This window comes from Microtus pennsylvanicus, chromosome 2 (assembly GCF_037038515.1).
Source record: "Microtus pennsylvanicus isolate mMicPen1 chromosome 2, mMicPen1.hap1, whole genome shotgun sequence".
Taxonomy (NCBI): domain Eukaryota; kingdom Metazoa; phylum Chordata; class Mammalia; order Rodentia; family Cricetidae; genus Microtus; species Microtus pennsylvanicus.
In genome coordinates this window covers 37,729,533-38,017,890 of record NC_134580.1, presented here as the reverse complement: position 1 = coordinate 38,017,890, position 288,358 = coordinate 37,729,533, and the positions used below count along the sequence as shown (strand labels likewise).

The 288,358-nt window shown below is 43.2% G+C and overlaps 1 protein-coding gene across 4 annotated transcripts; it reads left to right on the top strand.

Annotated features, from left to right (window-relative positions):
• Nucleotides 1-124,918: 124,918 nt before the first annotated feature.
• Khdrbs3 (KH RNA binding domain containing, signal transduction associated 3) lies at nt 124,919-263,850 on the top strand. Of its 4 annotated transcripts, XR_012909630.1 has the most exons (11): nt 124,920-125,363; nt 177,773-177,891; nt 190,075-190,191; nt 193,498-193,644; nt 199,620-199,759; nt 203,161-203,356; nt 221,646-221,728; nt 253,466-253,524; nt 255,216-255,364; nt 256,732-256,789; nt 263,571-263,850. XR_012909630.1 is itself a non-coding variant. In XM_075960874.1 (9 exons), the coding sequence occupies exons 1-9, from the start codon at nt 125,276-125,278 to the stop codon at nt 255,305-255,307; spliced, it is 1,041 nt and encodes a 346-aa protein (XP_075816989.1). In that variant the 5' UTR covers nt 124,921-125,275; the 3' UTR covers nt 255,308-255,819. The 4 variants fall into 4 exon arrangements, 3 of the variants coding, with proteins under 3 accessions (XP_075816991.1, XP_075816989.1, XP_075816990.1); XM_075960874.1 differs by lacking the exons at nt 256,732-256,789; nt 263,571-263,850 and having other exon boundaries at nt 124,921-125,363; nt 255,216-255,819; XM_075960875.1 differs by lacking the exons at nt 124,920-125,363; nt 256,732-256,789; nt 263,571-263,850 and adding an exon at nt 125,388-126,178 and having other exon boundaries at nt 255,216-255,819.
• Nucleotides 263,851-288,358: the final 24,508 nt, after the last annotated feature.

The following is a 288,358-nucleotide window of genomic DNA, read 5'->3' as shown; positions in this document are numbered from 1 at the left end:
GTTAGCTATTGTTGCCCAAGAAATCACCACAAAACTATGTGCTTAAAGGAGCAAACTTTATTCTATGTCTTATGGAGATCAAGAACTTGGAGTGGGTTAGCTGAGTCATTTAGCTCATAGCTGCAATCTATCTGTCAGTCAAGGCTGCAGCCAGCGGCAGTCTACAGTTCACCCTGGTCACTGACCTGCCTCCTTTCTTGACTGGCTGTTAACAGGATAAAGAAGAAGTGATGATAGGTGACTTCTAAGACTAGGTAACAAAATGATCTCCAGCTTTTATTTGGTCTGTTCCACTTGTTCACAGGGAAGCCAGGGGATTTGTCGTGTGGATGTGTAGTCTGTAGAGAGGCCGGGTAGGTGAGGAAGTAAAGTCTCCTTCTAAAAGGCTATGTAGCTCTCACCTGTCATCAAAGAAGCTTCTCTTTGCAACAGAGATCATTACAGAAAACCACTACTGGCCAAAATGCAGAGAACAGTCGATAATGGGGTGACTGCCCCCAATAGATTCATCTACAGTACAGCACCCAAAGCTCAGGGAAATCAAGAGAGAGTAGAAAGATTGTAAGAGTCGGAAGACCAGGAAATCTGATGAGATTATGTCTCCTAGAAAGAGCAAGGAAGCATCACCTCATCAATATGGCTTGCTAAGCAAGACCAGAGGTACGGCAGTAATGTGTATGCTAATATGGAAGGGTACCTATCCCAGGACAAAGAATTACAGGCAACTAGAGAATGCTATGAGCAGGGGAAATCATCTTGAGCAGTTGACAGATGGATTGGAGTCGCTACTTGCTTATCCAATACCTCATGGTCAGCCCTGGAATCATGTGCATGTAAGCAACACCAAATGAATTCAGCAGGCTGTGGAGTTTGGGGGGAGGAAAGGCAAAGGGAACAATGTAATTGCATTGTAACTTAATGTTTAAAGGGGATAAACTAAGTAACCGTCATTTTAAAAAATGTATGCAGAAAAGTATCAAGGGATGAAACAATTGGGGTCAATAATCTATCATGAAAGGATAAAAGTTATAAGAGCCATCTCAGAATGCAGAATGTCACTTTGGAATATTTGAGGAGCCCTTTGCTTTTAGAAGTGAAGGTACTTGAAAAGTATGTTAAACGGCAAGTCTGTATGAACGACGTGAGACAAAGCTCAGATTGTCATTATTCAGCCATGCTGGCTGTGGCCCTGTTGACCCTTCCTGGATCTTTAATACCTTGGAGTCTTTTTTTTTTCTAAAACTGAAGTAAAAATAAAATGCATTAAGGTTATTATGGAAGCTAGCATGAACTAGAGTGTATGTAAATTATTGCCATAGAGACATAATTGTGAGCAATTAAATGTGCATGTTCTCAGATATCTTTGAAGTTCTAAATAAACTTGTATTGGTGTGAGTCAAAATCTGTAGCATGCATTTTCCTTCAAACCCTGCCACCGAGTGATCTGTTGCACTTTTCATCAAAAGGTAATAATGCTAACCTCATTCCGAATGTGCAAGTTTCATCCTTTCCCACGGGAAGTGGGATCTGGCTTGCCAAAGGAACTCAAAATTCAACCTTGCTTGACTTCTGCATTCTGGAAAGGGTCTGTGAGCAGCTCCGAGCAGTCAGTATGGATAGTACCAGCATAAATGTGTGCTTCCTTTGCTTGCAAATCCCACAGACATTCCTGTGAGAATCCTGAGAGATTGAGGTCTTTGATGTGTTCTTTGTCCTTATCCTATAACCAACCTTGTATCAAGATGAAATACAGCCTACACCCAAACGCATTTCAGACCTACCTTCATCACCCAGTTCTGCTCCATGCGTGTATGAATAAATCTCTCTCTCTCTCTCTCTCTCTCTCTCTCTCTCTCTCTCTCTCTCTCTCTCTCTCTCTCCCTCTCCCTCGCTGTATCTATTGGTATTCACCTTCCCAGTTAATTTTTGTGAAGCAATCCCTAGTGGTCTGGTAAAAAAAAAAACAACTCATAATCTCATCACTCATCTTTATCAACAAAAGGCAAGGGGACCTTTAATGAATTTTCATTAATAAAGAAGCCCAAATTTGTTAGCAGTTAGTCAAAAGACCTCTTGGGACTTGGTGAACCTGCCCCAGTCCTTACCTCTACCTCAACTTGGGCTACTCAATTCCACCCTCCAGTTCAATTCCTGACAGCGCTTTAATATTCTAGCTCATTCCCTCTTAAGAGCTTTACACAAGCTGTTTCCAAGTGTGTACCGCCTTCCCACACTTTAATATCCAGTCCCCACTTATCTTCCTGCATCAGCTGAAAGGACATTTCAGGTAGTCTTCCTAGATTCCCAGTAGGTCTCTTCTACTACCTTCCCATTTTCCCTAAAGACTTACCCTGGTTTCTTATTATAAATATATTTATAAAAATAAATAAGTAAATACCTTTGTGTTTTATCTTATATAATTCTAGACTAATCTGGATATGTCAGGCTTTGTTGACTCATAGGAGGCCTCACCTTTTCTGAGGAATGGATGGGGGTGGGAGAGGAGGTGGAGGGAGCAGGAGGAGGGGAGAAATGGGAAACTAAGGATGATAGGTAAAATGAATAAAAAAATTAAAAAACCTTAAAAGTGCACAGATTAAAAATACAGTTAAAAAAGGTAGAAAAGCATAGTAATGTCCTTTGTGTGATCCTAGAAAAATATTCACTAACATGTTTGTGTATATATGTATGTATGTATATATGTATGTTTATATGAATGAATATGTATATGAATGAATGAATGTTTAGTAAAAACCTGACTATCTCCAAAACCCCAACAAATAGTCTTTAGTGGAGGCTTACCTATGGAACTAGGAGCCCAGCCTAGTCAGATTCTGTTACTAGAAAAATTTAATGCCTTGATCTCAAATAAGTTATGGAACACTGGATTAGGTTACTCCTACCATGTGCCTCTCACAATTAGTTTCTATAACGAGGGTCCACACACTGGTAAATTGTAGTTTATTATTGGATATAACAGAAGCCAATACTCAAAGCAAGCAGTGTCTTAAGTAATATTGAGGTCTGTTTCTAGCATTTCTCTTGGCTCTCGGTTTGAAGAGTCCAGGCTGCAAGACTCAAACTCTGTTTGCTCTGATTTCTCAATCTTTTGTGCACAGTCCGTGTCTTAATGGACATTTCACTGTGTGGATAAAGTGTGCTCCAGACAGTAGGACTGAGGGATGAGTAACAGCAATGTCTTGTGCTTTTAGAAACAGAAGTGGAAAAGGCAGCTTCCCCTTGACTACACCTGGCTGAAAGAGCCTTGGAGATACAAATTTTATTATGGGTCGCTATGGGCTTAATTAACTATTCAGAGATTCCACTACCTTGGAAAATGAGGACGATAAAAAACATTTTCCAGAATCAGAGATTGTATCAGAGCCTTAAGTAAAGGGATGTGTCAGAGAGCCGTGATATCATGAGAAATATGCTAAATAAAGAGGAATTAGACTTGCAGCTTCCTTGCATAATCACAGGATGTAAGAAACTTGGAACATCTAATAGAAGTGGGTTGCGAGAAAGCCCGAGAGTTATATAATTGTATTCCCTTTATGCAGAGATCTATAACATTCCCTGTTTTTTCTTTTGGAATTTAATTTACTTATATATAGAATGACTGTCTACTAATCAATTATGCTTAAAACGTGTATAAGCACCACAACAAACTCTAAATAAGACCCCTTCTCCTTAGGCACAGTTTAATCAAGAGGCAAAGAGCAAATATGGTAAGTAGACCTCATGAAGAGGTCGGTGGGAGATAAAGAAGACCATATTCAACCTTCTCCAAGAACTTACAGATCACAAAAAGGCTTCTGCAGACACATCCTAAGCTGGATTTTGAAAGGTAGCTAACAAAAATAGTGTCAGGAAAGAAGGAGAAAAATAGATGTGCAAATCATCTTCTAGTGATGTTAAGAAAGGAAAATGAAGGAAGGAGAGAGGAAGGGTGTGAGAAGTAGGGAAGGAGGGAGGAAGAGAGGGAGGGAAGGAAGGGAGAAGGAAGAATAGGTGGAAGGGATCAGGAAAAGAGAACATAGTGCACAGAGAAATATTCATCAGAGGCTTTCCGACAGAAGGTCTGGTGACGAGGACTGATTGTATCAAATATTTTCATTATTGAAAATGGTAATTTTTATTGAAAATTGTGGCTTGTTGTGTGAAACAAACAGGCTTCTCTCTTCCTTGCCTGGTCCTTTCATGTATACACCATTGATCCAGGTGTCTTGTCCACCTTGGGCTGATTTGCATGTCTATCTCTATCTAGATGGTGAACTCTGAAGCGTAGAAGTTAGGTCTGTTTCTCTTTTGGAACTCAGACCCTTGAAGGCTCTGACAGAATAGCAGGCTCAATGATTGCCTGACAAATCAGTAAATTCACAGGTGCTCATCTAGTGAAAAGTAACAGGATTTCTAAGAAGCAAAAATAAATACCCTAAAAGACTGAAGAAGGGGTGATTCATTGCAAGGGGGGATGCTATGTATGCCACAAATAGGAAAGGGAAAAGTCCTCTGATGCCAAAGTCTCCTCTGAGCCTCAGGCTGGGTACCATGCTGGCAGCTCAAGCTTTCCTTTATGGTGCCCATTGCCCATTGTCACTTCATTGTCCTTGGCAACTGAGTAGTCATGGTGACTAAGAATGCAGCTCCCTTCCTTAAGATGCTGGTCTTGTTGCTTCCTACCTGTGCGACTTTGGGCAAGTCACTTAAACTCTTGAAAAAGTATTATTTTTTTCAAAATGGAAATGAAATATTTTTTCATTGGCTTTTTCAAAAATCTAAATCAAATAGCAAGTTTAAATGGTGGGTAAAGGAAAGGAGAGAGAGACAGGCATAGTTCAGATATGTTTATCCAGTCCCGTTGACAGTAAAGAAGAGGAACGTATGGACTTTGGGAGCAACCTAGCATATACGAATGGAATGGGAAGGTTGGAAAGATTTTCTATAAACAGAGATTGAAAGACTGACTGTTGAAGATGTGACTGGAGTTGAAGACAAGACAACCAACCCCTTAGAACTGTATTGTCTGTGATAAGAAGTTTGGCCTGCCCCTGAGGACTAGCCCAGGTTCCTGGAGACATTATCTGCTCTTCAGCAGTGCAGAGACTGGCTGCCATGGAGGGAGCATGCAGGCATCCCAGAGACCTGCCATGTCAGCCATGTGAATGATACAGGACCTTGTCAGTGAGAGCCCGAATTGAGGAGAGGAGCCACAGAAAGAAAAGTTTCATCTTTCCTGACATTAGTCAAATTATTTAATGTTCTGAAGTTTCAATTTCGTCCAATACCACCTTCTCAGAAGCTTTCCCCTCAGGTGTAAGTAATTTACAGGGGGAATTGGACCTCATGTTTTAGCCATATACTCCAAAGAAGATGAGGATCCTCCAAGGTTAGTTAGTCTCTAGAGATTGGGAAACTGAGGATCTCTTAGAATACACCGGCTCCATACACAGACAGGAGGGCGGGAAAGCGAAAGCAGCTGGCCCAGGACGGGAAGCTCGGGAGATGAGGGCTACGCTGGTGTCTATCTTGCTGGTAATTCCACAGCAACTGCTGGGTTTTTCTAGCTTGTCAGAGCTTTCCCGATCTGAGATGATGCGATTTTCCAATACCTGGGAAAATCCTTACTAATCCTCTTCGCAGTTAGCAACATCCGGGTTCCCACGGTCATGCAGACACCCTGAAGTAGTCACACTGTGCTGTGTGGCACCCAGATGACAGTCAGGGGCCTGGCTCCTTCCTCTCCCTCCCTTGCTTTGTCTCATCCTCTTGACCACTTCTGCTTTAACAGATTAAGAGACTGTGTCTCCAAGATGCAAAGTGATTATTGTGAATAGCAGTGTGAGGGACTAGTCTGCTACACAAGCTCCACGCAGCAGGCGGTGCTTGATTTATCATGGGCCTGGTACTCTACCAGACACATGATCAGTCTGAACGGAAACTCGGCTTTCCCTTCCTCCAAACCACTGCTCACCAATGCATGGCTTGCCTCTGATAATACATTGAACACCTAGGTCCATTTCTCTTTTGTAGTTCTGATTTAGGAAGCTTCTTATTTTTGCATTATTTTCAACTATGCTTTTTGACAATACAATTCTCACTACCTTATTTATGGCAATGTGACAGAATCCAGGTTCATTTTACTCAACGGATACTTAATTGAGTCATAACTATACAAAAATAATGTCCTTGAAGACGACTGTATTATTCAATGTCTTGTTGCTTTGAAAAAATAGCTGACCAGAAGTGTCATAAGGATGCAAGGGCTTATTGGGCTTACAGTTTGAAGGTGCCTTTCATTGTGGTGGGGAAAGGCATGGTGGCAAGAGCATGAAGGACCTGATCATATTGACTTCACAGTTAGAGACTGGGCAGAAGGAGGAACACAGCTTATCATACTTGAAGGCTGATGCATTTCTTCCAAAAGGTCACTATTGAAGGTTTCACCACCACCCAACACACCACCAACTGGAGACCAAGTGTTCTAACAGTGAGCCTGTGTGGGACATTTCATGTTCAAACCCCACCAAAGATGTTGGGGAATGTAAAGTTAGCAGAGCAGAATTGTTCAAAAGGAGTTAGTTTTACTGTATAATGTAAAGATAGAAGGTTTGGAAGGTCAAAGTAATAGTTAATGATATGTAAGAAAGACTTGTTTCGTGTCAGGTATTTGTATGTGTGTGCTTGTGTGCACATGTGTATGGTCAGATGCCAGAGAATAACCTGTGTGTCATTTCGTAGGCACTGTTCACACTTTTGTTTGTTTATTTTTTTTCTTTCTTTTTCTTTTCTTTTCTTTTTTTTTTTGAGACAAGGTTTCTCTGTGTAACAGTCCTGACTATTCTGAAACTTGCTTTGTAGACCAGGCTGGACTCGAACTCGCTGAGATCTGCCTACCTCTGTCTCCCAAGTGCTGGGATTAAAGGCATGCACCACCACCACCCGGGTTACATTTTACTTTTAAAAAAAGGTCTCTCGCTAGATTGGTACTGGACAAGTAGGACTAGACTTTGACTAGTTAATCAGTAAACCTGAAAATTTCACCAGTCTCCACTTCCCTGCCAATGGGGTTAAAGGCATGCATACTACACTATTAAAACAAAAGTTCTTAGGATAGAACTCCTGTCCTTATCCTTGCAAAGGAAGCACTTCATTGGCTGAGCTACCTTCCCAACTTTGAGCGAGATGAGTGCTGCTCATGTGTTCTTGCTGGCACCCTCATAAAAACAGCTCTTGGTGCAAACAAACAGCACTAATGAGTAGCACTTGTGGATTCTGCCTCTACCCTGATTGCTCAACCTAGACCCTAGCCACCATTCACAAAAACAGCAGCGAGGAGAGAACCACAGTTCTATTGGAAAAGGTCTGTCTCCCTTAACCATTTCTCTCCTCAGTGTCTGAAACTTAGAAGTACAGTGTTCAAATTGGAAGAAATCTTGGGATTATCTAATTCAAGGAAGACAAGATGATCTTTATCTCATAACCAGTAGGAAAAGTCTCACTAACAATGAACTAACCTCATCTACTTATGAGACATGAAATCCAGGAGCCAAAAAGACAGTGCTTATGCAGTGTTAAAACCATTAAATTACTACCAGGCCTGCTGTTCTTTTTCCATACAGCTGTGGATGCAGGCAGAGTAGGATTTAGTTGAAGCCTGTGTGTCATGAAAGATGATGGGAGAAGAATGCTCCAAATCTTAGAATGGTGGCAAACACCTGTAATTCCAATACTTGAGAGCCTGGGATTGGAAGATCACTACTTCGTAGTCAGCCTGGGCTACATAGTAACAACAGGCCTCAAGAAAAATAAAACTAATTTTAAAATGAAGTATGGGAATGTCCTGGGAGAATATAGACAGGATGGAGTTGCAATTCCCAAGATGGAGAATTCAGAACTGAAGAATATTCAGTAGCTATAAGGATGTCTGTATAGGACCGATTAGAAGACAGGAGGAGACAAGAAGACCTAGGTACTAAAGATGGACAAAAGGAACATTTAAGACTTTCAAAAACTCCAAGTGTAGTGAGACAGAACTCAGACATGTGAACCTTGGAGCTAGAAATGAGACTGTATCCCCATAACTGGTCAGTTCAAAAGACAAGAAGGAAGTGGACATCGGTGAACACTATACTGGTTATTTGGGGGGGGGTGGATACATTTAATCTTCACAACTACTTTACAAGGTAGGTGTTCAATCTCTCAATGTCTAGAAAAGACTTTGGAAAGTAATTAATTATCATCTGATTTATGAAATAAGAATTCACAGAGCTGAAAATAGAACCTTGATCTTTTATTTCTAGTAAACTGATTTGCTAGTGGCTTAGTCATTATCAGAAAGGGTTGTTTTGCCCTGTACAATACATTTAGAAATGTTTGAAACAGTTTGTTGTTGTTGTTGCTGTCACACTGATATTTAGAAGATAGAAGCCAAGGATGCTTCTAAACATCTTCAGTGCACAAAATAACCCCCACAGAGATTCATCCCACATACCAACTGCGCTGATAGAGAAGCCTGCATCTTCATGGCTCATGTCAGAAGAAATTCACTTTGAAGCAAATGTGTTCTGCTTAAAATTAACCTTTTCTTCCTCTTCAGAGATTTAGTTTGCACCCATTCTTAAGTACCAAGTTCCACTGTTGTTTAGGCTCGGATGATACCAAGTTGCACAAGACTCAAATTCCTGCCACCTCAGAATTTAATTGTACTGTGTATACCATCAATACATGTGCCAACCAGTAGGAGGATGATATGCACAATATACAAAGCCATTAAGCTTGATGGATTAATCTAAAACCAGAGCATCAATGAAGGAGGGGCAAGAATGTTTCCCTAAAGCTTCAGTTTTTGAAGATCTTAATAGAAAATATTGGAATAATCAAGATGGCTGAAATATTAAAGTGTTTGTTACAGAAGTCTGAGAACAAGAGTAAGATTCCCAACACCAGTGTAAAAGCTGGGCATGATCCACATTTATAATCTCAATATTAAGAAAGAGCCTCATGCTCTACTGACTGAGATAGCTGGGAATGAACTAACAGTCTTTCTGCCTATAAACTGGCATGCCAACGTGGTTGAAAGTTAGAAACCATTGTCCTAACAAGTCCTTGCTGATGCTTTTTGGTCTACGTCAACCCGAAACCCTGGACTGTTAACTCTCAGAGAAAAGCAGAGTGGGTATAACAGCCCATTCTTAGAAACACAATTGGAATAGGTTTGGTGCTTTGCTAAAGCTAAGTACCCATAAGAAGTGCAATATTTGCTCCTGGCATCTGCACCACTAGAAGTACAGCATCCCTGACCATCCCGGGGAAACCAGGCACCAAGTGAGATAATTAGATAATTATGTTTTCCTCTGGGATTCACATAGGCTGCAAAGAAATTAACAAGGCTGAATTAAGTCAGGGCTTGGAAAAGGCAAGCTACCCAGGAGCAATCTGTTAAGACCATAGAAATCTGGACAAATAACTGTAAAGCACAACTCAGGGAACCATTTTATCTAGCAAGCAATACGAAGTGATTGTCTGGACAAGCCCTGTCCAGCCCTATTACCTCCAATCTTATTTTTGGCAGGTCTCTGTAGAACCATCTAGACAATATCATCTCTCAACAGTGTTACACTGGATGTGCCCAAGAAGTTAATCCTGTCTCCTTTTTCTGCCTCTTCTCTCCTCTCATCCTGTCCAGAAAAATCCCAAGATGACTGGGCAAGGTATTTAATTTCTGGTTGACCCTGTCTCATTATAAATAAAGAAGAATATGCATGCCTATGCAAGACTGGGGTGAAAATGAGGAGAGAACTGAGTTGTTTTGTGCCTTTGACATTGAATGCATTTTCTCCTGATTAATCTTGGAGCTTGGACTTTGCACTCAGTGAAAGAGGTTTTTAATAATATATATGTTGTTTGTAACAATTGGATAAAGAAATCAGCATTTTCTTCTGCTTAATAAAAAAGCTCTGGCCTAACATTGTCTATTTAAACAATATGCATGTCAATGGATAAATAGAGAGGTGGATAACTAGACTGATGAATGGAGGAAAAATAAATGGATAGATGGATGGATGAATGGATGGATGGATAGAGGGAGAGATGAAGGGATGGAGGAAGAGAGGGATGAAGGGATGGAGGCATGGATGACCTAATCATAAGAGTATAGTATATGACACTGAGCTTAAAACTTACAGAGACAATGAAATGAGTATTTATAGAGAAAAGGTATTACAGTTATTTTTAGGAACTTTGGAACATCTTTGTATCAGACACTCCATCAATATTTCAGATATATTTTAACAAAATTAGAAATTTTATACTATTATTATATTCACTTCATTGATGAGAAAATGTAGGCTCAAATTAATGAGTAAAGACCAAAACTATAAATCAAGTAGGTGACCAATGAGGCCCACCTTGATATAGGCCCATCAATACAGGCACGGGGTTTTAACTATCAGGTCATTTTAACAAGTAAAACAAGTGTCTATTGTACTGAAATACATGCATATCATCCACTATATCACTGGATCCATGAAACTCACAGACACTAATCCTTACATCTGTATGTCAGCTATAACATTTATAAGGCTTGGGGTATTAGACAAGCCAAAATCTCACTCCAACTTATTTTTCCTATTAGTGAAATGAATGAACTGGCCTGAAATCTTCCTAAGAAGATCTCTACTGTACTGAGTATGCACTGAGTCTGGTGTCATGGACTGTTTCTATTGTCTGGTTACCTGGCTTACAGGCTAAAGTGGCTTTCAGGTTCAACAAATCACTAAGTAGATGATCTGTAATCCCTGCATCAGTCATTAACATGTAGTCAGACAGATTAGCTGCAGCAGTCAAGTTCTGGTTTCTTACACCATTTCTATAATAAAAGAAATGTCTGTAAACCTTAGCGTGAAGGGCCTACCATTTTTAATAACCACTAGAGATGCCAAAGAGTGCAGCTGAGGTTGTCAAGACTGAATTTTTACTGAGTTTGAAGCAAGAAACAGGCAAATCCTAGCAAAAAAAAAAAAAGTTATCTCTGTAATGCTTTCTCTGCAAAACGCTGCTACACAGTGGGGCTCTCTCAAACATCCCATCATTCCACAGTGACTCACGCATGGAGTAGACCCCCTTCCAAGCAACCTGCTGAGCCTCCAAGAAGCTCACTGGGATGCAATGGTCATTAAGGGTAACATATGGTTAGCTTTTCCTTGCTTCTATTCTTTCTACTTTCCTATTCTTTTCTTTCTTTATTTAAAATTTCCACCTCCTCCCCTCCTCCCATTTCCCTCCTCCTCCCCCCACTTCCCTTCCCCCTCCCTCTCCAGTCCTAAGAGAAGTCAGGGTGCCCTGCCCTGTGGGAAGTCCAAGGCCCTCCCCCCTCCATCCAGGTCTAGGCAGGTGTGTATCAAAACAGACTAGTCTCCAAAAAGCCAGTAAATGCAGTAGAATCAAAACCCAGTGCCATTATTGGCTTCTTGATGAAGCTCCGACCCAGGATGGACGTAGGCTAGAATCTTCCCAGTAAGCGCACCTAGGGGTGCTACACACATTATTAGAAATGGGATAGTCCAGGTGCGAGAGTTAGCCGAGAAGAGGCTAGATATAATGGGCCAAGCAGTGTTTAAAGAATACAATTTGTCTGTTGTTATTTCGGGGCATAAGCTAGCCAGGCAGCCGGGAGCTGGGGTGGCAGGAAAGCGGCCCTCAGGTCCCTACTACAGAAATGCAAATAGACTTCAAGAGTTTGAGAGTAGTGGGACACTAGAGCTATGATAGAAGTTTGTGCCAGTTTAAATGAGGGCACAAGAAAGGGATGGTCCTTTCTATAGAGGTCAGAGAAATGTACTAAGATGTTAATAAGGTCTTTGATGAGCAAGTGTTGTAACTGAAACTTGAATTCATTCTCTGAACAGGCAAACATTTGGCAGTAGTTTTTCTTGGAGGGTGTGTTAATCTAGAGTGTTACTACTCAGTACAACTTCAGATTAGCCACATCTGCATCACTCAGGAGCTTGCAGAAATTAATAATCCCAGGATAAACCTATGCTTGCTGAATCAGAAGCTTTATTTAAATAATATGCCTAGTGGCCTCCAGCACAAATGAAAGTTTGAGAAGCACCCTTTTTAAACAGGTTTTGAGGACTCATAATACCTTGATACCAAGTCATATCCACTGCCCATTGCATCAGAATCGCCCGAGTAATGACAGAGTTTTCAAAAATCTAAGCATGTCAGTTACAATATGGGGCTCTTCTTGAGTCTAGCCTATGTGAGCTATTGTGAGTAAATACTCAAATGTGATAAAATCTGGAGAATAAGAAGTCATACCTCTGACTCTGGGTATTGCCACATTCATTGAAATCTCAGTTAAAGAAGCAAGACCTTCTAAGTGGTAACAGAAGAGGTGAACACGGTCACCTTTTGTAACGTAGATACCCCTTCCTGGTGACAGGATGGCAGATTTGCACACACACACACACACACACACGCACACACACACACACACGCACACACACACACACACACACACACACAAACACAGACACACCGATGATGGCTCTGCTGTTGCAGACACAGGGCAGAGCTGACACGTGCATCCTGGGTGTGCTGTTCCTTCCCAACCAGCACATAAGGATGCTGGAAGAGAAGACAGTGGGACTTCGGAGAGAAGGAGAGCACACTGCCCCTAATCCATATCAAAAACAAGCTCTGTTCTTGAGGAGCAGCCAAAACACTCATTTCTCATCAAAACTGAGTCATACTAACAATATGGAGCCAAAATGCAAACTTCTCTAGAACTTTCTTCCCAGAACCTTAGCCTGGTGTTAATTGCCAGTAGTATCCTTTGAACTATTTCACCCTGAATTACCACCATCAACCCTAAATCAGTCAGAACTGGAGAATGGCAGAGAGCAGAGACCTGGAGGGTACTCCATGGGAGCATCTGGGCTTGAACACATACTTTCATCTGGCAAGGACATCTGTTATGTCTTAGAAAATGATGTAATCTCTCAAGCTCATCTCCTAGAACATTGTGAAAAATACAGATTTCCCAGCAAGTTATATCCTTTCTTCACACTTCTGTCCTTTCCCTATACTGGCATCAATATGTAGGAAAGGAAAACTACCATCTTCTGTAGGAAGGAACCAGAAGATGTTACTAAGGGCAAGTTCAAGGCCAAGAAGTCCAGAATTCTCTCTAGGTTTGGTGGTGAAATCAGTTCATCTTTCCTGAGTTATTGGTTCATTTAGTTTTGACTATACTAGTTGGTTTTTGTCTGTTCTCATGGGTCCAGCTGTGACTTTATCCTAAGAGCTTGTAGTTCCAGATTCAGGTAGTCTAACATTTGAAATTACTTCAGTTAGTTACTTTAATATCCCTTTTACACACATACACATAGATAGAGAGACAGAAAGAAACAGATATATATATATATAGAGAGAGAGATATTGGGAGTGGGATGCATATTCACTCAATAGATTTTGGCATTACCCCTGTATGCCTCTTTATAGGTATTGTCCAGTTATTCCTGCTCAAACTTGTCCTCATTCTTAATTCCCCCTCCTTTTCTCCACCAAAAATTACCAGCTCCCATTAATACAGAAGCAAAAGTGTCCTTTCACATGTAATCACACATCCCAATAAGAGCCCAGCCTCCATCCCTTGTCATCCAGACCACTGGTCTTGTCTCCCAAGTCTGCCCTGGTCTTGAGATCTTACAGTACTTAAAATGTAAATCTAACCATGTCACTTCTCTCTTCATCCCGTGGCAGCTTCCCACCCCTAGATAAAAGCCTAAGTTCTCCCCCTGCCTTCAGTGAGGATCCTTTGGGACAGCCCCATGATGTCACAAAGCTTTAGCTTTTCCCAGCCGTCCCTTGAACGCATGCCGTTGCATCACGGACTCCTCTGTTTCCAAGTGAAATGTGCTGATGTTGCTGTGAACCTGCCACAGCCTCACTTCCCCTTCTCTCACTCCTCTGGGACAATTTCTCTCCTACAGGAAGTTGACTATAGAGAGGCCGGACTGGGTATCTGATAATTCACTCAAGCTCCCAGTGTTTCCTTTGTCATGGGCCTTGGTAGACATCTACTATTTAGGGACAAAGGTGGACTAGATGAGAACTTCTATAAGACGACAAATTTTATCTTCGTGCCAGAGTTCTGTTCAGAGCCACAAGGAGACTCTTATTACTGTGTTAAAGAACCACGAGGCCACAGACCTCTGTGTACTTACACCCAATGTCCAGCTATCCATTCACCTTGTTTCTAACTTAGGTTAGACCTTCATCATCTTTTGATAATGCCCTGTTGTAGGGAGCTGCAAACTGCGTTCCTGCCACCCAGCTCCCAGCGGCCTGGCTAGCTTATGCCCCGAAATAACAACACACAAACTATATTCTTTTAAGCACTGCTTGGCCCATTTCTATTAATGTGTGTAGCACCCCAAGGTGCACTTACCAGGAAGGAGTCTAGCCTACATCCATCCTGGGTCGGAGCTTCATCGGGTCTGCCCCAGAGAAGAGAGCTATCGAGTCTGAGCTCACTTCCTCTTCCTCCCAGCATTCTGTTCTGTTTACTCCACCCACCTATGTTCTAACCTATCAGGACCAAGCAGTTTCTTTATTAGCCAGTGACCTTCCTCCATCAATGCCCCAATTGCAAGTCTTCCTTGTTTGTTTTTCTACATCTTTTTTCCCCTGTTTTACTCTGTAGAGGCATCATCCTTTCTCTATGCTTACTTCTGAAATGCAGATTTGATCATTTCCCTTTCTGAGTTAAAATTTTTCCATAGGTAACTATGGTCCACAGGATAAAATCTAGTCACCTCAAAACAATATATAGACAAATTTCCTTTTCAATCTTCTCCAGTTTTAAACTTCAGGTAATCTGGGACTCCCCACAGATTTCCATTCCCAAATTTCAAGAATTTCTCATACTTTAAATAACATTGCATTTGTTTAGCTTGATATGGCCCCCTGTCATGTAAATACCTTACTGTCTTCAAAGATTTGTTTCCTGTATCTTTTATGAATGACATATACTACACTATATATCAACATCTGTATCAGGAACCATAGCACAATGATGGACAGGAAAAATATAGGATCCCCAACAGGTCCAGATCTCATGGGAGAAAGGGGTACTCACATTTCCCTTTCTAACTGGTGCCTGTCCTGATATGAAACCTGTTCCCTGATTCATCAGGCTCCGCTCGGCCTGTCAACATGTCTACTCTTGTAGCTTTTTGTTTATATAAATGTCAGATTTATGCAGGAAAGAGCCACGCCTGTTCATCTGGCATCCCCATACTGGAGAAGAGCTTGACACGCGGTATTTAATGAATAAAAGCTTATAAGATAAAGGTGGAAGAACTCACTTAGTTTTACCAGTACTTGAAGTTCTAAAGCAACACAAAACACCTGTCACAGATAGCAGAAAAGCAGTGCTCCATAGAAGGATGGATGGACCTGGGCATTTCCCCAGAGAGTAGTTCTATAGTCCAGTGTGGCAAAAGGTGTCAGCTGAGGGTTGTGATTACAGAGAAATGGAGGATTTCCCACTGGACAAAACCCATAGGCCATTCCCAGTGCATGCATATATTGGGTTTGAGGTTTGATTGTTGCTGGTATAGAGAAACAGATTTTTGTTTTTAAAATTTAATCATGGTTTAAAAGTGTTGAAATATTTATCAAAGTTCAACATGCCTTTTCCTCATGACCGATCAGCAATTTTGTGCTAATGGGAAGCTGAAGTCAAACTAAGTGCCTATCACTAAGCAAGGAAATGAATTGCTATAATACAGTACTTACATACTTCCAAATTATATGCAATGGGAAAAGGCATTGAACTTGATAAGCTTAAAATAGCGTGGTTAGTCAAAAATAGAGTAGAAAAATAGTAAAATAAAGAGAGAACAGGGATTTTGAGACAATATTGTTTCATTTCTAAAATGTACACATTCGAAATGGTATGCCTTTTGCAAGTGATTAAAGACTATATATATATATATATATATATATATATATATATATATATATATCACATTAAGGTAGACTACAACTATTGGTAGGGAATAGAAACATTGAGGAGCAAGAGGGAAATTAAAAAATTATAAGACCAGAATCTTAAACTGAATCTGACATGAGTTAACTTGTCATCCTAAAAAAAAATTCTTTATCCATGCTCCTATAAGAGGCACAGATAACCTACCCTTGGCTACACCACCAAAGAAAACATCCTCTCCTTTGTCATCAACCTCTGAAGCGAGTTACTAGCTTCTGGGTATCTCCTAGGTGCCCTCAATCCCCATTACCCTATCAAAAGAACATCCTGTGGGTACATTGGGAGCATTCTGTGCTGAAAGACCCCTCGATTCCTGTTCTGCTACAGAGCTTGGTTGTGCTGGCACAGTCTCCCCAGTCTGATTCTATTCTGTGACTACCTTTAAGCACTATGGCTTATTAAGGGCAGAGTCGGAGTCTTAATACATGGTTCAGCCTGAAACAGAATGTGAATTCAATTCCTGTGTATGGATGCTACTGATCAAAAGTGCTAATGCTTCTTGGTCCGGTGCTGACTATTACCTAACCCTACTATTGAAACCTTTCTTCTCTGAATGTTGTGGCAATATGATAAGAAATCTTGCAATATGTCACTTCTGTGCTGGAATATCTGCAGTTCTTGGGGGTGAAGTCAGAAAGTTTCTAGAAAATAGGCTGAAAGGAAAAGGGTGTCACATTTAATCCCACTACAATGTTGCCCATGGATTTTTTCTGAATGAGCTTCTGTACAAATAAAATGTTGTTATTCTATCGTAACTAGAAAAATCAAAGTTTAGCAGACTGAATGTATTTCACATCTTGAAACAAAATTAATAAAGAGAATAAGGATTTGAACTCAGGCCTGGTTTATTCTGAAGCCATCTGTGTTCCCTATAATAGCAAAATGACCCCTAGTTGTTCAGTGATGATGGATTGGCCAGCATACTACATACTACTAAGCATGACTTCCCTTCTGTGCATGCTACTAGAAGGTAGACACTATTTCATCCACATGACAAATCTAAGCAACAGGTCAATCCGGTTCTCATCTAAGAATATAGAGCAGAAAAGTGGCCCAGATAAAATCAAAGCAAGGTCTTGCTTTACCACAAACCTCCGATTGTACCGCTTTTCAATATGCCTTAAGGAGTCTCAGAATAGATGACCCCAATATTGTTTCCTTTTTCTCTGAAATGTCTTGATCCCTGTGCCTGTGAGCATGAGTCTGGGATGCATGACATCTATTAAATGACTCTGCTTCAGAAATTTACCCGTGCTTTCTCTCTCGAGTTTCATTGAATTCCATTTACTTTTTATTCCTTGCACTTGGAGAAGAGGAGAAGGCAGAGTTTGTCATCTTCAACCACTTTCTCATCGTCAGGCCTGAAGATGACCACAGGAGAGACCAGAAAGAAACAGAGGAAACATGGTTTATTCTGGTGTTGATGGTAGTTGCAGGGAGAGTGACAGGAACATCTGTTTCCTTCATACAACCTGCAAGATGCATATCATAAGGCATGAAAACCAACTCTTGGGCAATCGAGGAATGAATATGAATAGAAAAAATGCTTTGTAGTAGCATTATTCTCTGAGGGTCACTAACCATGGATATGTCAGCATCAATTCAATGTCTAGGTGTGACAGGAATATTCAACCCTGGTGTCTGAAGTCTGATCTTCAGTTATTCTCAGATGTCTTTTCCAAATTGCATCTTCTTGGAGAACGATGAGAGAGTTCAGTGGATGACCTTATATAGAGCAAAGTGACTGCATGAATAGTATCATTTACCCCTTAATATACTCCCAATTTTTCTATGAAGCTTCACATTTTGTCACTAACGGAACATGAGTTATAAAGACATTTGTATGCTAAAACTACAGAAAGGATAAAGCAATGAATGCCATTGAATACTCTACTCCTCGCAAGTCTGACACACCACATAAGGAGTATATAGCAGTCCACTGAACAATCCTATTACTAGAATTTAAAGTTATTTCTACTTTTACTACTTTAATGCTACATTATTTTCATCCTTTTGTATGTAAATATCTTTGTGAGAACTTACTCTTCCTTCCTTAGGAGAGTATTCTAGAAGTGGGTTGCTAAGTCTAAAAGCCTGTCACTGGTAGAAAACCTCACTAGTAAACTTTTCTGAAACACAGTTTTACAACCTCTATGATTTTGAAGTATTTGAAACACTTGGCACATGGAATGCTATTAAACATTAAGCCAGGTATCTCCCATCTCCTACTTAGGCCATTTAAGTTTGTGACTATGTTTGCTTACCATGGATAAGATCACCCTTATAAGCAATTTTTAAATGCAATATTTCTATCTAATTCTGAGTTTTATAATTTCAAATGTAAAAATAAGTCATCTTCAATTTTGGGTCAAAAATGGCAATGTCTTCAGAACCTCTAACTGAATTATAGATGGGCTCCCTCCGGTCTTTCCTTTCTAGGTTGAAGGGAATGTACTCATCCTCATGAACATCATGTGTGACCAGTGATGAGCTACTCCAGTACACTGTATGAGTCATAGAGTGCCCAGATGCTGTCCTCGAAAACATGCTGCAGTTCCACTGAAAATGACAAATAACTCGATACTGAGGGTGATGGCTTTGGGGGATGATCATATTTCTGTACACTTTCTTCCAGGCGCCTGTAGAAACTGGCACGTTTCTATGCCACAGTATGTTTTGGGGCAGCCAGCCCATTCATAAGAACCAATAGATACTCCTGACCATGTGGGTAGGTCACACAAACATCAGAGGAAGAACAATATTGTGGAATTGGGGCCTCTAAGGTTCAAAGCTGAGGGACAGGGTGGTGTCTCTGAACTAGAATTACAAACAGTACCTGGAAAGCAGTGGCAGGTGGAACTGAATAAGAGACACCAGCTGGCCAGAGCTGACAAGGAAGGAGAGTGGAAGCTGCAAGCTGGGGGTGGATGCTGTTTTTATGACATTTTCTTCAAAGGGTTTTGCTTTTTGTACTAAGATTTTTGTATTTCTTTGATCCAACTCAGAATTTGTTTTTCCCATTACTGGTGATGTCGTATGTCATATATTTGTTTATGCCTTTTCCCCTTATGCCAGAAGGATTCTTACCTACTCCAAACGCGGGGGAGTATTTGTGTATCCATGCCAGGTCTCTTTATGCACAAGTGCCTGTCACTCCGGGTTAATGCAGGGGATGATCTGCATATCAATTACGAAGCAATGGTGGAGTCCAACGCTGTTCTAGAGACCTCTCTGTGACACACAGACATATGGCAGAGTTATGCAGGCCTTAGTTAAGTTTGTCCAAAAGAAGCCTCCTGTTATGAGTGAGCAGCAGCCCAGCAGTGAAAAGATGCAGGTTCAAATTCGAGCCCAGCCACAGTTAACAGTGACAATCTCACTTCACGCTCACCATTCTCCACTTTCTTATCTATCAAATCAAGACCTTCAAAGTCTGATCATGTTACTCTTCTGCCTAATCAGGTCAATAAAATGCATGCTCTGTACAGCAGGGATTCAACCACCATTTGAAAACCTCCTTCTCCTTCTATTCCACTCCATCCTCACACTAATGAGACCTCACCTGTGTTCTCCCTGGTCCTGAGCACTGAGTTTCTGTCCACCTCCTGAATTCACCTTCTTGGTCCTCTCCTGAAGCTATGTCTGCACTTTGGAGCTGGAGTGTGACCTCCTCTGATAGACCTAACCAAACAAGGAGAGAGGCCGTGCTATAGATAAAATAAGCAGAAATCTTCAGAGCAGTTTTAGATATTTTCTAGCTTCTCTGTGCCTTTACCTCTTGCTCTGCATGGTGTGTGCATGTGTGTAGTAGAACATTCCACTGCAGCTCAGAATACTGTGGGGGCATGGAGTGTGAACTGGGGTACTGAGAGAAGAGCAACACACCAGAACTGATGTTAGAGGAACACTTACGTTCTGGGAACTTCTCATTGTCGCCCTTCTCTGACCCACTCCAACTCCAGGTTATTCTTGCAGAAAACCTGGGGAAGAAAGCCAAGCTTCTGATGAGTGAGCTGGGTGACTTTATTTGCCCTGGATTTCTCCTTTTGCAGAGAAGAGACTCAGAGAAATAGCAAACTCACACCTTGATGAAGGATGTCTAAAGGGTGTTGGGGCCTGTTGTAGGAGCTGCGGGCTGTGTTTCTGCCACCCCAGCTCCTGGTCGCCTGGCTAGCTTATGCCCCGAAATAACAACACACAAACTGTATTCTTTTAAACACTGCTTGGCCCATTAACTCTAGCCCTTACAGGCTAATTCTCATATCCTGATCAACCCATCTCTTATAATCTGTGTAGTATCAGTCTTACCGGGAAAGATTCAGCATGTCTGACCTGGCAGCTTGCTTCATGGTGTCTGCCCGGGAGAGGGGAGCATGGCCTCTAAGCTCACTTCCTCTTCCTCCCAGCATTCTGTTCTGTTTACTCCTCCCACCTATGTTTTAACCTATGAGGGCCAGCCAAGCAGTTTCTTTATTTTTTAACCAATGACCTTCCTCCATTATTTCCCCTTTTTCTGTTTAAACAAAAAAAAGGAAGGCTTTAACTTTAACATAGCAAAATTACATATAACAAAACGGTTATCAAGTAAAAAATTACAATATTTACATCTATTTTGTCTTTATCATAACTAAGGAAAACTATAACTATAACTAACTATTCTTCAACTTCATCAAAGACTCCAGAAAGATACAATATTACCTAAGCAAACAAGAAATAAGGAACTTTCAAACTCTAGAAATGACAGAGACATCTCGCTGCCTGGACAGTCACCCAAAGTTCCTCTGTACCGTTGGGGCATCCATCTTCAGCCTTCAAGCCCATGGTATCCAGCAGACATTTCCATGAAGCAGGAAAATTCAAAGTCAGTTCAGTCACTATCTGTTGTGTCCTGCAAAATGTCTTGCAGACTCCTTCATGAATCAGGAACCCCGAAAGATCATCTCACCTTTAGGCAAGTTCAGTAGTCCTCTCTCTGCAGGTTTTCTGTGTCCAGTTTATACAATAGTCCAGGCAAGAGCAGTTTCTTGCCCAAATGGCTATCAAACTCCGTAAGGAGCCTCTAGGATGCCCATCTTCCTCTCAAAGTAGATTGGTGCTGCCAGGAGCAGACGTGTCTCATTGTCACAAAAAACCCTAAGTTATTAAAACATTTAAGATGCCATATTCTATAATCTTTGAAAGATATGAGAAATGCCTATCTGAAATATATCTATGCACATCTAGAAAATCTAACTAACATAACTACAAGCTTGACTATTATAGATAACTATTCATTAACAACTTATATACATAACATTTTTACATGAACTACATAATCACAATACCTTAATCAAGATCAGAAACACATATACATATAACAAAATTGACCTTAAATTTAAATCACTAAAGCAAAATCCATATCAATGTAAATTATTCATACCTATATCATATCCCCCCTTTAAATGTAAAAGAACATTTATAAACAATATATGGAAACATGGGCACAGTTATTTCTCTCCAAACTGCTTCCTGCTGTATGGGGGCGCTGTTTATCAGGTCTTTTAGGGTATAACCTGTGTGCTAGTTTCATCTCAGTTGGCAGTTGAGAGAAGCAATTTTCTGAAGGTATTCACAGCAACCTTTCAGGAGGGCGTGGTCCATCATATCGTATTGGAATAGAAACATTCCACAGACTCTCACCCTCTGTGAAAACAAAATAATAAACTCCTTTCCGAAGCATTATGTCCCTAGATCCAAATTTCAAAGTCAAGGCATTTTCAAAATATCTATGTTGGATTAGTTCAGCAGTATTTATAAATAAGTATCTTTTAGCAGCTGTTCTCCTTCCTCAGCATTCAAACAATTCAAAGAGAGCATAATAGCATACAGTATCAAAATTTTCTGTGTATTTTCCATCTTTGTGTGGCTTTATTTTAACCTTTATTTCGTTTATTTTTACTTTTAACTTTTTGAGACAGGTTCTCCGTATATCTTTGACCGGGAATAACGATGTAGACCAGGCTGTCCTTGAACTCTCAGAGATCCACCTGTCTCTGCCTCCCAGGCATTGGGATTAAAGTTGTAAGCTACTACACCTTGAACTCACCGAGATCTGTTTGTCTCTGCCTTCTAGACACTGGGATTAAAGGCGTGTGCTACCACACCCAACTACTCTCTTTCTTCCTTTTTTTAAAGAATTTTAACTTTTAGCTTGTATATATTTTTAACACACTGTAAATCATTTAAAAGTTTTCTTTGACTTTGAATCTTTCTTTTACTGTATATGTCTCCTTTTTGACCACATGAGTCTTTAATTTACTGAGCAATATGGGTGGGATTAAAGCCGTGGCTTTGGCAGCTAGATCCAGCCCATTCCTTAGCTTTCCAGCCTCATGGCTGAAGTACTGGCTGTAGCCACGTTTACTGCCACAACTCTATGGCATTTCAAGGTCCTTGCCAGCAAACAATCTACAACACTCAAATGTTCTCTCTGTAGCTGACCTCCTGCCTCAAAGAGTCAGAGTTTGCTCTGGCAGGATGGCTCAGAATGCTGGCATTTTAAAACAGCACAGCTTTTTTTCTGCTACGACTGAAAACCGAAAAGCATGCATTCAGCTTTTCATCAACACCATTAAGTATTTCGTGACAGGACCTCTTAAAAGAGCTGCAGGGTTTTGCAGCTAAAGCTGAGTCAGGAAGCCTCTCTTAGATGAGAGCGCTTGCTTGCCTCTAGCAAGCAGAGTAGATCCGAGAAATTGTTGCTACCAAGAAAACATGCTTTACTCTTTCCCAAGCTTTCTCAGGCTTTCAGTGGATTCAGTTGTCCACACGTCTGGGCGCTGTTTCTTTATTTTTTAACCAATGACCTTCCTCCATCAGGGGCCAAGTTTATTGTGGTTGGAGTAGGGAAACAAGGAACCACATCTAAGTTACATATTCCCTTTCCATACATACAGAGTTCCAGGTTGGCCAAGGCTACATAGGTAAACCCTGTCTCAACAAATAAATAAATAAGTGAATAAATTAATAAATGAAAGAAAAGAAAGAAACAGCAGATGTGGTCACTTAAAGCTTGAAGGCTTCGGTGCTTCAGAAAATGATCTCCCTTCTGTGGTTTGTGGCATTTTGGACTCTCACTGTATGAACAAATCCTAAATAATACCAGCCATAGGTGACTGGTGATTCCTGGGTCTTTCTGACTGGTCCTGATTTTAGGCCAGCATCAGCCCACACGAAGATCTTCCAGGCCCTTCCAGGGGAGGTCTGCCTGAAGACAGGCATTGCTTCCATTTATAGGCTTTTAAGCCAGTGGTAGGAGGAATAATCATTTTGCTTCTTTTCCTGTGTTTCTCAGTAAGGATTGTAAGCCAGGACTTAAAATTGGAAAAGTGACTAAATTCCACATGAGCTACAGAGGCAGTAATGTGTAAGGGTTGGATATTGAAGCCAAATTGCCAGTGAATGGGATCAGGTGCATCTACATCCTTAGTCTAATAAAACACCCTTAACACTGATACCTTATCCTAAGCCATGGTTTATATTTAAGAGACCTGATTTTGTTCCATCCTCTAACCAGTGGTGACCATGAAGAAGGGAGGGAGAGAGACAAAGAAAAATATAGAAAATGTATAAAGGTAGAGAATAAGTAGGTAAGTAGATGATATATGATGAAGATAGATAGATAGATAGATAGATAGATAGATAGATAGATAGATAGATAGATAGATAGATAGATGATAAACAGAAATATGCCATAGGGTTAATGTCAATTTCTGAAGGTGAGTTGGAAAATTAATAGTAATAATATTTTTATAAGACAATGGATGAATTCAGCTGGTTTATTTAAAAAATCTCATCTTTGATATCAAAGCAGGAAACATAAATAGAGAATAGCAGGGTAAAGATGGCTTAGGAAAGGGCAGGTGCCTTTGATAGAGGTTGTGATCTGAATACATTCAAGATAGCAGTTATTTCCTAGATGATAAGAAAAGCAGATGTGCAGAGGAAACATATTTGCCTGGGCCTAGCATTCTGGATGACAGAGCAAGTGAAGCAGAAATCATGGAAAGCAGTTGTTGTATGGAGGCCACTTGCTCGTTTCCCAGCCGCCCAGACTCCCAAAATAATCACACAGAAACTATATTATTATAATCACTGCTTGGCCCATTAGCTCTAGCTTCTTATTGGCTAACACTTACATCTTAATTTAACCCATCTCCATCAATCTGTGCATCACCACAAGGTTGTGGCCTACCAGCAAAGTTTCAGGGCATCTGTCTCCTTTCTCCCAGCATTCAGTTTAGTTTTCCCTGCTTAGCTCTTTTATGCCTTTCTCTGCTATAGGTTCAAAGCAGTTTCTTTATTCATTAACCAATAAAAGCAACACATAGGCAGAAGGACCTCCCACAGCAAGCAGTAAGAACAAAGTAAGACTTTTACAGAGTGAAAGAGTAAGGAGCTGAGCAAGCAGATGGTGATGTTCTGAAAGTTAGTCTGGGACCAGAATAGCCATATGATGCTTATACTCAAAACAACAGGCAAGAGACATTATTTAGGGCAATTCAACAACACCCTTCTTAGACAGTTGGGCCAAATGGCTACACAGAGAAATATGGCAGTATAAGTAAAATGCACACCCAAGTAATGGAGTTGGGATTCAGTATGGTTATTATAGAGGAACCCAAGGCATGGTGACACTGGCCTGCTAGAAACCATTCCTATCTGTGTGTTCAGTTCAGAAGGACAAGTGTCTAAGTTCAGCTGATTCTGGGAGCCCCACCCCTTTTTGACTGCCTTGTACCCACTAGTTAAAATCTAGAAAGCTCTTGGAAACAAAATTCTCTTCTCAGTAAAATGAGTGAAAAGAAAAAAAGAAACTGAACACTAGGCCAAGAGGACATAAAAGGAAAAGAATGATTGATAAGAAAGTTCCACCCAAACTTTTAACCATGAGTTGAGAAATTAGGAAAAGTTGGACCGTGAAAGGTATGTGTCCCAACAGAGGAATGAGGAAGGCTGTTACCTGTTGTAATAGGAGCATTCTTTTAAACACTGCCTGGCCCATTAGTTTCAGCCTCTTAACCCATTTCTAATAATCTGTGTAGCACCACGAGGTGCGCTTACCAGGAAAGATTCAGCATGTCTGACCTGGTGGCTGGCTGCATTGCGTCTACCCGGGAGAGAGCTGCATGCTGTCTGTCTAAGGCATCTTACCTCACTTCCACTTCCTCCCAGCCTTCTGTTCTGTTTACTCCACCCACCTATGTTCTAAGCTATCAGGGCCAAGCAGTTCCTTTATTTTTTAACCAATGACCTTCCTCCATCAGTTACCCACATCACATTCTTTCCTTCGGCTTGAACAGATACAAAGCTAGAGCTAAGTGAAAGTAAAACTCCAGGGCGAGACCACAGAAGTGGCATCATAGAGAGACATCATAGAGACTTTAGACCCAGCATCTCAGAAGCCATCGACTCTGCTACAGATATCTTTACAGTGAGAGGCAGAAGCCAGCACGAAGTTGTAGTGAGAGTCATGGAAAAGATGAAGCCTGATGTAGATTGTGCTAGATGATAGGCATTCTGGCTCACAGTGGCATGAGAATCAGAGTCACCACAGAAATGCTAGCAGGTATGGACATAGAGAAGGCATATATGACAGTTTGGATGAAAAAATGTTCCCCATAGGATCATGTATTTGAACACTTGACCCTAAGCTAGTATAGCACTTGGTGGAACTGTTTGAGGAGAGATTAAAGAAGTTTTGGGAGTTGGACCCTTTTTGGAGGAAGTACTCCACTGGGGTAGCTTTGAAGGTTTGTAGCCTTATCCTATTTCCTGTGTATGGATGTAATTTCCTGCTTGTCTCTATGTCTACCTATTGCCACCTTGCTTGCTATTACAGATTTTAGCCATCCCTCTAGAATCATAAGCCAAGATTAACTCTTTCCCAAAAGTTGCTTGATCATGCATCCTATCAATCAGATATAAGTATCCCGAGAGCTACCCTCAAAGAGCAGAGGCAGAGTACACAGGGAGTATGGTTCCCATGGAACCAAACTGACCCGACATATATATTCTTCACTCTCAGCGATTGTGTCTGGACATCTGACAACTGCGACCAGGATTTGTTGTCTTCCCTTAGATGTGTTGGAGTTCTTTTGTGTTCTTTGATGATTTTCTCACTTCAATTAGAGATTAGACCCTAGGAACATCCATTTTTCCAAATAGTTCAGTTGATGATGGGGTGGGTGAAAGCTGGAGGAAGAGTAGCCCTGAGCTACTGTCATTCTGTTCGCTCTTTAGACACTGTGTGTTAAAACCACAGTTGGGTTCCAATCAACAAGGAGTTCTGGAGGAAGCTGTGCCCATTCCAGCGTAAGACTTGCTACCTAGGAACAAGCCCAGCAAGGCTAATGTTGGCGGGCTCAAGTGCTCAAGTCACCTTCTTTTAAAGGTTCTTTGGTGACACTTAATCCCAATGCAAGATATCTGCAAATTTTATCAAACAAAGACTAGGCTTCCTAAAGGCTCTGGTGTGAATAATAGGGAGTGCTTCCTTAGCCCAGCATTCAGGAAAACTTGCATTGGAGTTGTCTATGACAAAGATTAGACTTTTGGGAAGAGTCTCACCAGAAATTGGGGCTACTTTGGGCATTTCTAGGATCTCTGTGGTGAGTGCTGTATGCCTACCTGACAATTCCAGTTGGTTGAAAGGAAACAAAGTCCCAACGAGAGAAAAAATAAATCTATTTCCCAGTCTCTGTCTCTATCTCTCTGTCTCTGTATCCATCTCTATCTCTATGTCTCTTTTCCTCCTTCTGCTCAAAGTTTCATTGACTGCTACTCTCCACTCTCGGTTTTTCTTCCCATGTAGGTAGATAGATTTGTCTTGTTTAGGAAAATGACCAGAGATGTGTTACATGCTACTCTGAGAAGGTGGATGGAGTTAGTAAGCAGCCATCGTTCCTGTACTTTGGATGGCCAAGTTCTGACCAATGATATGCATATGGGAAGCCCAGAAATGCTTTCATGAATAAACTTCATTCTCTGATATTTTCCCTATTCATATTGGTTACTTTTATTGATGTAACAACAAAATACTCAGCAAAAGCAACTTAACAGAGAAAGCCTTTTACTTGGCCCATGGTTTCACAGAATTTCAGTCCATTGTGGTTAGGAAAGCCAGGTGGGAAGGATTCTGTCTCTGAGCTAATCCTAATGTGGCAGCTGGACCAAGAAAAACCAAAGATGGGAGCAGAATCAGAGATGGACTACAATCCACAAAGATAAGCCCACAGAGACTCCCCTCTGCCAGCCAGTCTCTGCTTCCCAGACAATGCCACCAGTTGCAAATCAAGTGTCCAAAACACATGGACTTATGAGAGACGTCTCACTTTCAAACCATATTAATCATAAAATTCAGTTTTTCAAGAATGTTTCCCAATCTGAGAACAGTTGTTAAGTAACGCGATGCTACAAATTTTGCTTGGTGAGTCTTAGGGATAACATAAGAATTTGTGGGATGTGAGTCTTGGGGGTGAGGCTGGTGTTGTTTGAGCCACCTGCTGTCACACCCACACCCTGCTTTTCTTTCTCCAGGACTTTAGAAACTTGGTGGTCAGATACACGGAAAGCTGTTCTGTCCTTACCTCACATAATGTCATAATTTAGCTGTGTGTCGTGCTCAAGGCAGCAGATTTAGCTTGCTCTATCTGATATGAATCCTAAGAGGAGAGACAATTTCAATGTCCATTTCAGAGATGAAGAAACTGACTTAGGCAAGCCACAGGACCTATCTGTGGTCACAATTGTGGCAGGCACAACCACAGGCTCAATCCCAGAACAATCAATGGAGAGATTCCTACCTCCAACCTCTCCACTCAAGAGTTTTTTTTTTTTATCAAACATCTTTTGTCATTTTATAGACAAGGGAAGGAAACTATCATTTTCACCTCCTAACCAACCTTCATCGGACTTCAACAAACATTGAAAGAATGACACTGTCAGAAGCAGAAACCAGTGGAGAATCTCCCAGGTTCTGAAGACTGCTACTGAACAGGAGCACATGTGCGGTCAGAGGAATTCGAGCAAAACCTTCACAGAGCTCAATTTATTGATGTGCAGCAAGAACTCTAGGAATATAATTATACTGGGGCATGGAGATGCACGTACAAGGTCGTTTCCTAAAACATTATTTGTAGGAGTGAAACATAATGATTTAAACAACCCAAATATCCACCCTCAGGAGGACTGCTTAATGCATTAGAGTGTATCTATCCAGTGGGCTGCACTGTGCCATTCACAACAGTAGCACGGATCTGTGTGAATTAGCTTAGACATCTGCTAGTTGACACTGGCAAGTTACAGGACAGTGTGCAGAATAGCATCCATCTCCCTAAAACAAACCCAAGAAAGAGAGCAGGGAGGGAGAGGCTGCACAGAGAAAAACAAAGTGGATACAGTAACCGGACATTAGCAGTGTAGGGAGCTACATGTGGTTGAGGAAGGGACACTGAACCCAGGGAACACAGATCTCACTCTCAACTCTGTCACCTTGGGCATGTTTCTGGGCCAACTCAAGTCTCACTTTCTGTTCTTTATTTAATTCTGTTTTGTTTTTTTATTCTATTTCCATTATCGTGTGGGCACACGTGTGGGGGTGCATATGTTCATGCGTGAGCATGCATATACAGGCCCAAGGTTGATGTCTGCATCTCTGTGGCTCTACACCTTTGTGCCATTGAGGCAGAGTGTCTCTGTCAAGCCCAGCGTTCTCTAGTATGGTTAATCTCAATAGCCAGCTCGCTATATAACTTTGAAGGTTGGAATTATCGGTAGACCACCATGCCAACCTGGTGTTGTTGTGGATTCTGGGAATCTGAACTCCAATTCTCGTTCTTGAGTAACAAGAGCTTTGACCAATTAACTATCACCCCAGCCCTTTTCTTATCTGAAAACAAACGTTTTCTTTCTTAGTGGTGTGGCCTGGACCATCATATAAGACAATAGATATGCACTCTCAGTCTAGAGTGGGGCACATGCCAGGCAGTTGAAAATGGCATCAGTTTTGATATTTGTGGGATGTTTCTATCACCTAGGGAAGTGTATGTAACTTCTTTAAACTTAGTGGCTTCAGGAAACAACCATTTATTATAATTCGTAAATTCAGTGAACTCCAGATTTGAAAAGGGTGTGGTTGATTCTTTGTTCTCCTGAGCCATTTGGGGAACTTGCTGCTGAAGTGTCCAGATTGCTTTGTTCTCATCTCCAGCATGGGTGGCTGGAGGGTTGAGCTCCACCTATACTCTGGGTTAGAATAGCAGTGTATGGCCTTCTCATGGTGGTAGCCTCAGAGCCACTCACCTCTCTACCCAAGGACTGACTTCTTGTGGACTGAACGTCTCAAGAGAAACCAGCAGGAGATGTCTGGTCTTTAATGAACCACATAATTCACATAACACCACATTGACACATCCTTGGGTAGGCAATAATGAGTGCCTCCAGACTCCCTGGGAAACAAGAGCATCAGGGTCTCCTTGCAGATAAGCAAGGAGAAATAAAACATCATTGTCACCACCTTTGAAAATTATAATATCCCACAGATCTTACCTCCATGCATTTTACTATTTACAGTTAAGATGTTTGCATCTATCCCAGGATGCTTCTCCGTGGACAGAGACATAGCTACACTTTATATAACTGAATGCTTAAGCACACAGAGACCCAGAGACACAGACAAAAATACACATGCATTCTCTGACTGAATCACGGCTGACGAGGAGGCAGACCTGCCTGCTTCATGTGAAGTCTAAAGTGTTTGTGCAAAAAAGCTCTGGAAAGAGGACGGAGACGCTCACTGCTGTATATAGAGAGTAGGTTTTGCCCTTTACAATAAGATGATGCATTTCATTTTGCTTCCCCTGTTGCCATGGTATCTGTCACTTTATTTATAACTGTGTCTCTTCAGTCGTATCCATGTACTTGAGAGGCTCTTCTGTTCAAAGTAATAACATGCAAGGATGGGGGTGGGGTGTGCAGCAGGCAGAGATCCCGGTTTTTGTCCTCTTTGTCTGCCCATCCCTGAGCTGTCTCGCTAGCTCCCCAACACCCTGCCAACAAGGGAGTCTTCCATGCATGCTGTACCCTTTACCTGGCCATGCGTGTCAGAACTGAGGTCTGCCCTGAACACTCTAAGATCTCCAGAATTATGTGATTCTGGGTAACCTGCTCAGCCTATTTGAGATCACTTTTCCTCCCTAGTTCCTTTACAAAACAAGAAGGCTCAAGAGGAACTTGCTAATATCCCTTCCCTGCTATGTTCCGTGGAGCTTTCTGTCCCATCACATGCTGGCTTCTTTTGCCATTCCTCTTCTTAAATGTCATCTCCTTCTGAAGAGGCTTTGTTTATTTGCCCACCTCCGGTAGATCTTCTTGGTACTGTGGTCATAGCTCACAGCCTTAGATCTAATCCCTTTGTTGCCTTTTGCATGCTGGCTCTCTATTTGGAACCTCCCTCCGAACAGCCACCCCAACCTGCCCCCCTCATACCACCTACAGTCTCTGGCGGTGAGCTGCCATCAGGGAGCTTTGCCAGGCACAATCTTTAATCAAAGGAGGAGTGCTGGCAGCACGTGAATGTCGCGGCTCCCTTGTCCACGATATGCAAAGCTCTGGGATTTCCCTATAGATTGGGGCTCAGTCTTCTTTCCTTAGGATTTGGCCTGAAGCTGGTCCTTAACCATTTTCTTCTTGTCTGTATCACTTGGTCCCACTTTCCCATTCATGGGGTTTCTCTCAAGAAACTTCCTAATGCATCACTCTGCACTTGTCCCCTGTTCAGGGCTGGCACTAGGAAAGCCATCCTGAATCACCTTCTCAATGAGATGACTCAATGAGCCATCACCGTATCACTCAATTTTCATTTCCTCAACTGAAAAGAAACTTGATGCTCTTACCTGACAGTGTGGACTGGAGGATTGAATGAAGCAATACACATCCAGTCATTCTGGAGTCATCTTTTCCTCTGATCAACACCTACTTTAGGGGAGGAGTTCTTCTCAGTTAATCCTTCATAGAAATGCCCTTGAGACCCCTGAGACCTTCCCAGAGATGTGTTCCTTAAATGATTGCAGAATCCATCAAATTGACAATTAAGATTACCCATAAAGAGTCACAAACATAACCACTCAAACATGTTGAATAAGATTTTCCACAATGAACAACCCAAACTGGAAGGTGATAAACCCACAAAGCCTCATCACTACCCAAAGAACTATAGGCACCTGAGGAAAGATGGGAGAAAGAGATTTGGTCCTTCCCAGGGAAGAGCACATGATTGGGTGTCCAGTGCCAAACATTAAATCCTTAAACATACCAAAAAAAAGCAATATTATATGGACTCAACAGGTTATGTTTGAGAATTCATGTGTATATACAAATACATATATTCATGCGGTAGCAATCAACAGCAATTAATGAAAAATGAGGCCATGCATTTGAAAGGAACATGGAGAAGGGTGTGTGGGAGGTTTTGGGGGAAGGAAAGGGAAAGGAGACATGCTATAATTAAATTATAATCTCAGAATACACACAAAAAATTGTCCGTCACACTGATAGAGAGGAAACAAATCCTAAAAACAAATGCAATGTTATTGCTGTGCCACAGCCACAGCCAGGCTCATCTGAGGGCTTCTCCAACCGTGGACAGTATAGCTGCAACTCTGTTAACAGTTCAGGACCCAGCAGCCTAGCACTGCCTCCCTTGCAGAGACAATAGGACACACTAGGAGCTGTGCACTGGTATGGGAAAACTGTACCAGAGACTTGCTTTCTGGAGTGGGGATCCCTTTCTGAAGGGTCCAAAATGAGGGGCAAGGATTGGATGGGCACTTGGAAAGAAGCTGAACCATAACTGCCATTCCTTTCCTTTCTCGTCATTGCATGGGTACACTAAGGGCTGGCTTTGTGTCTCTCTGAGTCGGGATCATACAGACTCAGGTGTGAGACTCACTGCAATACTTGGTACTTAAAAGCTTAGGCTACCTCTAATTATATGAACACTATGCTTATCTTCAGGCAAGAACAAGGACTTTGTGAAGGACCCCCAGAAAATGAGCTGGGTTCTAGGGACTTAGTTTGACCATCTCGAACACTCCTTCTTCGTCTCGTCTGTTTCTTCACCAGATCTCACAAACCCCAAAGGCCCATGGCTCTGACTTTGAATGCAGCAACGCTAAGATAGTAGCGGGGAACACAGAGAAGAGTTTGAAAGCTGAACTGTACATGCAGCTATGGGGAGAAGTCAAGAGCAGAGTCTGGAACTCAGAAGTCATCTTGGGTGCTGGACATTGCTGGGGTCCACAAATGAGGAAGCGCCCTTCTTAATAAGGACAGCTAGACCCCGGCACCTACCATGCCTAGTCATCAGGAATCTAAGAAGCCAGGAATCAGTTTTTTAAAGGGTCACTTGCCATTGACAGATCCAAGGAAGAAGAGGAGTTGCCTCAATGGGCCCAAGTTCCTTGCAGGTAGTACCAGCACCTCACCCCATCCTCAGGACCTCCTACCCACCCTCTCCTTCTTGCTATGCCAGTGTCTCTGCTTTCCATGTTCTGTTGGCTACTTGCTGATTGGGAAGCTTCTTTATTTATTGATGTGTTCAGAACAAGGGCCAGAGCCCTTGGGAAGCAAAAGACTCCAGAGACTTCTCAGCCCGATCAATACACAAGGCCGAGAAACTGTCGGAGGATTCCAAGAATCGGTTTACTTTAAACTCTGCCTAATGCAGAAGCCAGGGTCCCAAAGAAAAGATGTTCGCTTTAATGTCTGTGTGGCTTTGCCCATCTCAAACAACAGGAGCTGCTGCTAGCCCTTGGGTAGCCCTTTATTGTCTTAACTGCAGCCATCTTCTTTAATGAGAAAATGGCATAAGAGGGAGGTTGTAGGGATTCACGTTTAATTCCCACCTCTGTTTACATATAAATAGCTATTGCTCCTAGGACAGTCACTTAACCTCCCCAACGATCAGGTGGTCAGGTGCTGCTTCCTCCTGTAGATGGAGTTTGCACCCTGGTTAAAGTCAATCACTTGAAGTTAACCCAATCACTTGCGTGAGTTAATGAAGACACCTACAAGTGACTTTAGAATTGTCTAGATGCCGGCTCTTAATATGCCTTTCTTACACCCACTGTGATGTGTTTGCATGTTCAGAAACTCTCATCCCCTGAGTTTTAGCAAGACATCTCTTCTGTAACCCTCAACTCCGGTCTGGAAAATAATAACAATAGCATTAAAAATGGTTAATGACTGAATAAATTAACAAATGCATTTTTAACAAGAAATCCATCTTTTATAAAGCTGAAGCATCCTGGTGCTGATTGCAAAACTGCCTTTGGATCAGGGGATAGTTGCCTGCCTTGGAGAAATGGGGGCGCGGTGGCCTTATCCACAATTCCAGAAAGAAAGTGAAACCCAGGACAAACATTATAATACCAAAGTCATCTAATCAGATTGACCTTCCAAAACACAGACAGAGATTGTGCCTGGGATAAAAAAAAATGTGTAAAAAGAAGAGGAGAAAGAAGGGGAATACAAAAGCATCCAAGCTCAAGGCCATGGTTCTGTATGCGGGGTTGGAGGAAGGTAGTCGTATGGGTTCGGATACAGAGGTGATTTGCAGGGGGCCCCATATAGAATTGTCTGCCTGTGTTTTAGTGGCACCCCAAGCTCTGCTCTCCTGATCTGGTTTACCGCAGTGGTATATCACTAGGCACAATTTGATGTCACATGGGTTGGATGGAAAGTAAAAAAAATAAAAATAATAGGGAAATGGAAATAGCATCACTGGTTTTTCAAGGTTAAAATCTGTCATGAGAGAGCCATGGTGGCTTCCCCGGGTGGTCAGTCTCTCTTCTTCACTAGTTGTCAGAAACACCCTTACGCAGGGTTCAGGTCCCCCTGTCTGTCATCGGTTATCTAGCACCTGCAAGTCAGCATTCTCTAGTCCAGGGAGGGGATAGGAAAGGCATCAAGGGTTTCAGTTCTCATAGGATGTCTAGCTTACCCCTGTACCAAAGCCGGTATGCAGTTGAGATAGCATGTGCGCAAAGATGCTCAGGGAGCTACCCAATCACCCCACCATGTTCACGTTCCAGCATGGAAGTCTCTAATCCTATGCTCTTCCTCTTCCCCAGTGCACAAACTCTGCTCATCCAATCCTGCTGTGCTTGTAGAGTGTGGGCCTTCTTTTGAGTGGGTTCTCAGATTCTATAGCTATGCCCTTGGCTCCTATAGAATGTTCTTCATGGGGATTGAGTGGTTTCTGGTGGATGTGTGAATAAATCAACACATGGACTTCAGAATCAATAGTTACTATCCATGAGCACCTCAGAGTGCTGTCCAGACTCCCATTCTATTTCTCCAAAGGCAGAGTAAATGAGTAAGTAAAAATATTATATATTTTTTAGACTTTGCCCTACCAATTGCAAAGTCTATCCAGATGTGCTCTTTTCTATGGCTTCTATTGCTCCACACTTGATACTAGTTTTCTATATAAGTAATGCTATGTTAGAAGCCCTGAAAGTGGCTCAGTTAAAAAAGCGTAAGTACCTGATTTTGGAACCCTATCACCCTCTAAAGTACTAAGTGTGGTACTCCACATCTGTAATCCCAACCCTGGAGTGGTGAAGATAGGTGGATTCCTAGAGTTCACTGGTCAGCCAGGCTAACTAAATGGGTAATGTCCAAGTTCAATGAGAGACCCTGACTCACAACATATTGAGGATGACTCCCAGCATTAACCTCTATCCTCCGTGCACTGCAAATGCTCACACACACACACACACACGCACACACACACACACACACCTCTATACCCATACTAACATCTCCACACATATACACCATATATAAAACTATGATAATATTAAATACAAATTTATAAACCATTTCACCTTCTGCTGTTCTACCTTCTGCCTTGTGAGTTGCTGGTTACTCCTTGCTCTGGACTTCTGATCTGTGTATGACTCCAGCTCTCAATGTTGATATTCATTGATTTTTTCTCGAGCAGCCTAAGATGAAATGTTGCTGGGGTCGTCTGTAAGCCTAGTGTTTTTGGGCTCATGGAGTTAACCAGTCAACAAGGAAGAGAAGCAATGAGCTTGTGGGAAGTCAATGACTCAGAAGTTATGACATTGGCTGAAGGCTTGTGTGGAGCCCACTGTGGCAAAGGTTCTGTATGCAGCATCGTTCTGCAAGCCCCAGGGGCTGTATGGGTGGCAGTGCTATGCTGTCATTGTTTTGCTGTCGCTGGAGCTGAGACACAGAAGAGTCCAGTCTTCAGTGTCAGGCAGTGACTATTGGGTGGTTGTCCTGTGACTTGACCTGCGATTGAACCTACCATAGCGTATTTTCAGGCTACATCCCTGGCCTCTGCATTGACTTGACTTAGATCCAAGGATCTATGGAAGACCGTGAGTAGTAGCCCCAAGTGCAAGAGCAAAACCTTCTGTGATAATTTGCTTTGTAAGAGAGACAAGGGCCAGGGAGCAAAGGACAAAGCCAGGCTAGAGGACTCTTTAGATCTTCCATCTAAGACCAAGGGTTGGGGTGGAGGTGGTGATGGGGGCGCATAAGTGGAAACATATGAGAAAGCATAGCCAGTTGGGACTGAGCCATCCTTGTTAAGTGCACAGAAGTGCCCTTTTCTTTCCACATTCTGCCTCCTGGTCCCATGATCACTCTTAGCTTAGCAATTTTCCTCTCTTTAATCTTTTTCCTGTTTTTTTTTTATTAACCAAACCTGACAGGCACAAGGATGGAGCCACCACTTGTTTCCATAATCGTTTGACGAGTATGTAATGAGAATTACTTATCAGATAAATATGCTGCAATTAGCCTGGAACCACAATACCATCTGTGGTGGTTTGTGTTTTTTTCTTTCTTTTTTTCCCCCTTCAAATCCACGTGTGGCTGAAGTTGTCTGATGATGCACAGACAAGCCCTGAGAGGGCGGTGGGGCTGGGTATCCTGTGGACAGACATGGCCAGGTGCTATGGACAACTCCATTTGGGAGGTAGAAAGGCACTGTCCCCCCTGAGGTTCCAAGCTCCTCATAGTCAGGACTATGTTTTCCTGACATCTGTTCCTTGTTTTAATCACTGTATTAATTGGCCCTGGAAGGGAATACATTCTCTGTTCTGGAGAACACTGCGTGGTCCAAAACACGGATTTGATAAATAGATACAGAATTGAACTACATAAAGGATTCTATCAAGTCCAGATTGACTTTCCCAAGTTTAGACAGTTCCTTCGTGGACATGATATAGAGGGACCCAGTCAGGAGGCCCCATGTGGTAGAAACAAAACAGAACCAACTTGGAAAAACAGAGTTGTCTAGGTTGGGGTTTGAACAGCTAAGCACAAACAAAGCTGAATTGTGAAATCCCTCTAAATCTTTGCCTCCCCGCCTCCCCACACTGCTAATAAGTTGCTACTGTAGACCCTGGCAAGCTGGGTGGGTAACGGAGGTCACAGATGAAAACCACCAAGGCCGACATTTGGCTGAAGTTAATAAAAACCCAATCAGGGCAATAGAGCCAAATGAACACCTGCAAAGAGGTTCACCCCACACACAAATCAAGGGAATATAATTAGAGGAACAAGGATGAATCTTTCCTGCTTGGTGGCTAGTAAAGGGCTAATGTTTATGAGACTCTGAGGGACCTGGAGCTCATTCATCGCGGGGTGGTGTAAGCAGGGAAAAGGACTCAGGGAAACAAGAAGATATACTTGGCAGTGTTGTAAGTCAGTGTGCTGCTCCATCTTGCAACAAACTTGCTCACAGTTGCTCTAGGGAGACACCCAACTGTGGACAAGATGTCATGCCCCAGGGTAAAGCCAGAACCAGCAGTAATGAGTGCCAAAGAAGGAAACAGGAGAAAGGACGTGGGGGTGAGGAGAAAAACCTACCTATCTGTTGTAGTTTGAAAGTGAAATGTCTTCCATAGACTTATTTCAACTCTTTGAAAAGGTTATGGAATGTGGAGGAAGTGGAGCCTTGCTGTAGAAAGTGAGGCGCAACACTAGGGAAGACCTTGAACTTTCATAGCTCAGCCCTACTTCCTGTTCACTCTCTACTTCCTGAGTAGGTGGTTCCGGCCTGCTGCCCTGTCATCCCTGACAGGATAGACTGTCTCCCTTTGGAACTGTGAGCCAGAATGAAGCCTTTCTCCCAGAAAACTGCTATTGTCAGGGTATTTTATCATAGTAACAGGAGAGGAAACTAAGACATTAGTCATTAATAGAAAAATGAATAAAATGCTATTCATTTTGAGATGTGATATTTAGCAGTTAAATTTAGAAATTAGACACACAGGTACAGTCCTGAATTTAATAAAATGCACACACACAGTAACAGGACTCAAAAATACAAAGTATATCTGAAAATGCCAAGTATATAAAACAATATACATATTTCTGTATGTATAAAAATATCTATATATAAATACAAAGTATATAAACACTAAATGTGTCATAAAGCTCGTGTGTGTGTGTGTAGCTCTAAACCACACATTTATAGTAAATGTATAAATACATGTTTTAAATCATCATAGAACCTTCATCTGTTGATGGATGGAGATAGAGACAGAGACCCACACTGGAGCACTGGACTGAGCTCCCAAGGTCCCAATGAGGAGCAGAAGGAGGGAGAACATGAGCAAAGAAGTCAGGACGACGAGGGGTGCACCCACCCACTGAGACAGTGGAGCTGATCTATTGGGAGCTCACCAAGGCCAGCTGGACTGTGACTGAAAAAGCATGGGATAAAACTGGACTCTCTGAACATGGCGAACAATGAGGGCTGATGAAACGCCAAGGACAATGGCAAGGGGTTTTGATCCTACGTAATGTGCTGGATTTGTGGGAGCCTAGCCAGTTTGGATGTTCACCTTCCTAGATATGGACGGAGGGGGGAGGACCTAGGACTTTCCACAGGGCAGGGAACCCTGACTGCTCTTTGGACTGGAGAGGGAGGGGAAAAGGAGTAGGGGGAGGGGGAGAAGGGTGGGAGGAGGGGGAGAAGGGTGGGAGGAGGGGGAGGGAAATGGGAGGCTGGGAGGAGATGGAAACTTGTTTTTTTTTCTCATTTTCTCAATAAAAATAAGAGAGAGAACCTATCTCAAAATATAAAGCAAAAAACAACAACAACAAAAAATACATGTTTTAAGTGCTGGAGAGATGGCTCAATGAAGAATGCCTTTGCTTCACAAATGTGAGAACCAGAGGTTAAGTCCCCAGAGTCCATGTCAATGCCAAGCAGAAATGGGGGATCAGCTGTAATCCCAGTATTTGGAAGGCAGAGATGGGGATTCCTGGAGCAAGTCAACCAATGAACTTGTTTCAATTCACAAGGTGGAGAGTAATCAAGGAAGACACCTGACATAAACTTCTGTGCTTTATATGCATACATGTGTACATGTGCGCACACACACCAAAAAAAAAAAATCCACATGGTTGATAGGATGCAAGTGTTTTTATCCCAATTACCTCCTGAAAAAAAGAGACCTAAACAGTTAAGTTTCCATTTTATGTTTACATTTTAATGGTGTATGGAGCAAATCTGAAGATGGAAAGTTTTATTGATCCTTCTCCGTGCTTTGTCAGTTGTTCCATAACTTAAGCAACTAACGCTAAGCAGCTTTTGGGTCCATTACCATGGCTATGAATTGGCCCACCCCAATATCTACCTCATCTATGAACTGCCGGAACATGGGAAGGGGCCAGACCTGCAGAGGCAAAGCTACAGGATCTCCATGACACAAGGCAACAACAGCCTGTCCAAGAAGAGTCCCAGTGAGAGACCAGCTTTTGTCATGCCTGGCTGTGACGTGTGACCATGGAAAAGCTAGGGGACACACTGGTTCTCAGCTTGCAGGATTGGTAGACCCCCATCCCCAGCAAGAACCAAAGTTGGATCCCCTTCCTAGTTCAAGGCATCTCATTTTCTTGAATATCATCTTTCAGATTTAAAAGATAATCAGCACTGCCACCTCCAACCCTAGAAATCACACACTCAATAGAGCTGGGATTGCTTATGGCCTTTAAAGGTTTATTTTTGCTTATCCTGATATACCAGGCGGTCTGGATTAGGAACCAGGACCTTAGTGTCCCACAAGCAAGAAAAATCAGGAAGCACAGCTGGGGTTCTGTAGCCATTGTAAGGAACATTTAAAAAAAAATAGTTTTTTTTAATGTTAAAGAAAGTACAAGTTTTATATAAGAGTGTGTTCTCTTAATCAACCCTACCTGTAAATGAATTCTAATCTTTGGCATTATGGGGGTATGACATTCCTGGGTATTCTTCCTGCCTGTATGTACCTACTTGGATATGAAGCTTTCGAAACCCAGTGTTCACACCACTGCTGATCTCCTCTTGAAGACAAGCCAATTTTCACTAATGTCGATGTTGATTATCCATACATTTTTCCTGCTTGCCAGCCACTGCACCAGGCACTAGGTACATTATGACATTTAATCTCCACAACTGCCCTAGAAGATGCTGCAGTCTTCTTATTTTATAGAGATAAAGAGACTAGGAAATGTGTTCGAAGGCACATGGATGGTAAGTGTTAGGGTTGCCTCAACATAGTGATGTGGCTTGTCATGTTTGTGATGAATAATATATATATGCACAATCATTACTGAATAATACCAGTTTACACCATTTCTATAAAAAAACAAGTTATAATATTTGGTTTGTCCATTCTGTCTGGCTCCGCACTACCTTCTCTACATTGCGACCTAGGCATGTAATTCACATGTTGAATCTGACATGTGTTTCAAGGCCCCATCTCTTTTACAAATCATTGCTTCTTCACCTTTCCTAAGATGGTCAATGACATTGGGGTTCATTCCGTGGGCCCCACAATAAAACCTAAGAATAGAAAACAGTCTCACAGTTACTCGCAACGCCATAGAAGTAAATCTGGGACCCGTTATGGATAACTGTACATTCCTCACTCTCCTCAGCCTCTAACAGCCATATAATTGCTTCATCTATACACATATGTTTCTTTGTTCCTCTTCTTTCAATTACCTCAATGTCTTCAACATTCATCCATATATTTAACATGTATCATTACTTCATGTCTAAACACATAAATGTTTATTGTGTTCCAATGTAAAAATAAAAAGCAGTCTCAAGTTCACTTTGTCCCTCAAGAGCCACGCAATCCATCAGAAAGCCCCCACTCCGCCACCCAAATGCTGATGACCTAACCATTCATATAATACCATTGATACAGTGAGCTGTAATTGCCAGCTTGCCCCAAGCTTGAATCACCTGGGTAGAGACTCTAAATGAGGGATTGTCTGAATCAGATTGGCTGGGGGGCATGTCTGTGGTCATGAGAATTGATGTGGAAAGTGTCACACTTAAAGCAGGAAGTGCCGTCCCCTGGTTGGGTCTTGAACTGTATAAAGAAAGAGGAGAAAGTGGGCTTAGCCAGGAGTGTACACACATCCTTTCTCTCCACTCTTGACTGTAGATGGGATCAGCTGCTCCGGGCTCCTGCCTTGATATCACCACAGTGATTGACCATTGACCTGGAATTGTAAGCATAATACATCCTTTCCTCCTTAATTTTGCTAGATTTTATTACAGAAACAAACTAAAACAATGGAGAACATTGTATGCCCAGAAAGACTCCAAACTTGCCTTAATGCTCTGTCCTGAAATCTGTAATAATTCCAGAACAAAGAGCCCTGTATTTTCACTTGGTTCCAAACATCATGAATTGTGTATCTGATCCTACCTACATAGACTTTCTCAAAGCTTTCTTTTGATCTTATCTCCTATCCCTCTCCTCATCCAGGTCAGCTCTAAAGACTCTGATCTCCTTGTTCTTCAAATACACCAAGCTCAATTCCTTACTGGGGTCTCTGATCCTGCGATTATGTCACCAAAATTATGTGGATGGTGTGTGTGTGTGTGTGTGTGTGTGTGTGTGTGTAATCACTCAAGTGTGAGCTCTAAGGTTGTCTTCTCTGAAAAGCCTTCTCTGAGTATCCCATTTGATCATCCTATTCAATGAGCATCTTTCATCTGCCCTACCCTCTCTGTCCAGTTGCCCTCTTCTACTTTTTAAATGGTAGTTATCTGTATTCATCTGTTGATGTTATAACAAAATATTTGAGACTGGGTACTTTATTAAAAAGAAAGATTTATTTAGCTCACATTTTTCTAAATCCAAGAGTCACTATGGGAGAGCACATCACTCAATACTGTTACAGCTTCAGTCCATGAACAAGCCATATCCAACTGACTTGTGTTCACGATCATTACTCTTGCTTCTTTGGGTACTTGTTATCTGTCTTCTTCTGCTATGAGACAAGCTCTATGAAGAGGAGAGATTGGCTTTTTAAATTTTTACTTTTAAAATATTTGTTTATTTTTATTTTATGGGCACAGTGTATTGTCTGCATGTATATGCACCACATGTGTGCAGTACACACAGAGGCCAGAAGAGGACACTGGATCACCAGGAACTGGTGTCACAGTCAGTTGTGAGCTGCCATGGGACTGCTAGGAGCTAGACCTGAGTCCTCTGCAAGAACAACAAGCGTTCTTAAATGCTACATCACCCCATCGATATTATTAAAGCTATATGCAGCAGAATCTCAGTGGATATTGGAGGAGTGTAGCAGGAAAGAAGAAGAGAAATCAGCCCTGGCCCAGACCATTGTGACCTCAAGGCCCCATGATGTCCCTGCATCCCAGAGGACCGCCGAGAAACCATCCTCCCCCATTCTCTATTCCTCTGTCTCTGACTCCTGAAGAGATAGAATGACCATTTCTGTACTTCGACTTCGTCACCACAAATATCAGAGTGCTGCCCTTTCTCTCCTGGATGCGGACCTCAATGACCTCATGCCATCTCTAGCCCACTTGAGTCTAACTCACTACCACAGTCACTCTTGCAGGCCATTCCTAAGGCGGTGAAAGACAGAGGTGAGAAATGGGTCCTACAGATGCCATGACCCATGGGGCTCCCACAAAAACTCACCAAACCATGAGGAGATTCCCATCACCGTGGATCTGTCTCAGACAATTCATTTACTACACAGTAACTACTCTATGCCACCTAAAACCTTCAGCCTTTGAAGGAATGTTTGGTAAGAGAATTAATGACCACCCAGCGCACGGCAGATGCTGTGCTATGTATGTGAAACAAATATTTGGGACATGGGAAGAACTGAAGTAAAAGTGAGAATAACATGAGGCAGAAGTGAAAGGACAGGGGAAGAGATGCGAACGGGATTGCTCGGAGACGAGGACTCTGTGCTAAGCTGAAAAGCAGCTATCCCTGCAGAGGACAGAACCGTGCAAAGCCTCACCGCTTCGCATTGCTTACAGGGCTCCACAACAACCTTTCCCAAGTCTCTGAAGCAGTTAAACTGATTAAACTGTTTCCAGTGAGCAGACAATAAGTGAAGCAATTCGCTCAATGACATGCTATGAAGAAGGGGCAGGATCTTCCTGATGAGGTCTTCACAGGCCTTTGAAGTCACCTGGAACAGGTCTGTGTGTCTTGTGAGCTTCTAGGTCTCTATTCCAAGAACTGACAGACGGATTAACAGACTCAGAGGAAGTGCTGCTGAGGAGACCATGTAGCGGGAGTCATGGACGTGATTCATCTAAGTTTTCTGCATCTCCGTTCACACTGGAAGATGAGAAAGAGGTCTGAACAAAGAATTTAAATTCATGGTTTGAGTCTTGGCTCTGCCACGGGCTTACAAAGGGTCTTTGACATACTAATTGCTTTCTGAGCTCATTTTCTGATATAAAAATAGATTTATTCTCATTAGAGAACTAAGGCAATAAATAAAATGAGATACTGTGAACTTGAAGGGCTATACATATACTGTGCTTACTATTATATTATGTTATTGCATATGGTTAAACTGCAATAGTTATTTTACAATTTATTAAATATTATATCATATTATAATTAATAACATCACCACTAAATATTTTCCAAGATGAGCTATGTTTTAATTGGAGATTGCATGGGTCAAGGCAACCAAGTTCAGGTAACCATCCTCTAATAGAGGGATGAAAAGTGTGACGCTTATAAATGAAAATACATATGCTAGGGAGATGTGTGGCTCGGCAGCTAAGAACATTTGAGGAGCCTCTTGCAGGGTACGTAGGTTTAGTTCCCTGAACTCAAGTGGTGACTTAACAGCCGTATGTCACTAAAGTTGCAGGTGATCTGAAACCCTCTTCTGACCTTTGCAGACACCAAGCACACACAAATGCATATAAGCAAATCACTCTATACATGAAATAAATCTAAAAGAACTTAAAAAATAAAAAATAATTTTTAAATTAGTAAATTCAGTGAATTATGCTGTAAAATTCATTATTTCTGCAGGGTCATAATTGGAAATCTCTAAAAAATAAATAAAAACCATATATTCCTCCCTGTCATGGTTTGAAAGAGAAGAGCCTCCATGGGCTCATAGATTTGAATAGTTGGTCATCTAGGAGGGAAAGGATTAGAAGGTGTAACCTTGTTGGGGATGGTCTGTGTGGTGTTTCGGGGTTTCAAAAGCCCAAGCCAACCATAGCATCTCTTTCTTTCTGTAACCTGCAGATCTGGATGTAGAACTCTCAAGCACCATGTGTGCTATGTACTGCCATGCTCTCTCCCGTGGTGACAATGAACTAAACCTCTGAAACTGTAAGCCAGCCCTAGTTAAATCCTCTCTTTTCTAAGAGTTGTCATGGTCATGGTGTCTTCACAGCAATAGCATGTTGGCCAAGACACTCCCTAAAATCAGAAAAGTCATGTAGAGAAATCAGAGGTCAGTGCATTACTTATGAGAGAGAAGAACCTAGGAATGATCACATCCCATCAGGGTCATTGCTTGGATAAAATCTGAAGTCCTCAGAGAGCTGAGAAGCTTTGGCCAATGCCCCGAAGTCGTGCAATGGCAAAACTGGGGCCCCAGTCTTTACTTCTGCATGTGGCACTTGGTCGTCAGAGCTCTATCAGGAAAAGGTTGCTTAGAACTGAGAGCTACCTTCCACAGACTTTATGGAAGAATTTAGAAAACATTTACTGAGCAGCTACTCTGTGCCTAACACCATGCCTAATGCCCAGGAGCTGATTACAACTTGAACTGCTTTTGGAGAATTATTCATTTTCATTTTACACACACACACACACACACACATAACTGTTTTGTCTGCATGCATGTATGGGCATCATGTGCATACCTGGCGTACCTGGTGGTCAGAAGAGTACATCAAATTGGTTATAAGCTACAATGTGGATGCTGGGAATTGAACTCAGGTTTTCTGCCAGAGCAGCAAGCGGTCTTAACTGCTGAGTCATCTCTCCAGCTCCGAGATGCTTTCATTTTAATAGGCAAGAAAATATACATACAAAACATACACTGCAGCGTGAATTAATTGATTGTTGTTGGAAACAATAGAAGGATTAAATGAAGAGAGATATGAAATCTATTCGTAGATGATTGGGAACACTGTGTTAAAAGACAAGTGAAGGTGAACCTTAAATTATGGAGAGTTCTGTGCTAATCTTAGACCTTTGTTCTGATCACAAGAGGGTTGCGATGTTTGTTATGATGATTCTGTCCAGGTCAAAAAGAAGAAGAAAAGGGCAAAGACTGAGTACCCTGTGCTTACATGCTTATTTATATTTCATTAGGGACAAAATATTAGCAGAGAGGAGACCTTTAAGACTAATTTTCATTCATCAAAATCTGTGGCCTGGATACTCTCAGATGCATTGGATTATTGAGAAAATAAGTACTTCTCTTGAGCCAATCATTTTACTTTGAACAAAATCAAAGAATGAGCAACAACATACACTAGGTAGGTGGATAATCATGATAGCTGCACACATCCTTCTACTGAGCATTTGTGTTTGTTTGGTGAAGTCTTACACTTAGTAAGACTTACTTTTTCATCTACAGGAAACAAAACATGTATATGACACCTGTTTTTCCCTCCACTGTCCCTCCAGTGAACTTCCTAACGTAAATACAACACACAATATTTTGGCAGCCATCTTATGGTCATGAAGGAAAGATGAAGATATGCTCACAGCCCCTGATGTCAAAAAAACAGCTCATCCACAGCCAGAAATAGACAACTCCTACCAGTCTTGCTTCATAAGAGAAACAACACACACATTTATATAAGCTGCTGTGTCCAGCTTCCTCCCATTTACAGCTTAGCAGAATCACAACTGACAGAAGTCAGTGGGAGAATTGAACAGTTTCCTTTACCACCCCAGGCATCTCGCTGTTGCCTCCATTAGGGCTTGTACCTTGACCCACCTGCAGGTTCTAGGAGAGAGAGAAATCAGCAATTCATTTCTACTTTGACACAGACAAGTGAAAAAATAAGGTCAGAACCACTTAGAGCTAAGGTCTTCACTGCTGATGTCGCTGTGTGTCTGCTGTCCTGCTCTCCCCTCACCCAGGCTGAGAGTCTGCTGCTGATCCCTCAGCCTAATAACCAAGTCACACCTGAGGTGAGAAAGAGCCTTATGTTCCCAGAATTTACCCCGTGGATTCACCCAAATCCCATGTCCCATTCTACCTTTGCCCACCGCACCATGATTGACTGGACCTTGGTGCCCAGCTCTGTCTTGGTACGGGTCCTAGAATGATAGCTCTGATCAGTTTTCATCTCTGTGTTATAAAGTCGCAGGCTCTGCTTATTTGACAAGCCGTGCATTTCTTCATTTATAATTTATTGCACATTATTATTCCTGGGTTTTTGTTGGTTTGATTGTTTTACAAATTACAGGCTCCTGCTTTAAATTAATACTGATTATGACTTACCCAGATGTGTTATCTTATATTTATCTATATTAAATATCATCTAATTTGCTTCGAAAAACTTGCATTCTTTTGTTCTTTCAGATCTTCCAGTATTCACTGTTGTTTGGAATTTGGTGGCATCTGAAATGTAATCAACCTGTCTTTCAAAGTCAGAAAAATACTTTTAAGGCATACTCTAACAGGTGTAGACCAAGAAAAAAAAACCCTGGTGTTTATTGCCTAGTGCATATTCTAGCTGGGATTTCCACAAAAACACACAGAGGGGGTGAGGAACTGTTTCATACCATTTGCATGGGAGCACAATGGGAGAACGCACACAGGGAGTTGAAATGGAAAATGTTGGAAAGCATGGAAGGTGTGTGACCAGTGGGTTATTAATGCTGGCTTCTGCAGAAGACCTTCTGAGGGGTCTCCTGGGGAGAGCTTCTCTGATTCCCATCCATTATTATGTAATGGTTACTTCAAGGAGTAAGAGATGGTAGGGAGAATAACTACATGACTTTTATACTGATCTTGAGCCTGGAAACTCCTGTATCGCGAAAAAGCCTTCAGGCAGAGGCTCAGATGACAAGAGGAAGAAGTCTCTGCCTGTCCCTGGTTCTACCGCAGGGTTATCCACCACAGTTGTCCTCTATGTTGGTTGGGATTCTGCTAATGTAAGTTTCTGTGCAATGTGGCACCTCAGAGCTTGATCATCAAGGCATGAAGCCCTGTTTACAATGCCTTTGTTATGCCATAACTGATATTCACTGTCGTGAACAATGACACAGACGACCCCAAGACATACCCAAGAGGATCTGCTCACTTTCACACCTACTTCTCTCTGTGTTCATCCTAATCAGAGGCCTCAACTCTCACGATAGGCAGCTGAACACCTCTATGACTCTAGTAACTACTTTGATGCCAGCCTCTTGACCCACTAGTATAAGGGGCCAGCTGACAGGGCAACAGCCAGTATCAAGCTTAGAAGGATCCTTAAGATGTTATCTAACAGAGATGCCCTTCTCCTGGTAATTGACACATGTAGTCCAACAAGACCAAGGTTGCATGTGTTTAAGATAAAGGTAATTGTCAAAGAAGTCTCCTGGGAATGATGGTGGCAGGCCGAGAGGGATCATATTCTCTGGATCCACTCATCTTGTTTATACCCATGACTCTGCTATAGACTTACTTCACTGCCTCCAGCCTCCCACTCTTGTTCCTTTAGATACTTATCCTTTCAGTTAAGCCATTCCCCACTCTACATGTCTTTTGCTCAGGCCGCATGAAGCCCCATATGAAGGCAATGATCAACCTCTCTAAGTTGATATGCTCAGACACTGTCTGCTCTCATGGGTTCTACTGAGTGATGCAGAAGGGGGCAGCAGACCTTGGTCGGCACGCTGACAGAGTTAGCCCACTTTAGAACCAGGATTGGAGTTTTCATCTACCCATTGGGGGATACCATGGATCTCTGTGAGATATCATAGGTGCTGGGAGAGAGGATCTGGTATCACAGAAACAGGTGACAAGGGCTAGCTGTTTGTGTAATTTATCTGTGACTTCTTGACCTACCTATGCTTGATTCATCACGGACTGTTTTTTATCATATGATCAGCATTGCTATACCTGCCCATCATTATTATGTAGCAGAGTTGATGATATGCAAATCTTGATGGGCAACCACAATTGCACTGTTATTTGGTGTTTTGTGGATAGATATTTGGCGTTGCAGACATTTTCAGCCCTGTATGTTTCTCCATGATAAAAAGCACCTCTGTGAACCAAAATCTAGAGACCTACTCTGATTCCTTTACTTAATTTCCCAGGCTGTCTGATATTGTTTTATATATGATAACATCAGTCTGCTGTACTGAATGGATTCCTGTCAGAATAACTTTTAATACAACAGGAACCCATTGCAAAGCCTTTGTCTTTTGATGCCAATCAAACTGGCAGACTTTATCCAATAGGGATCAGAGTTCCCGTATTCTAAATCCAAATAGACCCATCAAACACTTTGTCCATCTTTTGTTTGCAGGAAGCTTAAATAAGATATGGTAACTGCCCACTAAGTGTAGAGGGCAGATGTAAAAATAATCCAGGTATCTAATTCCCCACAGTTTCACAAAACTTCACCTATATGCCAGTTTTAACACAACCATGGGGTTTATTTCCCACCCTTCACCAGAGTCAGGCAGAAAACACAAACCAGTGTGTTGACTGCTGAATATTTTGAACTGAAGGAGATTGGGAGGCCTCAAAAGTAACCCCTTGACTTTTCGTTATCCTGTTTCCCATCCCATTTCCTTTCCCAGGAAAGTCATAGAAGCCAGAATTCATCTCTCTAGAGGTGGGTTGCCAAAACTAGACCCCTTCTTCCCCTAAACAATCCATAAACCTGGAAAGATCCCTCTCTAGCCAACTTCTGTTGGACGTTTATAAGACTCCCATTACACAGTGCTCCTCCCCATACCCAGAAAGAAGGAAAATAGGGAAAAGCCAAGAAAGATTTGCACAGACAGGTTCTCCCCAAGTTGGATAATTGCAGCATGTTTCTTTGGTCTGTTCATCTTTGTGCAACTCACCACTGCTTTCATCAGACAAAATATGAAGACATGATTTCCCCTGGATCTTGATTTTGTAACGCTCTCATGGTATGAAAAAAAAGCTGCAATAATTTCTGAAGGCTTTTCTCTTTCTAATCTGTGCTGGTTGTTGTTGCCATGGGACTGTTAGCTGTGACCCAGGACCCTAGTGATGAATGGATCTTTGCAGCCTTATAGAAGGCGTGTGAGTTGTGGTACATACCCAGCAGTCTCTGACCTAAGCATGTATGTATATGCATAGATGTGTATAAGTACAATGCCATTGATTTGCTTAGCAGTTCATCTCAAGTGTTGCCAAAAGAAAACATGTGTACAAAATAGAGAATAGGCTTTGTTCTTTTCTGTCCAACATGTCGCGCTTCAGTTCTCCTAGTCACAATAGCACCTATGAGTTCAATACTGTGAACTCCATGAGCTAAGAGCCCATTCACTGAAATGCAGAAATCACGTAGTGCTGCTAATAGTCTAAACTATTACAATTAGTTTGTGTTAAATAAACAGACTTTAGCACAATTAATCTGGTTAGTGGAATCATCAGCTTCTTAATCATTTGCATACTCTATTTATGCATAAGAGAAAAAGCTATTCAAGGAATGAGACTCAGGGGGCGGGGAGAGGAGAAATTAAGGAGGATATATATATCATCAAGGGAGCAGAGAAAATCTCCGGAACAGACCAATAGCAGCAAGGGAGGGAAAAGGCATGTAGACCACAAGGGGACTGCGATATTTGCATGAGAAGGGAGTATAAATCAATGTCAAAAGATAAGTGATGGCTTAGAGAAAAATTATAATCCTCATGATAGCAAAGGGTTAATGTAGTTAGAGCTCTTATAAATTGAGATGAAAAAGGCCAGCAGTCTCAAAATTTCAAAATATGCCCAGGATAGGAATGGTTAACTTTCAGCAGATGATCCAAAGAGCCAGGGGACCCAACTCTTCTTAGGTAGAAACAAATTCATTCCAATAAAAAGAGTCATCGTCTGTACATAGGAGAGCAATTTCATGCAGAATAGAGTGGAAATAAAGTAGCTAAGCCTTTTGGAATAGGGACAAAGACTTGCGAACATGAGCTTCCTCCAACTTGAGCTCAGTGGAGCAAAGCACAGTTCCCAAGCAAAGATACCTGGGAGACTTCCTGGAGCCAGGAATTTGCTAGAAAGACTTAAGAAGGCACCAAAAAGCCCTGAGCCTCGTTCTCATTTTGGTAAAAAAATAAAAAACCCACTTACTTGCACACAGACTCCATCAAGTTTGGAGAATGGAAAAGGGCCAGGTCTATATTTGAGCCCATCACTGTCATTTGCTAGCTGAATGGCCTTGGCAAACATTACAGATTGGATTGCGTACCCCTCCCCAAGAGATTCCCTGAAGTCATAGCTCCCAGGCATCCAGACTCTGACCTTATTTGGAAATGATTACAAATGCAATTAGTTAAATTAAGAAGTAGTGATACTGGAGTCAGCAGAGGTCTCCCATCCAATCTAACTAATGTTTGCATAAGAAAGTAAGCAGAAACACAGAGACCCTCGTGAGGGATGGTGCTTACATGGCTGCAGAGATGGAGATTAAGCTAAGAAGCATGAGGATGGTGCGGAACCACAAACTGGACCGCAAAAATGAAGATTTTGCTCTCCAAGCTGCAGAGGAAGCCCTGCCTTCCAGAGGCCTTGATTGACATCTAGCCTCCAGCACAGGGAATCTTTTAGTCCCTGCTATTTTAGGCCACACAGCGTATATGGTCCTTTGTGACAGTAGGTCCACGAAATACCGTAGCAAGTTGCCTGAATATATCTCAGTCCCTTCTTGGACAGGAAAGCCTCCTGGCCTCCCAGGGGTGTTGGGAGGGAGATGCTTTGCTATGCACACATATATCCAAATCTTTCCAAAACTCCGTGTTCCACTCAAGCATGTGTGCATTCAAGAAGAAGATGAGCCTGCTGGCATAGTGTTTTCTATCTCTTCATATGTATATAAGATGCATTAAAAAAATAGAAAGTGCTGCTGCTGCTGCCCAAATTAGACCTTAGAAACTGCATCAAATTCACTTATTTTAAAATGGAAAAATCTGGGGTTTTTTTTCTCTCATCTTTGGGCTTTGGGACACAATCATGTTTGGGAGTCAGTGTAGGAAGGTAGAGGCTGGGAAGTAGGGAATGCTGCCTGTGACTATAATCTATCCCATGAAACAGGAAACAGTATACTTCTAAGAATGGTACCAGATTTTCCTTCAAAATATCTGAGTTCACGTCCCAGGTGTTTTTTTTTTTCAGTTCCTTGCTATGCCTTTGTATACAAAATGGCTCTTGTTTTCAGGGACAAACTACGACCAACCCTGCGGCTTAAATAGCTGTCTATATAGATTTTGTAGTTCTCGAGGTCAGTTGTAGAAATGCCATGCTCCTCCACAGGATCCGCTTTCACTCCCCCTTCCCATAGTTAGGGTTGCCTCCCTGAGCCCTCAGCTCTTGGCCTCTTCTATTTTCAAAGCGGGCAGCACAGCGTCTAGCCTCAGACATCATTTTAGCTGCTCCCTGTCACTCTGAATCTCCCTGATTATCTTTTGTAAGCACCCTATCACTACACCTAAACCCCACTCAAATAATTACCATGTCTCAAAACCCTTAATCAGGTTTTAAGAGTTCTACATGTTATATAAGGTAACATGCAATGGCTCTAGATATTAGAACTGAATATCTTAAGGACTGATTTTTTTTTTCTAGGATAATGTTTATCTAATAGGGAACCTGATAGACGTCTGTCAAACCAAGCATTTGAAAGCATCTAGCAGTCTGCGAAGTAAGAACTGAGCAGTATCACACAGAGGCCAGCTGTGTGAATCCATGTTCCTCTCTGTTTCAGGTCCTTCCCTGTCCTGCTCTCAGAACAAGAAGAGCACTCTGTTTCCAGGACTCCCCCAGTGGAGCTGAGACAAACCAGGCTCTACCTTCCCTGAGTCTTGTGTGAAATGGATCTTGCAGTTTCATTTTGCCAAATAGAAATTGTGTTATCTCTTATTGCTCCAACCTTTAGGGGAAAGGCATGCTTTTATATAAAAAAGTCTCCTCAAAATCTTTTAATATGACTTTGCCAATAGATTCTCAGAGCTTTCAAATATTCTTCAACACCAGTCTCCTCTTTCTCTCTCTCTCTCTCTCTCTCTCTCTCTCTCTCTCTCTGTGTGTGTGTGTGTCTGTAATACATGTTTATTACCTTTGTTCTTTTATAAGAAGTTTAATCCGTTTGTTTATTTGAGGGTGAGGTGGGGCTAATACTGCCACGTGTTTGGAGTTTGTTCTCTTTTCTAACCTGTGGGTAACCAGGGATCAAACTCAGGTTATCAGTCTTGGCAGTAAGGGCCTCTACCCCCTGAGTCTCTTTTGCACCCTTTCTTTATTCTTTGTACATTCAAGAGAGCTTCCTAAACTGTGTTCTTAATCCAGACTGGTTCTAACCTATTTTAATTAGATACCTGCTTAAAAGTTTTAGTCGTCTCATCAAATCAGACTCCTTTTTGGTTATTTTCCCTTTCTCTTCTCTTTTCAAGCTGGAGATATTTAGTAAGCTGTCAATCAAAGCTGACAAAGCACTTGTGAGAGTTATTCTGTTCAGTGCAGCCTTTCAAGGAGAATTTCTCCAAAGCTAAAGCAGTTGGACGGCATGGCTCATGTGGCTAGGTGGTTCAGAGAAGGGAGGCAGACAGGTGCAACCACAGGGCCCTGTTTGACATTTCACAGAGCTGTGTCCAACTCTTCTTCCAGTTTTAACTAACCATGCAACCTTGGCAAAGTGGCTTAGATTTTATTTTTCTCTGGTTCCACATCAATAAATGCAGCCAAGTTATATTTTCATAATATAGCTGTGGGAATTAAACTAAACTGTATATGTCTAGTGCTGGAATTCCGCCTCTCTTTCTCATACACCCGCCCCAAACACACACAACAAACATCAAGCTATCCACCTATCTATCCCTCTCTGAATATAAGACTGTGTCTAGATAGAGAGAGATGGACTGTGGATGGATGGATGAGTGGATAGATGATAGATAGATAGATAGATAGATAGATAGATAGATAGATAGATAGATAGATAGATAATATATTAATTAGGGTTTATATTGCTGTGAAGAGACATCACAATGATACAAAATCTTACAAAGGAATGCATTTAATTGGGGTTAGTTTATAGTTCAGAAGTTTATTTAGTTCATTATCATCAATGAGGGAAGCATGGTGGTGCACAGACAGACAGAACTGGAGAAGGAGCTGACAGTCCTATATCCTGATTAGCAGGCAGAGGGAGAGAGAGAACGGCTCTATCTTGAGCTTCTAGAGACCTCAAAATCCACCCCCAGTGACATACTTCCTCCAACAAGTCTACACCTAATCTAAAGCCACACCTCCTAATACTACCACTCCCTATGGGCCTATGGGGGCATTTCCATTCAAACCACCAGAGAGAGAGAGAGAGAGAGAGAGAGAGAGAGAGAGAGAGAGGGAGAGAGAGAGAGAGAGAGAGAGAGAGAGAGAGAGAGAGAGAGAGAGAGAGATGGTACAAATGGAGAGGCTAAAGTAATATTATAGAAACAACTTGTTTATGGCTATAGAGATAGAGTGTTTTTTTTTCTTGTAATAGGAGTAGGTAAATCACTACTTTACTTATCAAAGCATCCATCAATCATTCATTGTCTGAACATTTGCAGAGCCCTCATAGTAGCCTGTAATGCTCAGGGTTCTTCAACTGGTACTTTTGTGGCAAGTGCTGCCAGCTTCCCAGCAGAGCAACTACCATCAGTACCACATCCACATCACTTTCCCTTTAGCCTTTGTTTGCTTTGGCATCACTCCATCTTCCCGTCTCTTCCTCCTCCCATCATCTTCCCTCGCTGCTGGGGCCCTTTTCTCTGGTGAGGAAGGGAAAATACTAAGGCTTGGGATGCCTTTGGGTAGCTCTAGACTGATAGTTGGCTGGAGCTGGGGTCCCCGGGTAGATAGCCTCTTGGAATCTCAAGTGTCTCTTCAATAAACCAAGAGAGTTGGCTTATGCATCTTTGCTAGGGCCCCAGATGGCCTTACTGATCAGGCAGAAACACTGAGCTGCCAGAGCCCCCGACTTCCATCTCATTTATATCTTTCCATTGCCTATGGTTGCTGAACCCCTTCTTAGGCAGGGTAGCTAAGGTATTCTTCTTTACTGAGCACTTTCCTAGCCTTAGAAATAATACTGTCTACATCCTGGGAAAACCTCACCCACAGAGCCCTTCATATTGAGGGCATAACAGACAATCTGTCCCCTTAAAATACACTGTAGACGTTCTGAACCCAACAGAAAATGCCCTAGGAGGTGTGGGGCTGGGACTTGCTTAGTGGAATATGGATGATTCCAAAACGGTGCATATAGTAATAGGCTGCTTGTTGGTTCCTAGCTGCTCAGCCCAGAAATAATCACACAGAAGCGATATTATTTAAAACACTGCTTGGCCCATTAGCTCTAGCTTCTTATTGGTTAACTCTTATATCTTAATTTAACCCATTTCTAGTAATCTGTATATCACCATGTGACTGTGGCTTACTAGGTAAAGTTCCCAGCATCTGTCTCCAGTGGGGCTACATGGCTTCTTTCTAACTCTTCCTTCTTTCTCCCAGCATTTGGTTTGGTTTTCCCTGCCTACCTAAGTTCTGCCCTATCAGGTTAAGCCAGTTTCTTTGTTAACCAATGGTATTCACAGCATACAGAGGGGACTCCCACATCAGGGGCAGCTTAAGACTAGAGTCACCCCACTCTCGTTTTACATCAGTGTGACTCAATGAGGTACCATGCTGTGTACCATAAAGATTGCTATCAGTTATACTGTGTCATAAAGTTTTGTGTCAGCTAGACCCAAATCTAGGTCATTAATATGTGTCCCCACATGCCCTCAACAAAATCACATCAAGTCCCCTCTACGAACAGTAACGTGATTGTACTTGCCTTCTCAGCGGTTGGTGTAGGAGAACCAAACGCACATCAACAATGTTCTGCAAACAGAGTTGGCCCCATAAATGATAGCACTGCCTTATTTTTCAAATAGATCGTGAACAAAAGCCACAGTGATAGCCAGGAGTGAGGTTTCAGGCTGGCTTCATTGCTGATTTTACTTTGGAAAACATAAACCAAGATAACCTGGCATCTGCTGGGAACACAGGATCCCAGTAACAAGGGGTTTCCCTGAGAGCAGAGAAACCTAAACCCACACCAGGAACAGAGTCCAGTTGATCCTTTACTTTTTTTTCAGTGCAGGTGGGTATGTCTGGGGCAAGTCTTTCCAGACAGCCACTCAAAGATGTTCTCACTATTGCTCATGTAGATGATGGACTGCACAGATTCCTATCTCAGAGTAGCCTGCACAGACTCTGAGGGGTGAATGGTGAATACAGCCTGCAAGAGTATAGAGTGAAGATCCAGGTCAGGCCTGTGCTCCTGTGTCAAACACTGCTCCCTGCGCCAGTCTAGGCAGAGCCACAGAATCCTTCTCAATGCAACTTTGAGATGATTTTTGTTTTTCACAGGCGTAAACACACTTAGAAGGGTCATAGAACTTAACAAATCATCCTTTCTCTTTCAGAATAAATGTGAACAAAATAATCAAAGAAAAATAATAGTAAGCACAAAATAGATTTGTGTAATTATGGTTTCTCATTAGTCTAATCAAAACACTTTATGGGAGAATTATTATGTATCACTCCTAAATTTCTTCTTCCATTCACTTAGCCTATAAGTGTAGTATACACTCTGTACTATTATTACATGTACTGCTGTTATTTGATGCAAGGAATTCCATGAGCATGAAGAAAACTATTGTTTATCGAAAGTTATATGTTAGTTCAAAACATAACTGAGTCATTGTGCTAATGATTAGCCTTTCAAAAATCTGTGGTTGTAAACTTTGGGAACAACTTTGCACAGTGACTCCGTCTGCCTAACAATGTTACCATAGCAAGATACCACAGCTTGCATCCCTCAAACAGAAACATGTCTTCTTGCAATCCTGAAGGTCAGAGGTCTAAAATCAAGGTACTGGAAGGGATTGATTTTCTCTGAGGCCTTTCCTTGTCTTCTTGATGGAAATCTTTCCCGTCTTCATGTGTTCTTCTCTCTGAGTGCATTTGGGTCCAAATTTTTTCTTCTTAAAAAGGATATAGGTCATATTGGATGGCGTCCACCCAAACAACCAGGCTTTAAACAGATGATATCCTTAAAGATTATCTTCCAGTAAAGTTATGTGTTGAGTTCCTTGAAGCCGGTACTGCAAACATGAATTGGAGGTAGGCATAATTCAGCCCATAACTGCTTCTCTGTCGTTTGGGTTTCTTCTCTGAGTTTTATCTTGAGGCAGACGCCACTTGCTCATTGATTCTCTTGTTTCGTGGTACCTCTGGGATCTGGGAGTATATACACCCAGACAGCAACTTCTGATGACAGAGGGATGGGGGATGAGATGGCACTTGCTTGAAAAAAAAAAGCCTCTTACAGAAGGGTAAAGGAGAGATTATGCGGAGGGACAATTAGTACTAATAATCTTTTGAAAATCCGTTTGGAAATCTACTACTATAGAAGCTTCTTAAAATATATCCATATATAAAATGAATCTAAATGGAGTCACCAAATAAAAGGGGACACAGTGCCCCAACTAGCCATCATATGCTTCAAAGTAAAACTTCCAGTGCCAGAAATGGATTATATCTTGTTGAGTCACTGGCCAAAGTCCCCATGGAACCCCCCCCCCAAAACACCACAACCAATTGCCAAGGTTATTAGTTATTCTCTACAACCTGTGACATTTCGGCAAGCATACAGGACAGGATTTCTTTGTGTAGCTTTGAAGCCTGTCCTAGGACTCGCTCTGTAGACCAGGCTGGCCTCGAACTCACATAGATCCACTTGCATCTGCCTCCCAAGTACTGGAATTAAAGGCATGTATCACACTGCCTACCTAATCTAAGACATTGCTCAAGTAAATACTTACATATATCATCAAACAGGAGAAGTTAAGTTGGTGCCTAACTAGAAGCTTCACCCCTAACAACTAGTCCCCATTTCTGCCAAAGCTCTCCCAGCTTACTGGCCTATAGGGGCAGTAATAAGCTATACGCCAACTGTGAGCCAGAACAAACAACTCCTCCTGTAAGTTGTTTCTCCCAGGTATTTTGTCACATTGACAAAGAAAGTGACTAACACACCCCCACTCTACACTTCTCTGCCTCCTGACTAACCCAAGATGGCTCTCTATGGCAGGGCAAGATACCTCTCATGAGAGCTGCAGCAATCTTTGCAATAGTCACCATTTTGCTTCTGACCTGTTATCCTCATGATATAAGAATAATAAACCTAGCTCTTAAAACACTCACCCCTCACCATCATGGTATCTTATGTCTGAAAACAACGTTAGCACACAAGCTATCTCAGCCTCCATTTTTCTAGGAAGACTAGGTTAAACCAGTGCCATATTTTTCTCAATGGCCAGTACCAGGAAATGTACTCAAACCATCATTATTTCATTCCATTTAAATATGAAGTAAATTATTAGTCAATGAGAATAAGGAGTTTGTTGTTGTTTTTTGTTTGGGTTTGTGTGGGGATCAGGGGTTGTTTTGTTTATGGTGTTAGGAGCTGAACCCAGGACCTCACACACATATGTGAGACAAATATTCAACCACCGAGCCACACTCACAGCCCAGAGAACAGTTTTATAAATATAGTAATGTAAAACTTGTGCAGCATTTGTTTTTACACTAGATGTTCTCTGCTAAATCAGAAGCCAATTTTTATTTAATGTAACTATAATGCTAATTGCTAGTGAAGCTAAATGTCTTAAATAATGATTTTATTGTTGTTATTTTGTTATACAAAAGAATACACTGGATAAAAACTTCTGTACCAACCACAGTTGACTTGCCAAGACATAGCCTGGTTATTGGAGTTGTATCCAGTCCTAAGAACTGGCCTTCCAAAGTAGAGAGCACTGAATTCTTGCCCCTCTTGCATGGGGACTGTCACTCTCTGAGATCCATTAATCAGGGATAATCCAGGTCCCAACCCTCCTGTTCTTCTTGAACTCCTCCTGTGACCAGGTCTCCTTTAATCACCCTCCCTCCATGCATACTCTGGAAGGTGCTTCCTGTATCCTGGGACCCTCTGAATGCCCCCCTTAGAAAAGTAACACTTGTTGGTAAAGCACTTTGAGGTTGTTCCAAGAAACCTGGATTCTTGGGACAAGGTGTTATTATTTAGTTGATAGGAAACAAATATCCACCTAATAACCGTAATTATATTGTCAAAACTGCTTAAAATATCCACGCTGCTGGGACAGCAGTGATGTCAGGGAGTTTTGTGACTAGTAAATTGGAACATTATCATGAAATTAAAAAAGAAAAGTTACATTACCAAGTAATTCATTGGGATGATTTGATATTTCGAGGATAACCACCAAGCAATTTTCAGGAACATGTAATTATTTTTTTCACTTGCTATTTTATGATGCATTACTCAGTACTGCGTGGCTGACTACTTGTAAAGTGGAAGGATACTGAATAACAAGCCATTAACAGATCAAAGTCTACGTGCGGATATAACTTGGGTTTGCTTAATCTTCTCCCTCTTAGGCTTGAAATCCTCCTTCTGTGGCAGACATCCTGCCATCTTATATCCTAGGAGTGTAGAGCATTCCTTGCACACAGCGAAGGCTCAGAAAACATTAGCGAGTTTTCTCCCCCTTGGACGTTTTCTGTGGCTTCTGTACGTCTGACACGTACAAGTCTTGTTGCTGAGATATCCTTTTTTTCCTTGCTAATAAATCCTTGGGCATTCATCGAATCATATCAAGGCTATTCTCTGCAAAGCCTTTTCTGAGTTTTCCTTCTAGAACCAGGGATCCTTTCCATAGAACACAGTAGCCCATAGCACAAACCTCCCTTCATATCCCACACAGGTGATATAAAGTGTTTCTTTACTGTTCTTTTATTGCATAGTAAGGGCTTAAACAGTCTACCTGCTTGTCTTTCTGACAAGGATTAGTAAATATGAACTAAGCTCTGCGTGGGTGGGACACTGTGCTAGCCGCTGAGGACGAGGTGAGAAACAGGCTTAACATTTGATGCCTGCCCTCGTGAACTCTTGGTGGTAAAGATCTTCACTGAGCTTGCAGTGTGCCTTTCTGTCACAAATCTGTTTGCAATTATGCAAGGAAGGAATGGCAGAAATGGAGAAGAAAGGAAGGTGGAGGGAGCTGAGAAAGTGGGAAGGTACTTGGAGGACCTTTCTGGTGATACTGTGGAACATGAAGTGTCGTTCTAAAGAGGGATGGGTAAATAGCAGACTTATCAACTCCAGCCTCTCGTGTAGAAAAGCCAAGGGATAATGGGTGGAAATTATGAGGAAATAGAATGTCTCTGTCGTTATCAATAGCAAGAGGGACTAAAGAGTGTAGAGTTGGAGATACTAAAATGGCAGTTCATACTTACAACATCGTACTTACACATAGGAGGAAAGGAAAAAGGGAGGGAATGGAGAGAACAAGAAACTTGTCTAAAGGAGCCCACTTATGAAACTGCTCAGGAATAACTAAGTGTCAGAGGGTGAGCAAATGCAGTTATCCGCTCATGGGTCTAGACCTGCCAAGATGCAGCCACTCGCCACCATCTCCATCCCTTCTTACACATCACCCCGGAGCTGTGCAAGGAAGATGTCTGAGTTTGTGCTGTTGCCAAGGGCCATTTACATGATGTGATGGAATAAATGGAACTGCCCTGCCCACTCAGTTCCAGGGGATGGTGACAAGACAGCGACATGGATGCATTTTGATAAATTGTCATTCACTGGAGCTAGCCTCACAGACATATCTCAACTATTTTCCAAAAACTCCACCCCAATTCCTCAGGAAGAAATGGCCTCTAGATGCACTCTATTTAACCACATTTAAGTTATAAACAGTGTATGCATGTGTGTGTGTGTGTGTGTGTGTGTGTGTGTGTGTGTGTGTGTGTAATGCATATGACTGTGCAAATACACATGTTTGTGTTCCTGCATGCAGAGGTCAGAGCTGAATATCAGGCATCTTCTGCTATTGCTCTCAGCCTTACTACCTTAAAATATGAACTCTACTAAACTGTAAGCTTGGCTTTTCTGCTAGAATGGCTGACTAGTGAGCTGTAATCACCTGCCTATGTCTACCCCTTAATGTTGAGGTACCCCTTAACGGGCACATGCAGTTATGGGTGTTGGAGATTCAAACTCAGATCTTCATGCTTCTAGAGAAAGTACTCATACCCGCTAAACCATCACCCCAGTACCCAGTGTTGTGGTTTTTAATGTTAAAAAGTAAGCCATTAGTTAGGATAGCTTGAAAGGTATAGTATAACTTATATTATTATTATTATTATTACTGCTCAGAAAAGGTGAGTTCTGTGGGCAAGTTTTAGGATGGAGTGAGGTTCCAAGTGACGCTGACCTTGGGTCAACTTCTCTCTCCACCAAACCTCAACACATCAGCCTCACCCATTTCTATCTCTTTAATTTCAATGGTAACCATGGATTCTAGAGTGACTACTTCTTCTTCTCAGTTCAAAGTAAGCAAGGCTAATCAATCCAATTATAAAATGGGGCACTGAGCTGAACAGAGAATTCTCAACAGAAGAAATTCAAATGGCTAAAAGACACTTAAGGTCATGCTCAACCTCCTTAGCAATCAGGGAAATGCAAATCAAGACAACTTTGAGATACCATCTTACACCTGTCAGAATGGCTAAAATCAAAAACACCAATGATAGCCTTTGCTGGAGAGGCTGTGGAGGAAGGGGTACACTCATCCATTGCTGGTGGGAATGCAATCTTGTGCAACCACTTTGGAAATCAGTATTTTGGTTTCTCAGGAAATTCGGGATCAACCTACTCCTGGACCCAGCCATACCACTCTTGGGAATATACCCAAGAGATGCCCTATCATATGACAAGAGCATTTGTTCAACTATGTTCATAGCAGTATTATTTGTAATAGCCAGATCCTGGAAACAACCTAAATGTCCTTCAATGGAAGAATGGATGAAGAAAGTGTGGAATATATACACAGTAGAGTACTACGCTGCAGTAAAAAACAATGACTTCTCGAATTTTGCATGCACATGGATAGAAATAGAAAACACTATCCTGAATGAGGTAACCCAGACCCAAAAAGATGAACATGGGATGTACTCACTCATAATTGGTTTCTAGCCATAAATAAGGGTCACGGAGTCTACAATTGGTGAACCTAAAGAAGCTAAATAAGAAGGTGAACCCAAGGAAAAACATATAGTTATCCTCTTGCCTATGGGAAGTAGACAAAATTGCCGGGGAGAAAAGTGGGATCTTGAGGGTGGGGTGGGTTGGGGGTAAGGGGAGATGGGGAGAGAAAAGTGAGAAGGGGAGGATGGGGGGAACTTGGGGAAACAGGAGGATTGGGATAAAGGAAGGCTGGATAGGGGAGCACGGAAACACAATTCTTAGTTAAGGGAGCCACCTTAGGGTTGGCAAGAGACTTGAACCTAGAGTGGCTCCCAGGAGCCCAAGGCGATGTCCCCAGTTAGTTCCTTGGGCAGCTGAGGATAGGGAACCTGAAACGACCCTATCCTATAGCAATACTGACGAATATCTTGCATATCACCATAGAACCTTCATCTGGTGATGAATGGAGATAGAGACAGAGACCCACACTGGAGCACTGGACTGAGCTCCCAAGGTCCCAATGAGGAGTGGAAGGAGGGAGAAGATGAGCAAGGAAGTCAGGACCACGAGGGGTTCACCCACCCACTGAGACAGTGGGGCTGATCTATTGGGAGCTCACCAAGGCCAGCTGGTCTATGACTGAAAAAGCATGGGATAAAACCAGACTCTCTGAATATGGCAAACAATGAGGGCTGATGAGAAGCCAAGGACAATGGTACGGGGTTTTGATCCTACTTCATGTTCTGGCTGTGTGGGAGCCTAGCCAGTTTGGATGTTCACCTTCCTAGACATGGATGGAGGGGGGAGGACCTTGGACTTTCCACAGGGCAGGGAACCCTGACTGCTCTTTGGACTGGAGAGGGAGGGGGAGAGGAGTGGGGGAAGGGGGAGAAGGGTGAGAGGAGGGGGAAACTTTTTTTTTCCTTTTCTCAATTAAAAAAAATGTTAAAAATAAAAAAACAAAACTAGGGCCTGAGCCAGGCATACATGTGCCAGTAACTAAACTGGGAGACTATGATGGAGGAACTGGAAAAAGAAAATGTGCGCAAGAGGGGGGAAAGAGGTGTGTCATAACAAGAGCAAGGCTAGGGGGCAGTGTCTTGAACACCTGGAGACACATACTCTTCCTATGTCCTAGTGAACAGTAGCTAGAGTGTGTTGGGTGGCTCAACAACCAGGAAAAAAAAGCAAGAAAAGTAGGATTGTTACTGCTTGAGGGTTGGCACTGAGCACGGGCACCCTCGGTATTTCTAGGTTCGCTTGGGGGTTGCTGGGTAGCTCACTAACAATTGCTACAGTCCATGAGGACAGCGCCTGGTATGAGCTTGGCAAAAGAAGCATCCTATGCGGGACAATGCGTTCTGTCAGCTCTGTCCACCCCAACAGAGCCAGAACTTAAGAGATGACTCAAGCTGGGCCATGAGGGATCCGGCCCATTATATATGGCAAATCAATCTCGATTGACATAAGAAGTAGTTGAGCCAAAATAATCCCCTCCAGTTCTAAAAATCTGATTCATCTTACCCGGAGTTGATACAACAAAGATCAGGTGTTAAGTTAAAATGTCTTTCAATCAAGTATGTGATGACAGATTTATGAAAACAGCTGGATGCTTGATGAAATTTATATTCAGTTTGCCTTCATGTTCACACATGCACGCGCGTACACACACACATTGAGAAAGGAGGGGCAGGGTGAAGAGGGCGGAAGCTGGAGTCCCTGGGTGATAGCAGGAGAGCAGAACCCCACCATGCCCCTGTTCACACCTGAGTCCTCGTGTCCTTATTCCACTCCTAGGCCAGTAGTAAGGAGGAGGTTGCCTATTGCAGAGTGTGTGCCCTGTGGTAGGAGGCATGTAGATATTGAACTCTCTCTCCACCACTGTTCTAAGATCTTTGAAATCTCTTACTTCAAAACCTTAAGAAATTCCATTATAAGAGGTGAGCAATTGAGCTCACCTTTGCAGAAGATGATGGCTTCGTTATAGGAAAACTTCCTCTTATGTGGAAAAGGAAGATCACTACCCGTCCAACACGCACCCTTCCTGCTGCCCACAGCCTTGCATACACAGAGCAAAGATCCTCTGCTTAAATGAAGAGGATCATGCGCCATGCTAGTCAGCATCATGAAAGTCCTCAAGCCTGTATTGCTTTCCCCATGGGCAAAGATGAATGTGTTTAGCCTTTGTTTTTCAAGCAAATGAATCTTTTTGTAGCATTTAAAACAAAAAATATTACTTAAGTGTATATAGGGGGAAGGGAGTGTCTGTGTGTCTGTGGTTGTCTATCTGTCTTCCTGCTTGCTTGCTTGCTTGCCTGACTTTCTGTCCAATCAGTTTCTTCCGGGGCATCAGGAGCTATAATACTGAAGATACAGGAATGGCATATGGACCTAATGGCATCTCCAACCATGAGAGACGGTTTTGTCTTAGCTTGCATATGTCCGCACATAGTATGGAAGTAACAGGCCATTCACAATATGTCTTGTGTCCAGTGGGATGCCTGGGTTCAGATGAGATGGTGAGAAGATGCTGAAAGGTGTACTCATACGATGACAGCTGGGACTTCTAGAAGCACTGGATTTCTTTGGACAGACTAGAATAAAGTAGTCACAGGCAGACCTGAGGTCAGCAGAGGAGCTTGGTCCTGTAGAGGGATGGAGATGTTTTCAATGTCTCTCCAAGGTGCTATAGGCAGGAAGGCTAACTTTGGTTTAGTGGAAGGGGATAGAAGTAGTTAGTTCCAAGGCTCTTAATTCAGGACAGGCCTGGGAGAGGCTCTTCCACCAGATATTAAAGTAATTTTATCCAGGTCACGAGTTTCTGAATTGAGATTTGTGTGTGTTATGTTCAAGCCTAGGGTAGGTCCTATCCAACCATTACAAGAGGCACACATCTCAGGATGCTGAGTTAAAGTAAACACTGTCATTACAGATCCCTAACGGGCACTGAGCCAAAGAAGGCTGATAACTTCCAGCAATGCAGAAAGTTCTTCAGGGAAAGCACAAGTGAGTGAGAAGGTGCCACACCAAGGAACATGAGAGGACAGAGAGTTACAGAAACACCCAAGCTAGGGGGAAACCAGCAAATTAAGTGTGTTAGTCAGGGTTCGCTAAAGGAATAGACCAATGGAATAAGTCAGTTTGCATTAAAATAGTAACCACAGGTGCTGGAGTTGAGCAGTTAAGCTCAGCAATTAAAACTTCCTGCGTCTCTTCCAGAGGGCCTGAGTTCAATTACCCCCCTCAGATGACACACAACCACCTGGAATTCCAGATCCGGAGAACCCAGTACCTCAACCTCTGAAGGCATGCCCACAGCATGCACACACCCTCACATGGACACACGCAATGCACGTGCCTAAAAACAAAATAAGTCTTTCCAAAATATTAAGAGCAGCTGAGAGGCTGAGCTTCTGGGTTTGCTTGGTCTTTGACACTGTGTGCCTTAGCAGTTGGAGGACTCTCTCCATGACTGTCTCTCATGGGAGCCTGAAAACTTGGTAGTCGCTTAGTTCACAAGACTGGGTACCTCAGCTCACGCAATCCGACACCAAAACCCTGGGACATTCCTGAAGAGCCCATGGTCCTTAGTCCATGCTGGAAGCCTAGCAGCAGCAACCTGGTGAAGGGAAGACCAGAGGAGCAAAAGACAAGACCGATTCCTTATACCATGCCCTTTGTGGTTGGACTGCCACTCACAATCGGGGTGGATCTTCCAGCGTCCATTAAGGCTTCTATCAGCGTCTTCAGGTAAGGCTCCTATCTGGGGTCATTTAACTGTGGCCAGCAGACATGAAAACCAACCCAAATAGGTGTAGGGCTAAGAAGAGCTCTTGATACCCTCAGGTGTACAGGAAGGAGGGACCCAGCAAAGGAGGGATAGAAGAGGGTGAAACTCCTGAGCCCCTCCGCAGAAGATACCAAAAGTCCTCTGGGGTTTGATTTTCCTCCCTTTCCTTTTAAAGTATTTAGCAGTGCAAGTCACCTCTTTGCAGACTCACGTCCCCTTTAAGCTGTCTGAGCACAGAAAGCCTGAAGTCCTATGGTGCTGCCCCGTATGTGTGTCATTTGCCATCATTTAGCTGAAATGATAACAGCTAACAATTCCCACATCTACATCCGTTTAAGTCCTTTTCACCCTTCCTGTCTCCCCTTACCCCATGTAATACAGAAACTGAATCTGAGATGAGCTTTTAATTAAAAAGCTCATAATAATATACAAAATCCTGGAGGTAAGGAAATTAAATTTTAAATATGGATTTCCCCCTTCCCTTTTCTTTTGAAATTTCCTATTGTTTGCCATGTACAAAGTTTATTAGAACAAAAGGAGACAGAAAGACTTTTAGCATAACAAAGGGCATTGCTGCGGAAAGTTTATCTGGATGTTGTGGAAGTCTGATTGCCTTTTTAAATGAATTTTTAATTAAAATACAAAATTACATCATTTACCTCCTTTCCTTTTCCTTCCTTTAACTCCCCCTTATTTGTTTACTTCCTCTCAAATTCATGACTTCTTTTTCTTCAATTTATATACATTCATACATATATGCATACATACATCATTATGTGATGTGGGATGTCTTTCTGTATATGGTTGCTTTTATTGGATAATGAATAAAGCTGTTTCTGCCAATGGCTTAGTGGAATAAAGCCAGGCAGGAAATCCAAACAGAGATATACAGAGAGAGTAGGCAGAATCAAGAGATGCCATGTAGCTGCCAAGAGAGAAGGATGCCACCAGAACCTTACCAGTAGGCCACAGCCTCATAGTGATGCACAAATTAATAGAAATGAGTAAATTTAAGATATAAGAGCTAGCTAGAAATAAGTGTGTTAGTCAGGGTTCTCTAAAGGAATAGACCAATGGGATAAGTCAGTTTGCATTAAAATATTAACCACAGGTGCTGGAGTTGAGCAGTTAAGCTCAGCAATTAAAACTTCCTGCGTCTCTTCCAGAGGGCCTGAGTTCAATTACTTCTAGCTACATACCTACAGGGAACTAAATGAAACATCAAAGCCTGATGTCTCTGCCTTCTTTCTGTGTCTGTCTCCTTTACACTGGGTCATCTGCTTACTTTGCAGGTCAGTATGCTAATCACTCAAGAGGTGGTGTCTAACCTGTCTCACTGCCATTGAATGCTAAAGGCGCAAACAGAAGTCATGACCCTTCATCTTTCTTCTTGAGTCACCTTGGATTCCAAGAATAGAGGAACTCTGAAGGACACATCACTTCTCACTATGAAAACAGCTATCCAGGAGGCCAGGGCCTTCTCCTGGAGAAGAGGATAAACTATTTTATCCCCTCAAGCAACAAGGATATCTTCAGAACTAGAGCTGAGACAATGACTGCCAGGACTGCATAGCAATGCCTGCTTCTTGACCTCTATTTTAACCTAAAGCTCATATCACTTCCCCAAGACTCACTTAGAGATACTCTACCCTTTTATTTGTTCACCTTTTCTATGTGGCCACATTGAACTGAACAAATCTCTTCTTATTGCTTACTTGTTATTGCTTATTGCTTGTTACTTGTCTTTTTGTACATATGTTCATACATGTTCGTGTATATATGTGTGTATATGTGAGTGTGCAAACATAGTCACCTGTGTGTGTGTATACAGAGTCCAGAACAAGACATAGGATGCTTGTCTTACTGCTTTGAAACAGGGCCTCTCACTGAGTTAGAAACTCACTGTTCAGGCAAGTCTGGCGGGCCAGTGAGGTTGTGGGATCTTCCTGTCTCTGTTCATCTAATGCTAGGATTACAAGCTATGCAGTCTTTTTATGTGAATCACTGAGCAGACAGATAAGATGCCTCTCAAGAGGTGATTACATCTGCTCCGAGATAAGGCTTGGGCCTCCTGGGTTTTTTGCCTTCATAATGGGGAGGCATCTGTCCAGAGTTCTTCTATTCTGGCCATCCAAAGTGACTCAAGAGGAAAAGTTAAGGACAATGATTTATCTGGTCAAGATGGGGTCCTCATGCTTGCACAGGAAGCACTATTTTGCACTGAGCCATCTCCCCAACTCTTGTTTGTTTCTTTAATTAATGTATAAAGACAGGTGTCTGAGAAGAACTTGTTGCAGCTGCTACTGGTCTGGCTTTTACCTTAAAAGCTCAGGTTACAAACACACACAACTCTCATGGAATTTTCTAGTATAGCCAAAAGCCAACTCTTGCTATTATAGTCATGAGAGCATGCATCTATCATGGAAGATCTTGGGGTAAAGAGATCACGGTGTGGGCTGGGGAGATAATACCATCAGTAAAGTACTTGCAGTATAAGAGTATGGACCTGACTTAAGCCCCGTAAGTAATGTGAAAAGGGTTGAACATGGAGATAGCACTGAAAAGGCAGAAATAGGCAGATCCCAGGGGCTCGTAAGCTAGTGAGCCTAATCTAATCATTGCATTCTAGGCCAATAGGAGGTCCTGTCTCAAAAACAGAGTGGAGAGGCACCCAAGATGACCTCCAGCTTCCACATACACCTGCACACAGATACATGTGCAACCTCCCACATCAATGTGAACACACGTGTGGGAAGAGACTTGTTTGGAAGGGCAAGTGTAGGTGAGCTAATGCCTTGGAGGAGAATGGAAAGGAAACAATGAAAGGAAAGGCCTAGGGTAATTCAAGGCTTGCTATTGTGAATTCAGGACACATTTGTTTGTTTAAATTCAGCCTCATTCTGAAAATAATTTGAGGAAGTCCTTACACATAGCACAGCAAGACAAAAAAAAAATAAAATTAAATCAGAAAACTGGGACAAAGAGAAAATAAGCTAGAATAACAAGACAAAAATAAAATAATCAAAGGTCGTCAAGCAGAAAAGCAAGCTGTGAAGTTCAGCACGATTATTCCAGTTGGGCCACAAACTTATTTCCTAGAAGAATGCCCTCACATTTTCTTTTCTTTATTTTTCCAGGTGGAGGCACACAGGCCAGTTCCATGATTAACATTTGAGCTCATTCCCATGCAGTGAGAAAGGAGGGAGGAAATCTTGTTCAAATGAACAGAGAACTAACTAACTAAGGTAACGGACTAAGGCAAAACATTATTGTCGCTAACTAAGGTGAAACATTGTCGCTAACTAAGGCGAAACATTGTCGCTAACTAAGGCGAAACATTGTTGCTAACTAAGGCGAAACATTGTCACTAATTAAGGCGAAACATTATTGCTAACTAAGGCGAAACATTGTCACTAACTAAGGCGAAACATTGTCACTAACTAAGGTGAAACATTGTTGCTAACTAAGGTGAAACATTGTTGCTAACTAAGGTGAAACATTATTGCACTCAACTTTTTCTTTTTAACCTTAGGTAGGAAAATGTTCATGAAAATAAAAAAAAAAAACTCCAAAACCAGTTTGATACACTGTTTATTCATTTGCTTCTTCATCAATTATGTGTTGGATTTCGGTTTTCAGCTGACACTAGTTTCCTTTCTCTGTTGAACAATGCAAGCAAGGCAAGGAGAAGAAACAACGATCTTCGTCTCCTGGAGCAGAAGGAGGTTCACCTTCCTGGGAACACACCTTCATGGTCATGGGATCCCAGGAGCCTATTCTCAGCTCCTCCGTGCTGTAGCTCCCATGTAAAGAAAATTCACAATCCTTCCCAAACCAGAGCATCAGACTATCATCATAAATCTCCACAGATGCTCTCAGTGGTCACCAGCTTTAATAATTCCCTTTCATGAATAACATTCTATCCCAACCTGCTTCTAGACTGGCACTGAGACTCCTTCATAGGATGTGGTGGAAGCTGTGTGGCTTTCTAGAATAGGCATTCAAATATCTTCAGCTGCCCTCTTCCAGAAAGTCCCTTGGGAACTTCTCTACCATGCTGCAGGAAACCCATGCCACATGAAGACGTTACACAGAGGACTAAGGTCTTTCAGTCATCAGCTCTAGCAGAGAATCCCATTGAGAGCCTCTACCCATTGCTAAGTGTGCAAGTGATACCTAATAAACCATGGCCCAGCTAAGCCATTCCATGACTAAAGCTAACTACTGGCATCCTATGATGAAGAACCATCTACTTGAACTTATTGAAACCATAGAATCATGACAGATAATGAAAGACAGTTGATTTTAAGCCTCTGCTTGGAGGGGTGTTACACAAAAAGGGGTGTTTCTTGTGTTCTTTCTCTTGGAATGACCATACAAAGTGGTCCCGTTGACCCTCTTAAAGAGTATGATGTCCATAGAAAAGGTTGGCTGCAAAAGGGGCCAAACTTTCCAATGTTCTGCCTTCTAAGCATGGGTAAGGTAAATAGATGCTTTTTACCCTTGACAGTAGGGCATCTAGTTAATCCAGCTTGGCAGTGAGTCTCACATAGTGTGTCTTGCTCAGAGACTGCTTTGAGTCTTTTCACTAAAAGAAATTAAATATGAACAAGGAGCTCTAATAGAGACTGCCAATGTCTTGTCTTTATGCCTCAGGGCATACAAGGGAACTTGAAATGCCAATGTATTGATAACTGGCTTTTTCTAGTTCTTTGGAATGCTTTCTTTCCCAGTGCTTACTGGGATTTGAAGTATAGATTTCCCAGCATTTTAGTTATACTTTTCAATGACTTTGACAAAATGCCAGGACCAAGGCAACTTATAGAAGAAAGAGTTTGTTGGGGCTTACAGTTTCAAAAAGAAAGTCCACGACCACCATAGCAATGAGCATGACAGAAGGCAGGCAAACATGGCACAAACAGCAGTTGAGAGGTTGCATTTTGATCTGCAGGTAGGAGAAAGGAAGAGCTAACTGGAAACGGTGTGGGCTTTTGAAACATCACAGTCCATTCTCTAGTGACATGGCTCTTCTGGTCCTAATCCTTCCTAATCCTTCTCAAGAGCTTCCACCAACCGAAGCCCAAGCATTCAAATACATGAATCTATAGGGGTCTTTTCCATACAGTCTACCACATCCAGTTACTCTGCTTAAGATGAAGTGATGCTAAGGTACAAGACTTTAATTATTCCCCAGATTTTAGCAGTGAGATGAAGTTCTAGGGCATAAAATAAAATTTAAGGGCTGTTTTTCCTTTGGAGAAACCCAAATTAAGTCCCTCAAATATGCAAGGTACCTTAAGGCACTGCCTAGAACTTTTCCATCTTAACACATATTAATTTAATTTTAAGTAAGCTAATAGGTACTCATCTAAAAACAAAATCCTCCATAAACTCACTAAACTGGCATTCAATTTCCTTATTTGTTTAAGAGCTATCCCAGTGTCCATAATGCAATTTTTCTCTGGGCTTATTCCAATATCAGAAAGTCTGTGTTGCAGTTGATAAAGTATTCCAACCTCAGAAGAGGAATCCATAAAACCTACATAGTAGTTCATGGTTGCTTTACCTAATATCTGGAATTCATGACTAGTGCAAAAAAAGAGGTATATCCGAGAGCAGGTCACAATTCTGGTCTGCTCCAATGAAGACTTCACAGTAGATGGTGTCACAATGGTGGAGCATGTGTACAAGAGTCAACATGGTGAGGTGAGAAACCATGGGAGGGGCCAGTCTTGCTCCTGCTATAACAACCTACTGTCTTATGGTACCTGAGTTAGGTTCTAATAAGAAATATCTTCATCCCTCCCAAGGGTGGTACTACTAATGACCACAACAGACCTGAGCATCATTGCACTAGAGACTGAGCTCCCAGGTTAGGAAGCTTCATGGGACATGCTTAAATCCCATCCAGACTGCAGTGGCCCTCAACTTGTCTCCAGAGTGTGGTGTGTCGGAAAGAGGTGTGTATTTGTGGGGCACTCACTGTGTGGCGAGCATGCAGTGATGTTTGTATAACTCTTAATCTTCATGGCAGTTTTTCTAAGATCTCATTATCATCGTCTCTGCTCTACTGATGAAGATGATGGTAAGGGAGCTGAAGTGTCTTGTGTCAGGTTACCCTACCTGTAAGTAATAGAACTGGGATGTGGGCTCTGGCTGGGAACTGCAGAGCCCACCTTGTTAAATACAGCACTGTGCTACTTTGTATCAAAACACCTAGAATATTAAGGGAAATAAAGTGACACTGAGCTTTAAAAGTACTTCAGCTTGGCATACATTCAAAATACTAACATTTAAGAGAAAAATGGAAACCCTACTGTTTGAGGAAGTAGACCCATAGCTAGATAGAAGGCTATGTGTTTTCTGAAAATAATATGAGGACTTAATTGGCATAGGGCATTGATCAAGGGTAGGCGAGACAGAACAGTGCACAGTCACTCTCACCCAGAGGCGATTCTCCTGGTAGAAAATACCAAACAATGAACTAGGGACTACAGCAAGCTTAGTTTTTCTTTAAGGCATGACAGTAGTTGAGACAAGGCCTCATGCAGCCAGTGCTGGCCTTGAAAGCCCCAATCTTGTTGCCTCAGCCTCTCCAGATGCTGTTAATACCAAAGAGCAGCACCATGCTCAGTCCCATTTCTTGGTCACTAAGAGCCTCAGTGCTGACGGCATTTGCCGCTTGTCCTGGGGTTGTGCAGGGAGTAGTACACTGAATTGTTAGTAAGCTAGAAATCATTTAAGACCCTCCCACCCCCAAGATTCAACAAGACCAGTCAGTTGGTGTTCATTACTCCAGCGTGGGAAACACTGTTAACTCTCTGTGAGTGAGATATCACACGTGCCAGTGTGACTGTTGTCTTCCTGCACATCCCGCGGCCCAACCCTGTAGGGTAGTTAAAGACACAGAAAATAAAATGTGGCTGGCAGGTATGCAGAATCAGGGTGGTCAGGCACAGTGGCCACCACAATAACAGCTGGATGCTCTCTTCTATGTGCTGACCACATACTGACAGATGTGTGTGAAGCCTTTGCACACAAGATTCTTGTTTTGCATGGAAATCCCATCAGGAAGGTTTCTTATCCCCATGACGTGAGGACCTTGAGAAAGAGAAAGGCACCCCCAGTCACATAGCCATCTGAGTTAACTGTTTCTCCCCCAGGAGGGCTTTCTCCCCAAGGTGGTCAGGCAGCCCCAGTCCATGCCATCGCCCACTGCGGCACAGGATATATTCTCAAAGTTTTGCTGAGATCACCATGAGTGGCATAATAGAAAGGGCCTTTTGTGGTAAGAGAAGGCTGTCTTTTTATGCCTTTGATTGTCAGCTCCTGCGACAGACACACAATTAATGAACTCACTGAAAGTGTGGCTCCTCAAATTATCTTTTTCCTGAATCCTAGAGAAATTGTGATTGTTCTATAATAACTGCCGCTGTGGCATAAATTACCTTTAGCAAACATCAGATGTGCTTAATCCTCTCACCCAGGGTAACAGCTGCCACTGTAACAACCAGACAACGCAGGGCTTCCAGTTACAGCAGTGACCTCCACAATCAGACCTTTGGATGCCAAGTTCAACCTTGCCAGAGAAATACAGAGATTCAATTAATAAATATTAGCTATATGGATGTTTTGTAGAAAGCTTAATTGTTTGGGTTTTATTTTCTGGGTTTTTTTAAGGTTTTGTTTGTTTTGCTTTGATTTGTTTTGATTAGTTTTGCCAGAGAGGTCTTTGCTTTATAAATGACTTTGTTTAATGCTCTTCAAATTGCAGCCTTGAAAATGACTCCAGCATGGGAAGTGGGAACGCTGATTCTGCTTGCTAACCTTGAGCAAGACACTTAGCTCCTCAAACTTCTTTTTGTCAGTACTAGATATCAGAACCAGGGTCTTGTGCTTACTAAGCAATTACTCCACCACGCAGCAGTATCCCTATCCTTGGAGGTCATTATTTTACAAGAGGGAAGGGGTAGGAAGAGAGGAGACAGAGGAAGAGAAAGGAGAAAGAGAAGGAGCAAAATAGGAACCAGAAGGCGGAGAGTGGGAATGTCAGGGACTGGTATTCATCTGGCCACCTGGCTTCAGACTCTGCAGCTCTCCAGTAGCGTCTAAGTTGTAGCTTTCCACATCTGAGCAGAGCACATGGTTTTCGCTACCACATATGTCCCTGTACACTTGGGCATGCAAATGAGCCATTTGCCACTGTAGTCACTCACTTCAAACTCTTCCCATGTCGTCTAGAGCAGCTCTGCAATACCTGGTCCCCAAACATGCATCCAGAAAGAGCTGTGTGCATGCCTCACCATCAGGAGGAACGAACTTGGCGGCATTGGCATCAGGCTTGGTCAATGGGTGCTAACTTCGGGCAAGTCAGCTTACTTGAATTCTCCCCCACCCTTGGTCTTCAGACTCATGCATCTTCCTGTCTTTGAAGCATGCTTTACTTCAAGAGTGTTCTACCTGTTGGGGACCAGCCTCAATAAAAATACCTTTTGCCAGGGTAGAGGCATGGGGATTTAGAAAATATTAGTAAAGAATATGAAGACGCAAAAGAAAATAATAAAACGGAGAAACATAGGATAGTATTAGAAGGGTGTTCCAGTGAGTACAAAAATTCGCCCACATTTAATTTCCAACTGCTTAAAATACCCCTGGCCACAAAAGGTAGGAGTAATAAAAAAAAAAACTACATTAACTTGATACAAGGAAATGAACCTACCAATTGATAGTTGTGGGCTAAGTCCTAGTTAAACTTTCTAGAACAAGTCATGTTCACACCCTAGACCAAAACATCCTGTAGGCAAACTACTCCCTGGGTGGAATCCAAAGTTATCTCCTTAAGGGAACTGGAGCTTAGTTGGAACTTTTGCTTGCAATCAGAACTTATCTACTTCTCTATTCCTAGAGTACAAGGGCTGGCTATTAGTCACACCTGTTGACAATAACCTTGAGATTGCAGAACTCTCTGACCTAATTCTAGGTGGGACCAGTGTTAGAAAGACACTAGCCTTGAAGGTACGAGAGGTAAGTTCCAACTCTCTGACCTTTGGACAATGTGGAAATAGGCTCATCTTTGGGCCTCCACACTATCTCCCTTCTTCTGTCTTTGAGGCTCTTGGATATACCACACAAACAAGAGAAAGATAGGCTCAGTGCTTTCACACCGGGAAATAACAGAGACCAGCTATGTGTATTGCCTGACCAGGAGCTACCTGCTGGTTAGGTGAATGGAAGGAGATGCCGGTCTTCCAGACAGAAGAAGCTTCCAGCAAATGGATTGGAAACAAGGTGAGTGGGGTGTGGGAACATGCAAGCCCAGCACCATTAAGACATTTTAGAAAAGACCAGGCAGGAAATGAGACTGCAGAGTTGGGTGAAGCCTGAGGCTACTGGGCAAGGAAAGTCAAATGAAGGCTTTACCTTCAACCTTAGGATAGGGAAATGTGCTCCTGCAGATGTCCAGTTATTCCTAACTCATTGAGAGAACCTAAAAGCCAAAGAATAGTCCAACAAGGGTTACTCTGTGCCTCATACTCCACCAGGTGTTCCCCTCTCATGTCTCCCTTTACTTTCAAAAGAAGCCTCAGAGGAGGCATTGTACTGACAAGAAACGAGTGCTTGTTTGAATCTGTAACTCACGTGGGATTGTTGAGTAGAAATTGACTGAAGTTTGATTGTGATCCAGGGATCTGGTTTAAGGGATCACCAGTCCTAAACTCTGGGGCCCACTATGTCCCAGGTTCCCTGATAAAAATCTCCCAAGGCAAACCATGCTTACCCAGTACTGAAGCCCCTACTTTCCCAGCAGATGTGGCAGGGGTCCTTGCTGCAGCTCTTAGCTTGTCCTTGTACAGGAAGCAACTCTAAGCTAAGGCTTCAGCTCTGGGAAATAAAATTTATCTTGTTGGACTCTAGCGTCCAAACACCGAGGAGGAATCTCCCCCAGAGACCACCTCACACACCACAGCCAATGCAAAAGCATGAGGATTTTATTAATTCTGTCATGACAGGGTCCCCCAGCATTCGGGAAGTTGAGAGACCTCGAATAGCTGGTACAGTCTACTTTTAAAGGGGCCACAAAAGTAAGGGGGTTGTTCTTTGACTATTCTGATTGGCTTATTTGAAAGGGCTATTACCAATAATTGGCTGGAGAGCTGTTGTCAGATCAGATGAGGTAAGAGGTTATTTTGACCCCGTTTCCCAGGGGACCGAACCAAAGCATACGTATATGGGTAATTGTTCAGGAACTGAGTATGTGCATGTGTGCCTGTTAGGGCCTTGGTTCCCAGGGGAGGAGGGGAAGCACTATGGCACAGAGGCTGAGAGGATTCAGAATTGTCAGAAATGGCTTCAGGATTGTCTTAAAGTCTTAGCCCCAGCCTGTTCTGTTGTCTGGCCATCATCAGAGTTCAGCCCAGTGTAGCTGAGAGAGGCACAAAGCCTGATGAAGTACCTAACGCATCAGAAGAACTGTGCTGCCTTCTTCTCCCCCTTCTTTTTATCCACCCAGAGGAAATATTGTTAGCTGAAATGGGCACCAGGAGAACTGAGACGGCCATTAGACAGGTATCCCGGCTTCCCTGGGACAGTAACATAAATTGTGACAAGTCTGTACATCCAACTATCTTGCCCAACTCTTCCCACCAGACTGTCTTCTCACTCTGAAATACTGCCAACAGGCCAAGCAGGACAAAGACACACCTCTATAAGTCAGTGCAAACAACTCCTGCCTTTCTCCCACGTTCTCTTCTGACGCTTGGCTCATCTCTGTTTGAGAACCTTCCCCTGTGTTTTCCAGAAGTGAGCAAGCATAGCTCTGTGAAGCTCTCACCAGTTCAAAGTGAAGTAAGAAAAAAAAAACATGTCTGAGCATCTTTTCCTGCTTCTGCCATTTGAGTATACCTTACTTTTCCTATTCTTATCCTCCAGCACACTTATAGATGTCTGTGTGGTTTTATTTATTTAACAGATATCTCCCTAGAAGATGGGACTCTCTTTGAGAGTAGGGCCACAGTATTCTATCCACTTCTGTGAGTCCAAAATATGCCATGGCTTCTGTGCGCCTGTGACAGGTCCCTCCATTAAGATCAGCAGGCTATAGCAGAGTTTCCAACTGACCACCAAGTGTGGTCTCCGACGTTGAACAAATATGCTATCAACACTTCTGGAATGAATTGGTCAATATTAAGTGTTTCATAAAGAAAAGCTTAGTCAGCACAAAGAACTTCTTTCTAAAAGTATGCCTTCCATACTGCCTCATCCCAAAACAGACTCTAAAAACAAGAGGAGTGATAATAGGGTGGGCGTCAATGATGTTGATACCCAAGTTACTGGAAACATGGAGACATCATAACATCCAGCATTCTAGAAACCTCTGTACAGCAGCATCTGCCAGGCCGTTATTATTAAGATACTTCACATACCATAAAGTCATCCTCTTATTTCTTATTTCTCTCTCTCTCTCTCTCTCTCTCTCTCTCTCTCTCTCTCTCTGTGTGTGTGTGTGTGTGTGTGTGTGTGGTGTATTGTCTGCACATGTATATGTGTGGGTGCTGTATCTATGTGCATGTGCAGAGGCCACAGGAGAATGTTGGTTGTTCATCTTTTTAGCTCTTCACTACATGTCTCTGAGACATGGTCCCTCACTGACTCTGGAGCTCAAGACCTTTGAGGTACCCAGGCATTCAGCAAGTCCCAGGTATCTGCTTGTCTCTACCCACCCTATCCTACTGAGCCCTGGAGTTGCAGACTTATGTGGCCAAGCATGGCTTTTTACATGAGTTTTGGGGTTCTGGACTCAGGTCCTCATGATTATGCATCAGGCATACTTGTATCTTGACAACTCAAATTTGTCCTTTTAAAGCCTAGAGTGCAGAAGTTTTTAACATATGAATGACCACTGCTCTTTAATTCCAGAAAAATTCTTATTCCTCCCCTAATTATTACTGAGTCCTAGGAGTAGTGAGCTCAGTATTTCTCTCCCATAATCCTCTGATTGTCACTAATCTACTAATTACTAATTCTGGACATTTTATATAAATGAAACCATAGATCATAAGACATTTCATGTCAATGTTCAGTGAATCAGCATGTTTCCAGTTTCTTTGACATCAAACCAGAATTGCATTCCTGTCTATAGCTGCATAATATTCTACCATATGCATATACAAATAAATATTTATCCATTTGTCAGTTAAACCACAGGTGAATATCATGAATAGTCATGAATTTGATTATTATTGAGAATATTTCTAGCTGAGTGGTGGTGGTGGCACACATCTTTAATCCCAACACTTGGGAGGAAGAAGAAGGTAGATCTCTGTAGTTTGAGGCCATCCTGGTCTACAGGGTGAGTTCCAGGTCAGCCAAGACTGTTACACAGAGAAAACCTGTCTTGAGAAACAAAAGAAGAAGAAGAAGAAGAAGAAGAAGAAGAAGAAGAAGAAGAAGAAGAAGAAGAAGAAGAAGAAGAAGAAGAAGAAGAGAAGAAGAAGAAGAAGAAGAAGAAGAAGAAGAAGAAGAAGAAGAAGAAGAAGAAGAAGAAGAAGAAGAAGAAGAAGAGAAGAAGAAGAGAAAGAAAAATATTCCTACTATGAACATTCATGCTTAAATTCTGTTAAAAATTGTTTTAAATTGTTTAGGGTATATATGTAAGAGTAGAAACACTAGGTTATATTAAGCCATGTTTATCAGAAGAATTGCCAGTCTCTCCTCTGATTTTACATTCCTCTCAGCAATGTGTGAGGGCCGTGTGATCCTCACTTTCTTTTGTTCTACCTGCCAGTTACAGCCATATTGCTTGGCATGCAGAGGAATCTTACTGTGGTTTTGATGCACATTTCCCTGATGGCTAATTTTATTAAGTATCTTTCCAGATGGATTTTGGAGTTCTTTGTATGTCTTTTTAGTAGAAATTTTAGTTAAATCCTTTGCCAGTGTTTGTCTTCTTGCTATTAAGAGCAGAACTGTTGACATCATTTATTCTTTGAGTCATTTATCATAAACCCCATGTGGTCAAATGCCAGATCAGGAATCATTTGGATTGCTTCTGACTTTCTAGCCCAGCGTGATCTTGCTTTTCCCATGCACTCGCTAACCCTCAAAGGTAGGACAGATTCAGACAATCTTCCCCTAGTACGCACCCTGTTCCTAATAAGTTGTTATTTAAATCCAGGGTCACAGTAGCTGCTGTTGAGGAATAGCACAGAATAAAGGGATATTGAGAGGTAACAAGATTGATAGTTGCATCTGAGAAAATGCTCAAGAGGGAGCTAATGAGAACTGTCTGACTCAGCAGGAAATAAGTACATCGTGAAATATGAAAAATGAGAAGGGGAAACTGGAATAGGAAGGGTCAATGGGGTGGGGGTGGGAGGTAAGGGTAAAGGAGGGAACGTGGGGAAGGACAGCTAACAATAAAGGCCTTTGAAAAGTCACATGGAAACCTACCATACACACTTTAAATGGAATTACCCTCTAATGGGCACACAATGACACAACTAGGCACCATATGGCATGTAAAACCCCCAGTACCAGGAATGAGTTATATCTTATTGAATCATTGGTCAATAGAGTCCCATAAACCTACCCCCCCTACAACATTACAGGCTGTTGCCAATGATATTGATTATCCCCCATACCAAACCTGATGCTTTGGCATAAAGAAATTGAACACTTACACATACTGGAAGCTTTTGCCCTACTGACAAGGTTTCATAGTGCTGGAGGATACTATAAACAGTATTGGAAAAGAAAAGCAGTCATCAATCTCACATGCCTATGAACCTTGCTATCTACAATAATGGCCTGTTTGCAAATTATATTAATGCAATAATGGGACAAACGTTAGGGAGTAACCAACCACTTTTTGATTGGATTTAAGGCCTATTCCATGGAATAGAGCCCATATCTGATACTGTTAATTAGGCCAGGAACCTGTGACTAGAAAACTCATGGGACTAAGGGAGAACCTATTGTTATTATTCTGCTAAGGAAGCAGCAGTGAAATTACTCTTGATGATGTATTGCTGTATCCAGAGATGAGAGCATTACTCAATCTTCTTCTCACAGTATATGGGGATTAACCTACAATGAGACATTGTGGAGACAGAGACCCTGGAGCACTCAACAGTAAATAGGATTTATACAACCTTATCAAAGCCGTCCCCTCAAGGCTCAGGTATCTATGTATAAGAGGCAGTTGGGAGGTTGTAAGAACCTGAGACAGTAGATGACTCCAAACAAACGGTATCTTCCAGACACGAGATTTTTATATACAAACTCAAAAAGACTGTGACAGAGTACACAAGAGCTGTACAGGTTTAAACCAGGGAAAATCCCAGCACAGAAAAGGGAATATGGTCACAGAGAAAGTATTTGCAATTGATTACTGCTGGGAGAGAGAAAATCCATTTTCTCCAATGGAGTGGCACCGGTAAATCAACCAAACTACTCAGGAGTAGCTGTCCAACACCAAAACAGACTTCATGTTCTGTTATACATGCCTGTTGCCGTTTTTGTGGTTTGGAGTTTTTGTCTTTGGGGTGTTTTGCTGTTGTTTTGAGAGAATATAAAGTTGGGTATAAAAGGAGGTGGGGAGGACCTGAGAGTATTTAGGAGGGTAGTATGATCAGAATATGTTATATAAAAAATCAGGATACCCAGGTAAACGTGAACCTCAGATGACAATTATTATATGGATTACCCTCAGTTAAAAGTTATTTGTTGTCTGTTTGAAATTCGTTTGTGATGTAGACTGTACTGTGTGCTAGGAAACACGTCTGTGTGGACTCAATATAGTCTGGATAATGAAATGTGGTCTGGCCAATAGGGTATAAAGTGAAGGCTGATGGGGTCCTCTGCAAAGGTTCACGCTTTTCTAAGGAAAGGGCTGTTGTCCTTTAGAGTCCCCTTTGCTCCCTTGTGTTGCTCTAAACACAAGTGTAGTTTCTAAAGATTCACACATCACATAACAGCCATGTAGTGACAACTATGACAACGGGAAGACTGGTATGGGACAAAAAGGCACAAGAGCCCACATTTCTACTGTTTCTTTGAGGAACCTAGCCCATGCCAGAAACCCCCACTTCTGAATTTATCAGACTGACCTGTGAATCTTGGTGAGACCTTGGTGATGGTGCCAGCTGGTCCACATGGTGCTCCTTACAGGTGCAATAATGTGACAGGGCCCCAGTACATACATGCCCCGATGATTACTGCTCCTTTCCACCTCGAATTTCACTAATACTCAGTCAAGACAAAACGCTCAGAGGAATAAGAACTTGCCAGAAATAACAGAGGAATGTGATATATTTTATTCTGCAACACCATTCCTATACCTGGGAAATTTTCTTCTTATCTCATGGGTCTGTCCAGCAGTTCCTATAATTTCTTTTATGAGCAGATATTGCACTAAACATACTTACTTAGTCTATAGATATTTGTTGCTCTATGTCTGACATTCTCCTGGGACTGAAGGTTCGTAAGTACTTAGTCTCGGTGCTATGAGTGCTTAAGGTTTAGTCTGAATCGATCTAAAACCTTACTATACAGCAGGCACAAATATTGCTTTGAGTCTCCCCAAAGCAAAGAGTTCCATAAGGGAATGTATCAGTGACAATTGATATGATGTACAATGAATGATTAATGATTGTTGTCAACTTGAAATGACTTAGAGTCACCTAGGAGACATGCCTCTGGCTATGTCAGTGTTCTGAACACTGCAGCATCAGGTCCTTCGACCCTTACAATGTTTTCAGTCCCATGGAAACAATGTTTTCAGATATCTGTGAATCTCTAAGATTATACAGCTAGCAAGAGGTCCAGTCTGGATTTGAACTCAGGGATTGTGGTTTCAGAGTTTAATGGCATAAAACCCCACAAATGTTTTCAGACAAAGACAGATCTACATAAAAAGGGCTGTAAAATGAAAGGCTTAGGAGTTGTGAGAACCCAGAAGGGAGAATGTTCAGGGGAAGCTGGGTGGAGAATATAGCACCTTTGAGTTGAGTCTTGAGGCTGCTTTGATCTGAAATAATGTTCTCTGGGGAAAGGAAAAATCCAGAGAAAACAGTGAGGGAGTAAGCAGGTTTAAATCTGCATGAGATCATTGATGAGACAAAATCAGGAGTATTGAAAAAGAAAGTGGGAACAACCTGACAGAAATCTAGCATTTGGTTGATCCATTTCAAAATTTTTGCCCTTTCTTATTGAGGCTAGGACAGTAATATAGCTTAGTGGCTACTTATTCAAGTTTTCAACTCTAAGATTGCTTCAACTCGCTTCTTAGCTGTGTGAACTTGGACCTCATGATGACTCAATTCCTTATGTATAAAATGAAGATTATTATGGGCTATTCTCAGAGGGTTGGGGTGTGCATAACTGGGTTAATACACACAGGACTTTCAGAATGATGGTTGTGATATAAGAGGACATTATCATCATCGTCGTCATCATCATCGTCATCACCAACACCATAATAATCTGGTTTCCTTGCTTGCTTAGCATAGTCCCAGACTATGTACAATGGATGGATTCATAGTGGGTTGTGGGTAGGAAACCTTGAGGCTTATACTTTGAGCAGCTCTCGCCAGAAAGTGAACCCAAGGCTAGTGAGGGGAGAGCTATGCTCCCAGCCTGTCACTTGGAGTAATGCAAAATGTCCCTACCTGTCCCCTCTGGATGACAGCAAGCAAGGCCACTGCTGAAAGACAAGGACTCCTATTAACAACGAACACAAAGGAATTCAGCATATTAACATTTGACTTTGCAGAAGAGGAGACAAGGGCACGAAGTGGGTCTCAGAGTCAGATATGGCTTCAGGGGACCTTGGTGGGGATGCTGTCAGTAGAGAGTTACTTTGGAGAGCCTGCCAGTTTCTGTTGGCCCTGAAATAGACGAGAAAGACTCCAACAGCAATGATGACATCATTACCATCAGCGTTCCTTCTGACCACTTGGCGAGGGTTTTCATTTGCAACTCTAGTTTGTTTCAAATCTAGAATCATAATCAAAACTTTTTTTGACCTCAGGTCAAATATAATTTACTATACATTCATTTCTCTTCTTCTCTGGTTTTCTGAATTACACATAGGAAATAGTCTAGTCCAGGGTCAACTTGCATAGAATAAAATGTCCTCGTCCCAAAGGAGAGAGCTTGAGCCATAACTGCTTCTTCAATCTGAATAAACACCATTAAGGGCACTATATGGAGGAGTGTGTCATGAAGCACGTACTGGGGCTAGTATGCTTGGGACTGTCTTAAACTCTGAAATTTGATGGCTCATTAAAATATGAAAAAACGAAGTTAAATGTGTAGGGTCACCAGTATTATCTTGCCTTTTTTTAGGTGAAAAAATTAAAAACCAACACTGAAAAAGAATCCCCATGTAAAGTCATAAATAAAATACTTCAGTATATTTTTGCACAAAATTAAGATGAATAAAAGTGAGATAAAGGTTGTTCCTCTTAAGATGGGAAAGGTGAGAACTTCAATGTGTATTCTACTCAGGATTCTATGTATTCCAGGTCGCACACCACAGGACTCAACCATTTTCAAGAACTATTCTGATCAGGCCTTTGTGTTCTCACTTCCCCAGGAAGGAGGGGAAAAATTGTAGGGAGGTAAACCGGCAAATTATTCCTAAAATGTTCAGGGTTCCAAGAGAGTTAAAGCAGTCACCTGATCCAGGTACCTGAAGTTGTACTTCAGTGGTCACCAGGAATCTACTAAATCTTCCCAAGGGACCCTTGCTCAAAAATAAATCACTTGCCATCTCATTTTTTTTTTCAGTGTTGTAGCATTCCATGCAATCCCTCCAAGGAACTGCTTTGCAAGGAAATATTATTATTAGCTAAAGTTCCTACATGCCTCAAATCTGCTCAGTTTTTAACCTAATGATCCAAATCTCAGATGCCTTCCAGGATCTCAACCTAACTTCATTCCCCAGGTCCTCTCAGACTCCTCTGTGTTTGAGATGGCCATGACAGTTTCCATCATGCATTTGTAGAATTCTCATCCTTTCTAATTTTTCTGTTACCTTTTTCGTGGTTACACGAGGTGGTGGCATTGGGGAGGAAGCCTACAGGGACATAGCGTCGTCTCCTTCACGGTTCAAGGACTGGGTTGCCAGTATGGCTTACCACTGTTGGCACTGACCATGGTCACTCTGCTGAGCTAGTGTTTGTCCACTCACCAGGCTCTAAAGTGTTCACCCTGCTGCTTTTTGTAGTAAATAGTTCCTAAGGAAGTTGGACATAACCCACACATGGGGACTGGAATACTCTGTTTTCTTGGGGCTGATCTGTGATGTTTACCCTTTTCTACTGAAGATTTGCCTGTTCTTCTCCACTAATTTATATAATTATTTGTATCATTAATCACCACTAAATATTTACTTTATACTTAAGGTTTGTTTTAGTTACTTCCCTCACTGTTGTGGCAAAATACAAGTTTCCTACTACGTAAGGGAGAAGTGTAGTATGGCTCATAGTTTGGGGGATATAACATTATGATGGGGAAAGCACCACAAAAGGCTCTCCTTTTGGCAGGGGAATCATGAGACAGCTACTAGTCACATGATTCAGATTACAAAGAAGAGAACTTGAACCACTCACATGCCCTAGTTTTGCAAACCAGTCCTCGTCTTTGAAAGGTCCTAAACTTCCCTATCTCCTAGGGACTGGGTGATAAAACATATGAGCCTATGAGAGATATTTCACATCCAAGCCTCAGCATCATACCCCAGTTCCTAGAGGTTCGTGGTCATTCATTAGGGGAGATACATTCAATCCAACTTCAGGAATCCGTGTAATCTTAACAATCTCTATATTGTTCAAAGGTCCAAAGTCTCTTTTGAGACTCAAGGCAACCTTTTAGCTACAGGTCCCTGTAAAATCAAAAACAAAGCTACCTAAATCTAATACACAATGGTACAATGTAAACATTCTCTTCTAAAAAGACTGGGGAGAAAATGACAAGGAAATACTGATCAGAGCAAAACCCAAACCCATTAGGGCAATCACCAAAACCTGTAGCCCCATGTCCCTCATCCTGGTCTCATGTGAATAACACCTGGGTTCTGATTAGTTTGCATAACTCCGATTCTACATGTCTGTCAGTTAGAGCACATTTTTTGTCATTAAGGCTGACTTGACTCACTGCCTGAAGTTTTCCTCGGCTTGCCCTTTGCTGTCCATGTTTCTGTCAATGTTCTGGCTTCCTCCCTCCTACCAAAAGGTCCCTTTAAGATCTCCTTTTGTATCTCAGAGCTTCTCTGGCCCATGTTTCAAACCCTCCAATATTCTGGCAAACTAGCTGTGAATGCCTACAGGCCACATACTCACATTCAGTACAGCAATGGCCTTGTTTCTCAGGAAGAAGACTATCTCTTAATTTATTCAGATAATTGAAGTCGGAGGCTGCTCATTCATTTCCCAACTACTCAGAACCAATTAATCACACAGAAACTATATTAATTACAATACTGCTTGGCCAATGACTCAGACATATTCCTAACTAGCTCTTACATCTTAAATTAACCCATTTCTATTAGTCTGTATATCAGCAGAAGGCTGTGGCTTACTGGTAAGGTTCCAGGGTCCTTGTCATTTGGCAGCTCCATGGCATCTCTCTGATTCCACCTTCTGTCTCCCAGGATTCAGTCTAGTTTTTGTTCCTAGCTCTACTCTGCCCTGCCATAGGCGAAATCAGCTTCTAACCATTAACCAATGGTAATAAAATATTCATAGCATACAGAGAGGAATCTCACATCAGATCATTATAAAATTTACTTTATAAAAACATAGTTTATGGGTGTTTATGTATACAAAGCATAGGTTAAAACATAGTCAAATATTCGTCATTGGTATATAAGAAAGCAATGGATTTTTATAGTAAACTCCTGTGCTGCAGCCTTTCTATAATCCTTTATTGTTGCCTGGGACTTCTTGGATGGGGGGGCATCCTTTAGAGTTTTCTTCATAGATAAACACATCATCTGTAAACAAATGAAATTTGTCTCTTCCTTCTTGGTCTGTATACTTTGTTATTTTTCTTTTCTTCCATACTTGTCATCACCACCATCATCGTCGTCGTCACCACTACCAGGACTATTTTTTCTCTTTCTTTCTCTTATCTACCACTTCAGACTTTTTTGGAGTGGAATGGTAGTGAGAGAGAGAATCTTGCCTTGTTCCTAATCTGAGGAGGTGAGCTCCACATCTCACTTAGTAAGTGTGATGCTAGTTGCAGGGTTTTTGTAGCTGCTCCCAATCACATGGAGGATGCTTGTTTTAATCCTCGTGTTGAGAGTTTTGTCATGAATTCATATTTGGAAAAGCTTGTCATGCATCAATTGTCCTCGTCAAATGCTTTTCTTTCTTTTACCTCCTTTTTTGGTGAGTTTTTATATTTTTTCAAATATGCAAATCTCCCTATATATTGGCAATAAATTAATTTAGTCACATTATAGAATCCTGTTTGTACACTGTTGGTCTTATTTTTTATTGAAGATTTTTGTATCTCTGTGTATGAAAAATACTGGTTTGAACTTTGTGGTAATTTCTTCGTCTGGTTTTGATGTTGGGCTAATGCTGATCTCACAGAAGGATTGAGAAAGTGGTCATTCTACTTTGATTTTGTGAAAAAGAATTGGTATCATTCACTCCTGAACTGTGTAGAATTTAGCAATGAAATCATTTAAATCTAATGCTGTTTTAGAGAGTATTAGTCATTGATTCAAATCATTTAGTGATTACCATAAACCCATTCAGATTATCCATTTCTCTCTCTGTAAATTTTACAAGTTTTTGTCTTTTTCAAGAAATTGTTCTATGCCATCTAAATTATCAAAGGAAATTATTCATTTTTCTCATTGTCCTTTAACTTCTACTGCATCAGTAGCAATAAACTCTCACTTCTGATACTGGTTTATTGATACTTTATCTTTTGTTACTCAAACAAAAAACATTTTAGCAGTGTATTGAGCTCTTTAAAATTGGCTTTATTTTCTACTATTTTCTTTTTTTCAAGCTACTGGTTTTTTACATATTTTTCATTCTTTTCTGCTGATTCAAGCTGAAGGTACTCTCTTTACTTTCTTCTGACATAAGCCTACATTGTTAATTCTAAATCTTTCTTCTGGAATAATGCATATATAGTAAAATGTTATAATTTCCCCCCCTTAGCAGTACTTTCATGGCTTCCAAAATTTCTGACAAGTTATATCATCATTTTTTTTGGTTGTTTAAGTTTTTCCTCATGTGAGAGGAGCTGTCATGTAGGGCATCATGGGTCAAGGACGTGACCTGGCAAAGAGAAGGTTAAGCATGAGAAAACAGAATTACCATCTTCACAGAATACAGATTGATTTTGTCTGATACCAACAAGAGGAAAAAGGGGGTAAGAAGTTAGACCGTGAAGACACTCGTCTGTCATGTTGAAGGGAAGGAGAAGACTATTCTCTTTGCTTGGTTTGAATCCAGACAGTGCCCTTCAGCAAGAACACAGTACTTGGCTACCTAGGCTCTAATAATGTGGCTTACGGTGACCCATTGTCCCAAAATCACTGTGTGCAGGCACTGCGGGATACTATAGAAGCCTACACTTGAAGTGGTAACATAAACATAATTCTTTCTACAGGGTCACACAAGGCTACCAGCTGCATCTGAGCATGCTCAGAAGCGTCTCCCACATGGCACACACCATGGCCAACATGTCTGTCTCCCTCTCTGAATGTGCAAGGTAGGTACAATAGGATTCCAGGTGTTTCCTCTTCAGCTCTTCTGTTTTCTGCTTAAAGTCCCAGGGGGGATTTTATTTTCCTGAAACACGCCCAGTTTTCAGTATAAGAACGGATCCAAGAGTTCCTCCCTTAGTCCCTTTTTTGGAAGAGGTGGCTGCTGCTTCTCCCTCCCCATCTCTTCCCCCTTCTCTTTCTCTCCTTTTCTATCCTTCTCCCCATTTTCCTTCCTTTTTATAACCCACTAAATAAACCACATACTCAAAAAAAAAAAAAAGAACAGATCCAAGAATCTGATATGCGATAGGCTCATGTCCAGGAGAAAATTGAATGTTGGGAGTGCTCGGCTAATACTGGCTTTTTGACAAGGCATTGCAAAAACAAGATGTACTCAGGGGACCATTAATTGGTTTATAAGCAAAAACGAAGGGAATAGAGAGTTCAGAAACGTGGGACCTGGGACGATCAGAAAAGCTGACTTTAGATTCCCAATGGCAGATAATAATATTGATAAAAATCTTTTCTCTAAAAGGGCAAGCGTTCTGATCCAACACTGCAACAAGGATCAAGTTTGAAATGTGGTCTGCCGCTTAGCTCTGAAAGTGTCAATCAATGTACCATGAAATTGGAGGAGAATGGCAAGTGGTAAGAAAGCAGAGGAATAATGGATTTGAAAATTTTAGCAGCCGGTGCTGGAGAGATGACTCTGTGGCTAAGAGCACTTTCTGCTCTTCCAGAGGACACAAGTTTGAGTCCCAACACCCATGTCAGCAGTAAACTTTCATAACTCCAACACCAGGGAATTTTATGCTTCCTCTGGCCTCTGAGGGTACAACATACATGTGGCCTATACTCACACAGATACACACATATAAAAATAAATTCCATAAAGTTCAATAGTCCACTGAGGTTTTATAAGAACTGTATTACAAATTCAGATTAAATAGATCCTTGATAATTTGAGGCTCAGAGCAACCATTAGTCCTTCAACCTTGGAATAGCAAATAGTAGGCCACACAAATCCTTGGCTCATTGAATTGGATCCTTGAGTGGCAATGAGAAACAGAGACCTCTTTTGGTAACACTGAAATTAAATGGTAAATTGAAAGTATGGGTCTGCTTGTTGCAATCACTAATGCTAATCACCCTGACTAACTAACTCATTGAGAAGCTCAAGTTCCAGCTGTAGCAATGCAGAAAATGAAGACCTTGAGCCAAGATCTCCTGACCCTCATCCAGCAAGTTTTCTCTCTGGCAAGATGGCCTGTACCAAATCTAAAGTGACCAGTTACTCCCCCAAGGCTTTCCTTTATTTGCTGGAATAATGAGAGGGTCTTCTCTTTTTGCAGGCAACCAATCTCGTCTACATTAGGAAGAGTGATGGAAACATCGTCCGCTGACCCAATTTCTCTCCCTCCACTATGGTGAAGGATTTTACGAAGGACTGTAACTACACAATCACCCTCTTCCTTTATGAGCTCAGACAACCTGCCCCCCTTTATTGCATTTACTGTCCTTGCTTGCCACGGCACTTTTACGACTCTGGGAAGCTGGTCTCCCTCTCGAGGGCTCAGAAGTCTCCCTCAGCGCTCCGTATAACTTGTCACGATATTTTTTAACAACAATTCTTCTTGTGCGCGGCTGTGAGAGCCTCTCGCCGGCATCTCCCCTGGCGGCACTGTTGAGGGTTGTGGCGGCAGGAATTATCGTTTTTGAAGCAGCAAGAGGAATTTCCCCAGGCCGTGCCCACCGCCACCGGCTTCCCTCCTCTTTGAATTCACCATTCCTAGTCTCCTCTCGAACCTCCAGAGGAGTTCGGGTTAGAGCATGCAGGCCTGGTACTTTCACTGCATGTGTGCAGAAAAGAAACCAACCGTTCTGCCAGAGGACTGTGGGTCAGAGGATCGAGAGCAAAGAAAGGTCCTGAGCCAAAGCAACAGTGGCATGAATGGCAACATTGATATACACAGCGTTATTGATATACACAGCGTTATTATATGTAATGCATTTCTACTTGGTACAAGACACCAGGGAGACCGTATTGTCACTGGTGTCCTGTCTTCAAGATTCACGTCGCAATGGCCAACCTGGGAAGTCTCTGGGCTCCCACCCCCACCCGCACTTTATTTAGAGGCCTTGTTCTTCTTTTGTTCTCACTTAATATCCATAGCTTATCTCTCTTGCAATATTTGTCTGCTTTGAGAACAAAGCAGCCATTCATCTCTGAATCCCAGACACCTTAACCAAGTGCCCGGCATGAAATGAGCAATCAATACTCATTAATCCAACATTGATTGAGCACCTGCCATATGCCAGGGCCTGTACTAGGCACGGATGACACGAGAGCGAGTGACAGGTGGAGCACGTGGTCTCGGAAAGGTTTAATATTCCTCCAAGAAACGCATTAAAAATAAAAGGAGCATGCCCAGGTGTAACGCAGTCATAGTCACGGTGAATTGGTGTGGAGGGACAAGTAGATGGTCAAAGAGCCTCTCAGAGGAAAGACACGTGGGCCAAAGCATGAATAAGAAGAAGGAGGGTACAGGAGCATTCTGCTACAGAGGGAGAGGCTTTAATGCATGAAAAAACAAAATAACAAAATCAAAAATAAAACAGTGGTGACCATGGCACCGAAATGAGACAAGCAATAGCATCAGCAACAGAAGATAAAGAGTTGAAGCCATAGTTTTTTTGTTGTTTTTGTTTTTCTAAGGATAGTGGCAGCCACTGGAAGGCTCAAGCAAGCGAGCCACATGATTTGGTTCATAATTTTATAAAAAGGCTCAGACTGGCTGGTGGGAAATGGTTGGCGGTGACCACAGGGACAAGGAGGGAGGGTGTTGCTGCTCCAGCAGGGACAGAGGGTTTGGAGGAGGACACGTGGGAGGCTGCAATGTGCTCTTTAGGCGAAGCTGACCAGAGCATGGCTTCCCATTGAGGAGGAGCAAATCCAGCCCCCAGCGCAATAGCAACATGCCATCAGGCGAGCAGCAGGACATGCAAGTGCTTTATGCTTGGTGTCTCACCCACGCATGTATAAAGCCTTGCTGGCTCATCCTACACAGCTGGTATCTGGAAGAAGGAATCATTTCAACACTTGAGAAGCTCCATGACAGAAATGGGTTCATCCAAAGTCTTTGAACTCGAACCTGGTAATCAGCAAAACTATAGTCAGTGGCACTCTGATGATACATGCCCTGTGGTAGATCTCAGCAAGACAGAAACTCCAGGGGCTTTACTTCCTTCCTTAATGTACTATTACTACATGTAGTAAACTTACCTGACATTTCGTGGACAGTCATCATGTCCTGGACATTTGATTCTTTTTTTTTAATTTTCATCACTTTTATTTCTTTATTTATTTATTTATTAAGGATTTCTGCCTCCTCCCCGCAACCGCCTCCCATTTCCCTCCCCCTCCCCCCCGATCAAGTCACCCTCCCTCATCTGCTCGAAGAGCAATCAGGGTTCCCTGACCTGTGGGAAGCCCAAGGACCGCCCACCTCTATCCAGGTCTCCTAAGGTGAGCATCCAAACTGCCTAGGCTCCCCCAAAGCCAGTACGTGCAGTAGGATCAAAAACCCACTGCGATTGTTCTTGAGTTCTCAGTATTCCTCATTGTCCTCTATGTTCAGCTAGTCCGGATTTATCCCATGGTTTTTCAGACCCAGGCCAGCTGGCCTTGGTGAGTTCCCGATAGAACATCCCCATTGTCTCAGTGTGTGGGTGCGCCCCTCGCGGTCCTGAGTTCCTTGCTCTTGCTCCGTCTCCTTCTGCTCCTGATTTGGACCTTGAGATTTCTGTCCCGTGCTCCTCTGTCTCTGTCTCCTTTCATCGCCTGATAGACCGTAAAAGGCTAATCAATCCAATTATAAAATGGGGCACTGAGCTGAACAGAGAATTCTCAACAGAAGAACTTCAAATGGCCAAAAGACACTTAAGGTCATGCTCAACTTCCCTAGCGATCAGGGAAATGCAAATCAAGACAACTTTAAGATTCCATCTTACACCTGTCAGAATGGCTAAAATAAAAAACACCAATGATAGCCTTTGCTGGAGAGGTTGTGGAGAAAGGGGGACACTCACCCATTGCTGGTGGGAATGCAAACTTGTGCAACCACTCTGGAAAGCAGTGTTTCGGTTTCTCAGGAAATTCGGGATCAACCTACCCCTGGATCCAGCAATACCACTGTTGGGAATATACCCAAGAGAGGCCCTATCATACAACAAAAGTATATGCTCAACTATGTTCATGGCAGCATTGTTTGGACATTTGATTCTTGACAACTCAGTGTAAGAGGGAATGAAACTGGGAATCAGAGAGCTCGCTAATTCACCCAAAGTCACTTACTTACAAGTGACCTTGCATGGCACCAATAATGTAGATAATCTCCAAGAATAATTAGGTAGTTGAAGCAAGTTTGGAAATCCCAAGCTCTATTAGGCAATGTACCACCATGATGTTCCATCGCCCAGTGATACACAGATAGAATCTGAATTAGAGAATCCGTATTATCCTTCATGGTGTTGGGTACTACTGCAGAAATCATACCAAACACTGTAGGACATAGATGCTGGCTTAGGACATAAGCTCAGGCTTAGGAGTCAAAGGCCAGGCAGACTGGAGGAGGTGAGGCTGGCGAGGTGGTATGCTGAGACTCCAGCTTGTTCTGTGGCTGGATCTCCCCATGAGATCTCCAGCCCTGTAGCCCAGGGCTCGCCTGCATGGCTCAGCCTTCAACAAGCACATCAAAGGGCCTGGAAATGCATTACAGAGAGATCTTTTCGGAATGACACAGGAGACCCTCCTCAGAATGATATTGAAAACATTGCCAATAAAAGTGATGAACCACTTTCGCAAGTGACCCAAGACTAAAACTTTTTTTTTTCTTCTTTGCCTAGCACGGCGTCCCCTTCATCTGTCTTACATTGTAATCAGATACAACCTTGATAGAATGAAAGCAGAGGTCACACTGAACAAACTGGCACTTTACGTGCTTGGGAAAAGGCTCCTTTGTAACAGGGAAATTACAGCATTTCTATAGAGCGATTTTTCTTAAAAGAACAGGTTGCTTTGTTCAAAGTGCTGCTGATTTCAGCGCTCTGAGGAGATGGCCCGTTCACACTGTCGACCTGCGGAAATTTGTGGGGTTCCTTTTGTTTGGAGCAGCCTGCATATATTACAGGGAGGGTATTAAAATAGAACATACACGCCATTGTCAGGCAATCTTTTGATTGTCCAAAAAATGCCAGACAAAATGCAAAATGATTGATTCTCTCTGTACATTTTACCTCATGTTGGTGCCAGGTGGGAATCCTGTGAACCAGGGTTCACTAGCTCTCTGTGGGTCCCAAGATCTGAATTTTTTCCCCTAAATGTGATGAATATCCTAGGAAGAGAGGTAACAGATTTAAGTATTGGTGTTTCTGAATATAATATCAGACCACTGTTTAAAATGAAAATACCAATGTCACCCAAACCAAATGCTTGCCTTTAGCTAAATGCTTGAGAAGAAAGGAAATACAAGGGAGCCTTCAATGCACTGAAACCCATCCGATGGAGCCAGGCCAAAATCTGCATGCTAATACCACAAAGTAGAGTGTGAAACTACAAGATGTGTTCAAACAACAACAATAACAAAAAAAACCAGAAAAACAAAATACAAGCTTTTGTGTCAATTGAACCACTAAGCTTGCCATGTCTCAACATGAAATGCTATCAAAAATTAAGCAAGTGTTTCATTTTCCTAGTGTCAATTTTAACACTTAGCAGTATTTTTGGCATTGTAATTACTGTTTTCATACCATTAGACTTTTGTGAATAGGGATGTTTGTCTACAATTCTAATAATCACTTACATTTTTATGAACAGATGTATTGCTTCATTAAACCTGATTGTTTATAGCAAATGATAAAGGTTTTTACCAAACCACTAGATCTCCTAACTTGTGCTTCAAGAACATTTGTGTCTTACTCTTTTCATATGTTGTGAATGAAATTAGTATTGTCATTTTTTTTCTTAAAACAGCTATCTTTGTGGATGGTTAAAAGGAGACTTCTAATCTCTCCTAGCATTAAGAAGGGACCCCACCGACATGCTCTTTAATTGCATTTGCCATATAGAATACTTTGTCATCTAAGTCAGCAGGCAAGGGCTGCATTCATCAAAGCATCATACTGCCATTGTGTTGCCTTCCCGAAGACATGGAGGTAAAACTTTGATTAATGAGAAAATCATAAGTGTGAGCACAGAACCAATATGAAGAAGGGGAACGATCCATTATGTGGGTATCAAAAAAGCACTTTGATTTTAACTACACGAAGAGAGACCTAGAAATAGTCTAGAGGAGAAAGCAAGGCATTCTGTGTCCGTATTGCAATGCAGCCTGCCCAATAAACTTCATTATGTTAAGCCCTTGGGATGTCAGGGTTTGTGTTGCTGCAATGGACACTCTCTCTTCCGACTAATATAGCATCCCTCTCAAGGCTGGCTTGAGGATCAGATGAGAAGGGTACGTAGTCCACCCGGAGCACTGCTCGAAACCTTGCCTGTGTTCCCTGAGAGCTAGCACCTCCCTCACCCAACCTGTCTATATACAAAGATTGGGCCCATGGGCACGGAGAGAGCCAGAGAGGATTCCTTGTGTCCAGAGCTGCTTTTTGAGTCCTGCGGTGGCTCACTTCTCTGAAAGTCCCCACTGCCTGGACAACGTTATAGCCTGTTAGTGTGCACATTTGCAAATGAAATCCAATAGCCCAGACTCCAGAACGTTTGGAATGCTGTTGGGCTAACAAAAGCAGCTCTGATTTAAAGAGATGGAGAGTCTTTTGATGTAAATACCTGTCGGGATTTCCATAGCTGGAATAATGAGTATTTGAAGCAGTGCAGTCCTGTCCCAGGGGGTTGATTGAAACAGCACTTGGTAGAGATGGAGTGGCTGGGTGTTCCGGTACTGACTGTGACCAGGGACAGCCGGTGAATAACTGCATTTGCCACAGAGGACATCAATTCCTTACTGAAAGGGACTAACCTTTTTGTTTCCTCCTGGACACTGAGCTCCAGTGTCTTTTCTGTCTCCAGCAAGCTGTCTTTGGGGATGAGGACCCTGCTGCCGACTGCTGTCTTTCCTTGCCTACCAACAGGGGATCAGAACAGATGAGACCTGCACCTTTCTTCCAGCAGTAGCAGATTCCAGTTTTTCAAGCAAAACCTTAACAATATAACATAAAAAGTCTGAACACAGAAGTGCTTATGGTCAGTGGTTCTCAACCTGTGGGTCACAACCCCTTTGGAGGTTGATTGACCCTTTCGCAGGGGTCGCATATCAGATATCCCACACATCAGATATTTACATTATGATTCATAACAGCACCAAAAGTATAGTTGTGAAGTATCAATGATATTAATTTTATGGTTTGGGGTTACCACAGCATGAGAAAATATAATAGTACAGGATTGCTACATTACAGTTTCAGAGGTTTAGTCCATTATCACCAAGGTGGGTCATGGCAGCATTCAGGCAGACACAGTGCTGGAGAAGAAACTGAGGGTTCTACATCTTGATCTGCAGGCAACAGAAAGTGAACTGTCCCCCACCCCAAGCATAGCTTGAGCATAGGAGACCTCAAAACCTACCCCACAGTGATGCACTTCCTCCTATAAGGCCATACCTACTCCAGCAAAGCCACACCCTCCAATAGTGCCACTCCCTAGGAGCTTATTGTAGCCAGTTCCATTCAAACTACCACAGTAGTCTAAGAGTAAGGTTCTGGCAGAGTAGGTTTCTGGTGAGGGCTGTTTTCTGCTTATAAGGTGGTACCTCTTGCTGCATCTTCACATGGCAGAAGAATAGAAGAACATAAGGAGACCTACCTAGTTACCCCATCTCTTATAAGGTGCTTATTACATTCAGTAGGGCTGTGCTCTCATGAAATAACCTTCTGCAGGTACCAGCTCTTCATACTGATCCCTGAGGATTACATTTCAACATGACCTTTGGAGGAGCCACAAACATTCAGTCCACAACAGGGAGGAAACTGGACTCTCTCTCCTATGGAATCAATGTTGTAAGAATACAGGTAAGATGTTTGATGACCTCAGTTTTGCCATATAAAACACTAGGCATTTATACCCAGTCAAGAGTCCATGAAGCCCAGCTCCTAGATATTCCCACCAAATTACCAGGGATGGGGACTTCTCTACATCTAGAATAGTCTATCCAATGGCTATCATCAAGTCCAATGTACTTCCCACCTCCAAAGGCCCATAGGAAAGATGTCACTCAGTTGACTCTTGTCCAATAGGATATGATAACTTGATGGGTGTGTTAAACCACTGAATTTTTGGATAGTTTGTTTCACGATGCAGTTAATCATAGGGAGATTTGGGTGTCTTTAGAAAGACAGGGTTTTGATGAGAGGAAAAAAACCATTAAGCTGGAAAGAAATGGTGACAACCAGGTGACTAGAGAAGCCAGGCTGGAGCCAGCTGCACGGAGACGTTGAAAGTGGACTTTGCTAGGTTTCTAGGCTCAGATGGGGGCATTAGAAACACCGAGGCCCAGGCTCTACAGACCCGACTGTATCCAGTTTTCCCGTCTACACGGTATTCAGCATGGACAGGTGCAGCTGAGTGAGATGGTTAGTTCTCTGAGCTTTGATGTCTTCATGGACAATGGAGAAGGCTTCAAGCACATAAGAATCAGGACTGCCGGCGACAACAGCGTCCCTCTCCTGCTCTCCTCCCTCTGAGGAGGTTCAAAACTGAAGCCTAATCCAAGCATGGAACCCTCATTACTGGTATGAATGGAGTAGAACACAAGGGTTTTTTTAAATATCATATTTGTACAAATGATCCCTTTAAAAGACAATATCCTAAATAAAATGCAATTCTAAATAAAATTGGAAACATCCATGTCTCAGATGTCTTCATCTTGCACAAATAACTAAGAAGCCTGGGTTAAGTCTTCCTTTTCCTCAAAATATCTAGCAAAAAAAAAAAAATCAAACAAAAAACCCCACCAAATCCTCTTTCTCTCACTTTTATTCCTGAGCCATATTTACCAGGACTTTTTTTTTTTCAGTTGCAATTTACAAATGTGAAAAGCTGCCCCACCCGGCTTCCCACCAGAGACTTTGTTCAGGAACAAGAAGGAAGCAGGCCCCTCTGTGTCCCCCTTCTGTTCCTGTCTTCTTTTCTCTCACTCTGGCAACACAAAGAGAAGGAAAATCACACACACACCCATAGAAAGCCCTTGAATGCAAAACAGAAAACAGACACACTGAAACCGAGACTAGGGTCAGTGGCCCTTCCAAATTGGGTCTTCCAGAGAGGGTCTGTATTGAGGGAAATGCCTTATTGAAATTTGTCTTGTCTCTGGGGTACCAGAAATGAATTATCAGTCCCCCTGTTCTGGCTCCCCACAACTCCACAAAAGATTTCTCTTGTAAAAAAAAAATGAGACAATAAGACATAGTCATTTTCTTAAGGGAAGTTAAACATTATAATGTATTATTGGTACTTGGGGCAAAGAAAGATTTGGTGGGTGGGCAGTGGAGGGTGGAAGTATATGCAAATTGCACATTCTGTTTTAATCCTCCAGGGCCCAAGGGATGCCCTTTTTTCAGGGGAGAATAGCAAAGGCTCTCTGATATCACTTGGAGGGTTTTACAGAGCTGGAAAGGGACAGTTTGGAGTCCAGGTCTGACGACCACAGGGGGTTGTCCTGGCCCCACAGTCTTGGGGTTACCTGGAGTCTTTCGTTTGCAGTTGAGAAAGGAGGAGGTAAGGGGGCAGGGTGGGCACGGCATGACAGTCAAACCAGAAGTGCAGGGAGACGCCAGCTGGAGCTGGGCAAACCTGGTCTGAACTACAGAGAGGGCCACTTGCAAATGAGCTAGTCCCTAGCATGGTGCCTGTCACCCCACAGCACCCCACTGCTAGGGCCTCTTTGAAGTAAGACAGATATATCTCCCAGCAGCCAGGAACAGAGGATCTAAAGGTACAAAGACTTAGTGACAAAGCACAAGGTTGGTAGTTGTCCCCACTGCTTTGGAAAAATGGAGGGTAAGAGGTGGAAGGAAAGAGACAACCCTGAGCTTTAAAGGCCCACCAGGAAGGCTGATCCTCCAACACCCACGATTCACTGACGCTTGCAAGCACAGAGATTAAAGACCTTGAAGCTGGCTTGTGCAAGGCTTTTCTTCCCCAGCAGTGAAGTTCCACCCAGTAGCCGCTCCTGAGACAGCTTTGGTGTCCTTTCCCAACTGGGGGTATTCCCTATTGAAGCATCCACCCCATGTTTCCAAGACTACTGAAGAACTCACCCCTGCCATGAAGTCCCGTAGAATTTGAAGGTGATCTATCAGACTCCCTTAGCCTCTCCCCACTCCAGTTGGCCTTCTTCTCCAGGTGACCACCATTTTGGACTACACACTTGCTCTTAGGTGTGGGCTGTAGGTAGGTCTCAGTCATGTCCCTCAGGGTCTGCAGGCTGGAGCGTCACCTGGTAATCTGGCTATCCTCCAGCTCTGCCTCTGTGGGCAAGCATGCCCCCTTCTAGAAGCCCTCATTGCCTATGTAGTGGGGAAGGGTGGAGTGATGCTGGAGTGTTTTTGGTCTTCTTACCCCAGGAAGTCTCCCAGATTCGTCTCACGAGTATTGAGCCGATGGATTTCACCCAGCATTGCTTTCATGCCTGAGGCCTTGGCAATGTAAGGCAAATTAAGAATGTAGTTCTGAAAGAGCTCAGAGCAAGTGAAGATGAAACAGGAAGGAGTTCCTCAGAAACAAACAAAGGACTCACTCTAAACCCTGAACCAGATCTGTGTTCGTTTGCTGTTGATGACATGATTAGTAAGCAGCTTAGTGACCCAAAACATTAGCATTTGTTATCTTATGGCCCTAAAAGAGTAGAATCTCCGAATAGGTTTCAGTTGGAAGAAATCAAGGGTTCTAGCTGCTTCTCGAGGCTCTAAGGGAGCAACTTTTTTTTTAAATTTACAGCTTCTCCATAGGTCTACTACACTCCTATCTTCTCCAGAGGTCTACAGCACCCCTTGGTTTGTAGCGGCTTCACAAGTCCTTAAAGCCCACAGTGTAGCTTCTTCCAGTATCCCTCTGACTATGTCTCTCTTGGGTCTCCCTCTTCTGCTTCTGAAGAATTTCAATCATTACATTAGACCACCCATATAAGCTAGAACAATTTAAGGCCAACTGAATAACGATTTTAATTCTACTTGCAATTTGCCCGTTCTTTGTAAATTTCCTAACTACATATCCCAGAAATCAGGGCACAGGCATTTTGGAAAGATAATGAAACCAGCCATCAAAAAGATCCCAGGTCTGTCCCCCAGGCTGTGCTCTGAAGATTTTAACAGACTACCCAGCCTACCTATAGCCTCATTGGCAGTCCCTGATTTCACAGAATAGAGACTTTCCATAGATATATTGCATACACATGCATAATGTGTGTATATATGTGTGCATGTATTTTTGCATTCCTGCATGTATTTGTGTATGGGGGTGCATATTTATATGAAAATACATGCTTGAAATGTATATGCATGTGTATGAAGTTTAAGAACAACTTGAGCATCGTTCCTTGGGTGCTTTCCACTTTTTAAAGGTATCTTATTGGCCAGGAGCTTCACCAAGTAGTTTAGGCTAGCTGGCCAATGGGCTCCAGGAACACCTTTACTCTGCTTCCTATTATCTCATATCTAGGATTGCAAGTACACACCACAGCCTTTAAAACACAAGGGTCTGGTAGAGTGTGGTACAATCTGCCTTCAGTACCAGCCCTTGGGAAGCAGAGATCTCTTGAGCTCCAGGCCAGTTTTGTCTTCACTAATTACTATTTTGTTTAATTTTGTTTTACAAATGAAGCTATTACCTGCCAGTAGGTATTAAGTCTAAATCTCTTTGGTCCTATAGTCCATGTCCTTTAACTGATCACTCTTCACTAGAGAATTCCTGGGAGCAGAAGGCAACTGAAATTTCTCAAAAATATTTCTGTCTATGAGCAAAAACTGTTACAGTGGCAGGAAGTTTGATTGATATAAATACATATACAAGAACAATTAAAAGATAATTTGTAAAGCTCTTGGGCCCTGTAGACTTATGTCCATAAAGGATGGGTGAAGTAGAATTTTGAATGCCATTCTGCTTTGCTTGGGTCCTTCCACTATGCTTCTCTAGAGGCTGCTTCTCCTTAGAGCAACACGACAAAGTAGACACCAAACTGTGAAAATTGTGTTTGTTTTTCATCATCTACTAGGATATGGGAGTCAACGATCCAGTAACACAATTGTCGTGTGCCAAGTGTATTTGAAATAATTGCTGATAAAATCAGATAGAAAACTTCAGCAAATCTGAAAACAGATTGTGGCAGACTCCCTGGTACAATGGGCTGATATTAAATATTGTTTCAGTTCTGGAATCAGCCTTTATATTGAATTTAGATGAATGCTGGGTCGTGGGATTTGGATTAAAGCCAGGCAGAGTCAAGGCTCCCGTCATTCACAGTGTTTGGATTCAGATCTGGGGACTGATTCCTCAAGCATCTTACCTGTCTCCAATTCAAGTTCACAATCATGAGTGATTTGGATTCAGGGACAGAATTACTTGAAATTAGAGTCATTTTCCTGACAGTTCCATTTACATGCTCATGTTGCCAGTCATAAGCCTTCTGTCTCAGGAAATGGATATTGCTTTCTTCATATAGAGAGTAAGAATTTGATTCTTTTTTTTTTCTTTCCAAGCTAGGCAAGCATGCTATCAGAGAGCCATATTCCCAGTGAGCATTTGATTCTGACTTTAGTCCACAAAGACAGTCAGCGGCAAAGCTAGGGGCCACACCAGGATAGTTTGTTCTAAGGACTGATCATCCCATTGAACCAACCTGCCTTTTAATATGTTCTGAGTGGTGGTAGTTATGTCATATAATCCAAGGTCAAAATATACCTATTTCACTTTCTACACTGATTAGTATAATTATATTGCTATCACTGTCCACTTTGTAAATGCTGCCCAGAAAAGAGCAGAATGCAATTAGTATAAACAACGATTAAAACAGATGTGCATCTGCAAAGCTGGGTCAAATTGCATCTTTTAAGCAACACATCTTGTTTTGCATGCAAAAACATCTCCATTAATTGGTTCACTCAACAAACATTTATTAGTGCTTTGATGCCAGTGGGCACCCTAATAGACCTTGGAGCACAGAGATGAATGTGATCTGATGTCTTTCTTGACACCCACAGATCTTTCGAAATGGGAACATCAAGGAAACCACAGTTTGAGAAGACACCATCCTCTCCTCCCGACCCTGAACCAAGAGTCTCTGTCACATCCATCTCTATCCCACGTTTTTTTCTGCTTTGGAGTTGTCTTGAGTATTCACATGCTGCCCCGAGCCTCCCTTCTGTGAGTTTGTTCTCATTTCTATAAGAGCCCAGACTGTTCTTAAGCATCAGTACTGATTTTTTTTTTCAAGTAACTGGATATCAGCTGGTTCCTGTGCTTAAGAAACCTGGATAAAATATTTCCAGGCGGGCTGGAGAGATGGCTCAGTGGTTAAGAGCATTGCCTGCTCTTCCAAAGGTTCTGAGTTCAATTCCCAGCAACCACATGGTGGCTCACAACTGTCTGTAATGAGGTCTGGTGCCCTCTTCTGGCCTGCAGACATACATACAGATAGACTATTGTATACATAATAAATAAATAAATATTAAAAAAATATTTCCAGGCATATCACTCCAACATTTTGCCCTGTTGGAAATCCAGTATCTGTCGAAAATGAGGGGTAATGAAGTTATCTCTCTCAGAATTTTTCCGTCCTCCGGAGTTTCTTATGCCTACTCTGTACTATACCAGTGTGAAAGAAAATTTGTTCCTGTTTCTACATATAGGCTTATATGCACTGCTGTGGTTTGAATGTGCCCCCCCCAACTCAGAAGGGCAGGTTTCATTGTCTTTTTGAAATACTTTCTTTTAGAATGCTTTCCTGGTGTTTAGAAGGCTCTGATATTTTTGCACAGATAATGAGACAGTTGGGTAGAGGAGGACATCCATGGTGTATCTGGGCCTAGGTACCCTAGGGGTAAAACTGTGCTACTGAAAATTTAATCAACACATCTGTGGGTATCACCCTGAATGGAAGACAAGGCATTTCAAGAGGAGGAGGGTACAGAACAGTTTGCTGTGTGAAGGCCAACAATCAAATGATACATTAATCAATGTTAGATACAGGTAGCATCTCTCATGAAGAGACCAGAATCTATGTCTCCTCCTAAACTGTTCCTTTTAGTTCTTCTCAGCAGGCCAAGGTGGTCTCAAATACAGGAAAGGAATGTCCAGGGGTTTCCAGCATTGTTAGAGCCCATAAGACTACAAAGTAAATGTGCAGCTCACAGATTCATAACGACAGTCCCACAAGCATACAGCCTATGGGGCCATCCATTTTTCAGAGTTGTGGGAACACTTGTCTTTAGGGAAAGTCGCTGTCATGTCGGTAAAAATCCTTATGAGGCCACGATTCTTCCCTTCAAAATGGGATTCATTCTGAAAACATCTTAGCTGTGTGCCTTCTGCAACGGCAACAGACCTTGCTCCATTTCCACCCCCCCACCCCCCCACCCTCCCAGCCCCCCACCCCCCACCCCCTCCCCCGCCACACACACACACCCTGAGGCCTTAGAATGATAACATTCATTCTTTGTTCTAACAGTCAAATTTACATAGAGTCAATCCCACAAAATTACCTGCTAATAGACCACATAGAAATTTCTATAAAAGACAGGCGCTGAGCAAGCTTCACCTTTGCTAACCAACAAATCTGGGTGTCCCCAAAGCTGGTTATTACAAAAGAGACTGGGTGAAGAGAATGGGTGAGTTCAGGATTCAGTGATATTTAGTAACTTTAACTAATGGTTTGGAATGTCAGGTACTTCCCTTTGAATGCTGGCTCTTTCCTGGGTGGGGCCACCTGTTCTTCGGGGTACTGCTTTGTCAGGTTCTACCTGGCCTTTTTGTGTGTGTGTGATTTTGATATGTATATTATCATTGTCCTTGCCTATGTAATTTTCCAACCGTGTCTGTAAAAACCACAAGCCTTGTGGAGATCAGCCCCCTTATTCTTCCTTTCCTCTGTGCCCTCTTCACTTCATTTTTCCCCCTTGCACAAAAAATAAAGATGATGCAGAAGTCACATGCTTGAGTTAATTTTTTTTTTTTACCTAAGTTCTCGCCTGCCATAGACATCCAATTCTAAGCCCTGAGGGGGTACTGAGGATGGTACTCAAGGACCCCGATACAGCACAAGTCAAAGTATATGGGTTCCTGGAGAAGGAAATAAATTGATAAAGTTCCCTCTAGGAAAATATAAAAATGAGCTCATTGTTCCAGGGGGTGGTGTAGCAGGAGGCTGCTTGTTGGTTCCCAGCTGCTCATCCCCGAAATAATCATACAGAAACTGTATTATTTAAATCACTGCTTGGCCCATTAGCTCTAGCTTCTTATTAGCTAACTCTTACACATTAATTTAACCCATCTCCATTAATCTGTGTATTGCCACATGACAGTGGCTTACCAGTAAAATTTCAGCATGTCTGACTCTGGTGGTGACTTCACGGCTTCTCTCTGACTTTGCCCTTCTTCCTCCCAGCATTCAGCCTAGCTTTCCCTGCCTACCTAAGTTCTGCCTTGCTATAGATCCAAAGCAGTTTCTTTATTTATTAATAGTAATCACAGCACACAGAGAGGACTCCCACATCAGGGTGTGGTAGGTGGTAATGGAGAGCGATACTAAGGATTGCAACTAATGCACAGACTGGGAGCAGCTGCTCATTTCTGCGAACTAACTCACTTAGTACTAACAACATCCCAAGAAGCAGGCCTGGGGCCCAAGGACAAAGGAAACTCTGCTTTCTCTTCCTTAACCTGACTCTCAACACCAGGGGCCATACTGTGTACAGACTCTCAAGTTACAGGTCCAAGACCCCTATTGCCACCAGCCCTCAGATCCAAAGTTCTCATGGTTCTTTCTACCCTCAAGAGGATACTCAAGAAGAAACCCCAGAGGCTTTGGAAGTAAATTGCTTTGGAACTGCCTGGCAGCAAACTCTGGAGGCCTTTGGAGATGGCCATAGTTTGGAAGAATGTAGAAGATCTCAATGGAATGGTACCTTTGTCTGTGGCATATGGCTTGGGGAGAGCTGTGTAGGACTATCCAAAGCATGAGGTCTACACTGCACTGGTCTAACCTGGTCTAAAGTGTATAGATCAAGACCATTATCTTTCAGATAAGGAAACAAAGGCCATAAAGGTTAAATAAATATTCTAAAGCCTTAAAGTGAAAAAGAGACAGCCTGGTTCTGAAGACTCGAAACTGTTACACTAAACCAGCTTCCAGAAATTGAGGTTCTTGCTTCCTAATGACCAAGGGCTGGGTCTATGAAAAGGGTTCTGTTATTAGACCTCATAGGAGGGAAGATGGAACCGAAACTGAGGTTTAGAGATGGTAATTAAGCCAATTTGTATCAGGGTCACTTCAGAGTCATCTTGGTGGTAAGGGAAGCTGGCCAGGCTTCTGCTTTTGTACGCGTGTGTGTGTGTTTGGTATAGTAGGGGCTGTTTAGACAACTAGGGCTCCACATTCCTCCAAGCTGCGTGACCGGACATAGAGAAACAGCTGCCCAGAGAATTTCTGACCTTGTTGTCCCCTGGAAGGCATGAACTCCCCAGGGTCATAGCACAGGACTAAGCATTAAGAAAGGTCAGAGGCAGGACAGCCAAACAAGACACAAAATTATCATGTACAAAGAAGGCTGAGAGACACGAGGACAGAATGTTATCTTTCAAGACTATAATAATAATCATTTATATTTACCGAGCCATTTATTATCCAATCTTTAGCAAGCCATAAAAAAGGTTCTGTTATTAGCCCTAATTTGAGGGAAAATGAAAACTGAAACTGAGGTTCAGAGATGGTAATTTAAACTGTTTGTAGTGGGGTCTTTCCAGAGTCATCTAGATGGCAAGAGAAACTGGACATGCTCAGCTCTTAAGGGAGTTGCAGTGTTGTCTCCCAATGTTTGTCTCACAATGTTTGTGACCTACATGAGTTGAGTTGGGTTGTGTTACGAGGTAAGGGCTGACAGCCCATCTTCAATCAAGAAGATGGACATAATCAGGGCAGGACTTAGGATCAAACGAAATGGCAACTATCCTCGCAATGTCAAATTTACATTAAAGATCCCAACATTTTCTCAGTAGACGGAAACAATTTTAATGCTTGCGTCATTAAAGTACATTAACATTGAGCCTTCCCCACAGCCCATGAAGCTACTCTGCCTGTCCCAGCATGTGCTGAGCTCAGAGCTGAGAACAGTGGCCTGAGTAAGTGATGCCCATTGAAGCCCTAGGGCTCGACAGTAGCTTGACGAAGCATCTTGCATGGCGCTTGACACATGGGAGGAGTTTAGCTAAGGTGAGCTGAATGAGTGCTTAGTAGGAGAAGGAGGAAATCAATGCAGGAGTTAAACACTCCTCCATATAATTAGGCAGGGAAGGCTGGAGTGATGTCCTCTGTGTGTCTGCTTACTCATTTCTTTCCCCACAGAACACTCAACTTGCAGGCATCTCTAAGTATCAGTTCGGGCAATTTCTGTACCAAGGTGTGCTGCTCTGATGGGGGTCCTGTAAGGAAACAGGGGAGGGCTTGGGGGGCTCCTTGTCCACTTTGTGTGGAGATGAGCCATGAGGACAGGCGGCAATTGTTTTTCTTCCTTAACCAGTGTTCCTGAGAGAGAAGGCAGGTGCTGAACTACACTGTTTACACCTTTCTTTTCATTGGCATCCAGGGGAGCTTGCAGCTGGCTCAGTTTGTTACCAAATAATGAGATGGATTAAATGATCTATTCGAACATAATGGTTACTTCCTTAAAGGCTAAAGCCCTTAGTTTTTTCTTGCATCTTACCGAGCAGGAAGTCTGCAGGTGGAGTAGGTTCTTAACAAATATGAGAGTTCATATTTTGTTCATTGCACGGGTAAATCAGAGAACCCCAGGGAGCCCCGAGAACGACAGCTCACCGCAGCTTCACTGTTCAGGGGAAGGAGAAAATGTCTTGCTGACAGCAGACAGCAGTGATCTGGCTTTGGAAGAGACCTGGTTGTGATTTCATCTCCCCCTTCATGGGCTCCCTGCAGTATATGGTACCCTTACTTTACGATGAAGATGTAGGAATGTGTGCCATTGAGATGAATCAAGTCTGAATTTGAACTCATGTCTGTCGGATAAACTCTGTTGCTTCAGGAAAGTAAAAGCCTCACCCGTTTTGAATGGATATTTTCGTATTAGCCAATTGAGAGTAGGACTAGTCTGAAATCCCTTCCTCTCCGGTGGGCAAGCCTGGACTGGACTCCATTCTCTTCGCTGCATTGTGTAAGTTGCTAGAGGTCACAGCCACTGACCCATGCCCTGTGCAGAAGTGGGGGGGGTGAACTTGCCTCTGTGTTTGTCCCACTGTTTTGGTGAGTGGCAGCTGATAGTTGTCTACCCCGAGTCCTGTGAATACTCTCAGCAGACAAGGGGAGGACCAAGGTAGCAATGGATGTCACCTTCCTGCTTCTATGGCAGCCACAAATATTGATGTGCTGTGCTATATTTGGTGGGAGGGAGACAGAGATGGAAGAATAAAGATGAAGAGAATGAGCAAAGGAAAGAAATAATGGAAGGAAAGGAGGGAGAGTGAGAGGGAGGGAAGGAGGGAGGGAGGGCAGAAGGAGAGAGGAAGTAAATTATTCCCATCAGGAATCTGTTCATCTTAAAAGAAAGACTTAATACAAAGGATGAAACTACTGCAGGAAAATATCCAAGCACGATTAACAAAAGAAGACAGTGTGTGTAGATCTGCAGTCAGGTTAGAAAAAACTAAAGTTAAAATTGTAATATAAGTACCTTGCCTACTATAAGTTTCCTTCCTTCCTTCCTTCCTTCCTTCCTTCCTTCCTTCCTTCCTTCCTCCCTTCCTTCCTCACCATCTCCCTCCTTCTTCCCTCCCTCCCTTCCTTCCTTTTTTCCTTCCCTCCTTTCATTTATAAGAGTTTCTTTACGGCCATATGTCACAGAAGGGGAAAAAGGGAGAAGATGTATTATGGGGAAAATGCATCATATCAGAAAAATAATGTCTTTAATATCCTGTCAACAGGTATTTAAAAATAATTTGTCCCTTTGCTTAATCAAATTATTATTGCATAGAACTTATTCCATGGGGATACTTTGTTTTATTTGCACTATACCTAAGTAGTATTTCAAGTGATTTTATAAAAATGTTTTGAATATTGATGATGCTTTTATTTATCAAGTTAAGCATGGACTACCTGGCTATACTTTTTAAAAATCTCAGCCTCATAGGTTTTTCAATCAATTGTTCTCTCTTGTATTAACATGATGCTCTACTTCAGGATCAAATTATGTGGTATGGGAAAATGGTCTGTATTCTGTCAATTATATTTTAAATAAATGCTGCTTGGCCAGTAGCAAGGCAGGAAGTATAAGCGGGACAACCAGACAGGAAGTAGAGGCAGGTCAAGGAGAAAAGGAGAATTCTGGGAAGGAGGAAACCAATTCCTTGGCAGTCCTGACCCAACCACAGAAGAAGCAAGATGTGACTGCCCCGCTGAATGAGGTACTGAGCAACATGGCTAACACAGATAAGAGTACTGGCTAATAATGGGCCATATAAGTCATAAGAGTTAATAAGAAGCCCAAGCTAATAGGCCAATCAGTTTATAACTAATGTCGACCTCTCTGTGATTTCTTTGGGACTTAACGATTGTAGGAACTGGGCAGGACAGCAAACCTCAGACAACAATTATGCTGTAGAAGAACACAGTCTTTAAACATTACATGAATACACATATGCAGATGTATATAGCTAGATAGGATAAAAAATTATTGTTTCAATACTGAGTGTGTTGGTGTATGCCTTTAATTCCAGCACTCAAGGGGCAAAACCAGGTGGATCTCTGAGAGTTTGAAGCCAGCTTGGTCTATATAGTGAGTTCCAGGACAGCCAGGGTTATACAGAAAAACTCTCTTTCAAAAAAAAAAAAAGTTTTAGGAATCAGTTCATAATAGGATCAAGAATTTATAAATCATGATTTATAATGAGATCCAGAAGGTCTGGGTGGATTAAAAGTTTTAACTATTGAAGATATAAAGACTGTGAGTTAAGGCAAAGAGACTCAGGGCAGACGTGCAGTAGGGATAACCTGGGATTGCAGAAGAGAAGTCCCGAATTACCCCACTTCTGCTCCTGGCCTTGCATGACTTGTTTGCTATGTGCCTTCCCTAGGCCAGGAAAGCAGAAGATCCCATGTGCTCCTTGGTGATTTGCTTAGTGGGGAGGTGAACCAATGAAGGACTGAACTTTATTTGGATGGTGGTCAAGAGGGCTAGGAATGATAACAAGGGTCTTCTGAGCCTTAGTCTTTAAAAGGAAAAGAGTGACTTTTTGGTTCACATGGAGTTCAGTTTTATTCAAATAAAGTAGATTTTTGAAAAGGTTATTGGCTTTCTAAACTTGACATATAATTATACATATATACATACATGACAAATTATTAAGTAATTTAGCATTATTTTTCACATGCATTTCTGGGTAAGCTCCAATTGATGATGCTTCATGAAAAAAATGCCCTCTATTTGAGCCTTCTCACCTCCACCTCTCTAAACATTGTCAAGATAATAGCTTCAGCTCATTTCTCCTTACATTAACTACTTAAACTAGTTGTCGTTGTTGCTATATTTAGAACTAGGAGCTCTGAACAAACCATCCTGCTATAAATTTGTTGCACATGAAATGTATGCGGATGGCTTAAATAGCTTATGTTAAAGATCTTTAACCTATTACGTGAAGAATGTGCTACCAGTTTGCACGACTAAACAGTGATGACTTATCCCTTTTTACTTTTTACAAGATTAGGCTATTTTATAAATTGTTTATGAGTGTATTTCTGTGTGTGGTGTGTGTATATGTGGGTGGGTACCTGAAAAACCCAAAGAAGGCACCGGGCCACCAAGAGTTGGAGATATAGGCAATTGTGAGCCACTTGAGATGACAGCTGGGAATTGAAATCCAGTCTTCTCGAAGAGGAAGAACAGTACATGCCCTTAACTGTTGAGTTATCTCTTTCTTCCCTCTTTCTTTTTCTCACTGAGCAAGAAGTCGAGCCTTTACCTCGACTCACTTGTGCTCATGGTCCTGGGATTCATGTTATCAGAGAAGAAAGGTGAACAACGCCAACTCAGTTATAAACCTTCTGGTCTACAATGGTGACCTGCCTGTGTGATATGCAGGTACAATAGTGGCATAAAAGTTGTGGGAGTAACCAATCACTATCTGATTGGATTTAAAGCTTACTCCATGAGATGGAACTAATGCCTGACACTGCTTAAGAGGCCAAGAACCTGAGACTAGATAGGCCATGGAACTAGAGGAAAATCAAACACTCCTGTTCTGCTAAAGGAACATAGTTATAAAATGACTGCTAATGACATTCTGCTATATCCATAGATCAGTTGGGGACAATAAACAGTCTCACATTATGTGATGGTTTGCATGAGAATGGCCCACATAGGATCACGTATTCAAAAGCTTAGTCCATAGCTGGTAGAACTGTTTGGAAAGAAATAGGGAGCATGGACTATTTGGAGGTTGTGTGTCACTGACAGTGTGAGTTTTGAGGCTTCAAAAGCACATAATCACATCCCAGTTCTCTCTCTCTCTCTCTCTCTCTCTCTCTCTCTCTCTCTCTCTCTCTCTCTCTCTCTCTGCCTTATGCTTGTGGATCATAAAGTAATGCCCCAGCTATTGCTTTAGGACCATGGTCATGGTGTCTGCACAGCAATAGAAATGAATGTAACTGAGACACCTTTTCAAGATAAATGCCCTGCCAGGAGTGGCGCAGCACATTAGTATGTCAAGGAGGTCATGACATGTGCATATCCAGCTCAGGTGAACAGTTATAGAGATCACTTGGACAATGGGTCCAAGTAGACAAAGCACAGTCATTGTTAGAAAAGGTCTCACCATTTAGTTCATGGCTTCATAGATCTGAAAGCTGAGAAAATTTTGACTTAAATTTCTTTATGTATGAAATAGGATTCATACATATTTTGATATTGCACACACACACACACACACACACACACACACACACAGGAGGGAGGGAGGCAGAGAATTTGTCTACCTCCTCCTGAGGCTCCCAACCCAATTCCAGTCTTCTGGCCTCTTTGCATACGCTCAGCATCCTTGTCAGAGTGTGCCCTAATTCTTGTTGGAGAAAATGTGTCTTCTTTAGCGAAAGTACTTAATTCAGAGATTCTTCAGCCACTGCTTCCAGCTGTGAGGAAAGAGTGCAATTCACTAGCAACAAAATCATTGGGATCATTTTTCTCTCCTCATCTCCCTTGCCTCTTATCCAGTGTTGTCAGGACTCGCCAATTTAGCAAGTCTCCAGACCTGTGCAGCCCACAGAAAGAGACAAAGTGGAAAATGAATGAAAGATGAAGAAAAGCAGGGGAAGGGTAGGGAGAAAAGAAAGGAGCAGGGTTATTTCAGCCTAGCCCCTGGGGGCATCTGAGACCTAAGGTGGCCTAGAGCCCAATTTTTCTATCAGGTCAAATCATGTAGATCATCCAATCCTATAGTAACTCAGAATATTCCTGAAAGAAGTGGCTGAAAATCTTCAGTAGGATTAGGCTCCATAGGCAGAAAAAGTTCAGAGGAAAACGGGACAGGTGTGGGGCCAGAACATGGAACCCAATCTGAGGGCTCCATTGCTGGACAAGTTGCTGCATCCTCAAGGATTTCTCTCCCCTCCCTTCCTCCCTTCCTCCCTTCCTCCCTTCCTCCCTTCCTCCCTTCCTCCCTTCCTCCCTTCCTCCCTCCCTCCCTCCCTCCCTCCCTCCCTCCCTCCCTCCCTCCCTCCAATCCCACCCCCAAATGGGAGGGAAGTTGAAGCATGTTACTGAATCCATCAGTTACTTTTCTCACTGCAGTGACATAAAAAACAGACAGAGGCAGTTCAAGAGAGGAAGGGTTTAGTTTTGGTCCACAATCCGAGGATACAGTTCATCATAGTGGAGCAGGAACGAGAGTTGGAGGATGGGCGGTTGATCACATTGCAGCCACAGTCAGGAAGTGGAGAGAGGTTAATGTCTCAGCTCACTTTCTTGTTTGATTGTAGCCCACAACTCCACCCCATGAAAGAGTGTCTACACCTTTAGGTGGAATGTTCCCTTTTCAGTGAACTCAGTCTTGATAATATCTCACAGACATGCTCAGAGGCTTTAGGTGATCCCGTTAGGCTGACAATTCATATGAACCGTCACATGGAATCATTGTGAGGAGCGATGAGGGAAGTTATGGAAAAGGCTCCAGGAAGACCCAAGTGCCTCACTTGCCTACCACCTCTTGGCTGACTCTAGTAGACTGAGGGATGACTGGTAAGCCTCCACGGTTGGGAGATAGCCCCTCATGGCTTTGAACTCTGACTTAAGAGGGAGGTGAGCAATCAGAATTTGTAATTGCCAAATCTGAGTAACGCTTACAACTGGAAGCAGATGGAGAAACAGAGAGTGGCCAGGTCTTGTTAATGCCAATCACATGTCAGAGTTACTGCTTAGTGTAATAATCTGTCCTGTCTCTTTAAGAGACAAGCCACGTCCACTCCCTCTCCTACCTGCTGAGGCAAGCTGATCTTCAGCTTCCAGCCTGAACCCTTTCTTTTCTATCTTCCTCTAGAAGATGCAGCTTCAGTCTCTCCATTCTACCCCTTTCTTCCATTCCCTCCCTCCCTCCTTCCTTCCCTTCCTCCCTCCCCCCCCTCTGCTCTTCTCCCGTGTGGTCTCCTGGCATGCCCATCTGTCTGTCTCTCCTCATAAGACTGGCTGCCCCGTCAAGGTCTCTCGCCTGCCAAATGGCTCCCTGCCTGAGACTTGTGGCCCGCTGCAGCCACATGGGTAACTGTGCCATCCCTGCCTAGGCTGCTCTTCTGCCTGCGGCCACTTTAGGGCCACTTCAGGGTACCTGCGGCGTGGTCTCAGGAACCGCTGCCTGCTACAGCCACTTGGGGGATCTACAGCATTTTACTTCCATTACATCTAGTATATGCAAAGTCCTGGGCTCTTTCCTCAACTTTGCAAAAGGAAGAAAGAGAAATCGAGACTTCAAACTATATGACCTGTGCCATCCACAGGGGGACAGGCTAGCCACAGAAGAAACTTCTTGCTTGCTGCAAGGGAAGAGGATAAGAAAAACAAACAACATAAAATAGGTTAATAGGGTCTGAGGAATATTAAATGTCGATGCCACTGTACATTACATTAAGACACACCCATCCAATTTATCGATGGTATATTCCCCAAACTCAAAGGTCTGTTTGTCGGCAGTGACATTAGAATAAACCACCAGAGTAGAAAGAACCAAATCCTGCGGCCTGTTACTGGCTGAATAAAGAATCTGACCTTCATCTGAACCAACAGTGTGGGAGACCCTGAAGGGCTTTAAGTGAGGAAAGAAAAAAACAGACTTGCATTTTTAAAGATCAGTTTGGTGCAGCACAGGCGGCTGTGGAGAGGGACGCCAGCAATCATAGTATCACTGAGACGGCTGGACAATGAGATAGAAGGGAGGGCTCGTGGAGAGTGGGTGGTGGGGTCAGTGGTGGGATCAGGGGTGGGGACGAGTCCAGGGACTCTCAGGAGAAAAAAAAAGCCACAGGACTTTTGGACAAAGTCACGGTGTGTATGTGTCTCTGTGTGTGCGCTTGTGTGTGCGCGTGTGTGCGCGAGCGCAAAAGAGAAACCATCCAAAGGGATAGAATATCCCAGGAGAGAAGAAAAGGGGTGTGGGGTGGGGAAAAACTGGAGGTATTTGCAAAAGAAAGGACAGCTGTTTCTTCGACCCAGGAACACAAATGCAAAACAGGACCACAGCAGTTCCTTAATCAGAGACTCACTCGATTTAAGGACTCTTAGGCTAATTGAGGGGCCTGTTATCAAAGCAAATTTGAGGCCGTGGAGAAACTGTTCATGGACTGACAACTATGGCTGCATTTGCAGCCTGGGGTCCTGGGCTCATTCTGAAAGCCTACTCAGAAGCAATGTCCCTGCCCTGGGTTTCCTTTGATTGTTCTGTGAAGTAAACTGTCCTTTTCCAATTATAACAGCAGGTTCTTCAACACCAGTGGCATTATTTCTCTGAAGTATAATGTTTTACTCCTCTCCGTATTTTCGAAAACTCAGAAAACAAATCATCGACATGGAAGTAGTTTATAGAGATTTTTAAAAATCTATTGTATATAGATGTTTGGTTTGATGAGCAGCTGTGGTGGTTTGAATGAGAAATGTCTCCTATAACCACAGACCTTTGAACACTTGGTTCCCAGCTGGTGGTGCTGTTGGGTGGACTAAGATGGTGCAGCCTTGCAGGACCAAATAATTCACTGGAGCAGGCTTTCAGTGGGACACACACACACACACACACACACACACACACACACACACACAGGCGGGGGACCTCCTTTAAGTTTGCCTGTTTGGTTACTGTAGTAAAGGATGTGAGCGCTAAGCCTCCGCACTATGCCTCCTGCTTGTTGCCATGTTTCCCTGCCCTCATGGATTCTTATCCCGCTGGAACCATAAGTTCAGAGACTCTTTTTCTTCTCTAAGATGCTTTGGTTGTGGTGTTTTATTGCAGCAACAGAAAGTAATTAATACAGCAGCCTAATTTCATTTTGTTTTGTTTTTCAAGACAGGGTTTCTCTGTAGCTTTGGAGGCTGTCCTGGAACTAGCTCTTATAGACCAGGCTAGCCTTGAACTCACAGAGATCCACCTGCCTCTGCTTTCTGAGTGCTGTGATTAAAGGCGTGAGCCGCCACCACCACCCGGCTAGCAGCCTAATTTTTCAAAGGTGCGCTCGAACCACCACAACTATCATGGGCCACATCTATCACATGCACCTGTGTGCAGGTGACTTAAGTGTACAATGTGACTCCATCTCAATATTTCTGTGAGGGAGATGTTTAGGACTGAGGAAATTTAGGCTTGGTGAGGTCTTTCCTGTGAGTTCTCTCATAGCTTGGAGGTGAGAATTCAGCCTCCAAAGTCCTGCATTCTTTCTATGCTGCCTCAGAAATCCTGGGAATATGATTTGAGTGCACACCCAAGGGCTCATAGGTAAAAGCTTGAACCATGGTTGGTAATGTTAAGAGATGGCGGGACCTGTATGAGGTGGGGGCTTGTGGAAGATCTTTAGGTCCTTGTGGGCTCTGCTTTCAGAAAGGTTAAAGTCAGAAGCTGGCCAGGGCCTGAGAAGGTTGCTATGATAAAGAAAGACCAGCCCCTCTGCAGTCCCCGGATCCTGTCTCATTCTAGTTCTTTCTGTTTCACCATTGAGCTCTTGCTGTTCCATTCTCTGAAGCCCTCACCATAGGCGGAACTGATGGGACAATCAAAACCCGAACTTCCAGCCTTCCAAACCTTTCTTCCGTATAAAGTGCTTAGCCTCAGTTCTCTAGTATGGAAACGGAAAGCAGACCAACATAGGTTCTTGGTAATTCCTTTTGTTTCAAAGTAGAACAACAGAGTCCTCTTTCTGATCAGCAAGATTAGGGGGAAATCGAAACCAGAAAACATCTGGATATTGTTTTTCAAACTTATTGATGCTGCATTAGCAAATCGTGCCTATGAAACAGGTTTCCTAAATTAGGTCTTTCCTAGGCTCGCTCATAATTCAATTTCAGAGATGAAAGACAAAGGAACTCCTTCCTGGGACTTGAGTGGCTGTCCTGTGACTGAATGAACAGTTGACACGAGAAATCACTGCCCCCATTTCCCAGGTGAAAAGAAAGAGAAACACCTTGTCTAGTTCCAAGTACATATGAAGGATTTGGAGAGGGAGAATTTCATTTGTAACCCGCAAAGTCCACTGCTATTCATCAGGGGGTATTGTTGGGGCTTTTGTTTGCTATGCAAGAAAATGTCAAATCATTCTTAGGCCAAGGAATGCTAAGCAGTGGATTTGAGTGACTTGTATCAATAAATCACTGCTTGATTTTTTCCTGACCTTAATCTTTTTTCTTGGACAGACAAACGCAGTTTTTATTTGACCTCATCACCCAAGGGAGGGAAGTATCTCAGACCAGTATTAAATATACACATACAAAAAAACATCAACTGCAATGTTTATTTGCTGTATTGGGATTATTCTATTTATCTAAGGAACCTTTCTTTACAAAAAACACTAGATCCTGTTGTAAAGCGCTCACTGTGTGCCTGGTGCTGTTGTAAAGCACTCACTGTGTGCCTGGTCCATTGAAAAGTGCTCACTGTGTGCCTGGCCTGTTGTAAAGTGCTCAGTGTGTGCCTGGTCCTGTTGTAAAGCACTCACTGTGTGCCTGGTCCCATTTTAAAGCACTCACTGTGTGCTGGTCCTGTTGTAAAGTGCTCAGTGTGTGCCTGGTCCCATTTTAAAGCACTCACTGTGTGCTGGTCCTGTTGAGTTTACAAATATTAACCAATTTTGTCTTCATAATGGAAAATTAAAAAAAGTGTTAAATAACCATATCAAGGTCACATTGGCCTGTAGGAGCTGGCTCCTTACCTATCTTGCTAAGTGACCCTGTGTTTCTTAAGCAGGTGAGGCTGTGGTTCCTGTGGGTTTATTCTCATGAGGACTAACAGCCTCTACTCATGGACTCTGCTACATCCTCCACACCTGCTCAAACGACAAAACACTTCCCTGTCAAATATACCAGTGAGACACCCCTGCCCCTGCTGGGAAGATCAGAGAGGGTGCTGATCCCTCCCTCACTTCTTACAGGAAGGAGGGGGATAAACTCACCTGTGTGCTGCTCAGCGTGGTGCCCCTGACAGCAGCTATTGGGTGCTGTAAGCGGTCACGGTCCTCTGACAGCAGCTATTGGGTGCTGTAAGCGGTCACGGTCCCCTAACAGCAGCTATTGGGTGCTGTAAGCGGTCACGGTCCCCTGACAGCAGCTATTGGGTGCTGTAAGCGGTCACGGTCCTCTGACAGCAGCTATTGGGTGCTGTAAGCGGTCACGGTCCTCTGACAGCAGCTATTGGGTGCTGTAAGCGGTCACGGTCCTCTGACAGCAGCTATTGGGTACTGTAAGCGGTCACGGTCCCAAACACTTTTCACAGGTCATGACTCATCTAATTCTCACAGCTGCTTTATACAGTGGGACGATTTTGCTCCATTTTGTGGATCAGGTCCTGAGAAACTAAATGGTTACATAGCCCACAGACTCAGTCTGAAAATGACAGAGCTTGGGTTTGAACCCACATATTTTGTGCTGAGCACCTAGTTTTCCTCCTGTGAAACAGAGAACTACTCTCCCCGAGCCACGTGGTTAGTGTGTGGGACAGGCATGGTGTCACATTCTCGGTGGCACAGGCAGTTTCTCTGAATGTGGAATCTCGTTCAGAAGTCATTTGTGTTCAAAGTCTGAGCAAGTTTCCCCAACAACATAAGGGGGAAGGAGAATCAGCCGGACAAGGAACCGAGACCAGTGCTGGATATGTAAAGGGTAAATATGCAAAAAATCTTTGCACCATGTGACAGGGCAGAGCGGTTCCGTCACCATTTTATCCTCTGAATCTACTGTGCACCCACCTCAACCTCCGCTGTGTCTGGAAGGTTCTGCACTAAATATGCCATTTGGACTTTCCTGACCTCTGCCTTCTGCTTAGACCCAGCCAAAGGGAGGCACCTCCTGGAGGGAGGGAGTAAACGAGTGAGGTTGGGGTGCTTGGTCCCCGGGATCACTCCTAGATTGATCACTGGCTGGCAAGGGTCATGTTCCCCGTTTCCAGCTCCGTCTTTGTTGAAGGCTTTCTCTTACCTCTCCAGTAGGTACAGACCTAGTTTTCCTTGCCTCTCTGCAGAGTCAAGCATGCTCAAGTTTTCTGCTAATGTCTCACACAGCTACGTTTCCCTTTCAGTTCCTTTCTCCCTGCCTTAACCTTGTAAATAACCTCTTTGGAAAATCCTGTTACTGCCCTTTCTGAGTGCTCCATTTCTTTCCTCTCAGGACTCTAATAAATTGAAAGAGAGTATAAGCAAAAAGAAAATAGAAAATTCTCGGTTTGATAACATGGTAAGAGAAAACAATATAGTATTACAATAGACATTTTCTGTATGTGGGGGTATAAATATCTGCATGCATTTGCTCAACTCATCCTTTCATTTGCTGTGTGAAGTGTCTTACTATGGGACTTCAGTTTTAAGCACCTCTTTGAGAACAAAGCGAGTTATACCCGCATGATGCTGAAGTTGACACTACATCTGTTCCTGCTTGGTGATAAATAGCCGCAGACTAAGGAGACATGGCGTAGAAGGTCAGAGTCACTAGAAAGTCTGGAAACTGTGTCTGATCCCATACGGTCATCTCTGGTGCCTGTAAGAAATGATGACCCTCAGCAGGTAGCACATTTGCCTCCCACAGTCACTCTCCCAGTGGCTAGAAGAACAAACCTCACCAAATGGTTACTGCAGCCCCAGATTCTACCCCATTCTCAAAGCAGGCATACCCAGCAGAGTCTGCTTCTCCCTGGTAAATACAGTCCTTACGGGAAGCCAGTCCAGTCCTCCTAACTTCTGATCCCAAGAGCTGAACTCAGGTGGATTCTGAGATGTAAAGTTCTAAGCAGCAGTGGCAACAGTGTGGAGGTGGGGTGTGTGTGTGTTTCTTTAAATAGTGAAATTGCCAGCCTCCTTTGGAGACTATCTGAGAGTCTGGTTGTAGCATTTTAGTGATAGTAATAGTAACAGTAGTAGATATAGTCATGACAATTGCAGATGCCACTTCTGTTGGAGGCTGTCAGCTGCTTACCAAGCATCCATTGTCTCTTTCCTGCCTGAAGAACTCCAGTTTTGCTGGAGATGGCAATGTATCCAAATGTCCCTGCTACTTTTTGTCAACTTGACACAAGGTAAAGCCGTCTGGGAAGAGGGAAGCTCAACTGAAGTAACACCTCCACCAGACTGGCCTGAAGGCAAGGGTGTGTGTGTGGTCTCATATTCTTGATTAATGATTGATGTTGATGTAGGAGGACTCATACCATGGTAGGAAGAGTTAACCCTGCCCAGGAGGGACTTGGTTGTATAAGAAAGCAGTCTAAGCAAGCCAGTAAGGCAAACAGCACTCACTCTTCCATGGTCTCTGCTTCAGTTCCAGTCTTGACTTTCCTTAGTGATAAACTATAATGTGGAAATGCAAGACATTTCCCTCCCCAAGGCGGTTTTGCTCATCTTAGCAACAGACAACCCTAATTGTAACACCAAGCAAGCATTGCACTTGTCAACTCTGTCCCATGCAAAGTGTTATGCCCTTGTTGGGCGGTGGTTGCACACACCTGTAATCTCAGCACTCAGGAGGCAGAGGCAGGTGGATCTCTTGAGTTTGAGGCCAGCCTGGTCTACAAGAGCTAGTTCCAGGACAGGCACCAAAGCTTCATAGAAACCTTGTCTCGAAAAAACAAACAAACAACAAACAAACAAACAAACAAACACAGCAAATTGTTATGCCCAGAACCATGAAGTCCCACAAAAAAACAACATGGAGACCGAGTCCTGTATGTAAAAGCAAAGGGCTTTTATTCTACACAAGTTTGCAAACTCGGACTCCATGTGTGTCCAGAGTATTGGAGTGATCAGAAAGCCTGGAGCTCAGTTAGGGCTGGGTTTTTACAGTTAGCAAAAGTGGGGGCTGACATTTGTTTGTGGTGTCCTGGAGAAAAGCAATGGATGTGTGCTGGCAGGTGATCCTATTTAAAATGGTTGGAGTGTTAGGAATTTCCTCCTTGTGTGCTGGGCTAAGGGACACCTTTTCTTGGGTGGAGCATGGGTGGTCTCAGTTTGTGGTCTTTCTCAGAACCAGACATTGCCTTAGGGCAAACTGGCGCAGGCCTACCTTCCCCCTGACTATAGAGCTTGTCTTGTCAGATGTGTACCAAGCTGTCCTGGGCAAGCTGCCCTGGGCCCTACACAAACAAGGTTACCCACCGCGGAACACATCTTTTTTTTTTTGGAACACATCTTTAATGATACTTCATGGAGCTTCAGGAGAGCATCTCATCAGCAGAAAAGGATGAACAAATGCTCACTATGTCCTCCTGGGTTCTTTGTCATTCCTCTTTTTCTTGTCTGGGATGAGGTCATGATGCCCACAGTGGAAAGGGAACAAATTTGCCAGTCTTAGGATGGTGAGAGAAACTTAGCACCAATGGCACCTTGTAGCCACCACACTATGTGAGCATAGTATACTTTGGGACTTTGTGAAGGATGAGACAAGGAACATTTGTTTGGTTGGGTACTGACAGCAGGGCTTGAGTTCTGGATCACTCACTTCTGGTCACTCCATAATACCCAATGTCAAAGCCCTTGTCCACATGCACATGACAAATTTGCGTGTGAATGGATGTTATTTTAGTAAGGAATTACTTATAATGCTATTTAATCATTTGAATTTAAATTTTAAAAGCATGTAGCCCATGCTCTCCCCAGTTCCTGGTGCTTCTTGGAACCACCTTCCAAATACCTTGCTATGGGGTGTTGTTCTTCTGATGAAGACACCTAAGGCTTTCACAGGGATCCAGATAAACCTCATGTCTAGGCTCTGCTATGGGACAGTCTGGGACAAAGTTCCACATGTTCAAAGATCAACTAATTAATACTAATCACTGAAAAATTTGAATTGGATTGTGATGTGTTGTGATTTCAAAATACTAGATGCTAGAGATATCACCAAGAAAGAATATTAGAACTCAGTATTTTTAGATTATTGACTACAATGTTGAAACAACATTCTGAATATATTGGCTTGTGTTAACTTCAGGCATTTACGCCAGCCTGCTCTAGGAGACATAGCAGCACATGTCATCAGAAGCAGCCAAGACATGACATTGTAGTTACTGTAGCCATCTTCCTATGCGCATGCCATATATCCCGTTACAAAGGGCAGACCCCTCCTGCCTCTCTCTCACTCTTTCCTTCTGCTCTCCCACAGAGGCAGCCACTGCACCTCCCCACAATAAACCTGCCAAGTGAGTTCAGGTGTGTGGTGTGACTGTGGCAGCCTCTTGGCTTCAACCCACCAAGGTTGCCCTCCTTTCCATCATGAAACCCACTTCGTTAACTTTTGCCTCTTTTCACACTGGTGACTTCTAGACAATTTAAAATGACACACATAGCTCAGATCAATCCCCCTCCCCCGTGGAATGGTGACGTTCTACTGATGTTTCATCTGTCCTGGCCTCATGGATGCTGGGCTAGGCACTTCACATTTATCTCGTGAGGATCATGAAGTAACTCTTTGTAGTGAGTGATACCACCTTCATTTTTCAAGAGACATCTGAAGAGACTGCTTTACCCCAAAGTCCCCAGCTGACTAGGTGGAGGCTGCTGGCAGTGTCTGGCTCTTAAGGTGATGACTTCAACCACTATGTGCTAGTGGTAACTCAGCTGTGCAAAGATCATTGAACTTTCTCCATTGAAATGGTGATTGATTGCGGACCAGTCTTCGGTGAATGTAGCTAGAAAGACCAAGTAAGACCCAACGAAAAGATAACATTAACTAGAAGAATCTGGGATACTCCTGCCTGCCAACTGTCATCAGAGGCAGAATGGGGTCAATTAAGGAGGCCCAGCCTCTCTCCTCCATTAACAACAAGCAGGGGTTTGGGTGTGTGTGTATCAACCTGGTATAAATCCAGGCAAAGTAGAGGTGACAGCTGAAATGTGTGGGTGAGTTAGCTATAAGTTGTTGAGAAACCAAAGAATACAATATTTGGCCACACATAGCTTGTCCTGAAATCACTGTCAAAAAGTCCACTTTTGTTCTGAAATGTTTTCCTTGGGAATTCTGTGCTCTTACCTGAATATACAACTTCAATTTTATGCCTGCTCTTTCCCATAGACATTTTTGGTAAGCTAATGTAATCTTGCTTTAACTACAGAAAAAGAACAACTGCAAGCTTGTATTCTTTTAAAAGTGTTTTATTTTTGATTATACGTATGTTTTTATCTGTGTTTTGGTATGTACATGAGTTCAGATGCCTGTGGAGGTCAGAGGAGGATGTCAGATGTCCTGTAACTGGAGCTATCGGTAGTCTTGGGGTCCCTAACTCAGGTGCTGGGAACAGGACTTAGATCTTCTACAAGAACCTCAAGTGTTCTTAACTGCTGAGCCATCTCTCCAACCCCCAACCCTGCTCTTTTTTTTCTTTTGTTCCTTTTTTCTTTTGGATTTTCAAGACTGGGTTGGAACTCACTTTGTATACCAGGCTGGCTTCAAATACACAGAGATATACCTGCCTTTCTGCCTCAGGCCTGTGCCACCACACCTGGCAAACACTCGTCTTCTTATATGATGTCTAATGTACTGGACTTTAAAAAGTTCATCTCCTTACCCATTAGCTGTTCAAGTGCAGATAATTTTATACTGCCCAAAGTACTTTATTTCTGATGATTTTACCACCCAGTGTGTGCCGTTTTGTTGTTAATACTCCCCCCACTCACAAGAAAATTACCTTCTAATGTAGACAGAATTGCTTTGTGTGTCTCTTTATATAGCCTGACGAGAAATAGTGGGCTGGGAGATGGACATGGAAGTTTTTACTACAGCGGCAATAATGTTTTACATTTCAGCCATGCTTTTCAAATCACAGCATCTTACACAGCACCAGAGTTGGTGATAACTTGGCGCATTCCTGCATCACATACCACCCTTTAGAACTTGTCTGAGGGATATGGGGTGGCTTTCACATCAAGGAAAAATAATAAAACACATTTCCACAATGGCTGGATCAGAGAACGCACTGCAATTTCCAGGGTCTTCTCTGCAAGTCTTTATTGGTCTCATCGGATCTCAGTAAAATAGGAAGAAAACAGCTGTTACTTCTACACTTTCCAGGCTTAGCAATAGAGACAGGAGGATTTGGAATCTGGAAAGAACGCCTAGGCAGGTCCTGATAGGGTTAAATATGGGGCTCCCTGTCCCCTTTTCCTGCCCGGCTTGTCTGCACACATCTGTCTGTCATAGAACTGACCCTGGACATGTTCATTCTTTTTCCTTTGTGTGCCTCCGTTTGAAGACAGGAAGGCTTCCCAGTCCTCTGGTTTTTCTGCTTTACTACGGATTGTTCCTTTTCTTCCTTTGTTCTGCTCTTTCCCGTGATTTTTCTTTTCCTTTTCTTAACCTCCTTTTCACTGCCTTCTTCCCCTTTCATTTTCTTCACATTAGAATCACAGTTCCTCTTTTTCCTTCTCGGGCTGACATTACAATCCTCCCTGGAGTTCTTTTTCAGTGGAGACCTGGCAAAACCAGAGTGACTCTCACACTTCTGCGGGCATGTGCTTCCAAATTTGGCCACGAGGGGGCGTGTGCGCAATATCTGTGGTGTCTTTCCTACTGGAAAAGAAGTCAGATGGCTTCTGCTGTAGTAAAAGGAAATGTGCAAGGGGACCTGGGCTTGCCATCTAACAGACAGAAAGGGGCTTTGCAAAGCATGTGGATGCAGAGTCAGCAGGCGAGCTGTCTCCAAGTATGTGTGGCTGGGATGGAAGACATGATTTTTCCTGTGTTTAGACTAGGTGGAATAGAGATGACAGATTGAGTTGTAAGTGCACACGTGCAAATGCCTGTGTGTGTGTACACTGACACACTCGCATGTGGCATGTGTATACTCACATGTATGCGTGTGCATATGAGTACATGTTTCCAATTCTCCTTCCAGTTTCTGGGCTATACCAACTTTCTTAGTCACACTATTTTAATCTGAACTTCCTGCTAGCTACCCTATGCACCGAGTATGTCCAACCTCAAAGTCACTCCTGATCTGAGGATTCCTGACTGCCAAGTTTTTCCTACCCTTCCAGGGCTGCATTCAGCCCTTTCAGTCATAGCCCCAGCTTTGGGAACCTGTTTTCTGTGGCAACAACTGGAGTCAGAGGCCACAGTGGCTCTCCTTGGTGTCTTTCGCTGTAACGGGCTGATGATAGGTTTCTAGGCGAGGCTGTGCCATCTTTTGGTGCCCTCCTTACATGACAAAGTCACTGTCTCAAAGATCTGAGTAGTAGTGGCGTGTTCCAGAACTGCTTTTTCAGGGGAATGTCCCCTGCATAAAAGACTGCTTGCAGGGAACTGACCACTTGACCAGATACTGGGGTAGGGAGATGAGCGGGCTCCAAGGACACAGAAGATGAAGACTCGGTGTGCTAAGTGCCAACAAGAGCATAAATAAGGGGTGCTTGTGGGGAGAGGAGGAAGAGCCAGAAAGCATTAACACCGTGCCTATGAACAGGTTAGTGAGGTTTGGCCCTGCACACTGGGCATCACCTGTGCCCTGTGCTTAGAGATTGTGAGTGCTGGTGCAAGACTGGTAGCTAGTGAGCAAAAAGAATTGGGGGGGGGCAGATTAAAACCTGATTTAGACATCTCTACCCAGGAGAGTGCAACATAAGGCTCACCCCTCTTAAACAAGTAGAGAAGTCTGGAGTGTGGGCAGCAATCCTTTCGTATAAGGAAACTGTCTCATAGACACAGAGCCTGTGATTGGTGCATGCGCTGATGGTGTCAGGCACCACAGCCATACCTGGCTCACGGGAGTTAATGTCAGCAACCAGGGCCATGTCCCCTGTCTCTCCTTAGGTGGAGATGGTGAATGACAGCCACCCCACCTGGCGGGGTTGCAGAGACTGGCTGTGCTTCCTCTGGAATGGTGGGTAAGGTCGGCTTGGGAAGTACTCCTTGCTTCTCAGGGGCTGGGAGGCAAGTCCCTGGCCTGGATCTGAGGAAAAGGCAGCCCCCCTCTTTCTTACATCAGCAGAGGGACTCCCAGAGAGGTGGACGGAAACTGTGGAGCCTTGGGCAAGGTCTGCAGCGGTATGGTGACTTTGCCATGAGGTGCCTTTGGAGAGGGCCCCTTTTGTTATGCTATGTCCTCTAAATCCAGAGCAGTCTCAGCACACAGTGTGTGCCTGGTGAGATCCAGAGTATTCTGGAAAGATCTCTGGCCTAGAAGCCCACCTGAATGTAATCACTGCCTGTAATGTTTGCATGAAAGCCGCAACTTTTCCCAAGACCTAAGACTTTTTTTTCTATACACCTTGAAAACTGGGGACTGCAGGATGGTGGGTTCATGAAGAACAGCAGAGTATACGGCAAGACATGGAGTGGAGGTGCCCCACAGTGGCTCTTATGGTCCATCCAGACTGGTGGGTGGGAACAATTTTCTGATCCTCTTACAGGAACATCAGTCTTCGTCCCTGGAGGATCGGACATGGGCAATCACAGTGCTGGGCACCTGCCTTCTTGGAAGGCTCTGTGAGGAGGAGGGTCCCGAGCAGACGCTCCAGCATCTCTGCCGTCAGCTTCGTGGTGCATAGTCCTCCTCCCCAGCTGCTGGCAGGGCATCTCTGCCAAATGCTCCAGAGAGGCTGGAACACAGACCTATCTCACACATCTCAAATCACTATCTGGGAAGGTGGGAGTGGGGGAGGTTTAGAACAGGAGGACCTGGGAGCTCAGGAGGACCTGGGAGCTCAGGAGGACCTGGGAGCTCAGGAGGACCTGGGAGCTCAGGAGGACCTGGGAGCTCAGGAGGACAGCATTGGGGCAGCTGGCAGAGTATGAAGTTATTCAGCCTGAGAGATAGCTTGTGAAGTAAATGGTAACGAGCGGAATCTTTGCTGCATGTTTCAAGAGGACTGTGTGTAAAGCTGCCTGGGTAGCCTGGCACGTAATAAAGGCTTAGCAAAGATAATTAGTAAATGCTTAATAAAGATAATCATCAGTGAAGGTTTAGACTACTACTGAGGCAGACGATGGAAGACACAGGTCAAGAAGCGCTCTTTCACCAGGCACTCACTCCCCTTCTTCCTTAGTGGGTCTGAGAAAACCACTGGAATTTGAATTGGTCCAGGGAGGAAAAAAAGACAAGCAAGAGGCAGGTGTTTCCACTTAGATGTAAAAGGAGAAAACTTTCCCTCAAGAACCCTGCACTACCCTGAGGGACTGCTGGCATTATCGAGATATTGGAGGCCCAGATGTGAGGTTTGGAGTTGGGGCACACGGCCTGAGCAGACCAGCTTGGGGCTCAGGGGCAGAAGTAGGGTCTACCATTTGGATTCCAGGCTACTCTGCTGGGGTTGTGCTCTGTGTCCAGCAGCGAGGACCACACAGATGGTGTCTGCCTGCTGCCTTTCAAAGCTTCTGTTTCAGAGAGTAGCCATGCAAGGCAGACGGCCACAGAACAGCCCGGCTTTCCTCTTGTGCTGGGTCCTTGTAAAAGAGCAAATCCTCTGAGCTCTCTATGAAATAACCTCTGTTCATCTCCCCTTGACAGATGAGGAAACTGAGACACAGGTGACTTAACTTTGCTAAAGGCCATAAACTAGTGACCATTTCATGTCACTGCCTCCTGACAGCTTTGACTACAGAGGGACACCGGGGACACTGTGGCAGGGGACTCTCGGGGCTGCACCTAACAAGGGATCAGGTGTTTGGAGGATTCCTTCAGCAACATTTGCCGGGGTCCTCCCCACATCCATCCTAGGCACCATGCGTTGGAGACCCCTCTCTCAGACAAAACTTGCTGTGCCCTAGGATAGTACTGGACTAATGAAAGGAGAGTGGCAATTTCGCGAATGGTTTCAAAACACAAAGAGAAGAAAACGAAGCCATTTGGTTTTTTTTGTTTTGTTTTGTTTTTTGCTTTTTTTTTTCCTGGGGAAGTCTTGAGGGTTGTAAAGGGACTATCCCGAGGTCAGGACTTGAGGTGGGGCTAAAGGAGAGTCTGAACAAGGACTCTGGAGTCTTTGGCCTGACGTAGGACTTTTATTCCACACACTTTAAGGGCTCTGCAAGGGGCTTGGGAGAGCATTTGCTGGGGTTTGGTTGGGCGGTTAGAAGGAGACATCACCACCCAAGTGCGGTGTGGTAGGTTCCCTCCTGGGGACAATTTTGAGAGACTAACTCATCCATGTCCAGGCACCAGCATGTTTATGGCTAAGGAGAAGTGCAACCCGGAGCAAGTCTTGGAAGACAAAGACAGTCTGAAGGACAGGCGCTTTTATGTAACCGACCTCTGCGCCAAGGGTCTCAGGAGACTGACGTTCCAAGCCGGCCCGGCGTTATTTTCGTACAAATACCAGCGGACAGCAAAGGAGACCTAAGTTAGACAAGTCCGCGGAGCTTCTGAGAATGAGGCACCTGGTCGCATCGCCTCTTCCCAGATCCGGGTCGGATGAACCCGGGGTCCCCAGGCTCTGCCCTTGCCCCTTCTCCCCCAGAACTGGTGACCTTGGGTGCGCCACTTGACCTGTGAGCCTCAGTTTCCCAGTCTGTGCACGTACAAGGCAATGGTGGACAGCTTAGAGATGCTTGCCGGGGAGCCCGGGGTGGAAGACCCGGGGCCTGGGCACCGGACGCCCCTCCACGATATGCCCGCCGCGGGGCCGCGCAGTCCTAGTGCCCCCACGAGGCGGCGCGCGCCGGGCGGTCAGCTCATCGCGCAGGCGCGGCGGGCGGGGCGGGGAGGGCGCTGGGCAAAGCGCGGAGGCTCAGAGCGCGCGGGGCGGCGCGCGGGGCGGGTCGCGGCAGAGCTCGGGCTTCCGAGCGGCTGGCAGGCGAGCCCGACCAGCGCTCCTCGGCTTCCCGGCCCTCTCCTTTCGCTCATCCCGTCGCCGTGCACTCCGCGGCCCGTAGCGCGGTGATCTGGGGCTCCACGGGGCCGGGCTGAGCGGCCGCCGCCCGCCCCGAGCCGCCGCCGCCGCCCGGCCGCCCGCCCGGCTTAGCCGCCGAGGCGCCTGGCGGGGTCCGCGCCGCCGGGGGCGGGCGGCTCGGGCTGCGGGGCGGCTGGCGCGCGCGCGCCGCGGGGCGGAGAAGCGGGCCCGGCGGCCGGCGAGCATGGAGGAGAAGTACCTGCCGGAGCTGATGGCGGAGAAAGACTCTCTGGACCCCTCCTTCACGCACGCCCTGCGCCTGGTGAACCGAGGTGAGCGCGCCGGCCGTTAACGGCACCCGCGCAGCTGGCTCCCGGGAGGAGGGAGGAGGCCGGGCATCTGCCCGGGACTAGAAGCGCAGCCGTGGGGACCCTGGGGGACCCAGGGGAAACTTCTGGGCGAAACACAGCGAGTGTCCAGGGTCCTGGGCCTGGACCGACACTGGACGAGACAAATGGACTGGGAGAATGGGGCGTCCCGGGACCTGGAGTGTTTGGGGTGTCCAAGGAGCTGGAAGAAGGCGCTGTGGGGAAATGGATGGGCTTGAGCGGATTGGCTGCGCAGGAGGTGAAGGGAACAGGTGCTTGGGTTGTTAGTGAAGTTTGGGGACCTTGGAAGAGGTTTAGGGTCAGACCTTCCAAACAAGAAAGAGGGGAGGACCCCGGCGGCCCCTAAGGAGGAGCCCAGCCCTTCTCCCACGTTCTTCTGTGTGTGCCCAGGCAGCCACGGGCTGGGCAGTTTGCCGTTCCTGGGGGCGGGCACTCATGCCAGGCTGGCAGTCAGGCGGCCCTTGGAGGACTCAGTTTGGGAGAGGAGGCCCGCCAGAGAGCCCGTTCTTGTTCGCCCTTTCTTCGAGACAAGCTGGGCGGGTGACCCTCATTGGTGGCAGGCTTGGGGTTGAGCACATTGCCAACGGAACCACCCGCCTGTGCCATTTTTCACACTCCTCCAACCAGCGCGGGTGGGAAAGGAGCCGGAAAGTGCCAAGGACAGGGACACTGGGGTTTATGGAGGCACGCCTACCCAGAACAGTATTCTTCAGGCTTACTTCTCCTTTGGCTTCCTGAATCATCTGCTGGGATGGAAGGTAAATGAAGCCCGTCTTCCCCGGATCTGTCTTCTATACCCGGGTCCAGCATATGTGTTTCAGAGGAAGGTGGGCAAGGGAACCTCCGGCCTTCTTTTTATTTCTTCTTCCTTTTTTCCTTTTTCTATTTTCAGGGACAGGACAGAGACATTATCTTGCCAGATAATGTAACTATTTTATGAATCGCTCTGTGCAGTGTGTGCTTCCTAGTTAGGGGTGTGCTTCTCTCAATGCTGGCCCTTACTCTTATTGTTGAGAGAGAAAGATGAGGCAGACATATTCTGTTTGTGTGTAGATTCCTGTGTTTTAGAGCCACGACCTCTGCTACTTGCCTGTTGTAGACAGTTGGTTGTCGCCTAGTGGGCTTGTTGGAGAGACTTACCGTCTCCACGAATTTAAGCTTCTTTTGAATTGTTGAACAGAAATACGTTTACAAGCCTCTCCCATTAATGGCATGCTTATTTTGATTTTTTTTTAATCTAACAGGCTTGTGAAAGAGTGAGCATTCACTCCTAAATTAGAGAAAAAGAATTTAAGTTTTACTGCCTGGTCCTTCTGAACAGTTTTGTAGTTAGATTCCTGCCGTTAGGTTTGTACTCCACTCTTTTATGATTTACATATATCTTTGCTGCCTGCTGGGCTGTCATCTCTGTAAGAAATTTCTTTGTACATTGTGTGAGATCAGTGGAATAGAAATGGTCTGGACTGTGAGACCAAGTACAGTTCTCCTAGTGAAGAAACAAAGTCAAACCAGGGTTGTGCTCAATTAGGGAAACGTGGTTTAAAAGCTGATGAGCTATGTTTTAAAGTCAGGATTATTTTCCGTGCTGTGTTGTCATAGCCTCGTGCTGTTATGATGTCACAATTCTGTCGGTTCCTGCGTCTGCTAGTGTTAATAAGGACTCCATTTCCTGAACCAGATACTGGGAGGTCTGGTGTTGAACTTGGTTGCCTTGCTTTTCACCCAGCGTGTGATTCTTGGACATTTCTTACCTGTGAAGGAAGCCTGCTAGGATGCTCTTGCTACTGGGAATTTTTACATGACTTGAGATGGAGGCTGATACCCAGAACGCAGTGTTCTGTCATTTAAAATATTAATTATGGTCTCTTATGTAATTCGAACGTTACAAGTGCCTCTTTAAAAACGTCAGGTCTGAAGTCAGCATTCAGGCGATTGTTGGCAAAATTTCATTGGAAATTCGATAGCCACCCTCTTATTGCTTATATGAAAGCCTGTTACTCTTACTTTGCTGTGTTTTTCTCCTATAAGGAAAGTCTCCTTTCATAAGTTATGCTGGAACGTCCAACAGCAGGGAATGGTGGCCGCTGTGAGCCTTTCAGACTGCGGCTCCTGTCTCCAAAGCTCACAGTATTTACGAAGTTTCCCTGGCACTTTAAGGCGCTTGCTTTCTCTTTCCATCCTCACACTTCAAGCCTGGTAGGCAAGACAATCAGTGCTTTCTTGGAAGGCTGCTAGGACCCCTGCTGCATACTAGCCTGGAGGTACTGAGAACTAATTTGAGTCCACATCTTCTATCTTCTTACATGTGACTTTCCAAAAAGATGGAATGAACTCTTCTTGAGCCTTAATTTAAAATACTGTTGAAATCAGTACAGTGAATATGATTGTCCCTGGTTAAGTGACTGTAAGAGAGGGAAATCCTGTGAGCTGTGGAAGACCGATGTTGCTTTAAAAGACATTGCTTTCTTTCTGTACTTCTTTGAAGAAGCAGACCTCTATTGTAGACTTGAAACTGGATGTCGAGGCCAAGGCACCTGCAATTAAAACCCTCCTGTGACCAGTATTTTTGTTTAGAAAACAGCACCGTACGGCAATGATACGTGGTCATCTCAGAATGCAGTGTCCATAAACATTGATCGGCATCCTGGCTGAGTTATGACTTGTCGCAGTCTTTAAGTAAGGACTTGGGCGGATATGCTGTCAGGCACTCCCTTTAGGACAGGTGGTCTTGTGCCATTTCTCCAGGCCGGTGTTTTATCATGGACATTACTTACTGAGTTGATTTATAATTCCCAGTGGTAGCCGTTTCTCTCTCTTTGCCCCAAATGTGAAATTTTATTCTTCAACAAAAGTAAGGATAATGCTTAATTGGCATTAAAGATGAAAGAAATCAGGCTTGATGAGAAATGAGAGACGTCAGGCTTTAGTGTCCTCTCCCTGCTCCCCACTGGTTCCCACAGAAGTGCCTACAGGGTAAAGCCATGTGCTTCTTGCTAGGGAGTTGGAGGTGAGAGTTGTTGCATGCTTTGTATTATATTTGCCAGTAGGAGATATACCCACTGGCTAAATCCCTCTCCAGAATGTCTTATGTTATGATTTAATCTAGCACTTTGGTCAAGGTTTGGATGGCTCTCTGTTCAAGTCTACCCAGACACAGCCTGTGCTCTGTAATTATCTGGTTATCAGTTGCAGTTCCTGGCCAAGTTAAATTTAGTTGTTTTGGTCACAGGAGGAAGGTAGCCTGCATGTCCACACTGATATTCAAAATAATGGTTTTTATGGCACCCCAGTTTTTCAAATGTTAGGGTTCTTTGTGTTACTTAGGCAGTATGTGGATCTATGCGCAGAAAGGGGGCCATTAGCTCACTTTTCCTTGCAGTGTACAAAATTCAGTGGCGTAGCATCCGTTTTTGGGAATCCCTTTTGCAACTGCTTTTGTTTTGCTTAAGTGTGCTCAGACCTGTGCAGTGAGGGCTCACCAGTGAGAGCTGCAGAGTGTGGTTAAGGTGTGGTGCTTGTTGTATGCTGCCGAGTGCCGTACCCGCTTCATCCAGTGGAGGCTGCCATTATTTTGGTTTTCATTGTTTCTCTCCTGGTGTGAGTGTTTTGGTTTGTCTTTGTAGGAAATGGATGTAGTGCCTCAGTTTGAGAGCCACTCCTGGGTTTTATGCGGTGCCTTTTACAGAGATACAGTGTTCCAGCTCATGGACCTTGGGGACGCAGCCTGTGTGCCAGGCTTTTTGTGCTGGGTGCTGGAGGGGAGCTGAAAAACTAGAATGCCCTGTACTCCACTGTGGGAGAGAGTGAGTTTTAGTTATAAATGTCTTCTTTCCCCGGGACCCTAGTCCTTCTTAGTCTTTGCTGTTCTTCTGGAGTACGGAGTGACCAGAAGATCCTGATGAGCTAGGACTATGTCTCTGAGGCCCTTTGTCCTGACTGATGCTAGTAGTATTCTTACTACTGCCAACGCCCCAGGGATGGAGAGGTCGTTGGGCCAGGCGTTCAGTCATAGAACCTGCCCCAAATGACACACTTTCAGGATGTCAGAGCAACGGCAAAACTTGGTGGTTAGTTTTGCCATACTGTTCTGTACGGACCCTGGAGTTCTCGAAGTGCAGGTCCTGTAAGACTGTTTGTTGGCTGATGACAGGCGCAGACTAGGGAAGCCTGGCTCCTGGATGTGCAGTTGCTTCTTTCTCTCTCTGACTACATTGGGTTGAAAGATACATGATATGGTGTCTATTTTTACTCTCCCCCTTCAGGTTTCTGCTTTAGTTCCTCCATCTACTTTCTTCTCCCCGCCAAAGCAGAGGGCTCCATTGCCTTTTTCTTATTGTTAGTCCCAGCGCTTCCCTCTGCCCTGGTGGGATGCTGCTGTGTAGATCTTATCTCCTTGCTGGGAGAGTGAGAGCCTGTTAGGAGGCAGACCTGGTCTCTCACCTATGTCTTCAGGAGGTAGCATCCAGTGCCATTCTTGGCCCTTGCAAACGGAACTCCAGCCTTCATGGCTGTGCAATGATGACCACGGAGGTAACGGAGAGTGTGAGCGTGTGCTCAGAACTCAGAGCCACGGAGAGAGCTCTGCCCCTAACCGCTGTGGAGCAGCACCCTTTGGGTGGGGATGAGGACTCTAATATGCATAGCACTGAGGGAGTAGGGAAGGAAGGAAGGAAGGAAGGAAGGAAGGAAGGAAGGAAGGAAGGAAGGAAGGAAGGAAAGAAGGAAGGAACGAAGGAAGAAAAGAAGGAAGGAAGGAAGGAAGGCTCTCCACAAACTGTGTGAAAGCAAGCAGAAGAGCAGGCCAGGATCCTAACCGTGGCAGAACAGTAGGGTCTTTCTTAAGGAGCTAATGAGAAGATGTCGTCACATCTGCTGGGAATCAGACATTTATTTACGTGGTGCTTTCTTGAGGAGCTTGTTGACCGTGCACTCTGGTGCCTTCAGCTTTCCTTCCGAGATTCAGAAGGGATGAGTCAAATTAGAACTCTGGGAGCCCTTAGAACTTGTCTTAAAAGCCTTCTTACCTGAGGAAGTTAATCTGCAATTTGCGGTCCAGCCGGAAACCCCTCTCCCCCATGTAGCCCTGGCTGGCCTAGAACTCATAGAGGTCTGCCTGTCTGCCTCACTTCCTGAGTGTTAGGATTAAAGGTGTGCACCACTGCAGCTCTGCTTAGCTAGAACCCAAAAGTCAGAGGAACAAACTGAAGTGCTGTGGATGCCAAGCACTTCAACATAGGTGTCTAGAGACCTGTTTGGCACTTGTCATCTGTCCGGCTGCAAGAAGAGAGAATGTCAGGTGATCTCAGCTCTGGGACAGTGGTTATGCTGGTTATTATACAGGCTACCACATGGAGGGCCTCTTTGGTGCCAGGCGTGTCCTGTGCATTTCTCCGACTCACACAGGGTCTTGCAAGGTAGGAAATTTATCCCTGCCTTGCTGCCGCCCCTTACTTTCCCCCTACTGAGGATCCCTAGCTTCAAAATGGAAAACTGTGGAGGTAGAGGCTGGAACTTCCAATCTTCAGTGTTTTCAAAGGATATAAAAGGCTGTTAGTGTTGTTTTTAAATAAAAGTTTGATTCTGGGAGAAGCCCTATGAGTTTCTGTTGGTGATGAATTTTTAGGGGCGGTGTCTGAAAATGTGCTTTAACCCAAGGCAGCCCCCCCCCCCCCCCCGTCCTGTGCTCTCAGCAGCATCGTGGAGTCTTCGCTGGGTGTTCAAGGTGTGCATCTCAGGAGTCACACAGAAAGCAGGACAACATGGTATGGAAAGTGTGCAAGTGAAATCTTCACACGGCCTGCGGTGGTGAAGGAGTCCTGTGGAATTGTGGAGCTTCTTGTCTTTAGTACTTGGTCTGCCAGGACTAGTTAGGATTAGATTTTTATTTAGTTTGTGGTACAGTGAGGAAGTCTTTCTGCTTCCAGGCTCAAAAAGAAAGGGGACTTTTAAAAAAAGGAAAAAAAAAAGAATATTATGTTAACACACAAGGTCGTATTTCCACAAATAATAGTTTCAGCTTTCTGGAAAGGAGTATATTTTAACATACATGCTTTGTTTTTTTTTTAAGATTTATTTATTAAGTATACAATATTCTGCCTCCATGTATGCCCACACATCAGAAGAGGGTGCCAGATCTCATTACAGATGGTTGTGAGCCACCATGTGGTTGCTGGGAATTGAACTCAGGACCTCTGGAAGAGCAGTCAGTGCTCTTAACCACTGAGCCATCTCTCAGTCCCAACATACATGCTTTGTAATTGCTAATTATTGCAGCTGCCATTTATCAAGGGCCTTTTCTTGTTTACATGCTTTATGTACATTATTTCATTTAAGTCTTCTAGCATTTTTAAAAGAATAAATCATGTTGCAGGTGAGAAGATTGAGGTCAGGAAGGTCAGGTAACGAACCTGTGCTTGCCCCTTGAAGCATCAGGTAGTATGGAAGTAGGTGCTGGGACTGTTGTTGCTATGTCAGCTCCTAAAATTAACTGTCAGGCTTTGCATAGGTGATCTGCTGAGCAGGACAGATCCCACATTGTACAGAGGGGCACACTGGGACTACTGCCAGTGTGGAGATCAGTAGATGCCATTTACTTGGGAATAGACAACCTACCAGGTAACAAACTGTGCAGAAAGAATTCTGTGCTTATGGAATGTGACACACCCTCCTGTTGCGTCATTTGTGAGACCCTCCGTTTGTTCATCAGCAAATTTAGAATGCCATGCTCCGTTTGTATGACCCATGTTTTACACATACGTAATGCAGAACACATAGTAGGTTCTAAATTATTATCCCCTGCTGCTTTTGTAGACTGGCCCGAGACAAATGTATGAGTACTGATGTCATTTTCCAGACACAGTGTCTAGTGACCTACACACAGATCCTAGCTTCATTGCTTATGGTCATCTTATGGTACTAGTACGATTTGAGTTTTCTAGCCCAGGAAGAATGGGAAGAAAAATCCCTGGTTTAGGAAGCCTCTTGCATTCTCACCAGAATCAGCAGCTTGGGTTGATTTCATTATGCTAGCCAAGGCACAGCACCTGAAGCCTAAATTTAACAAATACAGTTTCATAAACATATTTTTGTGACTGCACAGCTTAGAGCGTGTCTGGCCACTGCAGCCTCCACAGCACAAGAGAGCTGGCTCTGAGCTGGGAGGCTGGGAACTTCCATGGATTCCTCCGATCAGTTTCTGCTGCTATTTTAAGGATTTTAAAGGTGTTCTGGCATATTATTGGTGCTCTTCCTTGGCATGGTAAAGGGCATGAATGTACGATGGCCACTTCTTTGATCCCTGCTTTCAGCATAAATCCTACACTTGGGGTCACTGTTGGTTCAAGGTCCCATTGAGAAATTGGAAGGGAACAGAGAGGGGCAGTTTTCATGCTCATTTTCTTCTGCTCCTGATACACATTTGTGCTCTGCTTTTCTTTCACTAGATGGCGCTCCACATAGCTGCGGATCCTCTTCTGTCCACATTGGCTTAACTCCTAAACTGAAGTTAGTGCTGATGCACAGGCTTGCGTTTCTTTGGGTTTTCATGCATTTCTCTTAGTTTTTTTTTTTTTTCAAATCTAGGATACTTTCTGGCCAGCATTTTAGGACACAGTGGCACGTTTTTGTCTGGTTGCCAATGTTTCTGAGTTCCTAGGGGGCTCTGTGCTCAGTTGCTAGTTTGCTTTTCCACGTTTCTTTTAGTCTTGGTACTGCTGTGTGAAGTTGGTTTTGTCTCATTCTACAGATAAAATAATGGTGCTCACATCTAAGTGTTTGAGTCATGTGACTAACTCGGAGAGGGCTCTGTGATCTAATGGAAGGCTGAGAAGCGCTGAACTGAACACGTTAAGTAGATAGTAGGATGGCCTGGCTTGTGGCTACAGGCCATTGCACTCTGTTTTTTGGAAGACGAATCATAGTTCTCACAGTTAGTTTGCATTGGGGCATGTGGATCAAGTCTTATATGTGCAAGCCAGCGACAGTAAGGAAAGATTTGTGGGCTGCTGTGGGCTTTCCTGCCTCTTGTCGCCTTCTGTTGCTGTTGACTTCAGGGGTGAGTTAGAGTGTCTGTCACTGCCAGGTACAGGGCCTCGCGAGGATTTTATAAGCAAACACAGCTCTCATTTAAAGTGATTCTTAACAGGGCTCAATACTGGATCACCGTATCTAGAGACTATAAGGATTCCGGAAATAAATTGTTTTTCAGTGATACAAATATGTGTGTCAAAGTACTTTAAACTACTAAATTGAACTGTGAATATCTAATAGTGCTAAATTGAACCAGGGTAGTTGTGTCTCTGAGCTGCCGTTCCCAGCTTTGTAAATGGCAGTGATGTTAGCTCAGTTGTTGTCACTGAGATGAAGTGACAGTGGTACCTAACGGGAGGTCTTCACCTGGTCTTCTTTGGTTTCAGAGCGCAGTTCTGCCTGTTGGCCAGGGCAGAGTGTAACCTGTTTTCTGAGGGGAGGGACTGGATTTTCTTACTGCCCTCATCTCTTCGTCTCTTCCTTTCAGTCTACTTGTGATCAGAGAACAGAAACAGAAGTTGCACACCTAGAACAATCCTTTGCCCTTAGCTCCTGCGCTGCTTGCTGCGTAGTTGGCTGGGCATGGTCCTGGAGTCGAACTCAGGCTATTTTGCAGCACAGGAGAGTTAAGTTTTGTGTCTGCCAAACTTGGGCTCACGACTCAGCTCTGCCTTTCTTGTCTTGTGACCATGGCTGCATCGGCTCTTCTCAGCCTCACTTTCCTCTCTGCAAAACGGTGATTAAATGAGTCCATGGGCTCTGGAGCGCTGGTGGTGTTTCAGTTTGGTGCTGTGGGGAGTCACCGTGCAGGCGAGGTCTGTAGTGAGCACAAAGCCAACTGCTGCTGTCATCCTTGCCATCACCTTCATTATTGATTTCAAAATGCACATCAATAAAGATTTATGTGTTTATTTAGTGTGTGTGTTTACATGCGTGTCTGTAGAGTCCATAGGAGGGTATCAGGTCTCTTGAAGCTGCAGTCGTGAGCTTTGTGGGTGCTGGGAACCGAACTTGGGTCCTCAGCAAGAGGAGCAATAGCTCTTAACCGCAGTCCTCTCTCCAGCCTCCTCCCTTTCCTTTATACTGTGTCTCATGAAGTGTTCAGGCCCCAGGCACGGAGGTAAACATGCCAACAGACTTTGCAGAGTGGGCTATGTGCTGTGGGAGAGCTGCTTTTCTCTCAACCAAATGTTGTGGCTTTTTGTTTGTTTTTCCTCACAATACAATTTGCCTGAAGTTCAGCCCCTCCCCCACCTCCCCTCTCCCCCAGATCTAGTCTTCTTCTGGCTTTCTTGTTAAAGAGGGCTGAGCTGGATGCTGAATACCGGACGGGTTCGATCAGTGACATGGTGCTGGCAGCATTGTGTGTAACCCTCTGGCCCTTCTGTTTCCCCACATCTTCATTTTCCTACCTTTGATGATGTCTTGTAGTTATTTATCTGTCTTTTCTTCCTTCAATAGTCAAGGTACTTTTTGTTGCTGGCACTAAAGATTTGTTTTGAAATAATTTTAAGCTTACACATAGAAAGGATAGCGCTAAGACCTCTTCTCCCGTCTACGTGGACCCACCAGTTAATGTTTGCTCTAGTTTCCTTCTCATGCCCCCTGCGTGTGTTCAGACTCCCCTGGCGGTGAGGTGCGCTTGTCACTTGGCTTTGCTCTCTGAGTATGAAACGCTTCTCCCTACTTCCCCTTAAGAAGGGCCTTGTTTTTCAGTGCCAATGAAGCTCAGTGGTGATGCTGGCCTGTCTGCTACCTAGTTCTTTACCTGTTTTTGCCACTTGTTCTATGTGCCCTCGAAGGGTCCAGATCCAGAGCAGACATTGCAGCTCCCAGTGTCTTAGTGTCCGCAGCCTGCTGCCTTTCCCGGCTTCTGAGGATATCCAGTGTAGGTGGTAAGCATCTCTGAGTTTGGGCTGTCTGATCCTTTTGCACTGTTGTAGAGGGGACAGTCTCCTCTGTGTGTGACGGCACATGGTACTGGTATCTTCACAGCACTATTGATCAGGCTGGTGACTGCTTGAAGTCAGGCTGGCATCTTACCAAAAAGTAAACTGTCTCCTTTTGTAACTACTTAGAGCTTTTCAGAGACATTCTTTAAGACTAAATATTCCTCACAGACTAGCACCCAGTATTTCCTACCCAAAATATGGCTGTGGCTGTGGCTGTAGCTGTGGTTTTCTCCACTCCACTCCTGTCATATTTATCAGTTGATGTCTGCAGAAAGGGGACATTTCTCTTGCCGTCTCTCTGTCCCTATTCCTCTTCCTTACCCCTCTGTTCAGTTTGTCTCATTTGTCTTGTGCTTTCATGGATTACTTTAATCAGTGAGTTAGGAACCTTTACTGTATAAAGGATGCTCATATCGCCCCACATGGGGTTATCGGGAGCTCTTTGCTCTGCACCCTTGGCCCTTTGGATGGGATTATCACATATGAGAATAGGTGGCCAACTGTATATCCACGGGTTCCATATCTGTGTTTTTAACCAGGGATGTATCAGAAATATTTGAAAAAAATCAAATAGGCTATTTATTAAACATGTGCCCTTATTGTTATGTGAGTCATACATGATTGCAGATTACATAGTATTAGGTACTAACATGTACCCTAGCGATCATATAGCGAACAGAGAAGACACAGAGAGCTTAATGTAAGTAAGCACCACACTGTTTTATATACAGGGGCTGAGCATCTGTGCATTGGGTATTTGGGGGCAGTTCAGGAACCAGTCACTGAAGGATGCTAGAGAAGAAACAGCATCTTGTTGCAGGGCTCATTTGCTGTTGCCTTTCTGTGAAATTAGCTCTGTCTTACACAGTGCCCTGGTTTCTCCCAGCGAGGAAAGCTCTTTTAGAAGCCAGGGTCTGGGCTGCTTCAGTGTCATTGCTTCCGGGTCCCTTGCTTAGAGGCCTGGGAAGCAACTTTGTATCTCTAAGTGTGTCTCCATTGCCTCCATGCTGAACTCAGGCTTTTTCTGGTCAAACTAAAGACTAGATGGTTTTGAGGTATGCCTTCTATTAATTCCTGGTAGTGTCTTAGGAAAGCAGAATGCACAGCATGTTCAAGGGTGAGTGTGTTTGTACTATAAAAACAAGTAGTGTGCAAGGCTGTCGTGGGTGAGTCAGCCCACCCCCCACTGCTCTTGGGTTGCAGACTTAGGAGCAGATCTGCTAAGTTTTGTCTTACCCTGGTCACCAATGGGTGGGGCACAGTAGAAGGTGCTTGTCTGAGTTAGCAAATGGTAACTGTGAGCTCTGTCTGCTGCAGAGCACCCTATAGCTCGCCAGTGTACCTGCAAGGTGAGTCTTAACCTTTTTACTCCCATTATTCAGTGCTTCATTATTATAGCGGGAAAACAATTTTGTAAACTGCTGGGAGGAAGTTTTCTTGGCACAATCAGACAGATGCCTTCTGTGTGGGGGTCGGGAGGGTGTGCGTGCATGCGCACACACAAACGTGTCGAGGCCAGAGACCTAAATCAGTTGACCTTCCCAGTTGCACTCTGCCTTATTTTTCTGACAGGGTCTTTCACTGAAGCTGGAGTTTGCTGATTCAGCTGCGCTGTCTGGCCAGTGCGCCTCACGGTTCCTTTTGTCTGTTTATCCAGGGCTAGGCTTTCAAGTGTGCTCTGCAGCGGGCTTTTGTGTGGGTGCTGGGGATGCAGACGCAGGTCCCCTTGCTTGCATGGCAGATACAAATGGAGCTTCTCCCCGCTCTGATACTCTCTTTGTGAAGCCCTGTCTAAAAGCAGAACCACGGTCCCTGGTGCTCCTGTGGCCTCACATTACTCTTCAAGGCTCAGCAGAAAGGCAAGATTTTGGCACCAGTCAGTTAGGTGAAAAAAAATTCTCAAAGTTGAACTCAAGAACAATGGCAATGGGTTTTTGATCTTACTGTATGTACTGGCTTTGGGGGAGCCTAGGCAGTTTGGATGCTCACCTTACTAGACCTGGATGGAGGTGGGTGGTCCTTGGACTTCCCACAGGTCAGGGAACCCTGATTGCTCTTCGGGCTGATGAGGGAGGGGAACTTGATTGGGGGAGGGGGAGGGAAATGGGAGGCGGTGGCGGGGAGGAGGCAGAAATCTTTAATAAATAAATAAATTAATTAAAGAAAAGAAGTACTCAACAAAAAAAAATCTCAAAGTTATATTTTTCTTTTTCTTTTAGGATAGACTTGTTTCTCAAAACTTTGTTGATGTAATTTATTGCTTTACTGTATTTATAAAGGGACTTCTTGAGCAGAGACAAGAGGGTTTTCTCAGGAGTGACGCTGTTCTCAGGAGAGTATGTCATTAGGACATATCATTCGTGGTGTAAGCACACTGTCCGCGCTGAGGTCCTGTTTGACACCGGAGCCTGGGTGGCCACAGCACACAGCAGGAGCTTGACATGGATGTGATTGCACCCACCTAAGACCTTGCTGGAACAAGCTAGGCTTTCCCTGTCTCCTTTTTCTATTATTATTGTTGTTATTATTATTCCTAGAAGTCTTCCATTTACCTGTAGGCTTTCACGTTTGTTGGGAGCAGCAGGAAGTATCCTCAGCCTTGTCTTGGATTGGTTTGCATTTCCACCCAAGGACACTTTTTGTCCAACTTCCACGGGGCGGCTGCCCTTGGAGACCTTGGTCCACCTTCTGAAATCCTGGTTCTGTTAGAAATTGTTTACACTTTTGTTTTTACATGAAAATTGTGACTTTTTGACATGATGTCCAGCCCATCATTTAGTAAAACGCTAACCAGACCAAATAGAGTCAGAATCTCAGTGGTCAGTCAGCTTATTTCTTTAATGTTTTAAGGTAGAACTGTCTGTTGCCTAAGTTGCTATCAGTTCACTGTGGATTCCAGTCTGGTCTAGATCGAGTTCATGATCTTTCTCCCTCAGTCTCCAGTCCTGGAGTTACAGGTATGTGCTCTGTGTTTGTACAGTCTTCAGTGATTTAGAAGGATGAGGAGAGAAGAATTGAGAGGTATAATTTGCCGATTGTGTGATGCTGTTCTGCATGACTCTGTCATATCATAGTTTTCTTTGCTCCGCCCATAGACAGTTAAGCGGGGCATTAGCTTTGGTGATAAGCATCACAAACTTAAGTGTTTTCATCCCTAAATGGTCCTGGGAGAATCTATGTGAAGTGCTAGCATATTGTTAGGTCCTTAAAATTCAGCCATCCTCCTTTCCCAAGTCTAGTGAGCTAGCAGCAGACTTTACTGTGTTTTCCTTTAGGGAGTCCAGCACAGAATACTAGGCCCAGAGTTTGTGCTCTTGGATACCTCTTTGAGATCCTTAAAGAGGGCAGAAGAATTCTACTCTGACCTGTTTTGGGAGCACATCGGGTTGCTTCCAGTGAAGAATTCCCAGCGATAGTACTTGTATGGGGTTGGAGAGTTAAACAGAGGAGAAGCATAACTTTGCGCTGAGGAAGTTGTATCTAGCAGGGTGTGCCAGACACCAGGGGTGGGTTCCATCCTTACACAGTGGGAGCGCAGCTAGGCTGGGTGAAGTGCTGGAACACAGAGCTGGCTAATATGTTATCCTTGCTCAAAGAGTTTCCAACGCAGTGGGGAAGCAGCCACATTAAAAGACGTCTATATTGTGGGGTGGTAAGTGCTATAATAAAGACAGCCTGGGTACTGTGGCCCTGCTTAGGAGCAAGTAGTGCATTATTCTAGTTGGGGGAGGGAAGAGGGACTTCAGAGTGACCCTGATGGAGAGCAGAAACACTGTTGGCTCTCATGGGCGGAATGCTTCTCCTTAGTGTCAAAACATGGCCTCTCTGAAGACTGCATGCTCCTTGTCTGCTGTGTAGCAGAAAGGTCTTGTGCCCCCTTGTCTGTACCCCTGTCTGTGCCGTTCACAATGGCGGGGAATGTGACTCATGGTGCATCATTGTCCCTCTTGTGAGGCCCTCAGCACTTCATCTGGAGAGAGTGTCCATCTTTCAAGTTACTTTGGTGAGGGAAGGCAGCAGATTGTTTTTCTTTTGAGTTTCCAGCAACTGGCTTTGAGGAGATCTGTCATTTCTCAAGTATCTATGTCAAGCTTGTGCAGACTGAGGTTTGTGCATGAAACATGCATGGCAAGAGAGGGCTGGGCAGAAGGACAGGCCTCTCTTGTCACTTTTCCTACCTTTGTAAGAGTGTGTGGTGTAAATGACACAAGGGCACTGCGTTTTAAAAGGGATCTTAACCCTTGCTACTGCCATTGATGCCGTCCCTGCGTACCCTTTAACTCCAGCAGCTAAAGTCGAGCCGAGCACCATGGTTCAGGGCCCAGGAAGTAGGGTGGACATGGGCTCATCCTCCTAGAAAACTCAACAACCCATGGTAGCTTCTCTTTAGCTCTGACTTTGGTTTGGCTCACACTTTGCCAGTCGACTTTACACTTAGTGGTTGGCACCATGTATTTCCTCGGGGGATGCTTTTGATGGATGTGGCTACATCAAAGGGGAATGCATAGGCCGGGATCTTCAGATCCTTGAGTGTGACTCCTCCTGCCTGCTGATGGCCTGCTTGCCTCCCTGATGGCATGTGTAGAGTGCAGAGCAAACCTGTGCAGAGCAAAAGCAATAGTTTAATCCTTAGGGCTTAGGGCTCCGTAGAAAGCAGACCCAGGTACCTTTGTTTCTGCTGTCTTATGGTTTGCTTTGTTGAGATGGACAACATTTATTTATTTGTTTGTTCGTCTGAATGTTTATTATCTATCCATCTGCTTTTTCTTTTGGCCCCTGTGTTTTCTGTACAGAAGCTCCCCTGTATGTGCTCTGGCTCGGACAGATTGGTGTGTCAGAGGAATTTTTTAGTAATGCCTTGGTTAAGGGGAGAGCTGGGACCCTTGCTATACTCTTGATTAAAGTATGTACTTCTTTTTCTGCCCAAGTGAGTTGTTGCTTCCTGTGAATTAGTGAAATGTGATGAAACTAGTTATTATAGTCTCATAACTCATTTCATCGACTTTAAATAAAAGCGAATTTCTGTTTGAATCATCTATAAGAGGCTCTTTTCTAGAATATTTTTTTGATCTGTCTGAAATTGTAAATAACAGACCTATCCAATTAAGTTGACTTGACTTTCTTACATGAAAAGAAAATGATGGTCTCAATGATAGTATAGATAGATCTACATAGAGGAGTAATATAGAGAGGAGGGATGTGTGGAGTGGGGATTTACGGAGGAGGGATACGGCTTCTGTTTTAATGACATTTAAATATTCACAGAAGATTCCAGACTGCATGGCCTTGTGGGATTTGACATCCTTTGAGTTCTTTATGGACAAGACATGGAATCATCACAGTTAAAATAGTATAGTTCAGTAAGAACTGATGTCCTTGAGAGATTTAACGAGCGGTGTGATTGTTTAGAGGAAGCATAATAGTTTTCAGATTCAAATCTCTAAGATCTACTTGAAATGACTCTGAAAACCTGGTAGTGTGTTTCTTTTCTGTGGCTCTTGTGACAAATTATTACAAATACAGTGGCTTCCTTACTTCACAGCCCCGGGCTGAGTTCCCTGTAGATGCTGAGTGTTCTGGAGGCTCTGTAGAGAATCTGGCTTTTTTGACCTCTGGAAACTCATCCCAGGGTGTGGGCTTGTTGCTCCCTCCTTTGTCTGCAAAAGCAGCACCTTGAGGCCATCATCTCTGTGCTGGCTTTTCCATTTGTAAAGCCCTGTGGGTTGTACTGGGCTCACCTGGGCAGTCGCTCCACTTTAAGGTCGGCTTAGCCCTGTCTGCAGCCGTTCTCCATGCTTCTTAATGGTTATAGGCTCTGGAGGTAACGGGATGTAGATGTCCTTGGAGGAAGCCAGTTTTCTGCCTACCATAGAGCGGTGGGGTGTACAGCAGGAAATGAATGTTTATGGGTGCCTAGAGTCTCTGCAGCCGGGCTTTAGGGATTGTCATGTGCTGTGATTATCTCAGATTGTGCATCAGGATCTCAGAGACATCAAGTGAGTTGTTACTGTTACAGAATGATGACTAAAGATGGGCTTTGAGCACTCGAGTTCCTGCTAAGCATCAGGCTGTGCTGGGAGATTGACAGACAGTATTTCCCAGTCCCCAGAACCACCTTCTGAGATGAATGACATAAGTTCCATCCTACCAGTGGGAAACATACTTTCATGGAGGTGTGACTGGCCTCAAGTCACCTGGCTGGCTTAAAACTGAATACTCCAAGTGGAAGGCAGACTGATTCCCAAACTCATCGAGAGGTCACGGTGTTATGGAATTGATTTCCTTTGCACTTCGGTGAGGCCTTATTTGTCTAATACTCAAGAGTATCTGCCAGGGTGTTTGCCAAAGATTTGGTATGGCTTGTCCGAATCATTAGGTAACTGACTGACTGACTTGGTGACCTCTCTTCTTCCTCTCCTCTCCATTTCTCCTATTCTGCTTTTTATCCACTGTATACCATGCCTGCCTCATTAAGTATTATTTTGGTTGACCTTTTAATTACTGCTTTTGTTTCCTCAGAAAGTAGCTCCTTCTAGTCTTGATGTCTGTGGTCTGTGAAGTGGGCACCATTGTCTTTAACCTGAATGGCAGTGTCATCTGATAGGCAGATTGGAGGCTGCGCATCAGAAAGGCAGGCTGAAGAGCATTCTTAAAGTTCAAGCACAGTGATGGATAAGACTTCAGTTTGTGCCCATTTGTTTTCAAAACTCCGTGACTAAGATAGAAAAATAGAGCAAGAAGGAAAAAGAAATAAATGCCAATTAAAGATGATAGCTGCAGAAATGGCAAAGGTGGTGCCCACTTGCCAGGTGAATTGCATCAGCCATTGGTCAAAGCCGAAGTTCCGGAGCATATGTCATCAGTTTAGTTTGAACACGAACTTAAGAAGGGAATGGTCTCTTGTCTAGCTCCATGTAGTTGACTCTGTGCTATTCCATAATAAGAACTAAGACATAATACTGCTAGTGGTAGCTCCCACTGACTCTCTATACAGGTCTAGGATCTATTTTCCCGATCATCATTTCATCTAATCTTTACAATAGCCTTCTGCAGATGGGAACCAGTGCCCCGTTTTAGAGGTAGAGCCACTGAGCCTGTGAGACATTAGGTTTTAGCCTAAGTGAAAACCAGACTGTTTCTGGAGTGGAAGACCTATGTTCATCTTGCTGTCCTCCGCATCTTATTTCAGCATAGTCAACATTATTGACTGACACGATTCCATAAAGCTCGGGGAGAGTGCCTGACGTCGTAATTATACAGAGGAAAACACCAAAGGAACACAAACATGTGCCTTTTAAAGAAGGTAAAATGTGCTTGGCCAATAATACCCTCCTGGATGTGCTCCGAGAGCTGGCAGCATCTGAGACTCTGCACTTTACATACCTTGTGGCGCCTTGTTTTTGTGCTTACTCATGTTGGGCTTTTCCCTCCTTCCACAGTGCTGCTAGACACCTGGTCTCCTTCCTCATTCATTCTCTCTCTGCCCCCTTACCATTAAAACAAGGTAAACCCTGCTCTGTTTTCTCTGTGGAAGTGCTTTGTGTGCTAATTAAACTCTGCACCTGGCCAGTGTTTGGAACTTGCTAATTATGTTTATGAACTCATGGTCCACATTCAACACACAGTACAATGGTCAGGCCTGTCTGGAAATACCTTCTTAAGCCAATAATTATTGTAGTCGCGTTGTTGTGCAGCCTCAGACCTGCAGCCCAGTGGATGGCAGCGAAATGGCTTTCAACTGCCCCTGGGGCTTGCGTTGTGGTTTGCAGTTCCCATGGTGGTGTGTAATCGCCCTCAGGTTGGGGTAGAGTTGGCTGTTGCCATGCTGGCTGGGGTGGGGAGAATGAAGCATTTCTGTGTTTTGGAAACTTGGATGCGGATTAGCCTTTGGAACTCGATGCTCTAAAGCATATTTAGGAGAGGCCTGCACTGTATCCCATGGTTCTTTTCTGTAATTAATGCTCCCTGGGAGGAAGAAGTCCTGCTTCTGACCTGCTTATGCGACTGTGCACTTTTCTGTTGTTCTTCAACTAAGCTTTCTTCAGTGGCCTCTGAGACCCTTCAGGGCTTGATGTTTGACTACAGTCAGGACCAGCTCATTTCCTCCTCACCCACGGACTGTTTCTGGGTTTAGAACACTTTGAGATGTAGCTTAGAGAGTAAATGGAGAATTCTAGTTTGCACTGATGTCACTTGTAAATGCCTCTGGGAAATGGATCTTAGACTTCCTCTGTCTCATTGCTCTGCTTCTTAGCTGTGTGTCCTGGGGCAAGTAACTTTCTCGCCCTAAATTTCCTCATTTGATTCAAACCATGGCTATAGTAAAAGAAGCCACCTTACAGGACTCTTGGTGAAGAATAAACATGCTACCAGGTGTAAAACATTATTGCCTGACAGCCAGCAACGTTCAATAAATGTTATGTATTGCTGTCATTATTTTACTGCTGTCGATGTGTTGATGTTGACTGTTAGGGTCTTAACTGTGACTAAGGAATAGTAAGTACCCGGCCTTAGAAATACATAGCCTGTCTGGACAGACATAGGAGACCTAACTGCACAGTGTGGCTAGTGCCGTGAGAGAAACCCCGTCCTCCTCAGTTGCCCTCTTCACTCTGTTCCCGTGTCTTCAGAGAATGCCTTTTAGCTACCTGACTTGATCCACTAACACGAATGTCTTGCCGGCCCTCAGCTCCTTGTGTGCAGGACTTTTTCAGCTTCTCACTTGCACTGGGTGTTCTCTAAGGGACATTGAATGAACAGGCACTAGGTAGGAAATGGTTAGAGAAGAAGAGAAGAATATATGAGAAAGAAAGTGTGACCTTGTCAAGATGTCATGGTGAAGTGTGCTGGGTGCTGGGAGATGTCTTGGGGATGTGTAACTCATGGTCTGTTTACAGGAAGCCCTCATAAGAATGACATGCTGGAGTTGTACATTTAAAGCTCAGTGAGAGTGAAGGGAAAGAGAGGATTCAGGACGTCCAAAGTCATGCGGCTCTGAAACTGACAGCGTGAATTCCAGGCACCTGTGACAGTTGGGAGAGGATTGCTTATAAAGTCATTGACCTTGTCCTATAGCAGTACTGCAGAAATCCTATCTTTAAAGCATTATTCAGAATTCCCACTTCAAGAACATTTTCAGAAATCGTTGCTGTGTGTTCATATGCATAGCTTCATGTGCATTTCCTTTTGGCATATAGGATGCCAGTTTTCAGAAAATGTCTCTATAGCATATGGATGTGTTCATATGAAAAGTTGCTTATGTAGTTCTAACTTGTATTTTTATTTGGTTACTTGTGTTTGCTATGTATATCTTGAAGCAGTGGTTCTCAACCTTCCTAATGCTGTGACCCTTTAACACAGTTCCTCATGTTGTAGTGACCTCTAACCATAAAATTATTTTCATTGCTACATTATAACTGTAATTTTGGTACTGTTGTGAATTGTAATACAAATATCTGATATTCGACCCCTGTGAAAAAGGGGTATTCGACCCTCAAAGTGATTACAATCCACAGGTTGAGAACCACTGTCTTAAAGTCTTAAAGTAATATTTATGTGGATCTGCCTGCTATCTATCTATCTATCTATCTATCTATCTATCTATCTATCTATCTATCTATCTATCTATATCTCTCTATCTGATATTACTTGCATACTTTCAAATGCTATTTGTTTTTTGTTTGTTTTGCTTTGGTTTTGTTTTCTGAGGGAGATTATCACCACACTGGTCTAAAAAACAGAATATAAGTGTTCCCTTTTCAGTGGTGTGGGACAATTGTATTCTGTCAGTTATATTTTAAATAAATACTGATTGGTCAGTAGCCAGGCAGGAAGTATAGGCGGGACAACAAGACAAAAAGTAGAGGTGGGAAGAAGGAAGCTCTTTCTGCAGTTGTGACCTGACAACACAAGAAGCAAGATGTGACTGCCCTGCTGAATAAGGTACTGAGCCACGTGGTAACACAGATAAGAATAATGGGCTAATAATAATAAGTTATAAGAGTTAATAAGAAGCCTGAGCGTATGGGCCAATCAGTTTATAACTAATGTAGACCTCTGTGTGATTTCTTTGGGACTTAACGATTGCGGGGAACTGGACAGGACAGAAACCTCAGTCAACACCTTTTCCCCACAACCTCTCCAGCATAAGTTGTCAGCAGTGTTTTTTGATCTTGGCCATTCTTACAGGTTCAAGATGGAATCTCAGGGCTGTTTTGATTTGCATTTCTCTGATGACTAAGGATGTTGAGCATTTCCTTAAGTGTCTTTCAGCCATTTTAGATTCATCTGTTGAGAGTTTCTATTTAGGTCTGTACTACATTTTTTTATTGGATTATGTGTGATTGGAAAGGGTGACCAATTTCTTGAATTCTTTGAATATTTTGGAGATCAGACCTCTGTCTGATGTGGGGTTAGTAAAGATCTTTTCCCATTCTGTAGGCTGTCGTTTTGTCTTGTTGACCGTGTCCTTTGCTTTACAGAAGCTTTTCAGTTCCAGGAGGTCTCATTTATTAATTGTTTCTCTCAAAGTATCTGTGCTGCTGGGGTTATATTTAGGAAGTGGTCTCCTGTGCCAATGTGTTCAAGTGTCCCACTTTCTCTTCTATAAGGTTCAGTGTGGCTGGCTTTATTTTGAGGTCTTTGATTCATTTGGACTTGAGTTTTGTGCATGGTAATATGCAAGCTGGTACAACTCCCTTGAATGTCAGTGTGGCGATTTCTTAGAAAATTAGGAAACAACCTTCCTCAAGACCCAGTGATACCACTTTTGGGTATATATCCAAAGAATGCTCAATTGTTTTACAAGGACATGTGCTCAACTATGTTCATAGCAGCTTTGTTTGTCATAGCCAGAACCTGGAATGCCCCTTGATTGAAGAATGGATAAGGAAAATATGGTACATTTACACAGCAGAAAAAATAACAACATCTTGAATTTTGCAGAAAAATGGATGGAGCTAGAAAACATTATTTTGAGTGAGGTAACCCAGACACAGAAAGACAATTATCACATGTACTCACTCATAGCTGGTTTTTAAACATAAAACAAAGAAAACCAGCCTACAAACCACTATCCCAGAGAACTTAGACCACAATGAGGACACTAAGAGAGACATACATAGATCTAATCTACATGGGTAGTAGAAAAAGACAAGATCTCCTGAGTAAATTGGAAGCATGGAAACCTTGGGGGAGGATTGAAGAGGGAAGGGCAGAGGCAGTAAGGGGAGCAGAGAAAAATGTAGAGCTCAATGAAAATCAATAAAAAAGAAAAAAAAACAGAATATAAAATGGTAAATATGTTTCTGTAGATCATTTAACTCTTGGAAAATTATGAAGCAAGTATCTTTTTCAGGTAGACTTGGTTGACTGCAAGAGGAACCATGTTTCTTTCAATTAATGAGCTTTTAAGATAGCTTTGTAATCGTGAATGATTCTTACTGCTTGGCAGAGTAGTTTAGAGATGCCTACTCCAGATTTATCTTGCTAGGAAAATGCTGTTTAGTGGGGCTTAATTTATGCCATTATCTGTCTATATTAGTGTTTGGCTTTAGTATTCAGGGATTAGAGAAACCCATGGATGGTGAATGCCAGCCTGGTTCCACACATCCTTTTGAGACTTTATGCTATCCTTCACAGTGGAGATGTTTGGGAAATAGACAAACTAAGGAAGCAACATTAATAAAATATATATCATACAAATAAAATTATATATATAAATAAATAATATAACTAGAGAGACAGATGTGTTAATACATATTGACAGTGCTGATATTGGAAGTGAATTCTCCTGTTTGATTGGAATCTGGTTATATCAGAATCATAAAGAACCAGTGTCAAGGTTGAGTCTGCAAACGTGGCAGTATAGCTGAGGTGGAAAGGGGTTATGTCTTGATTATTGTAGCTTTAGCACATAGCTTGCTCTTCTGGTCATAGCTGACCCTGAAGGAACATCTTCTGGATGCTGAAGCCAGCCAGACATTACTACAAAGTGTAGTGTGGTTGTGATGACTGTTTTAAAACTGTTACCAGAGTCTAGCCAGTAAAATGTTCAGAGCCCTTTTTTCCTTTGGCAATTCTGTGCAACTCCTCTCCATGGCGTCCTTATGTGTCTTGCTTGTCTCCCTTGCTCAGCTGTAGGCCCTGTCTGTCCTGGTGCCAGTCAGATGCAGGGTTTCAGAGTGGCAGGCTGGCATTCACTGACTTTCCAGTGCACTGCTACATCCTTTGCTGGTTTGGCAACGTTGAAGACCTCAGTGCAGTGGACCTTGCTCGCCTTTTCCCGGAACCTTAAAGCTTGCTTCCTCCTTCCTGTTTTCCTGGCCACTTAAACTGTGGTGTTCCGTGTGTGTGTGTGTGTGTGTGTGTGTGTGTGTGTGTGTGTGTCTTCTTCCACTTGCTAGCTGCATGATTTGGACCAAAATGAAGTCAACGAAAGTCAGATGCAAGCTCAGGCTTCTTTTGTTTCTTTTGTGGTTAGAGATTTAGATGTCTTTTCTTAGGGATTACATTTTAATTCTTATGGATTTAAGTTTTAGTTGCAGAGTTGCTCTCCTATTTCCTTGTTCCAGATCACTTGTCTCCCCTACCCCAGGTACCAGAAGAAGGGAAGCTTTGAGCTCTTTTTTAAGAGAGAGGAGGCCAGCCAGGGCTTTGTGTCAGCAAGTGGAAGTAAGGAATCCAAGGCTAAGGACTGGCTCATTTATCTAGAGCTGTGAAGCTTAAATAAGACCATGGCTGTAAACCTTAAGCATAGGCAGTGCTTAGAGACGGGTTCCTGTGATTTGACACTGACGTCTAGAACTCCAGAAAGGAGTATGACCCAGGAACAGTGCTTCCACGCTCCCACACAAACATAGTTGTAGATGAGGCTGCGAGAGTAGGTAAGATTCTCAAGAAAAATGTGCTCTCCCTTTGAAGGTGTTTATTTCTTAACTGACGTAGATTTTTTTTTAAGGTAAAGCTATCTGGGTTGTATAATAGATTGTAGTGTGAGCTGTGGGCTGCATTCCTGCCACCGGCCGCCTGGCTAGCTTATGCCCCGAAATAATTACACGGAAACTGTATTCTTTTAAACACTGCTTGGCCCATTAGTGCTAGCCTCTTAATGGCTAATTCTCACATCTTGCCTAACCCATATTTAGTAATCTGTGTAGCACCAGTCTTACCGGGAAAGATTCAGCATGTCTGACCTGGCGTCTTGCTTCATCGTGTCTGCCCTGGAGAGGAGCAGCATGGCATCTGGCTCGGTTCCCTCTTCCCAGCATTCTGTTCTGTTTACTCCACCCACCTATGTTCTAACCTATCAGGCCAAGCAGTTTCTTTATTAATTAACCAATGAAATCAACAGATTAATATATGACACTCCCACATCAGTAGATGAACTGTGCTGCCAGTCTGCTGAACATTCTCCTGTTTGTTTCTCAGTGATTTGAGGGTAGGTTTTTGTTTGTTTGTTTATTTGTTTTATTTCAGTCTGTTTAATTTCTTTTAAGTTGCTGAGTTTACATGCATAGTGTTCCTAGCTTTTCTTTATTACATGTTACCCCCAAAACAACACTGTACGTTGTTCAGAGCCTGGAGAGCGGTTACCAAAGAAAAACAAACAAACAAACAACCCCCAAGCAGGGCAACACTGTCTGGCTTCTCCTGAAACTGTTGATCCTCCTGTATTGGCCCACTTGAGTGCTTGGACTGTAGGCAGGTGTCACTGTGTCTGGCTTAAAAATATTACTTGACATTCAAAATTATGTGGAAGTCCAGTTACAGTGACCACTAATAAAGTTCTATTGGATTAGAGAACAACTTTGGTGCACCTATTTTAGCTGTCCTATGAAGAACCATATGGTGTCTCCTACAGTTAGAGAAAGGTTGTAACTCATGTTCCAAGACAAATCATTTTTATCAGTCCTCCTAGAGTGTGAGCCACTGCGAGCTTTGGAGCAAACACTAGGTGTATAGCAGCAGCCTGTACTCATTGGTTCTGTGAAACACATTGGAAGCCACACAGAGACCATGAAGCCAAATACTCTGGTTCTTATAAGTGCTCACTCAGCGAAGGTTATTTTTTTCTGGTTTCCCTTAGTTTTTAGGCTGACCTCTAGATGCCTGCATGTCTAAAGAATACAGATAACTTTGGATTTCCGATGTGGAATGATGTTTACCTTTCCTCCCCTGTGGGGACTTGCCTCAGGAGTGAGAAGTGGTTTCACCCTAGGGTCATTTTCCATGGGATTCTTCATCAGGGAGCTCAAATTCTAGATAAGCCTGAAATGGTCTTAGCAAGAATACAAGGTGGAGGAACCTCTGGACTGTCTTGCCCTGTCATAGTGTCTTCTGAGTTAATGTGAATTACCATTAAAGAACAGATAGAAGTAATAAAAGAGTACCAAGACTATAAAAAACAACCAATAAAACTTTCTCTTTAGCTGTAAGAAAATTTTTCTTGTTTTCTGGGTCTTCCATCCATAATAGGGTTTTGAAAGGTAATTAATGGGGGAAGATAAGACTTGGGGAGCAGAAGAGAAGATGGGTCTTGACTGTGGAGCAGGGACAGTGGGATGACACAGCTCTGGCCAGTGAGGCTGTTGTGTACATCTGTAAGTTGATAACATTTTAACCCAGAAGCCTGGAATTTTTAATCTTGTGGTTTTGGATTCTTTTTAAATCACACTTATGCATGAATGTGTGCGTTTGTGTTGGGTTTGGGGATAGAGTAGAGAGATCCATTTTGAAGGAAGATGGGTACTTTGGTAATGTCTGTGATGTCAAGGTTCCATCAGATCTGAGCAGAGGTTATTATCTTGGAGCCTGGGGATAGTTGATGGCTGCAGAAATGGATTCACAGAGTCTGAAGTGTGGACAAAAGTGAAGCCTGGAGGTTTCCCGGGCCTCAGGTGGGCCAGGCTTGCTGGTTACGATAGAGTTTTCTAGATGATGATGGCATTTGAAAAGCTTTTTCCTTTGTGATGTTTTTACAGGTATTTTCTGTAGGTTAAACTTCAGTTCCCTTAACAGACACCAAGTAGTGGCACCAAACCACGCAGTGGTGATTTTGTTTTCACTGCCAGCTTCTTTGAGTTCCAGAAATAAAAGCAGGTTTGTTGAAATAGGAGCGGCGGGGCTTCGTCCCCTGCACCTGGCCACCCCCACGGCTAGCTTTACCCGAAATAATTACACGGAAACTGTATTCTTTTAAACACCGCTTGGCCCATTTCTATCTAGCCTCTTCTAGGCTAGCTCTTGCACCTGGATTAGCCCATTTCTAATAATCTGCTGTAGCCCACGAGCTGGCTTACCAGGAATAATCTTAACCTGCATCTGCCTGGAGTGGAAGAATCATGGCGACTCTCTGACTCAGCTTCTTTCTCCCAGCCTTGCATTCTGTTTACTCCACCCACCTAAGGGTGGGCCTATCAAATGGGCCTAGCAGTTTCTTTATTGCTTAACCAATGGAATCAACGATTGATATATGACACTCCCCCATCACAGGTTTCACCTGAGATGTTCCTGGTGGAGCAGTAGCAATTTACTGTCCTTGACTGTCACCCCTCGGGTGCACATTTAAACAGGCACCAATGTACAGTATTTCTGGATACCATGGTAGAAAGTTGTCTCAAAAACAGTTTTAAGGGAGTCCTGATAGACGTTCCTCAGGAGAAAGCCTCTTGCGATGTATGGATATGTGACGAGGTGTCAGAGCTATTAGTACTGCTTGTGGGCTGGGTGGTACTTACTCCACTTTGTAGTTTTGTGCTAAGTTTTGTGAGTCTTAAAATCAATTTTACATTTCCTTTAGACAGCAATTCAAATACTTAGACATCGAAGGAGCTAATTTACTTAGAGAGAACTTGCTTTAGGCTATAGCAAAGACAAGCAACCGCAGGAAGGGTTGTATGACCTTTATTGCACTTTAGGTAGTTCTTGTATACTTCAGGGTCAAGCTTGTTGGTTTGTATGTCTGTGTTCGAGCGCTGTGTCATGGACTTTCCTACAATGAAAGGCCCTTGGATATTTATCAAACACTAGTCAACTCTAGCTAAGTTGTAAGGTGCTTCACAGCACATACAAGTCCCAGGTTCAGTGCCCAGAAGTGCAGAGAAAACACCCAAGCAGCAGTGCAAATGCCTGACCAGTTTTGGCTGCTGTTCTGTGGCTCTGTATGTCTCTCTTAAACCAGCCCCAACTGTGTTCATTGCTGGAGCTTAGGTAGGCTTGGCAGCTGTAGGAAAGGCCTCTCAGCTTTGTTCTCTTTTGAAATTTGCCTCTCTGTTCGTTTATGGTCACATGTATCCTTAAGCTGTAGAATTGATTTAAGATTTACATAAATGTTTACCATGCCCTCCGTAGGGCTTACGGGAGGGGATATTTGAATTTGAGGAGGAGGAAGGTATTGGAAACAGTATCACGTTTATTATCTGTGGCTGTGCTGTGTATCTTCATGTTCAGGTTTTTAGGTTTCTACCTGAGTATTTGCAGTTCCTTCCTAGTATATAGACTTTGTATGCACTTTATGAAATTAATTCTTAATGTCATATTTTGAGACTATTGTGATGTTATATATTGATTCTATTTCTAATGTTTTTGTTCTGTATTTAGCCATGCAGTTGATTGGAACATAGCACCTCCCGTAGCCACTCTGTTGAACTCAAGGTTACTTATGGTGTCTTTGTTGTTGGATAAATTGGGACTTTCAAGACCATTTTATCTAGACAATGACAGTTTGTCTTTTCTAACCTGAGTTAAGTTTATGTTCAGTTTTCATCTCTTTTTGTTCTGAGTAGGACTCCTACCTATGCTCAGAAGGAACATTGGTGATAGGAGTATTGTGTGTGTGTTTAAGTGTGTGAGGGAACACATGGAGGCCAGAAGTTGACATTGGCTGTCTTCCTCCTTTACTCTCAACCTTATGTTTTGAGATGCTATCTCTCTTCACCTGGAGCTTGCTGAATTGGTCAGAGCAGGGAGCCCTGGGATTCCTGCAGTCTCCAGCTCCAGCACTGGGTTTGCTGCGGGGATCAGACTCAGGCTGCAGCTTGTGCAGCTAGTGCTTTTCTGAGTGAGCCTAGCCCGCCTATACTTTTTCAGAGATGGTCTCTGGTCTTTTTCAGGTTGAGGAAGTTTCCTCTTACTCTTGCTTTGTGACGAGTTTTTAATTATTTCATTGATTTAATATAATAATGGCTTTTCCTACATGGCCTCAGATCTTCACAGTTTTCCTTTTAGTCATTTAAATGTAGTAAACACTGTCGAATTGCTTTTAAATGTTAAACCATGTTACCTCCCTGAACATGCTCAGTGCTCTGAGCTCATTTGTTATTCTATTTAAAGCTCCTGAGATTCCTGTTGCTAATATCTGTGTGGTACCTTCCCATCCACATTCATTAGGAATAATGTTTCCCAGACTGACACATGGGCTTGGCATTTGTGTTTTTCTCCATTTTGGAATAGTTCTGATGGTGTTCTCCCTTCTAGTCTGATGGAATCACCCATAGAGCACCCGTGGGACTGGGATATCTTCGAGAGTGCTTGATCCCTGTTCACGGGTCTCTGTTCTGCATCGCTCGCTTTCCATGTCATCTCTTCTTAAGTGGCCTTTGGTAGTTGTGGGTGTTATGGTGATTAACTGCCTGGCTCGAATTAACTCAATTTATTGGCCTGAAACTGTTGATAATATTCTTTTTTTTTCTTTTTAAATGAACACAAGATAGGTGCAGCACTGTTTTCTACCTGTTTTTCTGTCTCTTTTAGTTTTTTATTTTAATTTTTAATAGAGTCTCTGTTGGCTAAGCTGGCCTGGAATTTATTATGTAGATTAGATTGGACGTAAATTTGTGTCTATTTGTCTTCATCAACCTCCAATGCTGTGATTAAAGGTGTGGTCCACTATGCCCAGCTGATTTTTCTTTATTTACTTATGTGTATGTGTGCATATGAGTATGGGTGCCTGTGGAGGCCAGAAGAGGGCATCAGATCCCTAGAGCTGGAGTTAAAGGTGATTGTGAGCCACCTCAAACGGGTTCTGAGAATCGAACTCTAGTCCTCTACATTAGCAGCAAGTGCTCTTATTAGTGAGGCCTCTCACCACTTCTCAGGGTTGTAATTTTGTTGATATCTGCCTGGTTTCTCCTTTTCTTAATCTTAATTTTTTTTCATTTGTTATTTTCTTCAGTTGAAAGCTTAGACTGCTGAACTGAGAGGTTTCTTCTCTCTCTATAGCATCTAATGTAGTGATTCTCAACCCCTTTGGGGTTTGGATGACTCTGTCACAGAGGTCACCTAAAAACATCTGTATATCAAATATTTGCATTAGCTTTCACAACAGTAGCAAAATTACAGTTAGAAAATAACAACAAAAAGAATTTTATGGTTGGGGTAGGCACAACAGGAGGGACTGTATTAAAGGGTCATAGCTGTAGTGGGAAAGTTGAGAACCCTGCTCTGATGCTTTGCACTGTTGTAGAATCCCTGTGGTTTCAGAAGACGTTTTCCTCACAGCCCTTTCCAGCCCCTCCCCAGGTGACCTGGTCTCTACCTCAGATCTTTGACTGGAGCAAGGCAGATGGAAGAGGTCACTGTGAAGGTGATGGCAGACGGCTTTGCTTTACAAGGGTCGGGGTGGAGGCTGTTGCTCCCTGCTACCCGAAAGAGCTCTTGGTTTTTCTGACCTTGTCCATTTTGCTGTGAGCATCCAGTGGAGGCTTGAGAAAAAAGCGGAAGTGTTGTATTTCCCTGCACATCATAAGCTGTTGGGCAAGCTCACACTCTGCGTGTGACAGTTTGCTCACACTTCATTGTCTCTTCGAGGCTGTCACATCTGTACTCTGCCGGAGGTGAAGCTTACATGGACCTCGTCTGTCTTTGTGGACATTTATCGTCCTTAGAGTTTGTTTTCCCTTGTTTTGTGGTCTCTGACTGACTCGAAAATACTTTGTAAATCATTAAGCTCCTTCGTCTTCAGGGATAAGCAGTGTGCAGCTACTTTCAGCATCCCAAGTGAAAGAGAACTATCAGCCTGCTTGGCTTCTAAACGGCTCCACTTGGTTGCTATTAGGACCCACGCAGAGTGCGCTCAAATAGAGAGAGTCTGTTGTGACAGACTTGAGCGTGACACCTTGTATCTGTAAGAAAGGTGATACTGTTTCCTTGCTGAGTTTCTGCCACTGGAGACAGATGTATCCTCTTTGATCAACTTTTATTGGTCCTTTGTGAGCTCATGTCAGGTGTCATAATATACCAAGATCTCTTCTTTACAAATTAAGGTCAGGGATTCTTTCCCGAGGGTATCTGGGCATCAAGAACTGGATGACTAGGTACGTAGAAGGGTGAGTTAGGGCTCGGCAGCATCAGAAGCTGCCCTGAGGAGGTGGTCGTGGTGTTAGAGAGTCAGCTCCAAGATGTAAATGTAAGTTACTTAGAGTTCAGTTTTGGATATGTGATACTTTTCCATTTTACAAAATATACTTTAAACCAGTAAATTCCCTTTTTGAAACTCATGTTCAATAGAGATGTGTTTTCTTCTAGGGAGGTAGATGTAGATGTTAGCTAGGTGAGGTGGGGGTGTACTTTACCTTTTAATCTGCCATTGTATGAACCTGGATGTGGTTAGACAGTGGAGGAGAGAGGAGAATGTAGAGGAAAGGGTAGTTCATGCAAATAATGTGTGTGTGTGTGTAGATAGGTAGGTAGGTGTGTGTAGGTAGGGGTGTATAAGTAGGTAGGTGTGTGTAGGTAGGTAGGTGTGTGTAGGAAGGTAGGTGTGTGTAGGTAGGTAGGAGTGTGTAGGTAGGTGTGTGTAGGTAGGTAGGTAGGTGTGTGTAGGTAGGAAGGTAGGTGTGTGTAAGTAGGTAGGTGTGTGTAGGTAGGTAGGTAGGGGTGTATAAGTAGGTAGGTGTGTGTAGGTAGGTAGGTGTGTGTAGGAAGGTAGGTGTGTGTAGGTAGGTAGGTGTGTGTAGGTAGGTAGGAGTGTGTAGGTAGGTGTGTGTAGGTAGGTAGGTAGGTGTGTGTAGGTAGGAAGGTAGGTGTGTGTAAGTAGGTAGGTGTGTGTAGGTAGGTAGGTAGGTGTGTGTAGGTAGGTAGGTAGGTGTGTGTAGGTAGGAAGGTAGGTGTGTGTAAGTAGGTAGGTGTGTGTAGGTAGGTAGGTAGGTGTGTGTAGGTAGGTAGGTAGGTGTGTGTAGGTAGGTAGGTAGGTGTGTGTAGGAAGGTAGGTGTGTGTAGGAAGGTAGGTGTGTGTAGGTAGGTAGTTGTGTGTAGGTAGGTAGGAGTGTGTAGGTAGGTGTGTGTAGGTAGGTAGGAGTGTGTAGGTAGGTGTGTGTAGGTAGGTAGGAGTGTGTAGGTAAGTGTGTGTAGGTAGGTGTGTGTGTGTGTGTGTGTGTGTGTAGGTAGGTAGGTAGGTAGGTAGGTAGGTGTGTGTAGGTAGGTAGGTGTGTGTAGGTAGGTAGGTAGGTGTGTGTAGGAAGGTAGGTGTGTGTAGGAAGGTAGGTGTGTGTAGGTAGGTAGTTGTGTGTAGGTAGGTAGGAGTGTGTAGGTAGGTGTGTGTAGGTAGGTAGGAGTGTGTAGGTAAGTGTGTGTAGGTAGGTGTGTGTGTGTGTGTGTGTGTGTAGGTAGGTAGGTAGGTAGGTAGGTAGGTGATCCAGATAGATAAATAATGATAAGGGAGTAAATGAATAAACCCTGGCAAGAAAATGGTGCAGTGAAGAGAGCTCTTGAGCAGATTGTTTTCCTAGATGCAAGAAACCATGGAGGCATGGTAATTCTATGCTGAAAATCCACATATCTTGCTACCTGTGCTGTCTGTTTTCATATGCTAAACCATTCCAGTCTACGTACCTCAGAACTGGTGTGTTGTCCTTCATAGTTCTGTGGTTAGTGGGTCCTGCCTTAGAGATTCTCACTTGGACTCCTTGTGACCATCAGACTAGTTGGGCCTGCTCTCAGCAGGGGTCTCTCTGGGCCAGGTTGCTAGATGCTTGTTGCTGGCTTTTGGCAACAGGAACTCAGGCTGGTGTTGCTTAAGTCCTTGCCAGTTAACTGTCAGCAGGTTCACCTTGGCTTTGGCTTCTTAGAGCCACAGGAGCAGGTTTTCTAGAACCTGGCCCATGAGCAAGCATGTTGGGAGCACCTGGAATGCTTCTTGTGCCCTTGGCCTGCTGTGCTCTTTGACCATACACACACCAGAAGCCTTGCTGCGGCTGGCGCTGCATCACCACAGCACAGGTCTGTTTCTTCATTTGCTCCCTACTGCTCAGGACCCTAAAGCGAGCCCAGGTGGAGGAGCTCATAGATCTGGTGCTGTCTCCTTGGGAGGAGTAATGGCAAGACTGGGGCTATGTTCATGGCTCGGATTGTGATGCACACAAAATGGAGCTCATCAGTTTACAAGCTTGACTGTTCTTTCAAACACAGTTGTACTGTTGGGTTTTAGATGCAGACACTTCCTTTGACTCTGAGCATCTCTTGTACCTTCAGAATATCAGTTCAGCTGTCAGCCCAGAAGGGTTTTTTGCAGAGGTGTTATCTTAGGACCTCAGCTTTCTTCTCATGTGGCCTTTTCTCTCCTTTGTCACTGAGTTTTTGTGGGTGCTGCCAAGGCTTCCAGGGTTTTAAGTGTTTGCCTTCTGTATGAGTTCAAACTCACTACCTTTAACACAAGCATCTCTCACCAATCAGAAGTGTCATTCCAGAAAGCTCTTTGTCTGGCCTGGAGAAGTGAGCCATAGGCATAGCCTGTGGAGTCTTTAAGAACAAATGAAGAGGGTATTTTAATGTAACCACCCATCTAAGGAGCAGCTGTTAGTGAGCACCTGCCCTCAGCATCTGCTCAGTGGGTGCTCAAGCAGTGAACCCCCATCTTGTGTCAGTAACCTGTCAAGTAAACCTTGTCCCTCAAGCCTTTGAACAAACAAACAAACAAACAAACAAAAAAAACCTGCTTTTTTTCTTCCTTGATGGTTCTGGAAACCCAGAACCATGGCCTCGCACTTTTTAGGCAATACAATTGCAACCCATTTTTATCCCCTTTTTAAAAATGAGGAAAGTGCTAATCCAATAAGCAGGTTGCTTATATGAGGTCATAAAGTTGGAAATTCTCTTCTTGCTCTTTCATCTGACTCCCCAAAATATATCATTCTGCTAATAACTGGGTTGCTATCCTGTGGCTTATGTGTGCTAAGACAGAAGAAGTCTTGTCCTCTGTACTGAGCTTCCACAGTGTAGTGTGGCTTCCTCCCCTTCCTCTGCTGCCTGTGGACCTGGCTTTGTGATTTCTCAGGTGTTCACTGAAGGCAGGCTGCATAGGAAGGGAAAGATAGCTTCAGGGGTCACAAACTCAGACAAACACCCAGTTCTACCTGCATTATGCTGTTCTGAGAGACTGAAGCCTGTATATTGTTGGAGGCACACACAGCCCTCTCCTTAAAGAGAATATGAGATTATTATCCTGGAGCCATATTTCTGTGACGGTGGCTCAGGAACACAGATGTAGATTACCCCGAATTCCATGCTTCAAGTGAACACAGTTTCATGAAGTTTTATAGGTTAACAGAACAAAGAAGCTGTCAAGCTAAGGCATGTTTAAAATACATTCGTGGATACACGAGAAGGGCGAGGACAGCAAGATGGGGAGCTTTTCTGTAGTTCCCAGCCACTGATATGCTCAGCTTTGGGGTTGCTGCAAACTAAGGGGTCTGCTAAATAAATAGGTGCCAAATGTTTTATCTATTAGTCATGAGATGGTCTGACACAGCGGAGGGCAAGGGAGGGCTGGCTGTTTGGGGGACTAAGGCTAGCCTGGATAAGGAATTGGCCTCTACTTCTCCACATCACTGTGTTCTAATCAATCACTCCATCTCTGCAGACACAGCTTTCTAGGAATGTCCTCGACAGTACATAAAACATTTTCTTTGAGATGATAGAAGCACTTTTAGTCATCACTAAGAAATGCCTCGCCAGAGGCCTCCTGAGCTGTCCTAACCTTGCATTCTGGCCTGGTCGCAGCTCTTGTGCTGAAAGCCTTCCAACAACATCTCTGAACTAACTTTCTCCTCCTTTAACCCTGGAGTGAGCTGGAGAAAACACTTCCGATACAATCTTTGTAGCCCTGTGTGCCCACCTGTCACGACACCAATCGCCCTTCGCTATAACTCTCTCGAATGTCTGACTTCCCAGCTTTATTTGTTAGAAAGTGTGTCTTGTTTCTTGGAGGATCCTGCAGACTTAGATTCCAGCATTGTTAGATGCCCAGTAGATAGGGTGACTGCCAGCTTGCTGGCTGGAGGTGAGCTGCTTTACTGTTTCATATCAGTAGTGCACAGAGGGCACTCATGCATTCAGCCATCCACAGTATATTGTTTGCAAGTTCTCTGAGGAGCTGAGGACAGGGACTGGGAAGTAAACCTGCTTGCTGTTCAGATCACATGGGAGTGAGAGGGCTTGTGGGCATGCTCCCTCCCCTCCCCCGTGTATACTGTCTAGCTTGAGTCTTGTGTTCTTGCCTGGACAGAACTTTGTTTTTAAAATCTTTAAAAGCATTTTCATCATTTGTGTGTGTGTGCGTGCGCGCACGCACACACACACACACACACACACACACACACACACACACACACACGCTTGAATGGGTGTGGCAACTATTGCAGTGGTTCTGTTCACTGTTGGCTTGAAATTGACTGCGTATGGGATTTCTCTGTCCCCACAACCACAGGCAGTTTGGTCACCCATTCGTGTGGGCAAGCGTCTGATTGGAAAGGAAAAGAGGTGGAAGGCACAAAGAACTTTGATGTTGCAGTTGTGGTTGAGATATGTAGGGTTTTTTTTAAAGGCCTTCTCCCTTTTTGTATCTTACTATGTTATTTCAAAGAGAATACATGAAATGTCAAGACAGAAATAATCGGTAATACCTGTTTCTGGCTTTCAGCATTGCTTGCTTATATTAGCTTTCTGTTTCAGTTCATTACAGTGGTCTTGCACAGGGGTATTATTATCTGCAGCCACGTGACTAAAGAGGGAGTCAGAGATTAAGTATCTTGGGAAATGGATCGAGCGCTAAGGGGCTGAGGCTTACCCACATCTGACCAGCTCCTAAACCAGCCTTTTTGCCTACACACTCTGATATATTAAATCTGCTGGGCTGTGTGCTCTTTTTCTGTAAAATGCAGTTTACACCCTTTTTCCATCTGAAACTTGATCTCTCAGTATAATCTCCTTGTTTTTTTGTAAATTCTCAGATACAGCATAGCTAGCAAGCCCCGCTTTTGCTAGGGCTTATCACCTGCTCGTCTTAGCTCCTCCCTTCGCTGCAGTTATTTGATGTCCTTAATTCCCACTCTGGAAACATCAGAGTGTTTCAGTGCATTATCTTATTCACTTCATCTTTCTGGGTTTGAACCTTGCCAGGAGGAGAGAAATTTACTGTGGATTTTTATTTGATCAAGGAGAGTCTTTTATTATGCAGAAATGAAAAAATCCCTTTTATGTAGTCCTTATCCCCTCTGCCACCCCAAAATTTAAATGAAATAGAAAAACAATTGTTTGTTGCATTTAAGTTAAACCTCACAGTTGCTAGCTTTAGTGTTTTGGTTGTGAGCCTAGCCTTTAATGGCTGAGCCATCTCTCCAGCCCCACTAGTTGCTAAGCTTTAACATTAAGTTAAGGTTAACCTTTGGGATTGTGTGTGGTGTGTGTGTGTGTGTGTGTGTGTGTGTGTGTGTGTGTGTGTGTATCTATATGTCTCAGAAAACCGTATTTCTCTGTTTTGAGATCCAGCATCTCACTTAACTACAGGTGCTGTGTTACTGAGGACAGAAGCATCACAACTATGACATTCAGACTTACTCCTTTAGTCTTTGAAGGCTGTGAGTGCAGAGACCAGGTCAGGAAACTCAGTTCACTGTGAGGTGGAGGTATTTGTCAAGGTCTGGTAGTTTGCCTACATTTTTAAAATAGAAGGGTAGAAGTAAGACATGGTTTCTATGTGAACGATAACTGCTCCCTCTGAGTCTCTTCCTGGTCCTCTGTTTTCTGAAGTAATTGGCATTGGTTACACAAACTAGAACTTGCTTCATTAGCAGGTGAAGAGGTCTGAAGAAGAAGAGGGCAGTGTTGAAGTGAGGGAGGCTGCCAGGAAGAGCAGCTGTCTGGAAAGAACACACCTGCCCCTCTCTTCTCAGGAGGAGGGCTTTTCCCCAACTAAAGACTGGGCACTCCTGGAGATAGGAGGCTCAGAAATACTGCCTAGAAAAGAATGACCTCAGAACAGGTGGTAGTTACGGTTGCTTAGCTAGTTCGTGTCTGAAATGAAAGGGACTGAAGTTTTAGGATTGGGTTAGGTTCTGCTGTGTCAAGTATTCAGTGCTTGCCATACTAATCACGACTAGAATTTACTGTTTAAGACAGACCTTCCTAATCCACAGTAAATACAACATAGTAACCGGTTTTGAAAGATGAGTCAGATGGTTAGCTAGGCTTTAGTAGAAACTTGTAAGTTTATCATGCTTCCAATACATACTCTTATCGAAGAATGTGGTAATTATTGCTCTGATTAAAAGCTTTAGTCAGGAAGGTTCAGAGCCCTTATGCGCCTGAACGGACGGATTCTCCTTCATTTGCCTCTGTCAAGGAGGAATCGTGTGGATTAGTTTTAGTTTATGTTTTTATATTTACATATCATTTAAAGTTTCTTACATGTTTGTCTGGTAGGCACTCAGTCAAGGCTGCTCTCATTGCCTTCTGCGCTTCAGCTATGGTGTTATGGCTGAGCAGATACTGACTTAGAAAACAAACAGAAGCAAAGCTGATTGAATTCCTACCTCCTTGTCTTTCATTCTGTTGTTTTCCTTTTTAGAATTTAGGAACTTTGAACCTCTCAGGCGTTGAAGCCAGAATCCATAAAAGCATAAGCCGCGGCCTTCACACTTGGCAAGTCTCATAGAATCCTAGCCACCGAGTGAATCTTTTGGGCAGAACTTTTAGTGTGATGTTTCTTAGTTGTGGAAATCATTTCCTGAAGTGCTGAGTGCATTTGAAAAGAACAGAATAGAGTGCACAGATTTGAGAGGAAGAAACACGTTTTTAATTCATCCTATAGTACGATTTATAATTGGTTCATCAGTTGTCTAAAAACACATTTTATGTAATAAGGATGTTTTCCATGTTCCGAGGGAGATGCTCTGAGGTGGATCAGGTCCTTTAATTACTGGGTCATTCACAGCAGGGAAGGCTGGGATAAGGGATCCAATAGCAGCTGGCAGGACAAAGGATATCCTGACGTTTATAGACCCTTGAGGAGAGGGTCTCTCTAAGGTAGTGAAGGCATCAGGTAGGATTCAAGGTATAGTTGATCCCCTCTCCTGGGACAGCCTCTGTGAGCCAACAAAGTGGAGTTTGCTGCTCCATCCTGTTAGAAAGTTGAAAGGGGTGTGGAAGGAGTTTTGGTTTTGTCCTATTGTTTGTTCTTCTGAGGCAGGGCTCTGGTAGAAGCTGTTCAAGAACTCCTGATCTTTGTACCTCAGCCTTCCCAGTGCATAGCTTACAGGCATGTATCATCACGCTCAGCCCAGCCCAGCCTTGTTGCTGTTGATCCTTTTGTGATATAGTGAAATCTTCTTTAATGAGCTCTTTGTTTGTTTGTTTTTTTGTTGCCCAGCTTAATGAACTCTCTAGCCACAGAGTCTGTGTATCTTCTCAAGTTAGTTTGCACTCTCAAGTACACATTTGGTGGTACACTGTTAGTCTTTCTCACCCTTTGCAGTCTTTTGTTTGTGGCCTTGACTTAGCATGTATTGTATGAATTTTTCACTCCTGTTCATATAGGCATACCTTACACTTGCCAAATTTTACCGGAGTGTTTTAATGGTAAGTGGTTGCATGGCATGTAAGGGAATCTCAAAACCCCTCTTTTCTATCTATACAAGTACCTTCCTAGATTTCTTAAGCCATGCCATAGTAGAAGCTTAGGATAAGCATTTATGGAACTTCCTGCCTGTCTATAATATTCCTAGCTTGTCTATGATTTCCTTACCTTTTACTTTTACCATTAGATACTAGATACTATCCTTTCTTTTTTAAAAAAGATAAAACTTCCTAAAGACTTTTAAATTTACTTTTGATAGTGGTATGTATGTGATGCATGATGATTCTTTCACCCACCCTCTCTATAGTCTGTCAGCCCCCTCTCTTCCTACAAGTCCCTTTTCCACATTGGTGTCTTTAAGCTTTGTTTTGTGACCGACTGGGTTTTACCATGGCCATCTGCAAGAGCTTGGCTGTGGGTCTGTTCACTGGGCCCTAATGAACTCACTAGTTGCCACACAAATCAAGATGATGACACCCCCTCCTTTTTGCATGCATCAGTAGTCAGTAGTTCCCCAGGGAGGGATGGGACCTCATTAACTCCCAGGACCAACTGTTAATAGGCCCAGTCTTGTGCAGGCAATCACAGCTTCTGTGAGCCCTTGATTGCAGTGAGTTAATCATACCCAGAAGGTAGTGTTTGGTAGCCCTCTTCATTATCATCTGGCTCTTATATTCTTTCCTCTTTTGATATGTTTTCTGAGCATTAGGAGGTGTGATTTGGCTGTGTAGTTTAGGACTGAGCACTCAGCAGTCTGATTCTTGGCGTCCTAAGCAGCCATGAGCTTCTACCCCCCCCCCCAATTCATTGTAAATAGAAGCTTCTCCCATCAAGGCTGAGAACAGCACTAATCTCTGTGTATAAGTGTAAATATTTAAAAGGCAGTTTGACAACATGTCTGTTTAGCAGAACAGCGGTAGTAGGGCCTGTTGGGTAGTAGTAGAACTGTAGGGCCTGTGGCCTTCCCAGCCATGAAATTTTGACCAGGTTTACAGTACCAAGCATGTATTTCTCACCGTAGAGCAGGGCTCTAGTCCAGAGACTAATTGGCTCCCCTCACAACATATGTGTTCCTGTTGCATCAGTGTGGCAGATTGATGGTGTAACATGCAAGGTCCACACCTGCACTGATGCTCTCTCCCTCAGCAGGCTATATAACACTTCTCTACACTGTGTATTACAGCCAGCAAGGAGGAAGTCTTCAGTTCATTTCTTGCTGGATTTCTCTATATCCTGTATAAGAGTGTGTGAAATCTTCAGCAGGGGGTTCTACCATCTAGTTTTGGTGGGCCATCAAGAACACTGGCCATAACAGTACTGACTAGTAACTCATAAAAATATCTCATTTCTGATGCTGGCATTTTCATTAGGCCATGAAGAAATATGGGAGCAAAAGGTAGAGTTTTCTATGTGTGGTTTCTAGGTGTGGTACCAGAAACGTACCATTAATCTTAAGTGCTCTAAACCAGATACCAGTACCCTAACTGATAGGGTGACCAGATGCCACCTATATGATGTTTTGCTTTCGTATTAAGGACCGGTTTATAATTTGAACCCACTTTTTAATACTTAGGTTTACTAAATTAAGTTATTTCCTTGTTATTGTTGCTTTATGCTCTTACTGCAGGTGCTAAAAAGCTAGACAGTTGTGCTATCTTGAGGCTGTAGGTTAGTATGATGTTCTGAGAATACCATAAGCAAAATAGGTGACTCAGTAGCTCCATCAAGCATCACTTGGGGCTATTTTTTCTTTTTCCTTTAAGCAACTTCATTTTACATCCATCTTTGCTCATGTTTTGGCTTCATTTGTTCCCAGGCTTGAGATCATAGAGTTTAAAGGACTTGGCTGGTCACAGTGCTTGCATGTGATACCTGTAATACAGTTCCTTTGTCAGAAGCATAATTAACAATATGATTTGTACATCCACTGCCTTCTGGTATTCACAACACAGTTTGTAAACTTAATTAGTTCTTGGAATAGCAAATGGTTTGGTGATGATAAACATTTCTCTCTGAATAATGTGGTGAATGATTATATATTCATAGAAATGTTTACTGTGCTACGCAAACCAGGACGCTGATAGGTACCTTTTGCAAGGTGAGCATCACCTGCAGTTGTCTCCCTGTGCCTTTCACAGGGGACACCAGAAATTTAGCTCAGATCGTTTAGCCTCCAAGAATATTCATTCTGGTTTCATTCCATCAAGAACATCTATGTTCTTGATGGAATACAAGATTACATTTTCTTGAACAGTGATGGCCATCATTGTAATACCTACTGGGAGGAGGGGAAGCAAATAAACACAGTGGAGAGGCCGTACTGTGATTACCCTCTGCTCTCTACTCTCAGAATTTAGACCCAGGATGTTAACAAGAAAGCTACTCGGCAGCTTCCAGGGATGCCATAAAAATATGCCCTGTGCCCAGGGACACTTTTTGGGTCTTGTGTTTAGTGCCACATCACCACCAATAAGTCACAAATCTTAAAAAATGAGATTATTTGGCTTTTCAAGAAGTAGGAGACTAGAAGAATCAAATCAGAAGGTCTTTGATGTCCTATAAGCAGTAGGAAGGTTAAAAAAAATGCCTAGAAGGAAGCTGGAGCTCCTCCCTTCACAGGACACCTGCTGGGTGGAGGAGAACAAATAAAGGGTGATGTTCCTTATGTCAGCACAGTGAGACTGATAACGTTATAGAATAGCCAAGATCAGAATTCACGAAACAAGTCGCTGTCACTTCATTTCACAGACGGACTCCACGTCAGTTGTTAAACATGTCCCTTACCGCTTTACCCATTGAGTTGCACTCTGTGGTAGAGTGCTGGGCAGGGAGTCTCTGCTTCTGTTTGCTTTTATAGCTAGCTGAAGGGCCATATGCATTTGGGGGACCTTTGGGAATCTCATTTATTCCTACATAGCGTGCGTTTGAAATGTGTAACTCCTCGTTGGGGCTAGGCATAGACAGCAGTCAGCTCTCTTGAGATTTTTAATATGTTGTCAGATACAATCACCCGTATTTTTCTTTTTTATATTTTACTGGATTTAAAAAAATTATCAATCTACTCATAACCCCCAAATATGCAAACAATAAAATTTCTTATTGTTGGGTTGGTGAGGACTTTGTTCCTTTTCATTTTGTTTCTGGGCTCAGTAGTTTGTGGTGGTCTAAGCCTCTGGGCTTCCCCCAAACCATATACACCTTCAAAAACTGTGTTTCCTCAGAGAGTCATTTCCAGGTTCTGAGGAGAGCAAAGAGTGAGTCTTGGTTCCAGCTCAGAAGCATCCCAGCAAACTATTTCCTTCTGTTCCTCCAGTGGCTTGCTGCAGTCTGCAGTGCACTACCCCTCCCTCCCTCCCTCCCTCCCTCCCTCCCTCCCTCCCTCCCTCCCTCCCTCCCTCCCCCCCTCCCTCCCTCCCTCCCTCCCTCCCCCCTCTCTTCTTTTTGTTTTTCGAGACAGGGTTTCTCTGTGTGTAGCACTGACTGTTCTAGAACTTACTTTGTTAGACCAACCTGGCCTCAAAATCAGAGATCCCTCTGCCTCTGCCTCCTGAGTGTGGGATTAAAGGTATGTATCACCAGTGCCTGGCTATGTGGCACTATTTCTAAGTGACTTCAGTATTCTCCATTTTTGCATTTTCTCAGTGTCTGTCTGTCTGTGCAGTCTTTTGTGTTAGATCCTTTCTACTGAAGCAGCTGGTGTAATTTCTGTTTACCTGGGCAGATCCTGACTGACAAGCTCATTTGGAAAGTTCTTCAGCTGTGGGGAAAGCTGACTGTAGTCTTGCATTCTAGACACCATATTAGAAGTTCTAGAGAGCCTCGGTGGTCCCAGCAACCATGAGCACCACACAAAAGACACGGTATAAGAAGACAGACTGAGCTGGAGTGAGAGAAACTTAGACCATGAGGTGGGGTTTGCAGAACCTCTGCCCATTCTCCAACCGGGTGTACCTCAGTGGGTGTGGAGCTAGAGAACAGTTTAATAACTGACACCGGAGCTCTTTTTGTGACAAGAAGTGACAGTGGCTTCTATTTTGTTAATTCTAATCTTGGCTATTTTTTAATGGTTGTCATTAAAGAATATCATCGCTTACTTATTTCTGTTCAGCTGTCTGTATTGATGCATGCTGTCTATATTCAAGGTGCAGAAAGGGGTTTCGGATTTTCCGAGATGAATAGCAATTTTAAGTGTCTAGGAGCTAGTCAGTGAGACAAATTGTGAAAATGTGTAAATCTCAAGGCTGAAAGGAACCTTCGTATACAGCTTGCTGTCAGATGATTGACGCTTCAGACATTGCTGAGAGGCTATTCTAGACTGGGTTCCTGGTGAGCCTAAAGCTCTAAAGCAGCCACTTCTAGATTAGCCAAATGCTGTTCTGTGTTAGAGTCCTCATGCCTGTAAATGGAATTGATGTGCCTTTGCGATTTCTCCCTTTTTGTCCTGATTCTCCTATGCCTTCAATGTTACTCTCTCCCTGTGTCATTTTTCCTATAGTATACGCATTGGAGCAATTTTAGCTGCTTAACTAGGCATTGCTGACCAGCCTTTTCCCTATTATTGCCCGTTCTGTAGAATTCTTTAGGCTTTTCCCCGTTTTCCTTTCTTAATGAAGTAGTGATACCTCAGCTATATTGCTCATCTGCCTTTGTCTTGTGACTTTTGGTGAGCCGGTTGCCATGGGTGCTGAACCCAGCACCTGATCCAAAAACACCAATGGATCTCTGGTCCTATTGGCTTTGGGGTGTTCATCTTAGCCTGTCACTAGCTCAGATCATCAAATAGTGCTTTTGTTTTTTAATTTTATTTTTTTAAATTTATTTATTTATTAAGGATTTCTGCCTCCTCCCCGCAACCGCTTCCCATTTCCCTCCCCCTCCCCCGACCAAGTCCCCCTCCCTCATCTGCTCGAAGAGCAATCAGGGTTCCCTGACCTGTGGGAAGCCCAAGGACTGCCCACCTCTATCCAGGTCTCGTAAGGTGAGCATCCAAACTGCCTAGGCTCCCACAAAGCCAGTACGTGCAGTAGGATCAAAAAACCCACTGCGATTGTTCTTGAGATCTCAGTATTCCTCATTGTCCGCTATGTTCAGCTATGGAAATAGAAAACACTATCCTGAGTGAGGTAAGCCAGACCCAAAAAGAGGAAAATGGGATGTACTCACTCATATTTGGTTTCTAGCCATAAATAAAGGACATTGAGCTTATAATTCATGTTCCTAGAGAAGCTAAATAAGAAGGTGAATCCAACGACAAACACATAGGCATCCTCATGAATATTAACCTTCATCAAATAGTGCTTAACACAAAAAATAGACAACAGAACACCTTCCTAAGGTAGTCACGTAGACTTCATATGATTCTGTGTCACTTGCACAGACAGGCCCTATAAGTAATGAGTGAGTCACACATTGAGCCTCAGAGTATATTTGGCAAGTAAAACCTTTGGGATGCATCTTAACTAACCTAAATCTTTTAACCTTGTCGGGAGAGTTCTCTCAAGCTTTAGGATATACGTTTACTCTGCATGCATCTATATAAAGATGTGTCATGTCCTCTGAGGCCATAACTATTACAGCATGTGCTAATTGATATGGCAGAAGTATGTTAACTTTCTGTCATGCTTATTAAATAAAATCTGACAGAAAGGACGTTTATGCTGCCATAGTATTTTGTTATTCAGTATCTTACACTTGGTAGTTTCCAGGCGGCTAACATGACTGGGCACGGTGTGTGTGTTTGTATATTTCATTTCAGCCTTAAAGTGTGTTGGGAGGTCTTTGAGTATGTGGTGAGGGGCATATCTCTTAAGATTCCTTGATGCCTTTGATCTCTTCTAGATGTTTCCTTTGGGATCTAGTTGTTTGAAACAAGAGTGACCCCTTCAGATAATATCATACAATAAATGGAATTTAGTCTCTTACACCATTTTCCAAACATTTCTTTGCTTTCACCTTTGTATGTGATTATGGACCTGATCTAAACATGTGGTAACCAGATGATAAATTCTACTTTGATTTTATTTTGAAATCGGTCACTGTATTTATTATTGTCCATCTAACCAACAGAAAAATACTCATTTGTAATCTTATTAGCCGCAAAAGTAATAGAGAGTAAAATTCTTGTGTGATATGGTTGTTATAGAATGTTATTAGTGCAGTCATATTTCTATCTCAACGTGTGATAATGCCAGCGGGATAAATGAGAAAGACATTGAATCTTCACACAAAGGAAATGGGTTTTATAATGAGTGTGGTCTGAACAGAACTAATCTCTTTCTTGGATCATTACTCCACCTAATCATAAAACTTTTTTTAATTCAAATCCTTGCAGGGTTCTAATTGGTGACCTCGGAGCCTGATAATTGTTTAAGATAACGGTCCTTTGCAGAGTACTTAATGGTGTTTGCAATTAAAAGTGAGAAATGTGCTTTAACCCCTGGGTACAGCGAAAAGGTAGATTTTCTTTTTCTCAGTCTTGAATAGCAATTCTTTCTTCTGTACAGTATTGACTTAAATCCTTACTAACTCATAATTAGTCAAACACAGTCTGTGAGCTTCATGAATATTTGACAAATGCTTTGAGTTATATGAAAGATAACCTCTTTAGTCTTTGGGCCAGCCAAGGGCGTTACTCGGTTTGGAAAGACAAGCTTGGCTCTCTTGTCATCCTTGCATAGCTCCATCTTCTCGCTTGTGCTTTTTGTGGTTTGTGTAGTCACTGAGTCACAAATAGTTATTTTAGATCTTCCTTTTCGTATTATCTGATGAAGGTTGTCTGAAGCAGAGGAATGTGCCCACCTGTGTGACCACGAACCCAGTCTCCCATCCTCTTTCCGTGTGCACAGCTGGGGTTGCAGATGTTTGGCTGGCTGTGTGCTGTTATGTCTGGAACTTCCTCTGCTGTTTCTCTTGGATTTCTTAGTACGAGTGACTGTCAGTGAATGGAGTCAATTTCCTTTCCATACAGAAGTTCCCGGGCAATAAACTTAGTCTATTCTGTCTGCGTACTTCTTGGAAGATTTTGTTTTGTCTCAAAACCATCCTATTTAAAGGGTGGTATTTTATGGAACAGAAGAATTTGGTTCAGCCTGCACTAGAGGCACACTTCAGCTCTGCCGTTTGTTTAGGGAGCAGGGAAGCGGTAGTTTCTGTTCTGAGCAGTATAAGGACCAAATGTATAGAAAACTTCCATTATATTGTCTAGGATATATTAATTGCTGAACTCATTAGATTCCATTAGATTCCTGGATGGTTAGGGTCCATCCAGTTTATCTTTACTATTTAGTCCTTATTGTTTCAAAATTGCAGCAACCAATTTTATTAATAATTTAGTGTTTAAGAGCCAGAACATAGTAACTTCTGAAGGCTTTAGAATAAGGAGGCAAACTTAGATTTCAGTATGCAATGGACAAGCATATCTTTGTATTTTTCTTTACTGTAATGTCATTGTGTGTGTGTGAGAGAGAGAGACAGAGAGCTATAATTAAGGAGAAATCGAGAGGACATTACAAACAATACAGAGACAAGTGTTGGCAGTGGTGCAGAAACCTTTTACACTCTGGGGGAAAATGTGAATTAGTACAGCCCTGATGAAAAATTATATAAGAGATCTCAGAATTAAAACTAGGACTACCATTGAGCCCGGCATCTGTATGAGGGAAGTGCAGGCACTAAGCAGAAAAATGTCACCCTTTGATGATGTTTCTCCTGACATTATACACTGTAGCCAAGCTTTGGAGTCAACTCCCAGAAGTGGATAAATACATAAAGAAACTGTACAAACTGCCCCACGTATATGACTCAGGGAACACACTCCAGTCCACTGTCCTCATACCCTGAGGTTATTAGGCTGCAGGAATCCAAAAAAGAGTTTGCCAAGGTGTCTGAGGAAGCCAGGAAGCCATTTCACTGGCTAGGCGGGTTCTTACTTGTTCTTGTTGGCTCTTTTCCATTGGAAAGGTGCAGTGTGTTTTCTTTTCCAGAGAGATGGTGCTATCAGAGCTGTTTCTCTTTTCTTCTATAGGAATATAGGGAGGTAGACAGCCATCTTAAGTAATGCTGGCATTATTGTTCTTCTAATGGAATGAATAAATCACAGAGTAGTTTTTGTAAACAAAAGCTCGCAGCCCTGGCTGTCCTGGAACTTGCTCTGTAGACCAGGCTGCCCTGGAACTCAGAGGAATTCACTGCTTCCCAAGTGCCGGGATTAAAGGTGTGTGCCTCCAACACCTGACCCCAAAGACAGTTTTATTAAAGTTTGTGTGTGGGGAAGTAGGACATGCAAGTTAAAATCTGACCATTTGCCAGGAAGAGGGGAAATGGAAGGGAAGAAACACACACACACACACACACACGCACAAAACAAAACAAAATTCCCGCTTTTTAAGTTCAGCCTGGTGGTCAGGGAAACAGTGAAAGCCCAGAGTGTCAGGGAAACGAAGATTAGGAATCCATATTCAGAGGGCTCTGAGTGCCAGGCTTCTAATGTCTTAAGGCAAAGAATTGCGTGAGGGCTGCATGACTGGCTGGAAATAGAAACAGTAGAGTGTGGTGACATACTCGTTTAATCCAAGTGCTTGGAGACAGAGAAAGGCAACTGAGTTCCAGACCAGTCTGGACTATATGTGGAGTTTCAGGTCAGGGCTCCCAGAATGGGGATTGTCTAGTGAGATGAGGAAAGGGCCCCAAAATATTGAGCCCCTCTCCCATTTTGCCCTGTTGTCAAATGAAGCCTGGGTATAGGCTGTCTTCTGTTCCTAGTCTGCTACTTTGTACGCTAATCTTGATGTTTTAGTCTCTAGTCTCTGCTCCTCTGCCACACCTGCATTAACACTGTGAGTGTCCCCAAATGTAATGACAATCTAAGGTGCCTTTATTTTGTACTCAGAATCAGAGTCGCTCCTGGAGAGTAGTAACGACAGAGTGAGGAGTGAGGCCTAGGCCTCGGATGTGGAGGGCGTCTTAGTCATAGGCAGGTTCTCCTGTGCATTGATGATTCTGTCTAATTACCTGCATGGGAAGTAAGCCATAAATACAGTCCAGTGCCCAGCAGAATTACTTGGCTTTCTTAATTACCCACGAGATGCTAAATTAGTAATTTCATCTTCTTTCCTCTTTCCTTGTCCTTCTAGATCAGTATGACTGTCATTTCCTTATGTGTAGGTTTTTACCTTATGTATTTTCTCTAAAAATATTTGTTCCAATTAATAGAAATTAGTTTGTTTCCAAGAGTGCTTACTATTTAGAGTGCCACTTTTTCCTTCATTAATGATGTGCTTACATGTATTTATGAGGAGCTTACCCATCCTTACTAGGCAGTGACAGGTGTCTACTCTGCCATGTCATTTGTTTCTTCTCATGGCACACTGTTTGCAAGATGATGAGTTGAGTGAGTCGTTGGCGGTTAGGTAGGTTTTAGCAGGAAAAATGTCTGGTTTGGATGCAAGAGGTGTTTCTTTAGGCCTGCATTACTTAATTAAAATAATTTGTAAGGGAAACATTTAGGAGGTTAGAAGTTAAAATTTTCTTTTCAGACCAGCAGATGCAGTGAAACTGTAATTATCTGTTACATAGTATTTCTGATGGCTGGAAATGCAATCCGTAAGTCTTTTTTTTTTTTTATTGAGAAAAGGAGAAAAAAAAAAAACAAGTTTCCACCTCCTCCCAGCCTCCCATTTCCCTCCCCCTCCCCCCACCCTCCTCCCCCTCCCCCCACTCCTTTCCCCCTCCCTCTCCAGTCCAAAGAGCAGTCAGGGTTTTCTGCCCTATGGTAAGTCCTAGGTCCTCCCCCCTCCGTCCATGTCTAGGAAGGTGAACATCCAAACTGGCTAGGCTCCCACAAAGCCAGCACATTACGTAGGATCAAAACCCCGTGCCATTGTCCTTTGCGTCTCATCAGCCCTCATTGTTCGCCATGTTCAGAGAGTCCAGTTTTATCCCATGCTTTTTCAGTCACAGTCCAGCTGGCCTTGGTGAGCTCCCAATAGATCAGCTCCACTGTCTCAGTGGGTGGGTGCACCCCTCGTGGTCCCGACTTCTTTGCTCATGTTCTCCCTCCTTCTGCTCCTCATTGGGACCTTGGGAGCTCAGTCCAGTGCTCCAGTGTGGGTCTCTGTCTCTAAGATCAATCTTGAACCCCAACTGTACTGTTCTGCTTACTCTGAACTTGTTTTCTGAATGTTGAGCATGTATTTCATTCTTCTTACATGAACTCCTCATTTTACTATAGATTTTGTGACTCCTCTTGGTAGTCACATTAGTTGTAGTGATTGGCAAAGGCTGTGGTTCACACCGCTTCTCCGCTCTGTAGGCTGGTCTCCATTAGTAAAGGCTGTGGTTCACACCTCTTCTCCGCTCTGTAGGCTGGTCTCCATTAGTAAAGGCTGTGGTTCACACCGCTTCTCCGCTCTGTAGGCTGGTCTCCATTAGTAAAGGCTGTGGTTCACACCTCTTCTCCGCTCTGTAGGCTGGTCTCCATTAGTAAAGGCTGTGGTTCACACCTCTTCTCCGCTCTGTAGGCTGGTCTCCATTAGTAAAGGCCTTGCTACCTTCACTCTCTGTCTTGGTGGAGCTGGCTGATTGTGTTCTCTCACAGGTCTAGCACAGCCTCATGGCACAGCACCTTTTATACACTACTAAAGCATGATGTTTAGAAGACCACTCAATCGTTGGCTGCCACCCGTTTATGTGTGTGCTCAGCTTGTTTCAGCTATCTTAAAACAGCTGCTCAGGCATCTAGAAACCATGCACGTGGCCCTTGCTGTGCCAGTACTAGACGATGGACACAGCAAAGGCGTAGGGATCGGCATCTGTCTTCCCTGGGCCCCATTCTTCTTCTGGGGAGTAGAAGACTGTGGGTCTGGGCAGCGGGAGGCCTGGGGTCTGGGTATGCTTTAACTTGGTGTTAGATACTGAACTGTATTTTTGGGTTGTTCTAGAGCTACAAAGTTAAACTAGAAAAAAAATGCTGCCCTTCAAGAGCTCCCTGTTGTAGGGGCCTTTATTGTAAACGTGAAACACCAGGTAAAAGTTCCTTCTGTTGTGTTACTGTCATGACTTTGAGTGCGCCATCTGCAGTCCTCATGTTGACCTGCCTACTTTTCACTTTGTATGCACTGCCCAGTCTCCTTTCCTTTGGGATGCTTCTGCTGCACCCGCTGACATTGGTGCAGCTCCCCATTTGTTACTGAACTGTGAGTCACTATCTGATGTTGACGCTAAGAACCTGGCCTGCCTTCTCGTCTCCACCTTACTATGCCCAGCATTCTGGGAGAACCCAGGGCCAGGCACCAAGACTTCTGTGATCATGAGGTTTTGTAACATTATAAGAAAAGCTTGAGACCTTAGTAAAAGTTGGGATTCTCAGTGTGTAGATGAGCACCCTTGCAGTAATGTCTCCTGGGGCTGCACCCCCTCACTGAGAAATCCATACTCCTTTGCCTAGAATTCTTCACCAGACCTTTTAAGAATTTAGGCTTGACTTTTTCTGGTTTTTAAGTAATCTTGCACATCTCAAAGCAGTCACTCCTTTCTGTACCATTTGTGTACAATATTATGTTTGTCTCTGCCTTGCTCTGCGGATTCTCTTCATAGATAGTTCTCAGAACTTAATAGGCTTTAGGTACATGCTAGTTGGTATTGTCTCAGTACTGGTGAATGTCAGTCCATTAAAATATTACTGATTCTCCAGGCTCTCTGCATGTAGTCTCCAAACCTCTCTGTATTTAAGTGAGATGCATTCCAGGTGGATTCTCTTCCTGGGTCCAGTGCAGAAGCCCAGGAAGAGGACCGAGTGAGCTGTGAAGAGCTTTTCATTCCCAGCCAAAGTGTAAAACTTGAGTGTGGCCATCTCTTTATACATTTCACTTATAAAATTTATTTATTAAAGGTGTTTTTTGAATTTAAAACAATTCTCTACAACTTAATTTAAATTTTATACTTTTAAATTAATAATAATAGTCACACAATTTAAAAATACAAAGCTACTCCTTCCCCTCTATGCAGCATTTTACTTAGGTTACCATTTTCTTATTTACTGTAGGGAGATAATGAGTATACACAGTGAACTTATATCTTTGGCTATATTTTTAGAGGATTTGTATATATTGGTATATTTTATGTATTGGGTTAAAAAGAGGCCATTGCTTCAGAAGCTCTGGGCCAGGAAATTAACAGATTAACAAACAGCATTAGTTACTCTTCTCATTGCTTTGACCAAATACCTGATAAGAAGCAACCGGAAATAGGAAGAGTTTAGATAGCCCATCGTTCTAGGGAATATAGTGCATCCATGTAGCATGGTAACACAAGGTAGCAGTGTATGGCTGCTGGTCCCATGTACCTTTGATCTGCGAGTGTAGAGCGCATAACAAAGTTAAGCACAGTCTAAATTCTCAAGCTCTCCCCCGACCCGTAACCACTTCCTGCAGCAAGACTCCCATCTCCTACTCTTCTACACTATACTAGCATGCAAACAGCTGAGGACACAGGAACCCATGGGGACATTTCACATTCAAACAAAGCACCAACTGAGACTAAAGCAGACGTTACTGGAACCGTTTCTGAAATAACAGCGGTTTGGGTCTGTGACTTGAAAACAGCATTACCTACCTCTGTATTCTCTGAACCCTTCATCGCATGTTGGTTTGCTTCTGAGTGGGAAGGTGGCTGTGGATTCAGTGAAGGTGTGTGATACCAGGTGTGAGCTTAGAGCAGTGAAAGTCAGAGCCCCAGGGCGTCTTTCCAGGAACTCTGATGGGGTCCTTGCTTGCTGACTTCATTTTTATAGCCAGCAAAAGGGATACATGAATCTGTGGGGAGCTTCAGGAATCTGAGCTACTTTTCTGTCCTGAGTAACATAGGCTAGGCATCCAATCATAGACAACTGTTTTGATTTTGCAGGTTGTCTGGTACCGTTGTACACCCGCCCCCCCCCCCCCCCCCCGCGCACACACACACATTGTATTTTGCTGGATTTCTTGAAAACATCAAAACTACTTATAATCATCAAATAAACATACAATAAAATTGTAGTTGATTGGCTTACAGAGATGAGATAGTTCAGTAGTTCAAGTGATTGCCTTGAAAATGTGAGGACCAGAGTTCAGATCTCTAGACACTCATGTAAATGCCACAGATGCACAGACAGGACCCCCAGAGCAGCTTGGCTAACAAGACTGGTGATATCAGTGAGCTCTGGGTTTGATTGAGACACCTTGCTTCGGTGGGTAAGTCAGGGTGGGGGCAGGCTATCAAGATGATTCCTGCACTAACCTAACCTCTGTATGCGAGTATGTGCACCCAGGCTCCCTTGTATTCACACTCTATCAAAGCATGCATGCATCTTGTATTCACACTCTGTCAAAGCATGCATGCATCTTGTATTCACACTCTGTCAAAGCATGCATGCATCTTGTATTCACACTCTGTCAAAGCATGCATGCATCTTGTATTCACACTCTGTCAAAGCATACATGCATCTCACACAAACGTGAAAAATGGGGAACAGCCTAGTTGTTTTAAAGGAAATTTTAGTTTACCTAGTTTGTTAACTCTTTTGTCAAAGATTATTTCTAATTATTACATGAATAGATAATAAAAGGTGGGATTTATTTTCTTTTACTAATTAAAACTGGAGTCTTGGATTATACTCAGTGAAGCAGCTGACTTTTGACTTGTTTCTGTTTAATTACTTGTTTCCCTCCCAACTACATGACTCCCCCCCCTCTTCCACTAAGATGAATTAATGCTGCTCATAAGTGCATAAGGAGTGGGCCAACCACTGGAGCTTAGTCAGCCTACCAATGGCCACACCCCCAAAGAATGAGTCTCCCTTGGCTCCTGGCTCCTCCATTAGGTAGGAGGCCTTTTAAGTTCCTCCCTCATCCATATTGGAATTTCGGCTGGCTCGTTTTATACAGGTAACTGCAGCTACTAATGAAAGCTAATGAGTAATGAGAAAGTTTCTTTGTAGGATAACAATTTATGTTCTTTGGCCAACATATGTGATGTCTTCAGCAATTGGGTCTTGCTTTGTGGCTCTGGTGGGCAACCAAGAGCGCTGCTGTAGCCTGTGTTGTTTTGGAGACCTCTGGGGAGATATCTTTTGTCTGGTGATGCAGTTTTTGTTTAATAGCCATGTCTTCCTGGAGCAGCACTGACCATTTATGCAGACTTCTTCCATTTGAACTACTACTTAAAAAATACATTTTAAAATTATTGTCCTAACTGGTAAGCTTCCATAAAGTGTTTTCATAACCCTTAGCTTTGGTTAGTTCATCTCCTTCTACCCCCACCCCCTTTTATACTTACCACTCTTAACCACCACTGGGCCATGTGTCAATAAGATAGGTTTCCATATACTCTTCCTCTGGGTTACTCCAAAGGACTTAGTGCTTCTTATTGAAGAATAAAACTTATTAGTTTATCCTACCATTGACTCCGAAATTTTTCAACTTGGTATTTATTTATGGGAAATGCATGAGCATTTCTCATCTACAGATGCTTTCCTTCCTCTCATATCCTTCCCCAGCACTCTAGTTCCTGTTGCAGTGTCTCCTGGCACCGTCAGACCTCTAATGCCAGCCAGGTACCCAGTGATTCTGCCTGGAGTTTGGACGAGAGTAGGGCATGTGTGCATACTGCGCCGACTGCACCCACAGTCTCCCAGGACAGAGAGGCAGACACACACACACACACACACACACACACACACACACACACACACACACACACAGAGAGAGAGAGAGAGAGAGAGAGAGAGAGAGAGAGAGTTAAATAAGCAAGCCATCCCCCTTTGTGCACGCATGTCATCCCTAGCTCTTGCTCTTTCTCTGAGCCTGTCTCTTGCAGTTGTTGGGGTGAAAGGTCATAAAAGTACTTGTAGTGGAAGCACCCGAACCAGGGGCTGTAGATGATACACAGAGTGAGTGGCATTGTATGCTCTTTCTAGACTCTGAGCCTTGCCCATGGCAGGTGCTGGACGACAGTAAATGTTTGTAGAAATAGGATTTCCAAACCAACTTAGAGACAGTTTTTTAAAAAAATTACAAAAAAATGAAACAAAACTATGATTAAATAATTTTCCACCTTCCCTTTCCTCCCTTCAGCCCCCCCTTATGCCCCTCCTTGTTCTTCTTTTTTGTGTCTTTGAGCCAATTCTTGACAGTACAGGCTTTAGAATGCCAGGCAAGAGCAGTTACTAGGGCGCTGGTGCTGAGTAATGCTAATCTGAGCTCCCAGGGGGCTTAATCATTAATTTCTGTTTAATTGTTTGATTTTGTCTTTGTCCATTTTTCCCTTCGTTTGCACGTATAGCTGAGGGCTGCTTTGAGAGCTGTGCTTTGTGCCTTTTTCATCTGTGAAGATTTCATTGGTAGAATAGGAGATGTGTCATTACTAGAAAAAATGATGTCAGTTTAACAGTCTGCATTTCTGCCTTTGGTTTCCTTCCGCAATTAGCTAGCCAGACCCCATACTTGCAGCCCTGTGTCACATGCTTCATGGCTCTCTTTTTGCCTCCACAGAAATAGAAAAGTTTCAGAAAGGAGAAGGCAAGGATGAAGAGAAGTACATTGACGTGGTGATAAACAAGAACATGAAGCTGGGACAGAAAGTGCTGATTCCTGTGAAGCAGTTTCCCAAGGTAAGGCGTGAACCATGGGCTGCTGCTGTCCTGAACCCCGGGGAGCAGAGGCTATTTGGCTCACACACATTTGAAGCTAGTTCAAACTTTATAGTGAACTTAGTGATTTGATTCTTTTGCTTGTTTGTTTGATATCAGAATAAATTGTGGAGTCATGTCATCCTAGCCAAGTACACAACCTGCCTTTCTTTTCAGTTTCCTCATTTAAAATATGAAATCGAGTGGTTTAGAACTGTGATTGTTTATGTGACATGCATAGAACTGTATCAGGCACGTGCATGCGTAAGCACCTGTTGGCACAGACTTTCTCTCAGGTGTCATATGTGGTCATATATAGGTTTATTCATAGGTTTATGTAGTGTTCATTTCTTTGAGTTGCAGAGGGAGAATCCTTACCCACTGTGCTGGGGCTAGCTTAGACAGTTTTCACTTGGATTTTATTATACATTACATTGCAGGAATGTTGTATTTATTATAAGTCATTTTCTGCAGGTAGGTTTATTTGTCAGGCCAAATGCCAAGTATTAAAATGGAGCTACGTTCAATTTTTCGAAGAATTCCTGTTCTTTTCCCCCTGAAGTAGTTGCGCAGCGTGTGGTATCCGTAGGTAAAGCAGTTGGATGGAGCCTGCCTGGGCTCCCTCTGCAGCGTGTTGCACTCTCGGGGCTTTGTTACTCATTCTGTTTTACGTTGGTCTTTTCTTGTGCTCTGATGACTAACAGCTCTGGGTGTTTGTGCCTACTGTTGTGAAGGACATGTTCTTTGACCCATTTATCTCTTGGCTGCATGTGTTTTGATGACTGACTGTTAGGAGCTGTTTTCAGGTCATAGGTACAAATCTTTTATCATTTTAGCTTTTACATTAAGGGTGGTATTGCATCTCAAATGAGTTTTGTAAATTGTATAACTTAGAGCTTTTTTGTGGGTTTGCCATGTCCTTCAGCAGTCCCTTGTTGGAAACTTAACCCTAGACTTGACTGTTAATCATGTTTGGAGGTGAGACCTTTGCAAGGTGCAAGACAGTTCACGCTTTGATGGCATTCATGGCTTATAAAATCAGGTAGAGAGACTGAGGAGGCGACTAGTGGGTAACATGTTTGTTGCTCAGGCATGAGACCTTGAGTTTAGCCCCCCTGTAAAGGCTGGCCCTAGCAGCATAATTTGTAGCTTTAGCAGTAGGTACAGAAAGCCAGTTACTCTGTAGGAGGAGAGCCCGCTTGTTTGTCCCAGCCACCCGGCTAGTTCACACACGAAATAACTACACAGAAATTGTATTCATTAAAGCACTGATAGGCCCATTAGCTCTAGCTTCTTATTGGCTAAGTCTTACATCTTAATTTAACCCATTTTTATTAATCTGTGTATTGCCACGTGGCAGTGGCTTACCAGCAAGGCATGTCTATCTCTGGCCGTGGATTTGTGGTGTCTCCTTGACTCTGCTTTTTTCCTCCCAGAATTCAGTTCTGTCTTCCCTGCCTACATAAATTCTGTCCTATCAACAGGCCAAGACAATTTCTTTATTCATTAATGAAAACAACACATAGTCAGGAGGACCTCCTACACCATTTTCCCTTTTCTGTTTAAACAAAAAGGAAGGCTTTAACTTTAACAGAGCAAAACTACATCTAACAAAACAGGTATCAAGCAAGAACTACAGTTACAATATTTATATCTACTTTATCTTTTATTATAACTAAGGAAAACTATAATTATAAATTCTTCAACTCCATCAAAGACTCCAGAAGGATATAATATTACCTAAGTAAACAGGAAATACATTGTAAGCAACTTCCAAAACTCTAGAAATGATAGAGACATCTCGCTGCCTGGACAGTCACCCAAAGTTCTTCTGTACCACTGGAGCATCCAATCTTCAGCCCATAGGCCCATAGTATCCAGCAGATTTTTCCAGCGGAAATTTCAAAGACAGGTCAGTCACTTTCTTTTGTGTCCTCTAGAATGTCTCACAGACTCTTTCATGAAGCAGGAACCCCGAAGGATCATCTCACATTTAGGCAAGTTCAGTAGTCATTTCTCTGCAGTTCCTGCATGTCCAGGCAAGAACAGTTTCTTGCCCAAATGACTAAGGAGCCTCTTCAATGCCCATCTTCCTCTTGAAATAATTGGTGCTGCCAGGAGCAGATGTACTTCACCATCATAAAAAGTCCTAAATTTTTTAAACATTTAAGTGCCATATTCTGAAAGATTTGAAGAATACCTATCTAACTGAAATATATCTCTATATATCTAGAAAATAGAACATGACTACAAGCTTGATTATTAAAGATGATTCTCTATTAACCTATATTTCTTAATTATACATTACATTTTAAAATGAGCTACACATTCACAATACCTTAATCAAGATCAGAAATACATATAACAAACTTGACCTTAAATTTGTATCAATAAGCCAATATCTGTACCAAAGCAAATTATTTATCTCTATAGTATATACCTCTTTAAATGTAAACAAACAATTATAAACTATTTGGGAATATGGGCATAGTTCTGTCCATACTACTTCCTGCTGTTTGGGGGCACTGTTAATCAGATCTTTCATGGTGTTTCCTGTGTGCTAGGTTCATCTCAGTCACCAGTTGGGTGAAGTAATTTTTAGGGGGTGTTCTTGGCAACCTTTCAGGGGATCTTGAAAACAAATTATTTGTGATACTCTTGAGTTAATGCTGGAAATGCAAATTGATGGAATTCTCTGGGCACTGTAGATCTAGGTAGCTTTTGGCACTCCCATCCCTGAGCGCTTGTGAGCATGCTTTAAATTGTGCCTGCATTAGCTCCCAGCTTCTCCTAGGTCTTTTTTTTCCAGGTAGGAGCCAGAAGCTGCTTCTGTCCCTTTCATCTTTTCTGAGAACTTTGATCCACATTGACTGCGAATTTTGCTGAATGCTTTCTTGCCTTTGTTGTGGTAAATACTAGGTATTGCTTACCTTGTTTACAGACTAAATGTTAAGTTTTGATTGCTTCGAATTAATCCTTTGTTAAAGGCTACTTGATAAAGACATTGATTTGCATACTTCTGGATTCAGAATCAGATATATTCTCCAGTGATAATGTCCTACAACTTGTATGTAATATTTCTGTAGGATTTTGTTATTAGTTTTATGTTGTTTCTATAAAGTGAGTGAGAAAGTGCTCTTCGTTGCTGTCTCTTTCAAAGACTTGGGTAGAGTTCTCTCAGAGCTGCCTGGCCTGGTGCTTGGTGATGAATTAACTGACTGTTGTAACACTAGTTATATTTGCTAATTGGGTTTTTCTGAAAAAGTCATTTTTATGGGGCTTGTCCATTTCATCATATTTTAAATACTGTTCCTTCACATCCATATTGTGATTCTCTCTCTAGAGTTCAGTGGGGCCATTGCACTCCCTCTGATGTCCTCAAATCATTCCTAGCATTCTGCTTGCTTTTGTTAGCTACATTTTTGTTTGATGGTTGCTTTTTCCTCCTGTTCTTCAGATTAGATTTTCATTGTTGTATTTATTTTCTCTGTTGTATTCATTTTTTATTAATTCCACCAGGTAAATGTTTTTAATGTCAGCTACAGTAATTAACATGTATATTACACTTTTCTCTTGCCTGTTTTTTTTTTTACCCCATTTACTCCAAGAGTTATTTTCAGATTTTTTGCATATTATTCTGGGGCGTGTGTGTGTGTGTGTGTGTGTGTGTGTGTGTGTGTGTGTGTGTGTGTCTGAAGTGTCTAAGATGGGAGCTCTTGATAAATGTGTGAGTGCACCACTGTGTGTATGGAATTCAGAGAAAAACCTTGGGTGTGGGTCCTGGCCTTTGACCTTGTTTGAGACAGACTGGCTCTTGTGGTTGGTCCCAGCTGCTTACTTCAACTAGCTGGCCCACAGCTGCTGGGGATTCTTCTGCCTCAGCTTCCTGTCTCTGGGGATTGCAGATGGATGCTTCTGCACCTAGCTTTACCTGGCTTTTGGGGCTCACAGTCAGGTCTCCAGCCCTTCAGATGCTAGCTTCCTTTACACCATCAATTCAAGCAGATGCTTGGAACTCTTGGTAGGTTAGTTCTGAAGTCCTGGTCTTGTCATTAGGTTAGCACTCTCTTAACTTGAAGAGTTGTGCTGTCTGTCGTGTTGAGTAATTTTAGATTCTATCCCAGACATTATGAATGTCCATTCTGGCAAGGCTCAGCTCTGTTACAATTCTCTGAACTACACTGATGTCTTGTTAGTAGCTAATTAGCCAGATTCTATTCAGACTGTAATTAATAAGAATTGAACTCTTTTTTTTTTTAAAGCTTGACTTTGCATCTAAAGCCAGAGTATATGGTAACAGGCAGCCTGAGATCTTCGCAGGTCTTCTGTTCTAACCCTTTCGGGGCTTCTTCTTTCAGAATGTGCCTGTTTTCTGTTGCTTTCCAGGGCTCACAATAGTCGACTTTGATTTTTTGTTCAGACGTGGACAGTTTATAGTTGACGCCTGTAGGTTTCACACTGTGACTAGCTTTACTCTTTACAGAGTTCGGCAGATACATTTTTATATAAATAGAAAGTGTGGACGTTACTAAGCAAAAATGGCACATAGGATGGATAGGATGATAAGCAGACACAGCAACTCCTTTTAATAATATTTGGGTACATGATAATAACTTTGAAATTGATACTTTGTTATATATGAGTTCCTGTGTAGAGTAATACATAAATATAGTATCTTAAAATTAATATTCCTTTTCAGTATCAACTTTGAGATAGGAAGATACGTAATTTCTGTGAATAACAGATTTAGGCATAGTGCATTTGTTTAGAGTGTCTGTGGCAGGCTGGGTGCCTCCCATCAGAGTCTCCTAGCCACCCTCTGCAAGCAGCTTTGTGTGAATGTGTGTAGAGCTGCTAGTGTCAGTTAGCTCTCAACTAGAGGAGAGTAGAAGACTGCCCCTCGCAGTAGCTGTGGGGACAGTGCAGTTCCTTATGGAGTTGATACTGGCTGCAGGCTTTGAGCTTCTGCAGCAAGAGAGAACTGTTGGGTGTGGAATTCTAGTTTATAAAGAGCCTTAAACTTAATGAGTTATTTTCTCCTGGCACTGGTTTTGTGACTGACATTTGAGGGTCTTTCCTGAACTGAATTTGTTATGGGAAAACTATCGCGATTCAGTTACTGTCTCAAACTCACTTGAGTGGGAAATACAGATGATTAGAGGACAGGAGGGTCATTTGGGCACATTTATAGAGTATTGCTTTGAGGAAGGTCATCTCTTGCAGAGGTCATCCGTGCCAGGATCACAAATAAGCCATGCTGACATTTGGTGTTTCCTCCAGCTGCTGAGCATGGATGTAGATAAGATGCATTGGAAATTACAAGTCATTTATTTCATTTGGTCATAAATATTATTTCCACAAGATACGCAGATTTGAATAGAAGACATGAAGGAATTGGTTAAGGGTAATAGTATAGGGTCTACTGAAGCTAGAGGGACTGTATACTTTTCTAGACTAGAGTGGCTTGAGCTCTCTTAGAGGATGTGGGCTTCTGTTTCAGGAAGCATGGCCAAGCAATCTCGTGTTGAAGGGGATGCATTAAGACAGGTCTTAATGTTTACTGACTTCTTCCTTTTTTTTTCTCCCTTGGAGTGGATTACAGGCAGTTTCAGATCCAGCTCTTCAGTAGTTTACCCCATGGAAGTTGTTGGTCTAGTGTGTGTATGTGGTGAATATATAACGCATGAATACATTAAAGGTTGTGATTTTCAGAGGCAGCTTCTTCCCCAGAGGATTTATGTGAAACTCTTGTTTTAGGTGTAAAACTGACAGTGACAGTTTCCCTGTAGAAATAAGATGGTATCATTTGTAGTTAATGATCTCTATTACTCTGTCTGGGGGTTAGTTTATTTGTGGGGAACAGCGCAGTTTTTATGAATATGTTTTGGGACCTGATGATGAGCCCCAGCTTGAGCAGGCCCCCTGTGGTCCTTCACGCCCCACTCATACAGTGTGGTTCCTGAAAATGCGTGGGAATACAGTGCTACCTATGATCACATGCAGTGAATTGGCCCTCACTTTAAACACTCATTTCTCTGTTGTAACATGAAAAATCCTGACTTCTAACATTTTGATACATGCATTGGTATCACCTTGCTATACAGTTGATCACACAAACTAATTCCTCCTGGTTATCCAAAACTTGTTATCAGCATTGCCCCTGCTTTGCCCTCCCCTTCCTACCCACTTTCTGTACTCAACCTCTTTTAGAGACCACACAGGTCATGGGGTTTGTGTCTCTGTAGCTGGTGTATTTTATTTAGCATAAATCTCTTTCTAGTAGTCTATGTTGTCACAGTGATGTGATTTTTTTTTTATTGTGTCACCATGTTCCATTCTGTATATATCTCACTTTTTAAATTCTGTATTCCCTGATGGGCATTTTGGTGGTTTCTGTCCTTGGCAGTTGTGGCTAAAGCAGTGAAGTTGGGACCACAGGCCTCTCATTAAGATGCTGATGGGATCAGCATCTGCATTAGAATTTGCAGTGCTCTGATGGAATACCCGCTCCACAGGGCTGTAGGGAGTGAGGATTGGAGCCACAGCTGCAAAGGTTCCATCCATCCTGGCGGGCTGGGGTGACAGAGCAGAGAAGCTCCCACTGTGGGACCCAGAAGCAGACACACAGGTGGAGATGGAGAGAGGAGAAGCAGCATATCTGCATCACATGACTCCCTTTTTCACACTGTAATGTCTACCATAAACAAAATCCTGAATGTTCACGCAAACAAGTAATACGTATAACTGCACTGCTGTTAAAAGGTGCATGAAGTATGTATGCTCAGAAGCCTGTTTGCAGAGTGGGAAGAAGAGTTGGCGTTAGGAGCTAGTGTGACTTTGTCTTGTATGCTGCTCTTGTGTCCATCAGCCCCGAGCCTGTCGCTTGCTCTCTAAATGTCCTGCCATACACCTGTTGGCTCTTCCATTTGGATGCAGTGTAGACAGACTTGATGGCCGAAACTGAGCCTGTAGGTGCTCGTGACTGTTTTGGATCTTTTCCTCTTGTTTTGTTTTCTTTATTACAGTAAACAAGTACTGCAGTTTATTTAAGAGTCTATCCCCAGTCTATTTAAGAGGATGTAGTTTTTGCCTGCTTGCTACCCCTTCATTAGCCGCCACCCTATTTTCTACTCCCTTCATCTTCCCTTCTCTCAGTCTTGTCTCACTTGTGGATGCTGCCCTCCCTCACCCACACCGGAGTAAGAGCCTCTTATCCACATCCACTTCTTGCCTTTGACTTTAAATCCTCCGGTTAATCCCCTGCTTTCTAACCTAGTATGATCTTTGATTTTCTGAATTAATGTTTTCCAGCTATCTTACATACATCTTCCACTGGCAAATTCAACTGTGATTGAATGGTGATGAGAAGTATGTAAGCTAGGAGTCTCTAAGTGTGTGTCACCTGCATGTCAGTCACTGCCCACATCTTTGCCTCCTTGCTCATAGAATCTGAAGAAATTACTTGTAATCCCCATTGATTTTTTTTTTCTGAAAGATTTGGTAATGTCTGAGTACACTGGGTTCTCTACCATTTGCGAATCCCATGTTAAAAGCAACACTCGATGGAACAGTGGTGTACTTTACCACAAATAATAGTTATATTTGCTAGGAAAAGTAAGACATTGAAATAATAGCATTTATTGGCAGCTTAAATATGTTGCAATAATCTCAGCAGCAAAGAAAGTTGACATAAACTGTTGAGCAGCACCATTAGATTTGAGGGGCAAAGAAGCTTTAATTTCATAAGTATTTACTGAGAAGCTATTATGCAGGAAAGATAGAAAATCGAAGTAGATTTTGCATAGTCTAAGAGAATTTATAATGTTAACGGTAGAAAGCAGTCATCCCATTAAATAATAGAGGCTGAAGGCTGAATTAAATGTCAGAGAGGTGGTGGCCAGAATCTGAAGGAGTGATGGAGGTGACTTGGAGAGTTCCAGGTGCAGTGGGAATGTCATGAGAACACTTTCCTAAGCTGAAATTATCTCTGCATCCAGGATATTCTGCTGAGTCCCACACCCATTTTCTTCATTGATTTTTTTTTTCAACCAGTGGTAGCACAGCAGTGGTATTTTAAAGATGTAAATGTGCATTTTTATAAACCTTCATACATGGGAGGTATAGGGGCCTGGGCACGCCTGAAGTGATGTGCTGAAGGTGCTGATGGTGGCCCTCTGTGTGAAATACCCCCATCTGTGGGCCTGCTTCACCTGCTTCTTAGTCTATTGCTTTCTCAAATTAGTTTTTAATGGGTACTTTATATTATATTCAAACACCCAAAAATTACCCGAAGCCTCTTTTTGAACATAATGCAGCTTCATCTCTAGAGAATATGTTAACATTGTTTGATCTGTACCTCAATTGTTTTATATTGTCCTGGGATATATATTCTTTTTAAGAATTTTAAATGCACATTAAAATTTTATAACGTCCTTGAGTAGAAGACACTCTTGGTCTGTTAGCACTTATAGTCCAGAAATTTGGGTCCTGCCATCTGTCCCTGTGGTGTATTCTATGCTTGATTGTATTTAAGGCCCCAGTAGTTACTGATAGAACTTGAGTATTAATTTGGGTTTGTATTTTCCACTCAATTTTGTATGTATGAAACTGCCCAGTGACAGTGAGCTCACAAGCTGGTCCCTGTTGTCAGCATCAGTTCACCAAGCAGTCCCATTTCTGTGACTGTGTGACCCTAAGCTCTTTATTCCAGTGCCCATTCCTCATGCTAACTTTAGACTCTGTACAGTGATGTGTACTGATGTTGCAGAATGACAGAGGGATTGTTGAAGAAGAGGCAGGGCTTGAGGTTACTGAAGGCAAACACAGAGCTGACAGATGCCAGGACAAGTGTCTGTAGGGGACCAGGTGAACATTGCTGAGGATGTGTACAAAATGAACATGGTGAGAAGGATGCGTGTTTGGATGGTCTGCTGAGGGGTAGATGGCTCCTCCTGTGTTCCCCTAGCACAGACATATCATTACTGTGTGCCTGTAAGTATTTTTGAGTCTTTTTAAAAAATTTTTAATGTATGAGTGCTGTGCATGGGCATCAGGTCCTATTATAGATGGTTGTAAGCCACCATGTGGGTGCTGGGAATTGAACTCAGGACCTCCAGAAGAGCAGCCAGTGCTCTTACCTCTCTAGCACTTTAAGTTTTTTTAAAAATTAAATTTTTATTGTGTGTGTGTGTATGAACACATGTATGAGCAGTTGTGAAATCCAGAAGAGAAACATATGTGAGCAATTGTGGAGTCTAGAAGAAAACTTTTGAAACTCTGTTCATCTCTTCTATGTAGATGTAGAAGATTGAAAGATTGATTACAGGTGGAGAAAAATATGACTTTCTTAACATAAATGACAAAAGGCAGATACTAAGGTATTCTCCTCTTTCATGATCTTGCATCCATCTTTGGTCTGGTGTATTCAGGTTTGAGTTTTCTGGTATGGTTTCAATATGTCCGTGTGTGCGTGACTTCTGGTTATGTTTGGTAAGTTATAGGTAGTAATGCCTTACTTGTGTGAATACTATAGCTATCGGTCTGCACGGTGGTTTGGTTTGCTCTGCACAGAAGATAGTTGTTGCTGCCATAGCAAGATGCAAAGTAACTCTCTGAGCATGTGCATCCACAGTGGAGTCACTCAAGGCAAGGCACAGCCTGGAGGAGCTCAGAGCTAGCAGAAGGACTCAACATTGGAAGCACACTTATGGTTTTTACATTTTTGTTTGTTTTGTGCTGTCAGTGATGAGATCCAAGAACTTTTGCATTCTAAGCAAGTGCTCTACCTCTGAGCATCAGCCCCAGGGACAGGACCTGTGTGTTCTGAAGTACTTTTTTTTCTTCTTGTCCAAAGGGTGTTCTTACAGCTTTACTGATTTAGATGTGCCTTTCCCAACATAACAACAAAAGATGGCAGGTGCTCATGTTTCTGATCCTAAGGTTATTACTTTTATTGCTTCCCCCTTCCCCCACACACTTTGTTCACTTTAGGGTTAGATTGTTTCTGGCACTGCATGGAGGGTTAGGAAAGGGCCTTGGGGTGGAGATTTCAGAGCTGAATAAAGTATGTTCTCCAGTACCAAGAATCCAAGGAAATGTTTTCAAACAGTTTAGTTTATATAGCAAGAAATGCAGTTAGACTTGACATAGAAAGTAATTGTTTCTTGTTACTGTAACCCTACCCAACTGTTACCCATGGTTGGTGTGGTCATGGACCCTAGAGGAAGACCTGCTGCTGCTGCTTTCCTAAATAAGCCAGTATAACTTTCTAACTGCATCCTAAATACTTATCCGTACACCCATACACATACGTGGCTCTCACCCTTCAACTAGGAAGCTTTTTGCAGTACATGGGGGCCTCTACAGAGATCCACAACTGGTCAAGATGGAGGGAGTAAATGACCTGAGAGCCCAGCTTCAGCAGGCACATCGATAATGCAGCTTCTCTTCTTAATGCTCAGGGATCATGAAGGAAGATGGGGTGGACCAGGACTTATCTGTGAGGCAGTGTTTCAGAGACATGACAGGGAAGCTGCACACTTGGAATAGTAACAAAGAATGGCTGTATAAACAAGAATTGAAAAGTGACAGTGCCCGTTAACTTGTTATCCTGCATTGGGGAAATCCCACAAGGTTCCACCCCCAGATGAAGAATTAAATAACAGGCTATCAGTGGCTTAGCTCTCAACACAGTCTTCACACGTACATATGAGCAGTTTCAAATGGACTCAGCAGATTGTGTGCACACACGTGTGTATGGAGGGATGGTGGATGTAACAGTAAGTGGAGTTCATGGATTTGAAATGGGTGAGTGAGGAATTGTGAAAATCAAAAAAATTCAAAGGGGAAAACCTTGTTTATTAATTGGACATTCTAAAAAGGAAATAAAAAAAATCAACATTTGGCCCTTTTGAAGAATGCAACTCTATTTCTTGTATAAAGGGCCAAATGAGGAAAAATAATAGAAACTTGGAGGTCCAACTCAAGTGATCCACTGTCTAAACTTGGAGGTCCAGCTCAGGGGTTCACTGTCCAAACAGTAGAAACATGTAAGAAGATGATGCAGAGTGGATGGCAAGAACAGGCAGACACAAATGGGTCAGGAGGCTGATACCCTGTCATGTGATTCCTTTGAAAGTTTAAACTATATAAAATATACTTAAATTTCAAAAGTAAGGAATAATTCCATGTGAAGATGAAACTGAATTTTGAAGACCCATAAAATTAAAAATGAGTATGAAAAATGCCATTTCAACTTTAGAAGTTTTCTGATTTCAAGGAAGTCACTTGAACTGCCATAGTTAGATGAGCTGCTGAGTGTTGTTCCTCCCATAAGACAGCAACAGCCATGGCATAGATCACTAAGACAGTAGTCAGTGTCCTGAGTGTGGTCTCAGAATTCTTACCAAAGAGAAATGGTGAGCTGCTTGAGTTTCTGGTTTGCAACACAAATATTTGCAATTTGTCTCAATTATGGAAAATCTTTAGAAACTTACTGCACATTTCTCATTAGCACGCCTTTGTTCAAGGTGTTTCTTGTATGTATGTTATTTACTAAGTATGTTAGAATGATTGATTCTCACCAAACCACCCAGTACTCAGATGACCCTGGAAGAGTGAGTGGCTCCTTTCCTCTTGTCCTTTGCACAACAGTCTAAGCCTGTGTGCAGTAACTAACTTTCTTCTTCCCTGCTTGTCTAAGAAACCATAGCTTTCTGATTCCATGATTCCTGAGTTCTCACAGCTGCTTACTCTGGGAGAGACTTACTCTGTTGTGACTCCTCTGTCAGTCACTGAGAACTCACCTGGATTAGTCCATCCATTGGGTGAACAAACTCTTAAGTGCTGACAAACCCGGGAACCCATGGGTCCCCTTCCAGGACTGTTTTTCTCACCTGGATGTTCATCCTAACCCTGGTTGTGGTTGATAAGAAATTCGTAATTACTGCTGTCACTGAAATGGCTAGTTCAAAAGGTTCTTTTTAAACTTTACATCTTTGGTATCACTTTATGTGGTTTGTGGAAAACATGACAGTATGATTTATGTAGCAGGAAGATAATGCTTGTTAGTGATAAGTGGTGTTTGGCAGTGTTTCCCAATGTTCAAGGCTGGTAAACTACTTTAAGACTTGAATGTTACAAATATGGACGGTTTGTTTTTCCTAGTTCAACTTTGTGGGGAAGCTTTTGGGTCCGCGTGGCAATTCTCTGAAGCGCTTACAAGAAGAAACGCTGACAAAAATGTCCATCCTTGGAAAAGGTTCCATGAGAGACAAGGCAAAGGTAATATTGATCATAGACGATGGAGACCTTATTGGTCATGTACTATTGTTTGTCATGTCTGTCTGTCACCTGCCATGTTAATGTTAATGCCTAGCGTCTAAGAGTTAAGTAGACGCTCAAATGGAATTATGGAAAAATGTTGTATCCTAATATAAGAAATCTGCCTTTATTCCATGTTGTCCTTAGGAAGTATGAAAGATGATAGTATTTTCTTTGCTGTACCTGTAATAAAACTGAGGCTCGGTAACTTAGGCCAGTCTCTGGATTACCCAGAAGAATCAGTAACATTGTTAGGTTAACACAGTGAAGCCTTGAGGCTCTGAGAGCAGCACTAATGGACATGGAAAACATGTCTATCAGACTCATACCAAGTTTAAGATAGAGGTTCCAGGACCCCAAAAAGTTTAGGGTAGAATGCATCAGTGTGAAGCTAACCTAGTGGGCCTGTTAACATCACACCTCAGCAGGTGTGGGAAGAAGCGGGGACGGCAGCTCTCACCCAGTTATGCTTGTGTATGCAGTCACGGTCATAGTTTGTGCCTGGTTGTCCATGCAGTAAATGCGATCCTCACACCACCAGCTTGCTATCAAAGTCTAGTGATCCTTTCAGAATATGCTGTCTAATAAGGCTGCGGTGTTCTCTGCTGCTGGCACATTTGGCACCTTAGAATGCCAGTAACCAGTCATCCTCAAGAAAGAGGAATCTGTGTTGTGATAACGAATAACCCCAGCCCTGTCACTCTGGTGACTTTGTGTATTACCTGAGCAGCACTGAGCTGTCTGGAGAAGGGAGCACCAAGACATCTGCCCCTGTAGTTCCTCCTGATGCCTGTCACTGAGCGTCTGCCCTGCATTTGCTGTACAGGTACCCTGTTCACAAGCTCAGACCTCTGTCCCAGAGCATGTCCCACCCGCTCGGCAGTTCTCCTGTTTCCGTCTCTGACCTCATGGATCCGTCACCTAACATGTTGGTGGTTCTGCATTTTGCTGATCAATCTGTCAAGCCACAGAGTAACTAGAGGAGGAGAATATATTGTACATTTTCTGCTCCACCCACCCCCTGTAGGTGGGATAGAACGAACCAGAAGTCTTTGTCCTTTGATCCATGTCCTACTGTGCATGGTGGCTCTTAGGGGAGCAGTGCTAGAGTCAGGTCTGCTAATTCTCAATCTCTTCAGAGGCTTTTTTTCTTATTACATCACATCCTCATCCCATCCCTCTAGAAAAATGTTCTAGATCCTGAGAAGACAAGGGATGTGACTATCATCATATACCTATACCCCATTTGTCTAGACTCAGGGAGCAAGCAGGAGTGTGAGCATAGGCTGGGAGGTAACAAGAGGGAGAAATAACCTTGACAAGTATGTTCACCTTGCAAGGAGCTGCCTCCATGGTTCAGGCAAAAGGATGCTAACTAGATAGACATCTTGGGTGAGAAAGACACAGTTTTGTTTTGGCATCTGGGTATTTAATTGGAATCTTTGTTCAAATGCTCCCAATACAGTTCTCAGGTTTTACTGGTATCCAGCTATCAACCTGAATCCCATAGAGACTGAACTGTGTATCTTTGTGTTGGATGTAGTGCCCTTTTTTGGCTACGTGCATTAAAACCTCCATGGGCACTTCTGGCTCATCTGTGTTAGCTTGCAGCTTGCTGTCACTGTAGCAAACACTTGAAATAACCAGCTTACAAAAGAGGAAGGGCTTATTCTTGCTCCAGTTTTGGGGTACCACTGTATGATGGGTTGGGGATCTATAGCAAGACTGCATATCATGTGTGGAGTGTAGGCCAGCAAAAACACCCACTTACAGTCAGGAAGCATGAGAGAGGATGGGATTAGTACCTGCTGTTTCTCCCAAGGCACACTTCAGTGATGTGAAGAATTGGCCCCAAGACACCTCTCCCAGTCACCTTTCTGGAGACATGGACTTGTGAGGGACACCCAGGATCCAAACCATAGCAAGCTCTATGCTGTATTTACCATCTCAAAGCTTCCTCTTCACCCTAGCAGCTTTCTCTTCCTCCTCCTCCTTGCCATGCTTGATCCTCCACCATGTGGTCCATCAGTTAAACCCTCACAAACATTTCACCAAAAGCAACCGCAGCTGATAGTTTAAGTACCAGGTTTCCCTTTAGGTGTGCACCATCAGTATCCCATTTGCTGGCCTGGAGCCAGCTCTCCCTGCTGGAATGCTTGGCTATTGATTGCACTTGATCTTTTTAGTACTTTAACTTTAGCCTGCATAAATTCTCAGTTAATCATGCTTGTTTCTGAGGAGCTAGCCCTTACTTAGTTTTAAAACTCTCACTTGAAAAAATATCACATTAAGTTCTACTATAGCAAATTGAACAAAAACTCATTACGTTCATTTATTTGCCTCACCGCTGAAGCTACAGTCAGGCTGACACCTGCCAGTGGCTGCCCTCCTGTAACTGCAGTGGTGCTGTGCTCTGTTGGGCCTTCATTGGTGTCAGTCACATCACCTGTGTCATAGGTGTGTCCCGCTGTAGATAGCACGCTGGATGCTATCCTGAGGAGTGTGACGTCAGCAGGCCCATGAGGTGACAGTGTGCTAGTGCTGCCCCATGTTAAAATCCTTCCTGAGAAGATAAAGGCACCTGCCGAACATCATGCAGTCAAGTCTGCGTCCTTCCGCAAGCAGCACACTTCGCTTCATTATGAAGCCATGGGACAACTTTTTGGAACTCACTCTGGATTGCACAGTGATTAGTCACACAGCATCCTTCACAATCCAGTTGAATTTGGGGATAAAAATGAAAGCACAATCCAGCATTTCATAATCATCAGGCAAGATGGGCACACAGGGTCTGCTCTCTGGCAGTCGCCTTCTAATGAGGGAAAACCAGGAAGAATGAAGTGAGGTTGAAACATTTTTGAATGTTTTGAATTGTGGTAGAGCTTGTTGTTAGCCCCATTATACAACGAGCATCAATAGTGCAGAAGTGAGCTGGGCACTTAGCCAAGTAGAACAGAGGTGTGTACGTAGCTAGGGTAAATAATGGGGCAGGCAGGAGCAGACAGGAGTCAGCAGGTGGCAAGGGCAGGTGATTCCCTAGGTGCAACATCAGACAGGGAGACTATCCCAGCAGGGTAGGCTGCCTGTCCAGGGTTCCTGAGAACCTGGGAAACATAGGCTTAAATGTGTAGTTTAAAACCATCTTGGGGTGCTAATTGTTGCGGAGTCTTCCATGACAAGCATGTGTCAAATGTGTTTTGGGCAATTTTTGCTTTGCTTTGTTTTTCCTATTTCAACATGTCACATTTTAAATGGGATTTTCTTTAGGAGGAAGAGCTGAGGAAAAGTGGAGAAGCGAAATACTTCCACCTCAATGACGACTTGCACGTGCTCATCGAAGTGTTCGCTCCCCCAGCGGAAGCTTATGCCCGAATGGGACACGCCTTGGAGGAGATCAAGAAGTTCCTCATCCCTGTCAGTACTTTCCACTGCTCATTGACTTGTATCTTAAGGTTGTGTCTTTCCCCAAAGCCCCGATGATCTGGGTCCTAGTTGTTACTGATGTAACCGTCCCTCTTAAGAACTTCCTATGTGTCCTGTATTGTGGACCTCACGGTGCTTCTTTTTAAAACAGTGGAATTTTAGACAAATTAAATATTGCTATCAAGCTTATAAGACTAAAATATTAGAAGAACAGAATCATTAATTCAGATTTTGGGACTCCAAGGTAAGTTTTTATGTGATCCTGAAAATACCACATAAATTCCATGCTGTCCCTTAGTCATTAATGTCCTTCATATGCCTAGTCTGTGAGTGGTATGGGACATGCAGACTTAAATAAAAGCAGTCCCTAGGAATTTGTCATTTAGGGGAAAATAGAAACCTTAGTGGATGGTTGAGTATAGCATGCAGACATGCCTGTGGTGATGCTCAGAGCACAAGGGCTTCCAGGGTGTGTTCTGTTGGGGAACTTGCAGACACCAGGCACTGCCATGAAGTGATGAGTTAAAGGGATTATTGTAGTCGGAGGCTGCTCGTTCCCTCTCTATAGCAGAATGTATCCCTGCCTTCGATAGCCATGAAAAGAGCCTTTTGTGTGCTCATGAGAAGCTAAACTTGTCTCTATGGATAAATGCTGCAGAGAAGTCACCTGCCAGGTAGCTGTCTGCAGTGAGACTGTGCTGAGTAGTGCTGGACTCTGCTGGAAGATGGAGTTAACATCCAGTGTGGGTCATGTTCATAAATGTTATCAAGGAACCAATTATTACATTTATGTTGAAGTGGGAGACATTTGTAAGCCAGTGATGAGAGTCCCTTCCCTCCAGAGTTTGTAGTTTGACAGGCCATTGGTTCCAGTTACAGAAGGTTGTGAGTTTTTGTATGGGTGCTGGGAATCAAACCCTGGTCCCCTGCAAGAACTCAAAATTGCTCAAAAGAACAAAAAATACTCAAATTGCTGAGCCATTTCTCTAGCCTCATTTCCAAATATTTTATGTTTCTTGATAGTGTTGGGAATGGAACATTTATTTATAGGTACAATTGGTCTTCTTCATATTGTTTTTACTCTTTGACCTTGCTGGGAGTTTTACTATTTCTAGAGAATGTTTTGAAAAAATAGAGGCATTAAAAAAACTAGAGGGCAATTAAATAAAATCCTAGTTATCTGAATTATTAGGATTCTTCTGTGACATACCTATCACACTGTTGCTGAAGATCACCAGGTGCCTGTGCTATTTTCCTTGGTGTCTTTTGTCTCTGTGTGTCACCCCATCCCCACTCGCTCCCCAGTCTTCCCTCTACTGCTACTGAGATGAAAAGATCCTGTGGTTTTCCCTCCTTTATTCTGATAGAAGCACATCCAGTGGTTAGTCTGTAAGGTCAAGTTTGCGTTCACTCCATCTTCATATATTGTCTGCTTCACTTATTGCAAAATATGGTTTCCTGTTAGTTTGTTAAAGTTCGATGCCGGTAACCAGGAAAGACTGGCTGATTGGAAGTGCTTTTACCCTTGTCGTTTTCAGTGTTACTTTCCATGAGAATGGAGCTGCCCAAGGTTTGAATTTGAAGAACTAACTTTAGTCTTTCTGATAAAGTAGACCTGCTTCCTTTTTGATTTTCTGAAAATGAGTTTACCTGCTCTACTTAGTGGAGAGTAGGCTTTATAATCTTGGTTGGCAGTTTGTGCCCACAGTTCTTTGGCCATTCCTCTGTATGATTTGTGGCCCCTTACTTCCAGGAGTCACTTTGCTTCTGTCCTTGACACCTTGTTCTCTTGCTGTGTGTACAGTTTGGCTTTGAACATGGTGGCTATCACGTCTGTCGTGATTGTGATGGGTAAGCTCTGTCGATCTCTAGGTTTATATTTTTCTTTACATGTGGGACGTTTTCAGTTGTTATTTCTTTGAGTTTTTTTCTCTCTGCTCCACCTTGAATGACCCACCTACCCGTCAGTCCATGTTGGCTTGTCTGTTCCTGTCCCGTAGCTGCAGGCTTGTTTTCCTTCTCCCTTTCTGTTGTTCAGGTGGGGTTATTTAAATGGCCTGCTTTCAGGTTCCCTAGTTCACTATTCCAGTTCTGCTGAGCAGCTTCTCTGGGGATTTTGCCAGCAGTGGCTTTACTTTTTCATCTCTTCTTTTACGGTTGCCTTTGCCTGCTTTTCCTCTACAAGAATTGTTCACATTTTCTTTGCACGTCTCTTTATCTGTTGTTTTTGAGTTTAGATAACATACCACAGAAAATCTGAATTTTGCGTACTTCGCTTCCAAAAAGCTGCTGTTGCTGGCATTCTGTCTTCCATTTCTCCTACAATTTTGTTGAACTAAATCCCTGGGCTCTGCGCCCTTCATGCTTTCAGGTGTGTTTATGTCTTTCTCTCTTGTTTTTATTTCTTTCTGTCCCTCCAGAAGAGAACATGTTGTGTGTCTACGTGGCTTAGTTGTCACCAATGGTTGGCCAAGGGATGTGTGCTCAGAGCCTGTTTTAAATTGATTTTCCTGTTGCTATGCTTTATGGACTCCAGCATGGTTCATTTTCATGTCTACCTTGTGTTTCCTTCCTGCTGGGAGTCTTTGATGTCTCCTCTGCACAGACTCCTGTGAGGCAAGTGTGCACAACAGCTTATCCAAGTCTTGCCTGGCTCTTTCCTGGGCTCTATTTTGTTACCCCCTGGTGAGCCAGTGTGTTGCTTGCCTAGAAGGTGGCCATGTCAGGCTTGCTGACCTGTTGTTCTTCCTCATTTATTTACTACATAAGTTCTGACTGCAGTGGCCATGTTACTGCTGGCAAGGAGTGCTTTACCCTTTCTTTATTCCTCTTCAGAGCTGTGGGTTCTTCATGCTCTGGCTGAAGTGGAGGAGTGATGTCATCCCCAGGTGAACATGCCTCAGACTCTTCTTTTCTCACCTGCAATCTAGCAATTTTTCATGAGTGATTTTATTGTATTTTCATTTTATTGTATTGCTTGAATCCCTTCTCAGACTCCTTAAATGGTGTCTTTGAGCCGTTTTACTTGGACTGTTCTCCATAGAGACACTTTCCTCAGTATCTAAAATATACCAGCTCTACTCACTATTTTTTGTTTCTTCAAATTTATGCGATTTTGTATATTTGTTTCGGTGAAGTTTCATGATACTGTTTTTTTTTTAATATATTTGTATTACATTGTGTGCACATTTCTAAGTTTATTTAGCTGGTCTTCAAATAATGAGAGTCAAAGTTATTTCCTAAAGTTACAATATCAGCAATGATCCCAAGAAAACCTTAAACATAAATATTGTGCTATTTGGGGAAATAATTCTGAATAGTTTTTTTTTTGTCTGAGAAGACACTGAATTCCAATGTTACTGTTAACTGTTGTGCAGTGCACGTGCTTCAGCTTTTGAATGTCATAGGACAACTTGCGAGAGTCATTTCTCTCCTTCCACCATATGGGGTACCAGGAATTGAACTCAGGTCATCAGGCCCGGGGGTTGGCAGCCCTCCAGTCAGTGCTGTAGCGTACTTTTAATGAGTCACTTAGAAACTTTCCCCATTCTCCAGGTTCACATAGCACGTGAAATTCACTGGGTAGAAAAGTCATGTGCACATATGGACACAGGGGGGGAGGGGAGGGGACTACAGTTCCAGTCCCTTTCTACTCTTGACTAGTGATGCACTTGTAACTGGTTCAGTGGTTTTATTTTCCCCTGGAGAGTTAAAGTTTTGAGTCCATAAACCACCACTGATGTATCTGTCACGCCTGCCCATCTGATATTACAAGTGTAAACCAACGAAATCTTTTTAAAGTGCCTTAAAAAACACATAGTCATACATCCAGTCATTTGGGATCTGTATTTTAAAATAGTTTTGCAAAAGTAATGTTTAACATGGACTCTTATAAACATTTAATCTTACTTAGGGCAAATGATTTTAACCTGACTTTCCCAAATTTTTACTGATGTCTAAACAGTGTTTCAGTCGTGATCTTTTAATCAGATCTATTTTTAGCCATCTACAACTATCACACCTCCAACAATTTTCCACAGGGCGAGTATTAGCATTTTTCTAGCACATTTTATTTAGAATGTGCTTTGCAAATTATTTACTAATCTTCACACATTTTTAGCAAAATAGCTGATAGGATATTGGCAGTCTTATTTTAGACAGTTGGGAACAACGGAAAGATGCGGATGACCACTCTGAGGCACAGATAGGTTTGGGAGAGGATTTCTGTGTGTAGCCCCGCCGCTGTCTGCAACAGCAGTGGTTTTCATTTCGGTGTGTCCCCTCCTTCAGCTGGTTTTTCGTAGCTTTCTTCTTGGCAGTGCTCATGGGATTCTTTTGTTCCATGGAATCTACTATTTTTTGCTTTGTACTTGGGGAAAGCCAGGGAGAAAAGACATAGTTTTGCTTGTAAATGTACTGTTTATTTCAGAATTTTAACTCAGCTTATAAATACTTCAATGCACACCTGAATTCCTCCTCCAAACTGATGTGTGCTCATGGTTTTCCAGTTTGAAGTCCCCCTGCAGTTTCTGAACCTACAAAGCCTTGTGTCAGTGAGTACCGTTTTGTAGCCAAATGTCAGGAAACGCTCCTGCCTTCACTTTCCCTCTACCTCACTGAGATGGAGTCCATGTACGCTTTCTCCATCCATCCCACTGGTCACGGGTGGCTTTTCTGTGAGCCAGTCCCCAGACTAACACAGCGTAGACAGGGTGTGGCTGCACTCACGTGACACCCTGGCTCTTTCTCATTCCTCTGCCTCTGCTACAGTGCGAAGGTTTGTTTTGTCCTCTCTAGAAAGTAAACCCAAATTTGTAGTTTATGCCCCAAATTGTTAAATTGTCTCAGCAACTTTCCTTCTAATTATTGAAAGTCACCTTTAAAGTGACTTATGGCTTTACATGATTTAGTTTTTGCTTTTTCTTTTAGTCCCCCTTTTGTCTTTATAATTTGTCCATATAGTACTTTGTTATTATTTGTTTGTTCATTTTTGTGATACTCTACCTGTTTTCCAGGCTGACCTAGAGCACCATCTGACCTATTTAGTATCTCTGTTTTCTGGAATTTAATACTCTTTGAGTCTTTTATCTCCTTCTGTGTGGAACTTTGAGCCACACCTCTGATGACGTGGTCTCTCTTCCGCAGATGGGCCCTCTAGTGAAGTTCCTTTGACTACTAGATAGCTAAGTTAGACTTTCCTGTTTGTAAATATTGCACAGCAGTGATGATACAGTTTTATCTGTTTATTCTGTGTCTTTGTTGATTATCAAATGGAACTGAGGATAGTTACAAAGTGGAAGGAAGCAAGCTGGAGTTGTAGTTTCAGAGTTTAATGTGTGGACATTGCTGCTTTGTGAAAACAGTACAAACTTACAGGAATCAGATTGCTTAATCAACTTTATAAATCTGGGATTTTCTTGTTTGTGCTGCATAATGGTAGTGGTAATTGTCAACTTGACATGGTTTAGAATTACCTCTGATGGGCCTCTGAACAGGTCTGCGCTAGGATTATTTAATAATCTTTGTTATCTTGATTGAGTTGGGAAGACCTTCCTGCTGTAATTGCCACTAATCCCTAGGCAGGAAGTCCTGGAGTTTAGAAGTGTGAAAAAGTTAAGCGTGCATGTGTGCATTGCTGTCTGCCTGATGTGAATGTGCTATGACCAGCTCCCTCGGGTTTTTCTGTTAGTTGATATGTAGGTGCTCAGTAGTTATGAGTGAATGGAGCTGTGCGTAGCAGTGTCCACGTCTCAGCTATGTGGCCCTGTGTCATCACAGATATCTCAACTGGAAATTATGCATCAGAAAAGGAGAGACATTGATTTACCTGTTATTTTAGACAGTGGGTTTCTCTTTTAAATTCATATTTTAACAGCTTTCCTGACTGGATTTTCTTTAAAAAAAAGCAACAACTGCTTACTTTATAGTCTAAGTGCTTTTGTATTTTCAATATCTTTTCTGTGCAGGACTATAATGATGAAATCAGGCAAGCGCAGCTCCAGGAATTAACATATTTGAATGGAGGTTCAGAAAATGCAGATGTTCCGGTGGTTCGAGGAAAATCTACTTTGCGTACAAGAGGTGTAACAACACCAGCAATAACCAGGTAGGTATAATTACTTTTTGTTTTAGGTTGGAGACCATGGCAGTAGTTTGAATGTTGCTGTCATTAATAGATGGAAAAAGTTGTCAGTATATCTGTACAAATCTGCATTCGGACACTGTAATGTCATAGTCAGGAGACTGACTTTGGTGTGAGAAAGGTGGTTGTTGCCACACCGCTGTTCTCCCCAGCACAGATTCCCCAATTCCCAGAGATGGAGTTTGATTTTAAGTCCTTATGTAGCATGGCACCATAAGCGGATACCCTCCGCATGTACTGACTGCCCCCTATTAGGTTGTTCCCCACCAGTGCTGAGCATACTGTCAGGCAGTGTGAGGCCCTCTGAATGCCTCTGCCTTGTTCCACTATCCATAACCTGGGACTGATGAAAACTACTGAGCTAGCATGTGGACACAAAGATTATATTTCTGTCTTTGAATTGACGATTAGTTTATAATAGGAAAAAATGTTTCAAAGAAATAAGTGAAATCTGAGATGGCTATCTTAACATTTGAGAGAAAGAGGCGAATGTTTTTGTTATGAAACTATTTTGGGGGACAGTGATTTCCTATGTCTCCTGAATTCTGGGATTACAGTCTGCACCACCACCCACCCCCAGCTAGTAATTTCAACTTCTCTGTTAAGCTGGCAACTATGTAGAAATTTATTTTTCAGATACATTATGTGTTGAAATTTAAAATCGCAGTTATTTTATACCTTCAAGTTCATTTGGGTGTGCTGGTCAGTAGCTGTTTGTGCTGCTGTGTTGTAGGTAGGCACAGGCACCTCGGGTCCTAAGAAGAAAGAGCTAAGGGCTGCTATGCAAAAGTCTAGTGGGAATCTTCATTGCCACTTGTTGGTCTTGCTTGAAATTAGCTACTTACTTGTAGCTGCCATGACCAGCTGCCAGAGATCTGCTATCTTTTAGGTAGAACTTTCTTTTTTTTCTTTTCTTCACAGAAACAGAAACCAGATGTCCAAACTCAGTGTCATTAGCCAAGGGTGAGGTTCTGGAAAGGGGTAAATCCTGCCCGTGTCACTTCTTTCTGTTCTGGTGGCTGCAGGGTTTTATGATCTGTGTCTGATCCCTCCATCTTTACACAGTCACATCCTCTTCTCTCGCTTTTGAAAAGGGCGTGTGCGTGTATGGAGGCCTGCTTAGGTCCGTCAGGCCTTTATGTGCAATTCACATAACCTGCACAGGCTCCCATGGTTAAGACAACGTCCTACTGCAGTTGCTATGCTAGTTTTGTCTTCATGTGATGGGAGCTACAGGTTTTCCCAAACTATGTCACTTGTCAAAGTATGTTCAGTAGGTAATTTTGAAAGTTTTCAAACTTGTAATGCCTGTACGTTACCACTTTTTGCTGTATGTTTCCCTGTATGGGGGCCAGGTATTGTGTTTTAGGCTGAGTGTTAAACTTGTGAAGATATAGAGTTCCCTTTGTGGACTGGAATGCCTTGTTCAGATCTTTCTCCCAAAGGAAATAGCATGTGTGGACAGATAAGAAACAGCCTCCCTGAATGGAGATTCCTGTGCTGTCAGTGATGTCTATGGGAGATGCAGTCCTGCAACATGGGAGATTGGACTTACAAGATTATAATGCAGCTAAAACAAATCCTATAGCCTAGTAACCGTGGTAAAAATGATATAAACAAGCTATTGTGCTGCCTCTCCTGTAATAGTAGAACATGCACCGCAATATACCCTAAGCATGCAGAAAGTTCTGTTCTTTAGTTTGTGCAAGTATACACTGACCACATTTAATGGATTCCTGCCACTACCATCATTTAGGAAATTAGCCTGACCACCTGTGGATACAGAAATAGGTATCACCATATTGGAATATAAGTCTGTAAATGTTCTTGTGAGTGACAGATACATAACCTTATGCAAGTAGATTTACTACACAAAAACACATATTCTCATATTTATTATACAAGTACATAATAAAATTCATCATACTAATTAATAGCTCTTACATATCACATGTTCAAATAGTAGCTCAAAATGAGTCTCCACTGACTAGAGAGTATCATGATGGAGCATGTCCAGTGACAGTGTTTGAAACCTTAGTGTTCTTTAAATCACTAGTAGATTATAATTTGGTACTCTTTCCATGAAGGTGGCAATGTTGCCAGGAGGTACGGAAGAGACATACTTTCTGTATTCTAGAATGTTCGAGTTGGAGAAAGCCCTTCATCTGCATGTGTAAACCATGATTAGTTAAAGCTTCCATTCATGTAAAACTGTTCCCAGTTGATGGTTGTGACTCAAATTTATCTTGATTTTCTTTATGATGAAGAAAGCCTGTTTAGTTCCTGAATGAGATCAAGGTCTCAAATTTGTAATCTCAGAAGCTAGGCTGGTCTTTGCCAGGGCTACATAGTGAGACCATGTATCAAAAATGACAAACAAATTTTTAAAAGCTTCCTGTGTTGCAGTTGGATTGTATTACAGGATCTTTGGTTAGCTCCCCAGAAGCTGGTTCTTAACACTATGTGTTGTTTACTCATGTCTATCAAACTGAAGTTATCTTGTCTACATCTTCTTTGTTTTTTCCCTGTTACATGGTAAATTGATGGAAGCTCCCGTGTTTTTAGTTGAAGGCATATGTGGAAATCACTCAGCAGTGACCACCTAGAATTCCCTCTTGTTCACATATTTCTTACCTCATGGCATAAGTTTGAAGGGCATGTGCCTTGTGGGACCACTTTGGAGTCTCAGAGTAGAACAAATTGGCTTATAGAATCTTCTAGCATTGCTTTACCTTTGCCACTTCAGGATAAGGATCTGAAGTTAAATCATAGTCTTTTGTTCTCTGCCTGACTCAGCTGTGACCCAGGAGACCCCAGAAGAAAGACTTGGGGAGCAACTTGAATGGGGTGCCCTTTAGCCAGTACACCTTTGCCTCTGGCTTTTCACTACACATTTGGAGGTTGCTGTGGAGGGTTGACCTAGTAACTGCAGACCCCTCACAGATGCCTGCTTCTGTTCCCTCAATCTTTTGTGTGTTAGTCATGTGTGGAGTGTGACATATATTTTGAATCCTTTCTTTGCTCTGCATGTATTCCTGGCAATTTTAAGCTCTCTCTGAGTCTCAGATTCCTATAGATGAACAAGATAGGACCCACTCATGCATTGGGATCACATTGGCTGCCATTCTGGAATGGCATCATTCATGTGGCCTCCCAGAAGTCAGAGCTCTGCCTTAGATATTCTCATACTGTATTATGCTAGCTGTCTAGATACATGTTTATTTGCTATGATTTACTTTGTCTGTGTTAACCTTACTACATTCTACAGACGTGTGGAACATTGATTTGTCTGAGATATCAATGTATGAAGAATAACGTGTTAAAAAGTATGACAGATCCTGCTCATTTGATCATCTTGCTTTTAGGGGAAGAGGAGGAGTCACAACCAGGCCTGTTGCAGTTGGGGTACCACGTGGGACACCCACTCCCCGAGGAGTCCTTTCCACCCGAGGGCCAGTGAGCCGGGGAAGAGGACTTCTCACTCCCAGAGCAAGAGGTGTCCCCCCAACTGGATACAGACCTCCACCGCCACCCCCAACACAGGACACCTATGGAGAGTATGTAAGTAAAGGCAGTAACTTCGGTCATTAAGTTGATCCAGTCCAAATAGTGTATCAGTGTATCACGGTCATGTTCTCTGGTTCACCTCCTCAACTTAGCAAATAGTTATTGAACATTAAAGTCACTTACCATAGAAATTCAAAAGCTTAAGTTCTATTTTTGCCAGACCTCTTAAAACTAATGCAGAATTTCACCTATGGGGAATGCAAGACAGGGTTGAGGGGATAGCTGGTAAGCTCTTTGATGAGTCGGCTAGAACATAGAATTCTTTGATATTCCATTTCTGGTTGCCTCTGAGTAAGTCAGTCACATGAAAAGTGATTGCCTAAATATACCAAGATGGTGTCACCTTTAAATGTGTTGTTTTTATCTGCTTAGTACAGTATAGATTTGTAGTGGACGTTCTTTTCAGTCAAGAAAATTAAAATTCCATATTTTCATCAATTAGTTTTCTTTACCAATTCATTTATTAATTCTCAGATACAGTTTGTAGTTAAGGTAAGAGAAAGAAGTACAAGTGAAAGAGTCAGGCAGAAGGGAAGGCCAGGATTCTTGGTATAGCTTCCTGGCTTATCACAGGCAGAGAAAATGAGAAGTCAGTAGATGAATGGCTCCTGCCAGAGCTGGGTATTGAGGGAGTCAGAGGCAGGAGTGATGGGGATAAGATGTCAGCACTGATGGCCCTTACTCTCCTGCTTATGGAGGTGCTGAGCACCTCTTTGCACAGTTTCTAGAAGGGTACAGTTTTCCCAGGGTCACTAGAATCCTCTTTAGTTTCATCTGGAGCTGTTTTGACCTGCACATTCTGAACTTCCCTTGTTAACTGAGGTTTCTGTACTGCCCAGTCCCACAGCCTTTCAGTTTAAAGAAACACACAGAGGTCTACATTAATCATAAACTGGTTAGCCTTTTAGCTCAGGCTTCTTATTAACTCTTTCTTACATCTTAAATTAGCCCATTATTCTTGTCTATGTTAGCCATGTGACTTGGTACCTTCTTCAGTGAGGCATTCTCATCTTGCTTCCTCTGCATGTGGGTAACGACTGCAGACTTCTTTCCTATTCCCAGAATTCTCCTGTTCTTGTCGCCCCACCTATACTTCCTGCCTGGCTACTGGCCAATCAGCATTTTACTAAATTAAATTATATTAATACAATACAAATCTTTAAAGAGTATAAGATCATTGTCCCACAGCATTGCCTGAAATTCCATGAATGCTGTCTTCTTATGCTTCCAGACCAGGCTTGTGCCTTGAAGGTTTGGCCAAAACAGCTCTTCCCTTATCATCTGATTTTTTTTTCTGCTTCTGTCACTCAGCTAGTGCTGCAGAAGCTCATGGGGACAATCGCTGAGCTGTGAGCGCTTGAGCATTACATCTATTATTGCCATGTCTTTTCCATCTGAACATGTGCAGGACAGGGATGGGCAGTGCTTGGCTCCTTTGACTTAGCAGCGAGCCTGTGATTTATACCCAACAACGCCATCATTCCATAACAGAGTTGTGTTGCTATTCAGCTGTGGGAGGATGTGGCTCTTTTCTCTCTTCTTGTCTCTTAAAATTGCTTGTTTTCCTGTTTCATTGTGTTATTGTGAAACTGTCAGTGTTGTCCATGTTTGGAGTTTTTCTGCAGATGCTGACTCTTCCCAAAGGAGTAGGCACAATAAAGAGAAGGAATCTCTTGAAGTCTTGTAGGTACATGCCATGACTACTAGTAGACCAGCAATGGCTGGATGATGTTACTAGGCAGGGGTTATGGAAAATTGGGTCATGGAATTCATTTCACTGTCCATTTGGAATGAGTTAGGCAAGTTAACATTTGCTGGTTTTATAACCATGTGTTTAGAAAGGTCTTGTCACCTTTCCAAGTCCTAATTCATCTTATAGTCAGTAAGGACTGCTTGACAGGCATCTGTGTGAGCAGGGGGTAGGGGTAGGGTGGGATGTTGGTTGACTGTAGCTCTGATTTTTGTTCAATATTTGATAATGAAAAAATAACTGAACCAACCAAATTAGTGAATTGACAGATAAATATTTTGCGGAATGAAATGACTCTATTAGGTCTCAGCTGCCATGGCAGATTACTGACAGCCACTTCCATATTGCTTTACTTTGCCTGGAAGGCATTAACTGCAGCTCTGTGCATGCCTTCTTTCCAGGCCACGTTAGGAAGAATAGCAGGATGCAGGAAACAAACACTGTCGTGGGTGTACACCTTCCCCAAGCAACTCCTACTGTGAAGGGTTCAGACTACAAATGTGATCCCTTAATTTCACATCTGTTTTTCATTGAAATACCTTTTCAGATTAATAGCCAAGCTGAAGGATTTTCCCCACTTAGCCTAGCTTTTTGTAATCCCTTGGCAGAGTTAATGTAAAATGCTGGACAGCTGTATACTGTAACTGGGACATCACTGTTGGCTGGTGCAGGGAGGAGAAAAGGCCTTCTGTAACTTATGGGCTTGCCATTAGCTGCTTCTCAGCTGGTTCCTCTTAACCCCATCCTGCTCTCTTGACCCAACTGGAACTGAATGTCCCTCTTCAGTCACACGAGGACAGTTTTTAGTCTGACATGTGTCTAGACATTGGCCATTGGTCTTAACTGTTTGAAATCCTGATGGCTAGTCATTGTTTAGCTGTCATAATTGTATGTGCAGGTGTATTACCAAACAAACATAAATAAATAGCCCCTAACTTTTGTTACTTCATCATTTTTTTTAAGATAGGAAAGGCACACTACAAAATACTGAATTTCAGTCTTGAATAACATGGAAAGTAGTTGTTTATCTTAGAGCAAGTGGATAGGCCTGTCTTGTTCCCCTTGCAGTGCAGTAACTGTGAACTAGGTTCTAAACTCTGAGATGCAGGGCTTCTCCCCTCTCCCTACTCACCTTCTCATTACCAACACCCCTATGCCTTAGTCAGTGCTGACTAAATGGATGGGCGTGGAAGGGTGCTTATGTTGAAGAAGGCCCGTTTTAGAAAGTTGCCAACTGCAGCACTCTGCTGGGTCTCTGAGACATGCAGTGCCTGCAGCTCTTTGCTGGGGCCTCTGTGATGTGCAGTTCCTGCATCTCTCTGCTGGGACCTCTGTGACATGCAGTTTCTGCTGTGTCTCATGAGCGTGCATTGAACTGTGTAGTACAAACATCTATTGTTACCTGCCTCTGAGATTATTCATTTTATGACGAGAAACCATGTCTTCATTAGTTTTTCTTTAGTCGTTGTCATAATAGCCCTACCAAGCCAGGTAACTTTCCTTTCTGGAGGTCCACTGACTTGCTTAAATGTGATTTCTCTTCCTTTCTAGTCAGTATTACCATTTTATGTCACCCTAAATTGATAATTAAAAATGAGAACTATTAGGAAGAATGGACAGGGATAAGGATGAAAACAAACCACTGATGTAAAATAAATAAAAAAAGACCTTCTCACTGTTTAAGGACATCAGACCATCCCTATTTCTGAGAAGAGTCCTTCTGCAATTCAGAAATATAAATTGTGAAGATGTCCTTGAGGCTGGGGACAGCTTATTTGAATAGCATAAATGCAGCCTTGGATTTGATTCCTGTCATTACAATGAATAAGAATTTTTAAAAGTTCTTAACTAATATTCAGTAACAAAATTTTTATTTCCATAACCATTGTTTGATTATATTTAACCGCCCCTGTTTACTTTTTAAAAATTGATTGAACAGTTACTGTTTGAAGTGATTATTTCTAGAGTAAATATGGTGACAGGGTATCATAGAGTTGCTTATTTAAACCAAACCTAGAGGAAGAATCCTGGTGTACGTTGTTTGTTTGTTTGTTTTGAATCCTGGCATGCTTGACGCTGTTGAGAAAGCCTGTCTAGATGCTTGAGACAGTCCATCCTCTTCATAGTAAGTATCCTAAAATAGAAAGGCATTCTCGTACAGGTTGAGACACAGGAAGGACCATGAATGGGCACGTGGTCATTGATTTTGCTATCTAATGAACTCAAGCAAAGCCTGTGGAAAGCTGAGGATGCATAGGGCTAGCCTGTTGAGATGGGATGGGTTTTCCCTAGGTGAGTGGGGAATCGTATCCTCTGTAATTCCTCAGAGCCTACTGTGTCAGCAGTCACAGTCACAAAGGAGTCTCTGGCTCAGTCATCCAGAAGTATGTCTGCTGGATGTGTGTTTGACTGGTATTACCATTCCTAAGAGCCGAGGTGACCTGTGCAGGAGCCGTGGGTAAAGCTGGTTAGCCATGATCAACCCAAAGCCTTCTCTTGATTAGACTTTTCTTTAACAAATATCCCAGGAAAGCAAAGTAGTTCACTGTCTCTTTTTTTTTCTCCTCAAAATGCAGAAAATAGATGATGGATGTGTTTTTTAGTCATTGAGGAATTTGTGTCAGGGCCTTGCTCTCTACTTTAGGGTTGCAAAGTAGTCATAATAACAGTAACCCCCACATCGCTTTTTCTGGAGAACAAGAGGTTCCTTTCTCCCAATGATATCAACTTATTTTTTATGCCCACACCCAAATAATTACATAACTGGAAATTTAATTAATATAGCCTATAGTGTGTTGGTTCTCAGCCTATGGGTCGCGGCCCCTTTGGGGGTTGCATATCGGATACCCTGCATGTGAGATGTATACATGATTCATAACAGTAGCCAAATAACAGTTATGAAGTAGCAATAAGAGAATTTTATGGTTGGGGGTCAGCACGACATGAGGAACTGTTTTAATGGATCACCGCATTAGGAAGGTTGGGAACTACTGCTACAGTGTTTTCACTGTGAGCGCTTAGATTGTCTGAGTGTGGCCTTTCAGGAAGACAGGCCCAGCATTCCTGCAAACTGGGGACAAGCTGCTTTTGTAAAAAGTAAAAGAAAAAGGGCATTTGAGCAAGCATGAGTCCCCATTGTGCATGGCAGCTGCATTTCTGTCTCTGAAGGACCTTATCAATTATTTGCAACTGACCACCTGCAAAAGAGAAAGGCTCTCTCAGTGTTGCTTATATGGTAGGTTTTTTTTCTGTTCACACCACCTCCCATGTTAACTACTGGAAGGAAGCGCCTGGTTTGGGTCACTTTGCTGTTCTTTTCAGACCTTGCTTTGGCTCCACGTATGTGAATTCTTTACATACCGAACTCTGAACAGTAATTGGGTGTCTTCAGTTTACCTTGATGCTGCACAAGGTCTCTAAGTTATCACAGATTCAACAGGATTCCCCTGCATCACTCTCTCCTCCATTTCCAAATTCAGTCCTAAGCGATGAAGGCTCTCATTATCCACAGTTTCTTTCTGACATGACCACACATGGAAGAGCCACAACGAATAATTTGGGTGTACTTGTTGTCAGGGCAACTTTGACTTGCTAGCTAATTACCAATTTATTATTACCAATATGTTACTTTGAGCATAAGTAACAACTCTGCTTTAGAAGAAATAACCTTCTATTTAGAACCAGATACGGTGACCATGCAAGGATGTTCCTGACTCAACACATCTAGCTGGATCACAGGTTATGCAAACCTTCGTAGCCAGATTTTTGATATGCTGTCACTCCCTTCCCACGCAAAGGAGAGAAACTGGTTTAGAATTCTAAGTGTCTTCAGGATGAAGTTGAGTGTCTATCCTGTTCGCCTGTCTGACTGTTGAGCCAGCATTAACCTTTTGCTTACTGCATATCAGCTTGCAGGGTTCCGTCTGTGCTGGCACACTCCTTAACTATACAGTCGCCTGAGTATTGTATGCCTTTCCACCAGCTCTTGCTTCCTTTTAATTCCTTTTCCTGTCTTGCCCTCATCGTCCAACTAGAACCTCTTTCTTCATCAGACATTGTTAATGTCAAAAGAAAAAATAATGATTAAATTTGAAGGTCTGAACTGCCATTGTTTTCAATGCTAGAATTGAGCCATTCTTTATCTCATAAAATAGAGTAAATGTTCAGTGAGCCTAGAATGGGTGATTGAATTTGTATACACACATACGGATAGGGTTGGGATGGGCAGTGGTGACTCTTGCTTTTAATTTTAGCACTTAGGAGGCAGAGGCAGACAGATATCTGTGAATCGGAGGCTAGCTTGGTCTACAAAATGAATTAAAAAACAAAACAAAAAGCTGAGGAAGGCAGAACCAAAAAGGAAAATTGGTCATTTCGGAAGGGCTTTCCTTGTGAGGTAGGGACGGGGAGCAGTGAGAAAGCATACCCAACCTCTTATTTCCTTTTCTCCGTGAGCTGTGTGAGCAGCAATCTGGATTCACTCACACTGGCCAGCTGGGAAATTTGGCTTTGTCTCCCTAACCTGCGTTTGTTCACAAGGTATTATAAGCAGTTTAGTTCCATTAACAAAGAGCTAGAGCTAAATGGCTGCATCCTTACTCACAGTTTCTTCCAGAACAGTGGACTCCCAAGTTGGTGCTGAGATTGTTGCGTCACCTCTGACACGCAGCACTTCACCACCTCTGCGCTCTTTCTTGGCCTTGTTTTCACAGACTGTGGGTTTCTTTCTTGCCTTTATTTTGCCTCCTTTTGCAGGAGCCTTTCACAGGGCCAGACAGTTTGTAGATGTCACCCAAGGGCGTAGAAGGTGGCTAGATTGGTCCCCTAACTCCCATGCTGTGCTCATGTGTTCACACACTTTCTGACCTTCTTAATGAAATAAAATTGAGTAGCTTAAGCCAGTTTTAGCAAACATTAGATGCTAAATACTAGTGCCATTTAATGGGGACTCGGTTATTCTACCAGTCTAAGTAGGCTGTTCTTTGGGATGCACACCTGTTTTGTTGTTATCTGCCTCGTTTAGCCTTTCTGGGATTGCGATTCGTTCCGCCTGCAGACGCTGCTGCTGGTAGATCTGCAGTCAGTTTGCATGTCTGTAACCTTGCCCAGTTTGATAATTCCATAGTGGAGCGTTTTCCACTGGAACTTGGCTTCCTTTAACAATTCAAGACAGAATAATAATAAGAAGAAGAATACAAGAAACTAATTTCATCAAATAGAAATTCTGATTTTGAAGAGAAAGTGACAGAATACAAAAAAGCAAGTATTTTAATGATGATAGAAGCAAACTAAAACTGAGTGGCTTTGGGTGTTTGGAGTATTAAAATAGTCTTAAAATTTTGTTTAGTTTGTGTGTATGCACATACAGTTGTATATGTCACCAGGTCAGAGGACAGTTTGCAGGAGTCGGTTTTCTCCTTCAGCTGTGTGGAACCAAGGGCTAGAGCTTAGGTTTTTCAAGCTTGGCAGTGAGCACTTAAGTAACAGCCGTCTTGCTGGCCCCAGAAATGGCTTTAGAAAATCGGGTTTATTAAAATTTATTGATAACGTGCAATTGCTCTCCTTCATGATACATAAATTTAAGTTGTCTTCAAAATGCTATCGTATTATTTTTATTCTCTGACTCATTTAATTATGATTGATTGAGCTTTGACACCTAGATAGTGTCTCCTGCTGTCTTATTAAGGAGTGTGTAAGGTTGAGCTGAGATGTGAATCTCCTGCCTCATCTTGGGGGATGTTTTGACTGTGATCCGACAAGTTCGTAAGAGTAATAGAGGTCTTTCCTTCAGCAGGTGTTGGGCATGTTTCTATTTTCCAGATACAGTGTGCTTATTAAACAGAGCAGGCGACTACCCTGAAATCGCCTTGTATGGTGTCACCTTGCCTGCCTGATAAATCAAGGGGAGGTTGTGCTCTATAACCTAGAGACAGCAATGGCTCCTGGGGTTCATTTTATAAGCCAGTGGTCTAACTCTGTACCTTCCTTTCAGATCCCCAATGTTAGTGCATAGGCAGTGAGCAGTGAGCATGCCGTTGTCACTTACACACTTGTGTGTGTAACTCAGAGAGCACTCCTGGCTGTGCCTCACCTGGTAAGGAAAAGCAGAGCTCACCAGCCTCAGATCAGCACCTAGCTAAGGCCACAGCGACTCCCAAGAGTTAGAGGGAAGGAGCCGCAGGGGGCCCAGTTCTCTGGTCCCTGGGCTAAGCTTTTCTTTCCATCATCCTCACTTCTGTATTGCTGTCGGCTAGAAGAAATAAGAAAATGAGCAGAGCTAGCAGCAAAGTCCTTAAGTGTACATCAAGGCATAACTGGCCATGTGCCTTTTGTTCCAACTGTGCCCTCTGACCTGCTGGAGGTGATGCTGAGTAAGACTCCATCACTCATTTGTTTGGTTTAGAATGAAGGGGCTGGTGGTACCCGAAATGACCTCATTTGTGAATGAGCACAGAACTGTAGAGCAGTTCGCCCTTGTCACTGACTCATGGATTGGGGAACCATTGTCCTCTGCGCCTGCTTTGAGTGAGAGAAAGGCGGCTGCCGTTTCCTTGGTACTGTGAAGCCTGGCCTCGCACTTCAGGGGAGTATTTCTTCACAGGATGTCTGTCACCTGTGGCTCAAACCCATTTAAAGAGTCGGAGATGCTTTTGGGTAGAAGCAGAGGGCCAGGCCCAGGTTTTTTTAGCAGACACTCTGCTTGCCCTGTTCTCTTACTTTATGGCCCATTAAGGTTGTTCTAGATGGAAGCTGATTTGAAGAAAAACATGTCCTCACCTGTCACTTGGGAGCACTTTAGCACTTCAGTCTGTTCTTTTGATATCCCACTGCAGGAGCGTCAGCCAGGCCATCGGGGAAGCCTGGGCTGTGCTGGAAGTCTACCTGTCAGTCCTTAGCACAGGTCCTGTGTGAGGAGTCAAGGAGGAAGAACGCTCGCATTCAGGCTTACCTGGGGGCTTTGGGGTTTTGTTGTTGTTTTATTAATTTTGTTTTGTTCTTGATTATTTTTGTTGTTTGTTTGTTTATTTTGAGACAGGATTTTAATGTAGACCAGGCTGTCCTCAAACTTAGAGATCTGCTCTTCTCTGTGTCCCAAGTGCTGGGATTGAAAGAGTATGCCAGTATACCTGGTTTTACCTGAAATTTTAATCCTGACAGATTTTGCAATCTTGTGCGGTAGAGGGCTTTGCTGTCAACACATTTCCCCCAGTACAGCCTTGGCTGATGTAATGTTGACAGGTAACTACCAGTCCCTAACTGCTTCAATGATCTTGTTTTCCATAGCGAACACTTTAATTAAAACAGTGCAGGTTGTGCAGAGGTTATTTAAGAAAATACATTTTTAAAAACATTTTTTTGAAAAGTCCAGGGACCCCTTATTTAAATTTAAAAAAAAAACAAAAAGAAAACAAATGTTCTATAATTTCTTAAATTCACTTTACTAGAAATACGGGTGAAGAGCAACATGTACAGTCTGCTGGAAATATCTGTTAGGAGCCTCACAAGTCAATCCTTTTCCTAAACTGCTTGAATGGGCTTATTTTAGGAAGGAAATTCTGCAAAATAATCCTACATGTTAAATAAATGAGCCCAGGCAAGGTGAGTAGGACAGACAGGTGGTTTCAGGTCTTAGCTACGAGTCAGCCAAGTGGGAGTGCCCTGCCCTGCTGTGGGAGTCCAAACCTGTTCAGGTGCTTTAGGAGAAGTTTCTGCACTGGTTACAGCACAGTCCTTCTCCCTCCGAGGGCCTCACCGAGTGACTTCCAGCAGCCATACACAAGGGAGTACACCAGGAGTCTAAGTGGGAAATCTATAGGCAGAAACAAGCCGAAGACTGCTGACCCAGGTGGAATAGATAAACAACCTGCAACCAGGGGAGAAACGAGTCATTGCCATGCACAGCAGTGTGGGTGACTCCCATAAACGTCAGACTGAATGAACGAACCACTGCTCCAAACAGTAGCTATTCTGAGTCTATTTGCATAAAACTCAGAAACAACTGAAACTCTCAGATTGTGTTGAAAGTCATGATGGCAGTATGGGGGAGCAGGTAGTAATTGCAAAATGGCATGACGGTTGTGCTTGGAACTATTCTTCCATTTCTTGATCTGGGTGCTGTACCTCCTGGTATATAATGAGGTGAACCTGCACAATGCCAGTCTCTAAGCTAAGTACTTAGGATTTTTGTTTTATGACTCACTTTGCTCTTGAGTAAAAAGTTCAAAGATTTGATGAAATTGTGAATTAAGAGAATTTAGCTGTTAGACCTAATATTACCACTTGAAGTAAAACAGCCCATTGTCCTTCAAGCTGTAAGGCTTGGTGGTGATCTGAGAAATTCTCAGTGAACTTTGAAAAGTGTGCAAGGAAAATTCTTACAAAACTGAGAGCTGGGTGCTTTTATCTTAACCTTATCTTAAGCCAGCAGCCATTTCCCTTTCTCTGTATAACTCACATCATTGGGCATACCTCTTTTGGCCAGCCATTGCTCAGATGGAACTACATTCACAAGAATGAGTAGATCTATGAAATTGGTCTCTGGCAGCCATGTATTCATGCAGAGAGAATTCAATTCAATTCCTTGGATGTTCTCTTTGTGGCAGGCACTGGGAAAAGGAGTTAAGTTCTTGTCCTTGTGAGGTTGTATGCATACTGGCAGACACAGCCTGAAATATTAGCAAGAATCTGCTCCCCCACCCCCACCATATTGCTGTAAGTCCAAAAGGTGAAACAAAAACAGCAAACAAAGGAGAATATTTAAATACAGAAAAACTGAAAAAGCAAAAAAGAAAGAAAGAGGTGGGGGAGAAAAGTTAGTTACTGATTTATCAACCTATGAAATGAAAGTCTGAACAGTGAGCTTATACTGTGACCAATTGTCTGTTGTGCTATCCTTTCTCAGCACCTAATCCTTTAAATCACAGAATATAGTTATCTGTGTGATTATTTCCTCAACTGTCTCAGGGGTGGTCCATGATTAGTATCAGTCCAGATGCACAGGAACGAAGCTGATTTTATGTCTAGTTGGCACCTTAGGTTATCTGGAGTCTCGTCCTCTGGAACTCTGCTTGAGAGAGGCAGCTATGGACTAGTGTCAAATCCTAAGGAAAGTAGCAGAGAGGCTGATGGGCCCTTTAAAGAAATCAGAGCTTGGGAGAATTGAAGTTCCAGCATGTCACGGTGAAGCAGCTGGTAAATCTACTAGGCTTTGAATTAAGAGTTCAGGGTGTTGTTCTCTCATGGGAACTAAGACAGCTGCCTACTTTGATGCAAGAATCTCAATTCCATGATGACAGAGGTTTTAGTTTAATTCTGTTCACCAAGTTTTTCAACAGTGGATTAGGAACGTGGCTATTACATTCCCAAGGCCTAGTAGGAGCAGCCTTGAGACACTTCTTAACAGCCACAAGATGAGTGGCTGCCCAAGGCTACCGAGGGTTACATACATCATATTTGATGCAGATGATGCGGGAAGGCTTTTATTTAGGGTTAGAAGTAAGTACTACAGCCTGTGTCTTTTCTTACAAATGTCGCCACTCATATGTTCACTGTCATTTAGAATACTGTTGAAGCTATACCAAGGATATTATTTCCCAGAGTCCCAGCTAAAGTGAATTTTAAAAAGTCTTTATTATTTGTTTTATAAACTCAACATAATCATTATAAACCCTAAATTTGTTGAAGCTTTTCACACTGCATCTGTGTGGAAACTTCTCATATCTCAAATGGCCAGTTGTCACCCTAGTTAGAGTGAAGTATTCATAATATAATTATCTCCCTTTAAAAGGATGCCACTCTGATGCAATATTTTTGTAATCACTCTTTTAAATTCTCTCAGTTTAAAATTGTTTCTCCAGGTTTAAATGTTATACTTGATTTTACTTGTGGCAGAAATAAAACTAAATGGGCCACGCTGTTTCCTCTGTCCTGGAAGATGGCTTTAAAGCAATATTCTGGTTATCTGGACGTGTGCCAACTTGAGAGTGGCAGAGCACATGGCCCTTGCTGCAGCCTGTTGTCCAGCTAGAGGTTCACTGTCCCAGTTCTGTTTCTAAGCATAGCCGCAGGTGTATGCTTGATGAAGGAGCAGGCTTTGTATGCATTTGCAGTTTTTGATAACGTCATTCTGGCTTTCAGAAATAGACCTCCAAAGGTGATCATTTGCTCAAGGCAGAGAATAGAAGTCTGAGTGCTCACCAAAAATAGTGTAAATGCACTATGAGTATCAAGATTTTCAACATTTTAAAAATCCCTATGCTTGCTTTCTTTTGTAGTGTTGCCTTGACTTGCATTCATCTCAAGGAAACATTTATCGTATTTCCTGTGAGTTGGCCATGAATCTGTTCTTTTGTTCAGTCCCTCGGCAGATGCTGCTACATTGCCTGCTATATGTGAGATGTGATCATGCGCAGGTTTGCTCCCTCTGCCAGTGTCTTCTAATGCACTCCATTGTCACCTCTGTTTCACCTCCTGGAGAGCCTCTTCCTTCTCTCTCATGATCACTCTTTTAGTTCTCTGAATTTATCTGCACACACATACATAATTTTAAGTCTAGATTTCACATGTCCTGAATCTGACTGATTTTGCTTACCATAATGACTAACTGGGAGGAGAAAAGGAACCAGCTGGGTGATGTTGGGCAGAGCAGTGAGGTACCGAAGAGAACAAAGTATAGTGATATTTGTGCATGAAGATGGGGATGGTGCAGAGAAGGGGAAATCAGGAAGTGGAGGAGAGGAGACACTGGTCCTAACTCATAGGAACTTTCTAGAGTAGAAAGCAAGAAAGGAGACAAAAAATAAATAAATAATTGTAGGTGCCAGCTATTTGTGGATTATCAATTGTGATAGCCCCACAATGATAATTCCACTTTCAGGCTAACATTTGTTATCCAGGAAGGTTCCAGAGGAGAAGAGGCACCATCCGTGAGAAGCAGAACTGCTTCCTGCCTACACATGTGCCCATTTGGTCTGTATCTTGTATGAGCCAGGAAACAGAGTACAAGTCAGGAAACTGCAAGGCTAGATTTGCATTTCACCTAGGCACTGGTGAAACACAAATGTGTAGGTGAAGACACTAGAATGGGAAATGCAGATTTCCTGCTTTGTTCAGTTGAAAGATTCCAAGTGATCTGAAGGTTTCTGAAGGTCCTGATGAACCTAATAATGCCAGTGGACCTCAGGCTTCATATCAGAATGCAGAGGGGAGTTGTGTGTGAGAGAGCTTGAGGGCATAGAAACAGATTCTCTAGCTAGTTGAAACAACTGCAAGAGAAGCCGGAGTTCAAGGTCACCCTTTGCTACTTCGTGAGTTCTAGGCCAGCCTGGGCTACTTGAGATAGTCTCACAAAAAGTAATGGTGCGGGGGATCTGATGGTTAGAGACTTAATAAGCTCCACCATTCTTCACCCACCCTTGTTCATTTCTCTGGTTCTCTTATTCTCAGTCTGGGAACTCTCAGTAAACGCAGTAGAAGAGCACCGGAGTCCCAGGCAACTGTTCCTTAACCCTGTCACCTTACGCTTTCCGTGTACCTATATTTCCATATAGTGTCCACTGAGCAGATATCACTGCTGTAGTTGGAAGAAGTACAAAATACATACTTCGTAGCCAAGTCCAATAAAGAAATCATAAAATAAAGAACTGCAGATTCATATTGTGAAATATAAAACATGGATGTTAGTCATTCAGTGAGCTGAACAATTGTGTCCTTAAATAGTATTGCAATAACCTGGCATAAGAGTTGAGCAAGGATTGAATGGCATAGTATAGAAGTAAAATGGTGCACAGCATAGCATTTTAGTTAAAATTTTAAATTTTAGTCATTTATAATCTTAAATGTATATCAGAACTCTTTCCTTGGACTACCCAGTCTTTACAGACATTTAACATGTTGCTAAAGAAGCCATAACCTGTGTATTTCCCAAACTATTTGTACCCCACAATGACCTTCTTGCACACCGACTTTGCACATCATCCTTTTTGTTCTGCAGTATTGCCAGACAGGGATTTCTGCAACACAAGGTAATCATGTCACTAAAATCCAGATGTCTATTCTTTAACTGGTCCTCCATGACGCAGCTCCTGTCTTTTCATCATCATTCCTCTACTCTTGTCTTGCAGTGTTCATTCCAGTTTGTAGCATCCCTGGATACAAAAGGTCTGTTCCTCCATTGCTTTACACCTTCCATTCGTTCTGAATAATTCTTTTTTTCTCTAACATTTTTTTAAGATTTATTTATTTATTATGTATACAACATTCTGCCTCCATGTATGCCTACACACCAGAGGAGGGCGCCAGATCTCATTACAGATGGTTGTGAGCCACCATGTGGTTGCTGGGAATTGAACTCAGGACCTCAGGAAGAGCAGACGGTGCTATAAACCACTGAGCCATCTCTCCAGCCCCCATTCTGAATAATTCTTAAGACCTTTCTTTGAAAAGAAAATACTAGGTTTTCTATGAATTCACATTGAGCTTCCTTTGCTTTTCTCAGTTGGTCTGGTCTGTCTCACCATTGACATAATGAATTAAAAGGCTGTCCATTATCTCCACTCCACTTCATTGTATGAAGCTCACTCATTAGCCGTAGGAAGATCTCCATCATGGTGTCTATGTCTAGCACAGTGCTGGAAACAGGTTAGAGAATGCATGAAAAGTTTAAACAATGATTGGAAATGTTCCTGATATTAGTTATTGCTAGCTTTTAGCTTAATAGTTGGTCAGAATTCATGTTGTTATTTTGCTACTGCTTTGTTATGAAAATCATCTCAGAGTTTGTTTTATGGCCACTTTGCATTGGCCTCTGAAATATCATAACCAAATTAGTGATTTACCTCTAACGCTGAAGAACACCGTGGCTTGTTTCTGTGTTACAATTTTATTCCTTTTATATGACCGTCCCCCATTTTGTATTCATTTCTTCCTTTTGACAAAACATTCGGCTGTATAGGTAATCACGTATAATTTATATAAGACTTACACCTGCAAGTTGGTAGTATCTATTTCTGCTGACACTTGTTTTATAAAATTGGAAGATTTTGAATCCTTCTATTTAGATAACTGTTTTTTGTAAATTAAATGAAGTGAGTCTGTAAATGCTTTCTAAAAGTGAATACATAATCACCGAGTCAAGATAGTTAGCATTTTGATATCCTTAAATAAAACTGTACCTGCAAAATATGTCCAATTATTGTATCTATTTCTTTTCAATTTAAAAAGTACTGGGGCTGGAGAAATGGTTCAGCAGTTAAGAACACGCACTGCATCAGGAGTGTACTGGAATTCTGTTCCCCCAACCTCACTTTCCGATGCTCTTAATCCCCTGCATGCCTGCAACTCCAGCTCAGGATTTTGATGCCTTCTTCTAGCCTCCATGCGCACCTGAATTCATACTCATATACACACACAGCAACACACATATATACATGAATAAAAATAAAATATTTTAAGAGAATGAGTTAATCACTTTTGAACCTATTATGTGACTCTCCTGTACATAGTAACTTTGACATTCTTCACCTTTTTTGAGTTTTATTAAAATTCCAGGAAAAAAGTGTAGATGTGGGATTGTGGTCTACCATTTGAGAATGATTGATGTCAGGATCATTATGAAGTTCATCATATGCTGGACATATATGTATACTTCTCATCCCTTCTATGTAGTTTGAGGATTTATATAAGTGTAAAAACAGAATTTGATGCAAGGATGAGCTGCATTGAGTGAGAGATTGTACAGCCCAGTAACTAGTGTTGATGCTCCTTTGACCACGTGGTGCATTTACCTACTGCCAGAGGCTGTGCACTGATGGTCAAAGGTGTTCGCAAACGATTTAAGTATTTTAAAAATACCAGTAAACCCAGAGCCACCATGTAATTAACCCTGGAAACTTAGAGCCAGCTATAGGACAAGAGACAGTGCTTTTGTGGCCTAAAGACTAGTGTGTGACATGTCAGATTCCATTGTACAAAAACGTTGTTTTTCTTGACTGTTTGGAAGCTCACGGCTCTTTAGAAATAACAGTGAGAGGCAGAGGCAGGAAGATCTCTTGTGAGTTGAAGGCCAGTGTTCTCGACATAGAACTCTGTCTCAAAATTAACCAACATGGATAAAGCATGTCTCCCAAAGAATGATGAGGCTGGCTTTAATCTTGTAGTTACTGTCTTTTCCTGGTTGAGTTATAAGAATCTTTTTCTATTTTGGAGAGTAAACCAAATCCCATGTGTTACTGATTTTTTTCCCCCATGAAGTGGATTATCTTTTCATTTCTTTTAAATAGTGTCCTTTGAAAGTTGAAAGCTTTGAATTTCTCTGAGCTCCATTTTTTCTCCATATTCCTCGGCTCTGTGCTTTCGCTAGTCTGTCAAAGAAATCACTGACCCAAGGTCATGACGGTGACAGTGTATAGTCATGCTTACCTTTTGTTCTCCAAGTTCTGTAACTGCTCACATGCAGATATGATGCATGATGTGTTGATGTTTGCATATGATGTGAGGTTGTCATTCAATTTTATCTTCTTATGTGTGGGTCTCTCTGCAGGGGTCCCAGCATTATTTATTGAAAAGTCCTGAGTGAGCTGTCTTGAAACTATTGTTAAAAAGTGAATTGCATTTAAATATGAATGGTAATTTCTGACTTTCTTTTTTTGTGTGCCTGTGATGGTGTATTGCTTTGGTTACTGTAATGCTTCAAATATATAGACTGTTTTTCTGATCCACTGTCATGCAGGTGTGTTTTGCTGTTATTGGATGTATCGCTCCATAGTTACATATTTATCTTTGTATTGTCCTTTATGTATTTCTAAACATGAAAATTTTTATGTAGCTTCAAGTTACTAACAACTTCTCCTTCTTTGAAGGGCTCTCTCTGTTTCCTAAAATGTGTGTCTACTACTGGTCCTTTTCTGGTTTTGCCTGCTATGGTTCTGAATCCTCTGTTAATTTGAAGGAGCGTTTCAGTGTAGCGCACCTCACCTACTCTTCTGTCTGAGCTTCTTTTGTGTCTGGAATCTGGGTTCTCCTTGTCTTCTAGGTGCTGTCCTCCTGTCGGGATGTTCCTGTGTCACCAGGTACATGTCTTTGGCAGGGTTTTCTGCATTTGCCTTTCTGGCTCTTACGGTTGTGGATCTCTGTGGTTTTACTTTTAGAAATGTTAAGCTTCTTAGGTATGTGAAGTTTTCTCATCAAATTGGGAAAGGTTTGAACTGGTTGTTTCTCTGAATATTTTTCTGCTCATTCACTGGGTACTGTTCCCAGGTCTCTGATGCTATGTTCTTTCTTTCCGTTCTTTGTTCTCAGCATGTCTGTCTTCAAGTTCAGTGACTTCTGTCCAGTGTTTCTGCTGATGAAACCAATGACGTTTCTGCTTTATTGGTTTCCAAGCCAAGCATTTCCTTGGCCTCTCTGTCGACTGATAGGCTCTATTTGGTGAGGTGATATACTGAGGCTTTTCTTGGTCATAACAGTTTGTTTAGCTCCTTGGCTATGTTCAAGATGCTGGTTTAAATTCTTTGCCTAGCAGATTGAATGCTTTTACTTCCTCAGAGACAATTTTTATTAATAGCTATTTTTCTTATAGAAAGACCATATTTTTGTGTTTTTATTAACATGCCTCAAATTCTTGTTTTAAACTAGACACAATATATATTAATCATCAACTCTAGGAATCACATTCTTCCAGGATTTGTTATATGTTATGTTTAGGACTATTCAAAACAAATTCTGTGACATATGTATGCATCAGACGTTGCCCCCTTAGTCTCCTCTGCGTTAACTTTGTGTCTGGCTTCTGATGGGTGTATGCTTAGGTATATTGGCACTCATACCCGGCACTCACCCAGCCAGTTTACCCTCAGCTATGCTTTATTTCCTCCCCATGCTGGATCTCAGGGCCAGTCAAAGGAAACAGTTCTGGGCGTATGGCACTGAGGTGGGCACAGCCCTCTAGATTTCTGGGAATATTTTGGATTTTTTTAATGCGTATTAATTAACTCATTTGCCCAGTATTTCTCCACAGTCTCAAGCAGCTAAACTGTTAAACAAGTGGCTCTAATTATTTTCTTCAGCTAACCCCTAGGGAGTGAGCCTGTTTGTACTAAAGAGAGTGCCAAGTCAGATCAGATGAAGATCACTCACTGGGAACTGTTGCTAAAGGCTCTTCCAGTTGCCTCACTGCACCCCAGTGGCTCCCAGCCTGTGGTTGCTAAGTGGAAATATCACACACTTCTGTTCTCACCAAGATTTAGCCATGCTTTCTTCCTTTGTGTGTTTGTTTTTAAATAAATGTTCTTTGGCACTCTGCAGCTCCCTGGTTCATTTTTGAGTCCTGACCATGTAGCAATGGTTTCCAGCCCATGCTTGTTCTTTTGAGAGAATGTTGGGAGCTTTTTGCTCTGGCCATTGGACTGAAGCCACGACTGCACATCTCACACCATGGTTAGACTCAGCGTCATCTGGTACCATGCAGGAACTGGAAGCAGAGTGTTCTTTCTTTCCAGCGGGTCTTCTTAATTTCTCTCCTCTGGTGTGTTTCAGGACTATGATGATGGGTATGGTACGGCGTACGACGAGCAGAGTTACGACTCCTATGACAACAGCTACAGCACTCCAGCCCAAAGGTAAGAGTCACCTCTTGCTACCAGGCCATGCAGGGAGGTGTGATGTCATCTAGTGGGACTGACTGGACTTATTGTTGTTTCTTCCATATATAGAAGATATATAGATGCTTTGTTTTTTAAAGATTTATTTATTTATTATGTATACTGTCTTCTGCCTGCATGTATACCTGCAGGCCAGAAGAAGGCACCGGATCTCATTAAGGATGTTTGTGTACCACTATGTGGTTGCTTGGAATTTAACTCAGGTCCTTTGGAAGAGCAGTCAGTGCTCTTAACCTTTGAGCCGTCTCCCTCCCTTTAGATGCTTTTCTAGGATGGCCATTTCACTGTGTTAATCCTGTGGATCTATGAGCATGGAACGTATTTCAATCTTCTGATGTCTTTCCAAGTTTCTTTCTTCAATATTTTAAAACTTTTATTCTACAAGGTTTTGTTTTTTGTTTTTTTTTTTTTGCTTTCTTGGTTACAGTTATTCCAAGATTTCTGTTTGTTTTAGTTTTTGTTGTTTTGAGGTGATTGTAAAAAAGGTACTGTTTCCCTAATTTCTTTTTCAGTCTAATTGTATTTGCATATAAAAAGGTTATGTAATCCACATGAAAAAGAAACTGAAAGATAAATTCCACATAATCATCTCATTAGTTGGAGAAAAGACCCTTGACAAAACCCAACACACCTTCATGTTTCTTGGAGAAACTATAGTTATAGTGATACATCTCAACAGTATAAAGGGAATTTACAGCAAGCTCACTCTAAAATCCAGAACAAAACAAGGCTATCCACTCTCTCCACACCTATTCAATAAAAGCCTTGAAATGTTTACTAGAGCAGTAAGACAACTGAAGGAAAGCAGAATTCAAACAGGAAAGGAAAACGTCAAAGTGTCTTGATTTGCAGATGGAGTGATTTTATATATGAAGTCATTAAAAACTTCATCAGGAAATTACTAAGCAAATTAGGAGAATTCAAAATTAATACACAAAATCAGTGCACACTGACCGGACTTTCTTTTTTAGACTATTTTATGTTCTGTATGTTTCTTATATCTTGATAAAGGCACCTCTATTTAAATTAGGTAAATTTTCTTTTAGATTTTATTGAAAATATTTTCTGTGCCTTTGACTTTGTTTTTCTTTTCCCCTCTATCTCTATTATCTGTAAGTTTGGTCTTTTCAAAATATTCTAGATTTCCTGGATATTTTGTGTTTGGAGTTTTTAAATACACACACACACACACACACACACACACACACACACACACACACACACACCATTTTCTTCAGTTGAATTATCCATTTATTCTACCCCATCGTCAAGGCATGAGACTCTCTTTTATGTCAATGGGGAAGATTCCTCTGAAGTGTTTGTTTGACAGCCTGTCTTTCATTTTCAGTTTTATCTCAATCTGTGTTTTCTTTGGTGAATCTATTTCTTTGTTAAATTCTATTTTCATGTCTTGAATTGTTTTCTTTATTTCATTCCATTGTTTGTGCTTTCATGATCTTCTTTAAGGGCTCTATTCAAGTCTTCTTTATGGTTCTTGTTGTTTTGAAGTTCTTGTCTTGTGCTTCAGCTTAACTACTTTCTCAGGGCCTGTTGTAAAAGGTCTGTTGGTTTCTGGAGGAGACATACTGCCTTGGTTGTTCATCTTTCTTTAAAGATATAAATAATGTACATCTGATCTAGGCGTCTGGAGTTCTGGTGTTTGAATTCTTTCTTGATGTAGTTACCTGGTCTCCTTTTTGTTAGGTCTGTCCTGTGGTTTCTGTTGCCACTCTGGGTCCTGGCTAAGTGTGATTGTGAGGAACCTACTAGATAGAAATTCTGGGTCCCATTCTAGTGTGGTATGTGTGGGTCCCTGTTAGAGTGAGTTGTTCTGCGGGTCAGTGGGAGTCACAAAGGTACAGAGGTGGCCTAGAAAGAAGTCTGAAACGGGCAACAGGAAAGAACTTAGAGGATGCTGGGTCTGCACCAGGAGGCCATGTGTCAAGGGGATGGAAGTGGCCTTCTTATGTTTTCACTTTGGTTTTTCATGGGTACCAGTCCCATCCTGCATAGTTACCATAGTAATAGAGGAGGAAACAAGCACATTGTTTTTTTATTTAGTCCACAACCATGCAAGACTCCAGTCCAGAGTGTTTCCTGAGCTGCCTTAAAGAGCCAGATTTAAAGCCCTTACTAATAGGACAGTAATGTCACAGTGAGTCTTTGGTAAGCAGACAGAATGAAAGCAAGTAACTTACAGGTAGTCTAAATCAGGATAGGAGTTTATTGGAGTTTAAACCATTGCCCACATGACTCACTCAGTCTAAAGGACAATGGCCAGAGTTGGGTCTGGGCTGGTGGAGCTTGTGGTCTTTTCAGTTTAAGTGTTGTGGTAATACGTAAATACAATGGGAGGCATTCCTTTGTCATTCTTCAGTCAGTGGTTCTTGAATGTCTGCCATATGCTCGGCACTGCTCTTAGTGTTTGAGGCCTGAGACTCACAGAGCTGTCATAGAGCCGGTAGCTGGAAAGCTCACTGGCTATAAGGAAACAGATGTAAATACTTAATTGTAAGCTATTATGAGAAGCCTGAGAAGTTTCATGTTTTTCTTGGAAAGACTATAAAATTCCAGTTTGGAATTTATGAATATATCTGAGAGAATAAAGGAGAGTTCCCAGATGATGGTTAGGGAAAGGACTTCTTACCAAGTAAGGCAGGCACAAGAGACACCAAACAACAGCAAAATACCTTGTGTGGGGAGCATTCATAGTGTAATTCGGATGGAAGATTCTCTCTGGGAGCTGAAACGTAAGACTTGGAAGCAATAGGGAGCTGAGAGAATGGCGTGTTTAGACTTGAATCTAGAGAAATTAATTAGCCAATAGTATCGAGAAGCTGGATTGGCAGATGCTTAGCATAGGTTTGGGCAAAATCAGTTAAGAGGCGGCAGCACTATAAATATAAACCCGTAAGTGTCAGGGAGGACTCGCTAAAGGAAACAGCTTATAGGCCAGTGCAGCCACCTTCTCTGAAGTGAGGTTTCCAGTGCTTCAGCTGACCGTACCCAGGAGCAAAACCCATGAGACCTGTATGCATGCGCGGTGCAGAAGGAGCCTAGCCATGTGGAACATGCACTTCTTGGAGAAGAAACTGGTTCAAATAATTAGTTGCCAAATATCATTCAACTGTGAAACAGAAGCCAGTGAACCTTGGTCTGCATGACATAGAATATAGACTTATGTAACCTGCTGCTTTTTAGTAAATTAAAATGAGATTGCTTTTTTTGTGCAGTTGTCTAAAGAAATGGTTTTTTTCTTTCTACTAGTATTTAATAAAATACTACAGTACTGTTTTCTCATAGTTCTGAAAGTGAGTCTCAAAGTCAGCATGTCAGCAGCTCCTTTTCTCTGATTGGCAGGTGTGTCCTCTGTATCCTCACAGTGTATTTCCTGTGTGAGTACATCTTTAGTGTCTTGTGTATCTAAGGTTTGTCTTAGGAGAACATTTATCAGAGTGGATCAGAACTCATTCTTAGACTTCATTTCATCTTAAACTACTGCTGTAAAGGTCCTGTCTTCAGTCACAGTCATCATTAGGGGTTTTGGGGCCCAGGGGTTCAGAATAGAACTTTAGGGGGAGGGTACGCATGCCACATAGGTACTATACTATAATGCATGTGCAGCATGTGTCTAAAAGTTAGGAGCCTGATATGAAGCAAAATATCTCTAGTGTCAGCATGGAGATCATCCCTCCCTTCTCAGTATCCCCTAAAATACTGCTAAACTAAACCTTGAGATGCCATCATTTACATAGGTTCAGAGAGCTTGTCTGAAATTCAACTCAGGGCCCACCAAGTGTGTAAAGCTCTCTTGGCCCATATTTCATCCTCCTTCCTCCCTTGTTTGATTTCAGCTGGTTTTACTAATTGCCTTTGTATTCCCCATTCTTGATGTTCTGGTGTTGGTGTTTTCCTCAGAAGGCTCCTATGCTGTGGCTGCTCGTGCAGACTTTGAACCTTAGGAGGTGGGGCCTCACTAGAGGAAATGGGGAATTGTGGGTAGGTCCTTGGGAGCATCCTGTCCATGTCCCCATTCTGGCTCTCTGCTACCATCAGGTAGAATCATTCTCCTCACAAGCTACTGCTGTCTTGATGTGCTGCCTACCATGGGGGCCCAGTGATGACCAAAAGCTCTGAAACAGTCGACTAAGCCAAGCCACTGTCCCCTTAAGTTGTTTTGAGAGGTATTATGTCAGAGGTTAAAATGTCTGGGTCTTTGATTCGGTTTCATGGGTCCTCCTGTCTGTTTTTATGCCAGTACCAGGCTGTTTTCAGTACTGTAGCTCTGTAGTAGAGTTTGAAGTCAGAGATTGTGATGCCCCCAGAAGTTCTTTTATTATACAGGATTGTTTTGGCTATTCTGGGGTTTTTGCTTTTCCATATAAAATTGATTACCATTCTTTTGAGATCTGTGAAGAATTTTGCTGGGATTTGATGGGCATTGCATTGAATCTGTAGATTGCTTTACAAATTGTCACCAGATGTTTTTATATCCAGTGGTGGGATCCACTGCATGTGGAATCCCAGCCCATTAAACACTTTTCACATAGTTCAATACTTTAGGTATTTGATTATTTTTTTGAAAAAAACAAATTGAGCATTAAAAACTATCAACACATACTGAAACAGTCTGAAGTAGACATTGACAAAAGCTAGATCCCAACTGAAATTAATACTCCAGACCAACAGATTTCCTTAATTCTTAATGGAAAACTCCATAGGGGAAAAAAAAGCAGAGGGGATGGGGTGGTTGGTGATGAAAAACCAGAGTGACAAACCTAATAAAGGAAGTCAATGACACTTGCCAAAGTACAGCAAGGAAGCTTCATAGACTGTGGCCATGGAATTTGGCATCACAGGAGGCAGGCCAGGCTCCAGACGGAACTGAGAGGATGGGGGCAAGAATAGAAGATTCATAACAGCCAATAATAGGTACAGAGGATCTATCTAAGCTGTCACTTTGGCAAGATGTCTAAAAAGCAGCTGGAAATGAGCAAAGGCTCCCTGCAGCTTGTGACTTGAGCGTTCCTTTGTCCCCTGCCTTGGAGGTGATGGAGTGTGGACGTGCAGAGGTGCTGGCAAGGTGGCCGGGAAGCAGAGATGAGGATGGGGCCCCTTGTCCCTGGCAAGGCAGAAACCTGACGAAGTTCTCCTTGATAGTGGCATATTCTTGTCAGTAAAGTGCAAATGACTGAGATATGACAAATCTAGCCCTCAGTGATGGAGCAGCAACAGTGCAGCAGCTGACTGGGAGTCCCCCAGGAGCCCCAGAGCCACTGTCAGCTTCCTCTTCTGTTGCATCGCTTAGTTAACAAGGCACCTTCATTACACTGAAAATGATCTATCAGGAAATTCTTTAAATTAAACAGGAAAGAAAAGGATTTTCTCCCAATATTTACTAGTGAAGTTGGAGAGAACCTAATGTGTGACAAACGTGCCAAGTGCTGGTTAGTGTGTCAGGTGCTCTCAAACTCGTCATTGGACTTGACTTTAAGTCCTTAATCTTAGAAGGAGATGCTGAGACAGGGAGTGCATTCCTGTCTAGTTCAAGAATAATCCCTGCTGGAAGCCTTGTTCCAGACAGGTTCAACGACCTGGGAAGGCTGTGTGAAGTTGGTACCATGAAGAAATTGTGACCACTTTTGTTCAAACATATGGCCCTGGAGAGCCTGGCCTGTCTTTATTTATACAGCATCAATGGTTTGCATGAACAGTTTCACAATTAGATTTTGCTTCCTAATTTGTTCCTTGCCTCTTTCTCCTTCTGCCCTCCAGTTCCTTTTTGATTTGTATTTCTATTGTTAGAAGCATAACCAGTGTTAAAACAACCCACAAAGGAAGTTTTCCGAGGAGGTACACCTACAAGTAGAGCAGGGTGCCCAGTTGGCAGCATTTGTAGTTCCAGTGTCATGCAGTTTTGTCTCTAATGGTTAATGTTTCCATCTGTTAGGGTCTGGGTTCTCACAACTCACCAGCTGAAGCTGGATCAGTTCATTCTACATTTTGAAATACCTTCTCTGGGGATACCAGGTTTTTCCTTATATCGTATAAGCAGCATAACTTGAAAGGTTAATTTTAATAGTTGGCACTGTTTATCCCTTGTTCTTATGTCTGTCTCTCTTAACTTGTTATGGCATTGACACAGTTACTAGAAATGAGGGAACTGTGGGTTTCTGTGATTCTTCTTCATTCCCTGACTCTAGACTGTTCCCACTAACTCCTGACATCATCTGTTTAAGAACATTTCTCTAAGACTCTTGTGGCTAAAAACATTTTTTGCAGAACAATTATGCTAATATGTAAATTTCATGACCTACTGTGACTCATTCAGGCCAGCAAGATGGTAACATGGTGAAAGCAAGGAGAACAGGCAGCGCACATGCTCCCAGCGTCATGCCCAAAATGACGCAGCCCACTGTCCACAGGTCTTTGTCAAGTGGGTCAGGGTCTCCAGGACCTTGCTATAAGGAGAACTATTCATGCTATTCTCAGGCCTTGGTGACCCAAAGAAGTCACATGGCTCCTGCCAAACCCTAGTCCAGTTCTTCTTGTAAGCATGGTAAATATAGGGTGTGTGTGGAGATGGTTGGAGGCATTGCAATAAATGTACAGAATACCTGAACAGTTGTTACACGTAGAGTCTTTATGCCTTTCCTCCACAAGTATATGGGAACACACTAGGGGCAAAGGCAGGCTCATGGTGATAAATCAATTGCCACTGTCAGTTCACTGTTTAATGTTCTTGAGAATACATGAGATTTATCACCGAGGACTTGTAGAATAATGGTAGTGTATGAAAACAGAGTCCACCAGGGAGATGTACGACATCATTTGGATTTAGCGCTGCCATCTGCTTAATAGTGCTGAGAAAGACTACAGCAGCACTTAGGATCAGCCACTCATAGCAGTGACAGATGCTACGCTGGGTGAGCATGAGGGAAGAGGTTCCTTTCCACACTGGACCATGTGACGGGCTGTCTGAGCAAGGCAAAGTGTTGCTTTTCAAACCCCCAACTTTAAACCTTCACTGTACAGTGTTTAAAGGTCTGCTTAGCAGAACTCTTTTTTTGGTTTCTTCTTTTTTTTAATTTATTTATTTATTAAAAATTTTTACCTCCTCCCATTTCCCTCCCATTTCCCTCCCACTTCCCCCCTTCCACTCTCCAGTCCTAAGAGAAGTCAGGGTGCTCTGCCCTGTGGGAAGTCCAAGGCCCTCCCACTTCCATCCAGGTCTAGGAAGGGGTGCATCCAAACAGACTAGGCACCCAAAAAGCCAGTACATGCAGTAGAGTCAAAACCTGGTGTCAATATTGGCTTCTCAGTCCACCCTCATTGTCAGCCACATTTAGAGAGTCCAGTTTGATCACTGTTCGTTCAGTCCCAGTTCAGCTGGCCTTGGTGATCTTCCATTAGATCAGTCCCACCGTCTCCGTGGGTGGGCGCACCCCTCGCTGTTTTGATTTCCTTGCTCATGTTCTCCCTCCTTCTGCTCTTCATCTGGGCTTTGGGAGCTCAGTCCAGTGCTCTAATGTGGGTCTCTGTCTCTATCTCCATCCATTGCCAGATGAAGGTTCTATGGTGATTGCACGATATTCATCGGTGTGGCTATGGGAGAAGGCCAGTTCAGGCGCCCTCTCCTCTGCTTAGCAGAACTCTTCATGCCTTTCCTCTGTCTCATACAGTGTTAAAATATATTTCTGTTGGTTTATGAAAGAGTTCTCGTACTGTTTTACATTCATGGAATCTCTTTAAACAAAATTAATATTACTTGGTAAAAGGAAGGGCATAAGTAATTGTGAGAGCCCACAGATTTGACTCCATTCCATCTTGACTTAAGGTCAGAGAGTTCAAACCTATTCTTGATCCTCAAGGTCAGATAACTGGATGCTCAATCTAAGATGTGGTTACTGGGTGCTGTGAAAATTAAGGATGTAATCACATTTGTTTGTTCCTTGTATCATGATAAGGAAGTCATTTGCCCTCCCCTTTTGCTTGGGGTATATAAGGGTATGAGAAATAAGTTTGGGCGGACAGATGCCCTCCCAAGTCTATCTTCCATCTCTTGTCTATTTCTTTCCTCCATCCTCACTCCCCTTTTTAGGCATGTTCAAACAGGTCAGCTGGTTTTGGACAAGTAATATTGTAGTATTTTTTTATTTTTAAAGAAAGAATAGTATATACTTAGATTTAGGTGCTAAGAGAGGAGGGAGAGGGAGGGAGGGAGGGAGAGAGAGAGAGAGAGAGAGCGAGCGAGCGAGCAAGAGAGCGAGAGGAAAAAGGCAGGACAAGCAGTGGTGTGGGCCTTTTATTTGTAGATGTGCCTGGACTTAACAGTGCCACTGTGAGCGCTTGACGCTAAGAGTTCTGTGAGAGAGACTGGGGCAGTAAGAGCGCAGTGACAGGGACAACAGGAAGAGCACAGTGAGGAGCATCCAGGTGAAGAGGGTCAGGTGAAGAATTTAGTTTTCCACTTGCCCTATTAAGATAGATTGTGATATAACTACTTTCAGTGGGTAATGCATTTGGGGGTAAAATTTCTTTGGGATGTGTTGATTTCAGGATATAGATTGAAGGGAAGCACCTACATTAAATAATTGTATAGAATATTTTTTATTCTAATAGCCCACCACACAGCTGGTAGCTGTTGTTCTATCCCAGTTGTTGTCATTAATTACAAATATATTTTCATGATAGATTTTACTTTATTTTTAAGTAAATGGGTTGTAGTTTTATCTTTGGCATTCTCTGTTGTTAAATATACAACAGTATATGTTCCCAGCATTATGGAAATTCAGGAAGGATGTTCAGCGAAGTTGAAGTGTGGTTGCTTAGGAATCTGGCACAACCCTGTGTGTAGCAGCTGTCTTGTGTTAGAACCCTCATCTCAATAGCCTCATCTACAAAATGGGAACACACAGCTCCCTCACCTACCGCGTATAGCTGTGGGGGTTGAGGAGAGAACGTCTTACCCTTCTGTGGCGCTGTGCTCTCGGTGCCTCGGCTATTTCTTGCCTTACTTCTGGCATGTGTAATTATTTGCCTGTACTTGCTACTGGTGACTGCTGAGATGCTCAGGTTGCCTCCCTGGTTGTCCTCCATACAGCTTCTCTATGTGACTTGGTCTAGGATGAACAGTTAAAAGCAATAGTGCTCTCGACTTTATACCACCTGTTTCCTACTCTGATGTTTTTATTTGATGTTCTGTAGAAGACCAGGAACTAGAAGACATACAGAAGAGTAGGAATTACTCACCAGAACTTTCCTGTCTTCCTTAATCTGTCACTTAGAAACACTGCTATACCTCAGGAACACAAATTTATGTTGATCATGAAGTTAAAAAGATAGTCACTTGATCCAATTGCAGTCTTTTAAAAATGATCAGTAAAAAGTATTGATAGTGTTCTTAGTACTGCTAAGCTTAGACACATAAGTTATATTATTTACATATTTTTGCATGTAGGGAAAAAAAACTATGCATTTAAACTTAGCCAAAGTAGTAGAGATAAAAGTGTCTCAGGTAAGGCTGAGTCAATATTTCATTGATTAAAATGACTGTTTTACCTGTCATGGCTAGTCTTTCTGCCTGGATTTGAATCACTGACCTACTGTTTACTCGTTGTGACAGGGTAAGTTATGGAAATAGCAGCTACCTATTAGAACAGGCATGAGTTCCTGTGTGGAAGCAGGGTAGCTTCAGAAAGAATTGTTCAGAGGCTCATTTACATATTCAAATTAAGGCACAATTTGATGGGAGGTTTCTTGGACTGGATAACATCTAAGTCTCTGTCTGCTGGTAGTTTTCTTTGTTGGGAACAGGAAGGACTGTCGCTGAAAGTATGGACAGTGATGTGTTCTCCCCCTGGTTCCACAGCAAGGTGTTTGTAATTGCTGCACAGGCTTCTGTGCAGCAATTACAAACACCTTGTTATCACCTCCCAGTCAGGGTCTCAGAGCAGGTCAGCTAGCTGGAGTTTTGTTTTCCGACTGACTCTACAGAAGCTTTCCACAAGCAGCCATGATTTGAACGCCATTCCTGCTGACTAGTAAACACCATATAAATGGGGTTGTGCACATATTGGAAGAACTCTGCGCAATGTCTAGTAGATAGTTGCTAGGTAAATATTCATTTCTCCAAGAAATAAATTCCCAGCATCATGCATTCATTTGCTCAGCGGTGTTCACAGAGTACTGACAGAGTGCTAAAATGTGTCCTGGGTGCTAAAGAAGATTTGATGAACAAAGTGGTGACAGTTGTGAATGAGTTAGGCAGGTTCAGCTTTGTTGAGAACGATGATTTAAGATTTAAAAGCTCTTCAGAGCTTGGCTGAGTAAAAGGCATCTGTGAGAACAGTAGTCTGTGTGAAAGATCAGGAACGATGGTATTTCCTGCCTTCTGCCTTTCTAAGTGCTAGGATTTTCTTCTGTTTGAACTCATGACTCCAAAATCTTCTCAATAGAAATCTTTGCATTTCCCTTTGAGATACTTTTAAGCAATTTGTTATAAGAACTTTTAAAGAGTATGCTATAGAAATTTCTTAACCAAGCGTAATAGCAATAAGATTAAAGTGACATATACATTTAAACCTTTGAAGTGAGTCAGTTGGGTCACAGAGGCAAGCGGATCTCTGTGAGTTCTAGGCCAGCCAATTCTACACAGGAAGTTTTAGGCCATCTATGATTACATAGTGAGACCCTGTCTCAAAAAGAACTATATAATGCTAACTGAAATCTGTGGGCCTAGAGAGGTGACTTCATGGACTGCTCTTGAAGAAGACTGAGTTCCGTTACCAGCACCCATGTTGGGTAGTTCACAACTACTTTCCCACCTCCAAAGGCACCTGGACTCGCGTGTAATGACATACACATAAACACATAATTAAAAATTGTAAAATAACAGTGATGTTGTAGGAGAGTGTTGTTTGTTGTGGCAGCAGCTATGTTCAGTAGAGTAGTAGCTGTCAAAGGTGTCCAGGCCCCGGTCCCTCACATGGAAGTGTGTCACCTTTATTACATTGCAGGTGGGACTTTGCATATATGTTAATCTAAAGAATTGAGTTGAGAAAATTGCCCTCTGTAGTATCTGGTAGGTTTATTACAATCACACAGTAGAAAATCCGGAGAATGTGTAGTCCTGTAGGAAAGGCAAAGATGAATCAACACTGCTGACTTTGAGAATAGAGGGAGGGGCTACAGACAGATATGAGTGGCCTGAGGCTAAACAGAAGCTGGTGGGTGCTTATTCTTCCCTGGAGTCTCCAAGAAGGAATATGACCTTTGCCCCTTGATTTTAACTCAGAGGGGACTCTGTCAGGTAAGTCACTCATGTTAGCTGCTTTGTTTATAGTAATCTCCTGTAGCAAACAGACAGAAACACAACCACCGCCCAGACCAAGGGATGCTCTCTACAGCTGTAACTGTTTCTAAGTTTCCAGTTATTTCTCATAAAACATTCATCAGCCAAGGAAATATGATAGTCAAGAGATTGTTAGTTGCCAAAAGTTAATATAATTGATCATTAACTAAGGCTATAAAAGAAAATAGCAAATCAGCATAAAAAGGTATTGAACCCTTAACCTAATTAATACTAATAGTATGCTGCATTCACAAAAAAACAAAATACTTATTTTTCCTAAATTTGGATAGAAGTTCCATCAACACAGACAATATTCTGAGCAACAGTATTAGATCATTAAGTTTCTGTGGATGACAGTGAATGGAAAAGGAGAAGACAACTGTTGTAGGTAAGTAGAGGAGGAAGTTCATTGTAGATGAGGGGAGAACATAGCCAGAGGCAGGGGCATCTGGGAGCCTCCAGAGTGGACAGGATCCTGCTGGGTGAGAGAAAGGGGAAAGCCAAAGCAAGAGGCCAGGAGGGTGGAGAGTAGATGGAAATACCCAGATAACTAAAATGGTTGGATTACATAGGGAAGGCAGTCCAGCCCCTGGGCTTGAGAAGTTTGGTGTGCCTGTTGGGAGGGGGGGCAAGGGTGGGGGAAGTAATGCCATCCAGGAAGACCCTGTAACAAGTTGGGACTTAGGGATGCTGGGAGAACCTGGTGGCCAGAATTCACTTTGGAATGGTAAGTAGGTACCTCAGCCTTTTGTCCCAGATTTGAGACCAAACAGGAAATAATAAAGAAGTAGGAAATACAAAAAATCCAAAACAATCTGTGATGCCAGACAGTAAGAAAATGTCAACACAGACAAAGACTGACAATGTGTCAGAGAAACACTGGGTTTCACTGAAGGCACTTCCGGTCGCCAAGGCTAAGGAATTGAGTGGTGGAGCAGGACAGCATAGGCTATTTGATTGTTAGTGTCATTCATAGTATTAAATGGCACCGTCCTGGACACCATAATCCTAAAAGTTGATGCCTGTTTGGGTCACAATCCACCGTGTCACACTCCTGAAAAAGTTTACAATTTGGGACAATGAGATTCTAAAAGATAATATTTAGAAAGCACAATTCCCAATGAAAAGGGCTGTAAGGAAAGGCTGGAAATACCCACTTATTTGGGTGAGAAATTAGCATACTTTGCATTGTTGCAGGAGCCTCCCCAAGAATTTAACTAAGTTTAGTGATCTTCTGGTCTCCAGATTGTCCTTCTGGAGTAAGGGGGCACTAAACAGCTGTTGGGTAGAGAAGTTAGAAACTGGGATATGCATTTTTTTTCTTCTTTTTTTTTCTTTTTCATTTTCTCTTTGGCTGTTGGGTAAGAGTTTTATGACTGACTGCTCCAGATTTTAGGGGATGTGAAGGTTACCAAGTATTGAGAGTTACTGGATTCAAAGATTCTGGAACTGATCCTCTTGTCTATGGAGGCATCACTAGAAAAACCAAGGTACTTGGTAAATATTATTTGAAGTTGGTGAAGCTTGTAGAAGAAAGTGGGTTTCAGTTGAATCCCCAACCATAACAAGAAATTCACAGTTTGGAATTAGGGCCTTCGGAGAATGATTTTCAAGATCATTCCATTAGCGTTTATACCTATTAATTCCAATATATTTGGTGGGACCCCCAGATGTTTGGAATAGCTGCATATAGTGGAGTGGTGAAAACTTCTTTTTATATATGAGTTCCTGGAGTCTGGAAAGCCTAGCATTAAGTGGAAGACAAAAACCATGTGTTCTTTACTCACATGTAGATCCAGGAAATTTTGATGAATTAAAACTGTTTGCCTGAAGAAGCTAGCACAGTGTCTGATTGCTACAGGTGTAGTTACAGAGAACAGCAGAGCATACTGCAGCATCACCACTTGGTTCTTGCCATCTTTGTGGTCTGTGCATGTGCGCACAGAACGGACAGCTACATATCACATGCTGTGTAGGAACATGGCACAGACTCAGGGATACTGATGATTAGATAAAGTTCATGAGATACCTACCAGTAAAAATACCAAAAGGAAATGCCAGTTGGGTGCTTGCCTAGCAATCCCATAAGGTTTTGCTAAAGTTCCCCTCTGCTGCCATTCAGTCCTTCTGGAAGTAGGAAAGTCAGGGTAGATTTCCAGCTTATTTTCTGAGGCCACCACACCAAACCTGACCCCCACATCAGAAAGAGGCATTGAAAGAAAAACACAAACCCAAGTTGCTGCTATGGTAGTCACTTATGAGCAAACATGTAAAAAAAAAACCAAGTAACTACAGATGATAGTCACTTATGGTCATACATGTAAAACAAACCCACATAGCTACAGACGGTAGTCACTTATGATCATACATGTAAAACAAACCCACATAAATACAGACTGTAGTCACTTACAATCATACATGTAAAACAAACCCAAGTAACTGCAGACGGTAGTCACTTACAATTATACATGTAAAACTCATTTACCAAAGCATCAACTCAAGGGCAATAGTGTATGAAAGCAAAGCTTTATTTCTATAAATAAATTTGCCTTGTTACTGAAAGGGTGGATTAAAATGGGAATCCCGCACTTTCACCATAGGAAATGATCACGTGATCATTTCCATGGGTGGTGGGAAATACTTTATAGAACTTGATATACATTGACAATGACAAGTATAAATCAGGACAAATAGGAAATAATTTCTGTTGACTTGATGAAATTCATTTCCAAGAAAAAAATTTAAGTGATTTTTTTTTAAAAAAAAACAACCAACTGAAATATCATATGTAAAATATCTCCTCCTTTCCTTCCAAGTAGATTGTGCTGCCTTCCCAGACACCACTTTTTCCCTGGTGGTGCTGAGAGCCTCTCAGAGTAGCGAGGGCAGGAGGAGAAAGTAGAGGAATAGACCTGAAAGGACCAGATTAGAAGAGATGACATTATTCCCCAAGGCTGTTTCTTACTGATGGTTTGGCTGAAAAGTTACTGGAACTGATAAATGATTTGGTTGCATAGTACACAATATTCAGATCACATATTTCTTTTTATCTGCAGCTAATATCTTAGCACTTCAAGAAACCACATTAACAGCATCAAACACTAAATACTAGGCAGTGGTAGCACCAGCCTTTAATCCCAGCACTTGGGAGGCAAAGGCAGATGGATCTCTGTAAGTTCAAGTCTGATTTACATAGCCACTTTTGAGCTAGCTAGGGCTATACAAAGACCCCTGTCTTGACAAACCAAAACAGACAAACCAACAAGCAAAATACTTAGGAACAATTTTTAGATATTATTTTTTTAATTTATGTGTTTGGGTTTCTTGCCTACAGTTATGTCTGTGTATTACATGCACATCTGGTGCCCAGAGGCCAGAGTGGGTGTTGGATCTCTTGGAACTGGAGTTATAGGTAGTTGTAAGCTACCATGTTGGTGCTGGGAATTGAACCTGAGGCTTCTGGAAGAGGAGCGAGTGCTCTTAACCAGTGACTATCTTTCCAGCCCTAGTCTTTATTTCCGTTTTTAGTATCTTTTAATTTTCATTGCATTTATTCAGTGGCTACTTAAGGACATTTTTATACAAGTGTGTGTCATATATGGAGCATATTCTTTTTAACATGACAGAAAATTCACTATTTAAGTTAAAATTGTAATTATTTTCATATTTGCCCAGTTTGTGAAGTCACTTTAAAATATTTCTAGCCCTCCAGTTAGCTTATTTATACCCATTTTTCTTAGCCTTTCTTACCCTCTGTCCCAGGCAGCCTTAGATTACATTGATGTAAGTAGCTCTCCCTCTTCTGGCATCTTGCATATATAACCACATTCTCCAAGTGATCTCTTATTTCCCATGGTTTCATATAGTGTTGCATCTTTAGACCAGTTCACATGAAGCATGTATCACTTTCTTTTTTATTGCTGAGTGAAGTTCCACATACAGGTCTACCTTTGATTGTTGATTTGGTAGTGGTGGTTACTGGGTTGTGCCCATTGTACGTTGATTGGAGAATGCTGCCGTGAGCATTTTCGCTCAAGTCTTTGTGGGGACTTGTTGTAGGTAACTGGGACTTTGAAAGTACTACATTAACCTTTGAAGAACCTTTCCTGCTGTTGCAAGGCACAGTGGTACACACCTGTATGCCCAGTGTATGGGTGGATAAGTCAGGAAGATGACACTTTCAAGGATAGCCCACCTTGAATAGAGAACTTGAGATGTTTGTGTTCTGTATGGTGGAAGGGAAGGCTGAGCAACCCAGCTGTTTTTCAAGTGGGAGTGCTGTTTACAGAACTCACTAGAAATGTGTGGAGCTTCTTAGACATAAGTCTGTCAAACTGCTCAGTTCTTATGTACTGACAACATTGGTATGTAGCATATAATGATAATAACATTAACATATAGTGTATAATGATAGTTATTAAATGGAGATAACTTATGATCCTGGACTATAGAGAAGATATATAGATGTCAGTCCCCTATCCCTACCCCCTACTCTCTGTAAAAATCATTACATCAAAACTGCAGGCCACTTTTCAGTTTTTCCAATAGAGCAGATAGAAGTCTTACCGGTAAAAACACCTTCAAGATTGACAAGTGAGCCGATGGAACACTAAACCAGCTATAAAATGTTGATAGAGCATTACTGGTACTATGCAATAGCCACAGACCTCAATGCCAAGAGTGCACGTTGCCACCCAATGCATATTAGATTGGCTTAATAATGCAGCTTGATATGCATTCAACTTTGATCTCCATTATGCCACAGAGCAGCACATGGAGGCTCTCCCTCAACTCTGATATCTCCCCAAAATGATTGTATTGTTTTTGAACTTGAACGCATATACCATTCTTTTGAGCCTCCTGTTTTTCCAGAACGACTCTTGAACCCCCCTCCCCTGTTCGACACCTCTGAGGCCGGTGTACCATACTTCTCTGACTTGCATCTTTCTGTTGTTTCTATCTGGAAAAATCCTGTTGTGGAGTTTGAGTGGTGTGTGCAGAAAGGTTTGTTGTTAATCCTGGTTCTGCCATTGACTATGTGAGCCTGAGTAGCTACACAGTGTCCTTGTGAAACTATATTTAGCTTCTGGGATGACAGAATAGTGCTTCTATTCCTGGAAGTGCAGTGCATTTAGGAAGTGGCAATTAGGTGCAGCCAGTACAAGACATTGTCCTCCGTTGTTGCTTTCATTAGGCTTGTGCCACTGTGTGTAAGCGCTTTGCTCTTAGCAGCGAATGTTGGCAGGGAGAAAGAATGTACTGCTATAATACTGTCAGTGTCTTTGAGTACTGCTCTGTTTTACTTAGACCTTAGAGCACTCTCAAGCAAGATACATTTCCAAACAATGTTTCTAATGAGAAAATAGAAATAACTTTGCCTAAATTTACACAAAGAAAGCTGAAGCCTAGATTCTTGCCTGTTTGCCTCTAAAGCCTGCTTAATGATAGCGGTTTCCTTGGACACAGTAACATGGAGAACCTCAGTTTAAGATGAAGACTTGGTTGGGTAGGAGAGTGAGTCCACATGGCTTGGCCTCACACTCCAGTGGTGCTTGCCTGTGTGTGTTCTGTGAAACTCACATGTGGAACATTGCCCGACTCTGTACAGGGGCACCTGTGGGACCTGCGGTCTTACCAACAAAGGATTGTTATCCTTTACATGTTTGTCCCCTGAGAATCTAGTTACAACTCATTTTTTCCAATTGTGTGGTACCATCTACATCCTCTAAGTGGGGAGTACAGGAGGACCCTTTCTTCTATAGGGAGCATAGCCTGGTCTCTGGGTCAGGACAGAGGCACAGATGCTCAGATCCTTTGAGCTCTATTACCAGGAATCAGCCCAACCAGGTGTTGTTTTTCTCAAAGTAGAGTGGAAGCAGCTGCAGGCTAGTGAGAGGACAGTGCCGTAGCCTAGAGTCTAGGCTCCCTGTGCTGTCACCTTTAGCTCTACTTCCATCCTGATGATTAGTACAACTCCCTCCCTGAGCGTTTCTGTCTCAAAGGTGACTGCATCTGCAAAAGGAGCTAAGAAGCAAAGGGTTTGGACTGATGTATTGTCCTGTCCTCACCCTCAGTCCCTAGTCTAGCTGTGTCAGGAGTCTGCATCTTCAGAGGAAGTGGGGCTGGAGAGATGACTCTGGTTAAAGAGCACTGGCCACTCTTGCAGATCATGACACAGGTTGGTTCTCAGCAGCCACAAGGCAGCTTACAATCTTCTGTAACTCCAGTTCCAGGAAATCTGATGCCTTTTTTTAACCTCTGAAGGTACCAAACATAAATATACATGCTAGCAGAATACTCTACTGATATAACAAAAATAAACCTTTCAGTAAAAAGGAGAAATATGTGTTGTGAAGGCAGCCTATCCTATTGGTTTTCTCCCTTGACACATAAATGATTTTTTTATTTTAGGCTTTTCTTTTGCTAAAATAGAGTGTACTTACAGCAAAGGGATTTAAACCTATCTGAAACAAACAAACAAACAAAATGGGTGCCTGTTTTCCTGGGTATGTGACCCAGAGAGGGCTGTGTCCTGTACCTCGGAAGTGTCTTTGGCTTTTCCTGTTAGATTTGATCATGAGATTTTTAATTCCAGTAATCTCCTTTGATGCCAGAATTCCATGCCTTCATTTTACAACACTCAAACCTATTACAGATTAGACCATCGTGATTGATGGTTGAACTGGATGGTGGCAAAAAACAAATCAGAGTAACTGCACTTCTTCCCCACTCTGGCAGCGTTGCCATGGGTCCTCGAAAGATCACTTTGTGTCTCTGAAGCTGCTTCCTCATTCCACATCTGTTGTATGTCTCAGTTAGCATGTTCTTTTCCTTTGTCTGGCCTTTTTCTTACTTGTCAGTACAGGCCTTTCTATTTCCTAGAAACCTTTCTGTGTCCCCTAAAATAGCTTGGGCAATGCCCCTAACGTTCCCCCCGCCCCCGGTTCTACACAACTCTGAGCTCCATGGTTCTATAGCATGACACTAGGGATACTCACTCAGTTGTCTGATTTACATGAAGGATTAAACCAAAGACCAAATTGTGTTTTCTGTTGCATTCCCAACATTGGCAAATAGTAGGTGTATGTATCAGTTAAACGAGCTTAGAAAGAAGAAGATGCTAAACACCATCAAGTTCATTGTCACACAGCATAGTGTGGGAGCTGTGTGTGTGTTAAATGGTAGACAAGCGTTGCTTTCAAACTAGAGTTATGAAGTGGAATAACCAAGTCACTGGGGAAGATAGTGTGTTAGATGACCTAGCCCAGTTCATCATCTAAAACAAGGTGCCTCCATGACTATTGTCCTCCAAACTGTTTGCTTGCTATATCTCAAGTGTATTAGTATGTTCCTATTACTGTCATAAAATACCCTGACAAAAGCAATTTATGGGTTAATTTGGCTCCTGGTTTGAAGAGGAAAGCATTGTGGTAGCGGATCACATGGCATCCATGATCAGGAAGTTGATAATGACGATCGCTGGTGCTCAGTTTGCCTTTCTCTTTTCATTCCTGACCCCAGTTCATGGAATGGCACTGCCCACATTTAGACTCAGTCTTTCCACTTCATGTAACCTAGTCTAGGTGATTTCTCACAGCTGTGCCAGCAGGGTTGCCTCTTGAGTGATTCTTGAACCTGTCCAACAGTTGTGGCTGCAGTGGGTTCACCCTTAAGATAGGAGATCTCTTTGGCATAGGCATCTGATGCTCTCTGGTACGTTGTTCTCTGTGGCAAACAGAAGAAAGGAAGGATTCAGAGCCTCTCTGGGGAGAATAACTTAATGCATAGAATAAAAACTTTCTGGCAGATGTGTTGGAGTACGGTCCAAGTTTAATACCTGAGTCATTGAAAATAATCATTTCTATTAACTGAGTATGATAATGTGGCCTTAATGCAAGGAGACAGGCTGCATGGTGCCCTGAGATCAGTTTCTTCTCTTTGATTTGACCAAGTACTCGCCAGTGTGTTCATACCATCTGAGGTGGAGGTGACACTTAGAAGTATTTCACAGAGGGGGCTTTAGGAGGCAACTGGTATCTCTGATTGACATTTAAAACATTTTTATTAGACAAAGCGATTATTACATCTGAAATGAGGCTTTACGATCTTAATTATAACAATGGGGGTAGAAACAACGGTCAGCATTTATTTTGTACTAAATGGCAAGCCAGTGGAAGTGCTTCGCATGTGTGAACCCCAATTACGCCCTGTTCGTCATCAGCCTGTCATCTAAGCCACAGCTGCAGTAGTGACTTAGGAAGCACTACAACCACTTTCTTCATTTATGTATCCTTCCTTTCTGTCTGATTGACCTTTTTTTTTTTTTTTAATGTCTGAGACAGTTGTAGAAGTGGACACTCCAAAGATTGAGCTGCCTGTTCAGAATGCTGCTGCTTCCAGCAGGGAGCATAGCATCCATTCCCAGCGGAGCCTTTAAGCCAAACCCTGGCATCCTAGTCCTTAGCAGTGCTGGGGCTCCGTAATGGTTGCCTTTGTTGGTCAGTGCTTCCCGTCATCACACCCAATCCCCCAGCAGCCGTGTGAACAGGTAGATGTGAGCTGGACAGGCGTTAGTCTGAGGCACGAGGGGACAGTAATGACCACCCTGGACTTTGAGGATTCCAGCAGACTGTGGGGCTTCTGCTCTTACCTTGTGTATCATTTTATACTTGTCAGCCTCATGATGACTTTATCAAAGCGAAGTGACTCCCTCGGCAACTATAAGGGACAATTTGGAGAAAACCTAAATGAGATTGGGAAAGACTAGCAGTATCCGTGGGGTCTGGCTCCTGTGATGGAGTAGTCATGGGCAGACACAGCTTTGGGGTCTGTGCTTGCATCTGTGTGATGTGAGACCAGTACTAGCAGTTAGTACCTTGGGGAGTGCGTAGGCCAAAACCTGGGGTAGGCAAAGCCTCTTCAGGAGGACATCTCATGGTCAATTGTACCCTGTTTGCCTGAGTTTGGACCCCAAGCTTGACTACTGGGCATTCTGCATGTCAGCAAGCATATTCTGGGAATTGTCTTGAAGGCCAGATGTTGCCAATTTTGTGAATAGAAGGCCTTAGGCTTAGAGAAATTGAGCAGGCTTTTCATTGACATGGATCTTTATTCTCGTTCTGGCTTCACAGTTTAGCAGTTCCATTACCTGAAGGACATTTCTTTGTCTATATTATCTGAATGTTTTCTAGTTTGTGAAATAGAAATTGAACCTGAAAGAATTCTGTGGGATGTGTGTGTGTGTGTGTGTGTGTCCGTATGTGCTACTTTCCATATTCTGGAAAACTATCTGATCAAAACAACATAAGGAAGGGAAAGCTTATGTTAGTTAATGGCTTCAGAGTCTTTAGTATATCAAGATAGGGAGCCATGTAAAAGCAGCCTGCATCATGGCAACTAGGAAGCAGAGACCCAATACCTCTCTGGCTTCTCTTTTCTTTCCTCTTCTATTCCACCATCTGAAGTCTTTATCTCATAGATGGCACCATCCACATGCATGGTGAACTGTGCCTCACCTTGGCTCAGCCTCTGGAAATGCCATTATAGATACTACCAGAAGTGTGCTCTGGTGTTCTGCCTGACTGTCAGCCAATTAGGTGGGCAGTAATTAACTATTGCAGTAGGCTGTATGTGGAGCTCTCTATATGTAGTTGTTCTGTATCCATTTCCATCTTCAGTGTTCTCTGTTATCTGCTGTCAATCATGCTCTGGAATAATGGAAAAGTCCATAGAAAGATGCTTAATATACTTTAAATTGTGTTTTAAAAAGTGTGTTGAATTTTCACAATCTTGTTTCATTATGCTTAGGAAATGAGACATCCATACTGTATGTACAATGTATTAATAAGTATGTAGCCATCTTGGTCACTGGAACTGCTGCGGGGGGACCACAGTGGCCCTTGTTGTACCTATTGGCAGCACCACATCACCAGAACTGTGCTGTTGGAAGCTCGTGCAGGCCAGAGAGGAACAGAAAGTTTCTCCTCTAGTGAAGAAGTCGAAACGCCCAGCTTAGTAGGAAAGCAGTGTGACTGATGGGGCTACAAAATCTGCAAGAAGAATAAGTATTTCATCAAATTGTGAACAAGAGAAGAAGCTGATGGTGTGTTTGGTGTTGTGCCCACACACTGCAGAAGTGACGGGGTGAAGAACTGCCTGCACCGTCAAATGTCCCCTCTGCCACAGAATTATACCTTACTACAAAGCCTGGACACTGAGTGTTTAAAGGTTCTCTCTGCTCAGTCTCTGCTTGATCTTCTCCTGAACTGTCTTGAGGCTGGTGTTTCTGCCCCCACCTTTTTCCTGAATGAAGTGATAGTTTTTGCAAGGTCATGGGGCACCAGGTATAGGTCCACTTCCAAGGTGGCAAGCTATAGTTTAGTTGTTACTCTCAGATTTTTGGGGTGTGTGTGTGTGTGTGTGTGTGTGTGTGTGTGTGTGTGAATGCAGGTGCCAGAGGAGGACAAAAGATGGTGTTAGTCCCCTGGAATTGGAGAGTTGGAGGCGCCAGCAGTTGTGAGCTCCTAGTGTGGTGGGTTCTGTTGACTGAGTCTGGGCCTTGTATCAGTATAGCAAGTACCCTTAACCACTGAACCACCTCCACACCCCTGTTCAGTTCTTAACATATTTAGAAATTCTCAATATGAATAAATTAGTAAAGAGTCATACTGTTTTTCTGGAGTAAGTTAAGTTAAATAAATGGACTTTTTTTCATAGTAGTTCATTGAATAAACTGACACTAATGCCATGCTAGAATTCAGATTTTAATACCTCTCAGTTTTATGAATAAAATGACAAATATTTCAGTACAATCAGTTTTATATTTTGGAAAGATTTTATTTTAAATTATATGTATATGTCTGTGTCTATGTGAATATGTACATATGAGTGCAGGTATCCATGGAGACCAGAAGAAGGCATTGGATCCCCTGGGATTGGAGTTGTAGGCAGTTGTAAGCTGCCCAGTGTGGGAACCAAACCCAGGTCCTCTGCAAGAACACTAGATTCTTAACCACGGAGCCATCTCTCCAACCCATCAAGCATATATTTCTTATTTATCTTTGAGAGAGAAAAGTGTTTTCCCCCTATGTCATTTTATATTGTCTAAGAAAAAGAAAAAAAGAAATTAAATGTGTGTGATGGATTTAAGTTCCTTATTTCTAAGGTTTAGGAGTGCAATTTAGTGATAGACTACTTGCCTAATATGCCCAGGATCTCTGCTTCATCTCTATTACTTTTATCAAATTTTATTGCATAGCTAAAGAACAACATGATAAAATTATTTGACGGTTTCCCTTTGTCATAGCTGCCGTCAGCCCCGTGGTGGATCTTCTGAGAGACATGTTATCTCTCAGCCAGGTTAATGATAGTTCTGAAAGGTCTATAATTTAGGAAATTGGACCTTCAGTTTTCATGACCTGATAGAGCTACTGCACCTTTCTCTTAGAGGCAAGGGGATTTCCTGATTAGACTAAAAATTTGTCCTGGCCTTTTAAATTGAAAATTACTTAAATTGCTGGCACCCATGGATATGCTGTGGATTCAGTGTTAAGCTGCTGACAATAAAGGGAACTTTATTTTCATGTATGTGTGTTGTGCTGATGCTGTACTCTGGTCTGTGATGTGTGATGAGCATTAGGACAGTGTGCATGCCCTAATTAGACAGGACTTCATTGCAGAAATGCTACCACTGATGTGAACAGTAGTCAGTGAGCTGTAATGCTCGTAGGGAAAGTAAGGTTTGTTACCACTGTTCCTGGGAAGTGCTACAATTTCATTCATGATTTTGGTGCAAATACCAGCATGGTGAAAAAGACAAATAGCATCTCAATTTTTATTACAGTGACAACATTTTTCCTTCATGTATTCTGGGTGTCCTCAGGCCACACATTGAAAGCTATGGCCCTGGGCCATTTCACAGATGTGACAGGATGCTATAGGAGAAAGATGGATCACCCCTGGATCCAGCATCACCAGGGTGGAGCAAGTTGTCTAAATTGTGTTCGACATGTGCATGCTTCTCATGAAATGGATGGCCCTCCCACACTAAGCTGTTGGTGGGCAGACGTCTGCTTTCCTGCCTGGTGCTGTGAGCTCTCTGAGTGCATGTGTGAATTCCCCAGTAAGAAGAGCAGACACTGAAGACAGCCAAAAGTAAGGTCAGCGCCGTCTCCTTTCCCACATGAGGTGCCATTAGTCCTGTGGGTACAGGATAGCTGTGGGAGCGCAGGTGGGCAGGAATTCAGGAGAGACCGGGAGGCAGCACAGTTGGGGGAGTGGACAGCCTTGACTTCAGGTATAGCTGCTTTCATCAATTGCTACAACCTGATTTTGTGGCTTTTTATTCAATGTCCTCCTGAGGAAATATCATTAAATATTATGAAGGAACTATTAGGTAAGAAAGACTCTGATTGAAAATAGATTGAAATTTTTTTAGCTATTTACCCTGAAGGAATTTCAGATCTTCAGTTATCTATGATAATGGGAAAATAAGAATACTCCCAAAATTTCATTTGAAAGATTACTTTTCATTTATTCTACTTTATCTTTAGAAATTTTTCATGGTTAGTATAAGGATTGATGTCTTTGTGGTAGAATAGAAACACTGAACAGGGAAGCTGGCCTAGATCAATTGCCTATATCACATAGTAAGAATTTATCAAGTATTAGCTTAAATATTAATTTTATGATAATATATACTGAAAGATTTCCCTTAAAGAGACAAGTCAAATAATTGGGAAATCAGCCTTGTAAATTAAATTCAAAAGATGTAGTACTCAGTCGTCTGCCTGCAGAGGGGGGTTCAGCAGTGCCCCAGCCCAAAGTCGTCAGCACCACGGGGACAAAGCCCAGCTGCAGACGCTCTGAGATTCACTGATGTAAGGACTGCTTCCAGCCCCCATGTTCATGTCTGTCTGCGGCTGTCTCTGAATCTGAATGCTGGATGTGGTGAACTCATGGGGAACAATGTGAATGACAAGGTTCGTGTCATCGTCTCATTGTTCTCATAATTAAACAATGTGCAGGCTTTCAGAAATAGGACTTAAATTATTTGTACACTCAAAGGAATGTAATAGAAAGAAAAACACAAAGCTGAATCAAAATATCCATGGACTCCACCCACCACCCATCCTTCCTCAGATTCTGCCTCATGAGCTGTTAGGAAGAAAGAAAGTTTCAAAAGATTCCCAGGGAAATACGGAGGAAACACAGTGTTGGACAGGAGTAGCCAACCCGCATTCAGGAGAAGGGCCTATGGAGTGTGGCTGACTATGGGAAGGGCCTATGGAGTGTGGCTGACTATGGGAAGGGCCTATGGAGTGTGGCTGACTATGGGAAGGGCCTATGGAGTGTGGCTGACTATGGGAAGGGCCTATGGAGTGTGGCTGACTATGGGAAGGGCCTTCATGCAGGCAGCCGTAACTGAGGAAGCCTTCTCTGTTGGGTTCAAGACCGTTTCTGAAGCATGAGGCCTGGCTTGGTCTCTGGCACCCAGCAATGCAAAAGGGAGCAGTGTCTGCCCAAGCAATCGCTGTGAGAGAACAAGGCTATAGATCTCGTAGTCCCATGCTCCAGGGGAGCCATGGTACCCCCAAAAGGATAAGCAACTTGAATATCCTGCTGCATACAATACCCGACCCTTTCATTTACCACCAAAGGAAAATATTTTAAGTAAGGTGTGTGTGTGTGTGTGTGTACAGACAAGTTAGCTGAGAATCTGAAAAACAAGAATTCATGCATTGCCAAAATTTACAAAGCTTTTTCAAAATATCAGACTCAACATACTAAAAATGGCATACTTTGAAAGGACAGTTCTCATAGAATGGATGATTTTGTAATTAATTTCCATGTGGATAAGAAGACATGGGCCATAATGGCCAAACGAGGTCTGAAGTGAGATAGCAATGATAAGATAAAGAAAGCATTGGATAAAAGGTGCAGAGGCCAAGACATGAAGGACCCAGTGTCCTGCTTCAAAAGTACAGGATTACCAGAGTGGGCAAACACATAAGGGAGGTAGGTGTAGGGTTGCCTCTTGACAGTATCTAGAATTGCCTGGAAGAGGGACCTCTCTGGGCATGCTTGTGGGGTTTATCTTGATTTGTTAAGTGATATGGGAAGATCCATTTTAATTAACTATGGACAGGGGACCCAAGACTATTAAATGCACAAAGAGAGCTGAGTACGCTCTCGCTGTCCCCTGACTGTCCTGACCTTGCTGCCATGATGGACCATACACCCTGAACTATAAGCCACATAAACCCTTTCTCACTTAAATTGCTTTTATATATTGTCTATATATTTCATCATAGAAACACAGGAAAAGAAACCAAGACAGGAGCAAGAATTTTTAGAAAGAAGAAAGACTTCTAAAGCAGATAGTTTTCGTTTTCCTCTCACTTTGAAGGACAGCAGCTGCCAGAGAGGCAGGTTTGTAGCAGTCGTGTGCCGAGGGATTCAGAGCGGAGGTGAAAAACGGTTCGCAGTAGGCAGGCTGTGTGGCACTGCTGTCCGGAGGGTGAATTCCAGACCCTGTAACTTTGCAGATGTGAGGGATGTCCCGACCGACTTGCCAGCCTTTCTTCTGCTGGTCGTTCTTGCAGTTAGGCTGACCTCAGACAGCTTCACTTTTGGTTAATAAACAGGAATTAATATTAGCTGTTTAATAGGTTTGTGAAACAGCATTTGATATGTGGAATGTTTGATATATGATATTAAAATATGATTATAAATTAAGTATATAATTATATATTAGCCACCAGATTCTTCTTTAATAGTAGTGAACTAAGGCATTTTCCTTCAAGAATCCAAGAAATACTTCTTAGTCCGACCCCATTCACCTCTTCCTCTTGTATCCTCTGTTTTCACTCAGCTCCGCGCAGACATCCGTGTTGGCTAATTTTTTCTTCCCACCTCACAAGACAAGGCTGCGTTGGGCGTCCATATGCCAGACAGAGCTGCTGCCAGGCACGTGCCCCTCTGCATGGACTTCTCGGGAGTGGATGCAGCACCTTGTTCCCATGTCTGCATTTTCAGCTCAGTGTCTTACACACAGAAAGATCCTGTGGTGTTTGTTGAATACACGATTCTGCTCAGGTTTAGGATCTAATTTTATTTTGTCAGGATCCTTCTGCATTTAAGACATAACAGACTTTGAACCTTTTCATCTCATTTCTTTAGAACTGGAGGAGGAGATGCCTCTTGGTCAGCATTACCTATTAGTGACATCGCATCTCTTCAGACTGCCTGGGTACATAGTTTTTGCAACTGTTATATTCATTCATTCACTCACTCACTCATTCAGTGTATTAAGCTAAAATCTAGTGAGTTGTACCTTCTGTGGTCTGGACATTATTCTGAGGGCAGCTGAGCCATATCACTGAATAAAACTCACACATCCCTTTTGTGTCGGTCTTGCCTTCTCACTTAACTGAGAAGAAATGGGAAAGAAGTTGTCCCTGTCAGCTGCTGTGCTGTGCAGCCGAGTGAGGTGAGGAGCAGAGTTACCATGGCGAGGTGATGGCAGCAGTCTTCTACAGCCCTTACTGGAATGGTCCAGCAGACTTGGTAAAGGTGTGGAGCCACACACGAGAATGCAGACTTTGTTCTCAGCACACTAGATCGATTCGTTCTGTTTAAGAAGTAGTGGTTCTTGAATGGGGCAGGTTGAGAGATGAGTTCGGAAGGCTGATGTGATACGAAGTTTATATGTTAAAAGGCAGTTGGCACATGAATCTGATTCTTAGAAGCACCTTAAAAGATTATATAAATTTGAGAGACTTGGATGTTTAGATTTTATTTAAAGAGACTATATAAAATCACCAAGGGATTTGCTTAAGTAAATAAGAAAAAAGGGGCTGGCATCTGAATTCAAATGTTCTAACCTGACAGTCAACGAGAAGAGGAGGGATTGTCAGGCTAACAGTCAAGGTGACGCCAGTGATGGAAAAGAGCCAGGAGCCCCCTTGCTCTCCAGAGCTACATGCTTGAGGGGACAGGAGCATTGGGGCATGGGCTTAAAAGACTTTGCTTTGTCCTACCAGAAACTAAGAGAGGAAGCCACAGAAAGAGGGTTTATAAAAATATTTTGTGTCTCAATGACGTGATCCCCAGGCATTCCAATGAGGTGAGTAATTAAGGGACAAGTAGAGGCCAGAGGACGGAGATCTCTGGAACTGAAGGATTGATGACCTGTACACACCCTGAAACCAGCAGGCCTCAGGATTGGGAAACTGCTTGGGGGACAAGCGCAGTGCCGTGGCTGTGCATGTGTTGGGGGACAGAGGGCTAGTGAAGAGACTGCCTGCTTGTGCTCCCTGCTTAGGGAGAGGACTACGTAGAGTGATGGTTCTCAACTGTGGGTTGTGACCCCCGGGTCACAGATCAGATATTTACATCACAATGCTTAGCAATAGCAAAATTACAGTTAAAAAGTAAGTAGAGCAATGAAATAATCTTACGAATGGGAGTCACCACAACATGAAGAATTGTATTAAAAGGTCACACAGCATAAGGAAGGTTGAGAGCCAGTGTTTTGACAGGTTTTAAGAATGAATGAGCTCATTCCTAGTAAACTGAAGAAAGGAAGGGAGCATAATAGAACCGAGCTTTTGTGAGCTGGACCATCCGCTTACTCACTCTTCTCCAGGCAGGAATTATGCTGAGCTTTGGGACTTTCTGCGATCACGTCCTTGTGGGCAAGAGTGTAGAGGTCTAGGGAGGTGACCAGGAAAAGCCTGCTCCTAAGCTCTTAGCAGGGGAGGCGGTAACCCAGTCTTTTCTAATGGAGTGTGTACTGTTCAGCTTCATGTTGGGGGGGGTTGTTTGTTTCTATTAATATTTTAAGTTGTGCTCATAAATGGAGTTTATTTAGTGTTTGTTTCTCCTCTGCCATGTCTTGGCTCAGGTTTATCTTGGGAAACAGGTCACATCTTTGGCTAATAGACATTTGAGGTATACAAATGAAATGTGGCTAAAGCAGTCTAGATGCAGCTGACAGGCGGGAGAATGGGGCGCAGCTGCTCCCGCTCCACAGCTTGATGACAGTCTCGCAATAAATAATCAGAAACTGGGGGAAATGATAGCAAATGTCAATTGAAAGTTTTCACTTGTCAAAAACTAAGATTGTCTTATCGCCTAACCAAGGCTAGGCCAAATTATGCTGCCTTTTATCTTCCTGTTCATTGGAAAATATTTGGGACCCCACTACATGCTGAATTGTGTGAGTGCTCTTCACAGATAAATTTCCAGCCCAAGTGGCTGTTCATTACAAATGATGTCATTTCGTCATTGAGGCAGTTGTTACACTCTTGTGTTTATTAGTCTCAAGGTCTGTCATCTTAGCTCTGAAATAATCTGGACTGGTCTGTGCAACTGGTACAATTCTCAAGAACCATGAAGTTTTAATTGAGAAACCATTGTAATGTTACTTCTGACTTTGGAAAAGAAAATCAAGGTTCCTTTAATTTAGTTTTTGAAAGCATTACTAGTCAGTTTATTTGCAACAAAATTAGAAGGTACTTTGACTTATTTGGAGTCAGATTCTGTGGCTGAGCCTTGGAGAATACTGGAGTGAGGGCAACATCAAGCCAGCCCAACTGAGCTGTCACTTGGGCCCTACACATGGAGTGACTTCACCAAAGACCCTGAAGACAGGAGCAGACACAGGTGTCTTGACTGGTTGGTGTTCAGCATTGCCTCTAAACATTTGCCTGAGTCTGAGTTTCTGTCATTAGAGGAGAGACATTGTATTTTAAAACTCTTCCTTATTCTACAGCACAGTGTGTTGTAGAGAGAAGCCTTGTTGGTTTTGTTTCTTGATGTTGTGTTTATTGCCTTCTGATTATGGAAGTCTATCACTTTTTTCCAGCTAGTTCTTCTCACTGTAAGGGTTCATTGTGCCTAGAGGAGAGTCAGACCTACAGGAGAGGAAGAGAGAAAAACAATGCTGTGGGCAGTTACTGTGTCCACATAGCATGGTCCTTGTGTTAGGATTTCTGTTGCTGTGAAGAGACATCCTGACCATGGCAGCTCTTATAAAGGAAACCTTTTAACTGGACTGGCTTACAGTTCAGAGGTAAACATTGTGGCATGCAGGCAGACATAGTACTGGAGAGGGAGCTGAGAGTTCTACATTTTGATCCATAGGCAACAGGAAGTGAACTGTGACGCTGGTCATAGCTTGAGCATAGGAGACTTCAAAGCCCACCCCCAGAGTGACACACTTCCCCCAACAAAGCCACACCTACTCCAGCAAGGCCACACCTCCTAATAGTGACACTTTCTTTGGGGACCATTTTCTTTCAAACCACCACCGTTTCTGCGAACCATGACTTCTGTGCTGAGTGTGAGGAGTTCCAGGGAAATGTGGTCAGCTAAGGAATACACAGCCTGTGTCCTGTGCATGGTAGCCAAGCCTTAGGTGGAGGTGCACTGCCCCTCAGCTTCTGTGAGCCTCATTGTCCTAAAACAGTAAAAGCAGATTTTTAGATCAGGTGGGATTGTACCCAAGAGAAACTGCCAGTCTGGGTAGTTAAGCCATCTGGCCAGGTTGTCATAGGTCCACTCTTGACTCTCCTTCCTTCTCAGTTTTGTGGGATTGCCTGCCTCCATTCTGACAGGCATTTTTAAAATTCTGTATCTACCTATGCCCTCCAGCACAGCATGTTCTAGAGCCTCGATTATAGAGGATTCACTTTGGAGCAAGCGTGTTCAGCTGTGTTTAGCTGATTTGTAAGAATGTGGATAGCCCAGGTTTACAGGGTATATATCCTGTATTGTGCACTTAGAAAAGACTTATCCTGATGGTCATTCTGGCCCATGATGTTATTAGAACTTGGTCATTCTATTTAAAGACTCTTGAAAACACTTGGATTTCTCATCCTCTTCCCTTCTTTTATGCTTTGCTTTCTCTATTCCTTCTCCTCAGCCATCCTTCACCTCCATTTTCCTGGTCCTTCAGAACATTATGCAGCAGTGCACCCTCTATCTGGGGCACAGGAAGTGTGTGTGTGTGTGTGTGTGTGTGTGTGTGTGTGTACACCATTGTCCACACCCTGGTCCTTCCATGCCTGCTGTGGAAGCCTCTGATACAGGCCAGGATGAAAAGTGATGACGATAGACTAGGATGGAGACAGCCTGCCTCTGAATGAGAGAATTTCTGTGAAGGTACCATGTAGGCTGAAGTTTGAGTAGAAAGCAGCTTGAAGGAGAGACTGAAAGCACCTCCAGCAGAAGGGGCAGTCACATGAAGCCTTGTCCCAGTGGAACAGCACTTTATTGCTGAGGGCCCAGGGGAGCCAGCTGATTTTAGGGTGCCTTTGGATTGTTTGGTCTTAGGTCTATTTTACACAAGAAAGGAAACATGGGGTGAGGGTTAAGGAGTGGGGTGGGGTGTAGCCTATAGTTGGGGTCTGAGTTGTGCTGTTGCCAGTGAGGTATTAGGCTGGTTCCCTAGCCGTCCTCCCCTATAACGTGGTGTGACAACTCTTCTACCTTGGCCCCAAAGCACATGGCAAAAGACACCATGTTTCTCAAGGTGTGAAATGCACGCTGGCCTCCACTGTGCTTGGAAGCTTCATGTTTGGTTGTTGGACCTTGATATAATAAGTATGCTTGTTTCTTATAAAATTGCTGGGGAAGGAAGCCTAAGGGGGTAAATGGACTCTCTTCCTCGGATATACAGAAAGAACACTTGTAGCTTAGTAACCAAACTTCTATTTGTAAAAACAAAACAGAACCACACACAATTCAAATGTGGTATGAAGATGAAGCCTATTTTTATAGTATTTGCTAAGTGGTAGCAACAGCAGGCTCTCCTTGCTTTCTTGGGAATGGTAGATTAGAACCTAGACTTGCCTATCCATTGAAAAGACCCTGTAACTCCAGGCACCCAGGTGTGAGGTTTGCCACTCTGATGGAGCATGGTGATGCTGATGAAGAGCAGACTCTCGCGGGCCTGCTGTTTAGTGGATGAGTAAAGTGCCCACAACTGTCACGGTGCTGAGTTTTGTGACACGTATGAAAGAATCAAAGAAACCACCTCTGTTTTTTGGAAAGAAATAGTGTTCCCTGCTTCCTGCCCATCTCCCACAGCACCTGGTGTGAGCCCACCTGGTGAGGATCCAGCCTTTCCCCAGATGTGATTTGAATGACAGACTCAGGAGTTAAGAGCCTTTGATAGTCAAAAAGTCTGTCTTTTCTCAGCATTCTGTCATCTCAGGAGGAATTAATTCCACTTTAGCCGTTTCTATTTTTAGTTTATCTAGTTTTGAGTACTGCATTGGATTTAGCCCCACAGCAGAAACATCTTGTGCTAACAGTGTTTTCTTTTGTTCGTGCAGCGGAGCTGATTACTATGATTACGGGCATGGACTCGGTGAGGAGGCTTATGATTCCTATGGTGAGTGAGTGGCCATAATAATCACAGAGAGAGAGGACAAGTGGGCATGGACAAACCTTAAAAGTCCTTATTGGAAAGGAGATCCTCCTTGTTTTCATGACGAATTTATTTTGTGTGTGAACCCCCCTCTTGATTCATCTGTGTATACCCTGCTATTGTCAGGGGCTCCTTTAATAGTTAAATGCAGTACTTAAAGGCAACTGAAGAGTGTGTTACAGTACATGAGTTCAGATCCCAGGCCTAGGTGTTTTGTTTGGGTTGATGGCCAGTGCTGACCTTCTCACTGCTTTAACAGAGTAGGTTGCCAAACTGCAGACACCTGAACTATCTCTGTTCCTTGACAGTAAAGGAAATAAAGAAAGCCATTTTCACTGCCCCTCTCATGCTTGTCCTTCTCCCATCTTTACATTTTAATTCTTCTCCCCACCTCAAGACCTGAGAAAAATCATCCCAAGAGTCCTTTCATAAAGGTTACAAAAGCTGAGCCATGGAGGAGACACGAGGGTTGTTGGGCTCATTAGGAGGTAACTCCTCTTAGTTCTGCAGAGACCATTAAGGTGCTGGGGAATCCATGAGCCTCAATAAGCCTGAAGGATTACAGGTTTAATTACCAGAAGTGACGGTAGCGGCAAAATGATAGTAAGAAGTGCCTTTGCTACAGGGCAGAGAGATCAGGGAACAAGAAACCTCTATAGGTAGCAAATCTCCAAGAATGCCTAGTGTCCTGTTCCAGTGAGTGGGGATCCTGGGAAGTCAGCTCTGCAACATTTCCTGAACTTAGCTGAAAACCTTTTTCTGGTGTACCTTGAAGTGCATTTTGATGTATCACCGTCCAGGGGCTGGGTTTGTTTTTTGTTGTTCTCTTTGGTTTAGTCTTTTTTTTCTTTCCTTTTTGGGGGTAGTTATTCATAATAAACATTTAAGAGACATGCATTGACTTGGCAAGTGCTGCCTACTGAAATCCGTGCAAGTTAGCCAAAGGGAATGGCATTGATTGCGTGTTTGTATCAGAAGAGGTTGTTTTAAGCATTTTTCTCTCCCATCTTTTTAAATTGGTCTCTGAGGACACATGGCTTTTTGATTGCTTTTTGTTGCAGCAAGGACTTAACTATTTATTTGCTTTCTGAGACCTGGGGATAAATAAAAGTCCTGACACCGGACACTGTTGACTTTCAGGGGGTAAAGGTGATTGGATGTCTGAGGTTAGCAAGCGCTGTCCATGTGTGTTCTTCATGACATGGTGTCACTGCGATGCCCCCACCAGTGTGCCTCCTGAGATTTTTCTTTTCTCCATCTGCCTTTCCCACTTTGATCTCAGTTCTTCCTTTTTCTTATCCCAAAATATCTGTGTTCTTTTTTGTTTTCTTTGCTGTTGGAAGAAATTAGAATAGTCCTTTTCCATTCTCTTAGAGTTTTGTGTAAAGCTGTTGATTTGCTCTGTGAGGAAATTCTTGCAGTTAGTGGCTGCTTCCAGCACAAAGGTCACTCTCTTCTCAAGGTGATCGTATCACCCGTGACACAATCATTTTGTACTGTGTTTATAATATTTTAAAGTAAATCCCCTTGTGCTTCTTTTATTAGTACATCAGAGACACGTATCTCCAGTATGACATTTACCACTGGTTCTGACGGATGGAGCTACTGGGACCCCATGACAATGGCCTAATTGTGATTCATCTTCCTGATTTTAGGGCAAGAAGAATGGACTAACTCAAGACATAAGGCGCCTTCAGCGAGGACGGCGAAGGGCGTCTACAGAGACCAGCCATATGGCAGATACTGATTGTACTGTCTGATGTTGTGAAATAGCCAATCTCCACCGTCCTGTATACTGTTCAAAGTAATTTTTTTCTATGAACAATCCCTTTTTAAATAAATCAAAATGCTTAAAATCTGAATGGATGGAATTTAAAACCACTTTGTTGAAGCATCCACTTGGCAGGGAGAAGGACATGTAAAATTTTGTTATTTGCAGTCTGTATATGAAAACTAGGTCATGAAAAGGAAAAAAATAACTTTGATTAACTAGTGTTAAACAAAAAGATAGGTTTACTAAATATGTTAATCCATTCTTTTAACATAAGCCTCACCTTTCATTTTAAAGGTTTCCATAGAATTTAGTTATTTTATCTTTCAGCCATATGCTAGTTTTTTTTTCTTGCCAACTTGCGTAAAAAGGGAGCCAATTACAAGTGCAAACAATGTGGTATTCTTTTGTAACTCGAGTCTTGAAATGTTCTGTAGTGTTAAGCAAAGTCTCCTCTTGCTTGATACTAAATAAACTTTTGAAAGAAATTTCGTGTGTGTGAGCTAACGATTTCATGTCTTTCTACTTAAAAAGGCCTTCATAAATAGCTGTAAACAGGGAAAGGGTTCCTCTAGTGATGCTTGTCACACTAAATACTGTACAGCTTATTTTAAAAGTGGTATAAAATTAAATGTGCCATGATATACTCACCATAGGTTCAAATGCGGTCTAAAGAGTCCACACGGTATCGAGCTGCTCGAGTGGCACGTTAAACCCACGCAGACCCAATCTGGTTTTAAAACTGGTTTTAAAATAACTACTGGATTTTCTGAAAAGGATGTGATCAGTTTTCATCTTGTCGAGCGTTTTTTCACTAGTGCAACTTTGGATTTTTTATGAGACTTTTGGTACCTTAATGAACACCTCGCTCCATGCTGGAAGCATAAGCACAAAGCTTTTAAAGACAGTCTGACTTGACTAATTGAGGTCGCGCTCGCCAAGGCTGAGGATGTGTAACCCTTAAACGGTCTTCATTTTCAAAGGTAAATAAATCAAATAAGATTTTAATCTCACTTAATTTATCTTAATATAACTAATAAAACCAGGGAGGTTACAACTTAGCCAGTTTCATTATCCATTTTAGAAAGGTTTTAAGATCACCTAAATTCTCATTTTTAAAAAGTTTAATTTGTTTTAGTAATCTAAAAAGCCTTAGTTTAGCCAGTTTAATTGGGGCCAATTCTTCCCTATTAAACAACTGTAAAACCTCATAACTAGATGTGTGTAATACATCTTTTGGTTAGTCATTGAGGGCGTTCTTAAAACTGACAAGGGTTTAATAAAGTTATTCGTTAATCATTTGGCTTAAGTTTTAATTGTAGATTATGTAAAATATTTGTCTTTATTTTGGGGGGTTTCCATCCATTTCTTTTGAGTAAATAGATTTCTTCTTTTGTTAGGAAATGTTGACCACCCTGGACTGTCAGAGGAGCTCCCTGTGACTTAGAGCAGACAAAGGTAGGCACCACTTGTCCCAGATGTCAGCCTGTTCTTGCTAATGCGGGTGGGGTGGAGCAAGGTGCTCCTCCCACTGCTTCCCAGGTGACCGCAGCCAAGGTCCTGCAGGAAGCCTCTGCAGCGTGAGTGGGTCTGGAGCTGGACACTGGAGGCTTGGCTGGGTGTCAGCACCTGGGTTCATCGTTTCCAATGAAAATAGAGCGGTCTCGTCAGTAATAATAATTATCCGCAAGGGTTTCTAAATTTTTACGTTAAAGAGAGCAGTTTGCCAGACTGAATGATTAATGTGAACCCCTGATTTTTATACATATATGTGAATGCAAGAACTTACAGAAATGTACAAGCAGTTTTTCAAAATAATAACCTGGTCTTGTAGAACAGTGTTATGTGCTTCTCACTTTTGAAAATTAGGACTTTTATAAAATAAATATTAAAGCAGGAGTTTTGTAGAATTAATTTCTTTCTCTTTCTCCTTCCTTCCTTCCTTCCTTCCTTCCTTCCTTCCTTCCTTCCTTCCTTCCTTCCTTCCTTCCTTCCTTCCTTCCTTCCACTCTTAAACCTGGAGATCTGTGAAGCAAATATCTGTAAAAGTAGGAAGGTATCATTAATTAGATCTCGTTTTGTAGATAGCAACCACCACATGTGTCCTGGACCACATGATCTTTCTAAGACTTCTCTTTCGGGGTGCGATATTTGGGGATGTTACTGTCGGTTTTGGTAGTTGGCTTGTTTGTTTGATTTTAAGATTCGCTGTCACTCTGTGACCCTGGCTGCCCCTAGAACTCACTGCATGTGTGTTTCACCATCCTGGTTGGATCTTCTCAAGTGTTTATATTTGAACGCCGCCACTCAGCTGTGCACATCTGGGCAAGCGTCTCTTCCCGACAGTGCCAAGGAGATGAAGCCACGCTGTCGTATTTATAGTTCTGTAACTTTCAGTAAGTGATGCTGTAGGCATTGTTTATCCTGACCGTGAAACAGTCACCTGAAGCTCGGTGGTCAGGATTGAATTCACGTATGTAATATAAAGGTGAAACATACAAACTTTTCTTCATAGTCAGAATTAACTGAAACACTTAAATTGCCCAGAGAAAGAAATCAAATCTCTTCTAATAGAGGAAAATTGTGAAGTTCATTGAGTTTGTCATTTGCTTGATTTTTGCTTGTTTTTCTACAAAAGGGGGGAGAGTGACATTTCTCAGTATCAGAGCTTTTAGGTTGTTTTCTTCTAAAATAGTATTTTTGTTCTTGTTTAGTGATTACTCTATCAAATGATAAATATGGACTTTTCATTTTCATGGTCTACACAGTAAATAGTTTGTTATCATAGAATTCTGTGTGTCAAAACTGTGACACTGGGCTCCAATCAAGATGTTGGCCAGGTTGCGGTCCATTGTACCGGCTCCAGGGATACCAGGCCCTTCTGCCAGCCTCTGAAGAGTACTTACACTCAGTGGCTCAGACCCCATCCTGAGTCAAGAGTAACTCAGTCCTCACATAGGCTTCTTAAATCAGGACTGTGCATAGACAGAGGGTGGTCTTCTAGTCTAATAGCCAGGAATCATAGAATGGTATTTGTATTTCATTCTTGCATAGTCCGTGGCCTCATCATACTGTGAAAGGGAATGACTCCAAGACTAGGAGCACCCTGCAATGGGAGTGCTCTTATGTGACTGCTGTGACTGCTACATTGTGACCTGTAGCTTAAAGGGAGCTCCTGGCCACAGAAGCTGTTATCCATCATTGCAGGAACAGGAAGGAGCAGACACAGTCCCTGGGTGAGCACACACCCAGGGACCCACCTCCTCTGAACAGGCTCCCCTTCTCCATCCCATCACTTCCTCAGTAGTCTGCTCTCAGCTTGAGTCTCTCGGTGGATAAACTCGATTCTTCAGAACCATCCTCAACTATTTGAAGACTTACCTAGGGGCAGCAGGCTTTACTCTCCTCCTAGGCAGTTCTCAGTGCAGTCTGGCTGATAGGGTTAAACATTGCAAATTGCAGGACATTTCATTGCCTGGCCACCATTTCCCCAATCCTGACTTCCTCCTGTAGTGCCCTACATTATGTTGCTCTCTTCTTCTGCTCTTCTGCTCCTGGCCTGTCTCTTCCTAGAGTCCATCTGTTTCCTTACATGATGACATAGAGTTCTGTGCTAAATAGAAATTAGGTAGTGGGAATATAGTGGTTTAAAAGATCCAGGACTCTACATTAAAGTAATTTGAAATCCACCTGTAATTTGTTGGTGAATCAGTATTTCCTGCTCTTTTACACATGGGAACCAACCCCACCTTCAGGACTCAGCCATGTCCCCTCTGCTGCTAACTAAACCATCGTCCTCTGCCCTCTGAACTCGTCGTCTTCTCTGCTTTTGGGTAGGCCATCATCCTCTGAACTCAGCCCATGCCCCCTCTGCTGTGAATTAGACCGTCATCCCCTGCCCTCTGCAGAGCTGGCTTTGTGACTGTTACTTCATTTCAGTCTGGATGTCATCACATACTGGTTAAGCTGTGACAGTTGCCAAGCATGTGCCTTCATTTAAACGGCTTCATTGAATTCTAATTACCATAAGCATTGTCATCTGTGTTTTATAAAGGAAATAACTGAAGCTTCAGGCAATGAGGTTATTATGTCAGCTGCAGGTCCTTGTACCTGGTGAAGCAAGATTTGAATCTGATCTAGACCCTTTGAGTTTCAAAACACTCCTTTTTCCAGTCTCCATGTTACACTGGTGTCATCATGGTGAAGGCGTCTTACAAGGAGGAGCTGTATGCTACCTTAAGTCCCGCTGGGCATCATCCAGACATCTTGATTATCTTATCTCTGCCGACGTTCATGCATAAGAAGATAGATTATTTTTCTTTAGGTCCTAAATATCATGTACTCCAGGTACTCCAAGTCAAATCATATTTAGTATTCACATAGGGTAATAACTTCAGAGCATCTGTTTGACTACAGGCAGAAAAGTTCTTGTCCTTGTGGGCACCACACCCTGCTATGGAAAACAGCTAGCAAAGTATCAACCAGCCTGGCTGCAGGTACATGTAAGGTGCTTTTTACATGCTGGAAGAGGGATGCAAAACCCAGGCAGGGTGGTTAGAGGGAAGAACTTACCAGCAGGGGCTTAGGGTCAGATGAAAGACTATGTCGTCACAGGACTGGTGTGGGAGCACTCGTCACCCAGTGTGGTACCCTTGGGTGAAATGGCTCAGCTCCGCTCAACTGTAGGGTCCCCACCTGTGAAATGAGCATGGCTGAGATAACTGCCTTCGTGTGGCCGTGCAGATAGAAACATGTCCAAAGCAAGGTTAAAGGTCCTTGCTCTCACCTGGTGCTGGGTACATTTACATAGAAAAATGTGACCCTGGAAGGAAACGTCAGCTGTGTTAGATGACAAGAGGGAGTGAGAGATGATCTTGGCAGGGTGATCTTGAGAGATGTGATGCCTATGCAGGGTCTCCTTTCACCTTACCGTCTGCGCCTCCGGAGACCACACCTCAGGCACTAAACTCCATCCGGAACTCAGTGCAGAGCTCCTAGAGCCCCAACGAGTGCAGAGAACCCAGGTGCCCTGACATCGCCACCTCGTCTCTGACTCAACACAGCCTAAGACGGGATGGGTTTAATCACTCAGCATATAGAGAACCGTGCTACCTGAGGTCCCCTGGGTGGGGGTCGGAGGGATGTCATGGAAATAATTGCAGTGCAGAGAGTCTAGTTCTCAGTTTAGCTCAAAATTACACAGAGGTACACATCACGGTGTGCAAAGAACCGATGACTTAAAACTGTAGTCAGAAATCCTACTCTCTATGCTACTGTTTTCAGCTATCTGTTGAGCATAAAATGAGGCTTATGTGTCCCACACAGTGTTCTGTAGGGACGGGAAGGAGAGAGCTCGTCATTAGCTTTAAACTGGCTCATATATCCTGCCTCTCGGTCCCTGGGTGGGAGCTGTAAAGCAGGTTTCCATCCTCATTGCACCCTCTTTATCTAATGGGAAGTTACAGTCACTTGCAGATGACACTGATCCCCAGAGGACTCCTAGTTCCCAGAGCCCATCCCACTGCCAGCTCCACCTCCTCCAGGGGTCAGCACCCAGGCAGAATTACCTTTAACTCTTTCAGTGAATCCTCAGCCATGAGTGGAGCCCTGCATGGGCTTGCTGCTGTCTCTTCCGCCGCCCTCCTGCCCACAGCACCAAAGCCTTGCTGTGCTGCACACCCTCACCACTGTGACACTCCTGTCTGCCCCATTCTCTGCCCAGCATCATGTCCCCTTGCTCCAGTGGCCCAGCTCTAATCTTGCACTTCTCCGTCCCTTTCTGTGGGACTTGAAGCATACCACACGCAGGCATCCTTCCTCCCTGGCCAGTCAGTATCTCTGTGCCCAGTCCCCACTCAAAGACTCCTAGAACATAGTGAATTCTGACACAGATGTTCTCTGACTAAGTATCTGCCCTTCTCTCTACCATCAAAACATTTCTTCGGTGCAGAGCTTATGTATCGTAGGTTGTGAATGATTAAGCAGTCAAAGGAAAGGGAATGAAGTGGCTTCATGTCATATAGTTTAGAAAAAAATGGATTAGGATTTCTTTGATCTTCTCTTACAACTTTATAAACAGGTTGTAATGTGTCCCCGTGGGGCAGGCTCAATGGTGAGCAGCTGCTGCTGTGTTCACAGCACCTAGCACATGGTGGACCTGGGGCGTGTGAATGAGCAAGGAGAGGCAGAGGTACTGAGTTCAGCGTAGACAGCCTTAGGTGCCCAGGAGGGGTGAAATCCTTTCCCATCTTCAGATAGGTGTTCAGTTCTTCCAGGAGTCTGCTTACTTTAGAAGTTAACTTTGCAAGGGCCAGCCAGTTGAACCGCAGGCTTCACACCATGCTAGTAAAGGGCCTCTCTCCTGGAGCCCTGGACCTCTTGGAGAAAACAGCCTTCATAGTGTCTTTTCCCATCTTCCTGTCTTCTTTGAATCCTGCCAGCTTCCCAAGGACCTCCCTCTCATCTGTAGCCAAAAGAGCCTATTTTTGTCAAGAGATTATCAGTTGACAACACTCAATCCAGAACCAATTTTGAGCTTCCTTGTGTGGGTTGTTCTTCACCCCACAGTAAGCTCCCAGTTAGGCTTAAGAACTTTACATTTTATAAATGTGAAGCCTTTAAAAGTTATCCAAGGAACTATCTCGGTTTAAAGGTCGTGACACCTGCCATATTAAAAGTGTTTGAACTCTATATATTAACGCTTAGAAAAACAGTTTGCATCTGATTCTTCCATGCAGTAGTGGCATGGTATGCAGGCATCCTTACATGCTTGCTGTATGTTTGGTACTATGTAGGAATAAAAGACTCAATGGCAGCAGAGGTGATAACAGAGTGGAAGCAGTGTAGCTAGGTATGTGAAGGGGATTAGCAGTTGAAGCTGAAATGGGTTGTGAAAGACACCGTCACACAAGTAGGTGGAGATGAGAGAAACACTAGAGCTGACAGGCTGGCAAAGCTGTGAAGCAGTGTAGGTGTTGGCTGCATGGACTTACTTGTGTGTTTGGGAACTCACTAGCAAATGCTGGAATATGGGGTTGCCAGGAGACACATGGAACAAGATGCTTTAGAAAGACAGGAAAGGTGCTAAGGCTCAGCAAGCTTTGAGTGAGGCTGCGTTGTCGCCTAGCATAGGCTGTGTGGATGGACACGGTCCTACACTGGTGCTGCTGTATGCGTTGTCCCCTAGCATAGGCTGTGTGGATGGACACGGTCCTACACTGGTGCTGCTGTATGCGTTGTCCCCTAGCATAGGCTGTGTGGATGGACACGGTCCTATACTGGTGCTGCTGTATGCGTTGTCCCCTAGCATAGGCTGTGTGGATGGACACGGTCCTACACTGGTGCTGCTGTATGTGTTGTCCCCTAGCATAGGCTGTGTGGATGGACACGGTCCTACACTGGTGCTGCTGTATGCGTTGTCCCCTAGCATAGGCTGTGTGGATGGACACGGTCCTACACTGGTGCTGCTGTATGCGTTGTCCCCTAGCATAGGCTGTGTGGATGGACACGGTCCTACACTGGTGCTGCTGTATGCGTTGTCCCCAAGCATAGGCTGTGTGGATGGACACGGTCCTACACTGGTGCTGCTGTATGCGTTGTCCCCTAGCATAGGCTGTGTGGATGGACACGGTCCTACACTGGTGCTGCTGTATGCGTTGTCCCCTAGCATAGGCTGTGTGGATGGACACGGTCCTACACTGGTGCTGCTGTATGCGTTGTCCCCTAGCATAGGCTGTGTGGATGGACACGGTCCTACACTGGTGCTGCTGCACTAGGGCTGATTCTCCTAAGTGTCACCTGGCTTTTGAACTGACAGTTTTTCCGTGGAGAATACATGGAAAGAAGTAGTCTGGTGTTAATTAGTTAAAAGGGTATTTGAACACCCAGTAATTCAGTCTCTTATTTACCAAGGATGCAAGGATGGTACCAGGGAGGAACCATGGGAATATCACTGTTTGGTCCAACAGTAGTGTGACACAGGCTTCACCATTCTGGATTCAGCCCTGAATGCCACGGTGCACCAAGCTTGGTCGGTACCATGCTGCGTGTCCTTCTATGGTCTTCACAGGCACAAATGTTTTCTGCCCTCACTGAAGCCACACTGCTTGTTATACGTGTCCTGTGTGTCCTGAATATCTGCCTGCATGCTTCTGATGCCCAAAATTCACCATTTGGCACAGATCTCATCATCGCTACCTTGTTGATGTTTACAAATATATTTCATTTTCCTCTTTTTCAGGAACTGCTCTGTTACGGGTTGCTTAGGGACAGTCACCTCACCGTCGTGCCTACCTAGTGAATGAGTCCACGTGGGAACTTGACAGTCATCAGTTGATTATTGTTGTTTTGTTCCTAATTTGTGTTTTTGGAATGTTTTTATGAAACATCTTTCAATTTAGAAAGTCTTTTTTTCTTTTTAAAGAAAGAAAGTTTTGTTGTCTCTAAATAAGAAGAATGATTTGTATTGTAGCTAATAAAGTCTCCCCCATCCAAATCTCTGACATTTTAATATAGACAAAGACCACAAATCTAGTTATTTCTTCACCGCTGTGACGTTTGCATACTTGAGAGTTTTATTATAGATGTTGCTCCCCACAGGAAGTGAAGAATCTACACAGACAGCAGATATGAGAGTGATTTATCCGTCTCAGTTATGGCTCAATAAATGTGAATGTTAGGCAAAAGAGGCCTGGCTTGTCCCGGGTTAGTTATGAAGGCTTCTGTGGGAAGTGGAGCGGTGCGTGGTGGGACAGAGTGGACTTCAGTGCCTCCCTGTGATTTGAAATGGAACATAGTTATAGGTCAAGGTCTCCGTGTATAGTGTTACTCTGTTCTCCCCCTGTAGTCCGTTTCTAGTGTGTTGTGATTTTAATTCCATGCACCCCAGAAGCCTGTGTTTATGTATGCAGGAAGCGATGGCAGCATGCTTCCTGATCTTGGAATCTCCGTGCAGTCTCACGCATAGTTGGGGTGTTGCTTCCTTCTCTCAGACGTTTCCTCGAGCCACAGACTTTTTACAGCTTCTTAGTTCAGGACATTTTGTAAACACAGAATAACTTAGCTTTTTCTTATATTTTTAGTATGCATCCTAAAAACATAGTTGTCGTCTACTGAAGTTCTGACCTTTATATATATCAAATGTGCATTTCCCATCTTCTGGCTGTGATGTGCAAGGTGTGTGCCTGAGAACACACAGCAGAGGCCGGCAGCCGGAAGGGTGAGAGCTGCAGTCTGGGACCAGGCTTGGGAAGGTCGTGCAGCTCAGGTTGCCCTTTAGCCCATTTACACAAGGAGAAAGCCTAGGCTGTGAGCAGCCAATGATAGATGGAAGACTGACCCCTTCTTACTTGCCGACGCCACTGAATCCCTGTGCTGTGAGCCTCCAGCTCAATTCTGTCCTGTCACCCTGAGTGTACTTTTGATACCTAAATTCTGGCCCGGTGTTCAACCACCTTCATTAAACCTGTGTATTTATGTTTTTTAGTATGCAATATATACTTTATTCATGTGCACATTATTTTAAAAAAATATATCCAGATTCTTTTAACTGAATCTGTCTTAGAGGTTATATCATAATATCATAGCTATAGATTGTGCTAAAAAATTATTTTTTCTGATAATTTTTTATTACTTTATAAATAATACCAATCAAAATTACTACTTCTTCCCCTCCTCCCCCTTCCCTCCCACTCCCCTACTCACTCTCCTTCCCTCCCCCTCCAGTCCTAAAAGAAGGCTGAGTACCCTGCCCTGGGGAAGTTCAAGGCCTTCCCCCTCCATCCAGGCTTAGGAAGATGTGCATCCAAATAGAATAGGATCCAAAAAGCAAGTACAATGCAGTGGAGACAAATCCCAGTGCCATTATCATTGGCGTCTCAGTCTGCCTCAATTGTGAGCCACATTCAGAGGGTCCAGTTTGATCCCATGCTTGTTCAGTCCCAGTCCAGCTGGATTTGGTGAGCTCCCATTTGTTCAGGCACACTGTCTCAGTGGGTGGACCAACCCCCTCGTGATCCTGACATCTTTGGTCATATTCTCCCTCCTTCTGCTCTTCAACTGGACCTTGGGAGCTCAGTTCAGTGCTCCCATGTGGGTCTCTGTCTCTATCTCCATCTGTCGCCGGACAAAGGTTCTATGGTGATATTCAAGATAGTCATCAGTTTGACTAAGGGACAAGGCCAGTTCAGGTACCCTCTCCTCCACTGCCCAGGGTCCTAGCTGGGGATATCCCTGTGGACATCTGAGAACCCCTCTAGAGTCAAGCCTCTTGCCAACCCGACAATGCCTCCCTTAATTAAGATATCTACTTCTCTGTTCCCATATCCATCCTTCCACCATCTCAACCATCACACTCCCCCAAGCTTTCCCCAACCCTCCCCTTCTCCCCCTCTCTCTCCCTCTCCCCTTCCCCCCACCCCTATCCCCATACTCCCAACTTTTGTCTGGCGATCTTGTCTGCTTCCAATTTCCAGGAGGATCTATGTTTTTCTTTGGGTTCACCTTATTACTTAGCTTCTCTAGGATCACGAACTATAGGCTCAATGTCCTTTGTTTATGGCTAGAATCCACTAGATAAATACCATATACCAAAATAATTTAAGACCAGGTGAACAATTTAAATAGACGTATAAGTCGTGAGGAAATAGAAGCTGTTGTCAAAAACCTTCCAACCAAAAAAAAAAAAAAAAAAAAAAAGCTCAGGACCAGATGGTTTTAGTGCAGAATTCTACCAGAACTTCCAAGAAGAGCTAATACCTATACTCCTTAATATGTTCCACATAATAGAAACAGAAGAGTCATTGCCAAACTTTTTTATGAAGCTACAGTTACCCTGATACCAAAACCACACAAAGACTCAACCAAGAAAGAGAATTACAGACCAATCTTACTCATGAACATTGATGCAAAAATTCTCAATAAAATACTGACAAACCGAATCCAAGAACACATCAAAAAAAAAAAAAAAAACCATCCATTATAATCAAGTAGGCTTCATCCCAGAGATGCAGGGCTGGTTCAACATACGAAAATCTATCAATGTAATCCATCATATAAATAAACTGAAAGAAAAAAAAAGTGATCATTTCATTTCATTAGATGCTGAAAAAGCATTTGACAAAAATTAATACCTCTTTATGATAAAGATCTTAGATTAGGGATACAAGGATCATACCTAAATATAATAAAAGCAATATATAGCAAGCCGACAGCCAACACGTGTATTTATTAAGAATGGCTTTCTGCAGCTGACTACAGAGAAAACAGGAAATAAATCAGAGGGACTCCATGCGGAAGAGGCTTACATTCTGGTAAGACAGGCCACCACCCACCAAATGGAAGGTCAGGTGGTGGTGGTGGAGCTGTGTCCACAGGAATAAGCCCCACTCCACCTGGGCTGGTTGAAGATTAAAGCAATGCCTTGCAGATCTATAAAAGCAAGCAAGGGAGTTTTACTGAGACACTGGTGAGTGGGAAGTTCCTTAGGTGGGAGCATTCCTAGTGCTAGAAGCCATCAGGGATGCTAGTGTAAAAAGTAGAAGAGTGAAAAAGACAGTCAAGAAAAATGGAGCCAGCCAGAGAGTCCCGCATGGAGGATTACCTTTGAGTGTGTTGGAAGTCATTAGCAAGATGGACAGAAAAGTAAAACCAAAGAGTAAAATGGTCCAGTGTGTATTACTCTACTTTGGTAATTATCAGGCAATAAATCAGGTAGTGACTATTTTCAAAATAGGCTGTAGTGAACAGGAAGAGAAAGCCAGCACAGTGCAGGGTGACAACAGCGGCCAGATTTCCGATGGGTTTTGAAAGAAGAGCACTTAGGATGGTGGTCAGGTGGTCAGATGAGCTGGACGGTGGAAAGAATCTGGTCCAAAGCCAGAAGTACTGTCTTCCTGAGGTGGACAGATGGGTCATAGGAGGAGCAGGGGATACATGACGTTTGAGCTGCACATCTGAAGGGAAGGCGAGCGAGTCCAACTGAAGAGAACAGCCGTTGCTACACTTGGAGGATTCCTCATCCTCCTTGGCCTCATCCTCCTTGGCTTCAAGCTCCTCTGCCCTGGCTGCACAGCAATCCACTTCACCACACACTGTTCATGCTTAGAGGCCTTGGATTCCACAGCTCTGTCTTTGCCTTATCTCCCATGACCCTTCGTGGTTTGGTGCCCCTACCCACTATCTCTCTTAAATTCCCCACTCAGCTAATTACTGCAAGGTAATTGACTTCATCATCATCTCTAGTAGCTGTTCCGGCTTGTTTGAGAGTTGCCTGATTTTTTTAGGATGAGTAGTTTCAACTATAGTTTGGCATTTGGGGTTCTGCATGTGAGGAGACAAGATCTCTTAGCTCTTACTGAGACTCCACTTTAGAGAAGGAGGTACTGCTCCTGCCTGGTTGTTTCCAGCGGGGACAAAGTAGGCATAGAGTGGCCCTGGGCTCTCACTGACTTGCTAACATGGGAGGTGATGAGGAAGACCCAGCCCTCATTACAACTGGAATGGAGTGGGGAGGTCTGAATCTTGGGAACCTCTGGGGTATATGCAGTAGCGTAGCTAGGCGGTGGCTGATAAAATACAGAGCTTCTATTTGGCACCTTTGATGCACCTGATGGCATAGAGTGTGGTACCTCAACCAGTTGAGGATATGCCACCTTCCCACAGCATCTTTCCTACCACCACTGGGATGTAGACATGAAGTTCACAGCTTCCTATTCCGTGTGTGCAGCACACACTACCTCCCTCCACACTGTATGTTTATATCCTACACATCTTTCATGGGTCATTTCAGCCAACCAGACGTGGCACACAAAGGAAGTGACTAGCATAACTCACCAGTCTGGGACTGGACCAGAAAGAAGCTTTATACCCAGGACCCATCACAGCTCAGTCACCATGGTTTCCTTGGCTGGCTGGTCCCTGTACTCTTTGTGTACCTCCTTTCCAAGTACTTAACCCAAAATGTCTCAGGTCGGCTTTTTCTAAACAGTGGAGGCTGGAAAGCCCACATGCTCCTTCTGTGTGTCTTCAAGGGAAAGGACAAAGGAAACTGCTCTAGCCTCTGGCTAAGGACATGTTGCCCTCACTCCCTACATTCCTCCCTCTCCCTGCTCCCACACTGGCTTTACGTTCAAGTGTTTGAGCTTTGGAGGGACATATACCTGGCAACGAAAGCAGCCTACAGGACAAGATGGATGATCACAGGTGGCTGGTATCCCTGACTGGGTCTAGGGTCCGGCCTTTAATGAATGCTATTGGAATGTTTGCAGATAGAGGACAGCCACCTGTCCCTTTTCAGGGAGGAAAGTGCCAGGGGAAGTTTCCCCGGCACCAAGGATTCAAAGAGGCTTCTCCATATACAGGGCAATTCGCCTTTTCTCTGGCTGAGTTAATTTTCGGAGACAGGGGGTCTCTCCTTGACATCCTCTCATCAACGACTCAAGCATGGAAGGCTGGAAATAACCGTTCTCCTGTTTGGCTTTAGAGGATCTCAGCAACTCCCCGTGGTTTTAAAAATAACAGCTACTGCCTTTTTTCCAAGTGCATTTAACTGCATTAGACCCTAAAGCTCTATGTTCAAAGTGACAGTCTCATGGAGTTGTGAAATGGTAGTTGTTGCTGTGCCCAAAGATTTCCCTCTGGTTATCTGACAATTCTGCCTTAATGTGACCAGACTGGCCCAGCCTGGACCGATCAGCTAGATGCGCTAGCACAGTGATGTTTTTCATTGGAGCTAACAGCTCCTCACACTCTTGGTGGAGACTTACAGCAGATCTTTCGCTTTGGCTCTACCCGGGCACTTTGGTTCTGTCCTGTTTCCTAATTGCCATCTGGGCCCCCACTTTCCCCAGCACTGACGAAACCTAACCATGTGGCTAAGCAGGTCTCCAGCTTACCCACAAAGCTCAGCCTTCTATTGCTCTTCCCTACCCCTAAATGTGTGCCTTCACTCACTTGACTTCAGAGAGGGCCTCATGTGGCCCACTGTCCACACTGGAATTGATACCTGGTGTGTGAGTTACTAGCACTGGGGAATATCTCTAGAACTCAGAAGTAAATGGTATAATCATTTATTATTTGTTTTTCTGAAGGATGGGAACAGGGACCCATTCTGTCCCAGTCTTGGGAGGCTTAGTGAGGTTCCTAGCAGACTCAACATAGCTTTGTTGCCTGCATCTCTCCATTCCTAGCCATGTGGGTCCTCTCACAGTCTGCCTCAGCATTCTCACAACCTGGTAGCAGCTTCCTCAACACTGCTGGTCCAAGAGAAATCCTTCCAGAGAAGGAAAAATAACAGAAGCCACAAACATTTCAACCCTATCTTGAGAAGTGACATTATATCACCTGTGGTACATGCTATTGGTCAAAAGCCACCCTGTCTGGAAGACATGGTAGAATGTGACGAACTGGGGTGCAAGACAAGTAGGGGTCATCTGTAAGCTGGCTTTCTACTGGCAAAGTCCCGTTGCATCTGAGCTTAGCATCCTATCCTCAGGATGGGACAGCAGAGCATTTCTCACAGCGTTAGGAGGAGATGGTGATGTGCATGCTACACTCCTGCAGCAAGCCCTGAGGCACAGTGAAAACCTGGTCTCTAATAACTATCACTCATGGTAGTACTTCTCCCACACTCACACTTGATACACAGCATGTAGGTATAGCTGCCCCACCCTGACATACATACGTCAGTCCACTCACTGGTGCTCAGATCCACAGCCTTACAACTCTGGTTGGAAGCTATGCTATCTCTGCAAGATAGCCCATTGGAAACATCACTCATGCTTCTCTGGGTGTCTACTCTTTATCCGGCATCATCTCTCTGTAAATGGAGACTGCGCATTAGTTTCCCAGCCACCCAGACCTGAATAATCACACAAAACTATATTAATTACAGCAGTGTCTGGCCAATGGCTCAGGTGTATTCCTAGCTAGCTCTTACATCTTAAATTAACCCATTTCTGATTTTATATTTTACCATGAGGCTCATGGTCTGTTACCTCTTGCTTCTTGGGTGGCTACATGGCATCTACCTGACTCCACCTTCTTGCCTCCTCTGTCTCTTCTTGGATTTCCCACCTTGCTATACTCTGCTCTTCCATAAGCCAAAGCAGCATCTTTATTAACCAATGGTAATAAAACATATTCACAGCATACAGAGGGGAATCACATATCATCTCTCCTTATCCTGCTTCAGTCTTGTCTTCCTGGATTTCAGACCATTTCCATACTAAATTCTTTTGATGCTGTTTAATTGTCTCTAAAGTTCAAAGTCCCTAGGCCCTTTGAGTCCTCTCCCTTCTGGGCCAGTTTTCCTTCCCAGTGACTCTTTGTCTGCCTTCCTGAACTCTAAAAGTCTGCCTACATTGAGCTCACACCGCTGAAACAGCCCACTTTACTTCTGCCCCAGTCCTGGTGCTTGTTTCTCTTCCTCCGCAGTCTGCACCCTCCAGACCTGCAGTTTGCACCATCATGAACTCCAACCTACTGCCCAAGAGTGTGGCTGTGGCCGCAAGCATGTTATTTCGACCAGAAGCACTTACATGCTTTTTTTTCCCATACCCCTAGTCTAGCACCTGCTGGACACAGCATCCCAGTATCTGTATTTAGTAGATGTCTCTTGTATATAGGCATGCAGAAGGTGGATAGTGGGGTGAGGAGTTCTAACTGCAGACTGTATTGAACAGAGGAATTATACACTTCCTGGGGTCCAGTCAAGTGGAACATCTTCCCTAGACCTACACAAATCCTGTGTGTGTGTGTGTATGTGTGTGTGTGTGCCTGCTCACATGTGTGTGTGCACCAGCTAAACCTGAAGAAGGCCAGACTGATGCACCATTACCTTTGCCTGAGTCCCAGTCTTCAAAACATGGAGGAGAGGTTAAGACTGAGCCAAACTGACCATATTTTGTGGTCTTTGGGGGATGTGGCTCTCAACCACAGTGCGACTTGGGTGCATTTACAAGCTGGAGGTGGTTGCAGCTTCAGTGATGACCACTGCATCCTCTTCAGTGGATTCCTTCCAGCTTCCGCCCCTCATACCCCATAGACCAGTCCTGGAACCCCTTGTGATGACTGCCAAAATAGCCAACATGCCTAGAGAGCTGATCTAGCTTGAAAGTCAGTACCTGTTCTATTTGGGAGAAATTTCTGGCACTCAGTTTCTTCAGAGCAATCCATTAAAGGATGAGGAAGGATGATAGAAAGTACACATACACTAAAAACACATCTGCATGAGTCCAGCACCCACGCTAGGCCTAGAGTAGAAAGTCCACAGTGGCTCCAATGGGAGAAGATACCTTAGCCGTATTTCCCTCCAACACCCTTTGGCAGCCTGGGAAACTTTGTCCTTTTAGAAACTGCCATTCCCTCCCTGTGGTGCCTTCCTGTGTCTGCTGTTCCTTGTCTTCGACTCACACTTCATCCTATGATGCCTCCCCAAGACACCCATTCAAGAGAGCAGCCCAACTGCATTTGAACCTGGGCATGACATGGGGTCCTTTAGGTGTAGTTGTTCTAAGTCAGTGGCTTCCAATGACAGAGGAGGGTGACCACTGCCACCCATTCTTGTACTATGTGACTCGTGACAATCATAGGGATCATTGAAGGAGTGGCTTTTCATGGTCCTCACAGGGCAGTTAGGGGTGGACACCATCTGTAAAGTGCCCCTCAGTCCCCTCAAGTCATGACAGTGAGACAGTGCAAAAGCAGGAGGAAGAGAAAAATGAGAAGAAACTCAGCCCATGCAGGACACATGCCGACACTTGTGTGATCCATAATGACTTTCTGTCTTTAGATGTCTGTTTGTGACCTGCTTTATAAATAGATGCTTCACAGAAACAGACAGGACATGCTGGGGCGATGGGAAGGAGGAAGGGTGAAGCAAGGGACAGGCAGATCATCAGGGTCTCCGCCTCCTTGTCTCCTAGAAGAACTGGCCCTGTGTAAAGAGCCAAAGAAAGGCTAACAGGGCAGAGGTGAATATTCCAGAGTGAGGTCTGGGTTCTGATCCTTTCTGGGCCATTTTGAGGGCATCATTTGTGCCAAAGCAGTTTGCTGGCTTTTGTTAGAACTGCAGTAATTACAGGAGGGAGCTGGCCCCGGCTCTCTGGAAAGATGGCCTCATCCTTTACCATACACATCACCTGGGAAACACACTAGAACTGATCCTTTAGTCAGTGTCACAGGTGAGCCAGCCCTGAGGAGCTGGGAGCAGGAGAGTTGACCACCCCCCATACCTCCTATAGCGATTGGGAGAGAGGGCTCTGCACCTTGCCTGGGCAAAACAGTAGAACTGATCCTAGCCATAGGAGTGAGGGAGACCCTGATCTGAGGGACCAAGAGCAGAACTTACTCTACTCCTTGCTGTAGGCTGCTTTAGGGGACCTAGCAAAGGCAATGCTGGAGAGCTAGGTGGTGACAATGAAGAAAAACCAGCAAGCAGGCCAACCCAGCTCCCACTCAGGCCCAGACCCAGGGCTATGAATTGGCCCACGCCAACATCTACCAAATCTATGAACTGTTGGAACATATGAAGGAGACAAACCTACAGGTCCAAAACAGCAGGATCTCCATGACACAGAACAACAAGAGCCTATCTACGAGGATCCCCAGTGAGAACCCATTATCCATGGTGTAGCAGAAACCAGAAACCTTGAGCCAGACCAATGAATCATGGCAACCAACACCTGCAAGTGAACACGAACAAGCTAAAGGGTAAAACCATGTGTGTCTCAACGGACCACACTACAGCTTCCACAGAATGATAACAATTCTGCTTCCTCTTCTTCTCCTTTATTTTTGGTTTGGTTTGGTTTTGGGTTTTGCAGGGGGGAGGTTATAAGAACAGAGGGAAGATGCCAGAAGACTGGGAGATAAACAGGATCAGAATGCATGGTGTGAAATCCACAAAGAATCAATAGAAGTTTATTTTAAAATGCAGTAAATACAAACAAAAAGGTAGAGCGATGAAGTTAGGGAGATAGCTCAGCCCATAGAGTGCTTGCTTCTTAAGCATGAGGGCTTGAGTTCGATTCCCAGCACCCACATAAAATGCCAGCTGCGGTGATCTGCATTTACAATTCTGCCACTGGTAAGACAGACACTGGTGGATCTTGGGACAGGGTCGTTATAAGAAGACACCGAAAGGACAAATGTTGGAGAGAGGAGCCATGAGTAGATGTGTTGATGGAGGAAGGGGCCCCAAGCCGAAGGGCATGACAGAAGCTGGCAGAGGAGGGCAGGGATGACAGGATGGATTCTTTCCTTAGACTCTAGAAAGGGGCAGGACTCTGCTACCTGGGTTGTAGCTCATCTCATGAGACTCCTACAGAACAGACTGAGCGGGATAGCAGTCTGTGCTGGGGCATGCCTCTAGACATGGCTGCAGTGGAGACAGATACACACATCTAAGAGGTATCAGCAGCCCTGGGTGCATGGGGGAGAGGCCCTTTCTGGAGCTGGGCTGTCGTGCCGTGATGACCCTGTCTTGGCTGCACGCTGCAGAGCCAGGATATACTATGCAATCTGTCACTCCTAATTTTCTGACCTGGATTTGCAGATAGATTATTTTTTTAAGGCTGTTTAAGAGGAACCTCAGCAGGAGAGAAATGGTAGGGAGAAGTCAGGGCAATTTATTTTTCATTTCCCTAAAATACCAACAGCATTTTACATGGCGTGGAGAGAAAGCATGCAGTCTCGTTGCCTCTCAAGAGAAATGTACTGTCCTTAATAGTGATGTAATTGAATTCATAGAAGTTGGTTGGCTTTTATCACTTTAATTGACTGAATTCTGTGTTTGGTGTTCCCTAGTGCCCTACCTCCACTAAAAGATTTAGGGTGGTTTCCTGCAATGCATATTCCTATGTAGTGGGATAGGAGGGAAAGATAAGAAAGTGAGGGGAAAAGTTGCTGAGGTTGAAGAGATGACAAACAGGCAGAAGGTGAGACCGGTGCCCATATGCCAGAAACAGACCCTTGAGCGCTCCAGCAGTCCAGGTGGAAAAGACAAAGTGATTAAGGAAGCTTATTGTCCAAGATAAGCATCATTCAGAGTGTGTGGAGGAGCACACGGAAACACTCCACAACCTGAAGGAAGGATTTTCAGGGTGTCAAGGGGTAGGAGTCGGGCAGGAAGGAAGGGATGCAATCCTACAGGACACAAGACCCGGGCTATAGCTGGCGGTTAGAGGAGCATAGGGAAGATGGAAGAGCTGTGCACGCAAAGAACCATGGGAGCTGTGCGTGGTGGAGACCAAACGTGAGTGGTGACATGGCAGTGCCCGTCCGTGGCAGTGGAACAGGGTAATGCCAGCATGGGTCAGGCCCCTCACCATGTCCAGGACTCAAAATTTGCCTTGAGCATAGGCTAGAGCATCAGTAGCTCCAACCATCAGTAGCGGTGCTATGGGGCTGTACCCACCATGCTGGATGAGCACAGCTTGCTGCTTCTCTGTAGCCTCAGGTCATATGGTCAACTGAAGGATGTCTATGAGGGACAAAAAATGACAGCACAGACCTTTGAAGCTGTGGTTCTCCTAGACTCTGTGGTCAGCTTTCCTGAACCCCTGGTCCCACAGCCCTACCCTAAGTTAAAAAACAGAGCAAGGGCTGTTGTTGCCCCAGGGAAGGTGTGTAGCCATGCTGATAGTAATGGAGTAGGCATCTAATTGAGCTTCTTAGCATCTGGGGATCCAACCTGGATCTGACCAGATTTCTAGAACAAGTACTTTTGCCCCTGTGTATTAGCCAGTGTTCTCTAGAGTTACAGAACTTATAAAATAAATATCTCTCTAAATATATGTGTGTTTGTATAAGTTCCATGTATATATATGTATATATTCCATGTATATATGGAATGTATTGGAATGTCCTAAAGGCTGTAGTCCAACTAATCCAACAACGACTAGCTGTTAATGAAAAGTAAAGAATCTAGCAGTTGGTCGGTCCTGTGAGACTGAGTGTCTCAGCTGTTCTTCTGTAGACATTGGAATCCTGAAGGTAGAGACTCCAATACCAGTGAAGGAATGGATTAACTGGAAAAGTGAGGGCAAGCAGGCAATGAAGGAAACCTTACATAGGCTTCTGGCAGAAGGTGTGGCCCAGATTAAAAGTGTGTCTACCCATCTCAAGATCTGGATTAAAGGTGTGAGTCATCTGTCTCAATATCCAGATTACAGGGTGCCTTTCACTTCTGGATTGTAGTTCATTCCAGACATAGTTAAGCTGACAACCAAGAATAGCCATCACACTCTATGACAATCTTGGCACAAACCACTTGGCCTCAGTTCCCTAGTCCGCTCAGGAGGAGAACAAGTTTTGTCTCTGGGCTGCTCAGTTTCATTGCCAAGTCTGCTTCAAGATGTGTCCCATTGCCTAAGAGGCCATCTATAGAATTGAGGTGCAAAAGAGCGAGTTCAGAGTTGCATGACATGGGAGAGCAGGTGGGAAATCCCGGAGCAGGGCTGGTCAGCTCTCACCCCTTTGCTCTAAGGGAGGCTTGGCAGCTGTCTTCTACAGGAATATATTATCTGCAGGAAATGGCCACTCACTGGAAAGAAAGAGAAAATGAATACTGTTTGACACACACAACTACTGCGGTCGAAGATGCTGCATTGATCTCCACAGCACTGACCCCCAAACTCTTAGTCAGTTCTGATCGTGGACATGGATGGAGCAGTGCAGTTTTTGCATCAGCTAAGAAGAGATGCAAGATGGCTCAGCCTGGGAGGGGCTTCCTGTGCTTGCTGTTGTTGCACATGCTCAATTATTTTCTAAGAAAACATATCAATGCGAACAACTGGCAGACTTGGGGCCACTTGAGTAGAGTTGATGTGCTAGAACTCACCCTGGATATCCTCCCTCTCCAAGCTTTGAACAACCCCAGGATGCAAGAAGCAGGGCCCACCCTATTCTGAGACTCCCAACACAGGCTTTTGGGGACCACGGGTTGGTTGTCCATCCTCCGATACAAATGTCAGATACGGGCTGACCAGTTTTCTGGAAGGTTCCATTATGGAGTTAGCTGCTTATGGTTAGGGGATGTCTTAACACTTAACTCCAGATTTGGGGAAGCATCACTGCCAAACAGAATGTCCAAAGGCTAAGTCTTCAGGTGTACTCAAGATCTTCACCCAGAATCAAGGTCAAAGCCGAAGGCACAGAGTTGACTGAAGCCTTTGCAGGCGGGAGGGTGTGATATAACAGCATCTCTGTGGTTTTCAGCCACAGCCTCCCCTTCCCCCAAACCCCTTTACTCCTTCATATTCCCCACATTCCCTAATGGCAGTCTTGTCTTTATTGTTCCCTCCCTCTTGACAGAAAGTAGCCTCAGTGGTGATCCATCAAGGGAAACACTTGGGAGACAAAGCAAAGCCTGAGAAGATCATTGGTCTTCTCAAATGTCATCTTTCCAGTTCTACCTGATTGGGTAGTCACGCTTGCCTCTGACTTCCATTGGCTTTTGGGCATGTCTGTGGGCTGGAGGAGGTTTCTAGAGCACAAACTTGGGGACCCTGGAGTCTCTGGAACCTCTAATCCTTCTATCAGTGCCCCATTAGGAGGGCCAATAAGGAAGAATACCTCTCGTTCATTACTAACCCAGAGCCCCCCTTCCATCGCGTGTGGCTGCTGAGGTATATCTGGAACAGTGCATCCCAGGGCCGGGTGAGACAACTTTCTACAAAGTGGGTGAACAAGGACAGGAAAGGGGCCAGACAACAGTCAGAGTGTTTGCCTTGAGTGACAGGCACAAAGGAGGAATGAAAAATTGCTTTGGAAAAAAACCGCTTGTATCTTCTTTATTTATTTATGTGTTTATTCATTTATCATTTATATTCTGTCTACCCCTTAGAAAGGATTTGAGAAGTCTTACAATATTAAAACCCATATAAAAGAAAATAAAAGAGAAAAAAAACTCTACAAAATAAAGATCATCCTAAAGGGGAAAAATACCTGAGTACCCAACACTTATTCTGAGGTTGTTTGTGCATCTGAGCTATCAGTCTAGCTCCAAGCTAACATGGGAAGGGTGACTGTTACTGCCTAGGTGGTGCAGTAGAGGGTTGGACAGGAATAACTCTGGGGCTCTTGGGCCCTGCTCTCTTTACTCTGGCCAGCAGTGCCATGCCTGTGGCTGTCTCCAGAGGCTGGTAAATTACTATGGAGGACGCTCTTGCTCTACAGCAGGCATGAACTGCTTAGTCTAGCACTTTTCAATTGCCACGCTGGGCTGTGGGGGACACAAACCCCGGAGAACGTGTGACTGCTCACAGTTTATATTCTGGGCTTTGGGTATTTGTCTGCCTTGTTAAGATAATTGAGAACAGCCTCAGGAGCCTCTCTGTAGCGGCAACCACAGGCTCACAGAGGGCTCTGAGAGGAGTGGACAGAGGACTTGGACTGAGGGCCTCTGAGTTTGATGAGGAGCCATGAGAGGAGCAGAGGTGGGGGGAATGTCTTTAGGGACCTAGATGGGGTGACCTCAGGGGAGCTGTGGGAAAGGTAAGTTCCCAACCACAAGCATTTCTGGTGACAATGTGGCAGGGATGGATGCCTCCCATGCCCCTGGTGGGCAGAGGAGGACAAAAGGGTGGAGGCTTTGTAAGGTTGCTTCAGCATCAAGCACTTGGCATTCTCCCACCACATGACATTGGGGGGTAAGCAGGGACCCCTCCTGTAAAAGAGGAGGTGCTGGGGGTGACACTAAAATCCCTCTGAAGTCCCTTGGAGACGGACCTTGGGCACCCTCGCTGCTGATCCAGGTCAGAGCCTGGGCTGAAATACAGGCTCCCAGCCTGGCATCCAGACGCAGTTTTCCACACTGGCACTATAGTGCGGCCAGCTGTGCAGGGTGTTGTGGGGAACATCCTGGGCTCTGTCTGGAAGGATTCTATTCAGCAGCACTGGGAACGGGCCAGCCATTTATAGCTGAATGACTCACAACCAGTCTAACTGTGCTGGAATCCCTCCATGCTGACTCTTTGGTGTGTTTGTCCAGGGGCCATGATAACATCTAGTGACAGGGGACTTCTTCCCTCTTATGCCATCCAGCCCACTGACCAGCCCCTGATGCTGACAGACTCTCAGCTCACTGGTCCTGCTCATGGTTACTCAAAATATAGGTTCAGACAAACTAATGTATTCTGTTCATAGTGTGGTTCCCAGAGGTTGCTAGTTCAAAGAACACTGAATTTGGGCCAAGACTGGGACAGATGTCTGATGTTTGATCATTCATTGCTTCCTGGGAATGAATTGCTGTCTGGGAGAGATACCACCACAGCCTTCTCTGCCAATGAGGAAGCAGAAGCCTGGTGAATTTAAGGAACCTTCCAGTATTTAATAGCATTTTGTAGCAGCGATGAGAATCTCACTGCAGGCAGGCGGGGAGGTAGGGCCGAGCTCACGGAATATTCTCTCCATCAGTGAAACCTCGCCCTGCTCAAGGGATCTTGCTCCATTTGTTTGCCTGCTCGGTAGCGCTCAGTAGCTGGTTTCCATCTCAAGGTGGCCTCAGGATCTCAAAAAAGTCACACCAGGGACAGCCATGTGTGTCTGAGGCCTAGAAGGCATGGACAAAGAGTATGGACAGATCACTAGCACTGCTGTGAGGGCAAGGTGAAGGTATGGGGAGTGGATTCCTGCTCCTGCTGAGTGGAGCAGCCACACACGTGTGAGCCCCCTTACATGCTATAAAACCCTGGTGGACCCTCAAGTTCAGAGTCAGGCAGACTGAGAGGTGGTGGGACACGGGGACACCATCAAGCACAGCTTCAGGAGAAGTCACAGGTGGCTGAGGAGCATCCAGGGATATGCTATCACTTGGGTTTAAGTGCCCCCCAAAGGTTTCATGCTAAAGATTTCTTCCAAAGAGCAAGCAGTACTTTTTGGAGATTGCAGAATCTTTAGAAGAGGGAGCATGATGGGAGAGCAAGTCAGATCACTGGAAATGCTCCCTCCCTTCCCCACCTCTGCATCCCACCCGCTAAAAGATGCTCTACTCCGTCCATGACTTTCTCTTTCACTACAGACCTGAGTAATATTGCAAAGCTACCACAGGCTGAGCCCTCGGGGACCACGGACCCAGAGATACCTTTCTTCCTTTAGTTTGATACCTTAGCTACTTTGTTACCAGAATGAAACACAGAATAGTTACCTTTGGCAGCTAATGTGTCATAAAATTCAGCTGCATCAGTCATCACCTGAGCTTTTCATAATAAGGGTGCTGAACACACCCCAGGGCTTCAGAGTTGGTGAGCCCAATAGGGCTGATGTTGCTGGTTCAGGGCCAGAGAGAGTCTTCTATGGCAGATGTGCCAGTACCTGCTAAAGATGTATGTCTGAGGAGGGAAGAATGGAGCACAGACAGACAAGAGAGGGAGAATGAGAATGTGAACAGGGGGCTGATGCGGTCAGATATATCAGTTATGAGAAATGTGATAAGATGCCTATCCTCCAAGCCTCAATGCCCTGCACAATGGTTCAGGACTCAAGTGTGCCTCCCTCTCCCACCATCCCATTGAAATTGGCTCCTGACTTTTCAAAATCGCTTAGAGAGTGAAAAGAGGAAAGAAACATGAGAATCTGCCCAGTGCAGGAACATTCCTGCTGGTTTTCCTATAGATAAAGGCTGTATGCTCCCGTGGAGAGCTGCACTCTGAAATAGCAGTTGAGCAGGCGAGAGAGGGTAACTTCTCAGGAGGAAAGGAGGACAGAGACACTCAGCAATGAAATGCATTCACCGGGGCTTGTCCTGATGAGACTGTCTTGTGGAACACAGCAACAGAGGTTCTATAAAGCCCAAAGACCCTGATGCCATTCCATGCTGGCTCATTGATTCTTCATATGAAGTTGGGTGTGGGCTTATTTATGGTTCTTATTGCACATGTGGACAGGATCTGAAACTTGGGGCTCGAATCATAAATGAGCCTGAGGTAGTATCACAATAGGCATCTGTGATGCTACTAACACAGCAGAATGGTGGCAACAGTAATTGCTTGGCCAGAAAGACATGTTCTGAAATACCGGAACCCAGCAGTTTTTTACTCATGGGCGGCTGAAGCGATGATTCAGTTCTCCCCTTAGGCATATCTACCATGGTGTAGCTGGGGAAGGTCACCTCATGCTTTTGAGGTTGTTTTTCATGCATCATGTGTGACTAATTCTGTTTATTTGCAATATTGATGGGAGAACCAAATGTCAAAGCTCACGCAAACATATCCGATGTCTGACTTGATACCTAAATGGAAAAAAAAAAAGAAAAGACAGACACAAGGGAGAAAACAACATGTGCCTAAAGCCTGTGTTGGCATTATGTGTGTATTTTTCCCCCTTAGTTAAAGCCCTGGCTGTAAGCCAAGCACTGACCTATGAGCTTCTTTGAATTTCTTGACGTGATCTTGATTGTGCTAGGTATGCATCAAGCATAACTCATCATTTTTCATACAAGGAAGCTGCTGGGATCTTAGGTTCACATTCACGTCCCATCTCCCCATCACGCCATAGTCCCACCCTCTCTGCTTGATTATGCACTGAAAGGCTGCCTGAAACATTCATTCCTCACCAGAGGCCCAGCTCAGTGTATGCTCAGTGCTGAGCAGAGGTGGTAGATGTGCCTTCCCAACACACAACTATGCTCCCCCCGCCCCCGCCTTCCCCCGGCAAGTTCTATCTGCAGCCACTTTTCCAGTCCAAACTTATGAAGACACATGGGCTTCATTAGGCTGGGCCTAAGCCCTAATTCATCATCATCCACACACCTTTCAGAAAACCCCATGTGTTCCAAGAAGAGTGGATGTGTGACAGGCGGAGCTGTTCTGATTAGAAACAACAGGCGAGGCTTAGAATCGATCCAGGCATTGGAGTCTGGCTCCTTGCAGAAGTTCCCCAGGCAGGGACTCAGAGGGCAGGATGGCCAGGTTGTAATGATGACGGATGACCCAGCCCTTGACTCTGAGCTGGAAGGTGGGGAGTTGGATCAAGATCTTAAGGTTTAGTGAGATACTGCCTGAATCTCTCTTTCCTCACCCCGTCCGGGATCCCCATGAGGGGACCCTCAAAGAGTGGAAGAGGCAGCTCTAACTTTGGGCCACAGGGATGCCCTGGAGGGCTTGCAGGCTGGATAGCAATCAGCTGTCTCTCTGAAGCTGGAAGGATGGTGGTCAGGCATAGATGATTACTGGCAAACTTGTCGGCAAATGGCTCCTGCTTAAGAGAAGTATAAGCTTTGGCAAGGCAACGGATGAGCCCCAGAGGAGGTTGGGGAGAAAGTTTCCCTTCTTTGGCTATACTGACTAACTTTAGACTTTGCTCTGGTGAGGTTATCCTGTCCTTCTCCAGGAACATTGCCCTTGTGATGACACTTCCAGCTCCCAGCTCCTTTAACTGCTGCAACAGTTCTACCATTGTCTGGTTATCCAGTTGAGGCCCCTGAAACACAGAGAGATTATCTAGCACAAGCGACACAAATGACTTAGGGTTCCGACATCATCCAAGCCCAGTTTCTCATTCAGAAACTCAACTCTCAAGCCCCCAGAATCCCTAGGGTTTAGTGTTACAGGATACTTGCAAATGGAGCAGAATCTCTACTGTGATCCCATTTGCTTCATTGTTTCGACATGAACCCTTTCTGTGTCTACTTCTTCCTTAAGATTATGGGAAAAAAAATAGTATTTAAGAAATCTCCACTTCCCATGCATTTAAGTCAATCCCTCTCCAAGACTGAACTTTGCTGCTGTTATTGTAGCCCTAGGAGAGGAAACTGTTCAACCTTCCTTGTTAGACAGTAGAGGTCTGTTGTAGGAGGCCGCTTGTTCATTCCTGGCTGCTCAGACCCGAAATAATCATTGAGAAACTGTATTAATTAAATCACTGCTTGACCAATCACTTAAGTGTATTGCTAGCTAGCTCTTACATTTAGAATTAACCCATTTCCATTATTTTATATTTTACCACGAGGCTCGTGGCCTACTGGCAAGGTTCCAGCTGGCAGCTCATGTCTCTCCCCTCTGGCAGCTACGTGGCAACTCCTGACTCTGCCTTCTTTCTCCCAGCATTGTTTAGTTTTCCCCCCTAGCTCTACTCTTTTGCCCTATCATAGGCCAAGACAGTTTCTTTATTAACCAATGCTATTCACAGCATACTGAGGGGAATCCCATATCGTAGGTGTAGATGTCCAGAGAGACAGATCCTTTGGGATAGATGGTTATGTGGATGGGTAGACAGACAGATATGTAGAACGATATTTATTGGAGAATTGGATCACATGATTATGAAGGCTATATCATATCTAAGACATATCATCTCTAAGGTGAGAACAAAAGTAACTGGCAGAGGAGTCCAATTTAAATCTAAAGGTGTTAGAGCCAGGGGAGTTGATGACATCATTTTTAGTCCAGGGATGAAGGTCAAAGAAGTCAACGGTTAGAAGTTTTTGAGCCCAAAGGTGGAGACCTGATTCTGTCACTGAACAGCAGAAGTACGTCTTTGTCTGGAACAGAGAAGCAGAAACTATTCCTTCCTGTTTTCTTTATGTTCCTTCTGGGATCCCAGCATATGGGTTGGTGCCCTGCTACATTGAGGTTAGATCTTCCCCACCACCTCCAATTCTTCCGGAAACACCCCCACAGAATACTCACAAATGATGCTCTATCACCCATGAGCATATTTCTTAAGATGGTTACCTACCATGAACAATTTCTTTGAGCCAAAGGGCATGACGCCTACAGGAAATAATGTTGGGAGAATCCTCAGCAATTATAAAGAAATTAGGAAATTCTCCAAGTAATCTGAATAGGTGAAGTCCCTCCTGGACACAGAAACTCTGGCCTAGTGAATACCCCGGACCTGGTGCTGATCATATATAGATTCCATCTCCATGGCAGCTTCCCAAGGATGCGTATCACCTTTCTTTGATGTGTCCTCGTTACATATGCAATCTGCTCATTAGTCACTCAGACATCCCAGTAATCAGACTGGCTGTCATGGGATCAGAGAACTGCTGTTTAAGTCCAGTGTTTTACTTAATATGGTCTTCAAGTATAAGACAAATAACACTGGCAGTTTCATTGGAGTATATCTTTATCATTGTATTTTACCATTATTTGTTGTTTAATGTTATATTATACCTAATTTGCAAGTGAAACTTCACCATAGTTGTATGAATGAATGAGTAAATATTATACAGCTATCCGCCCCTTCAAGGCAGCCATTTGTACTAAGAAAGACACTAGTAGGGGATGTGGCTATTGTGTGAACATCATAGCACATTTATACACACTAACATGGCTACAGAGTCAATAGGTGATACAATGGGACTACTGTTGTGCATGTGGCCTACCATGGCCCAAACAGGGCCCTGCAGAACAGGAGTGTATATACAGGGTTTACTAGTGTCTATCATCTCGTGCACTCTTTAGAAGTCTTGAGATAAGTTCCCCATTTATGGGGAGGGGTTCTACTTTACTATTTCATGATAAAGTTTGCTAATGTGTGTTTTAGAAGACATAGAGTTACTAGGCAAATGTTCATCATATGGATGATGTGATCTCTTGGTCCTTTGAGGTTCTTCTACCCACACTGTGTTTTGCATATAACAATATGCACTTCTGTAGTTCTCCAAACACTGAAACCTGTGCACTTTTTTTTTTGCCCTTGACAGGACTCTTCCTTGTCCACATGCTCTTTTCATGGCCTTCCCTGCCTCGTCTACTACTTGGATTTTACTCTTGCCACCTGGGCAATTTCAAGACCTGGAGGCCCTTACTTGTCGTTGTCTGTCATCTGTTATAGATGGCCTTCTCTCTCTTCCATTGGATTCTAGGCTGCTGAAAGACCAAAGGCCTTGTTCTTTGAGTCACCCAATGTTCCCCTATGCTCCAAACAGTGTGGCTGAGCATATGAATAATGGTACCCTACCCAGATATGAGTGCACAGATCTATCTATTTCTGTTAATACTTAAGTAAGGTCTTCACAAAGATCTTGGTATTCTTTTTTAAAAAGTTAAAAATATGGTCACAAGCAGGTTAATGCAGAACTGTGAATAGCATTTCAAAGAAAACAATGGAAGTCTAGGACAATCGCATTGCACAATTGCACAGCGTGTAGCAAACTGGAAATAGCCTGGCCTTTGTTTGCCATCAGAAAGACCAGCATGTGTGTCCAAAAAGCAGGAAACTCAGTTCACTGATGGATGGAAGAGGAAGTCTCTTTGTTAACTTCAAGAGATACGGTAATATTTTGCCCCCATAACTCATGATATGGAAATGATTTCAATGTTTGAAAAATTTAAAACATCAGCTAAGAGGAATCAGAGTTGTTCCAGTCATTTATGCATGGTACCCCCTTTTCAGCACCCTAAAAGACTAATGCTGGTTTTCATGCCCCTGCCTGCACCATCCAGTTGACCTCCCATGCTTCCAGACCAATGTGTCTGAGTTGGAGGGAACACTGGGGGTGAGACAATTATCTGCTATTGTTAGTGATTTTCTGTATGATGTGGTTTGGAGTGAATTGGTTCCCACTCATTGTGGCTCAGGCGCTCTTAGTGTGCTTCCTCCTGAAGGAGCATCCTTTTGTAAGCCTTGCTTTTCTGTTTGTAGGTTGACAGAGGTCAGTAGAGCAACTCATACACAAGACTATGGTACTGTCTAGACCATGTAGCATTCTGAGCATTTCACACCCCTGAAGTAAGGATCAGTGCTCTGTACCAAGTGTTTCTTGTGTTTCCTTTTCTTCCCTTCTGGAGAGGGATTAAGGAGATCCTTCGCAAGCAGCCTGTTTCCTTGCTAGTGCTAGACCTTTGTCAGAATTCCTTTGTAACTTACTTTTTTTCTTAACAGTGTCTACATTTGATATTCCTCTGAGATGATATATTTAACTACCAAAAATCATGTTCTCTTCTGCACAAAATTTACTGGATACTTACTAAGTGAATGACTCATAATGTATTTATGTAAGAAAAAAAAATAGAAGCCAGTAGTTCTTACTTCTGGAGCTCCCTGAAGCTCTATCTTGGAAGGTAGTGATAGTCACTGTGAATAGGGGTACTGGTTAGGCGGGAACTGGGGATGGAACACTATGGTTGTCTGAATGGTAAACATCCCTTATAATCTTAGTTTTTTTGAATGCTTGGTCCCCAGGTGATGGCAGTGTTTGGGTAACTTAAGAGGTGTGGCCTTACTAGAGGAAGTATGTCACTTCTGGTGTCTTTGAGAATTAAAAAGCCTCAGCCACTTCCAGTTAGCTCTCCCTGCTTTTCCCTCAGCTTCTTTCCGCTGCTTCCATTCCTGCCACTTGCTGCCAGGCCTCCACTTCGCCATAATCAACTCTTATTCCCTTGGAACCATAAGACAAAGCAAACTCCCTATGCCTTAAGTTGTGTTCATCTGGTGTTTTATCTTAGAAACAGAAAAGTAACAGATCCAAGTCCCCTTGCATTGGCATCTGTCTCACCATAAACATCCTGGACAGATTTCTTTCCCAAGTGGAGGAAGATATGGACATTTCAAAGAAGACAAGAAGCCACTTGAATCTCCACTAGCCTGAGAATACTGTCAGTAGACACATGTCCTGTTCTCATCTCCTGATGCTTCTGCCTTCCTCAAGCCCTATCTGGATAAACTAAACACCTAGGACCCTGGATTAGCTCCTCTGAGCTCCTCTACTGTGCCTCTTTCTTTCTTTCTTTCTTTCTTTCTTTCTTTCTTTCTTTCTTTCTTTCTTTCTTTCTTTCTTTGTCTCAAAAGGGGGTTATGTATATCTGTGTATAAAATATATATCACTTGAATACATATAAATATATGTTAAAATATTTATTTTCAGTAAATTTTTGTATCTTTGGTAAGTTTTATAATTATTTATTCTTTGAAAATTTTATAAATGTATGCATACAATTTATCTTGTGCTTATCAAACCCTTATTTCTCTCTCCCTGCAGACTTTCCCATCTCATCTCTCTCTCTCAACTTCATATCCTCTTTTTATAATTATTTATTGTTGTTGTTTATTAATTTCAATTGTTTTCATTTTGCAAGTCTTCCTTCTTCTATTTATAGAATTCTCTCTCTCTCTCTCTCTCTCTCTCTCTCTCTCTCTCTCTCTCTCTCTCTCTCTCTCTCTTTATTCTTTTAATCCTGGGCATGGGGAACCTGCTAGTGACCATACTCCTAAAGAAAAGTGACCTTCCCTCCTCCAATAGCCACCAGCTGCCAGTAGTTTCCCCAGATTATGATGTGGCTTTGGGAGCCCCCCTTCCATATTGGAATTTTTAACTGGCTTGATCTTATTATACAACTGTTATGTAGATAACCACTGTTGCTGTCAGTTCATATATATATATATATATATATATATATATATATATATATATAGTAGCCATGTCATGTTCAGAAGACAGCATTTAATAGCATCCTCTTCGACTCTCTGATTCTTTTACTGTCTGCCCTAACTTCCAATATTTTCCCCCAGTCTTCTGTGGTGGTGGTGGGACATTGATATGGATGTCCCATCTGTGGCTGAACACTGACAATTTCTTATTCTCAGCACTTTGAACAGTAATGAGTCTTCTCATTAATTGATGTCTACTGCAATAAGAAATACCCTTATGTATAATATTTAAAAAGGAGTTTAAATAGATTTACTCTACAGCAGGGGCTCAGTGCTACCCCAGACACCATTGACCATCAAGTAAAAATCCCAGTGCCATACGCATGAATATAAATGGACTCAGTACATATTAAATTGAGAAAGAGAGAGAGAGAGAGAGAGAGAGAGAGAGAGAGAGAGAGAGAGAGAGAGAGAGAGGAAACATGTAGAATTGTGAGGGGAAAGGAGAGAAGATATGGAAGGAATTGAAGGGGGTAGGAATAATTGGGGGATGGATTTTTTTTCCCAAAACATATAGGCATATATGCTTGAATAAAACATTTAATAACAAAAGGTTTGGATGAATACAAGTCTACAGAAATAAATGAATATGCAGAAGGGAATTTGATTATATGGCTACTTAGAAAAACCACATCAATAATCTCTTCCCTAGGGCATATGAATTTGTTCCTAGCCACAGATTTTGAGCTTGTGTACAGTACCAGATATGAATTCCTCTTGTCTCAAATACAATCAAAGGAGCAGTTGGTTACCCCTATAAACATATTGCCACTGTTGCATCCTATCTGACCTGGCAGGTTAAGGTTGTAGCTTGCAGAGTCCAGCACTGGATAAGATCATTGATCTCTCCTCTTCATCCCTGGCAGCCTGTGTAGCACCTCCAGCACTATGAAAGCTATTGAAGAAGGAGTTTCCTGGTCAGTTTAAGAATGATTATCCTATGTCTTGGAGCCAAATTGAGTGGTATCTTCAGGAGTAGGGTCTTACTATTTAGTTATTATGGGAAACCAGGAGCAATGGCAAAAATTATTGTTTGGGGATATTTCTGCGTCTTCTTTGATCAATGCCTGCTGGGAAGGTGACCTATGCTTAGCACTGAGATTTTAATTTAATAATTTGTATATCAGTTCTCTGTGTTTTGGAAGGTTTAGACTATTGTGAAAACACTTTGAAAGGGCTCTAAGAGAAGCCCTTTCTAACCTTCTTTTTTTAATTATTATTTTTTTGTCCTTTTCTTTTTTTTAATTTTTTTAAATTTATTTATTTATTAAAGATTTCTATCTTTTCCCCGCCACCGCCTCCCATTTCCCTCCCCCTCCCCAATCAAGTCCCCCTCCCTCATCAGCCCAAAGAGCAATCAGGGTTCCCTGCCCTGTGGGAAGTCCAAGGAACCCCCACCTCCATCCAGGTCTAGTAAGGTGAGCATCCAAACTGCCTAGGCTCCCACAAAGCCAGTACGTGCAGTAGGACCAAAAACCCATTGCCATTGTTCTTGAGTTCTCAGTATTCCTCATTGTCCGCTATGTTCAGCGAGTCCGGTTTTATCCCAGGCTTTTTCAGATCCAGGCCAGCTGGCCTTGGTGAGTTCCTGATAGAACATCCCCATTGTCTCAGTGTGTGGGTGCACCCCTCATGGTCCTGAATTCCTTTCCC

Bases quoted from the DNA above. Each gene is read 5' to 3' on its own strand.
- Khdrbs3 (XM_075960874.1), top strand. From the start codon at position 125,276: ATGGAGGAGAAGTACCTGCCGGAGCTGATGGCGGAGAAAGACTCTCTG. The intron at 177,892-190,074 runs GTAAGGCGTGAA...TGTTTTTCCTAG, and splicing joins CTGTGAAGCAGTTTCCCAAG to TTCAACTTTGTGGGGAAGCT. The intron at 253,525-255,215 runs GTGAGTGAGTGG...TCCTGATTTTAG, and splicing joins GGAGGCTTATGATTCCTATG to GGCAAGAAGAATGGACTAAC.